Source organism: Bombus vancouverensis, chromosome 15, assembly GCF_051014615.1.
Source record: "Bombus vancouverensis nearcticus chromosome 15, iyBomVanc1_principal, whole genome shotgun sequence".
Taxonomy (NCBI): domain Eukaryota; kingdom Metazoa; phylum Arthropoda; class Insecta; order Hymenoptera; family Apidae; genus Bombus; species Bombus vancouverensis.
In genome coordinates, this window is record NC_134925.1 from 2528215 (window position 1) to 2772007 (window position 243793).

The following is a 243793-nucleotide window of genomic DNA, read 5'->3' on the forward strand; positions in this document are numbered from 1 at the left end:
AAAACCTCTGGCCGCGTTTCGACGCCCCTGAACACTGTCGGGACCAGCCTCGAACCGACAGTTCCAGCAGCGTTCAAGGTTGCCAGAGTTTCGCGTGAAATTACGCTGCAGCGTGCCGGAGAAACTCGTTCCTCCGCTTGCGCGCTTTTCGTCCCGGCCACGCCACAAACGCGAAGAATCGACGAGTCCTTCTTGAACTGTGCAAACAAACGTTCTTCGACCTCCGGCAACGTTTCGTGCACCAAAACGCGCACCCTGCGTTCCTTTTCGAGCCAAATGTTCGGGGTTCGGAGAATAACGACAGCCTCCCCACCCACCCATCCTTCTACGTACACGATGCTCTTTTTTTTCTTTCTTCGACTTTTCGTTTGGACTTTCGACAGCCACGACATACCACATACGCATCGGTCGATTTACGAGAATCTGCGAGTACGCATTCGCTTGAATTTCGTTCGATTTTAAGGGCTGAGAGATTGCGATCGTGCGTACACGTTGGGAAGGGAAGGGCGAGCGGCCGGCGCGAGAGAACGGGAGGAGGAAATCAATGCCACCGTCTGCCGCGGGAGAAGAGAAACTCGTCGCGTATCGGTGAATTTTCGCCGGTGTCTGTTGCGCGTGACACAAGACACAGGTCAAGCAGAAAGATACACGCGACACGCGTTTTCCTCGTATGGTCGATCGTACGACAGAGATTATGGACGCGCGCAAGAGAACCGATAAAGAAGAGCTGATCGAACCGGAACGAGAGGACAGGGGCAAAGAGAAGAGGGCAGAGTGAAGGCTCCGCGAGCTGTAATACTCACTCGACCGCTAGCGTAGCGTATCCGCCACTGTCTTCGCTTCTTTCTAGGGGATTCTTGACCGGTCTTATCGGCAGAAACTCCTCCGATTCCTTCCTGCGGCAACTCCTGCTTTCCTTTCACGCTGTTTCGATCGTTGGCCGGTCTCTCTGGTACGTAGCTCCACCGATGAATTTGGTTCGTACGCGGCACAAATCGAAACACGGTGGGGGTGGGGGGTTGCGAATAGAAAATACGAAACACCGGTCTGCGAAGAAGGGATGCGAACAGGCGGACCAATATACTCCTCGTACGACACTCTGCGCGACACTGCCTCGATAGACGAGACTCCTGTTAGGTAGGCAGGGGGTGATGGAGGGGACACATTGAATGTACGTACCGAATAAGGGAGGCAACCACCGCTCCGTTCTCGCGGGTGTCTCGAGCCTGACTGACGCACCAGCCAAGCCTGCCGACCGACCGAATCCCCTACTATTCTCTCCTTCTCTTTCTCGATGCACCACCACTCGTTCCTTCTTTCTTTATCGCTCTCTTTACTCCTCGTTTCTCGCGACGTCCCACCAAAGCCTCGCTTCGTTCCTCCTTCGATCACTCGGTGCTTCTCGTCGCGTTGCCTAGCCTCTCTATATCTCCCTCTCTTCTCTTTCTTTGCTCCGTTTCCACGTTTCTCCTTCTTGCCTGCCTTCGTCTTCTCTGTTCTCGCTGCGCGACACTCTGCCGTTCGTTTTCGTTCTTCTTCGATTTTCACTCTCTCCCCTTTTCGCCGTCCCTCCATTTTTCTAGCCTCTCTTTCTAATTTTATCTGCTCGCCGTCTCTCTCGATCGTCGATGCCCTCCCTCTCCGTGTAACCTCCGTCTCGAGTAGCTTTATCTCTTTTATGCGAAAGGTTCGGGTTAGGTTCGCGTTTCTCAGTCGATAGCTGGCTCTCTGCTCCTCCAACGCCCACCACGCACCTATACACAGGGTGGCATCGCCGAGACGGCGCTCTGCCCTTCGCCAGGACCTTCCACCGCGAGAATCGTAGGATCGCGAGAGTCGTGCCTTTCGATTTGTCGCGGCCAGCTATACCTGCAACCTTCCACCCAAAATACACTCCCTTCGTCCTCCTTCCAACTTTTTTCTTCCTCACCTTTGTTCTCCGTAGTACGCTCTGTCTTTCTCTATGTAACCATCTCGACGCGACCGAAATTGCGGATAATTCTTCGGGTGTGCCGATCGATCGTGGTCGCGTTTCCAGACGCAGAACACGCCAACCGTATTATTTTTCCAGGCCAAACCTTCCTCTTCGTTGCGTCATCTAACATACTCGACCTTGTCTTCCGCTATATTTTCGCGATAACCAACGATTGCATAACGACATACCGATTCTATCGATTCGTATTCCCTTCGCGTTATTCTCTCTGCATCCAGTCCACCGACGCGACGTCAATTTTTCGACACGATCGCAGAAGAAACAACGAAGTACTTGTTGAATGGAATACGCGTTCTTACGCCGATGAAGTCATAAGCTCCAACGAATAGATAGGCTCGTGAAAGCTGCTCGTACGCGTCTTTTACGAATATGTTACGCGTGTTATACGAGACACAGCGAAAAGTTTCGTTATCGTTGTTACGAGACGCGTCTGAAAGTAAAAGTTTTCTACGACGAACGATCAAATTATTTCGCGAGACTCTGCACGTCGGTGGTTGCTACGAATAACAACGAATAGCGTTATCTATCGTTAACGTGGCTGATTGATCGTGGCTGATTGATCGTGGCTGCGAGATATTAACGAGAGGCTATTCGATAATGATAAGGATACGACGCATTGTTGCCTGATATCGCGATCCGGCACCGATCCTCTTGGCGGAGAAAGGAAACGCGGAAAAGCAGGCGCGAAAAACTGTCTATTACTCTTTATTACTCTCGTAAGAAGCTGACTGACCAAGATAAACTTTGAAATTCACCGGGCTTTCTCTATTTTATCTCTGTTACTCCGCTACGATGATACTTGACAGCATTACGATAACGCCGTTGCCAGTTACTTCTTGCAAGGCGGTATTTAACTGCGTGTATTTTATTTGCCGAAGATCGTAAGTTAAATCTGCGAGTTTGCTACTTATACGACTAATTACTGATTCGTTTTGCTCCAGCTGCTACACGTTCCTATATGTTGGCTTTTACTTTTATGGACTCGGCTTGTTATTCCCTTTTTTACAGTTATCGAATGACATTAAAAGTATAAAATGTAGCGCCGAAGGAAGCTGGGAAAGAGACGGAACGCTGGTTTTGTCGCATATATTCTTTATTTCATAGAGTTGGATAATTATAGGACGCTATTGTACAAACGATGGCTACGGGTGAGATCTGCATGCAATTTTGCTAGAAACGAGTTTCTCGGCGGACGATTCGCTTTCGTTTAGCTCGCAGTGGTGATCGATAGCATCGGATTCCTAGAATCATTAACCTACTTCAAGTATGTCGGACCGTTCGTTTTAACACTTGCCAAGATATCGTCGTTAATCAGACTATCATCCTCCGATCGTTCTTTCACCCTCAAAAAAAAAAAAAAGAAAAAAAGAAAGCCTCGTCGTGCCTCGAATATACTCCGTCCCTGATCTCTAGTTCAATTATATATGATAACTTATTGCTTCCAATGACGGTAATTAGTACCCTCTGGAAACCTCTCGAGCGTCTAAATACGGCATCGGACTATAGAAACAATTGAATTCTGATATTTGATAAAACAATACAAAGAACAGAACATGTTAGTATCTCAGGATTAAGTGGTTCCACCGTGCAAGTTGAGATTCTCTGTTTGAACGTTAGCCAGCGAGTGTCTGATGCACCCACTGCTCCTCGGTCACGTGTATCGTTTTTCTAACTGCTGATCGGCTTCACCTTCTTCTCCGTAGTGTCCTCCACCTCCAAGTTGTCCGCATTTACCACCTTGATCCGGTCCACGGGCTTCGGTCGCATCAGAATGAACGGCAGCTCCGCGGAGAGCTCTCCGCTCAGTGCACCTAAATACAGCTTCACCTTGACAGCGTAAGAAACTACAATGCCAAAGGAATCACGGACATCGGGTGAAACGAGCAAAGTGCTTGATGCGAGTTCGCTTTCTTCCTTCTTCAACCCTCCATCCAAAGCGATGCCTCTACGATGCTTGTTGTTCTCCAATTCTGGTTTCAGATATAGAACTTTGGTTAAATTGGAGCCAGGGCTAATGGGACAGCCGTCCTGCGTCTCTATCGCGTCAATCACCGTTCTGAACTGGCCATTTTGGAAAATCACCACGTCGATACCCTGCTGTACCAGCGCTTTGATCTTCTTCACCACCTTGTTGCTGTTGTTCCTCACACATACGTTCACGGCTATTCTCTCTCCGTGATGGTACAGCTGTTTGTCCAGGGTCACCTCGAGTTCTAGATCGCCAGGGCTGAGTAAGAAATCCTTTCGTACCACGGTGCAAGGCTGTCGACCTTGTTTCGTCGGTGCGTACTGAATCTTCCTGATGCCCATAGTTATCGTGCTTCTCTTATGAGTAATATCGGTCTCCGTGTCCCCAGAGTAGATCTTGACATAGTATGTCACTCCACAAGGTTCACCTGTTTCATCTTCTCCTGATTGCAGAATTACGCTAGACGGAGCCGTCTGGGGGAACTTGAAGGTAAAGGGAATTGCGTTTGGTCCTAGTTTTCGGAGCAGTCGTTCCTGTAGCCTGGTCAGGCTATCCTCCGTTTTCTTGGTCGTTGGGAACACCTGTTCCGAGACCAGATACAGATCCTTTTGGAAGTTCAAGCCCATCACCTCGTCCTCTTCCCGACCGTAGCGAAAGCTGCACACCAGCTGTCCCCATATTTTCCTACCGGTGTCCACATAGTTTTGGTCCAGAAGAATCACGCCGTCTACTGGCTCGATTCCGGATAGATAGTCGATGTAGTCTCGTTTGCCCAGGTACAATGAAATTTTGCCGTTTGGCGAGCATTTCTTGAACACCTTGAAGTTCACCACCATGTCTGCGTGAGCGCAACGAAGTATCCTCCGATCTTATCACCACCGTTGTCGACTGATTTGAGAGGGTAGTGGTCGCCGGTCTTATATAGGAACGCGGTACCAGTGACGTCAAGATTTTTCAGGGCTTCCGAATCCGCTCAGCGTCGCGGATAAACCGTGCCTTTTTGCACGCGTCGATCCTAACCGTTTCGCGATATTTTTTTCCCAGTTCTATGCCAGAGGGGATAGGGGTGCGTTGTTTCTTCGACGTAGGAACACGCCATGCTTCTGACACGCTGATTTTCGCGGGCTTCGTTTTGTCGTTACGTATAATCTGCCTATTGTGTCTTGCTGCTTAAAACCCTTCTTTACGTACGAGAATCGGAAATAAATGTTGTGGTATAAACCACTTATGAGAAAAGACGATGGATGGATGCACATGTTTTGCGAATTATTAGATTCTTTTATCGCTTCATATTTCTCATATTTCTTGTATTTGTGTTACTCACTTTTTCTTGCTTTTAACTTTCAAATCCTTCCTTATTTTCGCAAAAGAGATGAGAAAATTTATTTCATGATTTGAATATCCCATTCTATGCTTTTATCGTGCGGAAAAATTTAATGATTGTAGTTGTATAATTATATCAGTTGATTTACTATTTATCAATACATAATTTTCATTTTTAATGCTAATACGTTACCATGGGAACACAGAAAATATTAATCATTTCTTGATCCACTCTTTTTTAGCCGGTAATGCAGAACAAAATTGATAAGGTAGAAAGCTGTTTCTAAATCGTCGTGACGTCCCTGCATATACCGCATACTCAGTGGTTGTACGTTAGGCGAGTGATCGAGGTTTCGATCTGATACACTCTGGTTCCTTCTAGAAATTTTAGAACAGAGCGACAAGTTTTGAGAGACGCGAGTGACACTATTCGAAATTAAAAATGTCAGAAAGTACGAATACCAAGCTTGATACGGTAAGTGATATCTCGTTCCATCAGTAACGTTAACTACTTTATTTTGGCTTAGTTATTTTATTACGAGTTTTCTTTTATCCTATACTAAAGGGACTTCGTAACGATACTATTCGCAAACAACACAGAATACGTTAGCAATGTTGTCTATCGTAGAATCAAGTTGCCGATAAATTCATTAAGTACAAATGTGATATTGGAATTTTAATGTAACGTATTCGTCAAACATTTAATTGTAGGTCGAGCCTATGCCTGTGGCCATACCATCTGATTCATCCAAGAAACCAGTCAAGTCAACCGCCGTTGTAAAATACTCGGTCGTCCAAACACCAGCAACTTATGCTCAATTACAATGCAACACAGACTTAAATTTGCCACCGAGCAACTGGCTCAGCAGTTCTGCAGAAAGTTACGGCCTGCAGAGTGTATGGTCTCAGACCTCTGGATTTTCCAGTTTTCGTATGGCACACATGTTCCCTGATTGTGTAGGGGAAGTTGATGTTGTGTCGGACGCGGAGAATATAAAGAAACTGCTGAAATTGCCTTACAACCATGGAGTCATATCGATGGTGGTACACAGAATAGAGAACACTTTGTTGCTAGATGACTTTGATATTCACAAGTATTTACTTAGACAAGCGGAAAACGACTGGGAATGGTTAAAGAAATTTTTTTACGAGCATATTTTCCAGAATCTGGGAGATAAAGAAAAGCGTCTGTTTCATAAGACAAACAGTAGAAATACTTTGCAACAGAGGAACCTAGTATCCAAATTTTTGTATCGCTCGATAGTAGTAGCAGACAGCAAAGAGCAACATACTAAGCCACAGTTACCTGTGAAAACATTGAAACCATGCTTGCCAGAACCTTCTCAGGAAGAAAAAGTCCCAGATCCGAATTATAATCATAATTTTGCGAGAAATATCGTCTGGACCTTCGAGAACATACAGATGCTAATTGGTACTGATATGCCGATATTTGGAGGGCAAACTCACCCATGTATAAGCCTCAGATTAAGAGATATGACTAAACCTATTAATGTATTAACTGGTATAGATTATTGGCTGGACAATTTGATGTGTAATGTACCAGAAGTGGTAATGTGTTATCATTTGGATGGTATTGTACAAAAGTATGAATTAATTAAAACAGAAGATCTTCCTAATTTAGATCACTCTAAGTTCAGTCCTAAAGTTATCCGAGATGTAGCGCAGAATATTTTAAGTTTCTTAAAGAACAATTCAACCAAGGCTGGGCATACTTACTGGTTGTTCAAAGGCAAAGACGACGATGTTGTAAAGTTGTATGACTTAACTTCTTTGTGTAATGATGTGTCGGATGAAAAGGGTCAGAATCCATTTACTGTACCTGTTGCTATGTTACTATATAGAGTAGCCCGTAACATGAAATACTCTTCTGATTATCGTAGACAGCAGGGTACTATTAGAATGTTATTAAGAAATTGCATACAACTATTGACTAAAGAAAAGTACCCACAGATTGTAACATCTGCACATTTTATGCTATCTGATTTGTATATACCATCTGATACCGATCCTGCTAGTCCTGCGTTGTCAGATCAGAGTGATGAAGAGGATACGCAAAGTGAATCCAGTATAAACAACGAGAACGAGAAGGATTTAACGGACGAAATCGAAGAAGCTGCAATTAAGTCTTTAACATTAGCTAATAGTAAGTCAAAAATATATTTTAAGTACTTCGATATCTTTAATATATAAATAAGTCAACTAAATAATATATATACATATATTCTTTTAGTTAAAGAGCATGCAGAATGCGAAGAACCTAAATATAAACCACCACCAATTTCGGGCACCATCGAAGAAAGATGTTTAGCCGCTCTAGATCACGTTTATCACGGACTCGAATGTCTACAGTATTTTCCGATCGAAGATAATTCTGAAGATGAACGGAAGAAAGAGGAGGAAGAAGAAAAGAAGAAAAGAGTATACGAAGAGAATCATTTAAATATGGCTAAACCTTTCCAGGCAATTCCTATGCCTTATATTTCCTTGAAAGAAGATAAGAAAGAAGTTGACGTCGAAGTGAGTTCAGTAAACAATAGTCCTATGCATAAAAAGAAATCCAAGCAAAAGAAGGTGAGGAAACTTGAAAAAATTATTTCAAAAATGGACTCTCACGAGAACGGACCAAAAGCACTGTTATGTAAGCTTAAAAATGAAACCTTACCTACATGGCAGGCACCTCAAAAAAGTGATAATATAAGTTGGAACGTTCATTTAAAGACATTATTATACGAAAAGGCTTCGTTGATTTTTGCCGTGCTCGCTGAAAATGAATATGCCAATAGAAATTACGGAGCATCGTTAAGATATATGTTAGCAGTCCTACGTTGTCAGAAGATGTTGGAAATATTTTGTGATATACGGAACGATAAATCAATAAGCTATTTATTGGGACGTGCTGGAGACTGTTGTTTTATGGCTGTACAAGACTGGTGCAATGTCGAGAAACACAGGAGAGATTACGAGATGAAGAACGAAATTGAAGAAAGCATTGTCGAGGAGATATATAGAATGGAAGATGTAGATATGAGTATGTTCATAGCTAAAAAATATACAAAAGACTATCTTGTTATAAGTTCTCTATTTAAAATACTTTGATTTATAGATATTGAATTATTGCCACAACGTTTAGAAAGTTTAGAGTCTACTTTAGTAGCATCTTATAAGTGCTACGAGAAAGCATTGTCATTAGAACTGATGGATATGGATAGAAACAATCTCTTAAGGCGATTAGGAAACATTCATAATGAGTTAGGTGTACTTTACATGAATCAAGCTGGAAGTAAGTATTTTTTGCATGATATTGTATTTGTTGAAGGTACTTGCTTGGATGTTAAACCATGATACACCTTTCCAGCGCGGTACCAACAAGAGAATTTAGCGGACGAAACATCAATCTCTTCGGAAGGGGTAACAACGCTACTTACACGGTCGCTAACTCATTTGGAAGCAGGTGTGAAAGCGTTCGAAACTGTCCATGACGAAGCAAATTTAGCACTTTTACATTCAAATACCGGAAGACTTATGCGACTTTGCGCACATATGCACGTTAAACAGAACACTCAAGAACGTCACTTTTATAATAAAGCGCTTGCAAGTTATCAGAAAGCCTTGCAAGTTTTAGGTTCGAAGAAGTCAAACCCTGTAATTTGGGATACTATTACATGGGATCTGTCCACTACTTTGTTCACTATGGCTACATTATTACAGGATTATCCTACAACTGGATGCAAAGTATGTTCATTTATATCATTAATAGAAACATTTTATTACATACATTTGATCGCAATTTTAGACTGAAGAAGAATTAGAACGGGAGGTCGTCGATGTCCTACAGAAAGCTCTAAAGCATTGCGATATTGAAACTGCCGGGCCAAGACAACCAGTATATCAATTTCGCGCTGCAATAATTCAACATCGACTTGCATCGTTATATCATCGTGTGTACAGAGAATATGAACCGGATGCGGACAATATTAAAAGAAAAACAAGCTTGCAACTTTGCAAGCTGTATTACGATAAAGCTGCAAAGCTTTTATTAGCTTTGGAGCAAACTACGGAGTTTCTGACGGTGCAGATGGAAAGAGTTGCTTTAGCTGAACATCAAGCGCGTTGTACGCATTTATCTTCAATTTAATTTAATAGATAGTTTTTAATTTCTCTTTTCATTAATTAACATCATATTTCAGGTGCCACAACCTTTAACAATAAATTAAAAGCATATCAGAATGGTCTTCAGTTAATTCTACAATGTAGACCTATTATCGATATATTATGCGATAGAAACAATTCTCAGAAGCAGAATGCTATTAGCAATAAGATAGGGAAAGAAAGTATCGAGGAAGGAAAACCGACTGATGAACAGAAATTGATAGAGGATGAAGAAAGTCTAGTGGTATTGTTGGAACAGCGATTACAATTTATCTTGCGATCTTTGACAAAATTATTCGTTACTAAGAATAGCAATAGTAGCAAAAAAGAGTACGTTTGCTTAGATACATATTGCTTTAATATATTTTTCATATTGACATAAAATATACCTTATTTATCTATACGTTTCAGGTCAGAAACATTTACCAATTTGTACAAACAGTGTTACAGTAAAACATTACGGCCGGTCACGATGTCTGGTTTCAAGTTAATACAGCATATTGTACAACTTTTACGGGAGCTGGAAAAGATGTTACCACCTATAGAAACTTGAATGGTTAATTGTATATATTGTTTGTGTGCCAGTTTAAAAATAATTTATAAAGTTTCAACCAACGAACTTCCCCGAGATCGATGGAATTTGGTCGACATTGAATTATCGATTCTCCTGGCCCTCTAAAAGGTCCTTCGTAATTTGGTCATTGACGCTGGTCGTTATTTCATTTGCGAGATAAAGCCTTAATGAGGGTAACGTTCTTTAACTCATGTATAAGATAGAGACTTTTTTTATTCTAGTGTGTACATAGTGAGATGGAAGCTTTTATTTATATATGATTTATAAGCGAGAAATAAAAAGCTTATACGAATCATATTTTCGATTGATTTTCAGTGAACCTCCGTACACACTATAATGATTACAAAAAATAGTGGCACCTTTATTTCTCAATAAAGAATATTTTTGTGAGGTTGCACATTTGATTTTTATAATTTGACACATCGATTGAATCAGTTTTAAGAATTTTCATAAACTGAAAATGCTACTAAATGATACGAAGTTTAATATACTCGAACCTAATTATTTAGTACGTAAATGTAACCTATAATGACGCGTTAATACTTTTTATAGCCATTATAAAATATATTCTCATTCCCAATTTGAATTTGAGACACACTTCTAGTTTAATAAATCGCTCACAGATGGCGCATAACTTCGTTTTAGCACGTCCATAGATCGAACGACGTGACGTTTTAAACAATTACATGCTTGTCTATTAATTTTGAGGAAGTCGCAGAAACATTTGACCCTGTTGTTTCTTCGAGAATCGAACAGTGTTCAGCTGTTGGCGTATAACAATTCCAGCTGTCACTTGCACCTCACGTTCGACCGGATTTGTACCCTCTTAAGGAGATGGGGTAAGAAGATGTGTCAAAGACAAAACAAAGAAGCGTAAAGAAAGGTTGTCTCGATTCCTTCCTCTTTATCTTTTTTCCTGTCCAATTCCCCAGTGTTGCATCGTCCCCTCCGGATATCCGTGGTCTGACCTTTTCATTTTATCCTCCAGACCTTCCGCTACGGCGCCGGACGTTTCTCGACAACTGCTTCCTCTTACAACGTCCCAAGGATGTCATTTGACGTTTTACATCTACCCTGCTTCATTTGCCGTCCACCATTTTGGACCAGAAATTTCGATAAGTCTAAAGTTAATAAACATTAATATATAATATTTTGGTTAGTAGAAGATTATCTTGAAACTGAGATAAAAGTTCTTCAATTTTATGCTCGCAACTTTTAGGCTCTTATATATATATAGGGTGACCGTTAAGTTAAATTTTAAACACCAACATATTTATAAGAAATACGTAAAAATGAAATTTGATCAAAGGTAGGCAAAGTAATACTATATTATTTAACAAATAACTACCAAATAACCAATTTACCAAATAACTTTTACAGATATAATATACTTAAAGTTGAAACTAATGTCTGTTACGAACACAATTTGCCTTTGTTAAATCGTAGCCAAAATCTGTATCGCGAGTATAATACGATAATATGAGGTAAGAGGTTAACTTTTATGCGCGTTGACTTCCATATTCTACACTGTGATTATCAAATACATGCAAGGGTACGATTTGAAAGGATCACCCTATACACCTGAGGTTGGCAACGTATCACTAAATAACCAGCTTCTACTGGGGAGGAAGTTCGGGCACGCCTTTAATAAACAATCTGAAAAGTAGCCCGGGGCGGCATTGAAAAATTTCAAAATCAAGGGTCGGCTCGCTTCCCCACGGTTGTATCCGCATTTTTCCCTGGACGTATCCAATATCCACGCTCGTATTTCCAGCCGAGTTGCAAGACGGTCGGGTCTGACTCCGCTGCGGAAGCATTTTCTTTTTTTCAACAACTGTCGCCGAACCGCGTTTCCGCGGAGATGTCGCGTTTCTCGGGATTAAATTCACACCGTGTGTTTGCAACTTGGTCCGTTATTTGCTCTGCTCCATCGAGTAGTTCGCCATGGATTCTTTCGATGGTGCAAATATTAATTCGTGAAAAAATTCGCCAAAGGATAATCGAACGTTCTATATACCATCGTTCTTCTCTTCTATATCTGCCTATGATCTTCCTTCGGTCGAGGACTTTCCGACTACCCGGAAGTCGATAGTCCACTTCTAGAACCACTTGCTGAAGTCCTTGATCGATGAGTATGAAGTTTCCATCTGAAGAAGTAGCTAAGTGTACTATTGGTTGTTTTTGCGTTTTTAACTTTGAACACAGACTATTCGTGACCAAGTGAAGATGAAGCAATCTGATGATGGGGAGAAGACAGGATAAAAGAAGAAAGAAGTAGAATCTTCCTCTCTCGTTGTCAACGAAGAACAAGTTACTAAATAAACAACTAAGTAGAAATAGTTAACAGTTCCATATGATTATTCCTACATCTTGAACTTCAAATTGGCCACGCTTTACTATCAATGGAGCGAAGATGCAGCAACGTGGTGAAAGAAAACTACAGAACATAGCAGCAAAGGTCTACGATTTTTCTCTCTCAATGGAGAATGCGTCATTAAATAAACAAAAAGGACTTGAATGCGCGAACAGTGATGGTAGAAAGTCGGATTTAATAAACCGTGAGCGTAGACACGTTACAAAGCCAAGAAAGGCCAAACTTGGAAAAACGAGGGAAAGCAAAGAAAAAAGAAAGAGGATAGTTCTTTCCGGATTTAACCACGGTGATACGCAGTCTCTTGCAAACTACGCAATAAACGAAATTGCCAAGTAGAGTAGCCGCTTTGAAAGGTCGCCGTGGGAGAGAGGTCTGGGTATTATTTTCTCTGGTCGCTGGCTCTCGTATAGCCTGGTCTCTGCCATAGACGGCATCTTTTGCGCCAGTTTGAACACTCACTTGCGGAGGGCGCACTTACACACGTGAAACGCTCACACATGCAGGGTGTTAAAAGAAGAAGGTAATATTTGCTTGCAGGTGTTCGGACGCTCGATTTATAGCGACGGTATGTAAATTTGATCAAAGTGTACAAATTAACGATTAGGTAATCGTTAGAAGCAACGTTAGCCTTTTATGGAATCATCCGACTATACGTTTAAATTATCCATCAAAAAACATAGTACTAATACATTTTAGCGCGATATTAGTCAGCACCAACTTGTTCGTACAAACGGGGTTCCACAAATTAGGTTCTAATTTCGTTCATTCGTCTGAGACTGAGATACGAGTAAAATAGAGAGGAAGGTTTGTCAGCTGATTTATTGATCAGTTATCAACGTATGTATTCCTAAAACTAAATTATTTATAGTTCTTCATAGTCTTGATGGCTAAAATCGCATGCTATATATATATGAGATATGATATACGTAATTTATATATATACACATTGCTCACTTATTTTTGACCAACCTGTATAGGAGAGGGATGGAGGGAAGAAGAAAGTGACATAGGAGAAAGAGAGAAAAAGCTTTCTTTTCTCACCCTCTTCGGTCCCCATCGTCGCAGTTTCCACGACTTTGAAACAATTGAATTCCGAGACGTCTTGAGAAGGGGTGGCTCGAGGAGGCCGCCATTACGCGAATTACATAATGAATCCGTCAGACGTGAAAGAAAAGGAAAAAATACCGGTTGACAGTCTAGGCTCGTCCGAAGTCGGCTGCCTTTTCTTTGCGGCGACCGATGGAATTTCGGCTCGAACAAAGAGAGAATTCCGCGAGGATGCTTCCCCCTCCTCTCTCCTTCCGTTCGTGCCCCGACTCCTTCTCGCTTTCACGTGTCTTCGAGCCGTTCGAATTCAAGCCGCGTTCCTATCTCCTTCGAGCCTCTTATCTGGTTATATCAATTATGGTCGGTGCCTTTCTGTCCCAACCGCGTTTGCATTCTTTTCGTCCCCTCGCTCGAACGCGTTCCTCCACTTGGGCAGAGCGACGTCGCAACGATTCGAACTCGTCATTGATAGTTCCCTTGAACTGGACTCTTAGCTCGAGACGACGATCAGTACATATCAACCAACTGTCGTCTTCCTTTTTAATTATGTAATTACTACACTCTGAAAGTGGACTTGGAGAGATGTACATTTTATAAAGAACCAATTTTAAAAGATGGGAGAAAGTCACGGGTACGATTAAAGATAAACGTAAATGTAGTAAGTTTGAGAATTAAGGACTTATACTTAAGGAAATACGGCACTTCAGCCGTAGAAGGAACGATCGAACGATATTGCAAATGAGAAAAACTGAGAAAATGAGAAGAAAAAACGAAAAGAGGATAATAACAAAGTACAAGTAACACTTAAGTATATGACGATACTTCCAAACGCAAACGATCTTACAATCCCTATAATATTCTATAGGATTCCAAGCAGAATATGCCAGGAATGGAGCCAGGAAATATTTATTCGCCAAGTTTTAATTATATATCCTGTGTAGATTGGAGTTCGGGTCCGGAGTCGTTGTGGAAGGTTACAAAGCGAACGCGTGCTGTGTTTCGGTGCACATCGCGAGTGTCATAAATAATCACGTGCATATTCCTGTTCCCGAATGCCCAGCGTGTTCATGGGACCGATAATAAATTACCGGGTATGCAAACACCGGCGTGAATTATATTTGCTCGCCGGAGTTATTCCGTGACTGTCGATAATCAGCTCTTGGTGACCGAACAGCTGCCAGAACTCATCCCGTCGAGTCACGGGAACAACCACGATTTCTGTAAACAGGATTCCTTACCTCCGTTATCCTGATCGATCGATTTCACCGTTCGTTGTTCGCTTGGACGACACAGATAGGATCGGCCGTTGTTAATTTAAATCAAAAACTGTACAAGAAGCAATTTAAAATACGCTTCGTTACGTTTTAATAGTTTTCTGTTAAAAGAAACTCGTTAAAGGAGAATGTAAATTTTATTCTAGAATTTCAACGTTTTCAATTGTTTCATTATCGATGAGCGTTTTTTATCGGCGTTCCAATATGGTTTTTATGGAAATGATGGAAGAAGAAGAAGAAGAAGAAGTAGAGAGATTTGTGGCGTGGACGCGCTCTCCTTCAATCGGTTGCGTGTATGTATTAAATGGTTAATTTATTAGTTTTCAGAATACCAAAATTCTTTCAAATAATTTTCTTACTATACAATTTCCATCGTTTTCAATTGTTTCATTATCGATGAGCGCTTTCTATCGGCGTTCCAATATGGTTTTTATGGAAATGATGGAAGAGGAAGAAGAAGAAGAAGAAGTAGAGAGATTTGTGGCGTGGACGCGCTCTCCTTCAATCGGTTGCGCGTATGTATTAAATGGTTAATTTATTAGTTTTCAGAATACCAAAATTCTTTCAAATAATTTTCTTACTATACAATTTCCATCGTTTTCAATTGTTTCATTATCGATGAGCGCTTTTTATCGGCGTTCCAATATGGTTTTTATGGAAATGATGGAAGAAGAAGAAGAAGAAGAAGTAGAGAGATTTGTGGCGTGGACGCGCTCTCCATCAATCGGTTGCGTGTATGTATTAAATGGTTAATTCATTATTTTCCAAAATACCAAAATTCTGTCAAATAGTTTCCTTACCATACAATTTCGATCGTTATTTTATACAAATACAAAATTCTAGCCGATCGCTTATTTTCATAATGGTTGTAAATTGTTATGCAAAACGTATCAGCTGATGTCCTGATACTTAGAATCAACATATGTATATGTACAACAAGCTGTGAAATATCGAATCGATCGCTAGGCAATCATGTTACGAGACGCGAGAATCGAGCAATATGGGATGACCTAGGTTTCATATGCGGCGGAAGTTTGAACAAACAGACGCTACGTGGCTGGTTTTAAAGATCACCCTGTTCTGTGGAGGAGGGCGAGAAGGACACGTCGCCTAATCCGTCGAAATTCGCCGATGCTGGAAAAGTTACGGACGAACGACCGGAACCTAGGGTGTATCGATCATCCAAGATGGATTTGCAATTCAATTTCGTGGGTCATCCTGGAGCTTCGCGTGGCTAGTCGAGTGTTTGCGGTGAACGGAACGGTGTCAATAAGGAACGAGTTGTTTGAGTTACAATTTCGGATGTTACAGTCTGTTTCACATTTAACGAACGCTCGAGATCATTTTCTGCATCTTTTGATATATTGTTTTCGATCGATGCTAATGTTTTTACTCGCGTACAATTTATTCTTTCAACTTCCATATAATTTATGTATTTCTTAAAACAACGAATCGATGTAGAAGCAGATTAATATCGTAAAAGAGTCGCTAGAGTAACAACTACAAGTACCAAAGTGTTTGAACGCTTATTGTGGCAACATAATCTTTATACACATCTCTATACTTGTTTCAAACTTTACCGATACAACTACGATAATCGTATTTCGTTATAGCTCTAATGAAATTTCAAAATGTAACACACACACACACATACATACAATATATCTATTCATAAAAGGTCTCGTAAGTGCTGCAATACTATACGTGGCCCAAATAATCCAGAATAACAAAAACAGAAGAATAAAAAGCCGATGAAAGATAGGTATTGCGCAAGATATCTCGAAGCAATCTTGCAGGAGATAAGGAAGCCACGGTAGTAGCAAGTTCTCGATACCGAAATCTAACGCGTTTTTAACGAGTACATCGGGGCGAATGATTTATGCCTCTAGTCTCGGGATTGCCGCAGCCGCTGTGTACCATTTCGAGGTAAAACTTGGAAGATTACCGCGGCGAGACCGTAAAGCTCGCAATGTAAACGCGGAGGGAACGTAAAATCGGGGATTCTATTTGCTCGGCCCGATGCCTGGGATATTTATACGCCGGGAATCTCATCGTTGAATCAGGAACGTGGCTTTTTAATAAACTTAAAAGCTCCGTCGCCGTCTAAAGAAGGATCGTCCGAGCGAACTTTCGGACGTCCCCTAGCTAATTGCACTTGTAATTTCGCGTCCGTGTCTTAAACGCGCGTGTCCTTACCAACAGCAAGTTCCATCGTTTCCTTCGTCCCGCGATTTATCTTCGCTTCGTGGTCCGTGAAAACCGAGCATACTTGCAGGTTTCGAAAATTTATCTATAATTACTTTGATATTCGAACGAATCAAAGCTTTTATGAGCAGTAATCGAATCACGAGCGTGGCAGAGGCATTGCCATTTCATTTATTTATGGAAAGTGAAAAAGATTTGGGAAGATTTGATAATTCATATTGAAAATTGTTTTATAGAATTCCTTAAGTGGGAAAGATTTAATTCTTTGGACGACGTCTTTAAAAGACATCTTGACACTTACGTGTGAAAATTTAAAAACGTTTCGAAAGAATGGGATTCTAAAATTAGTAGAATACTGGTCAGAGGTCATTGAACAAAACGGTACATTGTATATTGGAAGTAACTTGCTTCCCAAAATATGGTCTTTTAAACGAATCGCTTAAAAATCTATACGTATCCGTGAAACGAAACAAAACACATTCTCGTGCTTCTTAATATATCAAATTTTAATTCTTTGTTCCAAAGTTGCAGATCGACAGCATCGTGATAATTCTTTCTACGCGGTGTATTTGCGGAAGGATCAATGACGATACAGTTCCTTGCAGTTGTAGTTGCTTTTATTGGAACGTGGCCGAATTTTCGATTTACAATGTAGGATTAAGAAGCTTTGTTCTTGGTCCCTATTTTAGCACGTCCGGTCGGCTAGATTCCGATTTATATCAAGCAACCTGAAAATCTGTTTGCTCAAGGGAACGTCAACGTATTTTATCGCGACGGAACGTGATTTGAGGAAGACGAGAAGGATCAGGTATGAAGGCTGGAGACATCGTGAAACGAGTAATTTGGTCAGAGGGAAAGCAATATCGTTACTTTATAACGAAGATCGCTTACAGAATTAAGAGATACAAATAACACGGGTATCAAGATACCTCGACTGCTATCGCAACGTTGCTGGCTTAACCGCAATTAACTATACGTAAGGTACAGATACAGGTAAGGTACAGGAGTACATATAAGGTACAGGAATAAAAATTAAGTTTAAGATTAATAGCTTAAAATGAAATACTCTATCTCAAACTCGTCTAGATCTAACGCAGCAGCCTGGTAGCAGACATCTATGACGCAACGATTCCAATTAAAGATTAAATTAGCGATACACGATAAAGGAGCCGTAACTGGGACGGAAATCCATGAAATTCATTAATATAAATCTATTACCAATGCGAGGCTAACTGGTCGATGAGAAAATACGAGAAAGTCCTCATCCCTAAGGAGGTTCCTTCGGGTTGAACCCATTACCGTACTTGCCCGGACCCGACCAACAAATTCTAATTTCCAAGCCTGGGGAAACTGGAATTAATTAATAACCCGAACGAGGTCGTATAGTTGCTTTTTCGTTCTCCGTAGTTGTACAGTTGCCCATCCGTCTATTTGCGCGCCTATCTACCACGAATATCTCTCTTGGGAATGTTTCTGTCGCGATAAAAGGCCGAGGAGGAAACGTTCCCGCGTTTTCAACCCGTGCTACCGATAATGCGACTCGATGTTACCCCGTCTTCGACGACGAAGAATTTCGAATTTTTCTGACGGGGACAGACATAACGCAAGGGCGCGTCGAAACGACGCACAAAGCAGCGATCGCGTGTAACGTTACGTTTCTTTTAAATTTCAAAATTTTATTAAGATTAGCTGACGTATTTCTGCTTCTCCGGGCTTCGATCGCGTCTTTAATGATACGTTGCCCTTTGTTCCGTGTTGAGATTTTTAGATACTGATGCAACATGTGCGAGGACGCAAAAACGTTTTATGAAAATCTAAATGATAGAATCCTCAAACTGTTGTATCAGAATAATAGAAAGGGGTTACTGAACAGAACGGGAGCATATATATTTTATTGAAAATAAATCTATTTTCCAATACACAGTATCGTAAATCATCCTGAACGCACGAACTTGTCGAACAACTCGCTGGTATATATCCGTATTTTTTAAAACGTTATATTTGATTTATCTATTACAAAACTCCGGATTTTAGCAATGCCGTGACGATCAATTTCACAGCTATCTTCTCACGAAATCATTCTGAAATCGAGTACATTTAAACCGTACTTGCATCGATCGAATGCCTTATCCATCTTGTATTCACCGTCGTGTTTGTCGTGCCTAGTGGATTCGCTTCGATATCCACGTTTATAACTCAGCCTCCTTTCCTCCTTCTACGTAGGTCGCCTGATTCTTCGCAGAATCTACGTTTCTTCGTTCATTTCTCACTATATTATGGAGAAAACATTCCTCTTTCAAGCACACTGTATTTGACAGTTTCTGGTCGAATTAGAAGCACACGCAGACATTTCGTTCCTCGTAATAGCGCGTTAAATTCGAAACTTCGAAGAACCACTACATCTCATATTCACCATCTTGATACAACACTTTTGCAATTGACGAGCTTTGCTAGTTGAATTTCCTCGCGCCTCTCAATTCTACCAAAGACAAAGACGAAAGTGACAAATATTTATGACATGGAAAATATTTAAACACTTCGGATGATCTTCGTTCGACGAGAATCGGGTAAGAATTGACTTACAGCTTCTCCAAGGTTCGGTAAACATTCGAAAGGTCGCAATTTCCGACGATGCGTCGCGCGTGGAGGACGGGAATCCTCTCGACCAGTTTTTTTTTCCTCCAGTGGCAGCAATTATTTCTCGTTTAGCACGTTGCCGTATATCAGATCGACGAAAGCGACCAACTGGATACCGACGGTCACGTACAAGCGTGCCCCGGCAATATCGTCGACCAGGATCTTTATTCTTTCTTATTACTTAATATCCCCGGTAACGAGGATAAATGTGCTGGCCCGGGTCCTCGCTAATTGCCGCGATACCGCACACTCTCCTCTCATCAATCTATCGCAGAGGCCAGTCCTTCGAAACGCCACGTGGAACAACTTTGAAATAACATCCACCGGAATATACATTCCGTTCACTATTACTACTGTTCTCTGCCTCCTTGGTTTCTCCAAGGTATCTTTCGTTGTATATGGATTTCTGGGCTTCCTTTTATTCCAACACCAGCTATAACGTATTCTTTATGATGTGTACATTTCTTGTATAAATATTTTATTCTATAGCGAAGCCGCATCTTTATCCCGTTTTTTGACCCGCGTCACCTATATTCTTTGAACCTTGGTTTATCCTATCTCGTGTTTCCTTTCCCATGTGAATTATTTCCTAAAATTGTTACCAAAATTTCGAATTGTTATTTCGAATGCATCGAAATAGTTGGTATCGTTTTTCGTCTTTATTGTAATTTTTTATTTTCCTTGTATCTTTGTTTAAATATTGTTTTATTAAAAAAAAAAAATATGGTAACCCGTGGCAGTAAAAACTATTGGATGATATTCTGGAAACTTGGAAGAGCATTCAAGAATTTTTGGGGAAGCTTTTAAAACAGGAACACCTAAAAAGAACTATTGCATGGATTTAAACGACTCAGTACACAGGTGACGTCGTAAAAATAAACGCAAAACGTAAAAATAAGGTTGCAAGCGGAGGATTAAATAGAAACGTGATTATACAGGTTATCACTAAATTTATAAGGTCGATTCGATACGAAGTATGAGCGAGAAAAAGAGAAAGATTCGTCGGTTGATTCATTGACATCGATATATTTCGAGCGTAAAATACTGTTTTTTATAATGTAGAAAAGGCAACGATGAACCTAGAAATGCAGACGTATTATTTTTAAAAATAAACGCGTATCTTTTTAGATACATCGATTGCACGGAATGTTCTTTTTTGCGATTGCAAAATTCCAGAATAAAGGCATTATGATCATTTGAATTAGAATGTTAACTAATAGTACATACATTAAAAATTTTGTAGTCCCAGTGTCGTGTAATCGAATGTCAGCGATCATCGTGGAGACAAAGTTTGGATAAAAAAAATTTGAGCTTTCCATTTTAAACTTCCTGGTAGTACTTATCGAAACGATTATGCACATAAATTCAAAGTTTCTACGTCACTAAGTCTCTTAATTGTTGGAGTACCCAGCAGAGTTGGTAGTCTTTATTCGCCTAAGTTAGTAGTTCGACTCTCGAATTTGTACTTCTTTTCTCTAGTTCATTGCCACCATAATCTATATCGTTCGCCAGTGATCGAGACATTTTCTAGATGTTGTACATGCTGCAATGGAATTTTAATAGGAAAGTACCGACTTCGTTAAATGTATAGTTCGTTGCAACACAGAATAATAAAAACTATCGTTGCACAGGAAGCGCGCAACAGTCCAAAAGCGGAAAAGCTTCTTTCAGGTGTATTTTCGAGGTGTATAGCGTTTCGAAACAGCTATGTGGCCGTAAAAAGGTCATCGGACACTCTGCAGATTATGATACTACAGAACACATTGGTGACTGTCACCAATGTGGTAGAAAACTTTTACTACAAAAGCTATTAAAATTCATAACGTATCCATTTGAACCTTCATTTGCCTCTGTGTACGTAACAAGGAAATTCAAGACGACGAAATTGAGGAATAACGACGATCGAAACATTCGTCGTCTTGTAGACGCGGTCCTTGATAGATGTTCAACGATGCTAATGTACGATCGATCGTCGGAATTTCGCGAAATCGATGACTTCTCCGCCGATACGCGCGCGTTCCTACGAGATATTGGCAAAAATCAAGCGTGGACCGATTGAATGAATAAACGGGACAAGGGGGCAAGGAGTTTCCGGTTTCCGGGGTAATTCGTGATCGTAGAGAGAAAACACGGGGCGGGACCGGTTGGTTGCGGTTACCAGCCATTCGTACAATGTCCCGAATGAGAGGCCGCCTAACTAAATTATTCCACCAGGCTGACATTCAAACGCATTTACATTCGGCCGACCGTGAACTCCCTCTTCCTTCCCTCACCCCAGCTCATTCTAACTGCTTTATAATTATTAAACTTATGGGGTGCTAAATAAGAGCCGACAAGCGGCCGCGATCGGGAATTAGCGCGTCGAACGAAATAATCTTCCGACCTCTTCCTTTTGCTCCCATTTTCATAATAATATTCGATGTTGTATAAAGAGAATATTATTATCTATGCACTCACTACGCACTCTACGCACTCTATTCGCATAAATTCTGTTAAATCTCACAGTCATTATTGTTATTATTATTATTATTATTATTATTAGACTATGCATGTTTGTGGAAGATTTTTATGAACGCAGTCAATTATCTTAGATATCGATCCGGAACCGTTCGAATGGCGCCAAACTCCGGAACAAACACGTCTCATCCGATAACGCATCGTCGTTATAACAACGCTCGTTCTTCCTTTTTTCCCGCTCGTCTCCCTGCCGCTCTATCATTCAGTAGTTAACATACGCGTATGGTCAGCCACGAGGAGCCGCGTGATAAATTCAACCTGCTTTCTGGCCAGACGCGTTCGCTTTCCCCCACAACTGTTACGATCAGCCGCGCGAAATCTCGCTCGTCGACACTTACGTCGTGCCTTCTTACCTGAGGAAATTTATCTTTGATAATTACACAGCGGGTACAGAAAAGGGGACATCCAAATAATTTCATCGAACTTGACGTGTATAGTCAAGATCACGGAAAATTGCTCGGCTAAGCGAGACAATAGCTGAGCAAATTGATCGACCGGTGCTAACGAAGACGGGTACGTTTGGCGATGAAGATTTTTACGAGCGAAAGTAAAGGTTCCTTAGAAGCGTGGTTTCCTGATATAACGATCGTTACTAGTGATAGTTTCTGAAGCACGAACTTATTTCAAAAGTTCCGATTAATCCAATTATACAGCAAGTTGCTAATTTCATCGTAATTTCGTCTAGTTAAAGAGTTGGTAGAAAAAAATTCCCCTCCTCTCGTTATTACCATCGACACGGTAGAAAGAGTGGAACGATCGATGGTAGTAAGAGTTACCGAAGGCAATCGCAAATTATTTCAGGCGTACCTGAGCTCTTTGATGTCCTGGCAGGGATTTTATTATGAAAATGATGTCGGGGCCTCTCTGACGAGAGCTCTTTCATTTTCACTAATACCAGCCAGGTTTGCTTCTGGTATTCGTGCTCTGATAATTTCTGCCGCTATTCACGCCCCAGTTATCGCTGCTTCCACGCGGAACGCTCTAAATCGTTATCTTTTCCCGAGACGCCACAAAAGGATCCACCGTGCTCGCCAATTTTTAATTACAACGACCGAATTTCGAAATTGGTCTGCTCTAATCTCCTGTTCCTCCTTGTAGATTTTAGTCGTTGTTTATTCCATTTTCTAAGGGAAGTTTTTAAGATCGTTTATCGTTCTTGAATATTGTGTATGTCAAGTTCAATGAGATGGATGAGGTTCGGTATGAGTAGCTTCGATCGACGTCTAAAATTCTTTCGCTAATTCAAATGACTACACTCGAGATGATGAATTTGACGACGATGAGTGATCGTGTAAATTCAGATATCGTTGCTAGAAATCGATCAAAGGATTCGAATACTCAGGCGAGCAATAACGAACGTTTAGAAAATATACGCATCGCATATCACAATGTTTAATGTTTCTAATTTATCTCACAGTGTCTTTAGTTTACTCGTTTCCAAAATTTCCTAAGACGACACCCTGAAGTCCTGGATTCCTCCACTTCCGTTCCACGACTAAATCGCGATAAAAGTCATCAAGACTGTTCGTCGAACTTTTATAACATTATATTGCTCTAGAGGAGCGGAGTAAATAGAAGGCAGCACGAAGCGCTGATAGATGGTGTTCCTAAGTGTGTCTTTCGAGTTTTCACCAACTTGCCTTGTTCTCTGTCTACCATTCGTTTACATTCAACCTTCTCTTCTCTCTTGTCAGGTAGTATACTCTTGCCTGGACCACCGACGACGGTACTCGTCCCTTCTGCTCCCGGAACTTTTCCCTCGGAAACAGTCCACGTTCTCCCGTTTAATGTTTAATCGGGCCCAACCGCGAGTCAAGATAATGCTCGGAGAAATACAAGCGGACGACAAACAGGCGGGAAGAGAGCGTGCATCAAAGAAATTGCAGGCCAAGAAGAACAGGTGGAAAACGCGAGCGATATAGGAAAAAAGAATCGCGAGCTATGAGAAGAGACGAGAAGCTAGTTCGAATTAGCTACAATTCTCTTTTTCCTCGTGCTCGTTGCGTTCTTTCTATAATAGTTTTCGTCTTTCCTTCTCTGTCACACTGCCTCATTTTCTTACTGTCGTCTCCATGCACTTAGGCCACGCTCCTTCTTTCGATTTCAATTTAAACGCGATACGACCTTCGTCTTCGTTGGAATACGCTCGTCGCAAAAAAGACCCTCTTTTGTTCCTTCGTTCTCGTTACGGATGTACAATGTGTGGTGTATCGTGAAAGTATATGAACATACCGTACCATAGCATACCATAGAAAATGTATATTATTTATGTTATATATATGTCGGGTAATCATTAGGATTTAAGGCGCGTAATGATTCTTCGTTTGAATTAGCCATTGTTTTACGAAACAGAGAATATATTTACGCGAATAAACAAGATTTTACAAAAATATTATGAATAATGAGTTTAATAAATGGTAAGATTAACAAACGATAAGTTTAACTAATAATTAGATTAAAGAATAATAAGTTTAACGAACAATAAGAGGAACGAATAATATGTCTTACGAATAATAAATTTAACGAATAATGAGATTAACGATTGATAGGTTTTACGAATAATGAATTTAATTAACGCTATTAACAATGTTCCGGGGTTCAAACGAATCCACGGTCAACGGGATAACTCTTTACTATGCGTAGAATAATTTTAAACACAAAAATACGATTGCTGAGACACTCGGTAAATTGCTCGATGTATCACTTTCAAAGGCGATCACACGAATGAATATCTGATGAAAATCTTTTTCGCTATACGACTGCATTTGTTTGTTATATGCTCGCTGGAAACATCGAGAAGGTTCCAATCGTTGTTGCTAGGCAATTTCTGTCAAAAGTTTGTTGTATACTCTTTGGAAACATCGAGAAAGATCCAAACGCCGTTACTAGGCAGTTTCTGTCTGGAGATTGATTCCTAATACAACGTGTGTCCCATTATATCGACATCTTTAAAGTACAATTCTATGTGATTTCTAGGGAGAACAATACAACCGATCCACACCTTCGTCAGGCAAAACGTTTATCCCGTGACCGTGGCTACGTTCGGCGACCAGTTGTCACCTCGAACCCACTTTCGCTTTCACAAATATCAAACAATTACAAATGACAATTGCTTAATTACAGTTATGATAAAATCTAGGCTAAAGCATTAGAAGGCTTCCTCAAAATTGCAAAGGGAAGGCTCCGGTTTTCCTTTCATCTCCGACATATATATATATTACGTATTATTATTATGTGTTACGTAAAACATTTCGAGATTTCATCGTTACTATAGCGATGCACGGCTGTCATGATAATATCGGTAAATTTGAGAGCAGTGGGAAAGTATATGTAGAGGTTACAAGATGTTTAGCATATAACATGAATAGCAATTTTATGCACATAAGTGTTAAGTATGGTACTTGTCGATGTTCTCGACGGTTAATTGATTTGTTAAATACTTTCGTGATCTTTATGAAACATAAACCTACAGCAAATATCTTGTAGCTTCCACGTATACGTCTTCGGATTTGCTTAAAATTCTACTTATGCGATTATCATCGAACGATACAGTTGTTGCGAATTCCTAACTAGGTGTCGATCAGTTGATATCGCGAATTGTGAACGCTATTAACTCTCAAGGAGTTAATGGAGGTAGGTTCAGATTATATTCGAATCGTTCTTTGATCACTTTTACATTTTCTCGGAAACCTCCCATGCAGCAAAGAAGCGCGGAACTTACGTGCCACCGATATTCATTACGAAACTTCGTACCAGACCCCCTTATAGGGTACGTTTAGGTTGACTAATAATTAATCATCGTCAAGGTGAGTTTCTAATTAATTTCGAGGACCAATCTGTCAGCCGATGACTGGCTGGCCACATCCTGGTAATACTACTTCCTTCGTCGCTCTTGAGAAATGCGTTCTTCCGGCACGACAGATCGGTCTTTCCTCGTCTCAGCTACCGTTCCCTCGTCCCAGCTATCTTCTTCCGTCATCGCGTTGTGTCAAAGACATTATAACCAACCTTAACTGTAAACCCTTCTCTCAAGCGAATCTGCCTCGGAGCAAGCTCAACGGCAGCCTCTGATGACGTCGTAAAATATGCAAGCTTTCAGCAACGGCGCGGTTAGTTAACCTCGGTCTCGTAGAGTACTCCCTGTGTTTCTCCTGTTTCTTGCTTTCCGTCGCGACTTCACTGCTCGCGGTTCGCTTTCCGCGGAAGAAGAAAGTGCTTCAATCCTTCCACGTGTCTTTTCCTTCCCGAGCATCGAGTAACGTAGTCTGGTAGCTTTTTCCAGTGTTTATTTGCGAGTGAAGAGGAACAGAACTGGCAGTAACGGTAATTTTATAAAAGAAGATTACTCGAGTCTTCGACGTTTGACGATCAGACGCGCACGAAGAAATTATATCCGAGCTATAAAGATGCCTTGATATTCGATCAGCGTTTAACGACTAAACGTTCGTAAGATATTTTCTTATTTGTTCATGGGCGAATACAGTGCTTTCGATGAAGTTAGGCTTACAATATCTGTGAAAAATGATTTTAAACTATCCTCGAAACACGGATATTTTTATTTTGGCCGTGTAAATTCATAAAATTAATCGCGGTTGATCGATGCCATTCAAGCGACGTTTAAAATTTCCTCGCGTATTATCTTGGATAGCTTTGGAAAGAATTTGTGTCGTAAAGTTGAAAGCAAATCGATTAATTAAGGGATAAGACGTCAGAGTTCGAGATTCTTCCGAGATCTAAAGATTCTTTTAACATTTTACGACGTCTCGACGCCTAGCATAGTGATCCATGAATATATCCAGCTGTTCTTTTACGACCGGCATCGTAAAATGGGAAGCTATAGCGAAATAGAATTGTCCATGGTAATCCCGGTCGTTGTAAATACCAGAGAGAAAACGGAGAAATGAAAGTGGATCTTACTTTGATTTTCATATTTCTCCTCGGAAATAGAGGGTTAAGAAGCAGAATAATGCTGTTATCGCATTAAGTGTGGCAGATTCCTTGCAATCCTGATACTCGATTAATTCCTTAATACCGTCCGTGGAAGCGATCTTCCGATTGACTCGAGTACCGTATAATAAGCATTATTTCCTACATTATAGCGTTATTTATTTAGTTTTCATGACGTAATTTAAAGCAGACTAAAGTAGCTTGTTAAAGAGGCTTTATTTAGAGTTTCCTCTTCTGGGAGATGGAACGGCGATATGATCAAGGACATCTTGTCTTTACAACCAGCGTGAAATGATTCAGTTCTCACAAAAGTGCTTCAACATCGAACATTTATAGAAACATTTTATGAATATATCGCGCGAATTTTCACACGTTTAATTGCATTCTGTGTCTATAGTTTATTCGCGTTATCTTCATCGAGATGGATGCGCCTGACTTTTGCACAGTACTCTGGTCTTCAATTCGCGCTCTCCAAAATGTTACTATTTAACTAGATGAACGTTTCACGCAACGTTTCTCGTCAAAATGTTTCAATTTCACCGAGGTCATTAAAATTCGTTCGTTCCAAGCGACTTGATTACGAATGCCACGCGAAACCCCTCGTTAAACGAGGAACCATTGCATAAGGGGACCGTCAAGCACACGCACCCTTTCGTTCTTCTCCCTTTTGCACGGTTTGAGACTTGGCGACAAACGAAGAGAAACGAGAGATCTGCGTGAAGAGATCTCGACACAGTCCTTCCGACGTTACGCAAAAATTGAATCTCTTTTAATTGGACGCAGTTTCAATGGACACTCGACGTGCAAAGGACGAAGATAGGAAGAAGATCGTCGATTTATCATCCTCTATTTCCAGCGATGCCTTCGTAATAGGTGTCACCGCGATGAAAGATCGTTCTCGATGAATCTGTACTTAATTCAGCTGAAATTCCACGATTCCAGGAGCAGATTCTCTCGAGAGATTAAACGATCCGACAGGGCGCGATCCGTGGATTCTTCGGCTATCCGCAACCGGGCTCTATTCTTCTTCCTTTAACCTACTCCTTTCCTTCCTTCTCTCTCGCGTTCGTTGCGCGAAACTTTTTCATTCGATCGCGATAATGGCAATCGTCGTTGTCGAACCTTATTCGAAAAACAATAACTTTATAACCTCCACCTAGTTATTAAGCCGTTCACAATAACGATCTTTTAGCCCTTTTAGATAGTTTCTTGGAATTCTCCGAGTTCCATCCAAAACGAGATGCGTGTTGTTGCTTCTTCATTTCCTATGCGATTATCTTATACTCTTCGGTCGATGAAGGTTTGGTTGTCATCGTTGGTAGATCAGATTCACAACCTACCGATAAACACGAAATATCCTTACGATTAATCCAAATTATTTCAAGTTATATTCGCTCAGAAAAATGTCCTTCGTTCTGGTGGAAATCTATTTAAAAAGATTCTCTCACGGAAATCAGAGGCCTCTCTTTCTGCCCTCTCTGTTCGTCCTCGAGATTTATTCGAGCAAAGAAAACGGATGATGACTGGAACAACGAACATCTTCGATGGTTCGTTCCAATTTCGTCCCGTCACGAGAAGAACGGTCGAGAATGAAAAGGTTCGAGGATCGAGGTAAGATCGCGAGACATCGCACGAAATACACATACCCAGACGTGTCTGCTTGTCAGGGTTGAAATTCGCTTCGTATAACCAAGACAGAAATCCTTCGGTTTCTTCTTCTTCTTCTTCTTCTTCTTCTTCTTTTCCTCTTTGCCTCTCCCAAGCCAGCACTTACGAGAATTATAATTTTCCTGATTCGATGAAAGTTTCGTGACTATGCTATCGAGGGAAAGCTCTGCCCCTATTCGTCCTTTTTGGAGCCGATCCGTCTCGAATTCACTTGGTTTACCTTGTTAAGGCTGGTCGTCGGCCTCGACAGATCGTTTTTTGATGAAGATGAAAGCAGACAAATGATAACGGGTTTCGAGTAAGTTTTAATTATCATCATCTAATATATATAAAGGGTCGTTCAAAATCCAAACGGGCTAAATTATACGAGGACTATAAATGAAAAGTTTGAGTCTGAAATTCGATATGTTCGTAACAAATTTCACGTAGAAGCTATCGTTCCATTTAAATACCTTGAATCCCTCTTGAATACTGTAGCGAAAAGTTAATTAAGAATTAAGTCGAAAATATCGACGGACTTTCGGTGCACGTATGAACAATTGTTCTGAGTATATTTTTGTGGTGTCTGTTCATAACTTGTGCTGCGAGATGTACAACAACCCTCGTTCAAGCTTTCTAAGCTACGTATATTGGTGATTCGCGTTAAGCAAATTCTTATTGTCACATAATCTCAATATTCTTATTTTTTTCCATCCTCTGACTTTTACCTCTTTTAACTCGAGTCTACCCCCATTTTCATCGGGACTTTTTTACGATAAGGCGTGTAACTGAACAGACAATAACTTGTTTCATACTGGCGCGTTAATAAAAGACGTTGTAAAATGTAGGTAGGGGTGCCACACGATCAGTCCGGCCAGCCTTCTTTTACGCGTACCGGCAGCGTAATATTGTGCTGAATTATATCTAGGCTCTGACACTAGCCGGGGATGCGTCGCTTTAATATTTTCGCAGCTCGTGTCGGCGCTCACGGGGTGGTCTGTGTTGGGCGCTGGCTCGAAACCGCCCGTTAGGGGTGAGTTTTTCCATGTTTCATCACTGAGGGCTCGAGGCCGTGGCTGCTCCGTTAACTTGGCGTGTACAACCGGCCGCGATAATGAACGTCGTCCCGATATCTGTATTCTCATAACAATCGTCCCTGGCGACGAGAGCCATTTCGACCCATTCCAACGTAAATATTAAAACACAGGGTGTTTGTTTAATCCATTTTCAGCGCGTGTGCGGAATATCGTAATGGAAGCGAGCCGTATCCTCGAAAGGCAAACGAACCGCTCTGATTTCGAAGCTGAATCAATTGTTCCGGACGTTAAACGCGTTATTTCTATTTATTTGCTCGATACATCCGGACAGGAATTATGTGTACTGCAGTTCGAAAGTATTTGAATGTTCGTTTGTCTCTGACGTGGTATAATTTAATCACCGGATTATGGACAGAGGATCTGTATTGTTGCTTGGGATTGTTACAGTCGTGTATGATGGAACATTGTAACGCGATGAAATTAATCCTAAATGCTGGATGTATTAGCACGATAAAAACGAGCAATTCACGAGTCTTTATAGTGGAGTTTCGATTAACAAAATACTAGGACTCTGTCGTGGACGATTAATTCTTTAACGCGAATGCCCCTGCGAGATACCCGCAATCAACTGTTTCTTGTGTTAATAAACACAATCACGTTTTCGCTTTTGTTTCGTTTTTTATTTTTGTTGTTCGCTTCGTACCTTATGTTTGGCTCCTTTCTTAGCTTCTCGTTGTATCAGAAGCGTAAGATGTAGCACTAGAATCGAAAACAGATACGTATTATTATACAATCAGAAAATCATTCCTTTAAAAACAAAATTTTTTGAAAAAAGAATTATATGTTAAGGTGTTCATCCGATATTGTCGATAAAATTTGATTAAAGCGACAGAAACGGGCGATTCGTATAATATAGTAGCAACTCCATTCCTGTACGATTAAAGTAATATTACCAGTGAAATTTTCACGAATTATAGATTATAAACATTACGGACACTGATAGATTCTCTTAGATAGCCAGAACAAGTTTGATAACAAAACAAAGGAAATTTTACTGATAAAATATTATGATACTATCCTATTGGAACGTTTGTCTAATATTATCACGAATCCACCAAAATATCCTAATATTTATGAACAGTAGCGATACGCGCATAGAGCGTACACAGTAGAAACTGACGATCGCAGCCAGACACGGTAGAATGGTCGAACTCCGATCGTGATAAGGAAAGAGACGTAGAAATCGTAATTTTTCCATGTGAATTCTACGAAATTGAGTATCGATCGTGAAGTTTCGTCGGTCGAAACCCATGGACTCTCGACGAATAGTTCACGGATGCGTGGGATATTTTTCCTCGGTAAGTTGAAAGCATCGTTGCGGTTGAATGTACACCGGAAGGCAACGAACACTGTTCGTGAATCGAGGTTGTGTTTTGCGGTGGCCTCTGTGTCTCCGTAGATATACAGGAGGGATGATGCTCGCCAGGCCGAAGTACCTGTCCTCCATAAAAGCTTTAAAAGCAGTCCCATGCCCGACAAAGAAGTATCTATGCGACACCGGAGAAATGTTTCATTGTTCTCCGACGGCGATTCGCTAAGCATTAAAAACTAACGAAAAAGAGGCGAACAGAGTCTCCCCCGTACTGCGCTCCATTATCTCGCATACTTTTGCGCTTTAATTTTCTCGTCGTTGGTTGCGAATTTTTTCCGCCCCTCTAGCTGTAAATCTTCATCGCAGGAAACGTTTAAAGCGACGAAATTGAAAAGAGACAAATCACCGGATGATTTTCCTTGGATTATCTTTTTTAATCGCCTCGTCAACCGTTAACGAAGCATCCATCTTAAGATCGTCGTTTCGCGATCGTACTCTGGAACAAATAACGAACGAAGTCCTTGAGTAGAAAAAAACACGATGAACATGAAATAACGTAACGAGTTTTTATTTCAGATACTACTTTTTATCCAATCGAGTTATTAAATTTTGTATATGGACCATCGTGGATGGCGAAGGAAACGAATAACGAGCTGACACGTTTCGCATCGATTCTCCAAGTCCGTAGCGCTGCGCTCGCGTTAATGATCCTTCCCACGGGCACCTCGACCTGGTTGCTGTCCGACAATCGAAACTTTGGCCTGCTTTTTGCCAGAATGCGCCGCAAATGAAGAGGAACTCGCATGTATTTGTAGCTTTCGTCATAACCATGTAATCCACGTCGCGGCTTTATCGTCGAGAAATCATCGACGTAGTACACGCCGTTGTTTCGAAAATAAAAGAGAAGAAAAAAAGGAGGAGGGAAATTACAAGTACGAAGAGAAAAGGAAGAGGAGAAGAATGGGAAGAAGTGGGACTGCAAAGACGGAAGGGCGCATATTTGAAACACAAGCGAAAGAAAGTCACTGGGAAGCCACTTAGGCGGCTTTCGCCGCTGAAAGAGAGAAAGTCATACAAAGGGTGGAATTCCGGTCATAAGAGGACTCTTTCAGCTTACAGTTGCTCATTGTTGCATCACGCATAGAGACCTGCGGAGCCAGAAGTAAGATATTAACCGCGGAACAATTCGCGATCTCCGTTCTTACGGTGGATCGTGGTGAAAGTTCAACACGAAGAATCGAGGGCGCAGATTTTCCGCGCGCAGCGCCTCTTGATGAAGAAACTGCCTTTCGTTCGCTTTCGAAAATCTGGCTGCTCATCAAGCAACTTCCTTCCTCGTAATTGCGATATAACAGAAGCCAGAAACGAATGCAAGAAAATATTTTCGAGAGAAGATCGTTTGCTTCGTTCGAATTTCAGTTAGAACGTTTCGGTTTCACTCGGCGTCGATTGTAATTTGTCCCGTTCGATTTGAAATCGTTTCATTACGAATGATAAAACCTGAAAGGGGATCGTATCTGGACAAAAAGTTGACGCCGAGTGTAGGACATTCTGTAGAGGGTCGTGACCTCCTCGATCGGGGTTAGATCGCGTAGGTGGCCGTAGTAGGGATCTGAATAGAGTTTGCCCCGGTGAATTCAATTTCGCAGATAGAAAGAACCGCGATCGCTTGGCTCGATCGTCTATGCACGCATGGGATGCGACGCGATCAACACACTGCTATGGCCATGGTGAAATAGGGGAAATCGATCCCACTCTTGTTCGAAATTATCGATACGAACGAATAGCCCTGGCACGTTTTTAGCGCGCAATATACAAATAAATACATCTGATTGACGATTAAGAGTGACTATTCAGGGCTGTTGTCATTGAAATTTGCTAGTGTAGTTGGTGGTTGACTTTTATGACCAAACACGAACGATCAGTGTTTCACGCAGATAACAAGTTGCTCGACCTTAATGGCTATCACTGATCGGGATATAGCATACTGCGTTTTTCAAATTTTCGAACGCTTTTATTTTCGTACGATCGTTTCACGATCCGACGAACTGTCATTTTGACGAATGAAATCCCTGAAAACAGAAATGCAATCAAAATCTACGTACAAATTTGAATTTACTCTGACGTATTCGTATTCGTCAGAACGAAGGTTGTTACTTAGAATTAAAATCCATTCATCCCCTGAAAGGGACCACGATATCCCGCAGCAAAGACGCACAATATGGCGCAAATTAAGGGACAGTCAGCCAGACAATACAAGTGTGAGATTACATTTTATCAAAAGCAAAAGCGTTATGCGTCCGCGGGACTCATTTAGTCCGTTGCTACATTTTATCAGCGAAGCGAGAGAAACGGGCGTATCTTGGTGGACAAGCTTTTCCCAGAGAACTCGCTCGGGAGATCAGCTCGATATTTACCTAGACTAGTGAACACGCTGGTCTGTTAATTCGCTGAATAAACTTTTTCCATCGCCATTGGGCCAGAAAAGGCCACTTTGCCGCGGGGAATTGGAATCTTGGAAGAAGTTTCGATCGACTCTGCCACGAGAACGCCGCTTCTTCGCTCGTCGCCGCCTCATTCTCGAGCATCCTTTGCTTCTCCAACGATTGTTCCATTCAAAAGCGATTCCACTTTGAAGGCGCCTGAATTACTTGCTGCTAGTGGCCGGCTAGTGGCGTTTATTGTTTAACAAACGACATAAGCATTTTTTTGTTCAACTCGCTCATCGATTAACTTCATACATCCGAAAGTAGGGAAAAGTAATTATATCAAAAAAAAATCTTTTTCGTAATTTTACTTGCTATTTAGAATTCTTTATACCGTCTCATACGTCACATACAATCAAATACCAAAGTAAAGTAAGTAATCGTTTATTCTCTAGGAAATTGAATTGTTTGGATAAAAGCAAAAAAGGTAGTATGTGACTGGAGTGTTTGATTATTGATATTATCGATAAAACAAAGGTTAGCAATAGGAATAAAAAAAGCAAAATCAAGAGAATAGCTAGAGCGAGTACGTCGTATATTGTATATATATTTTTCTAATACTAGTGTAGCTAATTTTAATTCTATTCTAGCGTGAAATCATTATCAAACTTTGATCGCTACTGGAATGTGTAACATCCTTCATCGAGAAACAATTGTTTTCGAGTTTCCGGTTAGCTAGCGCAGACAGGAAGCGGTAACACGAGGCGCCGTGTTTCTTCTTGTTCTATCTTACAGGGTTTTTAACGCGACTAGCTTTTAATAGCACTTAACCCCTGTTAACGCGCCAGTGCCTTCGAGCTTATCGACGTATTCCTTTGTCGGGGGACACGTTAACGATTCCATCGGTTCCTGTGGCGCTACGCGTTTACCAGTCATCCATTAACGTCGATGATTAATCGGTAACGATTGATCGATGTCTCGTTCGCGAGCCGTCCAACGATCGAACTACGTGGCGTATCTCTTTGTTAAGAAAATGTTTAACGTTTAATTATCTGATCGATCGAGCAATAATCGGCCTAGCTAGTGCAGTGATTTGAAAAACGACGTTTCGTGAACAAAAATCAATCAAATGTTTCGAATACAGCCTTGAGAAGGCAAAACTATGAAATTTTTCATGAAACTAATGAATTAAATTATTTATTATAAAATCAGAATACAGGTTTCGAATTATATCGTTGTATAGATGATTTGTACTGTTTTATAGCTATTTATATAAGTCATAAGGAGCTTTCAATTCACGTATAAACATTGCAAAAGATTGTAATAGTTTAAGTTCTGAGAAAGTCTAAGAAACAAGATAAATGATTTCTCTGACAATCGGAATTCAATTATTCGCTACAAAAAATAGCCAAAATCTCCACTCTCATCTTATCCTTTTAATCTTCTCAAACATGCTTCGATGGTAATCGAAGTCGAATGAAACAACGCGCATCGATTCACTCGGTCGGCTTGCTTCACGAGCGGAACAATTAAAATCGACCCTTTGCGTATTCCGCTCGCGCGTTCTAGCGTCTGCTCGCGAAAGAAACGATTTCCGTAGCCATTCGTGCGCACAGGATTCTTCCTCGGTGTGGAAAAACGTGTTCCTCGCCATGATTCTGAAAAACACGTCGCTGACGAAAACCATTCCGACCTCTTGTCAACTTTTTCCTTATAATTCTTGGAAAGCAGCCGGAGGAAGCGGCTATGACCTCGAGAAACCGACGAACAGACGAGAAGGGGTCGAGGGTTGAACGAAGCCAGCATTGACATTGACTTTCCCTCGAGGGTGAAAGGTACGAGAGGACGAGGTCGTAGAGGGAGGTGGAAAAAGGGGATATTCTCGCAGGTGGCAGCCGTGGAAAAGGTCCGCTGGACGGAAACAGGGATATAACGCGAGGCGGCCAATTGCGCGGAAGAAAATTATGACTGGCCAACGTGTACCTTCGTAGGGGCTACGTAATTTCATCGGGAAAACTGCTGCGACATCGCTTTGCTAATAAGGGGACAATGAACCAATATCACGGTAGGTTCATTGTCTTCTTCGTGGATGGAGTAACGGATTCTTGGGAAAAGGGGTTGGTAAAGGTTGTTAGGCAGTTGAAGGTACTCGCACGTGTGGGATGAAGGAAAAGTGAAAATAACAAATGGAGATTAGTTTAATTAGTCGTGGAGATTAAAGTAGTTAATGTTGTGTGGTTTCTTATTATTAATAACTCTTATTAACAATATTTACTGTTTTCTGATACTTTAAGACTGGCTAAACGAAAATAATTCGAAACTAAAAATATAAAAATTTATCAATACAGGGGAAGTGGGATATAATGGAATAAATGTCGTAATAAGAGGATCATGGCTGTTATAGAATCGCAAGGACGGATTTCTCGTTTACAACAGGCTTCGAACGTCGGGGTAACAGAATGGAGGCGAATTGGTCGTTGAGTGAGTCGCGTTATCGGTTGTCTTGATTGGTCGATCGTCGAGTTTTCGAGGATATCGTTCGGTTTAGGATCGGCTCATCTATCACTAAAGAACGATATAGGCGCAACATTGGAGATACCTGCGAGTATGTCTCGAGTATGTATCGATAATTCATCGCGTACCATGGGATACTCGTTCAAGATGAATTTCGTGCTTCGCGACCAATAATCCATCATTCCAACGAAATTCGATAAGCCGGCTATCGTCCAACCAGGTGATAAAGTTTGTCCTACAGCCTGAGTAATCTGTCTGCGAATGATGCTGGTCGGTCTGCTTACTATTTTGTGAAAAAACGAGGGATGGAATTGGAAATGTAGTTAGATACGAATTCATGAAAATTCATGGAAAATTTATAAATGCAAAAACACAAAAAACGTACAGATTATACAAAAATATGTGACGTATCTAGAGCATGATAGGTACTCGTATTGTAGTATTTTATACTATAGTATACGCCTGAAATCTTTCTTTAGATTCCATTTCTCTACTTATATCTCTAAAAGTATAAATTTGCATAAACATACGCAATTTAGTCATAAAATAATGAATTTAATTTTTCATTTGAATTTTAATTTATCACGACTGCCATTGCAAATACGTTTTATTGGAAGAAACAAAGCGCAAAAGTATGCGTTGACGCGTGTCTTTCGTTCTTCAATTACATCTAGAGTTCTGTCTCGAATGCGTTTGTATGCAACGTCGTTGGGTTTAATTGCACGTGCAGATTACAGCGAACTAGATGCGTTTGTAAATAATTCGAACTGAGGTGTATATCGGGCGGTTCGATACAGAGAGCAAGAGAAACAACAGCCAGCTTGTTTAAACAATTATATTTCCTTGGATCTCATTAATACTCATGCTCTGCGAGCGTTCGAGCGCGTTATCGTTCCCGGAATTACAGAAGGAGCCATTGTTAACTGAAAGTGTTTATTTTCACTCAACAAGCTTTGAAGTAAACAATTTAAAGTAAATATCCACCTCTCCTTCGCTGAATGGTTGCTTTTTGAGAACCTATTGTTGAATATTATGCTTGTACGAAAAACAGGATTTTACCTTTTGAAAGCGAATACAATATAAGCGAATACCGATTTAAATCTTTATTTTATGGTTTCAACAAAGAGCAGAGAACGAACGATTGATAAAATGTCACGATGAAACACTAAACGTATTGCGGTGTTTCCTGTAAAATCTGAAATCCGGCAATCACGCCAAAAATCTATTTATCGTGTTTTTCTTTTGCGACCTTTGTTTGATAATACATTTTTTATTTCCCCAAGTACTCATACATGGTTTGAATCTATTTGCGACGTGCTTGGGCCCGTTGCTAGCCCATCGAAGATAGGATCGAAATCCGTTTGAATTTTCTAGGCCATGTAACTTGCAAATTATTGAGACATTTTTACATAAGTGCATCAATTCACAGTAGTTGCATCGCGCGTCTCAGCTGTTTGGTTCGTCGTTGTGCACTTCTCTGCGGATAGATAGAACGTTCCACGTGCTCGGTCAGGGTACAAACACGGGTCTGAGAGCAGTGACATGCACTCATGCTACGGCATAAAATATTCTAGTGGCCCAGCTACGTGATATTCGCAGACGCACGGAATATTCCTTTGTATCTTTGTCTACAGGTGACACGGCTAAAGTGCACTTTTCTCCGAGCGACGAATGAAAAATGAGAGGACCAACGGACAGATAACGGAGAAGAAACAGCCAGAGACGCGAGTCGTGGATACAAGTTTTTCCTGGGCAGGAAGAAAAGAATTAATGAGGCCAGGTCGAATGGTTGATTCTCATTTAAAAAAGAAGGAAAAAGTAGAAGAAGTGAAAAAAACGATGGTTGGCACAAGGAAAAAGAGAAATATCGAGCAAACGAAAGTTTCTCTTTCAACTGTGCAAGTGCATCCTCACGGTTCAAAGTCACGTGAACCGTTCGACGACTTTTTCCCCTTTCCTCTTCCTCTTCCTCTTCTCTTTGAATTCTCCGTTAGTAAAGAAGAACAGCCAGCGTTGTTTCATGCTAACTTTCTAAATTTTCTTCCGGAAATTTTCTTTCCAACATCCGTTCGAAAGAATAAAATCGATGAGAGTAAAACAAATATCCTTTGTCCGCGAACTTTGGTTAAGATATTTTCACGACATTGGTAGTTTCTTCTTGAAGGAATTTATGTTCGTTTTCACCTACCCTGTATATTGTTTTGCATATTCAATCTTCCACACGATTACATAGCAGTAAGTTATATTTACGATCAGCTACAAAACGATGAATTGGTTTCGAACAACCGAACTCGATCATCGTTAGGAAGCCTTATCATCGATTGGTATCACGAAACACTCGCAAATCAAGATTACGTGCACAGCGTTGTTCTCGACTCATGATCGTTCCTCTTTCTTGCCACTCATCTATGTCGAATCGAGTAATTTCGGTTAAGTAGCCCTGTGAAAAACGATCGAGGCAACCGGGTGTTCCGTTAAACAATGCTACCAACGTTATCCGATTCTTTGGGTTTGTAACATCGATCTTGTAATTTCAGCAAAAACGTGCGAAACGAAAGCGAACCTTCGTCGAATTACCACTCTTCCTTTTTCGTGTGTGTCAATCCCCTCTTCCGTTTCCGCTCCGTGCTTTTGACTCGTGTTTTCTCTACTCTAATTTCATCGTAACAAAAATCATGGTACAAAATAGTGAAATAATTTTTAGATAACGGATATAACAAACCCTATTTTCCTTTAAGCAATTATTATAGAAATTAGATTTCTCTTACTTTTATTAAAATACTGGATAGAGGTATTCAAAATAATAAAAAATTATTAGTTACATTAATTTCATAATATTCAATTTAGCGTAAGCCAAAGAGAATTGAAAACAGAAGCACGACAGTCTATAGTAGGTACATTGCATTTGAAATAATAAGAAGTCATTAGTTAATTTTATTTTGTTACATTTAATCTATACACATAAATCAAAGAGAGTAAATTTAACAGGGTGTGCCCGCATAGAACAGCGTCAACAATAAAAGGGTTGGGTGGCAACTAGTATTATAATTGTGTCTGGGAAATTACACTCTCGAATGTAGTGGCGTGCCGCTATAGAAACGTTTACAATTACCGCAGACAGAGTCGCAATTTCATTTTGCATAACTGAGCTCTGTCCGTGTTACGTTTGCAAACTGAGCAAAGAAAGACGCGCATCTTTTATGCAGTGACATGAATCGTTAATACAGCCATTGTGTTCTTTATTAAAAAAACGAGGATATTATTTATCTGCCTGATTCTCCACCGCGTCGTGCTAAGTTTCAGGTGGAAGTAGGACGCGTGCGCGGCTTCGAATCCACCAATGGTAGCGCGCGGCGCGAACGTCTCGGCCAATTGGAGCGCTCGACTGTGAAGAAGCAGTACGCGATGCACGAGTCAAGCGCCGAGTGGCGCGGTGCTCGCAGTACCGCGGCAACCCTCGAGCTAAGAGCATCGTGTTCGATGCTGTCAGTGACCCGTGCGTGAGCCGTGTCGTGAAACGTGAGAAGCTCTCCTTCCCTTTTCCTTCTCGTGGCTCGTACGCGCGACCAAATTCGTGCGCTTGCCGTGTCTGTGCGCCGCCTCTCCCTCGATATATCTATTTCTCTCTCCGGCTTTCGTTGTCGCACGTCCGGAAACTCGCGTGAATTCCGCGGTGGAACGTTTAACGGTCTGAAAAACGATTTCGCGCCATTACGTGTCCCCCCCTCCGTACCACGTTCGTTTTATCAACGAAAACAATCCCTTTCACGGGTAATCCTTCCGACCACGAGTTTCCCCACGATGCCTGTGTGTGATATGTGAGTTGTGTTCTCGCCACGTTCTTCACCACTGACACTGGTTGTCCTTCTCGGAAGGAGGGAGGCAGCAACGAGCCGAAGAAACGTCAAGCATCACGAATAAGGTAAGAATCAAATGATAAATCCTTTATTAGAAGGAACTGCAAGAGTGGGAATTAGAGTGAAGGTGGCTGGGCAAGGGGACGGGGTGTCATGCATTTAGGACTTTGTAGGTTATGTATTCATAAAAATACGCGTAGAATATAGGTGGTATGCAGATACATATCGGCAGACCGTAATTTGTGATATGAGAGTAAATAAGATGGAAATCAGGAATATTAGAATTACGTTGGATGTTTCGTTTCGAAAGAATATAATTTAAAAATTCGTCGATTACGTGTATAATATTTTTAATTAAGTACACTCAGATGCAAGTTACTTATCATAAGTGAAATCTTAAAGAGGACGATTTTATTTTATATGTTTGATTTATGTTTACATGTAATATAACCTTTCTCCAATTGTCTATGAAAAATTAATCAAATTCACGTATACTTAGGAAGTTTTAGCGTTCGATTTTTTTAAAACGAAGCTTACAATGCAATATTCTTATCTTTGATTTTCACCTTATTTTGAGTCATATAATCAGCCAGATTTCATCGCGTATGCTTATATTTTATATAAAATATCCATGATACAGTACTCGTTACGATATTTAGTGGTTGAAACGAGTCTCTATCTGGAAATACGAATTTGTGCGAATATTCATTCGATTAAATTCCATTTCTTTAGTTCTGTTCATAAAAATATGTATCTATACGAACATTTGCAGTTTACTCGTAACACAAAGACGTAAATAATATTATAGAAATTACGATCTGAGATACTTATGTTGGTATCCGAATTTCGTTCAACTCGGTTATACTCAAGGATCATTGAGGGGTGTGTGTATTCTCGCTGTTTCTTTATTTTCACAGTAATACGGGAAATCTGGTTGTTTTTATCGACTAGTCAACACGTAGTTCGTTGCATAATATTTAACGTACTACAGAAGTAGGATACATTCGAATATGCATAATGGAGACTATGTGATCGCAAAAATAAAAACCGATACGCTTTTTATGACTCTCGATTCTTTTGGTCGTCTTCCACAAACAATGTGTTCTATTACGTCAATGGGAGCTTTACGTAATATGTGCTAGGTTGTTACACACGAAAACCACAGTAAAAGAATATTTTAAGTCACGTTTTAAGAAAACCATCTTTTATTTGATTCTCGGGTTAAATATATATCCTTACCATTTATTTAATTTTCCAACATTTATTCTACCGCATAATATAAAAATAAAAATTTGAAATTTCAGTAAAAACTATTCGTTATATATTATTTTATTACAGACCTCTACCGTACATCCATTCAATGCTAATGAATTATAATATATTTAAATTTTAGGCTCGAAAGTTAAATCCCATACAAATTCGCGCAGATTTATACAGGACGTTACAAAAAGATCTGCGTTAAAAATAAAAATGAATATTTTAGCGATTTTAGTGGGTCTATTTATAGCTATGAAATATACGTCATTTATTGTCTCTAAATCGATCGATACACGCGTGAAAGTAAAAAGCAACTAACTTGAGAAAAAGGATAGCCCCAGTAATGAATATCATTAGATGAAACACGAGCGAATAGCGGAAGTGTACGGGTGCGCGTGATGTTCTGCGGTAGATTTGTGGATTTGTTGCCGGAGGTTTGTAACCTGAAACAATTACGTTCCAAATGGGGCGTCCTACGTGCATGCCTCTGTCAATAAACTCTATAGTTACCGTATTATCGTCGCGTATGAGGCGCTTACGGTTCGAAATTCAATAAAAGAGAATCGAACAATCTTAAAAAAAAAAAAAAAGAAAAAAATCATTAACGGTACGATAGCTCTACTTGCAATTTTCGACTTTTTTCCTCGTAATTGCTGGGTAGTCCAGCTTCGAACAACATTCTTCTTTTTCCTAGCCTCGTTTTCGAAAGTTCGGAGAGCGAAAGTTTGTTTTCGTAATAATTTTCATACCGCTGCAGGCGTAATTGCCCCAGTTTTTCACCCTTTAAATCGTTCGAATACACAACAATGTCGCGAAACGTTTCTCGATTGTTCATGGAAAAACGAACGTTGATCGTTGGTTACGTAGGCTTTAGACGATTATCGAGCTTTGATACTCCAAAAAGGAACACGAGTGGTTTCAGGAACCTGGCATATTGTGTCGATATAGGGTGTCGAGGGATTTAACAGCCAAACTTTGCGAGTGTAGTTGCTCACGGAAGTATTGGTGCGCCTGAAGAATTTCTTATGGATATTTTACGCGTGTTATACGAAACATTTCGAAATTTCATTGGCATTGTAACGAGACTCTCGTATCGTGATTGTATTGATAAAGTTTAAAATGAATCTGAAACTGTATATAAAAGTCAGAAAATATAGTACAAGTATATACTTCATAGAGATCAATTTTGATTTCTCTTTGTTTCGATGCACGAATCACCTATTGATATCCAATCATTACGTGTATTAATGACTTGACATACTGCCACTTAAAAGTCTTACAACACCAAACTGGTTTTAATAAACCTAACTTCTATTTCTATAGAACATATAAATGATAAGCTTTGGTTGTTACACTCTAGGACACCCTGTACACGTACGTATCGTGGAAAAGTAGCAGAGAAATTGAGAATTTGACGAGATGAAAGTTGATTAATCGAACGGAAAGCTCGGAGTCGAGTTTGAACGTTTTCTACGAGTAGCGCCAGGTTAACGCGATTGTTAATGCTTCTGAACAACGATCGATCATTTTATCGTGGAAATAACAACATTAGAGATATGGCAAGCTTATAACTTTAATACGCGTTCAACAATCAAACCATCCATCTCGATATTTTTCAAGAGATATACTGCAGGCGTTCGATTTCACGTTAACATGATTATTAATCGATTCTCAATCAATTATTTCCCTATTGGAAATTATAATATATTCGCCGGAATGCAACTCTCCGTTGCGGCTCTCATTACCATTTCCCCATTTAATTATCGAGAATGTATTAATTAATTGTTATCATTGTTAATTCATTCAGCCGGCCTTCCATGATTATTCACGTACGTTCACTCACCTACGTCTTTTCATTTTTTCTATCAACGATATTATATCTCATTATGAACAATTACGTACGGTCATTCATAGTGCTCTTGCAAACTCATAGAAATTCGAAAAATTCAGCCGGCAAAAAATACTCGTTCGTATGGTAAATTAGTCGAATAATTAGCGAATAATTAGCGAATAATGTTGCAAAAACCACGGAGGGCTAACTGAAACCGACAGACATCTCTAACTCTTATAATCGCATATAACAATCGTGAAAATTTGTCTCCTTATAATTTGTAGACCGAAACTTTCCTAATACGAAGGGGTTTGGCGGAAAGATAACTTCTTCTTCGGAAAGAAACGTTTCAATTTGTCTCGGAATTCTTCGAGAGTCGAAGGAAGCAACGATACTTCTTGCTGCGCGGCATCGCTTTAAATAATGTTTGAATAAAAAGCTCGAAAAAGTTTTTCGGTTAGACTTACTGCTCGAAGCAGGATTTACAACGAAGGGAGAGAATAACCAACCATCCACTGGCTCGTCTGCCATGTAGTCGAGGCAATAATAAAGTGAGACGTCGATGAGGGTGCGGGAACCGGAAGCGAGAAGTGAAAGGAACAGCGAGGAAGACGAAGTTGCTCTTTCTCTCTCTCTCTCTCTCTCTCTCTCTCTCTGGATATTCAATTTCAATCGGATTCCTTGAGAGCTTCATCCCTAGAATCTGTTACAAAAGTTCGGTTTGCGACGCGGACGAACGAAGCAGACCGATTTCGACCTCTTCCACTTGGACGGGGGTGTGTTTTAAAAGTACACGAGAGGAGGTAGAACTTGTTTCCCCTTTTCTTTCGACGAGTCGTTAACTTTGCTGGAAAGCATAACCCATCCTCGGTCTTGACCCTTCTTCTCCCTCTTCTTCTCCTTCTTTCTCTTCTTTTTTTTTCCTATTCTAGTTTCACTCTGATGTGACTGCTGTTTGTCGGGGAACACGTGTTTAGAAATGTTCGGAATGTTTCTGGATGAACTACACCGTGGCCTATAAGTATATGGATACTTAGGTAGATTTTTATTAACGATATATATTACGATTGTTACCAAAGAACGAATATTACCAAGATACACGAATTAATCGGAAAACGATAATCAAAAGCAATGGCTAATATTTTCTTATGAAATCGATAAATCGTAGGAAATTTGAATTCTTCGTTCGAAACACCGACTCGTATTGTAAAATGATATATTAAAAGTGAATATAAAAATATAGAAATCGAAGACGTAAATAATTTAAAAAATGTACGATGGTGTCTCTAATGGTCCAATTTAGAAGAATCTTTTGTATGTTATCTATAGCTTGACAAGCAAATAAGCTGTCCAGTTATGAAAACCAGATGCTCCCTTTTCCAAGATATCTCGGTTCACGATTGGTTCACGATATTGGTTCACGATTTCACTTTTACTATCGCGTTTTTTGAAAAGATCGCATAAATCAGCGCTGACGATGCATAAGCTTGCGGCCAAGCTGAAATATCGTGTTCCCAAGACCGTACGAATACACGTAGTCTCGATCGTTTTATGACCGACAGAATGGTGCCAGAATTGTGCCAGAATTTTTCGTTTTATTCGTTGGTAGAAAAGCACCGTCGTCTCCCGGAAGTCCGCGCGCATACAGAGCCCCGCGCTGTCCTGGAGCACAGAACCATCGTTTAAATTTATGTAAAATCTGCTCGCGGCTAACGTTGAAAGAGAAAGAGAGAGAGAGAGAGAGACGTTGCAGCTGCTTTTCATTATTTACGAGCCAACAAGTAATCGTGTTCACGACAACTTGTTGCTTACTAGAAAACTCTGAACTTGGCGGCCGCGGGACCATCGGTTCGTTTGTTCGCCAAGGTAATCGCGTGGTATCGCGCACACGCGAGATTTCCTCCTCGATTTGCGCGATTAACCGTGGGATTAGTTTTCGATTGCACGCCAGAGAACAATTCCCGCGACGAGAACCGACTGATACTCTGGTAGAAGAATCGTCTGTGACTTCCATCAGTGTAACTCTCCTTCGTTGAGTTTATCTTGAGTTTTACAGCGTTTAAACGTTTAGTTATTTACGTCGATGACATATACAGGTACAGCGTTGTCGTGTTAAGTGAAAAGGGCGTATCTGCAACTTTGTCTGGTTGTTAAATATTAGGAGCCATCTTACTCCAGCTTTTGACCAGATACGCCTATTTGAATTAACGTAATATCCCTGTTATTTGATAATTTCGTGATTTTAGCTATTGATCTTCATAAGCTTAAGCAACATTTTGTATTAAAATATATGAATATTACAGGCAAGAAACATGATTAATTATACCTTCTGGCTGTTATAGAATTATGGTATTCTGCTATTTATTTATCCTTGAATATTTCAAAACTATGGATTGTTGCAACGGTACTTTTACATATTTCATACATTTCCAGATTGATTGTTAATTCGTCCAGTATAATTATGATTATCATATCTCGTTACTGTACTAATGGAATTTCAAAGAGTTAAAAATTGTCTATAGTAAATGTTCAATTACTTTTGTAAGCTACTGTGATTATAATATTTATAAACAAAAAGGAAGTATAAATAAAAGATGAATATGACTATAAAAGAAATCGTAGCAATGTTCTTCGGCGTGTTATTCGTCGTCTGTTAGCAAAATAAATTTCCTAATATCGTGATTATTCGATATTCGATGTTCCCCTTGACGCTGATTCAGATTGAAACAAGCGAACCAAACAATCGTCTTCGGATTGAATTAAAGACAAATGTTGGATGATAAATTCGAACGGGGAGCTGTTTTCGTCCCTCGGATTTTTCGTGCGTTTTCTCGAACGTTCTTCTTTGATATAAGTTAAGGGCCAGAAATTGGGTCAATGGTGTCGACAGACAAACGGTCCGACACGTAAGCGAAATCCGGCTCTCGTCCAGCAACGTTCGCGCTACGGAATATTCCAACGGTACAGGGTAATGAGACGCAATGAAATGTGAGGAAAAAATACTAGGGAGAGGAAAGCGAGCCGATGAGAAAGACGAAAGCGTGAGAAAGAGGGTAGTTTTCGGTTAGGTGGATCTCTGTAGCAAGAGTCCGCAGTCGTGGGAATCTCTTTGTCCGGTGACAGTAAACGACGTACGACTCCGCTGGTGAAATAACGTCCTCGTACTTTCGTTTATCCTGACACGAAAATGTTCCCAGATGTACAAATAACGCAGAAGCAAGAGCATCTCTTCTGAATTTCCAAAACAAATGTTAATTTTTCATTTTTCAGACACTTTGCCAGTTAATGTTAAATCAGGTTTTGCATTTCCGAGCTCGAGATAAATCATATAAATGTCATTTCATTTTTAAAACTGATGAACAGAAAAAAAATAAGTTTCATAAGTTCTTGAGGGAATAATGAAGTAATATTAAATAAATGTTTAAAATTAACGATCACATATGTACATTTTAACGATAAAAATTCATACTAACATTCTCGGGTTTGATCTCAGAGAGACATTAAAATAAAAAAATCGACAAGAACGAGCTTATCGTGTTCTTCTCGCGTGATCTTCGTGCGCTATTTGTATCGTGTCTGTACATGTACGATTCATACTACTGAAAATGTTAAATAAAGGAGAACTAACACGCAAAGAATTATTCGTTCGAGTAACTTTTTTTAATTCTGTAATTGATAATTTTTATAAATCTGAAATAATGGAACTAGTTAGTCGTTGGGAGATTGCATTGAATCAAATTACTTTGATCAACTAAATGATGTTTGAAAGAAATGAACCGTGCGCGGTTCAACTTTTATTTGAATAAACGACACTTCATATATACCAAGCTAATACTTAAATGCATTTTTTCTTTGTATCAGGAGAAGACTTTTATAATTCATATCCCGCGGAGAAGAAATTATTTTTAATCAGCGTGCCCGCATAACGATTATCGTTCGATTTATCAGAGCAGCCGGATTTTTCCGCGACACGGCAAGGTGCATTTAATTTGCGTCCCGCTGGGAGAGTTTCATTATCATTTTTGTTCCTCTATTAGCCGGTTAATTAATGTTCAATGAATATTTTTAATAACGTGGAATCCGTTTGGAACTCGGTGAACCGTTAGCCTCGTGATTTTACACCATTTTAGTTTTATTCCCCGTTAACGTAAAACGAAATTCATTTTTTTTTCGTGATATCGATGTTGTTTAGATTACACCCTCGTGGATATAGAGGTTTCAATGTCATTGTTACTTTATTATAGTTTTCAATACAATACACTGACTGTAAAACCATCCAAAAATTGTTAATTTTTATAAGCTATATATTTATAACATATATTCTTATACCTTAACGTATTAGGTTGTCGGAAAAGTGTCTTTCTTGTACAGAGACACGTCTTTTACAACAACGCATCTCTCTACAAACATTAAACCTAATCTGTCGAACGTTGTGATCTTTAGTTTGATAGAACAAAATGGATCATACGTGATTCGATAAAATAATATAAAACGAGAAATGTTGTGCTTCCATTATGTCCTTATAAAACGAAAGGAACTTTTCGGACGACCTAACAATAAGAAACAAAATCGATGGTTAAATAAAAACGCACAACGAAAATCATATTCGAAACGTATTATTGCGTTTCTTGTTAACAAAAAATTTGTCTGGAAAAAGTCAAATCTCGCGTGTACACACTTCCAGAGACAAGTTGCTCTAGAAAAAGTTGCCTCTGGCAGTGGACAAACGCGTAGATAGAGACGTCTCTAGACAGCATCGAGGACCGCGTCAGTTTTATTTTAGTTTCTTAGTGAGAAAGTAATTACTTAGTTTCCTCTGATTTGGCAACTGGTTGTCGGGAAAACGTGGTGGAACTTTCGAATGTATGCGGTTCGTTAACGAGTTGTGTTAATACGCCAGCCGCTCGGTCACTCGGTTTATTTGTGTTTGTGAAGCGAATTAACACGCCAACCGACTCGTTTCAAACTTTTGCTACTTGCACGACCGACAGATAGAAAGATTTTGTCGGTTTTTAATACGAACCATCCGACTCCGAGATCCGCTTGAAATCCTGTACACGTAGTTTGTTTTCCTGTTTTTCAAGGAAATCTTATAATTGCTTCAAATCGAGTATTTCGATATTTAAAATCCGATATACATCGTCGCACATCGACCATAAGTATTGCAGCATCTGCTCGTTACATTTATTGGAAAACTCTGACGAATTTTATTTTATTTCGCACTGGATTGTTGGTAAAGTTTTATAACGCTTTTGATAATTACTATATGCGTCCTGTAATTGATTTTTATATTTGATATTTGAATTGTAAGAAGATTATTTTATTATGAATTTTAGCAAAATGTAATCTCTTTCTCGTTAAACTGAAATAAATTTTGTCCCTAGTTAACGTATTTTATTCGATAAAATAAATTCCATAAAATATGGAAATATTCATGTTCTTTAAATACACGTAATAATTCGAATAGACTTTCGTGAGACACTATGCAAGCGCGTATTATACTTGATCCTACCGTTAAACGAGATACAAAGATTTTCCTCTTGGTTTATATCAGACGGTTTTTTGAAAGCGTTCCAAACGTAGAATTTGTGTCGAGATTAGCATTCTATTCGGTTTTAGTAGTCTTACGAGAGTTATTTAATCGCGACTTGATGTTTTAAGCAACGTATGCTATGGCGCGAGATTGAAAAAGTTTTGCGAGTGAAATGCAAACAGGACGATATGCTTTTTTTCGGTAATTAAACATGGAAAACCATGGATAAATTGTCCGTTGTTCGTTCATCTTTTCATCTTCTATTTATAATAATCGTATCAACCATGACGCTCTATTTCGCAAATTTTCAGCGACCTCGTTGTTACTTTGACTCATAAAGTGAAATAAAAAAAAAAGAAAAAAAAAAGAAACGCCTGAAACAGGAAATTGTAATTACTGTTCCGGTTTAGGAAATTAAAATATTTTCGAGAAATTTCCGAACGCGCGATTGAAATTTCCATCGACGTTTATTCACTCGTAAACGTTACTGCATATTTTCACATTGTCGGAATATTCGCGATTCTGCTTCTGACAGTGTATTCGTGTATTTTGAATACTTTAACATGATGTCCGTGCTGTGAACGCTCAAATCGCGCTTTAGCACTTCGAAAAAGAAATTACTTTGCAAATAGGGCAGGCTTTTTAATTGGCAGGATTATTCGATTTTCTATCAACTTCGCTATACCAACCGCATGGAAACGCCTGTGACACGATCAACGCGTAAATGATGTCTCTCCTCCTAGTGAAACTATGGATGTTCCGTTTCATCCGGCTATTTCTTCACGTTGCTGACAAACGCGAACGCGTTCTCACCTAACTTTTAGCTCTGCTACTGTATAAAATCTTTCTGAAGAACTAAACTGAAAAAGACAACGTAGAGCAGTCCTCGAATCTCTTTGAAAAAGTTCCACGTAGCCTTCTTTTTATTTTATATTTTTATTTTTCTTGTTGCTAGCGCTTGACAACGCTTATTTTTCAATGATTCAACGGATGTACGCAGAAAGTTGTGCTTTGGACCAAGAGCGACGATCGTTCATACGTGTGTTTAGTAAAAAATTATTTCCAAAAAAATCGTATCGTTATTTAGTAAAAAGAATTAGCAGCATCAATTAGTATAGAATTATCTTAAGCGTAATAAACGTTAAACGTGGTTTCAGCGAATATCGAGATTCATTATCACAACGGATAACCGATTGTTTAAATATTTCAGTGATTTCTGCGAGATGTGTACTCGCACTAAATATCTCGCAGTTTCTACCTACATTTTCATGTTGAACGGTACTAAACTTTGCCGATATGATTACGACAGTTTGCTCTCGTTACGATGTTGATGAATGTTTAAAATATTTCGTATACCACGAATAACATACACGTGCGTGTAAAACGTATCTACAAGTGTCCGAATGTTTTCGCCTGTGTACAAGAGGGTAATTACTGGAAAATCCACGAGTATTTACAGCAAGGTAGAGTAGGGTGGCGTGGACCGGCGGAAAATCACACGTCGTGAAATTTGGACGAGTAGCAGCGGCGACGAGCGATCGGAAGCGATTCGAATGCGATTTGAATTTTGAGTACACTCGCGAATCTGCATATGTAAACACCGCGGCCGCATCACTGCATACCGGCCTGCGATAGCATCGCCGATTCCAAAACGTTTTCCCGCGCGTACGTGCAATCATGCCACCTATACAATGTGCCCCGTTCGTTGAACGAGACGATTCCGTAGGTGTTCATTATTAAAGCAGCAACGCAAGCTCACCGAAAAAGCCCCGGTTACATTTGCTCGTGTACCGTGTAACGGCCGATTTTTGGTTTGCATTCATCCTTTTCCCGCCTTTGTGATGCCACGTAGCTTTATTGCACGAACGAATATCATCGTGTTGCTCTCTCCGCAAACCCCTAGATATTGCAATTAAGAGCGAAACAAGCTGCCGTAATTATTATTTGTAGTTTGGTTAATGACGTGAAATTATCTCTCTTTCTCTCGTGAAACGTTGCTTGGTTTTGTAATAACGAAGGATATTTGTGATCGATGACGAGTTTCTCTGTACAAGGTTCCACCGGAATCAACATCCTGCGTGAATTTCACGTAGAATTTTCCCGTGCGTAGCAATATATCTATACGCCCGGGACGCGTGGACAATTCGTTCGCTACGGTGTAATTGCGAGAAACACGTCGATTGATCCGGCCTCCGATCGAAAGATCGTCGGGATTGAAAGCCGCTTGAAATTTACATCGCACGTCGGACTTTGCGACCGTGTGATTCTGCGCGCGTATGCTCGTCCATGCTCCTTTTTTTTTTTTTTATCGAACGTTATGAAGCATTTAGTTAGTGCTGGCGTGGGAAATGGGTAGTTTTTAGTAAGTTTTCTTAGTAATTCTCGATGTATCGTAACGAGTGTTTGATATTGTCTTTATGGTGTTGATAGATGTTTCACGGGACGTGGCTGCAGTGGTCGACGCTGCTGTTGCTGCTGCTAGGAACGCGGCTGCTGTTCGTGGTCGCCCAATGTGGATCGTTCGCTCAGGATAGACAGGAAAGAGAGGACAAACAGGATAAACTGGCGCTGTACAAAGTCACTTTAAGGACTTACTGGTCGAGGGCGCGATTTCCACGACATTATCCAGAATGGAAACCACCGGCGCAGTTCGGCAAACTAATCGGTGAGTCAATTTAAACGTGTTTTCTAACGGATATTCCAAAATATTTCTCCACGTCCACGTAGTCTATGAAAGATTCGTATTAACATTTTCATAGTGTAGCGCAAAGACAGTTCTGCCAAGCTGTCAAATATATTACAAATTTTATGAAATCAAAAAGAATAGAAGATGTTTTATGATATTTATACGATAAACTTATTATTTACGTATTCAATTTACACTTTTAAATTATGCAAATACTTTGTGTTCCTTCTATTTGTTTAACGGGCTTCTGTAATATTCTTTTTAATTGATACATTTTTTGTAACTCCACGAAATAATAATTTACTGTATTTGTAGTTTTTTTAATAACGTTGCGTTTGCCCAACTTTTACACGTTATTCCACTGGTACGTAATGAATTAAGGAATGTCCCGATTGTGTTATTATAAATTATTTTAACGTGAAATTTCCACGATAGAGAATTAATTAATTTTTAAATTGTTCGTTCTAGATTCTTCGTGTTGTCGCATTGCAAAAGAATACAACGCGGTACAAAACGAAGGAAAGAATTTAAACGCGATTCTATTAGCAAGAATACCATTCTTGGAAGAATCAATTAACGAACGAAGACGTTCGAACTTTAGTCGAGATTCGAGAAAATTCGTAGAATCATCTCGACGTCGAGACTTCTGGAAATTCGTTCCGCACGGTTTCGATGATCGGCGAATACTTATTTCTGAGCCGTGGCGCATTTCGAGCAACGTCAGCCAGCGGAACACGCCATTTCCGAGGTTTATTCTCTTCGACCTCCTTTCCCAGCCGACGTGAGAAACGATAATTGGAGAAGTTGGAAATTATCGGACGTCGACGCGTATGTCGTCGTTTCCAACGATGTCGGAGCTTTCCTCTGTCGCTTGATATACCGAATCTCGTAACAACACCGCTTCATCTACCACGCTTATTTCGGATTTTCTAAAACCATTATATATTCTTTTTTTTTTTTTTTAGAAAAAGAAACGCAAGATAGACTTAAAAATTAATTTTCATAATATTATATTAATATCGCTGTGTATGTTTTATCTTCTATCGTTGCAACATCTTCTACGCTATCCTTTTCTTTAAAATAATTTTTGAAGAATTTTTATTCAAGTAGCTTTTTATAACCATTATACAACACAATTTATTCAACAAATGTGTCGACTATAAATACCTTTATAATCTAGTCTCCACGTTCTCTTATTTTCTAACTTGCAAGATTATATCGCGTATATCGAATGCCAAGTTACACAATGTTTCCCCAACAACAAGCAGTTATCGAATAACAAATCAGGTGAAATTTTCGTAACAATAATCATATCGAACGACAGATTACGTAAAATTTTCCTAACAATACGTTAAATAAATCTCCAAATACCTGTTTCTTCTATTCGCTTTAATTCCCCAGAATTCCACCCACGGATACCTATAACACTCACACGTTGTAAAATTCAACGAGACTGTTTCAATCGCGACACAATCCACCGTCGAGAAAGAAATTCTCGTCTTTGTGTTGGTTGGTAGCGCGATCCAGGGGGCGGAAGGGCGTTGTAGTCGGTCCATAAACAAGAGGAATATTTCAGATGGTAATGCGAGCGCGGGAACAGGTGTCGTGACTCCCTGACGGTCTATAAATTTTCCTGGCGCCTCGTAACTGCGCGCGGTTTCGCACTTTCGATTCGTGGCTGTGGCCACCACGCACCATCCAACGAGATCGAGGGTGGTTTGGTAAGCGTGGCGGGTGGGTAGGAAATCGAGGGTCGAATAAATCCGCGAAGCACGTTGGTTCGCGAAGGGAAACGTCAAATTCGAATTAGAAAGGCACGCGGCGTTCGGGGAAATTCAATTTCACTTTAAAGATCGTCCTCGTATTCACGCTGGGTAAACGTCTAGGGTTTGGAATACGGGGGATGAAGCGAGCCAAGGGTCACGAAAGCGAGAGGAGCGCGGCAAAGAAAACTGAAAAGAGAAAAAGCGAGGATATGCGGGGAATGCGAATGCGCGTGGCATTTTGTTTTACGCTCGTAGAAAGAACTCGTGAATCGTTAGAGCTCGTCGAATTTCCACCCTCGAACGGATACGAGCGTTTCGCGGAAAGTTGCCGTGTCATCCGCCGAATTTGCCGCTTGTATTCGTTAAGACGACTCGTCAATTTTACGCGGAAATTCGACCGCCTGACTCCGTGTCTTCTCCGTCGTTGTCGAGCAGGCTAAACCGCCGTGTAACGCGGTTAAGAATCGCTGCGATGCTCGTACAACGGGTTGAAAAATTGCTGCGGCTTTTGCGTAGCGTGGCGGGTATTATGAATTTCAGAGTGAGGCAGAAATAGAAGGTCGTTACTCGCGTAGGAATTTTTCTGTTGATAAGTATGCTCATACATACGTGTACTTCCGTTCGGATATTTGGTTACAAATGAAGATGACGAGTGAAAAACATAATAAACGATATTGTCTGTTTCTTTATGCAAGAATAATATATATATTGAACACGCTGTCGATCGATTTCACATTTCTATCTTTTCGTTTCCGACAAAACAACAAATTAATTATACATCTTCACGCTTGATAATTCTGCTTCAATTTTTTGCCCTCAGCCTAATAATTTATTCACGAAGAAGAGCGACGAGATTTAGTTTCATCCTGGCTGTATAAAATCGCATTCAACGGTATACAGTCAACGTTCGCTACATTGTTGCAACTACGATTCGGCGTGTCTGACCACGAGCGTCCACAACTACTGTCTCTCCATTCTCCAAGCGTACGATCAAAGCGAGGCCTATTTTCTCTTCGTTTCCTGGCATTACAAAAGCAATTAAAAGAAACTTCCGGAAAGGAAGCTGGAACTGTGTCACATTTTCCCTTGCGGACAGACAGAAGAGAAAATAGAAGGTACTAGCGGTAGGACGCGACTAGCGATAAACATCGAAGAGGTTGCGAAGGATAAAAAGAAAGGGAAGGGAAACGAAACTCGAAGTCGTTGCGAACACGGCTACAAAACGTAATCGAAAATCCTTTACGACGATTCGTCGTACGACGGGCATTTTTAGCTATCAAGGAAGGTTCTCGTTCTCTCTCTCTCTCTCTCTCTCTCTCTCTCTCTCCCTGCTTTCCGCATTCCGCAGAAACTCGACGAGAAAACCTTTCCAGGATATATCCTGCGTATACAGACGAACGGGCACGTTCGATCGTTAACGGGCGACTAATGGAATGGAATTCGCATCCAGATCGTCGGTTCCATCTCTCGACCTTCGACTCCACCTCCACAATGGGGGTTGCTCTTTTCTTTCTCCTCTCGTTTTCTTTCACCCCCTTGCTACCCGAGAAATCGTAAAATCGGCACCGACGTTCGCGTTGTTTTCCTCCCTGCAATCCCTAGCCTGCTAGATTTAATTCGATTTTTCCATTCCTAATCTTTCTTTTTCTTCTCCTCGTTTTCTTCGATTGGTTTTAACGTGTTCCAACTTCTCGTTTGTATTCCCTGCAATTTTATTTGTTTTTTCCTTTGTCTTCTATCGCGGAAGAATGTGTCCTTCCGTACGACGGTGGTATCTTCACGCTGGTTGAGGTGGAAATGATAAGAACGTTACCGCGTGTCTGTAATGTAGCGATCGGGTTGGAAATATCGACAGTCACGTAGACTATTGCTGTATTTCTTGGGATATTGTCTTGGTTAGATAGAGGCCGGCTCTCGCATTAGTCGAGATATTTCGTCGAAGCGAATTCAGGAAATTGTCGTTGCCAGAAATACGCGAAGCCGCGAACGCCCAAGTTCCTCTGTACAGAAATTAATAAAACATCCCTCCGATCTAGCGTCTCAGTGGCTAGCGTTTATTTAATCGAGAGATCGTTGGATTCTTTTATCGGGGTGTGTTCGATCGATAGCTATCAGCTTGGAAGAAATAATTTCATTCCAGATATTGCAGACGCGAGAGAATCTTTGTTTTCTAAATCGCTCTTGTTACCAGATCGTTATTAGATCACATTTATTTTACATTTTCCGCGTCAATCTTCTACAACTTAGCATTCGCGCAATACCTACTCCATTTTCCATCAGCCAGTCAGAGTCATATGCAGGAAAATCCAAAAATCGTTGTCTCGTTAATCCGCTGCACACGCCTGGCGGCGGAATTCTCGAGTGGTTGAATTCTAGCTGGCAAAAAGGCTCATCGCATATTCACGCGGGTTTCCGGATCGAAGAAATCTTGGACGACGCGAGAAAATCTAGACACACGATGGAAGAGAACGTAGAGAAGAAAATACAGAGGCTAAGGAGAGGAGGGCGAACGCTTTAGACCGAGGAGTTTTCTCTTCTGTGGACGCACCAAGGGCCGCTTCTAATTATTCTTCTCTCGAGACACCCGCAGCGCGCACGGTGTTCTCGTTATTTTTTTTTTTTTTTTTATTTATAGCCGGGGAGCGACGGTTTGGAGCTAGCGCGAAGCGGAAGGACAGAGACGGGTGGATAGAGCGAAGAGTCGAGTAGCGAGTCAGTGGAAAGAGACACATAGAAAGAACGAGAGAGACTCAGGGTGTGCCCGAGAGCGAAGGAGCCGTAGGTAAAGAGGAGAGGTATTTTTAGCCTGAACCGAGAGAGTCGGGCTTCTCGTTTTGCTCCCGTTTCCTCGTCTCTCCTTTCTCGTGTACCAGCTGCGCTCGAATCGACGCTGAAAAGCAACAGAATCGGGAAAAAATGATGCACTTAGCGGCGCGTTTCGCGACGCTGATATATCCGTGTGTTGCGCGCTCGTCTCTCCCGTTTAATTTTCACCGAGACCCTCGTTTTTCTCGCCTGTGTAAAATATTTCGATCTAACGAACCGGCCTGTTCTTTCTCTTTTTTTTTTTTTTTTTTTAGCCTTACTTTCCTTTATCGACAAAATTGATCACGCCCGTAGATCGTTAGAATAATTGTTTTTCGATATATGGTAAAAACTGTGTGACGAATGGTGTCGTCCGATTCTACTTACAGTTGGAGAATACTCCACGACCAGGTGTTATTGTTGCTGCTTCTTTTAATTGATCATGCTCATAGATAGTTAGACTAATTGTTTCTCGATATACAATACAGACTGTCTGCCAAGGTAGCATCCGATTCTACTTGCAATTCGAGACGAGCTGTATTATAGCCGTTTTTCTTCCTGTTTTCTATCGAGAAAATTGATCGTTCTCGCGGCTCGTTGGAATAATTGCTTTTTAGTTTATGGTAAGGACTGTCCGACAAGGTGTCTACTTACAATTGGAGAATACTACGCGGCGAGATATATTATAGTTGTGCGCGTTCTGTAGTCGGTCTCGAGCTCTTCTACTCGAGAATCGAAAGTACTAAACGCGTGACAAGTGCCGTGGGCGGGAAAAACATCACCGGGCAATTTTTAGTCCACGACATTCCACGACCCTCTTCCTGTTTCTATGAGTAGATACATCTCTGGTCGTAATCGTATACAGGGTGGCCCACGAATTAGTCACCACGATATTGCGGCTGGATTTGACAAAACCGATTACGTAGAAACATATTTGTATCGTTGTGTTACGTATCAGCGATGAAGTTCTAGATCACAGTTCAAAAACAAGTTATATTCATTTTGTATCAGATAATTGAAACGACGCACGTTATTATAACAATACCGAACTCGTCTTCTATTCTAAAATTGGCGATGCTACTTAACATTTTTATTTTATAAAAAAAAAAAAGATAATGGGTTTTTGCTCGAAGAATTTTCTTACTAAAGGCACGATTTTCGGAATAAAACTGATATTTTTGCGGCACGTGGAGGTCAAAGTGCGATCCTTCCACGGAACTACAAGTCTCCGGTTCTTCTCGAGCTCCGTGTTTTCAGTGTCGATGGAATGATTCCTCGAGCATCCTTTTTCCTTTAGTGAAATTCTCACGTGTCTCGTATCGCGAAAAAGCAAAAAGAGCTTTCGAAAAGGGTTCTTTGCCCGTCGCCCTGGTATTCTTCGCGATTCGTTCCTTTTCTCGCGATGTCACGACTCGTCCCTGCTGTCCTCTTGCGTTTCTAGTGCGTTGGTCGACTGGCGAATGAAAAACCTTGGTCTTCCAACGCAACCGGCCGTGCACACGTTTATTAGGCCTCGTAGTTAATTAAAGCGAAGCGTGCAGGGTCCTTGGAATTGAAATTCCAGGTAATATGAATAGCAGCGTTCCTCTCGTCGTCGGCTCGTATCAAAGCGCTACATCTTTCCGGAGCATCTAGCTGTTTCGTAATTGCGCGCCGCTTGTTGTCCACTTCTTCTTACACTTTCTGTTGCTCCCGCTTCCTCCTTCTTCTTCGCCCTGGTTAACAAGCATCGCTGATTTCTTTAATCGAGCAACCAGCCTCGCGTTGATTTCTTCGCCGCGACAAGCGTTTCTTCGTATATGAAGCGAAGAGCGAAGTTTGCTTGAAACGTACCAATGTAATTTTGACATTTAATTTAGATTCTTTGGAATCTTTTGATAAAAGAATTATCTTTATGTCCCGAAATTTTTCTTCACTACTTCATGTTATATTTTTTTCCCCGCAATGATTAATGATTTTCGCAACGATAACTAAAAGAATAATATAATGAATTTTATTTTGTTTTTTATGTATTCTAGTTCAAAATAATTTTGTATCAAGGCTACTTATATCAAATGACTGGTACTTATCAAAGTGTAAAAGGGTCCTGCAATCTGTTTATCGAACCCCAATTAACCAGTTTCCTCGTTTTCTACAACTTGCCACACGTTTTTAAAATTTTTACCGCGTATCATTCAATATGACGATATCAGTTATCAGGAAAATTCCGGATCGATCGCTAGATCGCTAGATACTAACACTAAATATACCACACCAATCAAAATGACTGGTTCTACAATTTTATAAATGTGTCAACCCTCGTTTAGCGATCATGATCCCAGATGGATTAATAATACCAAAAATGTACTACATAACATGGAATTCCTTCTGTAAGAAAGCAATAAATCAATAAATATAAAAATATTCTATTATTACGTATTTTTGAAAGACCAGTCATTTTCACTGGTTTTGGTAGAAATAGCTTTGTGTTAACTATCGGTGGTTCTAGTGTTAAAACTCGTTTGTAAACGTTGTTTGTCTTAACTTAAATTCGTTTGTTGCGTTATACTAATTATGAAAAATATCTACGTATAACATATACATGCAGTTTTGAAGGATTTAGAATAAAGATGGTAGTATAGAATAAAATAATTCAGAGCATAATAGGTTGAAACGATAATAACGCAAGGTGACTGCGCAATAAAGGCGTTCCAATATTTTTAGCCGATAATAAGGATCCCATCTGGCTCGTTCCATCCGTCTTAACGAGTCTCCTCGAACGTCAGACGCATTAAGCCCCGGTCTTCTTGTCCCGATCGGCTCGCTTTGCGGTCGATTCATCTTTTTAGACCATCTCGATCCACGTCGTTTACGTCGTGTCCGCTTTCCCGTTTGCAACGCCTCGTTTGTTTCCTTTGGCGATAATAACGAGAGAAATTCTACGAGCCAAGACCAACTTCTCGTCGCGTTTATTTCAAAGACCAAAGTCAAAGTATCGAACCTTAATTTTAATCAATCCCTTCTTGGTCTAATAGCGTTGAGTAAAAACTCAAATGTTTTACTCGCTTAATTAACCCTTTCTTACTGTATAGGTCGTGTGACTCTCCAGCCGATCGATTTTAATCAAAAAGCTGTGTTTTAGAACGTCGAATTCGATCACGGCACGCGTGTCGCGTTTCCTCCAAGAATGTCGCGCGGAATTGAAATTGAAATTTGTTTACGCGCACGAGCTCTATCGATTCGCTTTGATTGCGCGGTGTAAACACATTCGGGACGATTCATCGACGACGCCACGAATAATTTGCGGCTGCGCGAAGCGGTTGCACTAGACGCAAAATGCTCGTTATTTTTTCTAATTGCTTCATTGACGGAATTTCACTGTTTCCGTGATCTCTGACATTTCGCAGAAAAATATACTACTGACGAAAAAATGTGGCGCCGTTATACGTCTCATAAATTCGAATAATTTAAAAGAAGAGGAGATGGCTTTAGAATTGTGTTACTTTAGAGAATCGTGTAATCAAGATTCTACTTACAATCGGATGAAGAAAATTACCATTGAAATCCGAAGTGTAGCATGTGGAAATCTGAAACGAATTGGCAACAAAATTAGTAGGAAATTCAATGTATTAATTCCATAGATTCCAAGAATCGAACAGAAATTCAACTCCGAATGTTATTACTTAACAAAATTCTTTAACCAAATATTTCTTGAAACAAAGAACATTACTATCGAAGTCAGTCTTATAAACATTCAATCAATAACAAAATTTACAAGGAAATTAGTATAAATACACGTAAAGGGATGATCTTAGATTTCAAAGACCAAAGTGCGCTACGGTACGAACGATTGATTCGTCGATACCTCTCGATCCATAGATTTTTCAGAATCGCGGAGTCGGAACAGACGTTTCACTTTGAGCATGCGAAACGGTGAGCTTAGAACATCTATCGTAGACAGATATCGTAGATCGTAGATCTTTAAAAGGCTACAGAGAGAGAGAGAGAGAGAGACTCGTGCACCAACGAGAATTCGGTATATTCACACAACAGATAAAACTGGACAAAGCCGGGAACGAACAACTTGCAAATCTCTCAAAGACGATCAACGTTCCGTCTAATTTGTAGTTTGATCCGTGTAGCTCCGTCGATTTGCTTTAAAATTAGTCGCGTTTTACCTACTACGCGATGTTCTGCGAAACAAAACCACCCTCTGCATGTATCTCCCTTGAATATGGACTTTCCCCTGGTGTCATTATCGCGAGTACAGGCAACCTACAAGCCGCAATGGGCGGTGAGCTGGAGTGGCAGGATAGAGGCAGATAAATAAATAGAGAGATAAAGAGTAGGAGGCGAGTACGACGGAAAGCTTTCTGTAGCGGATGTACTGCTCGCGTCTGAAAACCATCCCCCGTGGGGCTTTTGTTGATTTAATAAACGCGAACCCTCAAGCTCACCGCTTCGACTACGCATTGTCGTGCACTGGCTGCACCCCTCTGTTCGTTTTATCTCCTCCTTGATGTCTCCTTCTATCCACCCCCGCCACTTATTTACCCTCTTTCCTTATGCGCGCGTCTCACCTTCCTTTTCTGTTCAATTTATTTGCCGCGCTTTCGTCTCGCCTTCTTATTGGTCCTTTTCTTTTTCTCCTTTTGTCTCTCCTGAACTACGCGTGATTTGTTCGACTATGGAACGTTCTTCACGCGGTTTCAGCACGGGTACGGCGAGAGTAATCGTAAATGAAAGCGAAGGAAGATGGAACTAGGCGATGGAAAATAATCGTTGATGATACAGGGGAGCGAGAGTGCGGTTGCTTCCGGGTGGATTCGCGGAATAAAAGTCGAGAAGGAGATGGAGAAATTGTGTTGCGTGATACGTTACGCTCGTTCGTACACTGCTCTTCGTGAGTATTGGACATCTGACGGTGTACAGAACGTGGCAATCCGAGATTCAGATTGTTAGGGAAACATCGATTGATCGCTTGGAATTTTCTATTCGTACAAAATATATGAATTTGTCATAAAACGATCGATCGACGACTATACGGGGTTTCGCATAATTGATTCCCAACGTTTCTTTCAGGTCCGAACAGTGTCTGTGATTCTTTTGCTTTTTACCATGCTCCTTGTTACGTAATTTTTGGATGTTTAATAAAACATTTGAAAATAAAGAAGATGCTGATCACAGAGCCTCGAATGTCGCTGAAATCACAGAGTGAGGGTATCGGAGAAGGAACGTCGCGGAGGAACGTTCAAGGGTATCCGGTTTCGCGTCAGCATATCCCATGGAATGTGTAATTTCGTAGATGCCCCATGATTTTATAGAATTTGCCGCACTTTGCCCGTAAATCCGAATCCGTTTGTGAATTTCTGGTACGCCCGGCATGGTTCAAAGGTGAAAGAGCAACCGGTGTCAAACGCTAATTTCCTGTGAAATTATTCAAATACCTTTCTCCGTTCGACCATTTGATGGTTCTACCGTTTTACTCGTCTCATCCGGCGTGCTCTTCCATTACCGTTATAGGCTTCGTTCGCTTTAAAATGTCTTGTCGCTGCTCTCGAATGTCTTTCCTCGTTTAAAGTCGATTCAACGCGTAACAGTTTCCTAAGAGTTTCCATTTCTAGCCAATTTCTTGACAAATTTTTACACGCGCTTGCTTCTCTGTGTTCTCACTCGCAAGGTACATAATCATTCACGATGACGCAAAGTAGACTCTCAGCGACGATTTAGCGGCACACGGATAGAATTTCGTATCGGCGATTAACCAGGTTATCTGCCCATCCGCGTCGCTACCGGTTCGATTCGTTGATATCGACGGGGAGACAGACTGGGCAGCGTTAAAAATTTTCCACTCTGTTTTCCCCGGGCACCGGCGTGCTCCGAGCACGGACATACTGGGAAAGTAATTTGCCAGAGAGGGAAAGAGAGAGAGAGAGAAATAAAAATTACGTTTCAATGTTCGCACGGTGCCGCCAATTATTGCAATTTGCCCCGGCATTTCGCCCGGCAATCTCGGCAAATTGGAAAGCTAGTTGTCAGGCGAAAATATATAGCGCAGCGTACGTGTACCAGCAGGTCGAATAAAATGGTACCAACTATCAGTTTGTATAATATAAGTAAAAAAAAGAAAAAAGGACATCATAAACTATCGAAGAGACAGCGACAAAATCGAGAGCGAAATAGGGAGAATAAGGGTTCAGGTGTGGCTATACCTGTGACGATATTTGTTACACTAGTTACCAATGTACAAAGGTGTTGGTTAGAATTTCACGAAGTTCTTCGATTATATTGGGTTAGCAACTAAGTAATTGTGGATTTTGTCACTAGGTGGTATTGACAAAATCCGCAATCACTTAGTTGCCGAACCAATGTATAGATTACTAGTTAAAGGATCGGTTTCTCGAGGCTTCGAAGCTATGGTAACGCGTCGAAGGGAAAAAGAAAATTTTAGGAGGCTGAAGAAAGTCAAAGTTTGCCTGTGATGACACAATCGAAGAGGAAATGGCACGCATAGATTATTTTCCAAAATCTACAAAACTTTCGAGATGTGAGAAGAAAGGGCGAATAAGTGGACGAGTCGCTCGCAAGGGAAAGGAAAGGGGGAAATCTATGTAGCAAACAAAAAGGAAGATCCTAGAGATAAGGGAGGAATGGGATGATTGGACGTGAGAGGGCGTTGTGTGTTCGCTGTTGAAAGGAGAGAAAAATAGCGTATTCAAATAGAAAAATATATAAGCATTGGAAAACGACGCTTAATCGCGAAAACCAGTAACACAGTCGAGTAAATACGAAAGTACGTAATCCGAGAATCGATCGTAACACTAGCTGCGTTTCGGCATCGGAGCGAAAATTTACAGGGAAGGAAAAACAAAATGTCGCACTTCGCGTCACGCGGATTATTCATATCCGATTTCGTCTATCCTTCGAGCTTCATACCGTGTCGTTTCTTCCGTCGAGCAAAACGTGTACCATTATAGTTTGTTTCAAAAGGAAAAGTCCAAATCGTATATACGCCTCTGAATACGTACTATTCCATTCTATATGCATCCGTACGTACATTTTTGAAAATTTATCGACTGTATTTACAGGAATATTTTTCCCCTCAAATGTTTCGGGTTATATATCACCAATTTGAAAACATTCTATATATCGCTGTGTGTTAAAAGATCTGTAATCGCACTAGTATAACTCTATATCGCTTTCAACTCGCACTTCACACAATATACACATAGACGTTCTCTGTTGTAAATGTTCAAACACGTACGTATCCGTGTGCGATACGTTTCTTGAAAACGCGACTATTGTCAAAAGGATCTGGCGTATGTGAGTCGCCACTGTACTCATCCGTGTGCGATACGTTTCTTGAAAACGCGACTGTTGTCAAAAAGATCTGGCGTTTGTGAGTCACCACTGTACGTATCCGTGCGCGATACGTTTGTTTAAAACGCGACTGGTGATCTTGCGAAAAGATCTTGCGAGTTTGAGTCGCATAGAAACAAACGAGCAAAGTAAGTCGCCTAACTGCAAATACTCTTTGGAATCTTCGGCGATACCGCTAACAAGTATAAAGCTGGACTTGCTCCATTTGCCGAAGCTGTTTTCACGTACCGACCAACCAGCGGTTCGTAACACGCTACATCGAGAATTTACTTTGAAAGTTAAACACCTAGACTTACGTGCAATCGATAGAGGGTGTACACGATGCTTGTAATGTTGATGCCGATCGTTTCGTACAGCCAGTTTCCAACAGACGGTTCGTAAACGAGTCGTAAAATTAAAGTACGATCGTAAGCAAAGCACGATCCCTCCAGACTCGTCCATATATCTACTTCATTGGCTTCTTATTACGTTCCTGCGTGTAGTTTTAAAAGAACACAGCGTCCTTCGTTAGACCGTTGCCCTGTAATCTTCGTATGGAATCATTAATTTCATAATCGCACGAAACTTGACTTTCTTTCAAAACTCGCCTATTTCATCCCCAACAACCTGATAGTTAAGTTTTCTTTACTTTTCACGCTGTAAACACTCGAAGGAGTTTATCCCAGAAGAATTGGATAATTTTCGAGGTACGAGGTTTATCTTAACAGGTTCACAGTTGTGTCTTCTATATTGCACTTTCCTTTCAAACCAACCCCTGGATCCTTTCCGTATACGCAACTGAAAATCTTAAGTCAAACGGGGAGTTTTAATTAGACCCTTCCCTGCACAAGCTCCGGTACACTGACCGTACTCGAAGGTCCACTAAAATTCGCGATTAACATCTTCCTGTGAGTCTTGCAAGCACGAGTTTCGGTAGGGTCGTTAACATTCTCCGCAAATCTCTTCGAGGTTTCTCCTCGAGGATTAGCCGAGCTTCTTGCAACCCCGTGTGTCGTGCAACATTTCCCTCCCGTTACAGTGCCTTTCGCGTTTGAAAATTCGAAGCAACATCGCCTGTCACGACTCGAGATTAATCCTTGCTATTCGATTTACGCAACAGCGAGATTTCGTTATTTACAGCATGGAAATAGAAAAACTATAAAACCAAGAGGGGAAAGCATCGCGAGACGTTTCGCCGTTACTTGGAAAGCGACTGACTTTTCCTGGCGGCGTTTGCCCGTGTTTCTCGCCGGAGTCCCGCGCACGATTTCATGAATAAATTGCGAGGGGTTGCGTCGAGACGGCGGAGCCAGGTGCGGACGAACAAACCTGTAACATCGGAACACGATCTTTCGCCGTCTGAGCAGCGGCTTCTTATTAACCAATAACAAAGCCTGGAAAAGCTAAGCTAGAAATTGCGATGGATGGGAGAGGGGAATAGGAATCGCGAGGGCAAGAGCGGGCAAGCTTAAATTATGCAAAGTGGTTCGATAACTCAACTTCCTTGCCTTCGACTTCGGGACCAACTTGGCTTTTGCTTAATATTTCTTTTAAAACTTCCACGAGCCAAGCGCTCGTGTTTGCGAGCTGCTGCCTCTGAAAACCACTTTCACTGGTAGCCTCGTTGAATGGTTGACTGCAGGGGCTCGGTGCAGCCTCGTTTGTTTCAAAAGCTGGCCGAGCACGCCGTCTTGAGACGAATTGCCAGCGAGTAATAGGAAACGGAAGAGGGAAAGTAGAGAATGACCGCGACCAAGGTGGAGAAACGGTTGGAACTTTCTTAGCGTTATTCCGGTGCGCATAGACGCAAGTTGAAAAGATTTTTCTTCGTAGTAGCCCGTTCGGTGTTATATTTCTACTCGACGGTAGGAATTTTTGGTGTTTATTCGAAGAAAGAGAAATTTCTCAATTTTCTCTTTATAATACAGCGAGTAATTCTCGATCGATTTTCATAGCCGCTGAGTCGCATCAATTACATTCGATTTACTCGCTACAAGTACATTCTCTTGCTACAGCCTTATACGAATATAGCGAAATAAGAAATTTTTCAGCGAGAAAGGGGATCTTCGACTTTTTTCGCGATAGCGTGACGACCAATGACGACCAATGGACTTCTGTAGTTTTCACAATAAACTGTTGAGATGCGATATCTCTACATGAGATTAAAGATCTTCTTGTTTATTTAAATAAAAAAATGTTCGATTTTCATCGCAACACGATTACTAATTCTGAGTCGATTTACGTAATGTTTAAACCGTGTTAATTGGGCGTAACTCATTCAGAAACGAAAGGTTGCATCACGCCGATCGAAAAGACAAGTTTCACAAATGATGGGTCGTTCCATGAAACTTTCCTTCTCTTTTCCTCTGCTGGCGACGCGAGAGCAATTAAAAGTTTTATCGACGTAGCCCGTCGTTCGGCCCCGGAGAGAGCCAAGACGGATACCATCCCCTTGGTGCAGCAGGCGAGAAGATTGCCGGTTAATGTAGCGTTATAAAGCGGCCCGGTTTTCGCGGCTCGTGCGAGAATTTCTCCAGGATCCATCCTTCCGTCCCTCGCCTCTTTCGCCTTCCTTTCGCAGAGGAAGATCGTCCCACGCTTCTGGGATCGAGTTTGATCCCCGTGGCTCAAATAGTCTGTTCGCTACGTGCCTCGAATGTGGCCCACGTTATCGTCCAACTTTCTCCTTTCTAGCGATTGGCCCCCATCGTGTCGTCCAGACTTGTGCGAAATTAGTCAAGCAACCGGCTAATTTCGTGTGAATTAAGTTTACGGTTATTAAGGTCTACGACCAAAGCGTTTATTTGTTTGTAATTCCGAGAAATATTCGAAACGGCGAAATGCGTTAAAGGTTCTGCGACAGAAATTTTGTCCGATTATGAGAGAAGAGATTCCAATCTTTTACTCTTATTTCGGCACGAACGAACGCGATAGAAGTTTGCGGAAACGATATTTTCAAGTGAAATTTTATTTTCGTAATTGAGGCGTTAAAAGATATCGATAAGTGGCGCGTAACTTTTCAATGAAGTTGGCGTTACAGAGAAGGAGGGTTGATAGCTTATTTGCTTCGGTTTACTTGTGTTTATTCTACGCGAATCTCAGAGTTGAGGAATAATATCTGCAAGAAGCCTCGGTCTATGATACAGCGATAAACCGCTGTTGAATAAACATATGAAATCTGTTGGTGCAACCTTAATCGAATTATCGCCATCGTCTAGAAACCCTGGCAAGAGAGAATAATAAACACAGAGACCAGCCTCTAAAATAGCTTCCAGCGGTTCAGTCACGTAACGGATCATCGAATGACTCTAATAAAACACTCTACGATATCTTTGTTTCAGCGATAATATTCCTATTACTCTTTACGTTCTAACATTCTTGTTATGTTTATTAACGTTCCTCGCGGGACAGGATGTTCTAGCGACGAAACATCGCGGTAATGTTCGTCGGTGTTACTTGAAAATGAATATCGATCGGAAAGCTGTTAAGGCACCGCGGTTTCGGGATCGAAGATTTAAAGAGGAAAGTGCCGGAGTGAGAAAAGTTTAATGCACGGTTCCCGTAGTGTGCACGCTGAAATTCACAGCGCGAGACAAAGATTGCTCTCTCAGATGGGATCGCAACGGAACATTTGCATAAGAATTGAACGAGCTGCACTCGCGCATGGCAAACATTTTTCCAAGGCGAGGCCGGGAACCGAGCAGGTCGCGATACAGGGAGATATTAAAATCGAATGTCGGAGCGCGATTGTCGAGACCGCTTAGTAATTTTGGCTAATTACCGGCCGCAACGTCTATCATGCAAATCAGCTTCTGTCACCACTACGTTCCTGTTCCGCTATGCTTCTCGTTGCTCTCGATAATCCGCTTCGTCGTCTGCGAGTTAAAGTCTCTTCGTCGTACGAATAAATTGACACGCCGAGCGTTTTGTTTGCCGTAATCGATCGTCGAATTGAAACTCGTACAATTCTGGTTGCATCGTTTTCAAAAGTTCCGATACATATTTGCACGCATACTCGAACGTTTTAAATCAGTCATTTGTGGAAAATTGAAAGAAAAAAGAAGGAGAAAGAAGAAAAAGAAAGAAGACGGATAAATTATAATTGTTCGAGTTTGGCGACAGTAACGATTTCAAGTAGCATTTTAATTCCACCACATTAAGAAGTAAGAAGGGCATTTTCCAACGACAGAGAAATTACTTAAATATCCAAGGATCTTGTGTAGACTTGGAAGATGTCAGTGGACCGACAGGAGAATTTGCATGAAAATATTATTGCACCGAGCAACGGCACATAAATTATGGCGCATCTGTTCCTGGTCCGCTTCTGTCTCGCTAGAGGGACATGCGGCAAGGTGTTTCAACCGAGGCGAGGTCAGGTCAGCCAAGCACTAGAAATTGTATCCGGAGCATGGCCCATTAGTCGAAATCACCACGTTGGCATCGTATCCCCGTTGAATAACTACGACGATTTGAATGCGGAAACAAAGAGAGGCTAGTCCGATATTTTCGCGTTAATTGTCACCTCGATCTTCCCTCTTCTTTCTCGAAGGAAACGGCGTCCCTCGTTAGTCCCTCTCTTCTTCGTCTTTTTGTGTTTCGTCTCTGGAATGGATCGTTTCTTTAGCGGCTAGTTAGCAGGATAAGATGAACAGTTGAAAATTCGTCAAAGTCTCGGTGAGAATACCGAGAATTTCGTATTATACAACGGATGCGTTGAACGAATCGTCTGGTTAAATTATTTTGTTTTCGAACGTTTTGACTCGTAACCGAAGATGATCGAATTATTTTTGATAGGTGAATTTTTCGGTTATCTTTTATGGCATTGCTTCATTGGATAATTAACGAAATTACACGTGCATAATTTGTGATTTTGGTGAATATCAAACGTTAAAGTAAATGAACAATTTCGAAAACGAGAACAAAGAAAAATTCTCTAATGTCACGCTTCCTCGATCGATTTCTTAGTTTACCGATAAAATGAAGCTTTACAGGCGATTGAGAAATATCACGAAATTGTATTATTACTTCGTTAAAAATTACAAAATGGAATCTTGTACTTAACGTTCTCCCCTGGTTCTCTCGTTTCGTGGAAAGTTGGCTGCTGAAACGACCCAGTAATAGACAGCCCAGGGCTAAAAACATCCTCTTATAGGTAGAAGGATTTGGATAAAGTTTGCAGGTGTTCAGGGCATGATAATTCGAAAACCTAACGGGAGTTTCGTCTTAGTATGCGGGCCAAAAAGCGCCGATAAAATTTCTGCCGGTGAATTTATTCGGGAAACTATCCCACGGCTCCCACGCGTCCCAGAATTATCGGAAGTTTCCAACTGTAAAATGTCGACGTTCGCGTCGGTCGTTCTTCTATCCCTTGCACTTTGAATGATGGAGAAAGTGGTGCGAATCTGATCGATTCGATTTCGAAAAACACGCTCTTCGCGCAATGAGAAAAAGGTAGGAGAGCGCGACCTAAATAAATTAGAAGTTGAAATCCACGAGATGGATTCGTTTTTACTGGAATCCGTGTCCGATATCGGACTTTTATTCGCTCGCTTTCGACTCGGCTTATCGATATCACTCGAGGCATCGTCAAGTTGACGAACGACGAAATGTGAAAAAAGAAGGAAAAAAGAAATAGAAGAGAAAAAAGGGAAAGAAAATTCAGTGAATCGGTTCGTTGAATTTAATGTCGCTACTAAGTGGCAGGAAATGGTACAACGATGTTAAGAGGCTTACGTTTGATCGGGAAAATGCCTAAATTGCTTTGCCTCGTCCACTTGTAACCCGTATCGATTTCGGACTTGAGAATAGAAAAGAAGGCTCGTTAATTACGCGAAATTCGTTATCCATTCGACGATCATCCAGTGCTGGTTACGTTAATTAATTTTTTTTCTTTTCTTTTGGCAATAACATGAAAGACCGAAGAGTTTATTTTAAAATAAGGAAATGTACGTTGGAATATCGCGATGACGGCGTTGATCTTGTTTTATCGTATATATTGAGTTGATGTAAATAATTAAATGGCAAACTTACCGGAGAGGGGAGGATGGTACGATAAATTTCGATCGGGAATGAAAGCTCCTATGTAAGTCGGGGAATCGTTTCGTGGCTACGTATTAATCGTCGACGCGTAAATTACAGATTTAATTAAATTAAATTTGCGGCGCGTAATTGCGTGGTCGAAAATGCCGGCTCGCGGAATAAACATTCGAATACAAATACCCCGGAAGGGATTATCGTAAGAAGCATGGCGCGTTCGATATTATCTGTTGCAATTTAAAGTGTTAATCTCTCGTATTTGTACCAGTCCCAGTTTCGTTGTTAATTCGTGTAATTTGCGGATCGCGAACATTAAAAATTACAGCGATACAGTGACAAAATCCTTTACTGGGAGAAAGGTAGATTAGAGTAAAATAAATATATATTTAATAAGTATATAAAACGGTAATAATAAAATTAGTATCTCCGATATATTCCTCCTTCGGTATGATGGCCCAGGTTTAACGTTCCATGAGAAATAATTTTTCATCTTAATCAGGTGTAGTCGTTTTTATTTTCTAATTTCTTTTCGTCAACTAAATAATAGTGTCCGACATAACCAACATTTATTTAAACCCTAACAATTCCCTTGATCCGTACAAATACGCGAACTCCTACTCATCCGCTACACATTTTCAAAATGTGAATCGTTCCCTGTGAAACACATAATGTATCCATACTCGGGAAGTTCGTGTACTACACTGAAAAGGCTTGCTGAACCCTTCAATTTCAGAGGGAATATAACGTATAATTCCTGCGAGGAGCGTGTGCGCCATTGACTGTTGAATTTCAAAGGGCGGTTTTGGATGAACTTTCCAAAGGGTGGCTGGTTTTCAACCCTAAAAAGAGACTCGCACAGATTTGCCTACCATCCGTGGCGTAAATAATAGAAGGGTCAAATGTACTCCCTTTACTCCGGGGGTTTGAAAACGGGATTCGTTTCCGAGTTACTTTGGAAAACTTGCGAGGGAACTTGCGCGATAAACTATGTCATTAAAGATGTAGATTAGAGGCCGGTGATGGTTGCTGCTGGATCTCGTACGCCGTTCATCGAGTAGATCTCTTCTCCGGTGGTAGCAGCTGTCACGTGTTTTCCCTTTGTTCCTCCCTCCCTCTTTCTGTTTCTCCCAAGTGGCAAGAGGAACTTCGTAGTCGTTGCACCGAGTGTCGTTAGAGAGGCTGTAATAATAGCGATGAATTGTTGATAGGTATCGCGCTACTCTGTATTTATGTACAGAGGCATGCCAGCATCCCCCGAGTCACTTCACCCTTCGCGAATTCCTCTCTCATCACATCACGCGGCTGCCCGCTATGTCTATCTTGCTTGCATCGTAGCTATGGCTCACGATGCTTTCCCACCCGTAAAATATGCAAGGAACGATGCTCTCATTACGACGAATTCATCCTCGAAATTTGTATATCGACACCCGAGCGCCACGCGCCAAAGGGTTTCCTGGAAGGGTGCATTTTTGATGGAGCTACACGACCGTGAGAGTTGATTAAGTTACTACCGGCATAAACGAACCTGCGAATATTCCGTCGGTGACTGGCGTCACGTCCTTTGAAGATTTCATAGTCCCTTGAAAACATCTGGGTGTGTGGGAAAGATGATACAAATGGTAGAATAGCGAGATGATAAAAATGGTTAGAAATTGAAGTTTACATGTTTCGAGAAACCAGACAAGTAGGAGAGAGAGAGAGAGAATAGGATTTTTTGTTATTCTTGGGCCAGAGTCGAGAAAAATCAAAATTGTAATAAACGGGTTTGTAGTACGAATGGAAGTTAACAAGAAGAGGGAAATTAATTTTGTGAAATTCGATAATAAGAATTGATAATTTGCAAGAGTAAAAATATTGTAATTTGTAGTGCCGACCTAATTAATAGATTTTTCGGTCTGAATAATTAATAATATCAAAAAAAAAGGCAGTTGGACGTTAGGATACACATTTTTGTCCAAATTTTATTTTTACATATATCACAAGCAAAATAATTGATATTTTCATGGTCTGTGTGCATTCGGTGTGTGCCAAGCCTTCACATTCGTCCTTTTTGGAACATTGAAAGCCTGAGCAGCCACGGTCTCATTCAAAGTCTGTCTCTGGGTCATTTTATCTTCGAGGAATAGCTTCAAAGCCGCATTCATGTTCTCCTCTGTCCATTTTCCTCTTCCCTGCTTTAGAATTTCAGACATTTTGCCACGAGAAGAGGTAGGAAAAAGATTAAATGAACGTCTGCTAATTCAATTTCAATCGCTAACAGATTAAATTCACACATAAAAGACTTTGGTCTGCACTGGTCGACGGCTGATTGTTAGCAGTGGACGATAAAAGTACTGGACGCTAGTGGACGATAAACACGTGCAAACGCTTTAGATTATAATGCATGTAATGTACGAAGAAAATTGCAGAACTGGGGCTGATAATTACGTTTAATAGACTAGACATAGTGTACATAGTAGGAAAAGAAATCATTTACTTACCCGAGGAATAAAATATTTCTAGAAAATAGCTCTTAACAGTCGAAATATCAACATATTCGTCTAACCTGTCAGAAAAACGAAAACAACGGAATAAACAACGTGGCTCCGAAATATGTTACACAGAATTGTTATATTCGCTCGTTTCCACAACTAATTTTGTTGGTCAGTACCGTATGCCAGTCAGTACACTGCACGACTTTTCCCTAATTTGAGACGTTTTGAGGGACGTAAGTATTCAGAGTTTCATGCAAGGTCATATAGTGTTAACTGAAAATCATTTCTTCTTTCGCGGCATATTTTTTTTATAAAATTATCTTTTCTCTCCATTCCATTATCGCTACTAATGAAATTTACTCATCTTTGTTATTTCTCGCGCTACTATCACGTCCGAAATCTACAAACACCATGGGCGTTTCCATGATAGAAGGAGATTAGGTATGACACCAGTAAACTCTCAATCATCGAAAAAGTCGATTAAACGAATGAAAAATCACGATATAATAAGCTATTGTATATGAGAACCGTCGTTTTTACTATGTTCGAATTGGAAGAAGCAATATGAAATATCGAACAGGATGCTAAATATGCAGTACATGTTTCGTATCGAAATTCCTAAGGGAGATTTGGCATCCAAGCAGACCACCCTACACATTATACGCGTAGAGAGTCGGCAAGCAAGGCAAATAGAGAGGAGTAGACGCGGTCCAGAATTCGATATCATAATCACAATAACGAAACCCCACAGGTATTCCCTTTATTCTCTGGTTTAAAGGGTAACCAGCGTGGCTCTTTCGAGTTACAAAGAGTATCAAAGTCGAGTTTAAACAACGCAATGGTTTCCTTCGGTCCATAATTGGAAACACGAGCCAGAGTCTGTCGCTAGGAACGCAACTCTGTTCATCAGCATCGAATTTCCACGGGCGTCTAAGTAGCTTAAATCGCGACGTTAATGCCTTCTCCGTTCTGTTTCCAGTTGTTGCTCGCGCTCTACCCCGTATAGAGCACGATAATCGATCGCGATATCGATGAAAGCTAGAGATAGGCTCGAGTACGTAGGCGAACGCTTGTGGACAACTTTTCACGAATATGGTATGCGCATTGGACGAAACGTTCCGTATTGTTACTGCAATGAGTGACGATTGTCATGGAATTATTGATAAAATTAGAAAGAAATCTGAAAATGTATGTAAAGTTGCAAGGCTTTTGCTGGAAAAGTAACAAGCGTCAAAGATAATCACAGCGAGCAATTTATGTATCAATATGATATACCTGCAGCGAACCTTGCCGAATTTCATTCAAACTTGCAAATACACGTTGAACTTGATCCTATCGCTAATGTACGCATCGTCTCTTGGTTCGCAATTCACATCTTCCAAGTATTCGCGTGTCGCTACTAATGAAATTTCGTCATCTCTGTTATTTCTCGCGCTGCTATTACGCCCGAGATTACGCCCGTCGTCGAAACTATAACGTACGAACGTGCGTTCCGGCTTATGGAAAATTCATGGAGTTTGACAGATTGAACGAAACAGAGATTAGATATTCCGTAACAACCATAGAATTCTGATACGAAGTTTCGAATAGCGCTTGCACGAATCATTCTTGATAATGATTTTTTATTTGCTTTCGGACCTGTTGCTTCGACTCGGTTCTAAAGCTACGTTTCTTTGATTTGTCAAGCCTGTCTGTGTGGCGTGTTCCATTAAGAAATTGTATGGGACCCGCGTATCGCAGTTTTTAAAATTGATACACAAATACTGTCGTATAGTTCAGCGTTATCGATTTCTTGCACGTACAAAAAAAAGTAAAAACTGAGCAGAATAAATTAATTTCCAGACAAATGCTCGGAGGGAACCCGGTTCCTTTACGTTTTACTGTTAATTAAAAGAATGGGAATTAAAGCGCGAAGAGGGATTCAGGAACATTCCAGCTGGGAGAATCTCGAGCGGACGAAACTCGACCGAGTATCGTCTCTGATTTGCGCGAGTAAATCGGCTTACGTGACGTCCCGTCCTTCTCCTCCTGTGTCGTCGATGTCGTCCTCGTCTCGATGGATAATGCGAACGGTACACAACGTCGTCGTCGAGATGAGTTCCAAAGGCAGTTAATGCACCAGTAACCCTTTAAAGGTTCCAGTGCCCCTTTTCTCAGGTAGCTGTTTCTTGTGTATATCTTGGGTCAAAAGCGCCCTCTCAAAACGAAACGTTCGATGAAGCTCTTCCAATTATGGATATACAGCTCTAGAGCAGAAGAGTTCGTCTTTGACCATACCGTCCCAGTTTGTCAATTAAACGTTGCATCAACGCTACCATTCAGCTCCGCTCTGTCTATTCGGCTCTGTGTTTTTATTTTTTATTTCTTTACGCGCGGTCAATGGACGTGCAAAGAACGCCGCGTATTCTTTCAAGGCTTCCTTTAATCCCTTAATCGAATAGAGGTAGATCGTGTTGCTGTCTTTTTTAAGCTGCCTGAAAATTGGCGGAATTAATTAGATGCTCAAGGCGTTTAGATATGAAAGAAGAATCTGGGTCAACGCTGCAGCAAAGGATTAATCGCCCTGGTTTTCATTTTTTCTTTTTTTATATCTTAGCGAGTTAAAGCGTCTTCGTTTTTCACGCCACCTTGGAATATCTTAATTGCCAACCGCAATATTCCAAGACGATGACGAATTCCAAGATAAGGGGAATCTGGGTCGATCCCTCGTCCGCAGAAAGGTTATTTCGCGTAAAGTGATCTCGCGACTATTCGTGTATCTCGCACTAAAACTAGGCACGGCTTGATATTTTCGGGCTCCTTGGAATATCTTGATCGACCAGCGTAAAATCTTCCAACGTTTTGTTATCGTGCACTGAATTTAATCACCTAACGTCACCAGTAAGCACGTGGACACTTTGGTCGACTTGTGTTAACGATATGTGAACGTGGAAAATGTACGACGAAAAGCAAATACATAAAAACATAAATTTCTTATTTCAAACCTTGTCAATGATGCGTCAAAATTGAATAAAATCTGTAGAATTAAAGACAATTTGTCGAACTTGTTGAAGTTCTAGGAATTTCTAGGAAAACTTCTCTAGGTGTTTAGTTTTTGGCACAACGATTCTCTTCACAGCGGCTTCTTTGGTCTCTATTATAGTACCGCGGAAAGATCGACGACATACAGACAATGTCGACGATAAGGCGCAAATGCCGACAAGTCGAAAGGGTAGGAAAGCTTCAATATATTTCAACACCGCAGCAGTTGATGTTTAGTTAGCCACTGAAGAGTCAAGAGTCAAGAGTCAAGAGTCGTTAATCGAGAGTGGTCATATCACATTATCGTATTAAGTTCAGGTTAAATAATCATCGTTTTCTGTTTAATCCACTGTAATAAATTCATTTATCAATACATTATCATATATAATCGAAACCATTGGAAATGCTAATTTCTAACATTTCTGAATAAAGAATTTCTATAATACATCGATCCACGGATTTGTTCTCTCTCTATTCCGAGATATATAAAACCTCAATAGAACCGTTAATCAGTTTCAAATATTATCGCTAAAATGCTAAACGACCGCCACTCGATATTATCGGACGAGTAACTAATGAAACCGAGAAATATTTCTATTAGAGTAACTTCCTCCTGTCTCGCACGTTCTACGTAAATTTTTTTCTAAGTAAATTTTTTACGATAACCGGAAAAATGCGAGAACGTTACCCAAGTATCTGCGGAATTCGCCACCGCGTATTACTCCATAGCATTTTTACTCCTTTCATCGTTCCACAATCGTTGCCCGGAAACGACGATTCTCTTCCTCTGTCGACTATTTCTCAGTTTCTACTTTCTTCGAGTGTGCCATCAAAATTGACCGCAATTTCGCGAAATCCTAACCGACTTTCCAGGGATAAACTTGGCGAAACGATAAACGATAAATGGTAAACTCGGCAATCAACGGATCGACGCGGATCGCTGGAAAATTATACAGGGGTCACACGACCGTAAATTCACCGTGTACTATACCATAGCAACGTGACCAAAATTGTGAGCGAATTACCACGGCAATGACGCGTTCCGCTTCCCTCCGCGTCGTGGCTACCGTTTCCCGTTTTATTAGATAACTTCTCCTATAAACGACCACCGCTCGTTTTCGGCTGGATATTTATTATAATTTTACAGCCGGGCACGCGTTTGTGGTTGGCCGAGAGTGCCACTGCAACCTGCTCGAGGATGCGACGAAGCGAACGACCAATGAGAGAGGTCGTGAGCTGAAATCCCGTGGCTTCCACTAATTTCTTCTCTTTTCATCGGAAGTCTTTCCTCTTTTATCGCCATCTTCGCTTTTTTACAGCGATCGCTTTTCGCGAATTAATCCTAAACACGAATAAAATCGCAGTTATAGACGAGGAGTCGTAACGAAGGACTCTTGCCTTAAGATTCGTCGTAAAACTACCAACCACAAATGCATTAAAAATAAACTAGAATAAACGGAACGAGATGCGCTATTTCGACTAGATGGCCGAGCAGCTAATTGGCCCAGACGATCCGCGAGGGCCAAGCCGCCTAATAGCGAGCTAATTCAAAGTTCTCTCGACGACAGTCGTCTAGTTAGCGTACAGTACACTATTCGTGGAACACGACGCCGACGTCGAACTATTTCACCGACAGGGGTGAAGAAGCACGCGTGGGATGCTGGTTGAAGAGGGCACCATGGAGTTCCGCGCAGAGGGTCGTTGAGAAAGTCGTTAGACTGCGAGAATAGTCGAGTAGAACGTAGGTTTAAATTCGGCTAGTCGGTGAAGGCATATGATAGAAGGAAAATAAAAAAGAGAAGAAAAACAGGAAATAAACGAACCGCGAAAAATATAAAAGAGAAATCGAAAAGGAGGGTCGGGGGGAGGAGCAGAAAATAAACGAAATTATTACAACGATTCGGTAAATTCTATCTTCCGAGGAAATTTATACAAATGGCTCTGGTCGTAATAGCGTTTTGCTAAACCTCGACTAGCTCGCACCTTTACTGTTTAACGACGCGTTATTTGTCCGGTTACGAGGTACTTGCGAACTTAACTTATCCAAAATGCACTAGATACACTAGGGTTAATAGTGTCCGCGCCATCGTACAGTATCGTACTTGATATATTCGCTAACGTCCGGGTTAACAGCTATTGCGATAGCCATTGTGGCTACGTAATGTTCCGAGGATACTAGGAAGAATTCCCAAGTATATTGTATCTGTCGTTCGAGTCTGGAAAAGAGATCGATGGAATGGACGCAGATTATGATCGGTTCGACGATCATATTCTATCGATAAAATTTTTAAAATGCACGTATTTTTGTTATTCGTTCAGACGATCGCATTTCAGAATATGTCGTCTATGTTTAGAAAATCAAAAGAAGATCTTTTCAATTGTTCGCTATAGGATATTTATGCAAACTCATACTCAAATATTCCGCCAACATCCACAGTTTAGCGATTACCGTTTCGTGACGAAAACACATATAGGGTTAGCATATAGGGTAACCAATTATCACAATATTACAGTTTCAACGTGTTATTGGATCTCCTGAAAAAGCTAGCTGCAATGCTGGAAAACGGTTTATATTCGGAAACTTGAAGTAGTAATAAGAGTAGGGTGCCAATTAACGAGTAAATACGTACCAATAGCGCGAGCGAAACCAGCAGAATCACAAATATGTCGTCGAATCAGAATTTTTATTGTTGCGTTGCTCGTTCGAACGTTCCTCGATATCGGTCGATTAGGAGGACTAAACGACCGAAGATTCACGAGACTCGCGAGTGAAACACTGTCTAAAACAACGAACGGTGCCGGTAATTTGAGACAGCCATACGATTAGTCAAGAGCAACAACTTGTTCCTTGAAGGATCCACGAAACGTTATCGCAACAGCCTGTGTTTCTAGCCGTGCGATAGATCACGGGTAGCTCGAAAGATCTCGCAGCAAGAATCACGGCGATTTCCACGAGGCTAAGATCAACGGGACCGTAGTCGTTGGCCGCAACCTCGAGGGATACGGGAGCCATGTTGGTAGCGTAAAGTACCGCGTACACTGGTGTTGTTGATGTAAAGTTACGAGGATCGTCGCGGGAGAAGCCTTCTAGGAACAAAGAGAGGGAGAGAGAGAGAGAGAGAGAAAGGGGGAAGGAGAGGTTTTGCACAGATGTGCAGGCGGAATTAATACATAGAGAGGATCCAAGAGCTGTGCATAGTTGGCTGCGTGCAGATATGGTTATGGCGCGTGCGGTTCGAAATTGGTTACATGCATCAGGAGATGCAACACTACCGCAGCCTGGCATCTTCCATTCTCTTCGTATCTCTGTCCAACGCATAGCACACTGACGATAATACCGCCCCTTCTTGTCGGTATCGATTAAGCATTATCTCTTAACTATAACGTTGGAAACCCACGTCTCTCGTTAGCCTACGCTTGGTATAGTGGCCAAGTCTCTCCTTTGCTTGGAAACCTAGACATCTCCTGAGACAGTCGGCCAGATTTCGTCGTAAGAGACAGCGCAGTTGAATCCACCAAGACCGCTATCGATAAACCTATTGAATATGCTGTCTCGCCTAGTTCGCGTTGATTGGGCCTAGATGCGCTCTCCTTAATTAGAAACGTTTGGTTTTGAGAATAATAATAAGGAGAATAATAATGGGCTTGGTGGATTTGTGTAGGTGGAACGTGTTTAACTCTCTGGAGAAAAATTTTTAGTAGTATAATATTGTAGTACAGAGTATATTACACTTAAGTTTGGAAAAATATGTAGGTTCGTTACAATTACTATAATACGATTTGTGGATCTATTTATAATGGAATTTTATGGTTCAACAGGTACTGATGCCGCTAGGAAATTGTAGCAACCTGGCAATTCATAATTTCTACGTAGGATACGTAATTTTCATTCCTGATGAGTTCTTACGTAGAATGGCCGTTAAATGTATTCACACGCCACTGTATTTATTATAACATTTACAGAGTAATCAATTATGTAGGCGAATTAAGACGCACGCCTTGAATCTCCTTGCGAAAATATCTTCCCTCAGAAATACTAGCCTCGTTTCACCCAGTTCACAGCAATTACACGCGCGTATTCACTTATAACCTAGCACCGGTTGCACAGTTTCGCGAATTCACAAGGACGCGTGAAAGAAGGAAGCAAGAAACTTACCGGGCTAACGAATCCGTGAGCCCTGCCACGCACTCGAATTTCGTTTCCACTCTGACGAACAGTTTTCCCTCTGGTCCACAGACCTTATCATCTTCATCGTCTTCGTCGTCGTCGTCGTCGTCGTCGTCGTCGTCGTTGTGCTCACTGGGTCGAGTGCACGGTTAAGAGGACCTCGTTTATGTATAATAAGCTCAGGTTAGGTATCCACGTCTCTTCTAGGCTCCACTTAAGTACGACTCGTCCCTTCTCTATCTTCTCCGTCTTCGGTTATATGAAGACCCGAACGAAGAGATAGAGAGAATAGGCCGAGAGATCTCGTTGCGAAGAGACCCTTTAACGAATAGACCATAAGCACGAGCACTCGGAAGGAATAATTTTAGCTTCGGATGACGTCGATGCTTGGGGCACGTGCCATCAGACTTGTTAGCAAAATTTTCCTTCTGTCCAATGCTTTATCTTTCGATGCAGCGGGATTTGTTGCATCACTGTCAGTTTTTTGTCCATTAAATATAAAATGGATAAATTATATTTAAAAACGAAGAGAAAGAGAAATATTCTATCAGTCATATTCGATATTCAATTCCCGTTTTCACAATAATAATCTGCAAAAATAGTGGTCTCCTTTTAATCAAACAATTTCTTTGACCAAATTGGAGATACTGGCGAATGACACGCGATCAAGGACAAACGACTATGAAAGAAGGTCGAAATTCGCCAGGTAGTCCGCTGGTTTCCCGAAAGAAAGGTGGATTTGAATTCCACTGGATGGGATTATTGGTAGTCCTCGAAGAAAAACGAACCATTGGCTGGATTAGAATTCCGTTCGGTGGAAGCTGCTCGAAGAGTAGAGTCGGACCATTTCGGTGGATTTGAATTCTGCTCGGGCTTCGTCGAGGTTACCGGGAAAAATCGACTTCGGATTCATTCCTGTCACCTTCTCTACGAAAATTTTACCTCCGAGTTTTTCCATCGGTGTTATCTTTTTCTCTCTCTCTCTTTTTTTTTTTTTTTTGCTTGTGGACTCTGCGCCTCCTAAAGTCCTATCCCTCTTTACTCCCGCAGCTGGGAACATTTTCTGGCAATGTCAGTAGCAGCTTCATGGTATTTTCATGCATCGTAAAAGTACGTAAGCTCCTACTCCCTTTCATCCCCGCTCCCTTCTCAGATTTCATAATTCAGGCCGACTGCTGCGATCGAAGTGCGAGCTCGTTTATTTTTTATCACGTTCGATTACGCTTCGTCCTTCTTTTTCCGTTTCTATCGTCTCTTTTTATCTTTGGTTTCCCCTCATCTACACGTTGAATTATTAATTCGATCTCAGTAACGTCAACATTACTGTTTTCTTTCTTTACTTTTACGACGATAAGCGGTTGGTCGTTGTAAGTTATGAAGCAAACGTAATGAAAATGGACGATAGCGTTTCGTTATTATAAAACGCATTGTTTCGTTATTTGGATTTAATTAACATTTCCTTAACGAAACAAAAATTTACGAATGCGTCTTACGAACTGTGCTAACTGTTTCGTTTGATATAAAATGTTTGTGCAATAGAATTCTGCATCATAGACTTATCACTCGTAAATTCACTTTTGATATTACTCAGATTATTAATCGTTATTAATAAACTCATCAGCTAGTAAATTATTGTGCAAAAGAATTCAAGTATCCTTACATGTATAGACGAGAGTTTATAAAAACAAATTCATCAAATCACGAAAAATTGAAGATGTAAGGGGAAATTCTCAGAGACGCTCGATCGTGTGTATCATTCGCCTTTTTCATTTTCGAACGATGGAAACTCTTTATCGATCCAGCAAAGCTTACGGAAGTTCTCGTTGAGCCTTCGCAAAGTCCCGGAAGCCTGGTCGACGAGACAGCTTCCTGGATTCGTTCCTCGTTGGCCCACCATGATTGGAGACATCGTGGCCGTATCCCGTAAAAGCGACAAACACGGGAAGGGTTTCGTAAGGGTTTGCGTAAGTCGAGATTTTCCCCACACATGCTTTCGAAAGCGAGTAAATCAAAATATCGGCAAGCTGCGAACAGCATGAAAAAATGACGAAGGGATCGATCTCGCTTTGGGCCCATAGACGTCTGAAAGCTTTTAGGGGTCTTCCTGTTGATGACGTCCTTCCCTCGATGAAGGTTTATCGATTCTTTCGATACTAGATACCATTCCTTTTCTTCTTTCTACTTTTTCGAAAGAAGACGAGCGTAAACAATGATAATTCTTATTACAAGCACTTTAATTTCACTAAGTTGATTTCTAATTAAATCATAAAGTCGTTAAAGCGAAGAAATGCATAGAACCGAGTGCGAGACTAACCGTGCTGGCCATTTTTGTCACAAGAACAGCTGTTGCGAAATTAACTATAACACGTTGTCCCTAATATGCTCTTGAAAATAATTCATGAACGAAATGACAGACGCGTCGCAGTTATGGACCGTAATACGTAATATCGCGTAAAGAAAGGGAAATAAAGCGGATGAAGGAGAAAATAAAGCAGGGACAACGGGACGACCTATCGGTACGCAGTACCGGAGGGAAATATCGTAGGATCGGCGTTATGTTGGCGGGAAATGCCGTTATGAATTTTATGCTTATCGATCCGTAGGATATTGCTAATAAAAGGTACCGGTGTTACACTCCGCCCTGCTCATTTCTGCCTTTCCATCTGGTTTCCGACTGTTGTTCGCACCCCGAGCCATCCATGCGTTCCACGTTCGACTCTTCCGTGCTTCATGGCGGCTCTTCTCCCTCTCATCGATCTACAGTGGTAACACGTTTCCATCCTGGTCCCGGGAAATCTGCACCTCGTCACCTTTACATGGTATCAAGTCCAGAATGTTACTTTTACGTTAAGCCATTTCTACCGTGCGATTAAGAAGAATATTCCCTTATTACCAAACGTTTGTTTATTATATTTTTGTTCACAAGTAGATGGTCATTTATACAGTTTAACGATACTATTTAAATTTGACAATAGCGAGAATAACAGCAATGCAGAATTTACAATTGACAATAACATAGAATTTTTAATAACCGAATACTTTTATGACTAACGATAGAATTGAAGTATTAGGTCATCCGAAAAGTTCCTTTCGTTTTATAAGGAAATAGATCACAACGTTCGACAGATCAGGTTTCATCTTTTGTATAAAGATGTGTTGTTGTAAAAGTGGGGTCTATAAAAGAAAGACACTTTTCGGACAACCTAATAAGCTGGTAATCGTAACATCCAAACAGTATTTTAAAAGTTATACACATAGTCCATGTTATATATAGACGATATCATTCCAATTTATCCTACTTGAGGATAGAAAGAACTTTCCAATCATAAAAAGCTGTACTTTTATACCAACTTTGCTAATGTCTAGTGTACGAAGCATCTTTTAAAATATAAAAGTAGCATTCGGTTTCCGGTACTCGAAACGAAGTGCGAGTCTCGTCTGGAAGAAAATCGTGTCGCGTCGAATTAAACTCAGCAACCGTGTTGCCCCTTAAGAAACTCGCCAGCGACGCCAGCTCGAGATTCGTTTCTTAACTAAGTCAACAACACGGGGAATGGCACTCGAGGCAAGGAAACGGAACGGTTAGACAAGAACATCGACCGCGAACAGGCGCGAAGAGTCGACCCCCTCGAAGAAGATGCTCTTTCTAGTCGCGAGCACGAATATACACGTCCTGTTCCTACCCTTTGTACACCTGCTTGCCTTTTTCTCTTCGTTTTTTTTCTTTCTTCCTTTTTCTTTCTTTTTTTTGCTCCGCCTTATTCCGCCCGAGACGTAATGGAACTTCCAACTAGAACAGCCGAGTTCGACCTGTCGCCGAGAGAAAACGCGAGATTTCGTCGTCTCCGACATGGAAGGAGGACGAGGAATCGAAAAAGAGACGCTCGTACGCGCTCAAATAGCTAGAAACTGGGTTTCCAATCTGTGGGTGGTGACCTTCAAAGAGGTCGTGCAATTTATTGAAAGACTTTTTCAAATATTAGCGATACGTTAAATTTAAATTATAGTCTTTGGTCATGGAATTTAAATTACTCAAAACTTGCACTATTTTCACGTTTTTGTAAGTGAGATTGAGAGCTATGAGCGAATTCAAGCACCAACATTTATTAACTTTGCAGCGCAGAAGTTGTTAAATGAATTGTGCAACGCAAATATAAGTTTATTGTGGATTATCCGATTGCTGTAATAGCGGGTGGGAACTTAAGAAAGGTTGAGAAACGCTGAAGCGAGCAAGAGAATGGTCTGCTCGTCTTTTTCTAAGATTCGCGTTGGACTGTTTTATTTTATAATCTCACCGGGGAGCAACGCGTTTGTGCAGAGAAAGTGTATCTAAAACGAGATTCAACCGGGAAAGGAATCGATTCGATTCTCTTGACCGAACCTTTAATTCCTTCTACAACTGAATTCTCTTGAAAATCCCTGCTCCAATTATCGCCAAGGAGGTTCTCGTACCAATCGTTTCAGTCATCCTTGATTTCTTCTTTTCTTATAGAACACTCGTTACAATAATCAGAACCGATCTGTTTCGAGAATCGAAATCAATCGAAAATCAAATGTGGGAGAAAATGTTATACTCCGCTTCTTTTCCAAGTATAACGTACTCGCTCGATTCTCTTGAAATTTTTGTTTCTTCGTTCGTTCTGATTCACCCTCCATCTTCTCAGAATCGCAGCCCACTTCTGAAAGACACGACGAAGGCACTCGACGAAGTTCGCGACGATCGTTTAATTCCATACTCATATCCCCTATTTACTTTCGAATTCCCCTCGGTTTGTATCCAGCGGATCCATTGCATCGTCCCAAAAGCGTTCGGCAAGAAGCCATTCGGTGCCAAAGTCCTCTATCTTCCTTCAACCCTCGCTACATATAGACGAAAAGGGAACAAAAGAGCGGAGCAAACATCAGACGAATAGAAGAAGTCCCCTCGCGGTGTCTCGATGCTTGGACAGCTTTTCTCTTCCGGGCAGCGCGAGGGTGCGTTCTTTCAATTGCATCCCTTCTCGCTGAGCGTACGACTTGCGCACGATTCTGCATCCTTTGCACCCTTCGTATTCGCCCGCTGATATCTTCGGCTTAATCAAGCGTAGATTCTCTCTTCAAACTTGCCATATCTATTTTGCCCGCTGTGCTCCTTCCTCTTTCCTGCTCTTCCCTCGTTTCCTGCTTCGGACTGTTCCTTCCGCGATCGTATACCTCGACTACAACTTAAGAATCGCGCTAATCCTGTTTGCTGTTCTAACGGGAAATTCCAGGGATAGCGTTAATTCCAGAGACGGTAGTTAAAGAAACACGCAGTTAGATAGATAATTAAAATCGTGGAAACAGGATAAGAGCTGGGTAGGTTGTGCGATTAACTCGTTACCTGGCTTATCTTTCAACTGAAAATTTGTATAAATACGGAGATGGCTAAAAGTTGATAAGGCACATCGGTTTCGGTTCGATAAGTCTCGGCTTTGATAACGTCGGTCTTAAAAGAAAATGTCGAATTTAAAGCGACCAGCTTCGGAATCTGCGTCGATTTTAACTTAAACTTTGTTACCTGATTTCCACGTTTCTACGCTACCGCCAAATTCCGTGTCCTCGGGGCTGTTTTGCCGAGGTGAAAAAATATACATCGTTCGGAACTCCGGAAAGCTCCCTAAGGGAGAGAAGGTTCGATCGTTTGCATTCGAAGGGAGGCCAATTTTCCCTTGCGTCCTGGTGGAACGTGCTTGAGAAGGTCGACAAGGTACGCGTACGAGGATTCGTTTGTCGCAGTTCCGCCTAACAAGCTCATGAAGGGGGTGGAGTAAGGAAAAAAAGGTCGAAGAAGGCAGGAGAACGCGTACGAAGAGTCGAAAATAGTGGGTTATTTTTTGGCAAATCTAATTTGGCGGAGACAGAAGCGGCTCTGGCTGGAGGCTGGCCACCAGGCATATTTCACGTACAGTCCAGAAAAGCTACGAAAACAACAAGAGCGAACAGTGGAATATGAGGATGGTAACGGAAAGATGAAATACCGCGTAACTACGCTATCGTTTGAAAGCGTTCGAACGCTTGTTTATTTCTGACGAGACGTAACTTGATTGTGGCATCGCTAATAAACAATTGTAGGGTTATTTGACCTGAAAAATTGCTCGCAATCGAATTTCGCTAAAGACGCTGGTTTGCGTTTAGGGTTGAAAAGAATGAAAGGAAGGGGGAAGAGAGGAGGGAGGGTGGTGGTGCGAAATAGGACGAAATCAGAATCCAGTGGGGTTCTTCAAATGCGTAATTGAAAATTTCGTTATGGAACGGGCCGACTCTATTTATACAGCGTTGCGGGATTATTTTCGCGGAATTCTCGCGGCGCCTGCGTCCCCGGGACACCTTACGTAACCACGAAAATTGCATTACTCAAAACGCATTTGCATTTCAACAGGAATTACCCGGCCGTGTCTGCTCGGAACAACGGCCAGGCCACCGCTGTATATTCTTTTTTCTCTTCTCGCCGTTGTTAATAAACGTAGACAGACGGAAGAAAAGATGAAGAGGGTTGGGTACCGGTATCAATTTTCTGCAATAGGAGATTACAAATCTTTAAGAATCTCGAATAATATTCGAGCTGAGCGCTGTAGAACATTTCAGAATTTCACGCGTTGATCGACGATCGAAAGATTTTCCGTTTGACCCGAGATAGTTCGCGTTAGCTTGACGTAACTTAGGCTTAACTTCTGTTAAACCAGCCGTCTCAAGTATTAGGTAGCAGGTACGTAAGACTGACGAATTAACAGCTCCTTTTAAAACGGTAAGTTTTGCCTCGCAGTCGTTAATTTACCGTTAATTTGTCCAGTTTTTGGTGAAATACAATTATGACGTTACTACTGATCGATGAGAATGTACTTCTGCGCTCTTGGTTACTCGACGACAATTTATCATGCGACGAAGATTGCGCGAAAAGGAGCAGCTGTTTTTCCTGGCAGTGCGGTGTGTCGTAATATATTCGCGCAGCGTGCAAACGAGCGGGGGAAGGATGGCACACGGTTTGCGGCGTTTTTAAAAATTCCGCGTCGTCGGCAAAAATATCCGCGTGGCATGGAACGTAAGTCGACGGTGTGTTGGCGCGGACGGAAAAGTAAAAAAACGAAAAACCGAAACGTTGTCTCGCGTCCGGTACTATCGTAACGGGGTGCGTCGTACGAGAAAAACGGATTAAAAACGGACCGCGGTTTGCTTGCCTGGCAATCCATTTCGAGAGCCGGATGCCTCCGCTCCGATCTTCTTTTTTTTCACCGCATTACGCTGATTCCGTTAAAAACTTTCTCGACGGCCAGGTCATTTGAAATGCAGATACGGTGTAACGTATGACGTTCGTCCTGCAATTTCATCTGTTATGCTATTTAGATTTCATAGAAGGGAATTTCAGCGTGGCAGAAAGAGTCAGAATGGCGAGCATTTCGTTCTGTTCCCTTTCTTCCTCTCTTAATGTGTTTCGAGCGCGAAACCACGATCAGCCGACATTTGTCTGTTTGTAAAGATTATTATCGTATTTCCGGATGAATCCGGATATATTTTTATGTATATGGAATTTGATCTCGTCGCTATCGTCTCGTATTTCTTTCTTTCCGTAACGAATTTGAAATATCTGAAGCAGATGGTGCGTGACACAGCATCCGTAACATTTTTCGAGTTTTCGAGCAACGATGTTCGACAGGCGTGTATCGAAACAATACGATTCTAAACGGAAGTTGGAAACCGGCCACCTCTCGAATCGCGATATTTACCCTACGGGAAAATATATTTTTCATCTCTGTTCTCATCTGTGTTTTTTTCTTCCCCTTTTTGGGGGTCTTTTTAGCTCGTTGCCCGCGCATTTTTATTTTGTACCGACACATTTCTCGGAAGCCGATGAAAATTTAACGACTGATCGCGATCGATCGATCGAGCGTCGTGTCGCAAAAGTTAACGCATTTCCATCCGAGCCAGTTCGCCTTACAGCTTGTCATCCGCTAGTCCAGTTTTACTGCAATCCCGGAAACGTTTCGTTCGGTATTTCCCCTCGGACGAGCTTTCCCGTTAGCTGTGGCGCGAAATTAAAAACGAGAATCGACGATTCTAGAAGGGACTTTGGAAGAAACGAAAACGAGAAGGTTTTAAGTATTCCTCGATGAAAATTCAAGAAAATATTTTCGACCGTTACGAGTAAACGTTTTGAACGGAAGTTGGATGAAACGTGCCGCGTGTTTGCGAACAAATCGGAAGGAAAATACCGGGGCAAACTTGTTCCCCGAGTTTACCCTTAACCAACCCTTTCCCCAAACGCAAACTATCGTCCCAGGATCGCCCACTCTTTCCCATAACCCTAAGCGCGTTCTCTCGCGCAAGATCGTACACAAACGCGATAAAACAAAGCGATATGTTTCGAACGATATGTATCGAACCAACCAGCGATCGTGATACGAGTATTATCGCGCAGCGGACGTTGATGTTCCTTCTTGAATTTAATGCCGATTAGAATTCTATACTGTTAAATCCGATAAGCAACGATCGTAAAAGCATAAACTAATTCGAACTTGACGATCTTACAAACTGGGTATCCCATAGACGTAATACCATTTTACGGGGAGATGGCTTCCTTTTTCCCGATCGGCGACAAAACTACCGGCAGAAGAAGTGTCGGAGGTCAGCGAGGGCCGAGAAAAGGGAGAATAAATTTGAATGCGGTGTTCTGGCTGGCAGAAGCAGCCAAGGTGGCAGCGTAATCGAATGATATTCAAATTTAAATGGCCAGCGCAATAAAGTGTTTAAGAATTTAAAACTTTATTTGACTTTCAAAGTGACTTCTTCCCGCCCCTACGTTGCCACCCCCTCAGCCAAGACCTCCCCCCCTCCCCCTCGCCCTTCTGCCGACTTACCCACCGACCCGAGAACGAAGAGTTCCCAGTTAATTTCGCATTTCGTCGCTTTTACCGGCTTCCTACCACTCGTTCCAAGGCTTCTTCTTCTTCCTCTTCTCCTTCTTATACAACGGAACGTTAATGGGTCCACCGAGCGGAAATGGCGAGCTTGTTCTTGCGAGTATCGTGTTATTTCCTTACCTCCGCCAGACACTGTTTCCCCTCGGCCTTACTCGATGCGTTCATGATTGTTGTATCGTCTGGAATTTAGTTGGAAACTTGTTAGCCGACTCGTTTACGACCCCTCCGACTTCATGGTAATCTATAATCGTAAACTCTGGGTAGTAGATTTTATTAGGAAGCTTTGCCTTTGACTTCTATTCTACGGTCCCGTTCTAACGAGCCTCCGATTATTCCGAAAGCAGATGTTTTGAAATTTATCAACGTGGTCGATCAGCTTCTCCTTATATTCTTAAGATGTTTCGTCTCGTTTAGTGAAATATTCCTATTGAAATATATATAATTTTGTGTGCTAGACTAGATTAGCCGCGTAGTAGTGACACACGTATGTGAATACGAGTGTAGGAAGTATGTGTGTGCACAGCGTCTCGAAAAACAGATGAACGCAACTGTTCCGTTGTATAGAAGATGGTGTGGTATAGAAGATGGTGAGACAAAGTGAGTGCTGAGACGCGTGCAAATGTATATCGACGAAGATCCTGCAAATCATTTATTAAATAAATCCAAAAATATTGTAATATGAATTCTAAGTGTAACCTTAGTGTTCCTTTACTTTTATTTCGGGATTAAGATCAAAAAATCCATTTCGGTTTTATAAAACTCCGGTAGTATAAAACTCAGGAAAATGTCATTTTTTATATGATCACCTGATATGTACCCAATATATATATCTAAATCTGAATTACCACTTCAACAACCGCTTCTGCAAAAAATATGTCCGATTTATTTCCACGGTCGAGACGCGTAAACTTTAATTTCTTGTTGATTTTATTTGCTGTATCATCCCCACCAGCAATACCTCTGCCCCTTCAATTTTCAGAAATTTTACCAATTTCCTAGAAATTAGCTTTCCTTCGCCCACTCTTACGCATTTATAGCAGCACAATCGACGTGGAAAAGGACACGCGAAACTCTGCCGCGTGAAATAAAATTAGACACGTGGATGTCGGCGTTCGGACGTGACGATATATAGACGCAAATAAAATTATTCCTTATTACGTTATCTCTACCGTAGTCCGGGGCTGGATGCGTCTGTCGGAAAAACTCGACGTGGACGTTGATTGGCTCCGGCTGCAGCTTTCTCCCTTTTACTTTTCACCCCGTCGTCGGCCTCGGTCTCGGCCGGTTTCCTTTTTCGCCTCTTGAGCGAACTCCGCGAAGATATTTCCGCGTGCTCGACGAGAAGAGGAACGCGGCCTTGGAATTTTTCGACGTCTCTTCCCGTCTGCTTCTTTCCTCCCACCTCCTCCCCCAGTTGTGTTTCTGCCTTTTTTCAAGACCGAATCTCTCGAAAAATGCGTTTCTTCGTAGGGTGAAACTGTCCTGGTCGTTATTGTGACGGATACCTCGATTACGCGGCGTTCACGGGAACCAGAGAATTTCATTTCGCCTTGGCTCGATTGGATCATCCTTTAAAAACCGTTCTTTTCAAAGACCTCGACAATTTTACTTCGACCACTCGAATATTCTTCCTGTTTCTTCTGTTAGCTTCAAACGATCTATGGATGATCTTTGAATGATCGCTTTTGGAAACTGTTGCGAATTTTCGATCTTAATCGCCGAAATAATGATATAGGAACATTAAATTTACACTTAGAATTTATATTCAAATAGTTATATATTTATTTGATAAACGATTTCAAAGATATTCATCGATACACATTGCACGCAACACATCTTCTTCCATACCAGACTCTTAACTGAACAGTTTACATTTCTTTGTTTTCGAGACGCCACGCACATACATACTTCCACATACTCATATTCACATACATGTATCACTACTACACGGTCAATCTTTTCTAGCTCATAAGATTATACGTATCTCAATAGAAATATTTGCACACGTAGATTGATGTGTGACTAATAACGGCCATGATAAAAGAAGGTATGGCGAGGTGGAAATTGTATTTCGTCACTAAGATATTCTAAAACTTTAAGAATACTAACTCGAAACTGCATACGTACATTTATGTCGCAAAACTATTCGGAAACCAATTCGAAACAGTATGCAACTAAAACTATTCGAGCTCTGAAAGGAAGAACGTCTATAATTACATGGATGCTGCTGCGTTCACTCTTGCTGATTTATTCGAATTACTGAGAAATAGAGCTGCCTCCTTATTACAATGGCTTTTACATTCTCAATCGTTCCAACCACCTGATAATTCAAAATCGAAATCCTTGATAGCGATATTCTCTCGGTACAACGTGAGGATCAACGAGCCCGTTCCAAGCGAATCTTCTCCCTTTACTTTAGAGAAATTCTTGCAACATGGAAATCTAGATAGAAAAAAAAACATCGACCGGAAGTCTCGATGAGCCAAGAGGGGCGAGATAGCAATCTCGAGGACTGGGTTGAAATAAAAAGTAAGAAAAGAAAAGGCAAACGAGTCGGTAGCGCCTTATTACCGACTCGAGACAACTTGGTCCAGACGATGAGAGTTGATACGCAGAAGCAGAGTGGATTCCGAGGTGAAACGAGATCGCAACCGGCTCCCGCGGTGCATCTCGAAATCCCGCAGGAAACAGACACCGCGTCTGCCGTTTAATTTCACTTCCTTATCTCGGACTCTGTATAATCCGAAGGGCAGCGCAATATTCCAAAGATCCTCGAGATTTCTCACAGCAGTGCGTTTCGTTCGAAGGTTGTGTAAGGGAGAAGGGTACGAGCGTCGAACGTAGAAGGCGAAGGACGAAGACGATACTTTACTTCGCACGGTTAAATGCCGGTAAAATGCCTGTGGACTCGTGTTTACGTAACCCGGTTCTCTTACGCGAGCTTATAAATATCGTTGAGTTGCTTGGAATTCGCCGTGGTGAACGTATCGCAATTAAAAGATCGTTGGAAATCGGCTTGGTTAAGTGGAAAGGCTCGGTACGTTGCTATTGCACTTGCGAGTCCATTTAAATTAGTATCGTCACGATTAGCTGTAAATTTCCAATATGTAAAGATCAAAATTCTTACTGTTCGATTATGGATCTTTCTGTCAAATATCTTTTATATGTTAACACGTTCGAACCGGCGTGATTCATGCCATTTATTTGTCCAATTTTTATTTATAAAAATGACGAGAACTGGAATAAAATGCGAACATTATTGGAAAAGGCGCGTATTAAAAAGCACGCCTTGTACTTATAAAGTAGAACATACTACGTCGCGAAGAACATAATACCATTAGACGATTTACGTCCTACGGATAGAAAGAAAGACGGGAAGATATCGTTTGTAGAAACGAATCGAAGAATCATTTTCAACTGACCAAACAATCGAAGATTATGTAATTGTGTTAAAAGAGATGGGTAACAAGGCACGGAAGAATTTTCTAAATTTCACGCGAGTAGTTTGATCGGGGATCGAGTCGATACACCGCAACGTCTCGTAAATATCGAATCCACGGAACGTCTCGTCGATACCGGGGGCACGAGGCGTGACTTAAAAACCAAGAGATAGATTGAAAAAGCCCGATAGGTTGGTGGCGTTTCCATTTGGTCTGTTGCGTAGAGCGCGACCGAAAAACGAGACTCGAAGAAAAGTCGACGGAAGAAATGAAACGTGGTTGCCGCGTCTGTTGAAACGTCGAAGGCGGAGGAAAAGGCCTTTGCACGGAACACAAGGGATATACTACGGGGTCTGAAAGCGGCTTCCGGGTGAAATCGAACAGCATAATAATGGCTACCCAACGGAGGGGTTCAATTTCGAAAATGGATGTGTTTACGATTCTCCTCGCCTTGCGAATCAGCGGCAAAAATATATAGAAAATACCATCGTGTGTGAAAAATGAAAATGAAAAAAATGTCGAACACACCTTTCTTTTTACGAAAATATAAGTTGTACTCGCGAGAGGTTAAAAAAGGCAAATTAAGAAGATTCGCTAAACGTCCGATACGACGACTTAAATTCGTTCGCTAGAATCCGATGGAACTAAAATCGAACTGATTTACAGGGCACATTCTCTTTCTCCCTAACGATGTTAGTTAGACGGTCGGTTGGTATTCGGCTGGCAACGCGACGGCCACGATAAACAAATTTAATCGCGGCTTACACATCGGGATTACTCGGGGACCGCGATCGCGATTCGGTTTTCGCGCGCGAGATTTGTCAAGAGGCCAGTTGCAACGTGCGCAAATCCGCGTCGTTCCGAATCGAGTTTATTCGCGGCACAGCCGGGATCCGTGGATTTTCGGAAAATCACGCTCAGCCTGGAGTTTCCCCTGGATTTCGAATATTACGACGAATCCTTGCGATTATCGTCCCTCCACGAACGTCCCTTGTGCTTTGCTTCTCCATTTCATTTCCGTGGAATTATCGTTCGATAGATGGCGATACGACGTGGAATTATAGAACCTTCATGATGGAAGACGTTCTGGGTATTATGTATTTCCTTGAAAACGTTAAATTGTTCGAAGGAAATTGAGTCTCCTAAGGAAATGTTAACTTCAGTCGACGATTTCTGGAATGTTTTAACGCGGTTTTTTTTACAGAAAATCGTTTGATTTTATAAACTACCGATTATATCAATAGATTGGATTTATTCGTTTGAAACTCAATAGGAAAGAACGATAGGAACACAGAAACAACGTTTTAATAAAATATCGTTTCCTTCGTATTACCATCTACATCGAAATCGACTTCAAGTAGATTAACTCGACAAGAATCTCGAAGTACACGCAATCCATATGGGCTTGAGGTGGATTGTGTAGGACGTGTAGGGTGCCAAAAAAAAAAAATACTTGGCGGTGCTTAACAGTATATTTCTTAACAATTCTCCTTTTTTTTTTTTTTTTACTTTTTACGTACGACTCTCTGTTTCGACTGATCAATCTCGCCTCTCGGTCACAACTCAACTGTTTTCTTAATCCAATTCGTTCCTTTTTATCGCCTCTTAATATCCCCATTACGCACGCGTTCGTTAAGCATCCGCGACCATTGCCACGTACACCTTCTTCCAAATATTCGACGGAAGGATCGTAAGGATATCGATGGTTCATTAGGCTTGTCGGCACTTACGCTTCGGTAATACACTTTGTCGTCGAGTGCCACTTCAGGCTTACGAAATTCTCATATCTGTACCAATCTGCCAAACGTGGAAAATTTCACTCCTCTTAAGCTCCTCTTAAGCTCCTCTTAATGTCCTCATTCGGACATTTTGCCCGGTCCATCGAATCTCCCCGTCTCGTCAGTCGCGTTCCCCTCTACCACCAGAAGAAACCGAAACAGCAAGAAACTTTCATAAAAGATATTGAAATATGTATAATTTTGCGTGCTAGACAAGACTGGCCGCGTAGTACTGACACGCGTATGTGAATATGAGTGTGTGGAAGTATCTATGTTTGTGACGTCTCGAAAAACAGATAAATGTAATTGTTCCGTCAGCGGCGTGGTATGGAAGATGGTGAGACAAACAGAGTGCTAAGACGCGTGCAAATGTATATCGACGAAGATCCTGAAAATCGTTCATTAAATAAACCTAAAACTATTTTAATATGAATTCTAAGTGTAACCTTAGTGTTCCTTTACTTTTATTTCGGCAATTGAAATCCACAATTCTCAACAAAAGAAACACTATAGACGAGTGTAGCGAGCACGTGATGGAATGTGCTATTCACGATGGCACGAAATCTTCGCGTCATCGCACGATGGTCGAACCATGCTCGTGCAGTATTGTCGCGTAAATTCCACGATTCGTGTTTCATTGCACGAGTGTTGGACGAAGAGAGCGCGATCGTAACAACGTCGAATAGAGGTTAATTCGAGAATTCGAGACCGGTATGGATCGGAGGCGAGAATGAATACGCCGTTGGAGGATACCAATGCGCGAGCAATTCCGCATCGTCAAGCAAATTGTACGCTTGTTGACGTCACGTCCGTTTCCGTCGTCGGCCGATTGTTACCGCTTTTCAATGATAGCCGCCCTTTCGGCAGCCATTCGCCATCAGGAAACGCCACACCGCTTCCGATCCCACACCCCCTTTTTATTTTCACCTGCTTATTTGGTGGTTTAGCAGCAACCTATCCTACTTGTATTTCCTGCCATTTATCGTTAGAAAGTTGAATACTTTGTTGTTGCAGAAATTCACGACGATACTTTGATAATTCTTATGAAATGAATATTGCGTTAGGAACTCTGTGTGTATCGAAGAATTTCTCGTCTTTTCCAACGATGAATTATTCCAACCTGTTTTTACAAGATTATAAAATATTCTGTTGCGTTTAATTAAAAAAGAGTTCCGTAAAGGTTTCATACACACGTACATAGGTACAGGTGGATGTAGAGCACAGGAGAAATGTTGGAGCTGAGCTGGAATGTACGATACAGCGAAAGAAAAAAGAATTCTTACGGTTGAGTTGTAGAAACAGAAAAACTAATATTTTCTACGTTATTATTCTTATACCGTATATCGTGATATACAGTTAGATGTATCGAAATACACGCACAAAATACCTACAGTAATAATGACACACAGACGAAAGTAAATTACGTTGTCTGGTAATTTACAACGAGACGAGATTCGCATAATGGCAACATCTTATCGAGACAGGAGTATTCCTATAAATTACATTCGACCAAGTAACGTAGAATGAAGAAGAAGCAGCGCTGCAAGTTGATTCTTAAACAGAGCCGTTTGGCACGAGCCAGGTAGAAGCTGAAATAATAACAAGGGAAGAGGCTCGTAATAAGAAGTTATCTCGTCCGCTTAAAAATTCTCGGCATTCTTAGAACGCTAGCGGAGCAGGAGGTGGTACGGTGGTTTCCGGCGCGCCGTATTCTTCGCTCGACTCTTGATCCGCCCCACTTCCCTTTTTTCGCGGCATTCCACCGCCAACAAAATCTCGTGGCTGATAAATTATTTCCCCTCTGACAAATGTACAGCTGTAATCGAATTAAGGAACCAGTGGATGAAGTTGCGATTCGGTTCCCTCTGTAGTCGGTTCATTATCCGCAAAATTAAGTCTCTAGACGAGGAGATGATTCTGTTGCGGTTACGTCGTTCCTGTATAGCTTCCATTGTTCAAGTTAAAGTCGCGAAGATCTCGCGGACACGCGTTATTAACGACTTGGAACGTCTCGAGTTCTTCCTCGCCCAACGTTTCGCGTTTAATTAATTTACGATCCTCCCCTAATTAATTTACGATCGACCAGGGTGACTAATCGAGACAGATACTTGACGTCTACTTTCTCGTGCTACTTCCATTATGTTCGCGCTATATTATGCAGGGAGTCTTGATAATTACAGCGCGATTGGCAAGAGAGGCGACTCTACGTAAGGAAAGAAAGAAAAAATAAATCGAAAATATAAAGTAAATTTCATACGACGTTTCGTTTTTCGAGATTAGCTTATCCAATGTAAGTGTTTTATATCTGAACGAAGCAATCTTATCTTTGCACATTTATTCGTCGTAAGACGGTAGCGCGAGAGACTGTAAATTTGAAGGAAAATTAAAAAGAGAAGTAACGTATATAATTGTCGTTCTATTCATTTCACTTAAGCGCAGTTGATCAGCGTATCTTCTAAACGATTCAATTGCTGCTAATATTATAATAATTATTATCGCTGTAATAACAATTGATTCTACCGATTATGAAAGTTTCTTATAATTATGAAACGACTCGGTTAACAGGTTAAATCTCTCCGGTTTCTCAAGATTCGTAAGAGACAATTTAGTCACCGTGTGGGGAACAGAGAATAGCAGATAAGGGTGAAATCTAACGAGCCGCTAGGCCGGTCGACCTCGAATGAAGATAATTTCCATCTCGGGACACCGGCCACCCCTCTACTCAGTCGGGTTTATGAGATTTGCAATTCACTTTCTCGCGCGCGCGGCCTGGCTGCCACGGGCCAATTTAATCTGCACGCGGATATCTTGGTCAATTAATGAAAGCTTGGAATATTCAAACCCTGAGGCCGGAGCGCGGGGCGGGGATCGTTAAGTGGCTCTCCCTTCCCCGTGCCACGGTATCAGACGTTACTTTCGAGATTCAATTAATCACCGGGGCGAAATTTATCGTTCCGCCGTCTTGGCCCCGCCGCGGAAAACCTCGTAATGCCGATAAAGACGCTCGAAAGTCGAATTCACCCTCTTCGCTATGAGGTTTCTCGATCTCGAGGAACTCGATCGGTTTATATCCATGCGTTTGTTTCTACCTTGAGGAAGAATCTTGTAATATTTCTTTATCCCATAAAATATACTATGACAGGTGGAATTCAGTAAATTGGAACGTACAGGAAAGCGACGATGTTACAAACGCTACTTCGTAAATTTACCTTAAGAAAATTCGTAGAATTATTTGTCATATTCTTGGGAAGAGCAAACTTATAAAAGTAAGTCGTGTGTTTCTCGAAGATCGAATGTCTATCATTGTCGGATGATATTAATCGTAATATCGTCTGTGTAACGAAATTAAGGAATAGACGTGAGAATACATGGACGGAGGAAAAGGTGTTAATGATCATTAGGAACGCGACTTACCTAGTTCTATTTTCGCGCCTCGAAAGTGATTCCACGTAGCCATGAAGCGCGGACTTGAAACAGCGAATTAAAATCCATGTTCCCTTTTTCGAATAACAAGGGTCGAGTCCATCAACTATAGAGGACTATAAATCGAGTCGAAATAGCCGATAAAAGTCGAACAAATTGCCCCTGTATCCGCAACAATCGAGGCTGGGCCGGTATTCGACGAAAGGAAAGACTCGACGCTGGTCGATTCCGTAATATTTTCACGAGGGGGGTGGTTGGAATCGGTGTTGGTAAGCCAATCGACGTGTTCCCTTCGTAATTGGTCGGTTCTGGTGCCTTTAACTGACAAATAAATTTACCCTGGACGGTGGAGGGTCAGCCTCTCGGGCTTCTTTAATTGAAGAACGTACAATAAAGAAGTCAGTCGTCCCGTGGCGATTCTTTTATTTACGATCTTCCTTCGGCATCGATGGTAAAAAATCTTGAAAGTTGAAACGAAGTAAATAACGAGGCCTCCGTGTCTGCCTCGGGCCTCAAACCAAGCAAATTATGTTTGCTCGTTCGATTCGGAGGCTAATCAAAAATATTCCCGGCATATCGATTCTAACCAACGTTCAGAATATTTAAATTGAAAAAGTACCGAGTACCTAACCTCAATCTAAGTTTTTTGGAATTTTTTGGGAAAATGAGGCAATATTCGTGTTGGACGAAACCCACGTTTTTCTCTTAACCCTGTGATTCGCCAATTTTTTATATGTCAATCTCAAATATATTTTTAACGTTTTAAGAATATGTTTAGCATACGATTGAAACAGCAAACCACATATACGTATTTCGATATAACGATTCTCTTACGTTCTCCGTAAAAAGAGGTTTCCCGATGATAGAAAATACGACTCCGTGGAAAATAATCTACAGAACACAGCGGGGTTAAAGCCATTGGTAGAAATCCAAGGGGAACAGGGGCTCGTTTTTCCCTCGTTCGCACCACTGTTTTCCAACTGGCAGACTAGCTTCAACCCTCGTGGAAAACCTCCTCCGTGATCTCCTTAAGCGAAAACGTCTCACGCATCCCTGAAGATTCTCCCTCCATCTTTTTTTCACCCTTAATCCTTAACCCTTAACCTAACCGTTTCTCGGTTTTCCCAGTTGGCTGAAAATTTTCGTCGAATACAGCAACTGCATCCGCGGACAGAATTCGAAATCTGCGAATAGATCGACAAATTCCACTCGTTTACGCGAGAATAATAGGCGGCCAGGGAAACTCGTCGCTTCGTTCCCTTTTAATCCAAGCTTTTCCATTTCCCTCTTTGTTCACTTTCAACTTGGACTTTTGTTCCATCGAAAATCACGTGTCGCGGGATTGTAGAAAATTACCATAGCAGTTGTATCACGAATTTTGGTTGTTTACAACGACCACGGAACAACCGGCACCACCTGGTGCGCCATACCGCATTCTGTTTGTAGCTGGAACGAAATATAAACGAAAAAGAACAAAGAAGAACCGGGGTCGTTATTTCAATATGATTCTACGGAATTGTAACAGCCAGTGGAATTTACGAAAACGCGATTTACGTGGAAAGATTTTTCGAAAAATTTCCAAGATCGATCGAAAGCATAAATCGCCCGAAGAAAAAATACATAAGAAATAAAAGAAACAATGCTCTGTTCTAATTATGGACAGGTAACATTTACTTTTTGGCAATAAATAAAAACAAGCTTACAGTCTATATCTGGAAACATTCTGCATACAGATATCACCTGGAAGAAGGGAACGAGAAAAAATGAACTGTTATTCTGCCGTGGAATTTTTGTGTAGCAACAACAGACTAGCTTTTTGTAAATATCATTCGACGACGTAGCAGTATTTTTTTAAACGGCTCGCAGCGCCGGTAACAGGGCAATCCGGTCCTCGAAACAAAATCTATGGCGTACTGTAGCTTTCCCGAAACACAATGTCGTGTCGATTCGCTTGTTTATGGAACAGTTTATCCAGGAGACGACAGCCGCGAGCTTGCAACGCGAATTTGATTTCCCGTTTTGTATATTTCATTCCAAACCCTCTCGCTCTTTCCACGGTACGTCGACCCTTGTCCCATCGGTGGCACCGACAATTTCGCGCTTTATTCGTCGCGCTGCTCTCATATATTTTCGGATTAGCTTAATGAAAATCGCTTCGTCGAGCGTATTAATAAGGTTACAAGCGTCATAGGCTTTGGTCCGTTGGCTCGGTTTGAATTTTCCATTTTAAATCATCGTCCCCTGACCCAATCCCCTCTCGCCCCTGATCCATAGTACCATTATTATCAGAGGCTGGCTCTGGCCAGAATGTCGAGATAATTACAACGATCGAAGCATAAAACGAAACGAACGCGGACAAAGGGAAACGGAGACAGCGAAAACAGCCGAAGGACAAACATATTTCGAATAGAGGAACAGTGCGATAGACACGCGGTGAAACACGCCTCTGTGTAATCATTTTTACCCTGCCCCTTCCCTCTCTTTGCAGTGTCCCTTTATTCCTTCGTTTATTTAATCCGCCATTGTACATCGATCGACGATAAATACCATAGAGACTCGTTCACAATGACTCATAGCGGTATTTGGATACTCATCATGAAAAAACTTTTACGCATATGTTGTTTGTGTCGTATCAAACATTTTGAAAGTCCAAATTATTACTCGTGTCTCGTTACGCTGATAATAATAACGCGTGTGATACATCCACGAAAGGTTTCTACAGGCGATCGAATACTTTCCTAAGTTACTGTACGTATTTGAACAAAAGAATGGAATATTTCTACGAGACAGAAAGATCGGTACGTTTTCCTACGGAAGGAAGTAAATTACTAAAATAATATGAAATAGTTTGGCAATATCGTCGCACCGAAGTAGCTTTTAACGTTATAAAGCTTACTTTATACTACTGGTCGGAAAATCGTTTGGAAAAGTGTAGCACGGAATTTTCCAACGGATTGACCGGGTCAGATCTATCGTTCTTTCCCTGGGAACTTTCTCTCGTTTCCACGAATGGTCGCGAACTTTTAAAAGCATCCGCGACTAGCGATGGCATCAAGCTCGATACGTAATTACAAATCCAAACCAGATACAACGTTCAAGATTTATTTCTGCAGATTTGAGCGTTACTCGTAAAATATAGCCACTCGTTCGTTGTACTTACAAGTTTGTTAGCTCTTACGAGATTAAACGCGATCGTTCGTATTATTGTTTGAATAAATAGAGAGAATCGTTTGTCACGAATAAATAGTAATTGTTATACGGATAAAATATTCAACGCTTTGATCATAACCATAACACCGACAGGCAATCATTCTGCACTGGATGGAATATGCTACACTCCGGAAGAAGCACACATTGAAATCCCTTGCCACGGACAAATTGGATGACAAAAGAAAAGCCACGACCCATTCAACTTTTTAAGAGCAAGCAATTTGTTCAACAGAATATCGCAAAGAAAACAGAAAACGCTTCTTATGGCGTCTCTAATAATCTAGCAGTCGATGCGACGTTAAACTCGTAAATTAATGTTGAGAATCGTGGATCTTAGTCGCCGAAATAAACGTATAGGAATACTTAGATTACACTTAGAATTGATATAAAAATAGTTTTAGGTTTATTTAATATGCGATTTACAAGATCTTCGTCGATACACATTTGCACGCGTCTCAGCACTCTTTTTATCTCACCATCTTCTATAACACACTACCAACGGAAAAGTCGCATTCATCTGTTTTACGAGACACTGTGCACGTACATACTTCCACACACTCATACTCATATATGTGTGTCACTACTACGCGGCTAATCTAGTGTAGCACACAAAATTACACATATCTCAATAATTAAAAAAGGAAATATTCGACTGAAATAAGTATTTATTCGAAATAATTCTAACAATGCTGAACCCCGACCTTAGCCATCGAAATTTGTGCTCGTCGCTACTCGCGACGAGGGGGAACTTCCTTTATCCGGAAAATTTGGAACTACGCGAATTCGGATTGACGCGAAAGGACAGCGTATCCATCGAGAAGACACCTGCAGCCCGTCGTCATTTTTTATAATAATTGTCAGGCAACACACACGCAGCCACGGTTCGTGTTCCCTTCATCGTCGCCGACGTCGAACCAACAGGGAGATTGATAGACACGTTCGAAATGCGTATGCTGCTTCTGCGAAGAAATAATCCGTCTCCTGGGATGGTCCCGGGATATTTTTTGGTAAAGGACGAGGGAACAATGGAGTCCCCCGAACGACGTCTTCTAGAGTTGCGCCACGATTTCTTTCAGACGACCTCGAAGCTAGATGGATCGATATTGCGGATAAGATAAGTTCGAATTCGTCCGTGGGAAGGCATGGAGAAATGATTGGATTTGTGGCTCGAGGACTGTTCCATGTTGTAAGTCGCGATACTATTATCGGCAGATTCCCGAAGATGTAGCGAGTTAAGTTTGTCGTTTTAACGCTACGCCTGCACCGAACCTGTCAAAACGATAAAATCTTTCAGCTTGCTTTTTTAAGTCTGTTGCTTTTACTATTACTGAAAGCGTACAAGCACGCTTGGCAAGATTAACGTTGATTTTTATTAATCCGTCAAAAATCAAAACGATACTCATCACTTTTTACATTTACGTGTTTCTCAATTCTTATTACCTAGGTGATATAATTAACATTTTATTGAAATATGTATAATTCTGTCTGCTAGACTAGATTGGCCGCGTAGTAGTGACACACGTATGTGAATATGAGTGTGTGAAAGTATGTGTGTGCGCGGCGTCTCGAAGAACAGATGAATGCAACTGTTCCGTTGGCAGTGTGGTATGGAAGATGGTGAGACGAAGAAAGTGCTGAGACGCGTGCAAATGTATATCGACGAAGATCCTAGAGATCGCTTATTAAATAAATCTAAAACTATTTTAATATGATTCTAAGTGTAACCTTAGTCTTCCTTTACTTTTATTTCGGCGATTAAGATCCACAATTATCAACACATCTAATTTTTGAAAACAGTATCAACAGTAACAGCGCAAGAGTATATCGAACTCGTTCAGTAGTATGAGCCGTGCGTGTACGGCCCGGCTTGTGCAAGCCGAATACAGTAGAAACGTACGTAACTGATCGCCCATTCATTGATCGCTTCGTCCAATTATTATTCTTTCTTTAAGACTAAATATAATATATTCTGCATACATCTTCGGACGAGTTTCAAATGTTAGCAGTATAATCCTGATGATCGTATCTCGTTACAGCGACAATGAAATTGCGAAATATTTTATGGAAAATGTTCAAATAGTTTCATGAGTCGTTATATGTACATTTGTAAAGTGCGCTTAACACTCGGAATATTAGTATCGTATTAAAGGGCCTTGAAATATTACGCGCAATTTCTACTTGATAATCCACGATCTTATTAAGCGAAAAGCTGAAATACCTGCGATGAATACGATATTAAACAGCAAGGGATTAAGGCGTATTCTTCGAGTTACTCGTTAGTGGCGAACATATAATACTGTGGATCGATGAAAGCATGGAAGAGTTGTGAAATCACGGGCATTCATGTCGTTCGATGATCGACTGTTTTCTGATGGAATATTCGACACTCACCAATTTCTTTCGCGCAATCAATAGCCATTGTTCAGAATTCGCGTACAATTCGCCGCATGCTGGCGTGCCTCGTCGCGGTCGCTATTGATTTCTGCACTCTCTCCTAGAGAGCCTCTCGAACCAATTCGTTCGTGCCCTTCCCTCAGCCTTCCTACTTTCTTCCTTCTTTTTACCTCATCTGCAGGAAATTGTGAGTCTAATGCCGCGAACATCCTAAACATGTCAGCGTTGCACGATTTGCCTACGAAACGTTGTTGATCCAAACGGTCGAAGCTCTCACGCTTGCCTGGAATAAAAGATAGAAGGGAGAATAATTATCTAGAAATATTAAAAGTAAAGAAAAGTCGAATGTTAGCAGCAATCACTAGCAGCAAACATTTTATTTACGTAAATTTAGTTAGGTAAATCCGAATTCTTAAATCTCGATTGTTCACGCAGAGCGAAAAGTAAACTAAGAAATAAGCGCATGAAAAGATTAAGAATTGCGCGTGGAAGGCTGAAATCCTAGCAATGAAAGTTTCCTTCGTAATGATCGTTACGCAACCATCGTCGCGCCGTGAGTCGCGTTTGAGGCGCACCCCAACTTCCGCACCGACGCGTCTTCCTCTTCCTCGTTGTTTGCACAGCCGTGAAAATTCGCCACGTAGGAAGAAGCAATTAGAAGCGTATTCGTAAAGCGCGACGATTGCACGGCTCGGTCCATCCTCCCTGTCTGGCGTGGCGCTCCTGTTGCAGTTTCACGGTGCGCGTAATCTGGCCGAATGAAATGAATTATTCATCGACTCGGGACACGACAAAACTTGGTCCTGACGAGAAAGCGGGAGCGAGGTGAAAAATACGAGCAGCTTGTTTGTTTCGTAAAATCGAACGCGCCACTCTATCCTTCTGTACAAGGTACCCGAGTGATCATGGCGCGATTCACAGACAGGTGATTTTACGTGAAAACTTTAAAGTACAGAGCAACATTTTGCGCACGGTGCTTCGTTTTCGAGAAAATCGTACTTGAACATTTTTTAAACACGATCGAAGTTGGTTCATTTCTGATTAAATGATGGTAAATAATAAATAATAAAAATTGTCTGTAGATGGAGAAACAGTACGAAAAGTCTCCTTCTATATTTCCGGTTTATTTGTTTTTTTCTTTTCGCGTACAGTCATACTTCTTTTATCAATTATGGTTGCAATCTGTATAGTCAGCTTCCGTTTTCTGCTTCTTCTCTCGATCGACCGTACCTTGCAATTAAAAATTTTTTTAAAGGTATAAGCGAATTCGAAATCTCCTTCTCGCCGGGTAATGATCAAACACAGACCTACTTCTATGGGATAATTCCGCTGAAATCAGCGAAGGAAGGAACAAAGGATGAAGTAGCTGTGCTCCAGCGAGGAAATTGGGTCTGTTTTTGTTAAAGGGGGAACGATTTTTAACGAGAAAACGGGCGCGGTGTTCTAGTTGCATGCGCTTTCACGGTTAGTTTCCAGGTGGCTGGAGATGATCCAGGAAAGAGTAAAGAGACAACTCGTTCCCTGGGAAAGTAATTCGCGACAGACGGTCCACGGTAAATTACCCTTTCGAGGTCCGCGGGTTAGACCCGGTTACTGGCTCGCTTCGCAAGAAACGCGCAGATATAATTACGGGAACAATTCTGGCCGGTTAAGCGGTCTATTATCTCGAATCGAAAAACGATCTTTTCTACCTTGTCCCCGTTAACATCTCGATTAACGTGCTTCCCGCTGTAAAAATTCCAACTATTGTCGGAGATAATGTGTTACGCCGGCGTATCTTGTTTCACAGTCTGAACTTTGGCTTACGAAAGTATTTGTATGAAAGATCTTGTAATTAGAGGAGAAACGTGAAGTGGAGAAAAAGCGAGGGAGCAAAGGAAAGAACGGCGGAGAAGGAAGGAAAACAAGAAGGGGAAGAAGAAATAGCTGTGGGAGAAAAACAGAGGGAAAAAGGGGGGACGCAACGAGCGAAAGAAGAACGCGGAAGAAAAGAAGAAAAACAACAAGGACAAGGATGACGTGGAGAAGAAAGAAGAAAGAGAAGGAAAGAATGACCACCGTCGCTTTGATCTTGTTTTTAAGCACAATTCCAGACAGAACACGGTATTCGATTCGACGTTAGAGATCGGCGACTTAAAAAGAAAATCCAGCCAGGAAAGATTCCCCAGCTGAAGGCAATTAGGGTGTCAGACGGTTTAACGGATAGAACGTTTCTTTGGCAATTAGACGGGAGATCTCACAGGCCGATATCTACGGAACCTGGATCGATGAAAAAAACTACTTGGTCCGATCCCTATCCTGAAGATTTCTCCCTGATGCACTTTCACCCCTTGCCAAGAGGTTGGTTCTCCTCTAGAGTAACCTACGAATCAAGGGGTAACCACCACCGAGGATCTCGAAAATCCCTCGAAATTAACTACTTCCAAGTAATGAGCATTCCACGAAGCGAAGCTCTCCGTTTTTCGAAATTATTTACGAGCGTTTATTGTGATCGTGGCAATAATTGGACAGCGAGCGTTTCAGTGCTCTGCTTATCTTGGACGCAGGTTGATTCAATAAGAAAGAGTCCAATAAACGTAGGTTTAAGTCGTCGCGTGAAAAAAAAGGGGACGTAGAAATATGGGTTCGAATTTTCCCGAGGTCCAGGCGACGCAATTACGTCCCCGTGAACGAATAGGGCTCGTAATTGGACCGGATGAAAAAAGATGCTGCGTAGAGCCCCCATGACGGTTAAGTTGTGGTCACTTGCAACTACGCCTGTATATTATTTCGCGAGGAAAATACTCGTGTTCGCGTTCATACGTATACGAACTTGTATAATAGCTCATGATTAATTCCAAACAATGGGTGGGGCATGTAAAAATGTCCACGTATACTACCGTACGTAAATATCCGGACACTTTGACCGATTGGTAAGAAGCAGTATACGATACACTTCGTTAAACTATATCTATAAATTGACGAGGAAATTAACGAGGGGATATGTAAGTAGCATCAAAGTGCCGGTATTTCTAGCGACTCTGAAAAATATAACTTTCCAGCAGCCTATCCTGTCCTGGCGTCTAAGGTGGCAGCCTACCGGATAGTCTTACCGATCAGTCCTCTAGCAGATCCTGGACCAAACACTCTTTTCGTCTTTCTTCATCTATTAGGTCGTCCGAAATGTTTCTTTCGTTTTATAAGGAAATAATGGATGCACAACATCTTCCGTTTTATATTATTTTATCCAATTACGTATGATCCATTTTGTTCTATCAAGATAAAGATCACAACGTTCGACAGATTAGGTTTCATGTTTGTATGAAGATGCGTCGTTGTAAAAGAGGTGTCTGTAAAAAAAAGATACTTTTCGGACAACCTAATACATCGTCTCTTTTGCTTCTAGCTCAGTCCCCCACGTTAAGCTACGCGGGGTTAACGATGATCAAATAACGAAGCACAATGCTGGCTAGTTAATTAATGTCCTTGCTCGTGTAAGTATTCAGAAAAAAGAGAAACAAAAACGGGGGAAAATAAAAATGAAACGATGAACTCTTGCAGTGCAGAAGAGGACCCACAAAGCTTCAAATAGCAGCCAGGCAAACACGGTAACAGTCTTTGCCCGCGAATGCTAACGATTGATAATGTTAAAAGCGAACGGAGATTGCATAAAATGCATTCTTTGCGGTTGGGTTGCATCGCGCAACTCGGGACGGTGTATCCTCAACCGGAAAGCAGAGGAGGTCGTTTCACTTGCATCCTTTGAACTACATAAAACGGCAACACATCGTTCTCTCTCTCCTTCGTTCACGGTTCTCCTCGAACGGTTCATCGCGGAAAGAAACCACAAAGGAAACTGGAACGTTAATCAATTATCAAGTCTTCCGATCCTTTAGCGTCCTCGAGTTTGGCTGTAGATCGTTGATCACTGCGCGGCAGTGTGCAGTTGCTCGATCGCAAACTCTCCTTTGGAACTTACGTTTTTCCCTCGTCCTTTGGACGTTTTCAATTATCACGAGTGTCTTCGATACTCGTCGAAATCCGATGTTCGCCCATCAGAAGAGACATTTCGACGGATTAACGCGATTAAGAGCTCTATATACGTGGTTTATGATCGGATACAGATTTCGAACGAACACGTCTGATTGTTCTGGCCTTTTGTTTTCTCATTGATTTCCAATTTGTCGTCAGACGAAGAAATTCTAAAATTTACACATAATTATTAACCTATTGTCTTTCTTTAACTGTTGCAGGTAAGTTTTCTACTGTGTCTACTTCGAATCTTTGACTTGCAGAAACAAAATCCGGATTCGATTAATGGTTTTCCCGATAACGTAAGTTCAAATTACCAAGTTTCCTAATGCTCGTGAAGTAAAGTAATCGAATAATTGTATCGGGTATGCAAGTTTCCCATTTGTTAGAAGTGTATTCCCGATAATTGATCGAATGAAATCCCGATTCTTGGTAGAATTAACAAAACACTACGATATTTCCAGCGCATATAGTTTTACGATTCCCTGCTTATTTTAATCGCTAATTACAACCTACGTTCTGTTACATGTAATCATAGATATATCAGAAGATATATCGGTAAAGTAATTAGGGTAATTATTAAATATAAAGTAATATTTAATGCAGAGTAATTACCAAAAGAGTAATTAGAAGTTTCAAGAAACCGAGTCAAAGTTCGGAAACTGCATCGAGAAACAAGGTTTTCATGGCGTCTCATTCCCGATGCTTTTAGTCCGCTGAAGTATTTAAAAGCTCGCCAACGGAGAAGTCGGTAGAGCTACGATGAAAAACGAGGCCACTAGTTTTCACTAGGTTTTTCGCTGAATATTTCGCGACTCTAACGAACCGATCAACTTCCGAGTGTCTTCCTAAACCTTTTATCCGCGTCGAACGATACAATGGCTCGAAAAAATATTTAAACGCTTACCACTATGTATGTATATATTACACGTGCTATATCGAACCGTTATTGATCGTAACATTTTGAAATCTCATTCGTATCGTAGTGAAATACGATTATCGCGATAACATTGGCGAAAATCCGAACGCGGGAGCTTATTCGTCTTCCAAAAATTATCATCGAGATACTTGAACCCTCCAGCTCGATCGTTTATTTAAAGGATGACGAACGGAACGTGAAAACTGAAATCGCCGGACGATTTTTAAACCGATGCCTTATTTCGTCAGACGAGCCGTGACTCGATCCAAACGCGAGTTCTTCCGAAGCGAATAATAGTTTGACGGTGACTCATGGCGCCAGAGGATTACGACTTCGAGTTATTTTCGCTCTCGATTCGCCTCTATTTCTGACCCGGTTCCTCTCCGCGATCGCCACCTCTCGATCCCGGAAAACGCGTTCATCCTTCTCCTCGATATCTCTGACAATTTAACGATCTGATGGGAAACTAGGAGTGGGTGGACGTCATGGAAGAAGAAGCATTGTTTCCGCTACGGTTTGCCGACAATGTCGAACAGAAGGTGACACCTGACGCGAAAAAATCAACGAATAATTTCATTTCTTCTGTTTCTTCCTCGGTATTTATACAGTAGCTGAGAAAATTATCTAAACGTTTGCACAAATGTTCATGATTCTGTCATGTACGTTACACGAGACATTTTCAAGCCTCGTTGGTACAATAACGAGACGCGAATGACATAATTATATTAGCAAAATTTGAAACAAATTTGAAAATGTCCGTAGAAACTATAAGATATTTAATGCAAGTAGATCACACACAGATCACAACAATAAATATTTCACAGAAAGATATAAACGTTCAGTTATTCGTTACATTAACCCTTTGTACTGCTATGTCGAATGTGACTCGACATCAGTTTTTATCTCAGGAGCTTCTTTGTCGAGTTCCACTCGACGTTCTTTCAGTCCCAGCTTTTTTTGTGAAACGTGTGAAAGAAAACTAGGATAGCATCCTGGAAATTGTTTCAAGATATATCATACACTAAAAAATTACAAAATACAACAATGGTGAGAATAAAACTGGTATTTAAGTTAATTTGTTTTCTCCTTCATTTATTTAAATTGTCTTATTTTTTAGTTAAAGTATTCAAATAAAACGCTTAAAATCGTTGGGAGCTGTTTGTAACGAAATTGAAATAAAATGCAAAAAGTTAGTAAGCATCTTTAACATTTATTCTTCCATGCCTAAGATAGCTTCGTGCCATATACTAACTGTTTACCAAATACGTGTTTGCAGTAAATATCTTGCAACTTCGAATTAAAGACACGCCAAATAAAAGCAGGAAAGATTACTAAAGTAGGAAATTATTAAAAACGCTGCTAAGTGGTCGCAAATGTAACGGTGATTACCTAAATGATTCACTTGCCGCGTCTAACTCGGAACCTTTGATATAATTAGGCTTTGTTGTCCGTATTAATAGGTTTGCTTACAGACGTGGTCGAACACGAGTCCTCAGGATGAACGCGTTGGTCGTTAGTCAGCGCGTATTGCAACGAACATGGGTTTTTCAAGCTGGTCTTTAGTTGCACCCTTTGGCTGTTAATTTTGTCGTATCGAACGCGAAAGGTCACCCTTTTACGATCATTTCCCTCCCTATATAGGCACAGATCAGCCCTCTGCCCCGTACAAGCGTTTTGTTCGCGCTCGTTACAAAAGCGAGACGGACAAAAGGGTTGAACGAGTCGCGCAGTGTGTTATCGCGACAGTGTCGATATCGATAACGTTATCGAGTGGTCGCGTAACGAGACTGAAGGGGGCTCGTTCTCCAACCGCTTTGCGTAATTCAGCGAAATTAGCAAAATTGCTGCCGATCGGACCGGATCCACTCTCACCATAACCTTCGTCCCTACCCATTTTAGTAGAAATACGTTGCCATCGTCCCTTCCCGATCAGTTCCCATCCCACGACTGACGTGCTGGCGCAGATTTTCCCCATGGAGCTGACTAGAATCGACGGGAACAGATGGAAACGGATGGAAGTCCAGGGGAATGGTCTTTAGAGTCAACGTGGACAGCCATGAATAAATCACACGGGTAATTAACGAAAATAAGCTTTAGTTTTGTGTAATTGGACCAGACCCATTTGGAATAGGATTTTTCCGTCTAATGGAACTCGATGCAATTGGAAAATTACTATACGGGAATAATAACTCATAATTTCTGAATGAGACATGTACGTCGTTTCTATTTATAATCGGATCCTCGATGGTAAATAGTGGCCGCGGTAAGTATTGCTAAATCATCGTATCAAATGTATTGTTATAGCAATTACGTACTAATTAATTAGATCTATTTATATGAAATTTCGTATCAGTTGGTGATAGTTTCGCATGGCCATAGAAAAGAAACCTTCTGAAAAGCCAAACTGATTAACTCTATTTTTAATTGTATAACAGGGTTCATAAATACGTAATTACTGTTTGTGTAAAAAAAATGCGTGCCAATCGTCTGCGATTCGAAAATCACAGAAAGGGATTGAAGGGAGAACGCAGGTGAATCAGCAAAGTTGTTAATAGCCTGCTTCGAGGTAACTAGATCAACGGAATGCTGAGCTATTAAAGTTCTAGCGATCTTGTAGGCTGACCGTTATCGAGCGACTAGCGACTGGTGAATGGCCTTGTTCATGAAATTATAATTCTTGATAATTAGGATCGATCGGCTGACAAACAACCGCCACACTGTCCTTTGCGCGCGTGTATCTCGAGTTACGAGGAGAACGTGCGCACGCATATTATTATCCAAGTTGTTTATCTCACAGCTAGGCTGTCTTTGTGATTTTCCGTGAAATATAGGAGGCCCTGTTTTAGAGGAAATTTAACCGAGTACGAGTTTCTCGATTTTCTTTGTTGAAACTATCATTTAGATTAAGTTACCGTGAAAGTTCTTGCTGCTTTTAATAGACTGCTGCTTTAAAGAATATAATTTCAATGAAACTGAATACTTTTATTTAACTTAAAATCCATAGCATTTGATAGACTTCTGTCAATGTATTACAAGAACTTTAACCTCGAGTGCATAAAATAAAAATATTACAAAGATGCCATTGCTGCTATTTCCTAAATTCCCTTCTCGCAAAGAATCTATTAAGCGAATATTATCGAAAAGAATAAATCGGCTGGAAATAAATTTGAAACGTAGAAATGATGAAACAGAGTTTCAAATACCCAATTGATACAATCGTTTATGATGTTTGTTGGATTTGTCAAATTGTTACGTTTGATCTCTGAACTAGGATGTGCGCACTGGTCGTCGAGATTCAAGCGTATTACATTTCGTACCATTTAATGGCACTTTCATCGAAGTACAAAAATTCGATACTCTACAAATTTGATACTTTGAATGAAGTGTAGTATTTGATTTAAAAAACGCTCTATTAAAAAATAAGGCTATACACAAATATCTTCTGTAGCCACTGTGTGCAATTTGTTCCGGTTAAATCATCTTGAATATCATTTTCAATCACGTTTCTGACGCTTGAAACGTACAGTATGTCCGTTTCAAATGTATGCGAGCAATTATTTCTGTAAATATGAAAAACGAGGAAAAATGTTTGAGATAAAAGTTGTAAGATACCAAAGGAAACGTAATTTGACGTAATTAGTCTTCTTTGTAAGTGGTCAGGTAAAAGTTATACAAGGTGGTATATGTAATTCTATATGGGATCAGTTTTAAATGGAATAGTTTTTATATGGAATAATTTTAAATACAGTAATCGATCTGGATATTCCATAATTAAAAGCATTAACCTATTTATGTCAAAAATCATTACTTTTAATCACATACGTTATGTACGTAGAATATGTCTGTCTCTCATACGTCAAATTTGATAAATTAAAGTTAAAATATCTTGTAAAGCAATGATTTTTCGACATAAATAGGTTAATGCTTGCTTGTAGGGAATATCCAGAGGGATCAATCATTGTATTTAGAACTGCTTGTTTCCATTGAAATATCAACCTATACCACCACCATACGACTTCTGTCTAGTTATCCACAAGAAAACTAATCGCTCCGGATTATGTCTCCTTTGATACCATACGACTTTCGTCTGAAACATTTAAAACGATCATACTGTATATATAACGTTAATCTCACAAACATCAGAACCACCCAGTACAAGACACAGTCGCAGACACAAAATCAACGCGTGACCAAAGATCTAAAGCTTGGAGTTCCTTTAGCCTGTCGTGTTAGTAAAATCTATCTAAAACAGAACGAAGCGAAACGCTGTCGGTGATAAAACAGGAAAATAAAGTTTGGCGAAACCGCGATCGAACAAATCACCGCAGCGGAACTCGCATCCGCGCGCGGGAGTCGACGCGCGAAACGGAGGAAAGCGACAGGACACTGGTTCTGGGTGGCCACGGTCGAGGCCATATCTCTCTTACACTCGAACGCGAGCGAATCCCCACAAATTTATACGAACGGTTAGTTCCGGACTAGTTTCGAGCGTAACCGGAGCTTTCCATCCCTTTTGGTCGTGATTCGAAGCGCATGGCTCTTGCTCTTATCCTCGCTCGACCTAAGCGAGTCCGGTGTCTCGAATGGTTCAGCTAGGTCGGTCGTAGGTTAAGCCGGGATAAATACAGTCTCATAACTCGCTGCAGCACCGTTCCTTCCTTCCTTCCTTCCTTCCTTTGCCCCCTCTCTAACCATTTCTCTTCCCTTCTCGTCCCTGCCAAGAAATCGTTCGACGGTCATCTTCCTTCAATCCCATTCTATCTGAAGAGATTTCGATCGGTCTTCCAGATTCTCCGTCGGTTTCCCTCCAAAGCATCGTTTCCTTCGGCTTCCCAGATTTCCTCTGGTCTAATTTCTCTTCGTTGTTCTTTTGTCTAGCTTGTCCAGCTTCATCGCCATTGTTTGCAAGACCTCGAGACTTCGATCACCTGTCCGCTCGGTGGAACTTCTCCGATGCAATCTCCGTGCCTCTAGCTCGAAGAAACGCCGTGTCTCCTTTTCCTTTGTTCCAGACTTCCAACCATCGTCGCCTGATTTTCTTTTTTCCCTTCTTCTTCTTTTTTCTCTTTTTGTTTAGAGCAGACTAAACTTAGCTTGCTTTGCAACTTACAAATTTCTCCGATAGGACATAATCCCCTTTCTCACGTTTGCCAGCCTGCAATCTTCGTGCGATCGTTTCTTGGATCTTCTGGACGCACACTGATTTTTCCAGCCCAACCTGACTTCTCGTCTTAGATTTCCAAGCTAACGGTAGGATTCTTTGACAATTGGAAAGTTCCTGTCGCGTGCACGAGTCGGAGCTCGATCTGTTTCCACTGTGGTGTCCTCTTCGTCGCTCTGCGAGAGGGCAGCGGTGCCAACTCGAACGGATTTCCTCGTGGAGATCTCTAGGGCGCGTTAGGGTGTTCTTGGCACGGCGCGCGAGCCGCTCGAGCGGAAAAGTGGCGTTTGAGGCGCGCAACGTGCTCTGCGAGACAAATTAAGGCTGGTCCGGAGGCTCGTAGGAAAACGAGCGAGGGATTTAGCGACGTCAAAGTGGCTGTCGACCACTCGACCGTGAATTATGCAGAGTTTTCTTGAGACTTCTTTCACGGTGAAGCTTTAGCCGCTCCATCGGATCGCTTCCTTTGGGATTATGCTCCGACGATTAAAGGAGCTCGCGTATGTGTGTAACACGCGCGACTTGGTACTCCGGAAGAATATTTTTAGTATAAAATCAAAGAATTAGGGTATACATAGCAATTTATATCTTTTACAATTTTTATTTCGTTTTCTTATTGTAAGCAATTGCAATAAATACGAATAGCAGGATATGTCTCGTCGATGCAAGTATTATTCGTTTTGTTTTATAAGGAAATAATGGATGCACAACATATTCCGTTTTATATTATTTTATCGAATTACATATGATCCATTCTGTTCTATCAAACTACAGATCACAACGTTCGACAGATTAGGTTTCATGTTTGTATAAGGACGCGTTGTTGTAAAAGACGTGTCTGTAAAAGAAAGACGCATTCCGAACAACTTAATGTGACGTAAGACCAGGGAACCAGATTATACTGTAATTTATGTTATTCATAAATGATCCATAATGATCATCGGTAACCGTAAGCGACTCCCATCATTGGTAATGATTTAACGAAAATGATCCAAACGTAGAGTTAATTACACGATTGTTCGTGGAATCACGTTCTCGCGAACGTTTCTCTGCGCGGTCAAAATTACGGACGAAGAAAATTCGTCGAGCAGCCAGTGGAGGAATAATCGAGCGTGCAAACTGAAAACGAGACAAAGAAACGCGTTCGGGCTGCAGCGGTTTAATTTCTTCGGGTTTCGGGCGCCAAGGAGAGAACGTTGATGGAATCGCTAGTCCGGAAACAAGGCTTGTTTCCTTGGCCGTTAAAACGTGCGCAGCCGGTGTAAAACCGGCATAATTCCCGCGTTTGAAATTAACGATTTCAACTCTCCCCTTTGCTTTCATCCTCCTTGCAACCCACTCCGGTCATTTACTCTTTTCCTTTCTTGGTTTCATATAAAATAAGGGTTTTAGTCTGAGCAAAACGCGTCAAAATTTTGTCGTACCGGGCAAGTTCGGGCTGACCTATAAACAAAAGGCTGGCTACGCCGAGGGACCGCGTGGCACCGCCAGCAAACGAACTATTAAATTATTTAACTTCCGCTGAATTAGGTCTTACCGCTGGCGGGACGCGTTTCCCGCTTGGAACTCGACGCTGCCTTTTCCCTCGAATTTCAGAGAGTTTTGCCTCTTCTCTGACAAAAATGAATCGTTCCTCGGTTCGCTTGGGAATCAGACGAACCCAATTTACTCGCCAAATCCTTGGCCCTGCGCAATTACCGATGACAATTGCATTTGCATTCGTTCAATCTGTAGGCTGAAATCAGATTTTTTTTAGGAGGCCGGGGGCAAGAGTTAGATGCACAGGGGGCAAATTATACACATGTTCTCGTCCATAAGACAGACTCGATGATTTTAAATATTAGTTTCGAGAATCGATAAGAAAAATTCGAGCGCCGTATCTTTCTGCGCATACGAGAGAGGACGATCTGTGACACCTGTAGAGTAATCGTTAGGTCTTCGTGATAACGAGAATGGTCTATCGAAAGGAGAGCTTGCGTTAGAGATGATAAAGGGACTATTTAACAGGATCAGGAAAGGCACAACACCAACTCAGAAGATGAGACGTGCATGATTAAAGACTTGGAGTAGAGAAACTTCGAGGAAGCTCGCAATGCACCTTGACACCAAAGAGGAGACACGGTAAATCTTATTTCAATTAAATTATTCCCTTGTCTAAATTACCGATCGAGAAACTAATCAAACAAGTGACACAAAAGAAAGCAGATGTTAGGAAGAAGAGAGAGAAGAATAAATTGGTTTAGCCATATGGGTATGGTAGAAGTGATTTTTGATCGTTAGAAGGGGGAAGAAAAGCTCGATGGCCTGGATAGTTCGATTGCTGGAAGCAAGATCCGGCTTCGAATTCTGCTTCGTAGTCCGACAATCCAATCGACTGATCCTCTTTACAAAAGGAATCAATGGAATTGATTGGAAGTTCAAAAGGGATGGTTGGTAGGTGAAATCTAATGGTCGAATCTAGATGATCGTTCGGAGAATATTTTGCTCCGTATCTAACGACAAACTTCTGTTGAATCCGTGACAAGCATTTTCGCTTCGAAAGTTTATACTGTTTACAGTAAATGTTTCAATTAAAACTCTTAATTTCTTCATTTTAAGACTGTTTTCTTCGTTGTTCAATGCCCGGGGTCTTATTAAGCTTGTCGTTTTTCTATTAGCGTCGCTGCAGTTTCCAAATTTGTTATTTTTATCTCGTTTTTGGCCAACGAATGAGAAGACATTTAATATTTCAAGAGATGAAATTACGCTACTATATAATATATAACTAACGTAATAAAATTACACAGATGTAAATAATTTTGTGAGAAAATGCAAGTTTCAGTTTCTCTGATACGTTAGATAAACAAAATTAGATAGCCGTATTTAAACTTGCGCGACTGACTATGCGTATATTTACGTATATGGAAGAAGGATGCTTAGCAAACGAGGAAAGAAACTTTCGTTCTTCGCGAGAACGATGTCGCGGTAGTAATCGCAGCTGCATCCATCCGGAAACTTTAGCGGAAGGATCGCATTGCTTTGCAAGATGACGAAGGAAACTGGCGGGATGGTGCGACAGCCGCGGATAATTTCTGACCTCGTCGGAATCTCCGGCGGCGATTAAATTAAACGCCACCCTAGCATACCGAACCCGCCCTTCCTCCATTTTGATATGTGGCTACGTGTGCACGGAATGCAACAAGGTGCTCGTTCGCGAGCCGCACCATGTTCGACACTGCGTTCGCTAAATGCCATTAGAGAGGACCAGATTTCTTGAGGTGCTGGGAAATATCCTTTGTAAAACTATCCTTCAAGTTACTGTATGCTACTACTACTAGTTTACGAACATTGTGTCAGATTTATGTATATCTTATTTGTACATTGTTCTTAATGATATTTGAATACCGCGCTGTTCACACGCATATAGAATGTATACAGCGACGGATAAAATAAAGTTAAAAGTTAATGAAGTTCAGCAAAATCTTGTTACTACTAAAAATTCTTTACCACATTGGTAACATCTATTCTATATATATACTGTATTTATTGATTGTTCTTATTATACGTAAATCCATTTAATGAGATTATGGCGTCTTTTTACACTTCTTATTTTATAAACTTTTATCCGCCACTGTATAACTTGCATCTGTGTCGACGAGTCGTCTTCCTTTTCTTCTATCCTTGTTTCTTTCTTTCCCAACGCTGTAGAGTATCATAATATTAACGGAAAAATCAACATTTTCTTCGGTATCAGTCGTTCGATCGATCTTTTAATCGATAATTCCAAGATGTTCGTTTTCGTTTACCTTTTATCGCGCACAAGAACTCGTACTCTTTACGACGAAGCCATTCTGGCCACCTAAAGCGAGCAAAAGGACAATATAACCTATACATTCTTTATATTTCGGCGGTGTAACTAATGTTGGCTGGTTTTACGACGTCCCTAAAGGGCGGCTGGATGTTCTTCGAAGTGGCTGGCATCGGTAAACTTTGGGCCACGCGCGCTAAGAAAATATTTCACGAGGTGGCTGCGTTCTCGTTTCCATGCACTCGAGATCGCGATGCCAAGACGAAAAATCGGCTGGTTCGCTGCTTGCTTCGCGAATATTTCATCGTACGCGCGAGTATTCTTGATATCTTCCGGAAAACACATCTCTTCTTGACCGAGCGCTTTTCGAGTGGCTGGAAAAATTCTGTTTCCCTAAATTATTTCCAACACACTAGCTACACACTGCTGCGTGCATCGTGTTAAGGTGTTTCCGAGTTTACGCGTGTGATTTGCCCATTTTCCTCGTACACTCGCACATTGTATCTTTTATGTTTTCTACTCAAGACACTGAATTTTTCGTTCCATTCTTGAAGACACATTTCTCGCCAACGTTTTTACATATTTTTGTCACAGTACATGGTATCTTTCTCCATTGAATTCGGTACGAAGAATCGAGAGGACGCCATACACATCCACTTTTCACAGTTAAACAAACTATTTCAATGCATGAAGTAATTACGAGATAATTATAACGCATTGTCATTGCCAGAACTCAACTTGCAAGCTGCACAGCTGAAAAATACCATACACGAGAGCTGCGTATGACTAAGTTAGCTACGGCTCGTTCCCAGACAAAGTAACGAAATCGCCGCGACCTAATTTTCGTCTGGAAGTTTTGGCACGCAGCCGGTGATGTACGACTTTCCTCGCGCAGCCCTTCGCGGCAGTTAAACGGTGAATTCCTCTCGTGCCACGAAGGTCTTTCAACTGGCTGGATAACATTTATGAGCTTGGTCGACCGGAGACCTCGCGTTCGATCCTCCTGTTTCCATGTAACTCGCAGTAGTCGTTGCCAGACTTTGATCGGACAATATTCTAGCGCGGCGTTCATCGATCCGCCATCGGGTTCATTTTACGGTGAATCGTGATTCACGGTGAAAGAGTTGCGTCGAACCATTTCTCAGCGAGAAACAGGTTCGTTCAACAAGTTTGCAACTACCATGGTCGCGGGATTATGGACTTTAAACGAGTATAAAGAAATTTTTGTGACTTGGAAGGAAACAAGAGGCCTGGTTTAGACGTGTACACAATTTTCTGTCTACAGAGTCCTAGATCGCTTTGGATCTATACAAACGTGATTATTTTGGCTAATATTTGAAGAAAAAGTATTCGATATTTTGGAGGAAAACGTTTATGATTCTGCGTAAACCTCTAAATCTAATTTAAAAAGGAGCATTTTTTGCATTTTTTATGAAAAATCTCTACTCGTGTAATATGCGTTAAATGTAGCTGATTTATGTATCGTATATAATAATCTAGTAATTAATAATTGTTATATAGGAAAATTATTATGTGCGATGGGAATCATTTCGAGCTTCGAATTGATTTAAACTCATCACTGATTAAATGTGACCCGTTACAGAGCACATTCGATTTCCATCGCCAAGTATCCATTAAAAGCTTAATTTGAAGCGACAATTAACTTCCACCACAACGGAGAATGTATATGCTACGGAAGAGCCGTATAGGAATAATAAGATGGGCAAACGTAATATAGCTGTATTAGTAATTATACAACGTTTAGCTGAGAGTGCAGTAGTAATGGTCAGGTTACAGTCAGGCTAAGGTTAGCCAGAGCAAAGGCTGTCATCCTAGAAAATTGGCTGCAATTCCATGGTCATACCTGGAAGTTTACTCTCACGTTCCCTTCACGTTCTCCCGGCGAATGTATTTTGCCCGACTTTGCTAATTAAATCTGACTTCGACTCGTTGCTAATGTAAAGTTACTGCCGAGAGAATTGGCTACAGCGATCGACCTATTAGCACTCGAAGATCTTATGACTCTACCCTAATCTCGCGTGTTCTCGAAAAATATTACCTTACAACGCTAGAAATTAAATTCCGTGCCATTAAACTTGTCAAAATGACGAACTGCTGACTCTTATTTCTGGAATTGTTAAAAATGCTTGGTGTTGACAATTCTGACGTTGACTTTCATCGATATGGAAACACGACTATACGTATCTACATTTACGACACTATGAACTGATTTTTAATAAAAATTTTCTAGATTTCTAACAGAAAGACATTTACGTATCCTTCGTTCTAATTTCTTCGATACAAATTCTGTGCTTCTATCAGCTCTGACGACAAATACTTCCTAGTCAGTAGGTCAGTAGTTCTACTAATTCCGGATATAATTTCACACCATGTCGAGAACAAGAAAGCATAGATGGCGATATTTTCGAAGATCTTCTTTGACATAATATCCAGTGACGTAAAAGGCTCCTGTTCGCCACTGTAAATGAAACGTAAACCCTTGTGCCTATCGAAGGATCTCTTCAGAGATGCCGCACTGACTCGGCGTGTGTTTTATCAGAGAAACGGTCACAGGGTGCTAACTGTTGGGAGAAAGGTATAAAAACGATCGGTTAATTATTTAATCAAACCGGAAAAGAGGCAGTGTCCCTTTGGCCGCGTTGATCTGTACAGGCCCGATAACTTTCATACCCGGTTGGCTGGCAGTGTAGCAGAATTAAACCATTAATCGATATCGGAAAGTGCTTGGGGCAATATTGCCTCGCAGGATATGGCGGGAACGGTCGTTACTTTGTCAGACGTACCGAGCAGAAATCGCGGCAGTTTCATCCGGCTAACGGTGGCTGCTTCCCCGAGAATCTCTTGTAGGCATTGTGTTAGGAATTAAGTAACGTGATCAGGAAATGGAAACGGTGATCGACGTTACGAGGACCTAAAGAACACCGTATTATATTTCTATAGACTTCTTATAGCTTCTTCGATGCTCCGGGTTAGGCGTATCATTGAAGTTTCGAGAAATATTCTTGAGAAGTATTCTTGAAACGGTAAGATTGGATATCGCGATTTTAAAGATGTTTTATTCGTTACAATGTACGGAGGTCGTGTCTATTTGATGCAGAGACACGGGCTTCTCTGAAATATTTATATCGTATGATATATTATATCGAACGTTTATATTAATCTTCAGATACGCTAACGCTGGATTATAAACCATCGGAATATTTTGGATCAGGTTGTTAAATTTTCATTGGTATTCTATATTTTATAAGATAGAAGCGATTAAGTACGATGCGTATACGGTAGGAAACAAAATTAAACGATACGATCGGAACGATCCTGCTCATCTACGATCGAACAATATCAATTTAGGATTAAAAGGAATTTCTCTCGAAGAAGATTATATCGCGGCTCTATCCTCGTTCCTTAAATTCCAACAATCGTACGAACGTCGAAGCAAAGAGAACAATGCTCGCAGAAATGGTATATTAGATGGTGGTACTGCTTCAGACCCAAAGGAATAATTACGTGTCGAGTAATACGATTCTTCTGTATCCACGAACTGAAAATCCCTATCCTCCGCGCAAAACGACGAAAAAAAAGGAAATAGCGGGATAAGAGCGGAAAGACAGGAGCCAGTAAAGTCGAAGAGGTCAGATTGGAAGGTTTAGCGATCTAGTAGCGGAGGTGAATGGTCGAGCAGCCAAGCGTGTGAGACTCCATTTTGGCTGGATATCGCATCGGCACAGCATCAGTTAATACCAGATCCTCGATTTCGACGTAGGAAATTACAAGAGAACGTCGGTCGCGTTACCTGTGACCCACTTGCGAAACTGCCGATCTCCAACGATTTCGGGCACAAACAAAGTGCCGGGTGGTTGCTGGCGAATCAAGCGAACTATCGGCCGATTAATATTGGCAGGACCCTTGTTTTCGCATAGTCCGCGATAAATCAAACAATTCAACGGCCGGAACGACTTCCGACCGAAATTTCCGCCGATTCTGCGGACCCAAACCCTTTCTTCCGACTGGTAAACAGTCGGCAACATCTGGATCGGCGATTCTCTGTACGAAGGCTTCTTGTTTGCACTTGCTTTTGACGACGACAATTTCGAACTCTATTAGATAGATGGAACAATAGAACCACGCTCTCCTTAGTATATGTTCCCTTATATATAGCTTGTAATAGAATCGACGAGCGCCCTTTGTCAACCATATCGTGGCTGCAGAAGGTAATGCATCTCTATCGCGTTGTTTACATTTCGTGTTTGTTCATCGAATTGTTTGTTCATCTTGTCTCTTATATTTCAACTTTGCACTTGTTTCCGACGAGGACAATTTGGCGCTCTATCAGGCAGATGATCTTGATCTCTTTGGTATACGCTCCTTCACGTATAGCTTGTAACAGAACGGAGGAACGTTTTTGGTGAACCATATCGTGGCTGCAAAAAGTACGCACCTCCATCCCGTTGTTTACATTTCGATGTTGTTTATTTGGATTTACATCCTGTTATTTACACTGGCAGTTTATTTAAGCTTCCATCGCGTCGTATACATTTCAACTTGGTGCGTTTTCATTTCTATCTGATCCTTTGGACTTCAACTTTCCTTATTTACATCTTTATCTCGCCGTTTACATTTCAACTTTGTCCATACACATTCCCATACGTTCCTTAATATCATCAAAAGAACATCATCCAGAAATCCCCGAGATAAGAGGACAAATCTCCCAAGAGAATTCCGCGACCCTCGAACTTTTCAATTACAGTTTGTCGCTGGAGTTGAGTTTCGGTTACGAGCTGATCCTCCGTCAGCTTTAAAAGACAGAACGAAAAGAGGCCGGAAGAAATGCCACCGAGGGGTGGCACAGAGAGTGGGGAGAGGGTGGACGGAGGCATGTAAATGCTCGCGACACCGATGCTTAAGGCGAACGTCGGGGATGCTCGAGAGCTCATACGGGGGTGACAGGCGACCCTAATATTTTCTTTGGATGGTGCTTTAAGCCCACGCCTCGCCACGGCTGAAGAGTTGAAGTGGCGGTACGAGTGGCGCGGCAACGATACGCGAGACTCTCGGGCCTTGTGGATAGTTGAAGAGTTACAGAACGTTTCAAAAGGACCGGCGCGCCGAGATGCTGAAAACTGTCGCGGACCTTTCACATCTTCTCTTTGGGCCGCGGCACGCGGCTTTCATAACTCTATTCAGATATCGCTACGCTAAGCGAACCGCCCTTTCGAGAAACTATGAAAGCGTACCGGCAACGAATTGGGAAAAGGAATTATTCCACTCGTTTCGCGACCACTCCGCGTTTGTTCCACTTTTTGCGCCGATCCAATAAACTTCTCTCTGGTTGAAATTCTTTTTTCTTCCATCTTCGATCGGTTAATTGGATACGTTTGAAACGCGTTTACAAAGCTCAACTTATCGGTGGAATCGACCGAGCCCGACTCGTTTATCTCGAGTTCGTAAATACAGCATAAAACTGACCGAAAAATTTCAACTCTTACGTATCGCGGTCAACATGGCAAACTGGAAAAAGGACCGCTATGTTCGAAATCGTATGGAAAAAACATTTATCCTTTTCTTTTTCGAAAAAGGCTACAACGGTGGATACGATAAAATACAAGAATGACCTAATAACCCTATTTGCGATCAGTTTAATTGCTTGATTTTGTATCGTATATTCTCAAATAGATTTTGTCGTGTTGTATCTTGAACCACGAACCTGTGTATTGGAAATTTTTCGGTGATTCTACAGCTATCGATCGATCGATGTACCTACGATTGGACCTACTTAAAAAAGAATGTCGACGATTTTGGAAATTCTAAAAGAGAAATGATTTTTAAGGGAGAAACTGACGAATCACGGTATTTGTCCTTTCTTTTTGTGTGTGTCAAGTAAGTTCGTTTCGACTCAAGTTTCTTCTATCGATCGAAGTAACTAACATATTCGGAAATCCAACATCGACGAAACATTCGACAGACGTGAAGACGAGAATGGTGGAAAATTGAGATCGATGTGTTTTTCTTTAAAGCAAAGCGAAGCTTTTGAGACGAGCTATATACTTGGAAGACGCCAAGTGCCATCGAGGTAAAAACCACTGACGATGGTCCGTTTGCTAGCGTCTCGTTCTTTGAAGCGAACCCTCCTATCCTCATCAGTTAGTCCGTCACGCAAAAAGTATTTGCAGGCATCATGGTTTACGACTGGCCATAGCCACAATCGTTCACAGTAGGCACTCGATTTTTTGCCACAGTTATCTGGAAAGTCGATGGTCGAAACGTTTCCAAAAATAGAACCCAATCAAGAGACTCCAAGGTGAAGAGATTTTTGTTTTACGTCTCACACGTGTCTCACAAAGTGGGAGGGTGTCGAAAAATCTCTCGAACAGGTCCACTCAAAAGTTCATGGATCGGACGTTCTTCGAGTGGCAATTGAATATACCTGGAACTTACCTCTCTGTTGAAAGCATATGAAAAATAGTCGAAAGTAAACGCTGGGAACTAATTCTTGAAAGAGCGAATCGCTAGAATTATCCATTGCTGGATTATCGCTGATTTAGAATTCGTGATTAGCCCTGCTTCATTACGTAAATAATAAGTCACTTTATTGTTACGTAACAAAAGCTATATTAATACCACTTATCCGATAAAACCTATTATATTAAAAGATGAAAAATTTTCCACGTTTTTTGATTTGACATTTCGTAAAATATTTTATATTGTGGAATATTTTTAAAAATTCGAGAAGCTAAAGAATGTACAATAAGCGACATTTGCCATTGAATTTTCGAAGGATTCGTCTATGAAGCCTTCGATAAACCGATGATTGGTCGAGAGTGTCGGCTGGTCCCAAAGCGGAGTCGAACCGGTAGAAACGCGTATCTCCAAGCGGATGTGCGTTTGACGCGGTTATTCAGGAACGAATGTCGAAGCGAGTGATATTTCACGTGGAAAAAAAGTGTGGCAGCTTCGAAACAAACGATTCGTCGCGTCGCCTCCGCCTCCATTGCTACATTGTGCTCTTTTCAGGCTGCTTTTCAGTGGTCACGTTCATTGTACAGCCGCAGACTTTGCGTCATATCCCACTTTTCACGAAGAAAACGGTTATCGTTTAACGAGAAACTGCGATCTCGGCTCACTTTAGAAATTCGTCGCATCGATCGCTGGATCGAACGAAGTCAATGGCCTTGTCGTAATTGAAATTCTGTTTTTTAAAACTCGTCGATTCACGTGTAACGCCAACTCGGCGGTCAACTTTGAGCTGTCGGCGTATTAAGAAGAAACGCAAGAAATTGCGAGAGAAGTCGGAGATGATGATGTATACGTGGCATCGGTGCGTGAGTCACGGATGGATGGTTGTATTTTGGGAGAAAAAGTGGGTTAACGAGAGACGCTATGCAATATCCGCTATTGTTGGATCGCTCAACTTTTCTAACTCTGTCTTAAATCACCGCGAACTCGTGAAATATGGATAACATACTCGATCATTAATTAGCAGTACTGAATAAAATAAATGAAACAGTCCAGCCACGAGGTTAAAATTCTATTCTTAGTTAAATTAAAGATGTCCATGAAAAATAGATGTCTGTGCTGCTCCCGAGGAGAAGCTACATTTCAATATGTACGTTTCAGTAGCAGCGAGCAAGACGAATACATTTCCGTTAAATTTGCGACGCGAAGTTTCATATCAGCGTGTTAGAAAATTGTTAATTTATTATACACTTTAATATTCAACGCAAAGAAAGAAAAGGAAAGCTGTACAACGTGACGTACAACATATAACCAATTATGATCTATATTTAGTGGGAAATGAAAACCACAGAAGCTATTCACCTACAGACTAACATAATATTAACCGTTACTGTTATCAATATTTATGGACCAATATATCGTACATCGCAGCAAAACCAAGAAAATGATGGGTCGTTAGCCACATTTGGAATATCGATTACATACAGGACGTAGTTAGTCCAATTTCCATAATCTTCAAAACAGACGTATTCGATCGATCGGTACTTAATATTCTCGCATTGTAATTCATTTCGTCGCGGCACGCTATTACGCGTCGCATCGCGATTTTTCTATTGGATTAAGCGATGTTCGTGATAAAACAATACGAGATATAAATTTCCGCGATTTTGTACACAATATGTAAATCAGCGTTAATTTTATCGTTATATTTTTCGCTAGAAGATCTCTGAAAAATTGACAAATCGAAGAAAGCGCGGGAATTTTCAAACGATTCGCGCGCAACCCTCTCGCAAGAGGGTTAGACAGAGTAATAAATTCGCAAGGACGGAAAGCCGGGATTCGGCAAGGGTCACGGGCGACCCTCGTCCATCTGGCCGATAGTCCCTTGGATTTTGCCGAGGACACGAGTGCGGGGGACGCCGAGAGCGCGATTGGTCGTCGACGACCGCAACGCGACCGCCATCACCGCGATCATCGCCATCCTCTCCGAGTTCCAGCACGTTAATGGGTATTGCGATTGGTCCGGAAGATTCGATCCTGATTTCCCCGAGCCTACCACCAAGGCGAATTGTTCGCTGGCAATAATAACGAGGATATGTGGCTTTAAAGCCGATCCATCCAGCCTCCACGCGTTATTGTGTGTGATAGATAATGGTATGTCAGCTGGCAACGTTAGATGGATGAGAAGAGGGATCCGAAATTGAGAATTATCATCCAGTGGATTCTATTTGTTCAAAATAGAAGAATTGTCGAAGATTGTGTAGCCCCTTCTGCTCGCTGTACGTGGCAAATGGAACAATGTGTGGAATATTTTTGAATGGTTATGCGAATACGAATTATAATTGTAATTCAGACACGAAACTGGCTTCTATACGTAGTACGCTTTAGGGTATCATGGGATCAGGGATGTTACCTAAATGTCCATCGCTATGGCGGCATTTAATGGCTAGACGGCATTGTTGTGTAAATACAGTTTGATGGTTGTCTTGTTGCAGTTAGTTTATTAAAGGCTAACAGCATAACTGAAACTCTTAGGTAGAACGTGATCGTTGCTATTATAGGAAGTTCATTGTTCTATGTTGTAAATAGGATGTTCATGGAAATTCAGACTTTTACGAACGTTACCTGAAAGAAATGGAGTCTCAACGTGTCTTTCAATTTATCTGCACAAAAGAAGTAAAAGAAAAGAGAGGAAAAATCGATAAAGAGGACAGGAAGTTTCGATAAAAACTGTCCACTAATCAAATTCGCTCAAAACTCTTCAAATATCTTCGTACCAATTTTTCTGATTTTCTTCAGTCTCGATTAGATGCCATATTTTCCGAATATTCGACGCGCTTCTTCCGAGCTAATCACCTAATCGCATCGACGAACGTAAACGTATCCCCGCAACCGTGTTAACGCGATTTTTAACCCGATTCGCCGTGGATGACAGCAACCCTCTGCCAAGGGAATAGATCGTTCATTGGCCCCTGAAATCGGCGTGCATCGTCGAACGCCTATGGGATTCCCAAGATTCTTCGTCTACTGTTAGTTCCGCGCGCCAGGCTCGAAATTTCGCGAGGAGATTCAGCGGTCCCGCGGCGCCGATTCGTTCCGCCCCTTAGAGGCTTCCACCCCCGCGTAAATAATTTCCAAGAAACCGACGGGGTTCGTGGATTCGTGCAACGAGCCAGGAATCGTCTGTCGTTTAAAGACTCGGTTATTTGTGGAACACGAGCCTTGATGAAATCATCTGCCTATTTCTGAAACTTGGTCCACTTTTTTCCTCTCGTCTACTCGTTGTTCTGGTTATTTAACAATTTAACCGACATTTACATTGCGAATTGCAGTCTGTGCAGTTTTCCCGCTGATTCATTTAATTATCGTACAAATTCTAAGAAATGTCTGAAAGGTAGAGCTGGTGGTCTATCTTCGTTTATAAAGATTGTCGGTCGATCAATCGTCGTTTGCGGACAAACAAAATGCATCAAATTTAGCCTCGTTTGATATCACGAACCCAAGGAGAGAATTTTTTAACGTTCATTATATTTATTTTACTGCGTCCTGTTTCTGTCTTGAAGAGTCTTTTGTTATCACAAACTTAAGGAACAAAGATTAAAATTCCTAGTTAATTGCTACTTATTTACATTATTTTCATAAATACTAATTATTATTTTTAATATTTTCTGTCGTGATTATGCTACATACAGTAATGTACCTACAAGTAAGTACACTACATATTAAAAAATGTTAAAGTTATACCAACGACAGTAAAGGAAGAACGCAGTAATACTAGTCGGCACGTCTATAATAAGACTATCAAATAACCAAAATACAGCACTAGGAATCACGAAGAATCAGCACGGTTCTCTTTTTACTATAATGTCACAAAGGCACGAATCCTTTTATAACGCTCAATATTGGGTAAACACAAATCCACGATACTGATCCGAAACAGAAGCAAAGAATCGAGAAGCGAAATATACTACGAGGAAACATAAAATAAACACCACGTCGATATCTCAACAGAACAAGAAACCCAGCGTCTTTTTCGCCGAATCTCCAGCGTCCCGTATCCAGTGCGCGGCCAATTCCAACTGCAATCTCTCCACCAAGGAAACTCCATTTCCCGAAATTCTCGCGATCCCAGCTATATCCGTTTATAATGACGCCGCCTAATGTTATTCATGAGGGAGTCGATCGAGCCCGAGTAATAAGTTTCCTCTGCGATCCTGGAGCGTCGTCGTGGCGAGTCTTGGCGAGAATCGGAAGCAGTTTGTCGCGAGGGGAACCCGCCTCTCGACGTTCTCTCTCTCTCTCTCTCCTTCTCTTTCTCTCATGTAGTAGACGAAGTAGATCGAGTTACCTGTGTCGGCCGGCCATATTGGAGGTGGCAGAATTTAATAAAGCCAATTGGTAAATTGCCACCGAGAACCCAGAAGCAGAGGCGCCCTCATGGAACACACAGAGACCCATGTAACGACTCGACTCCACGACGACACTTGCGTACAGTCTTGCTTATAAGTCTCACGGTATATTTGCTAGTTTTAAGCATGAGCTTTCGTAAAATAGATCTTTGATAGAATCTTCAAAGGATAGGATGTAGCGTTACGTATGTTAGTTCGTTACGTTTCTGCCGCTAGGTATATTCTGTATTATATTTGGTAACATTAGAAGGATTATTATTGACGATGAATTTTCGTCAAATACCTAGATGTTACGTTTGAGGAAAGTATTTGCCTCTTATTGGAGAAGGAAAGTTGGATTGACCGATTAAAAAGATTACGTTTATCTACGGGACGATGTTGAAGAATAACTGGAATATTCAATTGCATTTGCACCATTCCCTAAATATGGCACGGTATCGCGATCGTTTGTTTTCCGTTTCTACATAAATTTTCTACATGATAAAAGATCGAATATTTGTGAGATCCCGAGGGAACTCGTTGTCAAAAAAGACGAGTAATTTCTTAAAAAAGTACAGCTGCTCCATACGTAGCGGGAAGTAATGGAAATTCGATTAATGAAACGAAATATTAATTTTATAAAAATATATTGCCTCGTAATCTTTGCGTTAAATTTCACGCGGTTAATAAACAACTTCGCTTTTGTTCGCTTCCCAACGCTCATTTATGCCTATCCCAAGTGTACTAATAATAAGTGTGCCGTGACTTATGGACGATAGCGTACAAACACATGCGTTCGACCCTTCGACCAACGATACACAGCCTCCAGAAAAGAGGAATAGGGTCGTCGCTTTACCCTAACGGGCCTATGGTAATTAGCGGGAGCCGTGAATTCGAGGCCGGGGATCTTTTTTACGTAACAACTAACAGCACGTGATTAGTTTCGTCGTTGCGAGGTGGAGAGCTCAGTTGACTCCTGTTTGATGTTGGATATCGTTCGAGGGACTCGCCTCCTTTGAATTCACCGAAGGGAAACCTTTGCCAGAGCGTTTAGGATATATTAGGTGATTGAAAATTTGAGAATGCTGGTGTAGAAGGTAAGAGTTCCTTCTAGTTTTTGAATTTTCAAACGATGAATGCATGTACGTGGTCGAATTCTTTCGTTCGACCTTGTGAAACGAACAACGCGCTGTTCAACGATTAAGATCTCGCGTAGCGTCAAAAATTATGCGATAGAAGACCGTACATCTTCCATTTCTTCTGTTTGTAATGGAAGATCCATGTTCGAAGGGAACATCGGAAATAACGTAATTTAATATTTCGCGGTGGATATGTAGGTTCGGTCGCGAAATAGACAGCCGATATAATAATTTTGACAACGGGACAGTAAAGAGAGACTGGTGGAAACGATCGAAGGCACTCGGCCACGAAAAGAGGCGAAACCGCAAATTGGTCGAGCGTAGCAGGACGCCCGACGTGGCCGCGCGTGGTCTGACACTCGAGCACGCGCGCGTTCCGCTCGATCGATACCCTCCAGTTGTATCTAATCGGCGATTTGCAATATACGTATTACGTACATACGGACGATTTCGAGGGTGTGCGATGCTACAAATTACGCGAGTACTCCCTCGGTGAGATTATCTTCCGGCCGGGCGATCGATGTTTATGAAAAACCGGCTACGATAGTGGAATCCGAAATAGGGTCGATTTACATGCTGGCTCGTATGCAAACTACGTCGTCATGCACGATTAACTATCGAATTGCGCACAAAAGCTCCATTCGCCTCTGTTGTTTTGTCTTTGAAGCCGCCGATAAATTACGATTAATTTGCTCTTTGCGTAATTGCCTAAATACTCTGTTTTAAATATGTTTGAATTAATTTGCGGAATTGATCAATTGGAATTAGATAATTTTGTTCGACTAATAACATTAATCCTGATTTAATTTTACGTTTCGCTAGGCTGAAATTGTATGTTATTTATCCAGCACTACATTCTGCCGGCATACATTGCAAAAGAATTGATGAACTTGAAAATTGCGTATTAAATACGTACGTTTAATTTCGTTTACCCGATACATACAAATTCTTATTCGTATTTATATTTGATATCTTTCTCCGTCTATAAAGTATTGCTGTAGTGCTAATTGAATAAGTTGATATAATATTCTAATCTTCTAACTTCGTTCAAATTTGCTCAAGCAATTTCACGTGGCAAGACGCGAGTATTTACTGGCGAAACACCCTGTATAGGGCAGGTTAAGCATCCACGGCGTCTTGTCGGCCCAAGCCCATCGGGAAATCATCCCCTAGGCCTCCGACTCCAGCCAGTCACCCATTCTACCTCCGATATTCACTCCTCTCTCCCTTCTCGTGAATTGCTTCTCCAGCCGTGCTCGCCCTTCGGCGATTGATACACGGAGCTTAAATTATACATGGACCTGATCCCCGACGCGCCTTAGGCGGCTATCGTGCACGGCTTCGCGTTGGATTCCGCGCGATCATGCGAACGCCGCTTCCGATCCTGATGCGTCGCCACTTTTCGCACCCTTCAACGAACCTTGGACAGCTATCGATAGGTTCGCATACAGAAAATCACAGACATGTATAAAAGATATGGCCCCGTAATTCGAGAATCAATAAAACAAAGTCATTGGTGAATCGGCTAACGAATCACGATTATAAAATCGACAGATTCGTAAGCGGAAAATCGAAATAACGTTGGTAAATTTAATTTTGGTAGATTTAATTTCGGTAGATTGAATTTTGGTAGATTTAATGGGATTCGTTAAGGATTGAGGTTTGAAAAATACCTAATTGTCACTCGGTGACTTTTATTTTTAAGAAGAGGATACCGTTTGCTTGGAGTGTTCGATAAATAAGTTGAAAGTGGACGATGTTGATTGTCTTTTCGATGATCTTCACATCGTGGAATAAATCTTGCAGCCACGATCGATACGTTGGCGAACGAGAGATCGAAGAAATGCATAAAGAAGATGGAATCGCTTATCGTCTAAAACAGATCCAACGGAGTTCGCTTACGAACTGAAGATGTAAGAAACGAATCGACGATTTATAGGATGAAGCTGCGCCTTCCTTGAATATCCGATAAATAAATTGAAACGGGGATACTTGGATTTTAATTTTAATATCGTCCGGCAGACAATCAGAAAGAAGTATTAATAGGAAAAAGAAAAGACGAGATTCGTGCCGTCGGATATTAAATTTCTCGGATAAAATATTGACAGACAGAGAAAGCGCCCACGGTTGGAGCAAGTGCACGGAAGTTCGGACTTTGTTCGTGATTATCGTAATCCTGGCAAACGACCGTCGGTATCCCGCGGTACTTCATCAAAGAGACTGCATTCAACTGGAAACCGCTAGGTACACTCCAATCGCTCGAAAGGAGGCTTCCCTGGAGACATCAAACCCATGGGCAAACTAGAACCTTGGCGCTCGAACCGGCGAACGTTAGACTGCCGAATAATCCTCCCTATCATACTACTTGAACGGATAAATTTATTATCTGGCCGTCTCTCACACTGTTAGATATCTCCGCGTCTTCGCTATTAATCTGGAAGCTCGAATGGAACATTCGCTGCAATCACTGAGTAAAAACTGATCGTCTCTTGGCTGTACTTTCAGATGCCAGTAGATCGATGGTATGATTTCCGTGGTGCGGCTGATTCGCGGTCTGGAAGACAAGGCTTTGTCCTACATCCGTGGGAATTGGGTAGATGCTTGAAACTTCTGTGCTGCTGCAAGAGCCCGAGGAGAGTAGAAGCTTCATTGGGATCAACGGACGCGGTCTGCTTTTTCCTTTCTGCCCTCGAGGCACGGCGTTAAGTAGAATTGGACGGTATTTGGTTGAGCTTTCGAGAAATTTAATAATACGAAATGCTGTATGCTTGCTGGACATCAGCCTGGCACGAGCAATAGATACGTATCTGCTCGCTGTCTATCGTTGGAAATTCCTTTGACAGCGACTCTGCGTCTAGGCGAAGCGTTAAGCGGAATAGGTCAGTGTATAGTCAGACAGCACACGTGGATTATTTAATCATGTGCCAAACCAGTAAGTCCAACAGCAGATGCTTATCCATTCCTTATCTGCCATCGAAAATAGCTTTCACAGTGAATATACGTTGGAACGAAGCGTTCAGTGGAATAGAACGATATTTGATCAGACACTCTGTGCCAGAAATTTAATAACGAGAAATTCGACGATAATATTAAGCAGAAACTTGCCTATTCGCTATTAGTTGTTGAAACTGTCTTCCTAGTGAATCTACCTTGAGGCAAAGTGTTAAATAGAATAACGTAGTGCTTGGTCTGGCACTCTTCTCGGCAAATTTAATTACTTATCTATTCTCTATCAGACGTAGAAAATTCGTCTAGAAGCGACTCTACGCTATATAAATTACAGCGAAGAAACAGCTTTTAACTAATTTATCAACCGTGAAATTGCAATGGCTGCCAACTCGAAGGAAAGTAGAAACAGCCGTTGACGAGGTTGACGTCGCGTAATTTGACATTCTGAGTGATCTTCATAGCGTGAAAATCCTAGCTGAACCGTTAACAGCGATGACTGACGACGCGTCGTCGTCGCCGACGACGACGACGAGAGGTCCTTTGCACCTTTGACTGCCGATGTAGACGACGCCGGCGTCGCGTCGTTCCGGTGTTGTCGCTCGAGACGCAGCGGAGGAAGAGGCCTCATCTGTTACCTGGCATCGACTAGATGTCGAAGTTGGCGCGTACGCGCACCCACGGCGTTGGACGTGCAGCTAATTTCACGTGTGCGGATCGATCGCAACGCAGCTTCTGCTTTAACCTTACTTTACGTAACGCGTTACTTCACCGTGGCCAGAGAACCTTTTAGTACGTAGGAAAATCTCGATGCGAGAATCGACGATGCGACTCAAAGGCTCAAAGAGAAACGCTCAAAGAAAAATGTAGACGCAGAACGTAAACGTTGCATAAATCTTTCTCAAAAAGCTGTTCCTTCGCTTTCGCTAGCGCTGCTTTCCTATCATATTGTAAGGTATGTTACCGACCAAAAGATTAGAATCGCTACGTGCTTCGTAGATTTCGCGTGTTCCAAGAATTTAAAGGCAAATTAACTTACAACTCTGTTATCGTGAAAAACACTTGTTGAGAATTATGGACCTTAATCGCCGAAATAAATGCATAGGAACACTTAGATTACACTTAGAATTAATATCAAAATAGTTTCAGATTTATTTAATATGTGACTTACAAGATATTCGTCGATGTACATTAGCACGCGTCTCAGCACTCTCTTTGTCTCGCTATCTTCTATACTACACTACCAACGGAACAGTTGCATTCATCTGTTTTACGAGATACTGTGCACGCACATATTCCCACACGCTCATACTCATATATGTGTGTTATTACTACGCGGCTAATCTAAATAACATAGCACACAAAAGTCCACATATCTCAATAACACTTTCTTTGATATAAAAATAAACGATGGAAAAGCGGATTCGCAGATTCCAAGAATTCAGCTTAGAATTCCTTAGAAAATCCTTTAACCAGAAATCTGTAGGGATAAAACAGATTACCATTGATATTCGTAGAATTCGGATCAACAACGAAATTTTCAAATCCAGATTATTCGACGTAAGTGAAAGTAGAACGACGGATGAAACATTTTTACCGGAGCTGTATAACGTAAGCTCAACAAGTAGAAGTTCCCAGTGATGGTGGGAAAAGCTTTGGGTCTAATGGAACTCGTGAAGAGGGTGTCAAGGTGACGATTTGACGATGGACGATAACGCATCGATTCCGAGGCCTCGAATTCGGCAGCCGTAAGTTAAGACGATTAGCTGCGGATTACGCGACCCCTATCCGAATAGACCCTCCTAATGGATGCATACCGAAGCACATCCCTTGAATTTCGATTAAGAGCGGGCCATCGAAATCGCGAATGAACCAGAGGACGCAGCGGCGTTTCACGCGCGCGCATGCCGCGCCGCTTCGATTACAACTTTAAATTAGTTTCGTTAAGTTCATTACGCGATTACATATCGCGACGCATTCTTAGTACGCGCTAATTAAGCTGTCTTGCGAACCAAGGCTCGCAGCCGTTTAAAGTTTTTCCCGTTACGTTGGAACGCGTACTTTAACGTCGAGATAAGTTGCCTTGAAAGCAACGTCCGTTTGCCTTGATAACGAACACTGCGTATACAAAGAGATTTCCTTAACCGTTATGTTGCGAAACGCGCTTATTTTTGCTTTTCCTTTAACAATTTGCCGGTACGTTGAGTTACAAGCTTTTACTCCTTGAATATAAACTAAAACAAACGATGTTACACCTAAGAACTTGAAGCATATTATTCAACGTAAGTTGTACAAATATTTGCGATATAATTTTACCTCGCTATACAAATAGAACAAATGAAACTAATTGTATGTATAATGTACGGAAGGAAGACGTTAAACAAGCGTGAATATTTTCCTTGTTGACATAAGGGTTGAGAGGAATTAAATTAAGCAACGTCTAATTCCATTTAAGTAGAAGAGAGAAGCTAAATGCGAGACTATTGGATTTAGTGTATTAAATTCTATCACGTTGAATCGGAAGGGACACCAAATTTGAAGCTCATTCAAGGGACCATTAGGCCATAAAGAGGGAAAGGTCGAAGGGCTGCAGTTGAACGCGTCAAATATAAAGCGTAGCAAATTTACCGAATACCGAGTTACGCGAGCTCGATTCGAGGGTTCCAAGTCAACGAATACCGAAGCAGGCTCCATCCATCATTCTCGTCTCATTGAATCCGTTTTGTTCATTTAAACGCCATCCACCTTCGGCTCATTCTTCCTCCTATCGACAAAAATTCTCACTTTTCCAAAGATCCAAAATACCAGGCCCAGACGATTATTAAAAAATCCATTTTTATTTATCAGACTAAATTATTATCAAATAATTACCTGCCACCTAATAAACCTAACTTAACGACAAGCCTAATCCAACCACCAACTCTGTAAACGCAGTCTTAGCCAATTGTAAACGCTGACCCTCGAACTATCTAACTACCTTGCACTTCGATAGCGCTAGGACTCGTCGAAACAAAAAACAGGCAACAGCTGAACCAATCCATTGAAAGCGAAAGCTGACTCGCCAGGCGGAACGTCAAAGTCCCCGGCCGGATTTTCGATTAAGCGAACTATCAAAATCATGGAGACGGCGTCGTCGTTGGCCTCGGATCAGAAGTTTAAATTAGTTTTGTCGAGTTGGCCGCTCACGGCTATACTCACCGCGGCAACCTGAAGCCCTAATGCGTTGCCTGTGATTTTGAATTATTGGATGTACATAATTCCCCTGGTGATGGATGCTGGGAAAGGGGGAGGGGGCAGGACCAAGCGTCATAAGGAGAGGAGAGGAGAGCGGACGATCTACCTCACGGTCCCTCCTAATGGATACATACCAAAGTACATCCCCCTCAATTTCGATTAAGTGCTCCATCAAAATGGCAAGCCCTGAGAGGGCAAACAGTTAGAGGGCACCGTCTACGTAGCGCCTTGTAATTGGTTACCTTGGTCTTGGCGAACCGGTCCGTCCTAGGTGTTCTTAATTGCGTGCCAGTGTAATTTTTTAATTGATCGAATTAGAGGTGACGCTGGGTAGAAGAGGCGACTTTTGTACCTTTTTACGCCTTCTTCGCTGTTACCTTTTGACGTTGCGGGGCTGTTAATGACTTTCTTTGTTAGCTTTCCCGGGGCTAAAAACTCAGTTTCCAACGTTTGTCGAGGTTATTAACAATACCAGGAATTTGATACGGTTATTGAATTCTGTTCCCCGGCATGATTCGATCTATTTGCCGTAATAGCGCCATACAGTAGTATTGGAAAAGTAGTCAGACATACGAAGTCACGCAGTAGGAACGTTGTGGAGAAAGTTTTGGGAAATTGACGACTGATATCGATGGGCTCGTAATACGGAAAAATATGACTTGCCCGTAATCGATACTGATTCGAGACTTCAAAATGTTGGTTCCGGAAATTATGTTTCGAATTAGCTATAACTATAATTTGTTATACAGAGTGTTCACACAGGGCTATTATTGCACGACGTTTCTCTTGAAATGTATTAGAAAAAGACGAAAGAGGAGATGGCTTTACAGTCGTCTATGGCCAATACGATACCGTATATCATTTTTTCGAAAAACTCTGACTGGTAATAGCGTGTTATTATTTCCGTTCGTTGGAATTCTCGCATTGCAACTAGAAAAGTCATTAAGTTAAAGAAGTAAATTGTAGAATAGACGTAAAACAGCAGTTTGCTATGGAATGAAGTAAGAAACGAAAATTCCGATGTGGAAACCTTGTCGAAATACGCAAACCAGTCTCAAACGTATTGAAACAAAGTAAACTTGGTGATCCACGAAAAGAAATACAGAAGCAAGAAGCGAAGTTAGACGTACGTATATATCCCGATCTCTCCTTAAGTCTCGGCTTTGCTTCCCGATAGTTTGGATATAAATGAGCGATGTTGTGCTATCCTCGTCGGGATAAATAGCCAAGTGACGGGAAACGAAGGAAGAGGAAGAAGAAAAAAATATGGAAAGGCTAGCAGCTTTACTTTCGAAGCTTTTCGGCGTGCTCTTTTTACCAAGGAACCGCAACGAGCAACGTCTTTGGAGAAAATCAAAGGGAATCTCGCTTCCGCGGTCTGACCTACCCGCCCTTTCACAGATTTCTCAAACTCCCCGTCGAGTTCTGATTTACGATCGCCTATCGACCTTCCCGCGGCGCACACCGTACCGAATACAAATCTCAAAAAATTTATATCGCAACTGTGCTTGCGAGGGAATTATTCCTGTCGATCCGGATATTGGTCGACGCAAAAATCATATGTACGTAGTATCCAGGCAAATCTACAGGGAAAAACTTATATTGGAAAAAATGTAATGGAATAAGAGGATCGTATTTCTACGATCGAATCGTTAAAATTTTCGTACGAACAGCGTATGGATCCCGTGATGCTGCACATTAATTTCCGGGCTTTCCAATCTGGATATTTGCGAAGGAAAATGGTTTTGTAACGGCAATTAGACGTTAGAAATATTATACGTTTCTATCTGACGATATGTTATATTATATATGGGGGTGAATCGTGAAATATCATTGACGAGGTTGCTCCTTTATGGCTTATTCTGATAGATTTTTGTGAGATTGTTAGACCGTAAAAATATTTTTCTACCGAAAGCGAAATATTTTTCGAAGACTTTTGCGTGTCGTAATAGCGTTCGTGTCACGACTGTAGAATAAAAATAACCCAAAAATTATCCTTCTCTTAATTCCTAGAAACGAAACATTTTTCTTCGTTGGATAATCCAGTGTTTTTCGGAGTACCGTGAGCGTTTTTCGCTCTTAAATCAAGATATCCATCGTCCCCATGCAAACAAAGATGAATCACGAATTCCCAAGACTCTTCATTCGAGTTTCTTCTTGAAATTCAGCTAAGAAAGCGGGTTCTTTTCTAAGGGCTCCATCGTTGATCCAGGATCTGCAGGATCAGCCGTGAAAAAAGAATTTCGCAAGGATCCAAGAACCGTAAATGCTCGCGCGATTTCCCATTCGACGTACGCAGAACGTGACACGTGCCCTCGTAAGATCTCGCAGCAAGGGTCGAGCTGTAATTATTTCTTCGGCAAATATTCCTGTCCGCCGGTTGGCTAGCCCGACCGCGCTTGTTTCGCTTTTATTAAACTCGCGCTCTGCCGTCGTTCACTCGTTTCCTCCTCCCGATTCAACGTCACCCCTCAGGCTTTTAATAAAAGCCGATATTAAAGGTATTAAGTGCGGAGTCATCGTGGCTTCGGCAAAAAGACTCGGACTAGTCGCGACTTTCTTCCATTTATCTTTTCTCTGTCCCACTACAATGAAATTCATCAAATTATTACCATTTTTACATTTTTACGGTTCGTTAAATCACCTCTTTCTTTCGATGCTTCATTTTCACCTTGTTAATGGCAAAATGCGAAAGCCACATAGGGAAAATATAGCGAATCCACTTTTAAAGATATCCCAACTTTTATTCAGATTTATTTATTATATTACAATTGTAGCTTAAACGCATGAAATGTTCCTTAACACTGCTGCTAGTGATACTGGAGTTTTTATATCTCGATCATTTGCTTTGGTCTTGGCAAACAAAAGGAATTTGTAACGTTTTAGAAACATGTTTAACATAAAATAACATTTCTGTACAATGTGTTAGTAATTGAGAAGCTTCGCTGCTAGAGTTGGCTCGCGCCTTTCAACTTCGCGAGAACAGTTAAACATTATTGGAAGTTCTAAGCGATCGCGATTCAATGACCAAAATCTGTATTTATTGCTATTACAAAGGTCTCCCTTTAAACTTCGAATTTCCAGCGCATTATTTTCTTCCACGATACGAGTTCCAGTCTGTATCACAGTTGAACGAGCCAGAAAGCCTGCACCAGGTGCATTCCATCCCTTGAGAGCTCCCAATAGCTGCCCACTTTCCAACACTGTCGAGTCGATCAAAATGCCATCAATAGCCACTAGTTCGGTCGGACAATTTCAAAACAATCATCGAGCACAGCTGAAACAACGAGATATCTTCTATAAGAGAAAATCGATTCGTTCTATATCGTTTTTCTCTGATAAGAAGAAAATCCTGGTTCTTGCTTTGAAAAAAACATCCGACTATACACCCTGTTCTTCTTCTTTGACCTGAAAAGCATAGCCGCTGGTGGAACTCGTCGACGATAAAACGCCAACTCTTTTTGCCTATCCTCGAGACCAGGGCAACCCTCTTTCTCTTCTATTCTCGAGTCTGTAAATTTTCGGCTGGCATCTTACTTGGTTCGATTGCACGTCGTTAATATCGGAACTGGGAAGATGGAGAAGGTTGGGATTAGATGTATAGCTTGCTCGGGGCAAGGTTTGATAAGAAATCGTGGCGAGGATCGCGTTTTCTCATTCAGTTTTGTGCTATACATTTTTCTGCCTCTAAAGCACGAGAATCTACGTTATACATACTCTGTTTGCAGCGATAAATGATTAACGATAACTGTAATTTCCAAACATCGAGCGATTGGAAACTTGCAGCTACAGGAAGACACGTTTAAGTAGAATGGGACGAACTTGGTCAGACGTCCCTCCGCCCGGGGACAAAAAATATCGCTGTCAGTTTTAAAGTGCCGCGGGAGATAGAAACACTCGTGACCAGACACGAGAATGTATTATTAGGTTTCATGCATGCTGCGTATAAAGAAATTTTTTATTTTAAATAAAACTTAAATTCCGTATAGTTCATTTATAATATCGTAAATGTCATAGCGTGTATTTAATGAAAGTAGCTTGCACACGATTCAATGAATTTCTGCTTAGCTTCGTTATTCTATGTTTAAACTATTGGACCTGAAATTAGAAAACATTTACAGCGACAGTGTTACACATTCTTTTAACATCTACAGCAGAGAAACGTAGTAGTCCTGACAAAGCTGTTTTTCAAAATTTATTTTAAAACGTAAGATTCCTTGTACTTGGAAAAATTTGACGCTAATTATGCAGTCAAGTAGAAAGAAAAAGAATACAGTTGAGCGATTTACCTTGCGAAAGAAAAACTCACTCGACGATCAACGTTTAATGGATGCTATGCGCTCGTCAAATTGAAATTCAAACGTTTCGTATGCACCAGTCTAGTACTTCCGAAAGTACCTCGTCTTTCACGTGCTATCATTCTTGACAACGACCTATCAGGCTTACAGACGCCGAATTCCATTTTCATGGAGCAATTGCAGAGAGGCAGATCAAGGACCGCGTTAATTCCCCGCTCGAAGATCTCGATTAGAAACTAAACGCACGCCAGTGTGTACACACTCGGTCGCTGTTAATGATTCTGTTACAAAGCCTGTCGAAGGATCCGCGGCTCAGACGGAGCGCGGCAACTAGCTGGCTCCCCTGCCGGATCAAGGGTTATGTGCGTTCGACGTGCACCCACGATCCATCGGCTGAAGGGGAAACCCGCAGGCCCGGAATCAGCCAAACGAAGAGGAATTAGCGAAGAGGAAGGATCGTTAAAGAGCCGCTCGAAGAATTTCGAGTCGCGAGACATTTCTCGTCGTCGTAAGACAATACACGTTGTACGTTGGTAAGTTTACGCGTTGCGCGGATCTAAAAAATTAATAAGGAAACACCGTGCGTTCCGTACATTTCGAGAATTTAAAAGAGTTCGAAGAATGCAGAAGAAAAGATAGTCGAGAAGTTTGTTTTTTTAGGAAATGGTATAATTAAACGCTTATCAAAGCGGAGAAGATTACCATCGATATTTGTTTTATCGATATTTAGTATTTATTTTAAACTCATAACAAAGATAGCAAAAAATTTAGTGGAGGTAGTTCTGTCACCTTAGAAGCTTTGATTTAAAAACCGAAAATTTATCGACAATTCAGAAAAATAATCATCGATATCCGTGGCATTAACTTCATATCAGTATCGAAACGAGCAAAACATTTACACGCAGCTACAAATAAAAGAGTTACTGTAAATATTTAACCAGTAGCAGAGGTACGTGAATGTGGAATAGCGAAAAGAAAGTACACAGAAGATTTAAAATTCCAAAGAAGAGAGACGAATATGAAAAAGCGACAAGTAAGTGCAGACTTACGGATGCTACAAATCAAATTTCGACGAGGTACGATTCGAAGAGGAACTGCAAATTTCCAGAATGAAAAGACAACTGAAAAGACAACCGAAAAGAAACAAAGAAACATTAAACGTGGAATGTAAAGGATGAAGTATCTAAATGAAGACAAAGATGGATAGAGAAGGAGACGAAAGAAATTTTGGATTGAAAACTTAGGATGCTACAAATCAAACTTCGACGAGCTACTATTCGAAGAAGAAGTGCAAATTTTCAGAATGAAAAAACAACTGGAAAGACAACTGAAAAGAAACAAAGGAACATTAAACGTGGAATGTAAAGGATGAAGTATCTAAATGAAGACAAAGATGGATAGAGAAGGGGACGAAAGAAATTTTGGATTGAAAATCGATGGTAAAGCGCGAATAGATAGGAAGGGAACGATGCAACAGGAAGCAGACTGCCATGAATCACTTAGCGGGAATTGACAATCGACAAACAAAACTCGTTTTGAAATCCCGCAGCACCGGGGATACTTCTTTCTTGAGCCGATTCACGCTCTTTGCTCTTGTCTCAGTCTCGTTGTTGGCGGCCTTGTATTTTCCTCGTCCTATTCGTCTATGTATTCGTTTGTCACTGGTGCTGGGTCTGTGTCTCTTCTCGTATTCCATCGTCGTTCTCGTGGACTGCTTTCAAGAGTAAAAATACGTTTCGAGCGGCTCTCCTCTCATCGTGCTCTTTTCTTCGCCATTGCAAATGGCTAGAAGTCTATTTATAAAGGTGATCCTTCAAGAGTTTCTACAGTCAGCGCACGACATGCAAATTTCGCTGCAAGATCCGGCCAGTCGCCAAATCAACCACTGCTATTAACGGCCCTTTGACATCGATGCCACTTCGTTATTCTCTTCGTTAATGCTATTTCCTCTGTAAACATCCTTAATCCAAGCGATATTTCGCAAAGGCCTGTCGACCGCGACAGTTTCAATCTCAAAGGAAGCAACGCCTATAAAGAATTCTCAGCCTCTACCGTGACGACAAGCGAATGAATTTTTTATAGAAACTCGCCGGGACGCAAAATGCAAGAGGATGAACCACGCGCACGTCCGAACAGACTCGCGATCTTTTCCTTTCCAGGGGATCCTTTTTTCCCCATAAATTCCAACTCGTCTGCTCGCGTCACAGCACTGTTTCCATCCCCCTTTTTCGTCCCTTCTGTCCGCGGAACATGTCGTCATAAATTTTCATCGGCGTTCCCGCACGCCGAGAGTCAAGGCCAAATAATTTATTCGTCCGCCGCCACCCCCTTTAGGGGTAGAGAGGGAGGAACAGAGAAGCAACCTCACGATGCTTGGCCAATTGTTATGCAGATTGAAGTAACAGCAGCCGCCGGTTACCGCGGCAATTTCGACTGATACTTAGCTGGATGAAGTTAGCCGATTCAAGCTGACCCCGTAAATAATGACGTTCCCGACTGATGAACATCCCGTGCAATCCGGTCTTAATTACTCCAACGACTCGTTAATTAGCTAACGGTGATTAATCGTGGAACACCGATTAACGGCGTACGAACTGGAACGAATTGGAATTCATTCGTCAGATTCGAATAAATTGTTCGACGAAGTGTGATCGTTGGATATTGAATTTGGATCATGTGAAATTTCACTTTTCCCACTGTGCTACCCGTTGCTCCACTTCGCTGAAACATTGAAAATATCGAAAATTTCGAACGATTAATTGAATGGCTAGCTACTATCGCCAAGGGAATATCCTTATTTCTAAACAATTATCGACGATGCGCGATACAGTTGACGGGAACAACGGAACATCTGAAAGCTAGGAATAGGCTAGGTCGCCGATGTAATCCACGTTTCAGTTGTAATTGCCAGGATGCTTATTGTTAATCAGCACAAAGACGGTTACCGTTGAAGATGCAGAGGGTCCTATTGTTACAAGGACGTCGGTATACGTTTATATAATCACGAACCTGTAATAGCTGGCAGTGTTAATTGCAATTATATCAGCGAACAGTAGCAGTCTGTTGCGATCTTCGTATCCAATAAGTATTGATTTCTCTATTATTCGACTGTCTTTGTACCAGCTAACAATAATACATAATTAATTAGTTCTCCGATTCTCATGAAATATAATGCAACGTTCGATCGTGTCGTTGAAAATTTCATCTAATTTACCCTACCTTTAAGCTGGTAATTATTTCTGAATAAGCGTCGGTCTGTTGATTAAACGAGGCTAAGAATCGTTTCCATGCTCTTTAAACTGAAGCAATCAGCTAGCTGAACTTACGTTTACGTTCTTTTATTTTGTCTACGCAAAGAATCTAAGAATGGTAATAAATTATTATCGTCGTTACTTACATTTTATCGAGCGATTAATTGCACACAATGTCGCAACAACGATTTATCGAATGTGCCTATCGGAGAAATTATAAATCTCCTTGGCAACGATGAAAAGTTGATTGAAAATCGAGAGAAATGATAATAAAAAGAAAATTGACGGATAGTCGAGACTCGCGCGAGTTCGTTAAAAAACAGAAACCTCCAATTACCCAAAGATCGGATCTTTTAGTTCGTAAGACGATAGTGGACGTGGACAGTGAAGAAAACAAACTTTAGAGTGTAATAACAAGACGACAGTGATTATAACAGGATTAATTAGGTTTCATGGTGAAAGTGGACGCCGCGATAACCGTTCACGACGTCTCGATCGGATCGCGTTTCCGCCGAAAGAAGCGTCCCTCGAAGAAGAGCGAAAGAGCCGAAGGGACGAAGATTAATGACGACTTTCGTCAGATTACGCGTAATGAGCGAACCTTCCACTGGTGATCGCCCCTCTGAAAAACTGTTCGATCCACCGGCCAGAACTGTGGCCAGAGATTATTTCGTGTCCCTTAAAATGGCACTCGAGAGGGAAGCCGGACTGGTCAATGTCCAGATAAACGTTCCATTTACCGGACGCGGTTTTTCGTCCCCTCGGCCTTGCCCGCCAAGGAACGATATCTACCTTTCCTCTAGTTCTTTCATAAAATTCCTAGGGCGAGAAAAAAGCATCCTCTGTTTGAGGGATATTAATTTTGTGGAAACATGGCAAGATTAGAGCTGCGGTAAAATTAATTATAAAGATTAAAGGCTTTATTTGACTTTTTTTTTAAATTATTGTCTAAAATATTACAAAACTTAGAGGGTGAAACAAGTCTTTGTCCTGGTTCTATTTCTTTAACTCTGTTGGTAAAAATATTAATTTACATAACATCTGCAATTTACCTATATTGTACTCTGGATGTATGTGGATATAATGGGAGAAATGGCCTGATTTATGGTTTTTCGCGATCGCGTCTGATTAGTGGAGAGCATAAATATTCTTTGTACGCATCGCACAACCTGTATATTTAATATTAACGTTATCAGACGCATATTACGACGAATATAATATTTCAAGGTACCGATATGAGACGAAGAAAAGAAGATTGAATTATTTTTCATTTCTAATATCGAATAATGTAAATTTGCTAGAAATATTTTTATGCAAACCACGTTGCAGTATTTCATAATATAATACTCAAATAATTCGATCAAGATCAAGAGTTACGACCACAGTAGGCAAATTCACTCGACATGAAAATATCGCGATCATGTAATGAAGTTAAGTCACGATTGTGATCGAGATTCTGCGATCATTGCGATAAATCACGGTCAGCGATTTTACACGCTCTCTCTAAAAAGAAAACTACCCTAATCATCCCTGATTCTCGAATCTTCGCGTTTTCTCACAAACGATAACAACAATAGTTAGAAATTGATATTCCTCGCGATCTGTATGGAAGACCAGATAGGTGGAAACACGCGTTGGATCGCACCTGAATCGCGAGAAAAAGGACGCGGAATCCGGTCGCAAAGGAGTTGAGAGGGGCAGGGGATGGCCGTAGTCGCTCAGCCGGTCGGATATTAATTACGCGGCGCGTCTGTGCACGGGGGTGGCAAGGAGAAACGATGAAAATCGGGCCGCGTTGGTGCGCGTGCAAAGGGTTGCAACGCGTCGACAGAGGGCCGTTTGGCCGACTTAAAAATAGCCGGGGCTCGGGTTAATTTTCCAGCAGCCGGAAAAGGGGCTGGAAAGGAAAGGGTGCGTTTGAAGAGTCGGCTGCGTATGCCGCCGTTTAAAGTTCCGGTGCAACCTCGAGAAGTCAAAGCCCAACGCGACAGGGCTTTGACTGGAAGCTCGACGGGTCGCCTGTCGTTCGGCTATAAGGAACGCGCGTTGAAAACGAGGGACGAAAGCAAGAAGGGAGAGTGGGTTTGGTCCTCGGTTTTCGCTCCGTCGCCTCTCACGTTCCCCGGGGATCGCGTCGTTCAACGGTGACCGGCCGGCCAACTGACCGGAAACGCCTGGAAATCGATCAGAAAAAGGTGTTACACGCGTCCATTTTGCCACCCGCTACGATGAACTTTCGGCTACCACAAAAAAGGCTGGGTGTTGCTTTCACATTCGTTATTCGTCATATTTTTGGACGTTGTAGGAGCTGACCCAAGCTCGCTGGAGTCGATGGCGATTCGATGTTTCTGTCGAGGGAATTCCTCGCCGCTGCTTGACACTTTGGCCATGTAGAGCGAAAGCTTTATAGAGATCGTTCTTTGGTAGTGACGTTTGGCAGGGTGACGCGTGATGGCTGTTTCGCAAAGGTAATTAAAATGACAAAGAATTAATGCAGATGGTACGTGTGATGGACAATTCGCAGCAACTCTTTCGGCTTATTTATCTTCGAATAGAGAAGCTCAGACTCGTCCATTACTCTGGCAAGACACGCGACGAAAACAAAAAACAAAGGAACTAATTAACACATTCACGAACGACCCCTACCACGCAGACGATCGTCGTTGATGAAGAATTCCGTTTTGATTCCCGAAAGATGGGAAGATGAATTGAATAGAGAAGACAATATTTAATTGTACAACGAATGAGAAAGCATTCGTAAGATGGCGAGCTGAGTTTATCGACTAATCGTCGACGTATAGGTAGTAAGCTCGCTAATTACGAACCTCTGGAAAACGATGTTTCGCCTTGTGCCATTGTATTAGCGCTCGTCGCTTTCGGTTAATCGGAGAGCCGACTCATATCTACTGTCAAATTTAGCGGCTCGCTAGGAACCATCATGCCACGAGATCGTCGAGAAATTAATCTCCATTTCGATGCGAAAACAAGCAACCCTCGTGGCCCGGACGAAGCTAAATCGATGCCACGAAGTAATTGTAAGCAACGATCTCTGCGATAAGAAGGTGGCGATATCGCGTGGCCAAGAATTGTCTCGCGAGTGCAATAAATATCGTGGTGTTTCGTGAGAAAAACGAACGAGAAATATGAGATATGTTGCTTGGACACGGTTTGGCTCAGTGTTCGTCTAGTGTATAACCGAAGTGAAGATGTATAGGGCGTTACAAAGGTAACTAGAGCTACAGATTCCATTATAGATATAGATTAGGCTGTAGAATTGTTGTATTCTTTTGTATTAATTGTCCAAGTTTATCTGATTTTCCGAAAGTGTTCGGAACAGCGGTGTACGGCATCCTGAATTAAAACGCAATCAACTCGACCAGAATTTTTACATTTCCTAATATTTTCTTCCTATTTTAAAAAACTGAAAATCGCGTTATTTCTACAGCAGCGAATTTTCTGTTACGATTATTCGGTTCGAAGTTGCGAAGAATTCATCGCGCGTTGCTACAAAATCCTTTACACGCGTGTCAAGAGAAAGTTGACATGCAAAATAAAAGAGCGGCTAGAATACACGGAAACGTGGAGTTATAAGTGAGATAACCGGAGAAGGTAGAAACAGCAGGCCTGAGAGGTAATTTGAAACAGTCACCCGAAGCACAGTCGTAGGTTCTACAATGTCAGGTAGACAAAGTTCACGGACGTCGGCCAACCCGAACCATCCCCGCTGCGAAACATGGAAAGGCTCAAGGGCAGGAGAAAAGAAGAAACTTTTCCATTCGGCGGCGGATGCTTCGGTGGTTGGCTAACGATAGAAAACGAGCTCGACCTTCCGTCGTAAATCCGTCGCGCCAGGAAACCGGAAGCTGAGGGTAACCGAATCGTCCTTGGAATTGCTCGAGGAAGAAGAGCGCGAAGCAATAAAGAAATGGAAAGAGAGGAAGAGGAGATTCTTGTTAATCCGTGAGTGATTTCACCGTGAAAGGACGACAGGAAACGGTGGACGATGCGTGATGCATGAACCGGAAGTCGGGGACGCGTGTCTGACGTTTTTGGCGGCTCTCTTTGTTCTTCGATCGCTTGAAGACAGTAGGCTTGGCGAACGATACTCGTCGTTTTGTATGAGAACGTGAAACGAAGATCCGAGTATGTGCCACGAAATCGATTACCTTTGTCATCTTTTTGCTGCTTAATAAAAAGAAAGTGTTACGCGCTTTTTTCACTTAGCATTGGTTTATTAATATTTAGCGATTTTTTACCATCGTAAATCCAAATCAGCGTATCTTTATTTCTCAATTACTGTCAGACATACTGCCGATAGATTCAAACTTCTAAAGATTTAGTTATTTTATTTGGAGGATTTTCTCTCTCGTCTTAATTTCACTCGATGATTTCCGGAATACTGAGTTCCGGTAACGCGAATTCCTTTGTACGATGTGTATCGCCGAATCGAACGAATGAAAAATCACGTAACGTTCTGTGCGATACTTTTTCTATGCCATGTTACAATATATCGCCGACTTTTTTCCAACAAGAACAAGTAACCGTAACACGAACTGCTTTACGAGGCGCAGGCGACGCGCCACTAATTAAATTTCGAATTTCCAACGTCAATTTTCGCTCGATTGAAAAACATAATCCGTAGAAAGAGAAAAGAGATAGCAGGGAACTCGATGGAACAATAGGAACCGGAAGGAGCAGCCAGGAATTACAGCATCGAGGATCGGTATTAGACGCAAACTGCTCGAAGAAGCTGGAATCGGCGAGATCAGATGAGAAGCAGGAGAAGGAGCGAGCAACGAGGGATATCTGGATGGTTCCCGCGGGAAAAACGAGCCGATCTCTCGTGCACTGATCAGCGGCGGATCTCTTTCCTCTTCGTTTCCCTCGTTTCAGTCTAGTAGTTTACCCCGACTTCCAGATGCGTCGAAAATTGACCGGAAAATGTATTCGGATATCCTGCAGAACCCTCCTAGAATACCGAGCCGATAATAGTTCATCGATACGTACATATTTCTATTAAACAATTTATAGGGATTTTATTTGTATTATCTTTGGAAGGGTGGCAAGCTATCGAGTAATTTCGACGCCAAAGTGAAACTCGAATTAGTCGTAAGTCGTGGGATATAACTTTAGCTTTAAACATGTCGAGGTTGCTTGATAGAATGACGAATGGATGAATTTGTAATAGAAAAATATATTGAAATAAATAAAGGTATAAGTATTAGTGTACAGTGTATATTGATCCAGATTCTCACTGTTGCAGTGTTACGATACGATAGAAGAAGCTATGATAGGGAGCACATTCATGTAAATATTTATAGCAAAGAACATTAGCAAAAAGTTAACCTCGTAGCTCTAGCTGAAGGCTGCAAGAAACAGCAATAGAAATCTACTTATAGCTCTTTTGTTTCTAAACCTTGTAACCCAAAATATAATTTATATTCAAGGGCAGAATAATATGGACCTCTCGTTATTTCGAATTTTTTGGCTCACTAAATTCTATTCTCTTCGTAATAGCGGTCACGGATATACAAAAGTAAAGATGTAGAGTTTTTCTTGAAGTAATTATTTCAACAAAACGTACGCTTTAATGAAATAAATCTGTAACAAAATCTTCAAGAGAAAGTACGATCTGATTATTCGTGTAATTCAATGTCATTTTGTAATTGAAATATCAATTTATGCCTATCCTACGTGTGTACTATGTGTTTGATGATCGTTTTATGATTTACGAATGGCGGTATCTAATGCTCGCAGTACAATCGCACGAAAATCCAGATGAAATTCTGAATACGATAACACGAGAAAATATCTGAATTATTCCCTCTCCATAAAGATATAATTACTGCGCCACGAGTTTAAAAACCGCGCGCCGCGCTGTGTTCACAATTATCGAATGGTCAACTTAAACGAAACTAATTGGATTTATTAATCGTACGAACGCGTGCGCGAGTGCGTTGACCGCCATTAATGGGCACACAGTGCAGACATAGAAGAGACATTTCGAGACAGAAGTTTGTAGAGTGGTGAACGAAACAGGAGTCGAGCCAGCATGGAAAACCATTAACGCTAAGGGGTTGTTGCCTGAGGATGTCCAGGACCTGGATCGGGTTAAGGGTGGACAGGATGTCTAGTTGGCCGCTTGTCCGCTGCATAAACAGCCGGCGAGTCAATTTACAAATGACTCGCTTCGCTTTGCTTCTATATTTACGATTCGTTGCACATCCTTGATGGATCCAACGCTCCGCTAACAATTACTTTAATCAGGAGGCAGACATTTATCGCGAATAGAAAAAGACTGGAGTAAATGGAGTAACTCAACTAGTAGAATAATCCAATGCTACTCAGACCGAAGTTGCACACGAGTTAAGCGCGTGGTTTACAATTAATTCGTGTCTCTAATTTCAGAATGCTGTCAAGAATTCCCTGTGTAACGTTCTCCTGCGGGTATCTAACCCCAAGTATTTACATATTTGCCGCAAACGCTAATATTTTACAAGATATCCAACAACGAAGCGCACGCTTCTCCGTGGCGAACATTTCTCTGTGTAAAACGACGGTACAATTTTAGTTTTACGTTACTCTACTGTCGACTCGGCTGCCATTCGTCAAAGTTTACATTTGCACGAAATTAAGAGAAAATCTATACAAACGCTTGACAATAACTGAACGAAGCTTAAGGATTAAATAACAATGTTGAATATATCGTTACACTTTTAAAAATGTTTCTTTTTTTCAAATGTGCACGAAGAAACTTAAAACGCTATTTTATGGAGATCTGCGCCGGATCGAACCACGCTGCTGTAATTAATAACCATTAAGACACTGATTTAAGCTGAAAAAAATTTGTTGAAATTTCTAAATCAATGTCATCGATTCACGGCGTTCCTTTATTGAAATTTGTTGCTTCATCGTGGGGAAGGGAATGAGAAAGGAAAAGACACTTCGCCTTCCAAGAAAGGGGCGGCAGGTGGTTGCGATATTTCTCGTAGTCTGACATTCCACCTCTAAGAATTCACCTGGAACGATCGGGAGGAGGAAACGCGCGTAGCATCTCCTCGTCGTCTGCCTCCACGTAAATGGGATTGGACGAGGGGAATTCGACGCCGAACAAACCAATTTGTGCAAGCAAACAATTCCGCGGTGATGTAAGTAAGCCAGCTGCACGGGGCGCAGATTTCCTTTTAATTCGTCTCTGAGCCTGCGAAACTAGGGATGGGACCTTGTGTTCCGCGAAAGAATAAAAGAATCGTCGGACTGTTCGTTGAAATACGATACAAACGAGCTAGAACCATCCTCTCGAACAAGTATCTTGCGCTTCGTAGCTGTGTGCGTCTTCTAATCGACGCCCTCTCGACGTTCCTCCACGTTCTTCCACGTTCCTCCACGTTCCTTTCCTTTTCCCTCCGTTCCTTTCCGGGGTATTTGCTCGCGAAGTTGGCGCGCCAAGGGAGCACGGAGAGTTCCTTAAAACTTGCGCTTGTTTCCCCCCCCGTAGTGACTCGAGATTCCCCCGAGACTCGCAGAAAGAAACGCGTCATTAGCGCCGGCGCGGCAAGTTTTGATCACATTCCCGTTGGAATTCCCTTTCGTTTCTTGTTTTTCTTCTCCTTCAGCCTCGAAACAAACCACCCCCGTCCCTTCGGCGAATATGTAATTCAATTGTCCTCGGAGGATTATGCAAAATTAGAGGACTCGGGTTTCTTTGAAACCGGTTCAAACAGTTGGTTAATTATCATTCGAAAGACTGGTCTAGTGTGGATGAAGAGCAGAGCTAAGTCTTAAGCTTTCCTTGATCTTCTTCGAGGAGATGACTGGCTTCTGTGATATCTTCTCGGTGGAAGCGAGAGCGTATCCCTTTGTTGGCGAATCTTTTACGTGATTGCTTTTTCGAGAATGTTCGCGACTTTTCACGCGAATTAATTTTGTGCAGGAAATTGTCATGGTATGTGAGAATATCGTTATTATTTGTTTTACATGCAAAAGAAATTCGTAACTGTATTGCGAAAATGATATTTGCATACTAATGTATCTATCCTAACGTTTATATAGCAATTAATTAGATCCAAGTATAGTAGATTTTATATCATTTAGTAGCACCTTGAAAATGAAAAATGAAGCGAAGAAGAAAGTCTGATAAAAGAACCAAGGACCGAAGGAGTTGTGGAATATTTCGATAGCTTCTAGTTAAAACGTGTACCGTGGTAAGAACCACCATTTTTAAAATATTCTCACACCGTAAGTTCCGATGAGGACAGATAAAAAAAATACAAATTCCGAATTGTACTACAACGACGATATTAAATAATTAGTATAGCTAAATTGATATTCTGAATTTTAAAATGGAAGAAGGCTGTTTATTTCAATTGCTGAAAAAACCACTACATTGGAGGTGCTGCTTCTAATCGTAACATAAATTCGATGACGCGACAGACGTCTAAGGCAGTTGGTCCTTGACGCGTTACAATTATGCTATTCTTAACGCGTTATCATCTTCAAAGGCACATTATATAAAAACTCTCTTTAACAGACGCGCGTAAAGCGTCGATAATTCTTTGCATCGGAAACAAAGCTTAAATGTGGTGGAGTAGGAAATGGAGCGCGACCTCGTTTTCTTTCAACGTGACTTCCGTCCTTTTTCGCGTTTCAACGCGCCACGCTTGCAATTGCACGAATATCGCAATCGCCTGGACTCGCGACTCGCTTGTTTGGCCGGCGGCAAAATCATAGTTAGAGACACGTTTCTATCGGACACGATGATGGATAGACACGACGATGGTAGCTCCAGGATGTTTCCCACAAAAGGGGACGACCCTTTGCGCGGTTCGACGCAAAAGCTCGGTGAACAGGAGACGAACAAAGAATTGTACGCGCCTGGAGGGTGCTTGGCGACCTCCCCGCTCGCATTACCATGCGAATTCGTATATCGATGCGCATACGAATAGGCACCCGTGCTGGGTATCCTCAGCCCTCGTGCGTTTCCCCATAAACGCGACTGTGTCGTATACAGTGTGTCTGTAAAATATTGAGTTACTCTGAAAGTTCGTAGAGAGGAAGAAAATTACAGGCAATACATTTCCATGCAGGACGTCGCGAAAACAATATATTTCTGTGTAGCATGACATTTGTTTTAAAATATATATATTGTTTGAAACATTTTTTTACATCATCGGTAGCTTTCGAGATATTTACGTGTTTCCAGATAAACTGTACATTTTCTTATGAATAATTTATCGAACAATTCCAATTATGCGTAAACAATGACGTCGAAACGGCTATTACCGTTTTGCAAACGCATAGCCCATCACCGACGTTTTTATCGTAACATCTTCACATATTTCTTACGTTTTCCAAGGCAATTGGTTCAATCTCCTGATGAATATAATCCACTTTAGTTTTGAGTTAGGTCTACATCAGCGGAAAATATAAGAAGTTGGCTTGATTTCTCCCCTGTGGCCACCAATCGTTACATTTAATATCCAAGCAGGATCGTTGTTTGTCTCAATTCGATGTTTCACTTGTCTGGAAGTTCGTAATAAACGATTAGCTATCCAGTCTCGAGAGATACGCGATAGAATACACGGACGGTGAAAAGGGCGATGAACCGTCCGAACAGGCCAATATCTTCTCTGGTAGGAAATTTCCAAGGGAATTTCTGGTAGCTGAAAAAGCAGGAAACTTTGCAGGGTGGTCTGCACGGCGTGAATTAGATGGCACTCAGGTTGAATAGGAATTGCGGTGGTACAAACAGAGGAGAATAAAAAAATAAAGAAACGTTCTTTTGTTTTCTACTAGGTACACCCTGTAGACGAACATTGGCGAGAGAAAAAAAGATGGTGGACGCGACGGACTCAACGCGGCCTTCTGAAATATACAGGGGGATGCCTATAAACCGCGGCTGGAGTTTTCAATTGCTTCGTTCGCTCTTTTATGACCGAGGAGGCCAGCCAGTGTCGCGCCACGTGTGTGGAAAAATTCAAACGTGACCTGCGAGACTGGTCTCCGCTATTACAGATCGACGTGCGTGCTTTCGTTGCCTGAAAGTATCAATCGTGTTGAGGTTTGAATAAACGAGACGCGTTAAAAATTACGATTTCTTTTACGTCGAGCTCGAGTCTCGTCGCCAGCATCGGCAAATAAAAATCTATCGCACGTTGATATTTCCGTCGCCTCCAGTCTACTACTTTTACCTCTTCTTTGACAATTTTGTATCTACATATATATCGCAGAATTAATTTGAATTGCAATTCGCAACAGTTTCTTCAAGTCGGATAATACGATTGAAAATTGTTTATATTTCGAGAACTGTCTTATGTAGAAGCGTTAAATTTAAAAGAATTAAAGAAGGAATGAGTAATTTGTTAATTAATCGGTTAATTAATTAAAATGTACATTATCGACGAAACCACAACGTATCGTCGATTGCGGACAATGTAATTGAAATTCCGTGTCTGATTTATAGGAGCAAATATTAAAGTGAACACCCAGGATAGCCGAGTAACCCAGTTATTAATTAAGCGTAAATATCGTGCTTGCCAACGTGTAACGTAGAAAGTTCGACAACACACTCTTTCGTAGCGAATCGTAAAAAATTCGTCGAGTGTCACAACCGCGCGATAAATCGATGTTGGACGCATCGAGTCGAACGATATCGTAACACTAACAATTTTATAATAACATATTCGATTTGACATACGCTGCATTATCGTTAATTGCGACGAGGACCGATCGACCCGTTGCGTCGAGACCGGCATATTAATTACATAAATGGAATTAATGCGTTCGCGTACGATTTCCGACAGCAACAGCAACAGCAGCAGCCTGATGCAATTAACAATTACGGATATCGGTTATGTCGACTATCGATCGTTTCGCGGTTGTTTTTACGTGACTATTCGAAAAAGATGCAAAGAATTTCCAATTGCAGTTCAATTTCTGTCGAGAAAGCGTGCGCAACGTGTTACAAATTTGATCGGAATTGCAGATCTGGGATGATAGACGATATTTAAACCTGCTTAAAGTTCATCAAATAGTTGTTACTTCCTTGAAGTGCTATACGTGTCTGATCGTAAATTTCAAGTAGAAATTTAATTCAGAAAGATGCGTGTACGATATGAAAATATTAGATAAATTCAATCGATCCGTTACATCTTTTGCCATTTATCTTCCCTTTAAATTTATAGAGATGATAAATGCCGAAAGTTTATCGCGGTGAAATGATAAATGACGTAAATGCGATTTTTATTTATATTGTAAATCATCCGCTATTTCTATCGTCTACGCGTTAACTCTACGATTCATCGAGTGTTGATAACCGATATAAATGACAGAATTAATAAATACATTCTTCTCTCTGTTAGAAATTTTTCCTTCTGTGTCTCTCATTTGCCATTTCAACGCCTCGATTCGTTAAGCGTTCCGTAGAAAATATGAAATTGCGGTGAGGTTTAAGAAACGTGGCAACACCCGTCTACGTAGTAACATCGAACGGACATACGAGAAACTTTCTTATCTTCGTTTGAAAATGGACGAAAAGCAAGAAAGACGTCAGCTTTCTTCGCGGCGAGGCAACCAGTCCGATGTCGACATTAGAGAACATTGCGGCACCGCATGTGATATTCAACTGTCTAGTCTCACGTGTCAAGGGAAGCTTCTCTTTACCGAAACTTCCGCGAACTTGCGCAATATTACATTACACATGGCTGGGTACCGAGTTTCCCGCGATCTGCATTTCCAGCAATTCCCTGACGTTTCCAGGGAACTGTTGTTTGCAACTTGCTGAAAAATAACAACTGTGACAATGCATCGTCTACGTTTATCTGGGTTAAGAGTGCTCAAAACAGAGAAGTTAACTGCTTCTCGGGTAACCCACAAACGTCTGAAATTACAAATAATACGCTACCTCTCGAAACTATCGGAACACTTAATTAATTTAATTGCTAGATCGTCCATCAACCTGTCTGCGTTGATCTGTTTCTTTTCTTTTTCTTTTTATAATGGTTTGACAGATATTTATGCATTCGTGGAAGATCTAAAACTGTGACGATATATAAAATACTTCAATCGTTGTTCTTTGGCAACTTGTTAGAGGAGTCTGCGAGAAACCCCTTTTTATTCTCTAAACGATGTGTTTTTCTTGGACTCTCGCAGGAGACGCTGGCTCCTCCTAAAGTTCAGAAGTATTTTCTGGACGAATGGAGCTGTAGCTACGTCGTTTTCCAAAAACTATGCAAAATTAATTCGGTGGTTCCTTGGACCACGCCCTTGTTAGGCTTGATCACGGGTTCGCGCTCGGTGAGAATCCCGGAAGTCTTCGAAAAATTATGTTTGTGCCTCGCTGTTGTCTCAGACACATACACACGACGATATGCAAAAATATGTAAAACATTCAGAATCATAGTACAATGCTCCGTATTGCTATTCGACTTGAGCTGGAAAACGATCGATATCGATGGACGATCGATTACATCGTCGAACGTAGTGCGAAAGTGGAGCGTCGATCGACACACGCTGAGAACGTCGGTGAACCGAAAGAAGGGTCGTCCAGTGATATATCGTTGCGACGACTGTCCATACCGGGGAAAGAAGAGAGCCGTCGACATAAATCAGTGTCTGTCGAAACGGTCGATGAGAATGTAGCGACAAATTGGAGGTCGAAGGTCTCGTCTTCGATTTCATTTCGTAGCCACGGCCACGCAGAAGCTTCGTGCTCCTCGTGACGGAATTTAATTTGCCCGACCGGAAGTAATCCTGCGGCTCGGCTCGATCTTTCGCGTCAACCGCCGGCAACACGTTCGATCAGACGTTGACTCGATCTACTGCGCGGCCGCTTCTTCCGCGTGATTTATAGCAGTTTGGTGCGGTCGTACGGAGTTCGAAGATACTACGAAGCCTCGTAAACGTATTCTTTTGTCATTTTAATAAGATTAATCGTTTTGGCAATTTATTTTACGTTGGTAAAACGTATGGTAAATACAGTGGCTGGAAAAAGTATCCGCTCGTAGCGTTATTTTTCAACGAAACGTTTTCTTTTCAGCAGGTTCTGCTTGATTGTTGCGCGAGATTGCCATGGCGATTTTATTTTAATGGAACGATATATTATTCGCTGTTACCGGCTGATTTTATCTTGCAAACTCGAAATTTAAAACGAGAGACGAAATTACTTACTGAACAGGTCTGATAGAATTGAGGTTAAATTAAACGAGCCTTTTATACGCGGGAAAATTGCCTTTGGAAATATGAAGTTGCATTACGATTCTGACATCCGAACTCTATGTTTGCTTTTAACGAGGAGAGTATCCGCTTTTCAGCCAGCTGGCAGCATTAATCATAAATATCCCAACGAGACAAGCGTCCGTATCAAAGGGACGTCGGCCAGAAGCAGCCTGAGAAAAATGATCCTGCACGCTCAATTTTTTAAACGCATCTTCAGCATACAAATTATCTCACGTATTCTTCTCCTCGCGTACAGTATCGAGTCAACGATCGAAGGATACGTAGAAAATAAAATGTCTCCTTATAGCGCCGATAAAATTTCAAAATATTTTATACAACACACACGGCGCATTGCGAAAGCTCTCTATGATACATACGTTTAAACACTTTCGTACTATAAAAGTTACTTCGAATACTAATTCTGACGATAAAGCCGCTCGTGCTCGTTCGATGTTATCGATACAGCTGCATCGTCTGTGAGTTAACTAGCCGGAGGATGAACCTGTATCAGATTCGAGGATTCGAAGAGTCGTTCCCCTCGACGAGGACCATCTAGAAAGGGTTCTGAAAAATCTGTGAATCGGCTTCACCCTTGTAACTCGTGATCTCCTCGAGGATAGGGTGACGCGAATACGATAATCCTCTCCCTCTGCCGAATCAATCCTCGTGATCCTGTTGCCGGTCGTTGTCAATCAACGTTGCATTATTCATCTCGTGGAGCGAATTTATGAGTCGCGAATTGCCCCGTTGTAATCTCGGAATCCATTTAGTCGATTCCTTCTCGTTGGACGCGAGACAGGGAGAAAGGGGACAGCGGGGACGATTAATTCTGTCCGGTTTTAATCGATTTCTTTTTAACCGGCTACCATTGGAAAATAGCGGAGGAATTTCTGGTCGATTTCTTTTATTTCGAATGACCGCGATCGAGAGAGATTGCTGGATGCCAAGGGAATACACGGACGGAAAATGGAATTTAAAATTAACAAATACAGAGAACGAATTCCAAAGCGTTGCGAAACATCAGATTTCGTCTTGTAGAGAGTTTAATTGAAATTCTTCGTTTGAGAAAAGAAGAAAAGTCGAGCGTATCTGACGCGAACGCTTGTTGTAATTCGATGCAATCACATTTTGTAGGCTGTGCGACACTCGGATTGTCAGCAAAAGTTGCTAATGCTTCTATCGTTAACAGCCACTATAACTGGCATCGTCGTTTGATTATGGGGAAAACCAGACAGTACCATTAGATGCCGATGCACCGAACGTCCCTTCCATAGATAAATTACCAATCGAATATAACAAATCCTTTCACGTATCTAATTTTGTACCCACTAGCGACATTTTTTCCGCTATTTGTCAGTCCATGTAGATTCAACCGATCGATTCTCGAAATATACCTACCGACATACAGTACGATACGTGCTACACACGCGTACCACGATCGTCATAGTCGCGAAGATTTCGCGTTATTTCGTGAAAGATTCTATCTTTGATGTTTTCTTAACACCGAAGCTACCGACGAATCAGATAGCAAACTCGTATCGAAAGAAATCAGAATGAGAGATACATATGCACCGTTGTAAATTCATAAAGTTTCTATAAAGATACAAAGACTTGCAAACGCTCGTACAACGTCAATTTCTAAGCTAACGCGATATACTTTCTCGCTGTTGTTTCTACCATTGAGAAAAGTGATCCGATAAATTCATACACATAACCCTGGTTGACAATGAAAAGAAAAGAACGAGTGGCGGCTAGACAAATGGTTTCTCGTTTTCAAATATCTAGTCTGACGTTTCGCGTTACAGTCGCGCCGTACACGCGTGCATGGATGGAGGGACACGCAACAAAAGCAGCCAGAGACCCGCGTCCGTGCAAATTCCCCAAATAACTCGAAAAGCGAACTTTTATAATCCGGCGAAATTCTTGGCAGAGATTCCACGCCGAGAGGAAAAACGAACCGTGTTGCAACGTTGGCTGATATTTCGGGGTTACGTGGGGAGAAAAAAAATACTCGAGTTTCTCGTCAGAAATTCCTTTCGGGGGGCTGACCGGGGAACCGGAACCAGCCCCAGCCTTCCTGCGGGAATCGAACGGTGTTTTTTCGACCGCGCAAAAATCCGGCGGTTTCAGGCTCGCGTCCAAAACGGTTCGATTTGAAGTCTGTTAATTCGCCGTGACAGGTCGGGGCCAATCGATCCGCTCGCCCGGAATTAATGCGGTGTGCTCTCGCGTGTCTGGCAGATGTTTCGCGAAAAATTTCCGTGCGACAGCCGTACCTCGGACTGGTTTTCGCGTTCGACCCGGTGCACGTGGATGGGAATCGATTTTGCTGTTCACGAGCGAATCAAGCGATCGTGTACACCTGATTCCTCTGATCCTCTTGCACGTTTCAATTGATACTATTAGTGAAATTTTGTAAGTTTCGAAACACAAGTATCGAATGATTTCGAAGCGCCGCAGTAGATAAGGGCGTTTATAGTCAGACACGAGAACGTGCCAATTGGATCAGCGAGCATCTTCTATATGCTATCTCGTATATCTTCTTTACGCCGTTCAGTACGAAATGTTCCACCTCGTTGTATCGATTTTCTTTTTTTCAACTTTTTTTCGACAAACTCAACTCGCTTTTCTTTTTTTTTTTCAAACGAATATTTGTTTCCTTCTGTAAATCACTTTATATATTGTTTTAAAACTGAAACCTTCCACTTTCACGTACAAATTGATTTGTTAACTTTTGAGTATAAAAATGTTTTTTTTTTTTTCTTTTTAGAGACCAAGACAGGTTTTAAAAACTCGATAAATAACATTGGCTTTGGAGGAACTTGACGCGTCGTTTTCTATCGTTCGTTATGAATCTTTCTTAAAAAGTTAAAACTAAAGTTTCTTTATTCCTGCGTCGTCCTTTAAAATAAGCGCAGTTATCAAACCTCATAGAAATAAAGATCTTTCAACTATTTCAGTTTAACACTAGATTTGCCAGGGCGCCGGAAAGAAACAGAAACGGAGATCGCCGTGTAACTGTGGTACAGTTTACTCGCCTTGATGGAAGATCCGTGACACAGTAAACTGTCCTGATTCTCGCGGCGGTCCGAGGCCGCTGCCGAGTAATCTGCAAATCAAACACTCGAACGTTTGCCGGCACGGAGTTGCTGCGAAAAATCCTGCGCTTCTCCAACCTCACGCAATAAAGCAATATCAATTATTGAAACCGACCGACCCATTTTCGACTGTTTATGCAGCCGGCCGTTCCAATTACTCATTGCTACAGAACTATTTCGTTTGATCAGCTGAAAACATGCATTACTCGCGATATATTTAAAAATCGTCAAAGAATTCTCTTTCGTTACTCAAACGGGATCATTATACAGGCTGATCATTATAATCAGCAAGATAATTCCATATAATACGTGGAAAATATGTATCTGTGTCGTATTGATATATGTGGTTTTAATTTAGAGTCGAAATCTCGAATCGAGAATCGAATGCCTCGTTTCATCGAGATAAGGTAAAAAGGAAATACAACGTTAATGCGCGCTTCATTCGCTGTCGTTTATGAGTAAAACTATTTACCGTCATGTTTTGATTAGATCACAGACAAAACGCTGAAGAAGCACCATTCATAAATTTACACACATAAATTTCGAAACTTACACGGTAAATTTTTGCATACTGAAAGATCGGTCGAGATTAACCACGAACTATAATACACGAGCACTGAGAAACCACATTGATAAATTTCAATGTCGACTAGAGAAAAATGATAATACAGCGAGCGTTATTTTTTCTAATTTATCTCGAAATATACCGTTTTCTTTGCGTCGTGTTTGCCATAAACGAACTTACTTACGGTCGCCGTGTATTTTCCCGCTTCTTCGAAGAGAAACCTTCACCTTATGATCAACCATGTCCCTCGGACCTTATGAAACTTTATTGCTCGACAGGCGTATCGGGATTAATTCGAGGGAAAAGAGTAGCCAAGTAAACAGGATGTCTACGCGATACGACGTAGGTAGGAAGGTATCGAGGAAAACGACGTTCCCTCCGAGTATCCTGTACCTCGTCCACTCGTGTATCAACCCTTGCTAACGATACATAGGCGGCGAACAATGCGAAGGAATAGAACGTTTGTACCGAACGATAGATGTACGCGGCTCACAATGTGGCTGTATGTGTACGTTTAGCTTGCTGTATGGCCGAGAGGAAAGTGTTCGTTTATATTCGTGCACGAGAAACGTCGGAGAAATGATGTATTGCGACGTGGTCGCCTGGCCAGAAGAGAAACGAATGATAAAGCTGTGGCTGTGGCGAAGAGCAAAATTTGCCCAGCCATGCTGCGTGGCGCCCATGATTCGAACTTTGCTCTCGTCGAGCGATTATCTTCGATCAAACGAACGGCTCCGCCGTTGTAATTTCCAATTCGTAGCAGTGAAATTTATGAATCGCGGCCTTAACGAACGTTCGACGAGTTTTCGCTGATATTAGGTAACACGGTGAAGTTGAGAGGCGAAGTGCAATGCCGGAAAGAGAAACGATAATGTTTTCAGAGGCGCGAATTTCGGAAATACAGGGAAAATTGCTCAAAGGGGACATAATCAAGCGACGTGACGCGGAAGGATAAGGTAGAGTATATAGGTCCGATAATGAGCGCGCGAATAAAAAATTCGGAAAAAATTGAACGGTAATTGAGTTTCGCCTCCGTTGCTCGCGGAACGGTGGAAAAAAAGAAGGAAGAGGCTGGAAAATTACTCGAGTCCGGGGGAAACAAACGTGACGAGCTGGCAGGTCGGCTTTGTCGTTGCGGTTTCAATTTACTTCGTAACTCGACTATCGACCCTCTCGCGTCGCGTCGAGTCGCTTCATACTGTCGTCGTTTACAGCTTACAACCGGAAGAAAGGCCGACAAGCAGTCGACACGTCGGGAAATTTCAATAATCTCTCGCGAGACTTTCTTCGCATCGACGTTTTCATCGCGTATTCGTAAAACGTGATACCTTTTCACGCGGAGAGCTGCGAGTTCTCCTCGTTGATAATCCGCATTCGTTATCGGCTAATCGATACCGTTTCTTGTGACGGTAAAACTGTTCAAATAAAACGCTTAAAGGCTATCGTGGTGAAGTAACGGTACATCTCTTTTAAATTAAAAAATTAACACAGACGAGCAAATGTTACGTGAAAGCAAGTAAGCGATATTTAAAATGTACTCGTCAGTTTTTTTTTTTTCTTCTGTCAGCTCGAAACAATATTATCGCGAATTAATGTTCTGTATTACGGAACGATAATATCGAAAGAAAATTAAAATTCATATAGGATGAAACGATAATACTCTTCGTGCACGATGAACTTGGAAAGGTTAACATTCTGATAAATCTGTTCATACTTATTTTTTATTTATCCTGCTAGGAAATTGGGCTGTCTGAAACGCGCCCGTACGCATGGTCGAATTCCTATTTTTTCGAAAATTCCAACTGATACGCGTCCCTGCTCGGAACCTACCTGCATCCGTGGTCTCTCTTTCCACGGTTCTCGTTAACGCGCGAACAAAAGATTGATTACCCCAGTTGTGTATCGCAGCGAGTTGCACTCGACCAGGGCTGCTGGCCTCTGTTCCGGCCAGCCGATTCATCGGGCGTATTGCGACACGGCTGCCGAATTACACACGATCGGCCACTTGGTCGAATGTTTGCCCCGCTATTGCTGTTTGCGACCAATGAAAAGACCTTCGCTCGCCGGAGTACGATTTCATTGATTTCGAAATTACGTTCGTTAGACCGCTCATAACGTCCATGCGACCATAACCTCCAAACGCGACCTCGTCCATCGTCACGACCTTCAAAAATCCTATACCATGGAAATTCGATGATCTTTTTTGTAATCGTAAAATTCGAGAAAATCAGAAGTCAGGAAACGTTGGAAAAAATGAAAAACAGCGTGTTTGAACTGCGATCGAATCAAATGGTCGATTTAATGTCAAAAGTAAATAGTACGTTTGCGTTTCATCTATCGCGAATACGTTGTTTTAAGGCGAAAAAATCGGCAACGACGATACGCGACGAGACTTGGTTATAGTTTCTTCGATAATTTGACGAGACTGGCTGTCGAGTAATTACTATAGACGCAGCCGACTTCCGCCTACTCTCGATACAACCGACTTTTGCTATTCAGACGAACGCTCCGTCAAGCACACGGCCCATCATGGATGCTAATGGGCTCGAGTCGACGTAGTCTCATTAGTTTGAAGGAGGCACGCGCACAATGCTCGTGATGCGTCTGTTGACCTCGCGAAACGCTACGAAGTGTTATCGAGCTTAACAACGGCTCACCGTAGACGCGCCCGCTCGTTGCCTGTCCACAATAGGCGCACTGCACGATCGTTCATTGAATTACGATTCATTGAAACTTGATATTTGTCAATGAAACCGCCACCGGAAATAGTAATCTTCGACTGATATCGCAAGTTGAGTCGCAAGTGCCCTCGATAAGTCGAACGTCGGATTTATTATTTATCCTGAGATTTATCCCGATTTATTCTGAATATTATTTGCTTTTAAGTGGAAATTCGTTCGAACGGTACGCAAATGGATTATGGTAAAAGTGATAAAAATTTGTAACCACGAGATATTCCATAGGAGCCAAGAAGCCGAGCCAAGATTTTGAAGAAACCCGTTAGCTTGGAATACCGTTACCCTACAAAGTCTCTTTCGTCAAACTTAATCTCGAATTAATGATAAGATCAGCAGAACATTCGTCGTTTTACGATTAATTAATTCCACGCTCTTCTTCGTTCGTGTAGTCTCGTAATCTCTTTTCTTATTTTACATTCTCTGCGTGAAAGAAAGATCAAAGTGGAAAAGTAGCCGAATAACGTCTAGAATAAGAGACGTAAAACACGGTTAACGTTCGTCGTAAAATTCCAACCGAAATGTTACCTTTACCACTGCTGTTAATTATCGATATCGATCTATCGCCGGACTATTCAACACGAAAATCTCGGCGAGATATTTTAACGAGAATTTTAAACGGACCGAAGGAACTCGTCCATTGTAAAAAGTTAGGGGCCGTGGAAACGACTCTGGTAACTAGGAAGGAACGTTGTGCGAATATTTACGTTCCGCGAGCGGAACTCTCGTAAAAGTGATGTTGATCTTTTAACTTTCAATAATCGAGCGAAGAAAAACGAGGAAAAGGAGAGGAGGAAAGAGGTATCCGAAATTGTTCTCGGTTTATTAATTTCCTAGCCGGAAAATAATTCGAGACTTTCACGGATATACACGGACCGCAGCCGAGTAAGTGTTTATCGAGAAGCGGTGGAAAAATTCGTGGCGGACGAGAACGAAATGGCCGGTGCTTCGGTTTATCGGGCAGCGAGCGCGATGAAGTGCTTAATTGAAAAGCGCTTGTGTCGAAGCTCGGTACGCATACCGCAATATCAATTGCTTTGTTCAAGGTAGATCCCCTAGTCAACTATATTGAAATAACCGTATCGGTCATAGTAATGAAATTCCCAGAGAAAAAGCTACCGGTTATTGCTGTTGTTCGAATCAGCTATATGCTTCCATCTTCTGTTCGTCCGAGCAATCATAATTTATCTCTTTACATTTTCACCTGAGAAACACACGATGGATCGACGAACGCAGCGGATGATTCGTAGTTTCTTAGCGAAAATCGTTCATTTTCTGCTATACTGTGCTCGTAGAAGCTCGTAGACTTTCGAAGCTGGTTAGTTTCATTGTGAATGATAAAAAATTCTACAAAGGCGGAATCGAAATTAAATTTACAGCGACTAGATATCTTAGACGCCAATATTTCCTTATCGTACGTCAATTTCAAAGGAACGCCATTTCATAAAAATTCGAAATTACTTTCACCGTACTTTCGCCGTAGAGGGAAGAACTATAAAAAGCGACAGCCGCGTTGCTAGAACGGGAAACATTGATACGTTAAATATCTCGGTTAATCGATGGACGTGCACAGGCGGCCATCGTGATCGACAAATTGAAACCGCTTTTCCGGTTGTCCGGCTCGAACTATGACTGCCGGAGTGATGTTGACGTTTCGACCGACGAATACATATCGCAGGAAAATGGAGACCATTTGTTGGCCATGCCATACGTTCGAGCGAGTCGCTGATGATCCATGAATGCCGGCCGCGTCGTTTCTGAACTCGCTTTCCTGGCTTTGCCGCCACGACGACGAACTTTCCGACAGCCACAACGAGACGCGTTGCTCGATCATTGCGACCGTATTCTATAAATTGAAAGGCTCGTGAAATAGAGCAACGTTGGAAAAAGCTTGTGGTCGTTTTACGAGACGTAAGATGATTGATTAAGAGGGCACAACTTTTTGTCATTTGATCGATCGGTCGAAGAAATTGATACGTGGGAGGAGTTTAATTACATAATTCCGGGACTTAATCTCAGAAACTCGTTAAATACAGTAATCCGTTGCTTAATTAGTCCAACATTGACCGATAGTTGGCTTGTTTCTCGCGGCGATTAATCATCCGTTGGTTTAGACAATTTCCTACCACGAAAGTATGTCTTTCGTTGCGAAAAACTTGCTGCACGATCTTAATCGCCATTAGCGTCCGCCAATTGAGGAACGCGGCTGATTTGTGTAGAATAATTTCCTTGAATAATGCATCAAAAGGGATAGAGGCAAACGTAACGAGGGTTGGGACGCGAGGTAAACTCGTCGGTGAACAGGAATAACGACGGCGGAGAGGGAAAGGGGGAATAAAGGGTCGGGTAGAGTGGGAAAAAAGGGGAAGAGAGAGAGATAGAGAGTGAAAACACATCTGGGAGTTCAAAGGAGAGAAAAAAACACGTAAAGTCACGCTGCCACGTTGGGAACAAGCAAACGAAGAGGAACACCGGAGAAGAGAAAAAGGATGCATGCACTGCAGCCTGCGGATGAAGGAAATTGAATCAAGCAAAGGTGTCTTGAAGACCCGTACCTTCCGAAGAAGAACGAAGTAGAGGGAATCGATAAGAGAGCTCTCGCCGAAAGGAAAGGATTGTGTAAAAAATGATGGTGAGTGAAAATTAATTTCTTGATGGAAGAATGTATTAAGGTAAAAGAAATATGGTTGCTTTTTTCCTTTCTTTCTGAGAAATAACTGTTGTCAGTCACGAACATCTTCGTACACACGGTGGAAAGATTATTTTTATTAAAATAGCGTTGCGTCGTGAATTTCGCCGCAAAGCTAGCGTGTACCGTACCACAAAGACCGTTTAACAACTACTTTAAAAAAAGAAAACTGCTGAAAAGGATTAGTTTTGCAAAACAGAAATTTAACGACGGAGAGAGAGAAGAGCACGGAAGGTGAGCTTTCAACATTGTCCGAAGACATATCCAAATCAGCAACTTTTTTAGTGCGAAACCTTCCGAAGAGAGAGAAGTTTCCAGATGTCATAAAGTATATTTCCATAAAAAAAAAAACCAAAGAGAACAGAGACAGTCATAAAGCTTCCACACACGGCAGCTTCTTCTCGCGATCCGAGCATTTCTGCTGGGTCGATGCCGCCATTACGTGTCCCGTCTTCTGACCTTCCTCCGCTCTCTATCGACAGTTCCGCCGGAGAATTGGGTCGTTTTAGGGCGGAGGAAGCTTGGTCTCGTTATCCCGAAAGCTCTCTGACAAATACACAGAGACGTATAGTATAGTAGGCCGACCCGTTTTTGCCATTTCTGGTCCGTGTAAAATCTTTTCAATCTTATCGTTTCGTGCAATGGCGAACGGATGAAACCGAAAATTCCAAGGTGTGAAGGATAAAGGTGTCGATCGAAGAGAAACCGGATCGATCACGATGGCGACGTGTTTTCCAAAGAACGTGCGCTCTCTCGTTCGAATCGATTCGTCGGCGAAAATTTGTTTGGAAACGGAAACGAAGACAGAAAGGGCTGCGATCAAAAGGATTCGCGAGCGATCAGCCGCGTTACAGCGAAAAGAAACTATCTGCCGCTCCATTTGCTCGCTTTCAAAGTCAAACGAAAAAGCAGTCGGAGGCCGGTGCACGACAGAGATAAAGGTAAAAAGGTGAAAGACCTCGGGTCCGCAGACGCTCGCTGTCTCGCAAAAAGCAACTAGCGCACGTACAAATGACGGCCACGATAACGCGGTGCACAGCCTATGACTTGGGTTAATCACGTAACTGGCATATAACAAGCGAGGTCGGGCGAATGGCGATACTGCAAAATCATTTCGCAAATGGGTTCTCGCGAGAGGGATCGAGGCTTTCAGTGGAATCAGAGGCTCTTTTGAGACGCAGGCACGAGCTTCGCCTGGCAATGCCAATGGATAATCCGACCCTGTCTTTGTCCCGATGCTTGTCCAAGAGGTACGAGAGGGAACATGAAATTCCCTGTGGCATTAGTTCCGGCAAAAGCACTCGTCGATATACACCAACGATTGTCCAACGAGCTCGTGTCGAGAGAACAGAGTATGAAATAGGACTCGATGCGTTCTCCAGGCGCTCTGGCCTAATGTCGAACAAACAAATCCGCAAACTCCACGGATTTGCGTGCGTTTTTCTAATTGCAAGCCGCGTATAGGTAAAGGACGTTTAAGCGACTTGCTGCTTTTAGATCGATGAACGATAAATTATTCCGTTGGTCGCTTAGAATGCCGGATCGAAGCTGCGGAAGAAATTTATTCGATTCAAAAGAGACTCCTCACGGTGTTGTTCGTTGCAGGGGATCAAAGGCGCGATCCGACTGCCACCGCGAAACTAAGAAAACAGAATGCATAATTGGATGTCTAGCTTGGGTATCGCGCACGATTGGCTAACCTAGTAACGCGTTTGATCCGGGCAAACACGTCCGAGGATAATTCATCGATCGGTGGAAGTTTCTTTGAGGTCTCTGTTGTGACGTGCGTAGAATCGATCGAAAGCAGGATACGTACACCTCGTACGGCGTGAAACGTTTGAAAAAGTGTTTCCATCGATGGGAAATAATGAGTCGGACGCGACAAACGAAATTCGATCTGTCGTTGAAATTCTACTTCTTCCAATTAGCTAACGAAATATGTAGGTACAGCGAGGATAAATCCGCAGCTTCCCTTCCAATTCAATTATCGAAGATAAATCACGGTTTCTCGCATTCGGGATTTAGCCAAGATAACGAAGTGACCTAGTTCGACGCCGGTTTCTCGTGGCCAACGTCGAAACGACGCGAAACCACGAGGCCAAACACGACGAACGATCAAGGATGAACGCTTCATAGTTTGATCGCGAGTAAATAAGGTAAATAAGGAACGAAGGTAATCGGTCGATTAATTGGACGTCGGGTTCGTGGAAGCGTAGTCGAAGGATTTCTTTCGGCCATCGAATCGTTCGTCGTTGGAAAGTGGCCGTCGTTTCGGCACGATCGTTAAATGGCATTCGGCTTATCCCTCGAGATAAGGCGGTATAACGTCGATCGAAACGGACCCGACTATTTACGTTTGCTCGTTTCCAACGAGACAACACGATCCGTGATTCCTTCCTCGCGACGTCGTCGTCGTCGAAAGTGATAAATTATCGACTTTCGATCTCATTGGGTACTCCAACTACGGTCGCTTATTCCAGGCGACACTTTCTTCGCACGATGCGCGTGCTGCGAGTTCATTCGTTTCCTCCTTTTTCGTTCTCCGTCGCGTTCTTATGTTGTTCCATATTTATTCGTGATTTTAGGAAACGTCGTAAGTAGAAATGCGAGAAGAAAAATATCTTCGTGTTAGGAAGGTCTGGAAATTGAGTAATTGTAATAAGAGTGGCGCGATCGGATTGATAAAACTTGAAAGCTATCTGGAAATGTATACAAAAATTGCGAGACATTTAGTAAAACGTCGGTATACGGTACGAGTAGCTATCTTAAATACGTTTAATGAATTGTAGTATCGTGGACAAATGGTCTAAGAAATATCGGGTGAACCATAAACAATGTTGCGAGAAAGCCTAAGTGCCGACAGGCCCATCAATGTGTCATCGATCCTTCGGTCGAATAGTTACGCGGAAGAAAGACCTATTTTGCGTGGTGGCGTTATTAGAAAAGACAGAGGGATGCTTAAGACGAATTAACAGGCAGTCGTGAGTTGAGAAGTCAGAGAGTGTGGTCAGCGTTGTCGGAGAGAATGTTGTCAGCGGAGAGTGTTGTCGAGAAGGGTGGCCCGCGTGAAAGAGAGCGTTGGAACCGCGGTGACGAGAGTTGTAAATTAACTATTTAGTTGTCATAGTTATAGCACATTACCGTATTTAGTTCACGTTAAATAACCATAGTTTCCTGTTTAATCCATTCTAAATAAATAAAAAAATCCTACAGAATGTTAGAGGCAGTCTCGCTGAATATCGAGGCTTCTTCGTATTACGAATAATTGACTGATCAAGTAATTTTATCAATATCTTGTAATTTCTACGTACATTTCCAGATTTGTTTCAAAGCTTTGTTATCGCGCTGTTAATGAAACTTCAAAATTGTCGAGATAACACACGTGACGTATTCGTAAGATGTTTCCGTAAGTGTTCAGAAGCTTTTCGCAAGCCGCTGTATAGTCGTTGAAAGAATTCGCGATTTAAAGAGATAAATAGACACGAAGAAGAGTACTCCAATTTGTCGGCCCCTTTCGTCGCGTAATACCCTGTTGAGACCCGGTCTGAATGACGAATACAAAAATGCTGGTTGCCAAAAGCGACGGTTACTCACCTCTGCGCGTTAATTTTGTCGCTGTCGGACACTGGCTGGGAAAAACGAACCCTAGAAACACGACGACGCATTCGCGAAAAGCCGTGGCTCGAGGCTGGCGCGACCTCTTTGCTCCTCCTCGTCTTTTCTCTCTGTCTGCTCAGCTTGTTTTACAATTTCGCCGTGAGATTGGGTCAGCCTATAAATACGAGGCGCCAAACTGACCGAGTCGCGCGAAACTGACCGTTCAACGCTACCGTTGCGTAATTATCGAAAACTTCTTCGTTCTTCTTTTTCACGAAAAATATCTCGAAACACGAAGATCACGATACGTACGTTTTTGTCGATTCTTTGATCCTTTTTATCGCCTTACGATTAAACGGTAAATTTTAATACGACGTAATTGAGAACGAAGATAATCCAAAGATACAACGAAAGATACGAGTGTCTTACAAATAATCTGATAAATCGACGAAGTTTTATAGAAGTGAAAGATGTAATTCTTAAGAGGAGATGTATTTTAATAATCTTCGGTATTGCGATATTATGAGAAGAAAGATATCTTCGAAACTTTAGAATGAAAGACGCGTGTTTAGTGGCGAAAACGAATATGGAAACAGCTTTCGTAATACGAGATCGATCGACAAGGTGAATGAATCTTAAAACTGCTTGCCTGTTAAAAATAGGAAACGCGATGTATCGTGTTCCTGTTCTCTTTACATCGAAACGGGAATTCCTATCGATAGTCGGACGAGGAGAAATGTTTATCAGGTATTTCTGATTACCTTGAAATCCAATAAAACGCGATATTGATGGATGAACGCGGAGTGGCCACTCGATTTTACCGATAACCCAAAAACATGCGAATTTTTTCATTATTCGTGATCGAGGCAAACGTATATTTTTTCATAGTATTTACCTTCGTTGTTGGAACCTGTGTTTCAGCCGCGAGTCTCGTACGAACGTGTTTCAATTTATCAAAAACGCGATGAATGAGATGGATGTTGGAAATGTTCAAAAATAGGAAAAATGAAAATGTTTTACTGCATCGAAACGACATCATGAGGAATTATTTCGATTTTACCAGCGACCGTAAAGAGGCTAAATGTAAATCTGATTATCTCGGAGATTATTGACGAAGCGAAAAGGCAAGTTGTGCCACCAAGCACCGAATATTCGCTGAATATTCACAGACGCGTCATATATAAAACTTACTCGAATGTCCAGTCTCGACAATATCATTTTAATCCATTGTGCGAGCACTCACTCGCTGCAACTATCAACCGATTGCATTCGCCAGCGTATTCTCGGCTAACTTTATCAATCGGCCATTGTCTGTGCTCGGACGAACCGAAAAATGTGCTCGATGTTCCCAGCATTTTCTTCAGCTACGATTTCGTTTCCTATTATCGATCGCATTTTCTTTCAATCTGTCGTCTTCCGTTCCTTTTCTCTAGGACGAAACTTTAATTTTCCTTGGTCATTGATAGACTACGAATCTTTATCCGTTTGTCAACAACTGAAACATGCGAACACATATAAAATACATCGGAAATACGATATAGTAATCTTCGTAACATTTATAAATTAATATTCGACGAAACAAATCTCTGCGTAGGTTGTATCTGTTCAGTTGCGTTCGTAAACATTTCAATTGCCACAGACGCCCGCTGTTTATTCGTTAAGAATCTTTTTCTTTTTTTTCAAATTTCTGTTTTCAGTCAAAGAAGAAATATCCAAATTGAGTAATAGATATAACATAAGAATTAACAATCACAAAAACCCACTAGTAACTCAATTACTTGACACGACGGATCAGATCCGCAGGCTAAAAAGACATTACCCTTTAGATTTAAGCACTAGATTCAACTAGAATCAAACACGCGATAAACACTTATTAAACACGATATAGTACCACGCCAGAAAAATTTACTTATAATTCTCAATGAGAATTGATTGTAAAATTCATCGAAATAAAGAAACAAAAATTTCTGTTTACAGGACGTTTCTGCAGGAGTACGAATTTTAGTTATACCTTTTTCGTTATCGTTACGCGCGACGTATGCCATCCTTTCACTGGCACATGCAGGGAAGCCAAACTTTCGTATAATATCCGCGATACGACGCGATGGAAACAAAAGGCGTATATTCGCCAATGGATAGGTACACCGTAACGCAAACTGCGATGACTATATTAAATAAACCCTATCCTTTATTTCGTGATGAAAAGCCGACTCGATATATCGATTTGGCAAACAGAAGATCGCCTTTAATTCTCTGGAAAGGGATTTTGCAGTTAATGACGGGTATATCGATACGATATTATCGATTATAATTCACGTAAAGTTGAAAAGAGTAGACGAAACTACGTAACGTAAGAAGTAAGTCTATATGAAATTTCAAAAAAAATACGACAATTACTGTTTCAAATATCGAGGTTCGTAAAAGCGTGGGCGACTGTAGATTTTTCAAGATGAATTTTCCAATGCAATTGCTGAATTTTCGATTTCCTGCGACTACGAAAATGCTCGATTCTGGCTTGCTTTATCGACTATCCCGTGGTCGAATACTTGATATGGACAGCGACTACCCAGTGGTTGACCAATGGTCGCTAGTGGTCACTTTCTCCAAAATGGTTGCTGACAGCTATCTGACCTGTATCGGGCGTTTCTGGTGGTTCCTTTACGGTTCATTATTTTCCTGGACATTAACCATTCCCGATCGATAATAGGAACTAACGTATCATTGCACGGTCGTTGTTTCGAAGATAGCTGCACTGTGATAAGATTGAAACCTTAAACAAGGCAGCATGCGAAGAAGGAATTTTCTAAGAGAAAAGATTCTATCAGGAATTCTAGTAACGAGGAAAATTCAATCATTTCGAGGAATGAAAAAGTCCAGCGAGAAGCATGCAAAGACGGCAGAAAAGAAATTCCATCGATATACACGGCTATCCGAGAATGCCAAAAGAGAAAGCAGCGTACAATAATGAACGAAGGAATTCCATTATATCAATAAAACAGCAGTGTGCACAGAACGCTAAAGGAGAATTTCCAACGACTGATAACTCGGGATATTAAAACATGGAATTTCAATAATAAAAACAAGACAATTCACAAGAATATTGAAACAGTATGCGATATAAAGAACAGTGGACAGAAAGTAAGACTGAAGGTACAGTACTGTACAACGATCGGAAGGAATATGTAAAATGCAATAGTCAAAAAGAAAAAAAAAATAAATAAATTCCACCAAGTTATACAACTACGCGAAGAAAAAATTCTGATAGAAAGAGGAATGCAGAGCAAAGGTATCAAACGAGAGTCCCAGCAACAGAAAAAAGCTTTCCGTGAACAGGAAACTGCGGTAATTTAAACAGTTGCACAACAGATACTAAGAGGGAAAAGTCGCAACGCCGAAGAAAGTAGGAATTCTTGCAGAAAAATGTATAATACCTCAAGTTTCTCAGAATTCTCAATGATATCGTATAACAGAAACGTAACGATAAAGTCGAACTACAAAAGTATCAGTATGAAAATGTGGTCTGAGATAAGCTTAACCATACCACGATTATTACATGCAGAATGCAATGGTAATTGTAGTACAATCGAGAAGGGGGTGATTCCACGCGAATAAATGAGAAAAGTTACTCGATATAACATTTATTTATCCGAGACTCGGTCTTCGAGAAAATCGACTTTAAAGATTCGACAAATATACCTTAACTTGGCCTGTTCCGTACTGAACAAGAGTAAATAATCGACGGTTTTAAACCAAGGTTTAAACTACGTTTGAAAGTAAATCAAAAAAGTAGAATAAGAATTTCTCATAAGATGCTTCATTTTCCAGAGAAATAAATTTGAACGTGTATTAAACATGTTTGAACTTTCTTGAAATTAAAGCCATAAAGGAAAAAGTTTCAAATTTTATGTTACGTTTTCGACTGATTTTTACATGTGTAGCAAACCTTCTGTTTATCGTTTACTCAAATTTAGTCGGTACTCGGGCGAGTTAATGCGTACTTCGCAAATTTTCAAACTCAATTTTCTTAGAAACAAAACGTCGTGCGAAAAAAATGTTATTCCATATTTTCGACTTATTTTTTCACGTAAAATCCTTCGTTGGCCGATTGTGCTGCGATTATCGCCCCACTCCGTATTACGATCAGAAGAAAGTCACACAGCTTGGAATAGGTCGAGTTTAAGAGGACAATTCGGTTGATCTAATTAAAAATAATAATTAATAAGGCCAAGGGAGAGAAATAGTCGACGAAACTGCTCGAGTTTCGTAAGTGTTGCCTGGAAAATAACCAGTGCCGGATACGACTTGCAAGAACCTTCATTTCCTTCGTCACAGCGGAAGTACACTTGACCCAGAAAAACTCGGCACCGTTATCTGGCCGAGATGGAGGGAAATCTTGACGAATCGCGGGCACGATCTGGCGTCTCTTAGCGAGGAAAAATTCGCCACGAAAACGAAAGCTCTCGCGGCTGCCGTGCTAACGTAATTTCACGCGGTCGCCTTTCTCTTAACAAAAGAGTTCGAAATTCTGGTCGGGCGAAAAACCTTGCGCGATATTGAATCGAATTTGCATTTTATTAGCCGCCGCGCTTCGTCGACCGGCTACGAGCGAAGCTGCCACGATTATTTTCGAACGCCATTTTGAATATGGAATTAGGAATTGCTGCAACAATCGTGCCTCCTTCCCTTCAGTTCCAACTTTTTCAACGCCAATGATATAAAAAGCGTTTAAAAATCGATCGTATAACTCGAATAAACAACCTTCTTAACGAGAATGTAAATTTCTGATTTACCCTGTGCCATAATTGTAGGGAGAGCCATAATTCGTTGCTCGAACACGTATGATCGAACTCTATTTCTTTGCCAACGAGAATTTGAAAGTCAAGAAGAACTTTTTTAACTTATTTTTATATATTTTTTATATATAGAATAATATATTCTTTCGATGTTCTTGTAGTATCGTGGACGAGGGGCCTGCGGGGTATCGGGCGAATTATAAACAAGCGGTTGCGAAGCGTGTGTATGGCTAAGACACAAGATATGAGACTAACACAAAAGACAAGGGGTTGCTTAGGGACATAAACGAATTAACTGCATTGTGGATTGAGAAGTCAAATATTGTGAGTTGAGAAGCCAAAGAGTGCGAATTGCGTTATCGAGATAGTGTTGCTAGCGTTGTCGAGAAGGGGGTTGATCCGTGGTGACGAGAGTTGCAAATTAATTATCTAGTCGTCTTAATTATAATACGTTATTGTGATTAGTTCACGTTAAACAACCATCGTTTCCTGTTTCAACATCTGCTTAACTGTAGTACGATGATCGGGCCAAATATAACATATAATAGCTTGTTTACGTTTTCGGCCCAAAATTCTCGAACGTAAATCGTAGGTTAAGGGGCTAATCCATTTATTGTAAATAAACTAATTGTAGTAAAGATCCTACATTCTTGTACGATCGAGAATCGGTCAAATTCACAAACACTTGACAGATTTTCAACGTCGGTTTTCTTAAAGATGAAGCTTTCAACGTAATTTCGACATCCTCAATTTTCGTCCTATTTGTAGTTCCAGCATAGTAGGTTTCCTGGTTTCGTTCGTGGCACGAGTCGCGACGACTACGATGTATATGGGGAGGCAAGGGAAAGAGAAAACTGTGTCCTTAGGCGTTGTCGCCACTCGCTACGCACAAAGTGTATCGAGTTTCGGCCCTGTCTCATGTAACAACTTGCGCGGATCCATTATTTGCGAAGCCATTTTGTCATCCATCGAGCTGTCCGTTGTTCGTTGACGATAACGCGGCCCTCGAAACGGAACGAGGACAGACGGGTTGGCTTTTTGTCTCGGAGAAGTTGATCTTTCCATGGACGAAGGACGAGACAGGATCCTTCTTCAGGGCGGACAGGGTAACGAAGCGTCGTAATCCTGCCGCGACGCTGTTTGACTTTCAGCTTGAAAAGCTGTGCTAACGAAGTGCTCGCGACTTCTGACCCCTTCCGTCGAAGCTTCTCAGGCGAGTACGAAATTTACGCGTCGCGTCGGGTCAAACGAACCTGCATCGTTTGCTTAATTTCCGCGACACCCGTTACTCGACCAGTACGAAACGCTAAATTACACGATGCTTTTATATCGCTCTCGGTTTATCGTATTACGTAAAAGGTAAAATAATAGTCGATTTACGAAGCTGCGGATTTAGCAGTAACGAAGCAAATGTCGAGGAGATGATCGTATATTCCGAAGGTCGGCGATTAAAAGTCGGTTATCGATTGGGACGTACAATGGCTCTCTTTTCGATCGTTAATCTACAACTATCGAAACCTCTCACCGACACCTTTTACGACCCTCGAGTCTCTTCGCTCCGCGTAACACCCTGTGCGCGTGCTACGAGCCAGCCAAGCATTTATTAGCCCCTCAGGATGGAGTTCATTTTCAAACGGTCGGGTTGATTGCAAAAATGTCAAGTGTTCCCGATCTTCCCCTCCCCCCTCTTTCACCCTTCGTTCTCGCTTCAGCTGGTTCGATAGCGTCGAGTTGTATGTATGTTGGAGTGTTGTTCAATGGAAGACCTTGAATGGAGAAACACGCACGGTGCAACAAGCTTACGACGACTCCTCTTACACTCGTCACTCAAGAGTCTTCCATTGATTCTTCGTTAGAGTCTCCCTCGCCTTAACGAGCTTCAAGATCATCCAGCTTCACGGAAATTGAGTATCGCAAACTATCCACGATCTTGTCTATGCAAATTCTCCAACAACTTCTCGCCGTACCACGTCTACCCGATACTTTGTTGCGCGAAAAGCGAACGAGCGACGCTAGACGTTACAGAGGTGCGCGCGTGTCCTCGAAACGCGTCAATCGCGCACACAGCCACCATGAATGGAAAGCTTCACGCACGAGGAAATGGCCGCTCACGTGCGCCAACGCCAGGGAATAGGAGTTATTCGCGGATGGCGTGCACCTGAATATAAATGGACATGCTCGCTCGCGGGCCATGTAATATCGTGTACAAGCTCGATTCGCCGGGCACAGGCTGTTGGAAGGATCTCTCTGCGGTTTTCTACGGATGAAACGCTCTCAAAATACGATCGTCGAAAGTGCTGCGAATAGGATCCCGTGCATGACGGGACGAAGGAACGTCGATTGGAAATTTCACGCCAGCTAATCCTTGGACAATGAACGCGGCAAATTTGCCATGGCGAATCCCGAAAAGAACATGCTCTTCCAGTGACCGCGAACGTTTGGCTTTCCCCTCTAACAGGAACGAGACAAGAAGGGGAAGGGACGCGGTTGCGGGAGTATTAGGGCAAAAGTGGCCAGCGCGGGCGAACAATCCGCTGGCATTACCGGCCGGTTACGTTTCAGCTTCGAAATCCTGCGAAATGACCGGGAGGAAGCGTCACCGCGGCTAATGCGTGCCATTTAAACGTTTCACGGTACATTGTGCCGGAACACGGTACTTGGCGCGAACACGCTAGTTCGTTAGAGCGCCGTTTGTTTGCACGGCTTCGAAACACTCGTTTCGCCGACTGCAGCCCTGAACGATCCTGCTCCGACCTCGTCCTCGAATTTTGTGTCATCCATCGACGTGGCAACGTCGAGACGCTTCAACGAACTATCAAGCGCGTTGCATAGTTTTCGGCATGGTAGCACGGTATTGCGTGGTTAATGGATGTTCATTTGAGAGCGTATCGCGTATTAAGAATCCTCGGAATTGCCGACCATTGTCTCTCATCGGTTCGTTTGTTTCTTGTTAAGCGTATCGCAGGCAACGTGACGGTGAGAAATATTAAGACTCGATAAAGGTTCACGTAATTGTTTCAGCCGATGCGTCGTACACCTTTGTTCGTAGGTTAGAAGTTGAACGATTATCAGCGCTCCATAGGATCGTGAACAATCCTTATCTCGCTGTAAATGTAAATCTTACGCTACAAAAAATTCATCGCTTACGATTAAATTGAATTTCTTTTTCGTGCGTATTCGCTTCGTCCGTCGATGACGGCATCGACGAATCTCTTCCACGAGTACTGTAAATACTTCTGTAAATTTCGATGCAGACGTTTCCAACGAGCTTCGACACGAGAAATTACCGATGCATAATTCTTAATTCATTAACGTTCCTGTAACACCGACAGACAGCTTTTGCCAAATACGGTTATTTATTCACAGATCGTAGACGCTACGTACGTATGTATGTATATTAGTACTATTACTAACAGTTAACACCTGCATGTCGCGTCACAAATCATCCTGATATTAAAAAAACGATACTATACTATCTGCAAATTACGATCGAAACTTGTCAAAAGACAATTTCTGTGTGTCATAAATATCAAATATTTCTCCTATATGGAATTGGAAAAACTACGCGTCTATGTTGGTAAATAAAACGCTGTGAGCCATACATCAAGAGATATCAGAGAGAGAAAAAAGGGGAAATAGAGTGCGGGTCAGACGGAAGGGGAGAGAATCGAAAGGGACGAGGGTCGAGCCGAGTTATCGGGAAATGGAGAGCGGCGGCATTCATAATTTATGCGGCTTTACGGCAAATTAGTTATTGTTCCCAATAAATCCGACGGCCGGTTAACTGCATTACGCCGCGTTTCGTTGATGCCTTCGAACGTTCGGGGACACAACCCTCTCCCTCTGCCTCTGCTAGGCTGTTTGCTGATGTTTGCGGTCCACGTTAACGCGTGCACGAGCGCGTTAATACTTCATTGTAACGTCACTTTGCCTATCTTCTCGCGGTTTGTCCCGTCTCTCTGGCAGCTTTGCGCCAACCCGTATATTGCCGCTTCGATTATTTCACCGATACGCTCGTGGATTTACAATCAGACGATTATATGACTCGAGCATTTGCGAGTATGACGGAATAAAAGATATTTTTAAAAGATCGAAGGAACGTTGAAACGTTCTCTTTTCGTTTAACGGTAAAAACTACCGACGTAAAAAATTGCATAACGCGACTAAATATACAGACTAACTAGACACACCTTCGACCGCACCCTCTTTGACGCAAAATGTACCTAATATCAATCGCCGATAGCGTAGAGCAAGCGACGTTTGATCATTATGTACATTACCATAGTAGTTGCGACCAGTACAGTAGCCAGCACGTGTTCGAGTTTGTTTTTCCTTGGGCGACGATATCGATCGGTCGGCTCGATGCAAACTAATTGCCGTTCCCGATAAATTCATTAGTAATCCAATTATATCTCGTGCGACCCCTCGACTCCAGGAAATCCACCGGTCCTCCACTCTCTGTGTGACGTACCGTTCGGTTACTTGTCCAATAATCACTCGTTTCCCGTGGAATCTGGCCAAGTGAATTTTCATTTCCTCCCTCGACGACGCCCCCTAATCCTTTCGTCGTGTAATTTTCAAGCTCGAAAGTGTCACTGGAAACGATGTTGTTCCATCCAGTCGTTACCAAATTCCTATCCTTCGGTGAATTCCAAATTTAAATTTCAAAAGAAAATTGAAATATCCCGTATTTCTGAATACATCGTGTTAGAATCGAAATACTCCGTTCTATATTCTGGCGCATCTTCGATTGATTCGCGTAAAATTTGGGAACAAATGTAAACCAAAGAGCGTTTCTTTCGCTACGTTTCAAATTGCAGATAGTAGAAAATTTTCGATCGCTTTGTAGTTTTCCAGTACAGCGCTTAAATTATACTAATCTTTCTGGAATAGAAAAATACGAAGCCATTGCGTGGGAAATTCGATAACAGAATTCCTTCGGAAGCAACCGGTTAAAATTTTGATCTCGCGAAAGGTAGCAGTCTACACAGTGGGACGGTTCGCGGGAAGTCGTCGGTGAATCGTAGCGTCAAAACAAGGAAAGGTCAGCGACCAGAGGTTTTGGCCCGATGTGCACGCGAAACGACGTCAGCACTCCCTGTGCAACAAAAGCAACCCGAGAAAATTGGGTTATCCACTTCTCTGGGAACACGTCTCGGTTACTCGCGTTTCAAGCGACTGCCAGCAGAGCTAAGACACTGGCCAGGCTCTCCACATGGAAACGCGGTAACATGTGCTATATAGACAACTCGCGGTTGCAGCAAGTTAGCATCGACTTGTTACGAAAGTTCTATTAAGTTGGATCACCGAGTGCAGAGATTCTCAGCTATGGTTCACTGCCTACGATGTTTCTTCGTCTGACCCTTTCAACGTGTCTTTCGTCGCTCGTTTTCTCTTCCCTGAGATTCCGTCGACACTTGACAATCTTATAAACCGAGTCTGGTTTTATCCCGTTATCCCGTTCAACGTACGTTACTTACATGTTATCAATTGCGAAAATTTATAATTACGATTAAATCGCGAATAACTATCTGCTAAATATAATTGTCGTAGAAAGTTAACATTCTAAAAGGATCAGACCAACTAATTTTTTAATATATGTACCAATCGATAATGTGGAAGTAAGCTACCGCTATATATAGAACATCTGCTATCCATAAGCAATTAAACGAGTAACTGGAAGTCAATTATCGACCGTCTGACAGCTTCAACAATTCATAACCACGAACCTCCTCGCGACAGACACGCAATTTATTTAACGCAACGTTTGATTAAACTCGAGGGCGTGTTCCATAAACACGATTCAATTTCTGATCGATCCTCGTGCAACATTCATCGTATCGATTACCCACTTACACAGGGGCAGTCTTCGATTATTAACGAGCCTCGTATCGGCGAACCTACGTGAAAATTTCAGTAACAATCGTCTAAAGATCCGTTTAGATCAAACGAGCAACAACAGTTTGCTCGTGCTCGTCCAACGTAAATCGCAACCGAACAATCTGTTCGTAAACTGATTTGCATCGAAAAATCTACTATATTCCTATCGTCGTTTTTTTCTTCGGCGATCCAAGGAAAAGTGGTCAGTGCGCCTGACGAAATAGGAAAAGAAATATATATGTCGGAGATGAAGGGACATCGGGCCTTTCTTTTGGAATTTTGGAAAGATCCCCAATACTTTGGTCTAAACTATTTGTTATAGCTGTACTTAAATAATAGAACTTAGAAGTAGTTGTTGTGATACGATCTGATTATGTTTGCCCGAGATTTGTGACAGTAGACTTGGGCTCAAAGTGGCACAACTGGTCGTCGAACGAAGCCACGGTCACGGGATGAACGTTTTTACCTAACAGAAGAAGTACCAATATTGAGGGACACTCGTTGTATTAACAAACAAGCCCCGGGCAGGAGCAATGTCGGCTCTACGCGGGTCTGCCTTGTAACGGCGCCTGGAATTTTGTTGATATCCCCGGTCAATATGCAATTGACAAATGTGATCGTATCAGTCTTTTATTCTTGTGATCATCTTAGAGAGTTTACTGACATCGTCTTGTCAGTCAGAATGATACCGAGCGTTACAGCTAACGTCACTTTGTGTTTCAAAATATATTCTAATGAACAAAGAGTTTCCCCGTTGACCGTGGATTCGTTATTGAACCTAAGAACATTGTCTTGAACATCTAGAGTGTCTAATCACCACGGTTAATTGTCAAACTCTATGCGTTACACGCCCCTAAGTCTAACGTCAACCCGACATCAGAAGTGGGATTCGAACCCACGCCCATATATATATATATGTCGAGTTCTAATTTGGAGTTAGGGACGTTTAACGAATGTTCATTTGGATTAGCCATTGTTGTTATACAATACAGATGATAGTTAATGGTATAAATGTGATTATTGCAGAATTTGACAAGTAACCGTGGCGATTAGATACTCGAGATGCTAATGACAATAATCTTAGGTTCAATAACGAATATGCGGTCGACGGGACAGCAAATGCGCTTTCTTCCAAAGTCTAAGTCGAACTGAACTTACTTGTCCACAGTTCAAGTGTAACTAAACTTACTTGTCCACAGTACAAGTAGAACTCAACTTACTGGTCTCGATCCAAGTGGAACTGCACTTATATGCCCCGCTCTGTATCTCTCTGTACCCCTCGGGTCAACTATATTTTTAAGGAGAGCTATACGACTACTCCATACCTCTGTTAGGTAAAAACGTCCATCCCGTGACCGTGGCTACGTTTAGCGACCAGATATGTCACTTTGAGCCCAAGTCTACTGTCACAAATCTCGGGCAAACATAATCGGATTAAATCATAAACAACTACTTCTAAGTTTTATTATTTAAGTACAGCTATAATAAAAAGTCCAGACTAAAGTATCAGGGATGTTCCCAAAAATTGCAAAAGAAAGGCCCCGATGTTCTTTCATCTCCGACATATATATATAGATATGTGTGTGTGGCAGTTATAGAGCATTCGGATGTTCGATTTCCCATCTGACGAACAAATGCTCGTTCACGCTTTCGTTTAACTAGAGTGGAGGAAGAACGAGCATTTATTCCCTTGATGTAAACGCACGTTAAGGGTCGATCGAACACATTCCGTTCGCCATTGAACGCGCCTACACGTGTGTGCGGATTTGTCGGTATTATCCTCGATAGTTTGGCATCTGTGCCGGAAACGAGAGGTTCTACGGAGGTCCATTAAGTTCCTGCAAGACGGCTGAACCGAGAGTTTGTTGTAGTCGAGGCCGGATAAGGCAGAGTTTCCTTTCGCGCGGACGAGATATCACCGCACCAGTAAGAGGGAACTTGTTCGGATGTGACTTTCCTCAGCTATTCGTAAAAGCTCAACAGAATTTGTCGACTGGCGGCCAGACGCGTCCCAATTTTCCGCAACTTCGTCTGGACCATTCGCACGATCGTTTATTATGCCCCACTTTCGCCGAAAACCCGTGTCTCTTCGATTGAAAAATCGAGCTGGTCGTAAACTTGCCGCTTGTTTATGCCATATGTCGGTGTACTCCATCGTTTAGACAGGAACTCATAGATCTAGAAATGATACGAAAGCAAGAATCTATGTGGACTGATTTAACAAGTTAATGATAAATTATTGCAGCATATTCTGAAGGTTAAATGGAATGAAAAAGGTTCATACGGACACATATTTGAAAATGATTTATCGTGCAGTTATAGGGAATGAAAGAATCCTTTTTCATAAGAAGTCTATTATAGCAAGACTGATATGTGTATAAATAAAGAAGATTTCATCCCTCGTAGATGGCCTGCGTTCCTTTCTTCGAAGCGAACTTTTATTTTTCCTAAGAAATCTATTAAACGTTTCGTGCAAAAATTGATCGTAGAATATAGGACAAGACCAAGTCTAATTTCTAGGTCATCGGGCTGAAACGAATACAATGCAATGCAATATTTATTATACAATAATGTAGAAGAAGCTGCAGTGGGTACCGCACAACTTTCTGAAAATTTTTTGCAGCAAAAGACAGTAAGGAAAATTAGACGTTGACAAAAATGTGCCAGTTTGCCCTAGAATGTTGTAGACATACGCTAGTTGACGGAAAATTTAAAAAAGATTTAATAAAAAATTGCTTCTCAATAGACAGATACTCTGTCAAGTATCAGTTGTTAATTGTCGTCGATTACATACAGCGTTACTTAAGGAACAATTATTCTTCCATCTCTTATGACTCCGTAATAAACCATTTTCCACCGTAGATTCGCATAAATCTTTTTCATTCGTTCAAAACACCGCATCAATTTAGTATCGATCTGTGGAAGCACCCGATCGATAAATATGTTATGAAACAAAAAGCACGTTGAAGGTGTAAAATGCAGCAAGATCGTATTGAATGATAATGGCTCGCGTGCAACATCGGGACTCGGGGAAATTCCACGGCCGTGAGATATAAATTTCTTTGTCGTGTGCAGCCGGAATGCATAATCGTCGAACGAGCCGATGGCGGGGCCGATTCGGTCGAAGACAAATGGTTCTGGCCTGGAAAATGTCCCACGGACGATTTGTCAGAGCGGACTCCGTTGTTCCACGCTCTCGATATCGGGAGCTGGGTGAAAACGAAAGGGCCTGAGCGCGTGCACCGACACAGCTACTAATTAAAAAGGTTCGGTATTGTCAACGACTAGCATTGTTCAGGTCAGATCGAGGGTAGTGGAATTCCCGCGAGCCAACGGTGAAAGCAGCTTTGTTCTTGGCACGTTGACTCGCCTGGTCTGATGGATTTAGAGCGAAAAGCCCCGCAGCGCAGAGCCTGAATCCAGCGTACGTCGTGGCTCCTTTGAATTCGAACGCCGTAGGGAACTTAATCAAATTTCTTACTTCTTTAGGGAGCCGCGAGCCTTTCCCAGCCGTAGGAATTGCCGAATAATGTGCGTATTCGACTGCCAACCGCCTCCGCCAGCATGTAGAAACTTCGGGGGCTGAAAGTTGGATCGCGAGAGCGAAGATTTATATAGATAACGAATAGACCGGATTTTGACGTGCTTATAGGAAATTTAAAGGTGCGGAATTTCTCAAAATGCACGTGATAAGGAAGAATGTATAAAGCGTGTAAAATACAACGCTTCTTGTAACATTTGGTAAACGAAACAATTTCCTAATAAACTTCTAGGCTCTTAATTATTTTCTGCAAAGTGTGAATTTGCATAAAAAACGACGATCTAATAACGAATAACTGGTAAAATATTCATGCCAGAGTGTAGAGTCTTGTTGGACTGGCGGAAAACTCCTAACGATACGTAGAATTCAGTGGATAGAAACAAACATCCGCTGCCGGGGTAATTAACTTGTTAATACGATTGTTCGCTTCGAAGCTTCGATTAAAAAATGGAAGTTGTTTACTATCGGGAATATAGAAAAAAAAGAAAGTATCTGTGTTCATTTATGAGAAAATTATATTCGCCCGAGAGGTGGGGTAGAAGCAGGGGGGGAAAAAGATACAAGAGCGAAAAAATGGTCGGTAGAGGGGAATAATGGCCAAACGACGTTATTAATTAATCTAATGAACGGAACAATTCGAGCGACACGTTGACACGACTGGCTCGCTTCCCAGGATAAACGATATTTTTTTTTTTATTTTTCCCAGCAAAATAAACTCTCCAGGCTGGAGCATAAAAAGCAGAAAGGAATAAAACAAACTGCGTAATCGTTTTCATCGGGACCGCGAACAATGAAGAGACGCGGCAACGGGGAAACGGGAAATAATCTGAAATTTATGAAGCGTGGAATAAACGTGGTATCTGTTTTTTCTAGTAACGTTATAAAATTCAATGATACGCACGGAAACGGGATACGTCACTAACGAACATCTCGCAGTTAAAACAAAAAATGTGCATCCTCTGGCGATTCGCTTTCCTGACGAAGGCTTGCTTCGCAGTCCAGCCTCGCCATCGATTTATTCATCGCGCATACGTGATCGCGGAGATAAACAATCGAATCGATGAATATTCGAGCAAGTATTCGCATCCACCGATATCCCGATCGAAGTCCAAGGATCCTCCGACTAATCCTTATTTTCCTTTGCTCCTTTTCTATCGAGAAGCTCATTGTTTCTTGTTGGTTGCTTCCAGATCGCTTATTTTTATCTTTTGCCTGTACCAACGCTGGCATCGATTGATTCCTCAACTCGAATCCCACGCGGTGCTAGACAAAGTGTTGCGACGCTATCGCGTGGAAAATGATAGCGTTTCCAATTATCGAAAATTCAAAAGTTAAATAACTTCGATCTATTTGACGCAATGCTCCCAAGGTTCTGCGACTAAGATCCAAATTCCCCTTTCGATAGGTTTCCGCGTGACAACCGCGAACAACTTCCGGCGTACGGGCCATTCCTCCCGTGGTTTTCGCTAATTTTGCAACTAATTAAGTCACTCTGGAACTCGATAGGATTAAGGGTGGCAGCGTGTGCGACAGATGGTAGAAGGGGTCAGAGTACCCTTTGAAAAGCAAATTTTAACCAACCAGACGGAGAAACCGCAACCACAGTGCCGTTTTGTCGGATAGCTTGACAAATTGAAAACGCATGCTGAAAACGCCGACTTTTTCCCGGCGTCGTCCGCGTGATCGCCGCGGCGTCCTTCCACGCCGGGAAAACTATCGTTCGTCTACCTCGAAAATGGTTGAAATCGAAGAATCGGTTCGATTCCGGGCCGTATTAATGCGTACGGGCACGTAAAAACGAAATTACACGGACGGTCCTCATGAATTTTAATGGCGGTCTGTGATCCTGAATCGCAATGCCCGACGGTGTACACACCGGCCATTTGAATAACGTTTATGTCGTCGATTATACGTGTGTCTACGAGCTTTAATAGGTTCGCGGCAGCGTTTCTCAAACTGGAGCACGTGATTCGCCTGTGTACACGAGAATTTTTTGGAGCGACTGTTGTACACGACGATGCTTTGCTTTTGCATTAAATGTATTCGCTTGTAGAATAATTCAGAGAGAAACGGACCACCCTTTTTAACGATCGAATTATCTGTCTATAAATTAAATTATCTATTTACAAATAATACGGTAAACTTTTATTCAGTCGTTGTATAGTCCGTTTATTTCCCATTTCAATGAAAATCGTACAACTTTTGCGAAAAATTGTAAAATGATTCAACCATTTTATGACTTCCTGTGGTATTTCTCAATTGATGTTTTTACGACGTAAAGCAAAGTATATAAATAAAATGTACAGCGATCGAATTGACATATTCGTCATTCGAAAGTTATCGACGATATTTGACAACTATTTTTCATACGTACTCGCTGACACACCGATCCCAGCGAGCAAACTCTATCGTTCGAGCCTGTCGTTCATTGTTGAAAGTTCTACCTTTCTCCAAGCGCCTAATGATTCTCTGAAATTTCTGTTCCTGGGCTCCTTACATCAAGATTTCGTTAATCCTCTTTGCGACTGGAAATCGTCGACGCCGCGAAGTTTGCCAGACCAAGGGATTGAATTACGAACGCTTGTAATCGAAAGTTCTTCGAGCTGAAAAATTATATTCCATTAAACAGCAGGCTGCCTCTTCCGGGAATGAGCTTTAACGATACCATTGGCAGAACAACGTGGTGTTTCGTTGTTCTCAAACTCGATCTCAATTAAAGCTCCGGTACTTGGAAATGAGGAAGTTGAATAGAACGATGACGTTAATCCTTCCACGTTCAACTTCCAACTAGGAGCATTCCAAGTTCAATCCTTCCGTCCCTACTTAACCATCGAAGGCTGCACTTCCGACACAGGATTTAAAGTTTGCTACACGCGACAGGATCAACGAAATATATCGTCTTAAAAATATCTGTTGATGGTCGTTAAAGTGGCGCGACTCGGGCCGATGATTGTCACGAAAGAGGTAAAGTCTCGAAACTTGATCTATCACCGTGACGTATCAGCAGACGTGCAAACAGCTTTCCACTCGCAGACAAACGACATTCTTCTACGCTTTATTTCCACTACGTTACGCGAAACATTTGTTCGGAATGACGTCTTGTATATTGGTCAACGAACGCTTTCTAACTTCGTGGACGTGAAAGTGCTTTAGCGATTTTTGAAAAATGCAGATCGTCTAGTAGAATCATCGTAGAATTATAGTTTAACGAAATATCTCGTATTACAAAAATTATTGTAACGGAAATATCAAGTTTTGAGAATTTGAAAGGAACGTTTAGCTTTCGGATTTAGAAATTTTATAAATTCTGTTCGTTCGGTCAGGAGTAATCCAAAAATCTCTATAAAAATTAAAAACCTTCAATATGAATTCCAAATCCCTAAAATAAATCAAAGAGTTTGTGCATTTTTGTTGCAAGTTATTCGCTAAAACATTTCGAATAGTGGCATTCTCATCTGTGAAAGATATTCAGATGCTCTGGAACACATTAAAGCCTTTCTGCGCAAAGAAGAAAAAAGAGACGAACGCTCTTCGAAATCATCGTCCGTATTCTAAGAATCCTACCGCTGCTACCTGTGTTGTCGAATTCTTGATAAAACGAGAACTTATAGTCGACGCCTCGGCTCAACCTGAGATGAGAAACGCCTTCCTGTTTTCGCGCACGAGTTCCGCAAAGAAGCTACGTGCCCGGCATGCCGAGCACGGCTTTTATATTTTATTATGCTTTACGATATGTTCTTATCTTATTTCGTCCACGTGTCGAGTACGAATTCACGCCGGGGAATTTTTATCGACGTCGATCAATGAGAAACTCGTGGCGGCATGGGATCCAGAAAATCTCGATTGCCCGATTCGCTTTTTGATTTTGCTATTTTTTCTTCTTCCGTGAAATAAAAATACCAACGTTTCGTGCGGCTTGTATATCGGCTTTGAAACTAGCAGCAGCGGAAATTTTGAATACGTCAGACCCAAACGCGAATCAGTAGCTTTGTCGACGGACGCGTTCATTGACCATAAATTCGCTGTCTCGTGTAAATTTCACCATTTCGTCGGAAGGGTTGCTGTTAACGATCCCTATAACCGTTTAGTCCGGTCCTCCACGTTCGCCACAGACTGACCGATGTGTTTCATAAAAAGAAAAAAGGAAAAACCGTCGATGTTCGCGTATCAAGGACGATGCGTTTAATTGCCGTACTCTGTCAATTAACTGTCCGTTATTTCCTTCGTTAATTAACTCCACGTTGATCAAAGAACCCAGTAACTTCACGGCAAAGCTGGAGCAAACACGCGATGGTCGGAATCCGATAATATCGTTAAATATATCTTTCCTGTTTTCTGTTACAGGTCGAACACACGACTCTACCTATACGCTGTACAGATTAGGAGAAAGGCTTTCTAGTGGAATAAGATTGTACGTGGAAACGGGAAGAACGGATGGAATGGACGCGGATGGAGACTCGCCAAACAGTCTTCACTCGTTCACGGGCCCTCCAGTGCCACAAGGAGAGGGAACAAGTATCGCGAGAGCATTTTTGGATGGAAATCACACTCTAATAAGCATCATGGCTCGTATAAACCCCAGCCCCGACTGGTTCGTTGGGGTCGATTCCTTCCAACTGTGCGTCGAGGGTAATTGGGTCGACACAGTAACCGTTGAGGTAATTATCGTCGACAGGGATCATTGATTTCGACATGTACAGTAGAAATATATCGGCTTGCTTTCTCCGCAACGACCAGCCAACAATTTCAATCGGACGCGCTTTAATAACGACGGCTCGAATTAGGCCGCGCGCAACATATGGAAAATTACATCGAAGCCTCGGCCGGATTTTGCATTCATCCTCGTCGAAGCACTGGTCTATCGAACAAAAGCTAGCCTTTTTAACTTTTTTACCATTCGGATACTGGATGCGCCGTATTAGCGATCTTTCGTTCGTTAAAGCGACTGGTAGTTTGGCTGCCAAAAGGTTTCGAGAGAGAAAAAAAATAAGATGATCGTGAGCACGATGAAGGCTGGACGATCGGAGAAAAAAAATATATAGGTCGCGTTCCATTTCAACAGCGAGGAATTCCGACCGATCCGAAGCATACGGCTCCTCTGTGCCATCTCATTAAAATCCAGCGGAGGCCCATTGAAAGGCCGACTCATCATCTATGTTCGTCTCTCTTTTTTCAGCTGGATCCGCTGGACGGTGGAACCGATAACGGGTTCACATTCACGGCTGCCAACTGGCCGACGCAACCCCAAGGAATCGCCTACAGGATCACGTCACGGTACCCGGCACATCCCGCGGGAAGCTTTTATTATCCGAATCTACCTCGTCTACCACCGATAGCCACCCTCACCTTCACCAAGGTAACTGGCCGCTTTCTTTCGTGAATGCGATCATTATCGTTCGATCGGTTACTTGGCAATGGGTTTTGGTCGATTGTTGTATTCAACTGGAGGGAATATGTGCCATTTAACTTTAGAATAACGTGTCGCTAACGCGTACTATATACAGGGTGGTTGGTAACTGGCGGTACAAGCGGAAAGGGGGTGATTCTACGCGAAAAAAGAAGTCGAAAATATAGAATAAAAATTTTTCACGTCTCGTTATAACGGATCTCACTGTAGATCGTTGTCTCGATGGAAAAATTAAAAAAAAAATGTTTGTTCTATATTTTCGACTTCTTTTTTCGCGTAGAATCACCCCCTTTCCGCTTGTACCACCAGTTACCAACCACCCTGTATATTACGATTTATTTTAATACGACGACTAGTCGAAATATTTCGACGATCTCTGCGAAGTGTTTGCTTGCGATAAATATGATATAACTTCTGTATACATTTTCAGATTCGCTTGAAATTTTTATCATATTGATCGAGTTTCGAGCCGTTCTCTATATAAAAAATGTCTACAAGGGTCAATTAGATATAAATCGGAACTTTTTACTTCGGTAGAATGCTTTAAAAAGAACAATCGAGTTACTTTTCTATATATGTTCTGTTTCTCTCTATATACTTTTGCCAGCGGATTGATCATTTTTTTATACTATTTTCGTAGAAAGTAGAGGGCTGAGTCAGAAGCTAATTGCGCACAAATTGCTCTACTTCTTCGTTGCTGTTGGAACATTGTGCTCCTAATGCCTCTTTAAGTGGCCGTGATTCTGCGGAATTTTAACTGCTTGCGAACGATGGAAACCACGCTTCTATAACTAATGTTAACTTTCGAGCAAATTTCGTCGTTTGTTATGCGTCGATCATGCTCGATCAGTTCCCGAACAGCTTCGACGTTCGCTCACGTTACACTTATCTTGGATGCCATGTGTTTTAAACGTCCATCGACGTCCACTAGAAAATGATTTATACCACGCAAACGCTTGGATTCCTGATAATTTTTCATCCCCAAACAGTCAGTCGCCACCTATGCAAAATTTCAATGGGTTTTGTGACCTGAACGGTTAAAAATTTAAATAATCGTGCGTTGTGCAAACGGAAGCCGGTACTGCTTTCTCGTTCATCGCGTTATCTATCGAAGAAACGATAAGTAGAGCACCGCGTCTTCAAGCCACGTCTATTTAAACTCCCACGCAATGTCCATCTGAATAAACGACACTATGAAGACGCTATGTACCACGCTTAGTCCGGTTAATATTTGACCGATCCTCGTGTAAGTGTTCAAATACTTTCACGAGCCACTGCATATCTCGTTAATATACTTGGAGAAAAATAAATACCTTTAAAAAGTTATCTCTTATACTTGAACCGGTAAATTTGATATATAAACGTGGTCTGCGTTATACGGGTCATATCTCCTGCATCATCTATCTTACTTAAACCGTTGTTGCGTGGTTTCCACTAATTCATCGTGCGGAACTTTTCTACCTATGCGTCCGTATGCTTCTCTGTCACGAAAATTCCTAACTCGCCAAAGCCTCGACATCGCCATTGTTAATCTAGCAAAAGAGGCTGGAACTGGAAACCTCGTCGATATTTATTTGCTACGGCCTCGTCGAGATTCTCGGCAACTTCTACTCACTGGCCAGCTGCTACTTCCGCGAATTTCAGCCATCCGGAAGAAACTTCTTTTTCCTCTTGGTGACTTCATCTCGAGGAGGACTCGATTCTCTTGCGCCACGATGTTCGAACGAAAAGCGACAGCGGCGGTAACGAGATTCGAGAGACAGCGACTCGTGTTAAACTTGCTAATTATGTCTTCCCGACTTCCTGTCCTCCTTTCTCTCCAACTTCCTTTTTGGTCGTGACTGCTACTCGCCCATTCGCATCCCTACCTCGTAGGATCTTCGTCTCAGCTAGTGACAAGTCGCTTTCACCATCGCGACAGTCGCTGTCCCCTGTCCTCCGTTCATGCGATTCCTCTTACCGAGGAGGAAAGCCTGACCCGCTTACCGTATAATTATCAAACTTTCCTCGCTAATCCCATAGACCCGTCGCTATTCCTCGCCATTTTTCCACTCCCTTCCATCCCATTCTCTACTTGCCACCTTCGCGTAATCCAGGCTAACTTGTTTCCTGGAAGATGCCTCGTCAGCTGTTTCAGCGAGCATCTGGTCCAACAATTTGTCCGGTTTCTCGAAATGTGCGCAGAAAATACATATTCGTGGGCGAGATCTTTCTTCCGCCCTCTATCTTCTTGGCACGATCTTCTTTTGGACGAATCGGGCAATTTTTAAAAATTTTCCTGGGCATGTAGAACTCCGTTACTTTGTAATTAATCGTATCGGAATTTACCCGTTTCGAGTTACCAATGTTCGCGATGGTTTTGATTTTCAACTTTTGAAATTTGATCGGTAACTTGTGACTCGTATTTCGTTACGTTACATTGCCATACACTTTTCTATTTAATTATAATTTTATTCCAATGTCGAAACCAACCTAGTTTAATTACCTTGTCTCCTTTTTTCTTCTAAAGGTAACACAATTAAAATATTCATACGTAACTAGACGCTACTTTATGTAGAATACTTTCTACAATCTTGCGTACTATGCGTGTTCTGTGTGATTTCGCACGTTTAAATGCCCCATAAAAATATAAACATCCGCAGCCTCTAGATAACTCGACTACCACGAATCTGCCTGTATCGAGGGTAGCTTACCTGGGTTATACGATACACCTATGCTCATTAGCAAAGATACTGTGTTCCATTGCCTATAAAATTCTCCGTTAACGCGTAACTCACCCTGCCAGCTAATGCGATCTACCTCGACCTGTTTTTCGTTTGTACATGTGTTTTAACCAACCGTGGTAAATTCAACGAACGTCGATGCTGGTCGTATCATTTTTCAAAAAACCGGTTCGACGTCCGATCGGGCACTTTTTCACAGCGAACCGCGGTTTGTCGGCCAACGATGTCACCAGTCGCCGGCGCCACGACGTAATTTACAGCTGATTAAGCTTGGCCGCGCTCTTTCCGCCACTCTACCAGACAGACAATCATTTCGCGCGTTTATCGAGCCTGTACGCAATCACCGAACCGTACAACGTTAATTCACCGCTCTTTTGCCTGTAATTCGCGGCCACCATTACGGTTAATGGGCAACGACGACGCGTACTCCGTGTTACGACGATAGAAAAAAAGAGGAAGAGAGAAAAAAGAAATAGAACGACCGGAGAAACGGTTCCATTACGACCGAGCATCTTAGGTACTCCATTAAGCTGGAAATTGGAACGCGCAGCGTAATGTTCGCCCCGTATCGCGACGACCTCCATTGCCGTGTACCGATTCCTAGGATCGATAATGTTTATGTCCTCGGACAGGATGGAAAACGCGCCACTCTGTGCCGGTTCGATTGGTCGGCGAATACTCTGCAACGATTACGAATCGTTGTATAAATCCGCGTCGACTGTGCTGATTGAAACGTGGAAGAAGATGAGTGGAACAGCTGGCAGTTGCTAAATTATTTCCGAACGAAATTGAAAGAACGTACGGGATTAACGAAACCTTCCGCGTTATTTGATATTTTCATGCATCTCAGTAGAGACGTATACATACGACGTACTATAAATCGTTGGAATCGTACTTTGCAAGCTCGCAGTGTAGTCGTTAAACTCTTTCGCTGAAATAACCGAATATTGTCGGGAAAGATATTCAACGAGTAAAATACACGTGTTTCGTGCATATTTTAATTTCTTTTATCGAATCTACTCGTCTAAACGCGGACACCGAAAACGAAGGAGAAAGATCACGAGTGGCGAAAACAATCGGTGAATTCGTATCACGCGTACTTTCCTCGCAAAGTTCGTATAAATAATCTTATTAAAGTTGTTCTACTCGTTTCGAAAAATATCACGTGCCTGCGAAGTTTGAATTCAGCTGTTTAAAATACCTCGTAGAAAGGATAATTGGAGATTTTGCCTAATGTTCGCGCGGATTCATTCTCCATGACCCAGTTGCTGGGACGCGTGTGTACAACGTTCTGAATATTAATATCGTAAGAGCTGGCGGCATAAATAGCGAGCATCGTGGTTGAGAATCAGCCGCGATACGCTCAGGGACCGTGGATTCGGCCGAGAAAACCTGCGTTATCATTTATGCCAATTAAGTTGGCTCGGTGTAATGCGACGATATTAGCCTAACAAAGTGGCCATAGTCGCTCGCGCGTTTGTTTTCTCTCGTGCCGTTTAATGCCTCGGACGGAATATTAAAGTGGCGTTCGCGGGAACTGGAGAACATCGGAAACACAGTTACGGCACATTAGTATTAGAGGATTGCCAGCTCTCCGCGCTGTTTTCTCCTCCGTTCTCTATTTATTATTCGTACAGTCTCGTTTGTTACACAGCCTGCACTCTGCGACCATTTAATTCGGCGCTGCGTAGAATCGTCAAAAGTAAATAATAATTTGCCAACGTGTTTGAACAGAACTTGGTGTTTGTTCGTCGAGTAAAGGGCGGTCTAACGAAATTAATCCCCTGGCTTGTAATTTTTTTCCGTATATACAACAGCGAGCGCATAAATAGCACGAGTTCTTATACCAAGTTTAATTTAGTTTAAAATTCCTATAGTCTTGTTTCTTATCCGTTTCCTTTCGTTCCTACGTTTCTAGCGTTATTTTATTTATGCTTAGGATACGGGGAAATAGAAGAACTTTACGAATAGAATAGAAGCTTTACGTTGTTTTTCAAAATCTTAAATAAATTCGTTGTAAGATGTTCGAGTATGTAACTCGAATCACAACGAGTCGGGTTACAAGCTCGATATAAGTACAGATCATCCTGATAACCTTTGATTCGTAATCCACGTGACGAGTTTATCTCGGTGTTCTAACGCGAGGGATGAAAAATCGAAGAGTTTAAATTAAGCAAGCACTCGATAACGCATCGAACATGTCGATCGTTGCCGATTATAATTGTTCCCCGGAGTACTGGCTGGTACCTCGCGAGGCTCGTTATCGTTCGTAACCAGTGAGTTAGTATCACCGGTGGAAGATAAAGGGAGAGAGTTAGTTGGCAAAGCGGCGCCGACCGGATTATCCCAAGTTGGCTGAAAGCAATAGGGCTTGGTTAACCGTGACACGAACGCATACAGCCGCATATTTCGATGTTCGCGCGTACTTTACGTAATTACCAACTATTCATAGCCGGTCGATTATCTCGGCTGTTCTCGATTACTCCCTTCTGCTACGGAGTAATTTGTCTCCTCAGCACGGGGGATTCGAGGGACGAGATCAGGCTGCGAATTAATTCGAATCGACTCTCTCCACTAACCTCTCTTGCCCCGTGAATACCTGTTAATTATGAATGCCTGAGAGAAACTTTCGTCTACCTGTGCTTTCGCAACGAAAGAACACGTCGTAGGTGCTCGAGAATTTTCTCGTTGCGTCGAACCACGTTCCTGTAGAACGTTCGTAACTTCGACGCTCGTGTTAACAAACCAACCAGGAACAGTCTTCGTCGACTAATTTGAATTAAAGAAGAGTTATGGACAAAGGCGGGGCGAATATATACGAGGGTGGATTATTCGGATTAAGGCCGAGGCAATTGGGATAATCGTTAGCGACCCCCGTGACCAATTCGACTCTGGTATCCCAGTGTCAACGCGATGCTGTCGAGATAAGCAACGTTGTTTCGAAGATGAACGCGAGAGAGGACAGCGACTCGGCTCGCCCCTAGAATCTCGATGCGGCTGTTTATCGACGAGACTGTTTGTTCGACGCGTATCGCAATCGTGAAGTCTGTTCCACAAAGATAAGCGTATCGATGCTTCTCGTCTTCCGACTATCAATCCATATCCGTCCGCGAAGATCCTTCGACGTCCTCGATCCCGATTCACCTTTCCATTTTGGCATCTTGCCAACTTTTCGCTCACAATTTTCCTCGCACGATCTGCCCCGAACGATCGTATCCAGCTAAGAAGAAATGCTCGGACCATCGTGTCCGCTTTCGATCGACCAGCTTCCGATCGATTCGACTAAAAGGATGCGCGCAACCAGAAAATAAAAAAGGGTTCAAACAATATTTTTCCCTCGGCCGCGTAATACCGGACGAGATGTTTTGTTCCGGTCAAAGTGTTCCTCGCTCGAAACCCCACGGGGATTCGATTGCAGCGAGGAGAAAGCGCGTGCACAAGAGTAGATAGAACTAGGAGACGAGCCAGAAGATAGAGCAACATTTCATTCGGCAAAATTAAATGGTTTTTGATGTAATGTACAGCGCTGCGAATGATCGCACAGTGCTTGTAGAAAGAAAAGACTGTAAGTGGCAAGAAACAAGTTTTCCAGAAGGAAGAGCAAACTTACGCGTCGATGTAATCGAAATTGATGAAAAAGAAAAATTTATGTGCAGAAAATTTGCCATCTCTCGGTTGCAAAGGAAACACAATGTTCAGCTCGTTTGGATGGATGACGTAGCTGCGATCGGGAGAGACAACTTATACAAAATATTATTGAACTTAAAAAAGGAATACGATCGCCGTAGGCGGAGGTTATCCAAAGGAAACTTTGAATAACATACAATACGCAGATTTTTATATTTGAAAAGGAAGGTTACACCATTTCATAACAAAAAATGCAGCGTTACCTCTTGGTCTTAGCCGATAGTGTAGCCTGATTTGGTCACGTGCAACAATCTGTATACACGTGTGCGTGCATGTGAAAGAGCAGAGGATATGAAGCATAGTAGGTATTCCGAGCACGCAATTTTGAAGTAAACAGCGACGTTCTCGCGTCGAAAGAGTCTCGACTTGGGTGCTTTTCGAGGGCCGTGAAAGGGCTCGTTATTATTTCGCCTTCTCGCATAGGTACGTAAATAAGCAGGTATATTAGATTTGGCCGGGTGAATGGCAGGAAAAGTGTGTGCCTCGCGTGAAAATATCGGAGCACCGCCCATCCTCAGCGAGAATCTTATTTTCCAGGCCAATTTCCGAAGAATTCCATCGATGGTGAATATAATAAAAGGCGGCCAAGAACGCGTACGCTATATTCTCGAGGAGCTTCTGCGACGTATCCGTGAATAATGAGTCGTCGCGTCGTTGAAATCTTACATCGAACAGACTCAAGTAGATATCTCGTCGAAATACGAATTTCCTTCGCAGAGAGAATCGAACGCATCCAGAAAGTCGTGTTCCATCTCGTAATCGAACACGTTCTATCTAGGTGAAAAAAACATTCGGACAAAAAGCGAAGAAACTTGGGTGTTCCTCGGCAAGCTCGTTCAAACGGGATCTAAGCGCGATCAAAAGATCGCTCGTCATTTCGAGAACTAACTGGAAAGTTGCACGAGATGCCGGATCTATCCGAGAAGAATTAAGATTTCTCATAGCTGTAGAGCGATTTTTCAAAGAAGACGGATGAAACTGCGGATCGTGATAGAAATATCCTGCACGAAGGAAATAAAATGCATCTTCGTAATAACACCGAAAATCGATGAACTGCGGATTTTTATGCACGTTAAAAATCTAAGACCTGAATGTCGATTTGTTTTACCTGCCAAATATTACAGCGACTACTGCTTTATTTTGGTTTTGTTTCGTATAGTCTCGCGTATTATGTGCTTTCTGTACATTTTTTCATATTTCACGATAACCGTTTAATATCGAATATGTATTACAAATTGTAAACTCGTGTCAATGAAAATCGTGTCTGTTCCAAGAAACGATGATAATTCCGACGATGCTAATTACTTGACGATAGTTGATAATAATCGATCAACTAACAGAAACAAAGATAATTCATCTTTCTAACGAAAGGAAGGTTAACCTTTGGAGCGATCGATCGACGGGAAGATGGAGATGTGAAAAAAATTCGCGGGAAGAAAAGTTGTACAAATTGTAGACTCGCCCCAATGAAAATCGTGTCTGTTCCAAGAAACGATGATAATTCCGACGATGCTAATTACTTGACGATAGTTGATAATAATCGATCAACTAACAGAAACAAAGATAATTCATCTTTCTAACGAAAGGAAGGTTAACCTTTGGAGCGATCGATCGACGGGAAGATGGAGATGTGAAAAAAATTCGCGGGAAGAAAAGTTGTACAAATTGTAGACTCGCCCCAATGAAAATCGTGTCTGTTCCAAGAAACGATGATAATTCCGACGATGCTAATTACTTGACGATAGTTGATAATAATCGATCAACTAACAGAAACAAAGATAATTCATCTTTCTAACGAAAGGAAGGTTAACCTTTGGAACGATCGATCGGTGGGAAGATGGAGATGTGGAAAAAATTCGCGGGAAGAAAGTTGGTTCGGCTGAGGTATAAAGAAGGATGAAATCTCAATTCCCATGGAGGCGGTGCTCGAAGGTGGAAAACGGGTACGCAAGAAGCCGAAAGAGGGTGCAGTGACAGAGGACCGCGAACTCCCTTCCGTTCACCACCACTATTTCAAACTGCGGCGGAAACGTAAGAATTTATAACTGGTGACACGTTATGGGCTTCTCCCCCGCGAAACCCGGTCAAAGATTTATTTCCCGCGGCCGCTTTTTCATCCACTGCCGACGCTTTCCAACCGGTCGGAAAGTCAGTGCGCCGCGACTTTCTTTCGTCGCCAGGTGGAGAGGCGGGCGTAGAAAATGCATTTCACCGCTCCTTTCTACCACCGTAGACAAACGCGAAATATCCTCGTGAAAGTATTTCTTCTGCCTTTTTAGAAGGTTGCTTGAAAAGAGTTCTGAGACGACCAATGCAATCTCTCGATACGAATATTCACTGCCACGACGAAAGTATTGCAACTTACTTGTAGAAATCTTTTACGAATACGTCGCGTGTTTTATACGAAACATTTTGACATTTTATTACGTTGGTGAAGTTTCAAACAAATGTGAAAGTGTACGTGGAGGGTACAGGTTAGTTAGCGTAAGCGTATGTACTCGAACGATGGAATAATCCGTGGTGTGTCTCGATCTTCGATGTCTTGTAACGTTTGTAATATATCGATGAAAAATTTCTGCCACAACGGGATTCTTTCGCGAGCCTATGCATAAAGTGAAAGAATCGACAAAGAACGAAAATGAGACGAAGAATCTTACGAAAGAAAGGTATCGAACACAAAGGGATACTTGTGATTAATAAACAACGATAAATATTTCATAAGCACGCGGTCGTTTTCGAGGGGATCAAAGGGCTCCTCCCTTGAAAATTCGAGATTCGTCGCAATATTCGCAAAGACACGCTTTCACGACACGTCCTCCTTCTCTCGTTAGAGTTTAAGGACGAAAGAGTTCGTGGTTTTATTACCAAGGGCCAGAAGTAATCTCGTCGTGTCTCAGAGTGTCGTAATTTGACTTATTATATCTGTCGTTTCCCGACATTTTAACCTAACGTCTTGTCGCTGAAGAGCTTTCGTTTACCTGAACACCGTCGTGTTATACAACTTCGACTACAAAATTTACGAACACTCGGTATACTCCGTCGACATTAAAAAAATGGAAGTTCCAAGTTGCATCGTTAACGATATTAAAAATTTCCAAAAGTAGAACGCTAGTTCTAGGAGTCTACTGCTGTGTCTGACCATGTGCGCTCCTCTACTACTTAACCGTACCGCAGCGACTAAATTCCTTTCGCTTTAAAATTACAGTGGATTCGGAACGTTTGAAGTCAGACCTCGACCACGTTTCTTTCGTTTCTGCGTTTCGTAAATTTTGATTTTCTAAAAACCAGCGTACGATCATCGCGGCATAGCCGCGCGTGATATCCAGTTTATTATATTTAGAAACCACGGAAACGTATTGATGCGTTTCGCCCCTTGTGGAATTTCACATTCACACGAGCTTGTGAAATACGAGCGGGACAACTCGCGTAACTCTAACGGAGAAAAAATTTGTGGAATCAGCAGAATGTTGTTCTATTTCGTTGGATACTACGGTTCGTAAAGAGCGAAACGTATGTATTCCACGGAGTTGAGGCTTCGAAACCCCGGAAATCGGAATAGCGAGCCGACGTGTATCCACAGGAGCTTTTTATCGTTCAGCTGCAGCTGTACCGCTCGCAACGCCGGAACAAACTGTTAAAAGTTTGCTTCGTTTTGCAACGAACTGCAGTCCGGCCGACAAACACTGTTCTATTCTTTCGCGAGTCGTTGTTTTGCTTTTCCACGGTATCGATTAATCCGATCAGTCGCCCTTTATTCGAAAAACGGAAATGGAATACCATTTCGCTCGCGTCTTTTAACGATAAGCAGCGTTAATTATATTTAGTCTCGCTGATAGCTTCTACAATGACAAAATTTGTTCCATCGTAACGAATCGGTGAGCAAAGAAATTATTGTAAAATTCACGTTTAATCAGCGAGCAGACCGACGAGTTCATCAAACCGTAAATGTAGAACTTCGAAAGCCAATCCTCCTAATATCGATGAACGCCTGAAATCGCGTTTTAAATCCGACTGGATCCGGGATAATCTCCTGACGAACGCGATTCGCGGAAAATTTCTTCAATGGCAAAAATTTCGTACCATCTAATATTTTCAGATTAATAAACCATCGCACAAAGTAACTTGGCTCGTCAATTACTCGTGATTAAACGCGTCAGACTTCCGATTCCTCGTCGATCGCGCGTTGTCGTCGATGTCTTTGATTCTCGGTGGATCGATACCAAACCCTACAAATTAACAAGGTCTTGTCGAATTAGTCGTATAACATAATTATAACGAGCTCCAAGTGCCCTCGATCGAACCACTTACGAGAACACCTGAGACTACTTCAAATAATAACGTTCTCGTTAAAAGTCAAAGTAACCGATCCATTCGTCCCACTAGACGAGACTAGTTCATTCTAAATATCAAAGTCTAGCAATTTCTTGTACAAAGATCGACAGACTTTTTCATCCCTAATCTCGTCTTTCTTTCGATTCTATCGATTTAACCAAAAGAAGATTCACATAAATTTCTCTTCCCACTCTCATCGAATTTTATTTACAAATATCAAAACCAAATTCTTTTTGGCATTTAATATCGACATTCACAGCCTGTCCACTCTATCGCTAGCTACAGCATTTTCAAAACGAAATATGAAAAGCCAACTTTTTTAGCTATTTAATTAGCAGCAATCTCTCGATCGACTTCTATCGCTAATTTCACCTTCTTTCCAATTCCATCGGCCTGACTCGGCACAAAATTTGGTCATTTTTCCTGGCACTCGTGTTGCGGCTTCTTCATTGACCATATCGCTGTCCCCGTCTCTATCGCATGGACAGGCCGAGTCTGCCCCGGCATTGGTTTGTCACGCTTGTCCGATTATCGACGGATTAACCAGCGGCTCGCGGTGGTCGGTGGTGATGCAAGCGATGCGGTCGGCCACCTATACATGCCTCTTGCCAACGTAAAACGACCGGCCCGTGGCTCAACGGTAATTATAAAATCGCGATAATCAAGCGAACGATCGGTACTTTAATTACTCGTGGCCGCATAGCCGTGCACGTTTTCATACCCTTCTTCCGGTTTATCAGAGAATTCAAAGTCAAGTGGAATCGGTTGGGACTGGAAAACGTTCCGGAGAGACGGCCAGACGAGGAGAGAAAGGATCGCTGAAAATTTCATTCGGCAATCGGAACGTTGATTAAATCACACGATCGACTTTCCATCGGATCTCGGAGCTATTTTCCGCCGTATTTTCTACCGATCGAGTCTCGCACAGGAGAAAAAGTCTCAAGACCGCGTTACACGATGGGGCGTTTTTCTGCTAGTCGAGCAGAAATCGAGTTACGCCGCGCAGTCTGCCTTATGAAGGTATCGATATCAATAACAGGATAATCGAATTCCTTCGCTCTGTCGAGCTCGTCCTGAAACGAAATCCTGCTCGTCGTCGGTTTAAACGTTGCCGGGAGATCCTGCTGGAATTGATTAGCCGCTATAGCGAAATTGATCAACGATGCACGGCCTCGAAGGAAGGTAATCCGCAGTTTGTTCACCGTGGAATGCGAACGCTAACGCGATAATCCGAAGAAATATCGATCGCTCGCCGGCGGGGCATAGCCGGTAAAATATCATCGAGCCAATAGCGGCGTGCACACGGGCTGAGGATAAAACGAAGCGGGCACGTTTAACGCCCGGGCCACCGGGCTTCTAATTACAGGCTGAGCGGAAAAGTTTCGGTGTAAAATTAAGTTGGCGGTTTACGAGGTGCTCGTGGAAACTATTCGACGTGTAACGGGCTAATAAAGATGAGCATTCGAGAGAAAAGAAGTCTCGCGGAGGAGAAGTTCCAGCGTTCGCGCTGGACCCAGTATCGATTTGTCGCGGTACTAAAACACGTGGCTGAACCTGGCCGTGTTGCTGCGGCACAGCGAGCTAGTTTAAACGAGAGTAACAACGAAACGCAATTCCGCGGATGCACCTTCGCGCAAATGTTTGCCCTTCGCGCTTATGCATTCGTAATCGAGTATTACGAACTCCCACCTTTCGCACGCTAACGAAGGCAACGCGAGAAACGATCTTGTAAAATTGATCTGGCGAGCAAACTGCTTTCAAAAGGCTGGCTAATTATGCAGCAAGGTTGTAGCTTGATAACAAAACGTGACACGGGTTTCTTTGTGTTTTTGAATAATTGTGCACACTTGGATTTGGTGCGAAATTGCATAAAGTATGATATTCTTTTAAAAGAATGTGATTAGACGGACGTGAGCTTCCCCGTTCTCCAGTCTTCCTAACAGAACATCATCCCTGAATTTGTCCTCGATGGTCACCGATAATCCATCACTTTATTAATCCGTTAATCGAATACTATGTAACACGCGATAACGTTAACCCGATAATCGAGATTCTACCGTATCGTTGTTTATAGCGTCGATGATCAAAGTTGCTAAAGGTTGCATCGATTTGTCAATTGGTTATTCCGCAAATACTATCATCCTCGGTTGGACATTACCCTTCCCGTGCTATAATACTGCAGCGACAACAGCAATAACATCTCCGCCTCGTCTTATCTTAATAAAATCCAGGAAATAACGAGATTGCAGGGGGCAAGAGTAAAGGATGTCGTGGCTCATTAACACAGACGATAATAACGCGACCAGTAAATCTTGTCGCGTGTAGCCCACAAAAAAGAATCGACTTAATACACACTCTCCGCTGCGGTATCCCATGCGTATCTCTGGCCGTATAATTGCACGTCGCAGACCCCTCTATTCCAGTGAAATAGGTAGGGATTTCGCGAACACTCTGCACCACCATGGCAATCTGTAAATTCCCTGCGGAGGAGAGAAGAGCAGCGCGTATCGAGAGAAAGAGAGAGAGAGAGAGAGAGAGAAGTGGGGTTGGCTTTCGAGGTTCTCGATTCCCGAAAATTCAGCGACCGATGTTCGATCGGATATCGAATCGGCTGGCCGGTCGCAATTTGTCACGATTCCCTGGCCGTCGATCGTATTAACCAGCGACGGAGGCCAGCACGAGGACACCCCCCGCCAGAATTTCTAGCGCGGAAGTAAACGACACGAAATTACCGCGAATTATTAAATTACTGCGACGACTGTCGCGGTAATTATCGCTGCCAGGATTATAGATTTTACGCCGGATAAATCCGTTTAATGTCGGCCGAACGCGTGTACGCTCGCAGCATCCTGTATCCTCTGTTCCTCTCTTTACCCTCGGCGAAAAACCGTCATATCGATCGGTCAGGCTCGTTACGCGCGACAAAAACGAACGATATCTACTCCTTTTTTTCCCTGCGACGAGACATCGCGCGTGCACTCACGACTGCACCGTAATTCCAGCTTGCGTCCGCGTCGAGAAGCGTTCTGACGTTCTTTATTAACGGCGTAAAGAACAGTATTGCCCTGAAACCTATCTCCGGCTGCGAGTCGAAATGAATTACACGGTTCGCGTATGCTAACGTGAAACTGGACAGAGGGGCGCGATTAACGATTATTGCGAGGAACGGGTGCGAGCGAAAAGCACGAAGCGACCGATTTAACGAGATCAGAGGTTTGTATACAACGCGGCTTTCGCCTCGTTGCTCTATGCAACTATCGTATCGCGTTATGAACGAAGTAATTAACCGGCCGCGTACTCTACGATTAGCCTGACGGTTACAAAATTTTGGGAAATACAGGCCACGCGATCGCTCATCGATAACGTTACGATGTAGCTACTTTAATTAGTATGTACGTATCCAGTTCATTACGAGTTAACAAGTCGGTGAATAGCCACTCGGCTAATTGCATCGCGCCTCCTGGCGTCCCCGTTTTCTCCAACGAGACCTCTCTCCTTCGTTGTCTACGTTTTTTACGACGCGACCCGAGAGCCTGTGATTAATTAGAACGTATTAATTATTCAAGGGCTGGCCGGATAGATTCGTACGCCTGCGTTGCGTCACTTTCGTCCTCGGATTAAAATACGGATACAGCCGACGATACATTTTCCTTTCTCTCTGCTCGCGTTTTCTTAGTATCTGATCGCGCGAACGATCGTGAATCGTGCATAATCGAAACGGTTAATTTGGATATCCATTGGAAGGCAGGCGGGAATATACACGCAGAACAGACGACGATGCGAGAATAGAAAAAAGAATAAAAAGCTCGAGGTCCCCGCGGCGGCGAGCAATTACTTTTGCAATTATTTTTAATAAACTCTCGAGAATTAATTGCGCTAACCCGCTGGGCCGGCCGTTAACGAAACACGACCGGGTCGCACAAAGCATTTCCACGCGGTCGAATGTGAGGAATTCTCTTGGTCCACACCGTTTTTCGACTCCTGCAAATTGCATTCGAACACCTGTCTATCGCGTTCACCGTTCCACTTTGGCGCGAACCAATGGAATGAAAAGAAACGGCTTGTTTATGCTTTGGTAATTGAACGGTCGTGATGAATGAGATGCGTCATTATCGTGGCATCGCGTGCGAGAATCCAGTTTAATGAACGAATTATCGAACCCGATTCTCAGACTCCGCTCCTATCGTGTTAATCGTAATATGCCAATTAAATATATTTATGGCCATGGTGGTATACGTAATAATAGTCGAATACAGACGCTTGTAGCGATAAATTGGTCACAGTTTCCCCTAAACGAAGGATCGTTTCTCGCTAGCGGATTTTATACAGTCGCTTTGATTTCACGTAGGTTACGAAATTCGCAAATCGTTGGTAGTTCGATTACGATGAAAGATGGCGAAATTATCGGGATAGATCGTGCAGAACGAACCGCGGATTTGGTCAGGACGGAAACCACGGCCACTAGGCTAGGTTTGCGCTGTCACGTTTCTCTCGGCGAGTCAGCTCGGGACACGTTCGCGGCACAGCTGCACGTGGATGCACTCGAAAAGAGCCTCGCAGCGAGTTATTGGTTTTGAACAAATACAATAGACGAGCGCGATTGACATAACGATACTCGATCCTCTTCTTTGCCCCCCTGGTGAACAAATTGCGAGGCAATTTACCCTACGCTGCGCTGCCGCTATCTTTCCTTTAAACGTGTTAATTTACAAATAGCGAACTATGAAAATAAAATATTCCTTATTATTTATACAGACCACGTGTGATCGTTGTAAATGTATACCAGTGTTTGTATAGTATCTATCATAATCGACAAGTACATCTATCATAATCGACATTTCTTACTTACGAATATATGCATTTCTTTTTGATATACGTATGTACTTATCTGTCAGAGATTTACTGCTTTGTCTGGTCAGAACGCGACTTATCTACTTTTATGTATCGCTCACAACGGATACGTACACGTATACGTGTGCATTATACGATGTGTACGCTATGAAATAGCAGGGAAGAATATGTAAAAAGCCAGATATCCATCTAGCGAACCCAAGTCATTAAGTGTTGGTGCGTTGAACTTATCGCAGGAGAAAAATCCGGTGCATTTAAATACCAGAAACACGCAGCCAGTTTTTTATTGCATCGATACATCGCGGAGTAAAAACCGTACCGATGAACGATAAACGAGCAAAACGGGAAAAAGTGAAGCAGTTGGATCGCGTACATCGGCGAATCCCGGCCCGAACATCGACAAATAAAATCGACGCTCTGCCTTGCATATACCCGAAGCATTAAATTCTTGCGAATAAAAAGATCTGCAACCGCTATTTACGTGCATTGATAATGACAAACTCGTTGATCAGTAGAACGGACTTCCAGAGAATGAAACTGACTCGCGTGTATGTTCATAATACTCGACGTGTTGTGGCGTTGCTAGTTTCACGTTGTCATTCTAATCGATCGAGCGTCGTTCAATTATTCCACCGGCATCAATGTAATTACACGGGCGGCTTCGATCGTTCGCTACCATTCTCTGTTTTCGTTATTACGGGCGGTGATCGCGTTGTTCTCGCCCATTCTACCGAATCGACGGCGTTTCGTGAAATCGGCTCGCCCGTTGGCAAAAAAATTCAGCGAAACCTTTATCGCGGCAGATGAAACGAACAGTTGGACGTCGAACTGTTGCTTGACACGCGAGTATGGTAATAATAAGAGGAAACCAGACTAAACGAAAATTGCGGATAACCAAATGTATAAACGAATATAGGTGGAAAAAAATAAATACTGAATTTTAAAACTGCTCGGCCGCAAAATGAAGCAAGAAACGTGACTTACCGTATTCTTTCCCCGTAGTTCTCATATTGAATCCACCGTACTTCGTCAGCTTTATACCACGCTAAATCCGTGAAAAATCTGCGGAAAATGGAAACCAGGAAACCCTAGATCCGTAGTTTTGACTATAAACGAATGCAGGAAGAAAAAACAAGAAAAAGTATCAAGAGCATTCGAAAGTTTCCAAATCGGATCCACCGTACTTCGTCACTTTCGCATCGCCCTAAATCCACGAAAACTCTTCGAAAAATGGAAACGAGAAAAAACATAGATTCAGAATACGGTAAAAAAAATAGAAGCATCAAAAGAATTCCATAATTGTCCAAATCTCCTTTCAAAAATACACACATAGCAAATCCATAAAATATTTCCACAAGTTCTCGAAAGAATCGCGTGCCACTCCAAGGATAATCAATGTGTATAAATATTCTCCACTTGTTTCGTCAACTGACGACCAGTAATATTCCTCCCACTCTTCCTCGGTCGCTGGCCACTAAACCTTCCAAGCCTCGTCTTGCTAGCTGGCTGTGAATTCTCAGAAGCATGACGCGTAGCTTTCAACTAACAACATAATGAAAATAAGGAAACATTTATATTTCCTTATTTTAAACTACTAATGAAATAACATAATTTCATCCGCGTTTTAATTCGTTATAGTTTCTCAATTCTTTCATTGATCCTTTCAAGTGTCTTTTACCCAGTGTCGTCTCTCAAAATCACAGAAAACCATCCAACCTATCGTATCCATAGCGTGTAAACAGGTAAAAACGCACTGTGTTATACGAAAATCTGTCATTTTCTCGTTGTATCCTTCCATAAAGCGTTTCCAGTTGCTTTGTACTGTTTCATCGTTGGCCACTCGGTAGCCGCAGACGGACGTTATTTTCGAATCAATTATCCGCGAAAGTAATTAAACCAGCGACGCGCTCAAGCACACTATTTTCCACTGGTAACGCCGCAAAACATTCGAAATTCTCGTCGTAATGGTGAACCCGGTCCTCATAAATCTGTGGTCACCCAGGTCCACCGAGTGTCCTGCGACCGCCATTCCTCTTCGGACGAGATCCCCCTCGGCATTGCAGTCTGTCTGCAGATTCGCGTATGCACTTCCTTCGAAAACCTAACCCGCCCACGCGACTCGTTCTCTCTCTCTCTCTCTCTTTCTCCCTCTGCACGTGTTACATGTTTCCGACGCCCAACTTGCCCAGCCAAAGATACTTCCGCCTGATGGTTCGACTAATCGTCCGCCCAGCTGCTGGCCTCTACCAGATTCTATCCGAGGCAAGAACATCTATTCGACTGGATGAACTGTTGCGAATAAACAATCGTTCATAAATATGTCACCTACTGATTTCGTACGAAACGCGACAATTTATCTAAATTATGAACGAAACTACTAATCGATTAAAATGTTATATTCGTGCAAGGTTGCGAGGTAATTATTATAACAGTGGCGTAAAAAGTATAAATTATATAAATTATTAAGCTTGATATGGAGTAGCTGATACAGCTGAAAAGTTTCTGCAAGTTTCAGAAAGAAAGTTTATGCAATGACAATTTTCGTTTAATTATCAGCGACAGTGTAACCAAACGTTTATATTCGAGAGAGCCGACGAGGATTTGCATCGAAAAGGAAAAATCTCATCGACGCTCAAGCCGCATTAACCGTTCCGCCAGGCCGAAAGAAACAAAGGAAAGAATGATTTAATCCGCAGACGCAATTAAAAAAGAAAAGTTATCACGTTTTTGCCACAAACCGGTGGTATTCAAAAGGCAGAAGCCGCGAAACTTTAACGTTCTACTTCCACTTCATATTAATACGAATATTAGAATATTGCGATGTTACGAGCCAAAATTCCTTCAAAACGTAAATAGAAACATGGAGAAACAGGTATGGAGAAGCTGGTGCCAAAAAATGTTGCAGAATTTTTCTTTCATAACGAATATGAAATAAGCCTAAAAAGCGATACTCTGAATTAAAAGGCTCTTTAAGATATTAAATGGAAATTCCGCGTTTTTATCTCCTAGAAATATTATGTTTCCTCCAGAGTTTGGACTAACTTTGGATCAAAGAGCTTAAAATCAAAATCAATGAGCCTAGCTAGGCGAAAGTTTTGTTGAAACTAGTTATCTGCAGCACACGATCGCACGTGCATCGACTCTATAGAGGCATATTCGTCGAATCGTTCGTCTCATTTCGACTGCATATCGCATTTTCCAGTTGGAAAACTAAAGCTCGTGACCGGTGCAAGTTCGGAATAGAAATTGTTAATGTCAGATGACCGACGAGCGTGTCCAAAAACCGAACGGGGAAATTTATGCGAGTTATTCGAGTTATTCGCAAACTAAATTTTCCACCAGCTGTTCTACCCTCCGTCCCTTGCGCTCACGTTCGTGATCGAACTTTCCGATCACAGTCGCCGCCGTTGTAACCGAATCACGAACCTTTTTTTCCTTCGGTGAAAACCTCTGCCAGAGGGGCAAAAAAAACATTTCTCGAATAATCGTGTTCGCCACGTGAGTTGTTTCGATCGATTAACTCGCCTCGATAGACCTCGGAATTGCCCGTCTATCGTGAATCATTCAATCGCCTGTACTACTGTTCCGCAGTACGCCGACACGTACTTATTTTTAACGCAATATATACGTTACCGACTGTTGAGAATTTTGGATATTAATAGCCGAAATAATGGTATAGGAACACTAAATTTACACTTAGAATTTATATCAGAATAATTATATATTTATTCGTTAAACGATTTCAAAGATATTCGTCGATACTTGCACGCGTCTCAACACCTCCATACCCGACTGTTAACCGACTGAACAGTTTACATTCATTTGTTTTCGAAACGCCGCGACACACATACTTCCACACATTGATATTCACATACAAGTATTACTACTACGCAGCTAACCTAGTCTAGCACATAAAATTATACGTATCTCAATGCCGACAATGCGTAAAACGCTTTAAAAATCTATAAATGTAATGTAATGTAAAAATAAATTATCCGAACGCCATAAGGCGAACGACGACCGATACTAACGCATACGCTGTCACGGACGTACATAATTATACGTAGAATTCGGTGTGACGGTGGTAGTGACGGCGTTTCCCGAATACCTCGGAGACTAAGACCAAGCGGCGGTTATATGTGTAGGAAAAAGTTGTTCGGAATGTTGAATTTTACAACATACTTGAATTTCGTCGAAATCAGCGAAGTGTACCTTTTTATGCACAATTACCGTCCTTTTCTTCCAGTAAGAAAATCTGGTGCTTTACTTTGCATTTTACTTCTTTTTCTAAAGGCTTTTTCATAACTCCCTTCTCATACTTTGTCTAAATATTACTTCTCGTACTATATATTCTTTAGGTATTGTATATACAATGCCTAGGAAAAAAGCTATAAAATATATTAAAGTAGCACGGACGTTTCATGCTTTAGACGAAAACGGCGCGCATTCTACAAATTTTCTAGGTATTATATAAAATTCCAGTATTTTACATTGCACGTTAAATTTGATTTAATTGTCAAATTCTAGAGAACTTGCAATGGTAATCTAAATAAAATTATTTAACTATCTCAAATATATTATTACCGTCTTTCAACTGGATAATCTAAATTTACACCGATTCGATGAAAGGGTAGCAATTGCTGTTTCTAATTATTAATTCGTTATTAATCCGCACGCTCTGATCAAATTCGAACACCGTTGCTACAAATCAACCGAAATTCTCGGACAATCACGAGCAACGTAATATATTCCATCGCTAAATAGGTTGCTTAACATCGATCGTCTCCTCTTACAAAATTAGTTCTTCCGTCGAAACGGTAAATAGGGCCACTTGTCAAAGAGAATAGAAGTTAAATGGCGTGGTAAAAAAGAAATCTACGATACATGACACAAGCTGTGAAAAAAATGCGCTCGAGTTGGTCCCAGAGCCACGTGCACGGAACTTTGTGTACCAGTGAAATTTCTTGGGAAGTTGATTCTCGGAGAAAAATTCATTTTCGAAGTGAAAGCCCATCGCGAGAAGCGGCGAGGAATTATGCAAATGAAGAGCAGCGAGGTTGATTGCGCTAATGCAACGTCGTTTTCTAAACGAAGCGAACCGGATTAGCGAAGAGTGGAGAGATCGTATAAAAATTTTTTACGACATCCAGTTACTTGATGGATTTATGCTTCCGGCTTATAAAAACTCCTTATTTTTACATTTCCCTGGAGAACTCGGTCGTACGATCGTCTACTTATCCGTTGGCAGAATCATCGGCGCGAAATCGAATGAAAACTTTTGAGAGACTGCGTTCCATGCAATTTCGAGGTATTCGATTCGAAGTTTCGTAACGGATCTACAGTCGATGCAAGCACAAACGAATGAAGACGAATCGAATCGACATTTGTTTAGCACGGCGCGTTCTAAAGTTTACGACACGGATGAAAATAGTTCCTGTTTTTTGGAGACTTCGATATTTAGTTTATTATGGACATATTATACCTGACGAAAATATACGAACGATTACCATAAACATTTCTGTGTATATAGCGTATATGTTACACGAAGTATCTAGAAATTTCATTGACACGTAGAATAGCGTGAAAGGGCTTAACAACATTCACGAAACTCGTCTTTATTATTTCGATTACTTTGCGTCATCGAACTCGATCATCGACTGCAGCACTTGGTTATGGTAATTATCAGTAAAAACACTCAAATATTTATCGATAATAACGAGCCATTATCGTTGCGTGACGAAAGCGTTGTGCGTAACGCCAGACGAGCGTGTTAATGCGCGATTGCGCGAAAATTAATACATACGGAAAGATAATTTTACAGCAACGGTTATCATAAAATTCGAAACGCTCGTGTAACCATTTACTGGTCATTTCGTGTAAAATTGTGTAAATCTTGACACCATACGTAACTATTACTTACACGAGGGAACACAGGCGAAGCTCCTCTTTCAAGGCATCGACCAACACGAAAAAGCTTCGATCTCTAAAATACGAATTCTCTTTGCATTCCTCTCGTTCTTTGCTTAATTCCTTAACAACTAAGCAGCTTACGGCAAGTTAAAAATCCGACTACCAAAACCTTTGAAACCACCAACCAGTGCGAAGGGTTTCAATCTGTAAAATACGAACTCTTTGCATTCTTTTCGTTCTTTGTGCAATTCTTCGATAGTTAAGGTACTTGTTGTAAGATACACGTTGCAGTACCAAAACCGGAAACTTGTATAAGCCCCCGTGTGTAGTTACATTATGTTCCAAGCACTAACAAAGTTGGAGCATCGTTACGTGTGTATCGACTTGCATCCAACTCCCACGAATATGGGAAATAACTCTCGTTCCGCGGATAACACGATTAGCCTGATCGAAAACGTTTCAACTTTGCAAGTCAATCAGCCAACTATTCGGCCTGGTTGAAACCGCCACGAGAACCATACAAATTCGGACCGTCCCATTGGAGACGGTTCTGGTGAAAGTCACTGCTGCTAGATCACGCCAATATCGAGCGACTAATAAATTCATATTACTAACAAATATAGTCTGGTCGTAATGGATGATGTACATGACGCATGATGTATCAAAGCCTTACTGGCAATTTTCATGGGCAAACTACGGATTTCTATACAAATTCGCATTTTTATGAATATAATTTTAAACATGCAACTTAGAAGATTTCAACGTCGCTTTGCGGCGTACAGGCTGGGACTGAGGATGGCAATCACTGACCTTAACTCTCAAGTCTTTGGAAACTCGAAGAGCCTCCGTCGATTTACTGTAATCAGTGGTTCGCTGTTATTTTCAGCTTTTAAAATTTATCAACCTGTACGCAGCTGTAAAATCGCTCAGAATCTGGCAGTCCTGTTACAGATATAACTCAAATTTCTCTTTATCTGACCGCATTTATCGAGTTTGTGAAATCGCAAATGCTCTCAGTGTTGATTTGAATTTGTTCACAGGTTCTATCCATTTTTTTTAAATGCAAATCCACAAAGCTCTGGATAATAACTATTGATCTTGATTTCGTATATACGTCCGCTATACACGTGTACCGTGTATTATGCATTATATGCTTCTTTTTATTCATTTTTATCTTGTATATTAATGGGAGCTTTCCTGTCCAATATATATAATATACATAATGTATATAATTATTAATAATAACAATAATAAAATAGAATTAAATAATATATATTAGGTTGTCCGAAAAGTTTCTTTCGTTTAATAAGGTGATAATAAATGAACAACGATTTCTGTTTTATATTATTTTATTGAATTAGGTATGATCCATTTCGTTATATTTCTATTATTATGTTCGTGCATAATTCCATTAACTAATATAAAACAAAAAACATTGTGCGTCTATTATTTCCTTATGAAACGAAAGAAATTTTTCGGATAACCTAATATATATAAAATAACGAATTATTATTAATGTTATTACTGAAATTGTTATTTACTTACTAAATGTTATAGAAACTACTATACTCTGGATACTTTATACATTTTTATAAATTATTTCCATTCTGCTCATCTTTTCGCTTCCAAATTTCTCATAAGCGCTTAAAAAGTCTGTTAATGAATATAAAAAACCGTTATCATGGCAAGTAGGTTAAGATGATAAAACGTAGCTGAAAAACGCTCTTTCTCCCTTCAACACTCGGGAAAATCATCTAACTACAGTACTTAATAAGCTTCTGTTTACTTGCTACGAAGTTCCCTTTCTCATCAACCATGCAACTATTATAAAGTCAATGGTAGAAGCAGTTTCTACGAAAACGAAGTTTTTGCCCGTGTAAATAAATGTCTGGGAATGCGGTTGGCAAAATTCGTTACAGATACCTTTATAAGCGAGTAAGTTTCTGGTTGACGACGACGCAAACAGTTGTTGGACGAACCAGCACAGGATACGGTGGTAGTTCATCCGGAGATAGAGAAAGAGAGAGAAAGACAGAGACAGAGAGAGGAAGTTCCGGAGAGATGCAGAGAAAGCTCGGGAAAAGACGAGTTTGGCCTCTACGTTACACACGTGCGTCATCGTCTAATTTTGAATTCTCGAAGCGCAACTCAGGATCACGTGATCCAGCGACATGCACCTTCGTCGTTCGAGCAGAGCAAACCACCTTTCGAGGAGCGCGATACCCGGCCGCAACGCGTTACGCCCCTGTTCCGGAAGTAATAACACTGCCGAAACTCGTGTTACCGCGTACCATGAGCTTGATTCACGCACACCCTCTCACCCCCGTAGTCAGATTCTGAAACGCGGGACTGTTCGAGGCAGATGGAAATTCGCGGTCGGACAAGCAGAAAAGGGTTGTTTGCGAAAAGGGAAAAATGAAAATTCACGAGCATTCGTTCGTGCTTAAAAAAGGGTGGCCCTTTCAAAGGGATATCGTTCAAATGAAGGGTACGTGGATATACGATTGGTTGATAGCGTTGGTACGGGCATTTCGCGTGATTGTTTAGTGCGAACGACTGGATTTTGAGTGCTACGACTATTAGCTTGTCTCAAAAGTTTCTTTCGTTTTATATAGAAATAACAGATGCACGATTCTTCGTATTACTTGTTTCATATTGCTTTATTGAATTACGTGCGATCCATTTTCTTCTGTTAAGACAAAGACCGCAACGTTTGATAGATTAGGTTTCATGTTCGTATAAAGATTGCAAAGAAAATTGTATATTTAATTCTATTGTATTTAATATCGTGCTTTTGAATCATTTTTTCGTACCGTTTTATCTTGCACTATATCGTACTGTATATTTTAAAAGCTACGACAGTTTTATTTCGAAACTGTTCTATATTCTTATCATCCACCCTTCTGTATGCTGCGTATGTATATTAAAAATGGTTATGGTTAGCGGTTATAATAAAAATTCCTACAATAGGAGAATGAACGAGACTAAGAGCGTACTAGAGGCTGGCACAATAACATTGATATACATAAAGGATTTATCCCTGGGACGCTTAATGACGCGATAAACAAAACGGTAGACTATCGCCAAATTAAACAGAATCCTACAGGCACAAAAGTGGTTTTCGTTTTTGCTCGGCAACAAATTATTAAATCGGTCTAGTAGAGACAATAGGGCACGTAAACTGCATAATTTATAATATTACAGAATTCCCTCTATTTGAACAGTTCGTACAACCCGTATAAATGCCTAGTAATAGTATTATTACGTAAACCCTGGCCTGGCTGCAGGTTCAGCGTGCATTGAAAATTCATCGAGCGAAGAGTGGTCACGTGTTGCACGTTTATTACAAATTTCCGGAACACGGTGTTAAAACAAACGAAACGTTCTCACCCGCAAAATCCGAAACCGAGCACAGCTTCGAGAATTACCCTTAGGAGCGCCATAGTGCGCATACCAAACATCGTATCTGCATCGCGGTTCATATGGAATTTCTGTGTCCATTCAATGGACTTCGCGCACGTCCATACGATAGAAGCAAATATCGAGAAGTGGAACTTTATGAGTGCGTTCGAGTGCTGAAATCTCCAAGTGTACGCTGCGCGAAGAAAAATTCAACTTTGCTTTCGCGAATCTCATGAACAAAAAAATATCGTCGAGTGTCGGAAGCTCTCGTAAAGCGAAGGGAAGAGCGAAATATGGAAGCGATTGGATTTTACTTGTTTCGTATACCAACGATTAAATGGTTCGTGAGCGATAATAAACAAGTTAGCTCCGATTCGAAAAGGGAACCTGCTAAAAAAAGGTTTATAAATCCATCAGTGGCTGGTGTTTAGCATTTTTCATATATAGAACAAACCTGAACTGGCAACAATCTTTAGGTATATCTTTAAGCTTTTCTTTCTCTTCCAATAAGTACGATGGAAGTTTTCTTAGTACTGCGAACCCTTCGATTAAGAGAACGCTTCGATCGGTAAGAAACAGCCACGATGATCGATAGATCTCGTTTCGACTCGAAGATGTCTCGGTGCGTTCGAACAACAGCCGTCTTAAAACACGGCTCGAGAAAATTTCAACCAAATAACCGTGTCTCGGGCTTGATTAAAAGAGAAAGAAGAAAAGGCTGGAACCACGAATCTGGCTAAAGCAAATATCGCGAAATTCGGATAAAGAGGACTGGGAGCAAAGCAATTTGCATTCCAATCTCTCACATCTCCGGTGCTCGTCGGCAGCTGAAAAAGCAGCAACAACGAGAAGGTTACAACGAGAAAGTAGCACGTGGAAGGGTCATTCGCTGGGCGGCCGCCGACCCAAAAACTGATCGTCGAAATTTATGCGAGTTGTTCGAGTTGCCGAGGGGTAAATAGCGGTACAACGTTACGCTTTCTCTCTCTCGTTTGTTACAACAGGATGAGCCGAGGCCACCTGCACGATCCATTGGTTTTGCGTGACCGTTTTTGTGTAGCCGATGTATATTCGTGTAGATTAGGTTTCGCGCGACACGGAGCGTTAATGAACGAGGAAGTGTCGTTTGCACGGGACCCAGGAGGGGAGAAAATTTTCAAATTTGTGTTTACGCCCCGAAGCTAACCAACCCCTTGCTCTCTGCCCTCTACGTTACCAGTTCCTCCGCTACTCTCGTTCACCGAAGCCCCGAGCTAATGAACGCGTAAATGTACCGCTCGTAAATACGCGAGAAATTTATACTCCACGCGCTTTATCCTCTTCGATTCTTTTTACTCTGTCTATTTCGCTCTGTGTCCACGCCATTTTTCGTTCCTTCCTCCTCGCTCTCACAGATCAACCGGTTCCGTTCAAACGCAGGATACAGTAACCACCCTCTGTTTATGCACGCGTTACATTTTGCTTCGTGTTTTGATATTATTCGGTCGTTCGGCTGTACTTTGATATAACATAGTTAAAAAAATTCGGTACGAAGGAAAGGATTAAGGATGTACCTAACAGGTAAAATATAACTGCTACTTCTGAGAACGATATTTCTCAAGAAAGTGGAAATTAATATTGTTTCAGAGACCTCGATGAGCCTAATGAAAAAAGACACGGTTTTAGTAATTCACTGATAAATTGGATACTAAAATTGTTCGTATATGAAAGACAAAAAAAAGTTGCAAATGCTTCGTGAAAAAATTCAAACGTATTTTTCCTTACGTTCCGTAGATGAGTTCCACGACATTCCACAAAATCCGATAGCTAACGAGTCTTTCTCTCGAGAATTTTCACGCGCGTTACTCCCTCATTTCGTAATTAAAAAAAAGGTATTCGACTTACAATAAGCGTGAATCGACTGGCTTCCCTGGCGTCGAGCCGTCTCCACTTACAAACAGCTGCGCTGAAAGAATCCCGTGCATTTATTGTCACGTCGTTCCTCCAAAGAGACGAAAGGATCACGCGACGAGAGAAAGAGACGAAGAAGGCGGTGGATCGAAATAAGCAAGCGAGAGAGCGAAACGCGTAAAAAGGCAAAAGAGAGCATCGGTGTGTGCAAAGCATAGGGAGAATTGCATATAGAAAAAGAAGCGTACACACGCTTCTGGCCGATATTACAGCGAGCCATGCAATGTATATACAAGGTAATTTTCTCAGTCGTACAGATAGGTACGTTTCGGTTGGTTGCGACCCGGTGCCACCAGCCACAACCTCCATTCGCGGCTTCTCTTTCTCCCTGACCAGCCACCGTTAGCCTTTCGGTCCGTCGAACCTCGTTCACTTCCGACCGTAACAGGGAAAAAGAAAAGCACGGGCGAAAGAGAGGAGATTCGGTCTCGTAACAAGAAAGCGCAGCCAACTTTCGTCTATGCTTTGCTTCTGTCTACCAAATTCGCGCGAATAAAGAAGAACCGGTCGAGAAGTACAGTTTCTCTCTTTTTCTACTGTTCGTTACTACCTGGCAGTGTACTGGTGTTTTGGTCGAACGAGACAAAGGTGGAACAAGTTCTTTGTTCCGTTCTTTATTCAGCTGCGAGGTTAAGGGTCGTCGCAGGCGAGCGACTCCCGTCACGTTTACATTACGTCGCGTTAATTCGACGTCGAGTCCTAAAGAGATTTACGCGTGATGCAACTTTCGACGAATTTGTGTCATAGTCGCCCTCGACTGTAAAAACGATGCACGCAGCTCGCATACAACGGGTGCGAAACAACTGGAACCAGTCGATGGTACTTGTTTGCGTGGGTCGAGTCGCACGTGTGTATTCGGATTTCAAAAGACTCGGTGAACTGGGATAATGGATAGCTAGCGAACTCGATCATAGGATCCCGGCCATTATCTATGCGGGCGAGTTATCCAGTGAAATTGGAAATTTTCACGGCTGCGATCCACATTCCGTTACGTACATATTTCCAGAGAAAGTAGAACTCTGGTAACGTGTGTTCCCTGAGTTTACGGAAGGGGTTTGTTCAGAACGCGTTCTCGAGTACCTAACGTTATTGGCGACCCCGAGTATAACGCTTTATTAGATTCTTTTCCGCCGAGTATGAGATATCCAGGAAGAGAAAGTTGGCGCTCTTACTGCAAAACTACGCGAGTCTGACGACCTACTTGAGCCTCGTTACCGATTAATTAGACGATCGTCTTTTCAACAACGATGTTAATTAGAGATTATTACTAATCGAGCGGCCTCGTTTTACAAGGAGAAACTGGCTGATCCTAGGAAGTACCTTGAGAAGCGTATTAGAGGAAGGAAAACGGACTGGTCTCCTCGTTCCTGTTTCGGTCTAGTCTCTTTTCAACTATCGAGCTGTCTTATAAGTTCGCATAAGATCTACATATTTAATCAACGAAGCGTACTTCCGTTCGCAAGCATTAGTATACGCGCGGAAACTCGGATAAAGCTGCAAAATCGTTGAAAGACTTGTTAAACCCTTCGTTATCTTGTTTGAAACTACGAGCTATAACGAATCCATATATTCTACGTTATGATAAGGGTCCCGTAAATAATCCTTGTCGGATTATTAAATATTTTTATCGGTCGATGCTCCGTTGATCACCTAACCCCTCTATGTAGCTTGTATGTGATTATTGAGAATTGTGGATCTTAATCGTCGAAATAAATGTATAGGAACACTCAAATTACACTTAGAATCGATATCAAAATAGTCTGAAATTTATTTAATACGTGATTTACAAGATATTCGTCGATACATATTTGCACGCATCTCAGCACTCTCTTTGTCTCATCATCTTCTTTACCACACTACCAACGAAACAGTTACATTTACACGTTTTACGAGACGCTGTACACGCATACTCATATATGTGTGTCACTGCTACGCGGCTAGTCTAGTCTAGCACACAAAATTACACGTATCTTAATAGTCGTTTGAACAATCTGATAGATTCGTCTATTCCCGAGGACCGTGAAATTCTTTTCGCTCCGTTTTGTCCTTTTCTTCTTCTTCTTTTCCTTTTTCGCTATTAGCGTTCGTGTTTCGTTCGATAGGAACCCGGTACTTTTGCCACAGACGCTGATAATCGATTGGAAACCATAATTGGAAGTTGCCACCGTACGTGAAACAATTAATTAGACCTTAATTAGCGCTCGGCCCAGTTTCAAAGCTTCGACAGTGGGTAGGTTCCAGAGGAAGCTGCAACTTCCACATCGTATTACCCTCAAAAACTCGTGAAGGAGATAAAAGAACAGGTTTCGTCGCTATTCTATTTGATCCTTTTCTGTCGCTCGTTGACAAGACCTTATCAGTGTGTAATTATCTTGCCGCGCTCTAGAATACGATACGGCTCTAATTGCCCTTTTCCGATAAAGTTAATTCATTTAATCTACGCGTCACCTGGACACGCGCAATTAGCGTATATCGTGTTACATTAACTTCCAGGTTCCACGCTTACAATCTCACGATATCGTAGAATTGAAATTCGTTTTTCTTCGAAGATGTCTTGAAACGTTTATACCTTCTTCCTTTCACTCTTTAACTTCCCCTGGAACAAAACTCAAAACCCAATTGTCCCAAAAATATTTCAATTGTATATAATCTGATATCTTCGCGTAACGATATTACGTAGCGATGTTCTAAATGGAAGAAAATAACCGACAAAGAAATCCGATTCCACGACGACGCTTTAATTTAGAAGTTTCGCTGTATCGCGAGAGATATCAGCCTTATCGAATTGCCATTTTCCAGCAGCACAAAAACCCAGAAATATTTCATAAAATCGGATGTCTACTCGCTTCCACGTAGGGAAACACGTAGCAAGAATACTCTGTCCCATATCTATCAGCCCTAGTAGGATATCGAAGGCGTTCCGATAAGATAGAGAAAAATATTCAAAGCTATCGGCGTGCCAGGTACCGTCTTTTATCCCGTTCACGGCGTGCGTTCACCTCGATAACCATAGCGAACTTTTGCCCGCTTTTTGGCCGGCTTCCGGTACACATTCGACAAAAGCAGCCTGTCATCCGGCTCGCTTTTCTCCCGCTGAATGAAAAAGAAAGCGCGGACGAGCCACGGAGAATGGCAGAGCAAAAACGTGGAAGCAGAATGAAGGCACGAGCCCACGGAACCGCCATAAAGTCTCGTTCCCTTTAATCCGGTTGAACCGATCGACCTGATCAATCGCGACTGTGGACCCGATACTTCGTCGATGTACGTCCCTCGGGATATCCTCCGCGGCAGAGAACTAATCACGGAGTGGAAACTCGACGCAGTTCGAGACCGGTGGCTCGGTTGGATTGTCGCGTTTGAAAATTTCATTCGACAACGTTGGCCAAGCATTTCCGCGACCGACGCGCGAAATTGAGTTTCATACGTACTCGTGAATCCGAATGAATCGGACGCCAAGGCATTGTCTCGTATCGAGATCGTGTAACGTTCGTGAAAATCTGCCATTCTCGTTACCGATACTCAGCACACGCGTATTAATCGTATCGAACGTAGATATTCAATTCAGAAGTATTCCACCATATACCTATCGCGTTTGCCAATTTCTCTATAACGTATGCGAAATGGAATTTCAAGGACGTTTATAAAACGTTGAGCAATTCGCCATTCGTGTTCCGTTTATTTCGCGTAGCTATTACCCGACGTTATTATCGGGTAATTTAAACGAGCTTTGTCGCCCGAGAATGCCCAAGTTTGACGCTGAACCCAACTTGAATCCGGCTATTGGATCCCGTTGCGTCGATACGAATTTCTGAACCGATAACGAAGCAACATAGCGCGCTAGTTGCACCAGCTACCAACGGTTGCTTTAGTGGCACTGTAACCATATTCTCGTATATCTGACCGTGTCTCAAATTTATTACGAAACCGCTTTCGAAGAAATAGCAGCAAAGCTCTGTGTCTACTCTGCTTTACAATTTGCTACGTAATACGGGGTATACGCGATCATGAAGATACAAATGACAAGCTTAATTTGGAAAAGATTCATTTTCTCGCTTTTCTTCTTCGTGAATTGATACAGGTAATCGAAATACTAGATCGAAATACGCTAGTTGATATTATAAATTCACGTTCGTGGAAAGAACGTGGCTTGGTATTAATTCCACGTAATCGTATCTCAGGACGTTCTTCGTACTCACCACGTTCTTCGTGTGTTACAGCTGCGAGAGTACACGCTAACCGAAACTTATCACGAAGACGACGTCGAGGTGGAGTTCGTCAGCAACGACAATCTACCAGCGAACAGTCCGACCCCTAGGGGGATCGACCCGAACAGGGACCTGAACGAGGCCATCGCCGAGGAACGGAAGGAAATGGACACTCAGAGATACAGGTACGCTCGCTCGTTCGTTTTTATCGAATTCCTCTTCTCGAATTGTCTTAGCAACGCGAATAGCAAGGGACCAGGAAATACGAAACACGAGGGACAATTTCAAAATTTCGTGACGACAATGAAAATCCTTCGAGCATATAGTTGGCGATAGAGTCGGACAAGAGAATCTAGTTGATCGCGAAACAATATCGACAAACGTACCAACGTTAAAAGGTACGAAAATATGACAGGCAAGTTTGATACTCGCACAAAGAACAGTCGGATCTGGTCGACTAACAAACGTGTGACGGTGTCGAGACAGGATGGGAGAACTTAAAATGGTACATCGTAGAGAAAAAGCAGAGTGGCAAGGTGGTTTCTTAACCTTTCCAAGGTTCTTCATAGATAATATCTATCTTACGTTCTTCTGGCTTTTGTAACTGCGATTCTGCTCTACCTCTCGTTCTTGTTCGTATCATTACGAAATCCTTTGGCCTTCCTTTCCACTTTTCGTTTTTCGCTCTATTTCTCTCTTTAACTTTTACGATCAAGCTGGGCCAGTTTCATAGAGGAAGTTCATCTTTTCCCATCTCTGCAATCCCGCTGGCGAGCTGGCTTTGTGCAACGAGAAATGCACGCAGAATCGTTATTTCCCTCTACTTTCTCACGTAGCGCAGGCATTTGAAAAACTTTCCTGAAAGTTGGGCAAATTTTTCACTTCAACCTCCCTTCTAACCCCATTGAGAAATCTGACCTGGTATTTCTCTAGGCGCTTCCTGAATTAGAGTAATTGCGCTGTGTAAACACGGAAAGCGCGATCGACCGGCAACACCCACGTTTCGCTGCCCTGCTTTATCCGGAATGCGTGCGTTAACACTCGACGAACTCCTGCAACGCGAAACGAAAGCTATAGACACTATAACGTGTAACTGCAAAGTCTCGAAGCACACTGGAAATCATAAACATCCTCGTAACTTTGTTCTCAAGTTGTAATCTGCGAGTCGTAATTCTAACCGCGATATTCGATAATTTTCAGACGTATCTGATAACGAGTTTCTGTTTTATCAAACGCATCGATATGATAGAAAGTAATCTCTCGAATTAATTACAAAGATAAATACGACGCACGGTTTTTCCCTGCTAAACAGGTTTTCCACCTTACGACCACCCAAAAGTAAATGTATTTTCATTTGTACGATACCATTTAAAAGCGAAACTAAAGTAGAGTGGCGAACGAATTTATCCAAGTGCACGTGCGAAACATTCTCGTATCGATTTACGAAGACGGTGCACACGCTTGTGAAACTATTTCGTAACAGACAGACCATAAGTATCGTATATTTTCGCGCGATCCGTTTAACACACGACCGCCAACTTCCATCTCCTATGCCGGATATTATTCTTGCGGATACTATTTATCCGCCGTAAAACGAAACCCATGAAAATGCAATAAGAGACGACCGCGAATCAGACGCGCTTCCGGCCGTCGATTCTCTTGGGTCAGCGTATACATTTGACATCTGATGCTCGATAACGATATTACTTTTCGCGGACTTGGCAGATTCTTAGTGGCAATTTCTGCGATACTCCCAGTACAAAGTAGAGTGCCCTTATCGTCGTAATATCCGGCCCGGGCCAGTCCGCCGACACGATCATCTCGAAACGAACGATCTCGTCGTAACTTTTCCCTTACTTTATACTTTCCCCTATACTTTACCCCGCTTCCACTCTCCTCCATCTTCGCTTTCCTTTCCGATCTTTCGTTCGCTCCACCGTCCCTTTTTCGGGGATAGCAATTTTTATCGAATCAAGGTCTCCGTACGACAGGCACGGCTAGAGTCTTTCGTCTTGTCGAATCGAATAGCGACCACTCGACATAACGTTCGACGTGGAAATTATCGATTAAAGTCGATGAAATTTCATTTTTACGAAAGCAGAGGTCCATGTTCCGTTTTTTAAATCGCTAGGTCGATGCGTATTTAAGTTTCCTTCTTCCAGGATTTGAATTTCGCGGGTCGATAGTATTTGTTAAATTTTGTTCTGTTAAATATTATACATTATCAACTAAGAAAGTTAGAGGAGATTTGTAATAAAAATATGAAAATTCTGTTATCGACTGTCACGAATAATCGGAATAGCAGAATAATCTTCTCGTATTAGCTTAAACTTGGTAAGGATATTCGTCGAATTTTCACCTGTACGATTTTTAACGTGAAAATTATTCGAGACGAAAGGTATAAGTGGGCAGACAACTTGGTTCGAAGAACGTTTAATTCTAAAATAATTATTCTAAATTCGAAATAATCTGTGATAGACACTCAAATCCTTCGTGACAGTGAGGACGTATCAATACCTGTTAATCGGTTGACAGACGGTAACTGACTTTCCCTTTTTCTGTCACACCGTATCGTTTAGATCTACAGATTGGAAAATGTCTATATCCTTCGCGTCTATGTCAGCAGTTCAACACCCTTCGTCCACCATGTGTCCACATATTCTGGAAATCTCAAAACAGCAAGAATTCGACAATTAGATCGACTGGAATCAATAAACCAGGGAATCGCGATACAAACGTTATTGGGAGGAAAACGCTGTATCGATCGGTGGAATAAATTTTTCAGCCGAGCTGCGGGCAATTGTTTCAGCTCCCCTCGTCGAAACAGTGTGATACCTGCGACCAACGTCACTGCAGACCAACGACAAGCGTAAAATACGTTGCTTCGGGTGCGAAACTTTTAACCAAATTGGAACAACGTGCAGACGAATTTACTTTTTTCCGGCATATACGCAACTACCTTGGATTCGATGCCTCGAAAACGTGAAACGCCTGATCAAGCTTATACCGTACTGCACAGCCTCGAAACTTTTCAATCTACGCTATGAAAAATCGATCACCGATCTTGAACCAATATTTTTTAGCAGTTTAATCGATCGGTCGAGAAAGCTGTCCTTTCGTCTCGCTAGTCTCGTGACGAAAATACCGAAATTGCCGAATCATATTTTAAGAGCCGCGGTCTCGCGTATTTTACTTGAGCGCGTGTTTCTGCGTGTACAGAACGTTAATGACAAGTTCCATAGAGAAGCTGTCACGACAGGTGCAACAGCTCATCGAGGAAACAGCTTTAGAAACGTTTCTATAGACGTCGGCTACCCCGAACAATGTCGCTGGACGTTGAAAAAGAAGTGTGTCGCTGGCCAACTACGAGGCTATATTGAATAATACTGCGTACAATATCATTCACTCGAGTGACCCACTTTCCTTTTTCAAACGTAATCGCGAAAAAGAAGATCCTGCCGATTATTAGAATGACGAATTCCAAGCGATCTATGGTAGGTGAGGAAAGTATAGCGAGATCGTAAAATAAAGCGTTAAGTAGATTTCTGAATCGGACACAGTTTAACAAAAAGAATCATCTTTCTATTCGTATTTGAATCTCTTTAACGTGCTTAATTTCCGTGCAACGCATTTAAACGGTTTCTTAATGTTGATAATTTTGGATCTTAATTGCCGAAATAATGGTAAAGGAACACTAAGTTTACACTTAGCATTTATATTAAAATAGTTATAGATTTATTTGATAAACGATTTCAAAGATATTCATCGATACACATTGCACGCGTCTCACCTTCCTCCATACCAGACTCTTAACTGAACAGTTTACATTCCTTTGTTTTCGAGATGCCGCGCACACACATACTTCCACACACTCATATTCACATACATGTATCACTACTACGCGGTCGATCTAGTCTAGCACACAAAATTATACATATCTCAATACTTAACAAAGTATTCGAAACTAGAAAAAGTGAAGTAATCGTTAGACGATACGAAGGAATATCATCTAACTGGATACTTTATACGACAATCCGCTGTATTATCCGCCGTATGAGATACTACGTATTTTGAAATTTGTACTGTAAAATGCACGTAGTTGAAAGTTCGCAAACCGCGTTAAACTCTGAAGCTTTGGTAAAGATAAAACGTGTTGCAAGCTTTTAGCGGTACTGTACAGCGTCACCGGAACGAATCTCAGATATTTTACAGTTTTTATTTTTACAGAGAAATAGATTGGCATTAGCGATGCGCTTAAACCGAAATATACACAGTAGGTACGCTTAAAGCTTCTCTAGTTCGATCCTGATCAAACGTTACTTGTCCGGATCTCCACTCGTTACGCTCCTCTCGAACTAGATTCCAAGTGGAAAGCGAATAGTAACTCGTCGACTAACCGATTCTCCATATCTACATTTCGCTGGTAATAAAGTAACGACGTGTACGCACGGTTTCCAATCGAATGGAAGAATAGACGCTGATGAAAACAGAGACGAGAGAAAAATAGACGAAGATGCAGATTACGATGATTGTCGGGATACGGTTGAAAGGCCGACAGTTCAAGCCCGAGGGTACGAGGCCGATTACCAGAAACGACGATCGGCACTCGAAGCCAGAGAGGCCAGATAGCACCGTGTGCGATCGAATCTCGGACGTTCTTGCGTTTCGTCGACTTCCGTCCTTATTGATACGTACTTTTCCCTGCCCCGATTCGATAGATCGTTTGTAAGACTACGAGAAGCGCGATAATTGCAGACTCGATCGCACTTATCTTCCGAAGGAACGTTGCAGTTACTGCGATCGAGGAATTTTGCCACTCTGCGAGAAATTCTTGGAACGAATGATAGTTGCGGAATGTTGGACGATTTTGGGAAGATATTTAAATTAGGTCAAACGTGGATGTGGAATTTTTATTGCTTTCGGGTGGGGAGGAAACGAGGCAACTTTAAAACGATGTCACGGATAGATGCAACGATTCGTAGAATTTGAACGGTTATTGTAAAAATGTCTTTGCGGATATGGAAATTTATGCGCGTTATTAAAATAAAATGGTTCGAAATTTCCTCGCTACCGTAATTGGATACGACAGTGATGGTATTGGTGAAACGAATTGAGAAACGTAGCTTTTGGTAAATGTATTTTAAGCGAATTTACCGTCAATAACGTTAAATGTCTTGTAACTTTTACGTAGATTTTCGGATTTGTTCGAAACTTTATCAGGATAACAAGAACAGTCGTGTCTCGTTATATCGTTAATGAAGTTTCACCAAGTTCTATGAAACACGCATAATGTAGCCGTAAGAGTTTCACAAGGTAAATGTCCAACTACTTTTCTAAATCGCATAAATAAATCCACCGTAAAGTAAATATCATAGAAATAAATAAAAACATGATAACGAACGAACCGCGGTTTCAACCGTGCGTGGCAGCTGTGATGATTGAAAAAAATGTCAGGCACCGACGGTTCTCCCGGCTTGACGCTCCTCGTATTCGAAGATCCAACATAAACAAACAGGTTTATATATTCAGTTCCCAGAGAGAAAGAGGGAGAGAGAGAGACCTTTTTTAAATCAGAAGGGTTGCTCTTTTTCCATGAATGCAGAATGAAACTCAATTACTTCGTAAAGAAGATCCAGCTTTCCTGCGAATGTTCGATCAGATTACGATTAATTATTACTCGTGATGAGTGTTCTTTGACGATGCAGCAAATCAAATATCGCGAATATCGTATCCGTTTCTGTTATCAAACGTATTCCGCTTTTTCGCAGAATTAACATTAATTCCGTAGCGTGTTACGCCACGTACGAATTATCGCTGCAATTTCAATAGAAAAAGATGGAAAAAAACAAAAAGATGTAAATATTCGAACGAAACAGCAAACAACGATTCGTCGATGGCTCGTTCTAAAAGAAAAAATTCTGTAAGCTTCGCGATGGACTACTTTCCTCGACATATCCACCGAACGTCCTCATATTTTTTGCAGAGTCGTCGAAAGCAGCAGAAACCGGAATTTAGCGTCGGCTGGCGGACGCGAATTTATGCCTCCGTGAGCATTTGCATTTTAAAATTGTCAAGCTCCGGCTGTGCGCGGTAATGAGCTATCTGAATTGCAAATTCAGATATAATAACGCGCTTTCGTAAATATATTTTCAATTACCCGCGAAGGTGACGTTACGCTTAATTGACCTTTCCGTTTACGCGAGCAAATCGCCCATCGAGTTTTCGAAAACGCTCCCCTGGCTACATCGGCCAATTTTCCTATCAAACGGTCGATTCAAACTTCCGAACAGGCTGTTGCGCATCCCAGCCACCGGCTGTAATTTCGTTTCGCGGATCCTACGTGAAACGCTCACGCTGTTTACAATCTTGCTTTTCTACATCAAAGTCACGATCATGGAATTAATTTTCCAACTAAAAATCCCAGAACATTACTATCATCGTTGATATAAAACGAGAATCATTGGAAACGATAAGTTGACCGTAGATGTTTGCGCATTTGTAGCCAGTTTAAACGAGAACAAATTTTACGTTCCACTTTTAAATTCGACGTTCGTTGCGTGTTGAAATTTTCCATCATTTTTTTCCTTTTCCTTTTTTCGTACCAGTTGTACGATCCTCAGACATTTTGTCACTTTTTGATCGTCGTTACACGCTGATGTTTGCAATAATGCTAATTTGCACGAATATTCGCAGTTTTACGATAGAAAATTACACCTTACATCCATCACACGGTGAAAAATAACTGTTCTTTCGTAGCCTATTTCGCCTTGAAATAAAAGAAGAGAAACTTCCTAAGCCTAACGAGCCACGAAAGCTTCATTGTTGACGTTAGCTGGTTTTTCCAAGAAAATGCAAAATTATCGCCGCTCTCGGGATGCTTCTATGCCAAAAGCTTCTCGGCACGGCTTCTTACATCCCACGGTTTAATGTGCACAGCAATTAAGACAGAGGGTAAGATTATCGTGCGGCAACACATTAAAAATGTTATAACCGGCGAGAAATTAGCGAGAACTGGGTCAACGCTAAGTCGCGCGGATGAAACGATTCTCGGAAAAACGAAAGGATGGATCGTGCTTCGATGCCGGTTAATGTCGATAAATACCGCGAAATTTTCGAGTGTTTTCCTCTTCGTTTGCTCGTGCCTTTTCCACCAGAGCGGAGGAGAACGGGGGAGTAATTTAATTCTGACGAAACGCTAGTCTTATTTTCTCACTGTGTATCGCGACAAGTTCTTTTTTCACAACCTTCGGTGTACTGCGATGCTCGGCGGAGATTAGGCGAAAAAAGACGTGAAAAATAGTCGCGCCAGATCCACCGTGACTATAAATAATCGCGCAAAGCGAATAACGACGACGTTAATAAATTTGAATATTAACGAGACCATTAATAGCAAGGACGGCGCAAATGAGCTTCGCGGAATCTTCCTTTTTCCCACGACGAGCAGCGGTGCTTTTATCGAAATAGTTATCTGGCGACGTACGTCGTGTGAAAAATTCATTTTCACGACACGATCGCTTCGTCGAGACGTCGCGACTCGTCGACCGAGAAAATCGCGTCTCGATCGATCCTCCAAGGACTGCGCTGCGTCGAAGTGCTCGCCTCAAAAGGCGAATCTCCGGTTATTTTCGAGCCTCTGCCGAGCGAACGACTCGTAACTCACGACGAACGATCAGAGAAGGAATAAACCGACAAAACAAAATTCTCAAGCGAGATTTTGCCACGAGAACCGTTCGCGAGAACCAATTCGCTGGTGTATCCCGAGGCCTGGCGAGTGTCTCCACGGCGGAATTGTCGCACGAAATTGAAATCATGCAAATGCTAGGGAAATAAATTAAAAACGTACACAGGAGCGCGTCAGCCTGCCTGTCTACCTGATCCTCGTAAATTGGAAAAAGCTACGCGGTGGACTTAAACTTCTCGGGTTAGGTCTATTTTCCGAATGGGCAACCATCGGCGAGTGAGATTGCACCGTCTACTCTGGTCGATGAGAAGAACTCGTTTCGCCGATGATTTTCAGTTCTAGGTTGCTCGTCGGGAAACTCGAGCTCTCCCAAGACCGACATCGTCTAATACTAAGAAACACGAGAAGATCGAAAATTCCAGAGCGCAGAGTAGAAGGATAGGGGAACGAGCAAAGCGGGATGAATAAGTTTCGGTTTGTGAAACAGAAATCCCGCTTCTTCTCTTTTCTCTCGACACCTCTTTGCTCCGTTCTTCTTCTCTCTCTCTCTCTCTCTCTCTCTGTCTCTCTCTGTCTCTCTCTGTCTCTCTCTGTCTGTTTTTCCTCCGGACTAAGGCTCTCGTCGCGTACAAACGTAGACACGGCATTCGTAAATCAACTCTCGAAATTGTTTTCGAGTGGGCCGCACCTCCCACGCTTCGGCAAACTCCGCATCTAGAAATCCAAGCAACGACCGATGGACTGACTACGTGGACACGCCGTTCCCGATAATTTTCCTCCTCGTGGGAAAGCGACCGGGTGGCGACCGATGCGTTTTGATACGCGGCGAGCATCGCGGTTGTTTGAACAGATCTCGTACTGGAACGCGAGTGGAAGAAGTTTGTGGGAATTTGGATGCGTATAAACTTTTCTTTCGTCCGTTGGTGTAGAACGCGGCACTTTTCGGGCGGCGTTGCATCACAGAAAAGCTCGTCGGTTAATTATCGAAGTTAAACCACGACATAATTAATACCTTCGTTGCCACCGACTTGGAACTGAAGCGCGGGATGTAGTAACGCAATAGAAAAATTAATAGCTTTTTCGAAGGCACAACTTTTTGAAATATAAGCAAGTTTCGAAATTGTGAATTTATATAACGCCACGAGGTGGAGGAAAAATATTTTTAAACGTGCGTTTCTTCCGTTTGAATCTTTTTCTTCGGAAAAATAGGTTATAACATACATAAGCGAATTAAGTATTCCACAAAATTAGTATATCGAAACGGCATATATACTTTCGTATGTAATTCCATAGAATTTCGTAGAATTCGTAAAAACCTTGAATTAATTTAATAGATGAAACAAATCTCTGTGCAGATCTCATTTTTCTAATCGTCTTTACAAAGATACGAATCTGCCAAAGTATCCGTAGTTTATTAACGATAAATTATAAGAATCTATAGAAAAAATTCCATAGAGTTTTCGGATAAAACGATCGATTCTCGTATATTACAGATATTGGACGACGACCGGAAGTGGTCAGATGATAACCGAGCTTCCACGAGACAATAAAGCAGCGATCATGGACAGCATAGCTTCGTCATATGCGTTACAAAGACCCAGATTCAATGCGACACCTCCACCGAAACTTTCGAAAGTCGATGGAAAGATCGGCTGGCCTTACTATCAAAAGTACAAACAAACAGCGGAAGCGCAGAAGGCACAAATCTTCGAGGATATTCAGAGGAAAATGGCAAACGCGACTAGCGGCAACAGTCTCGGTCATTCGTGGAATTCCACCGACATTACGACCCAACGTCAGCACAGGCTCAGAATGAAACATCATCGACTAACGTCTAAAGGAAAACGCTTGAGAACGCGTGAGTAGAAGATCTTGGTGCTGTGTATTCAGCTTCTCGTTGAAAACCTTTCTCCGCTGCTTCAAAAGCGACGTGACACGGTTCGTGCCAACAATGACTCGATCACGTTGATGCGATCTTTTCATTTGTAGAAATTAATGATAAAACAGAGCTTAACAACGATGTGTTCCGCGCAGATGCTCAAAGAACGTTCTCTTTCGCGCCTCTCCGACTCGCTGCATTTAGAATCGCGGTCTTTGTCGCCGCGTCGATTATCTTTTTATATTTTCCGTTTCGTTTCGCCTCTTCTGTTGCGTGTAAATACCGGTCTAACGCTTGTTTTCTGACGACTTGAATCTATTTAAAACTAGCGACAAAGCTCGTCATAAATGGACACAAGCGCGCATTGTGTTTTAATGCCTCGGTTGTCAATTACGCTCGTTCATTTAATCCTTCGCTCTACGATTTTTCGCGAAACTATTTCATCCACAGCTATTTCAGTCCATAGATTTTTATATCGCGATCTTACTTTATCTCGTCGAATCTATTCGAGTCTTTTTCTTCGCTACGTTTCATTTTCACAGCATCGAATTTTCATATTCGTACGAAACGATGCATACGTAATCTGACATGCTAAACTCTAACGCGTAAATAGATTTTCTAGCCATCTGATGTGTCATTTCCTTGGCAAACACTGACAAATGTCTCTTAAATGAATAAATTTGCAAATTCCCATTTCCGACCAACTAATTTCCACGACAAACCCAGTTTCCATTTAATCAAGACGATTGCAAGATGATTAATGGCGTTGTTCGATGATCGCAGGTCCTCCGAGGGATTGCAAGGTCGGAGAATGGGGTCCATGGAGCGCCTGTAGTCGTAGCTGCGGCGTAGGAGAGACGCAGAGGACGCGGAAGATCACGATAAAGCCACGCCGTGGCGGATCAGCGTGTCCGCCTCTGAAAGAGACCAAGTGGTGCGGCAGCGCGAGCCCTTGCCCCGACGGCAAATCCATCGTGGACAGCTATCAATGGTAGTCGTGTGGTCGTCGGTGAAACGATCCCGTGAACGACGAAGCCGTCGACTCGAGATGATTTACCCTGAACGATCCGAAAGGGAGGATTCGAGGGACCCAGTGGGTCTCGACGAAATAGACGAACACGGCTGGATCGTTAGCGGTCCGCTAGATTGCGTCAATAACGTTATCGTAGTCGTAGCACCAAAGATTTCGCACGGGCAGAGACGGCGTCGATAATATCACGATCGATCGTTTATCGATCGATCGAGTCAATAATTATTTGTTTATCGGCAGCTAAATATCAAACGTAACGAGAAAAAAAATGAGAATCGTGCCGCGTGTCGGAGGAATAAAGATACAAAGATAGAGAAGTAGGCGAGTCGTGCGTTAGCGTGTAAACGGATGCGACATGGGAATAGAAAGAGAAAGACTACGCAAGGAAGCACCTTCTGTCTTTGTCGAGCAAGGCACGCACAATGCACACTGATGCAGTTGGTTTGCTCGGTGTTGCATTTACGTATTTATCGTACGAATGTGAATGCGTTATTAGACAAGAAAACGAGGGATTTCTGTGCAGCGTTCTATCGCTATGTCGCTTTTTCAGCTCGCTCTCGCGTACACGCTATCCTTGTATCTCTGTGATGAGAAGAAACATCGTTCTGAACCTTGGCCTACAAACCGAGTTTCCTGCTCTGCATAAAACTCGTTCGTGTTCGACCCTCGGTCGGATCGACATATTTTCTGGATAGAGCGTTTGGAAACTCCGTTGAAAAGGGGCCGAAAGGACGAAGGTATAAAAATGCAACACGAACGAGTTAAGAGGGATCGTTGGAGCGTAGAATGGCGCTTAATTTTCGACGATTCTCGTGCACGGACGCTTTTCAATACGCCGTCGATCGATCGCCAATCGACGTCGCGTTTCCTACGCGATATTTTCTGCGTTAGGCTGGAGCACGGAAAATTCGTATCTCGATCTAGTTTGCTTCTTGGTTTAACTGCCGGTCGACCCAACGTTATATCGACGCGCGACGATAATCGTCGCAACGCGTTTTCAAACTTCGACACGCGGAAGAACGAACGAGAAGGGAGGAACGACTCTTTTTGACGGAGACCACATCTGTCCTTGTTGAAACGTCGAGGCGTACGCGTTTATCATTCGTGGACTCGGCCGATCGGAAACGAGATAAAGGTTGTCGCGATTCGAACTGTGAAATTCCACGAGAATTCGAGCCGGTTTACGGATTATCCTGGCAGGATAAAGCGAATTCCCGAACGCGATCCGCTGAAACTCGGATACGGGCGTCCCAGTTCCCACCGTTGTCGGATATCCCGTCGACGCGATCCAGTCTCGTGGTTTGGCAACGACCGAAAAAAACGAGAAAAGAAGGAGAAGAAGAAGGAAACGAGGGAAGTACAGAGTTTTCCGAAGGTTCGAAAAATTGCCGGCAATTCCCCGAGCGGCTAAGGCGTTGAACGCAATTAGTCCACTGGTCTTGCACGATGGAACACCGTCTCCAGTATGTATGTGCTAGTTTCTGTGTGTATGTGTATGTGTATCGCGTGTGTACGTGTGACGAACGAAGAAGCCGGTGGATGAGAAAGTTTCTCGGTAGAAATCCAACGGGTGGTTCGCGTGTCGATTGACGGTCTTAGAGGGACTTAGTAACCGGTCGCCGGATATCCTACCATTCGAAACTAGCTTTGCATTTCTTCGCGATTCGTGTCCGGGACACGTATCTCGGAACCTGAAAGCGTCTATTGATTCTACGCCAGCGCCAGTAGTTCAGGGTGAAGGGAACATCGAGGGGATTATGGAGATGCTACGTTTGAATTTTTTTAAGAGAGGACCTGCATCTTGTAACTTATAATCAGGAAAAAAGCATCTATTACTTATACGTGTGTGTATCGAGCAAAGTGAAATCGATAGTTGCGCTCTCGAATTTATGGACGACGTTGTATATTTCCGCGTTTGCATCGCTTCGCTGCTGCTACGGTTCTATTAACCTTTTAACCGAGTGCACTTCTCGTTGGAGTGGTGTTCGCGTTTTCATTTGAACGGTGCAAGAATTTATCGATCCGAGCCCCTCTTCCAACGTTTCTACTTGGGAAATGGTGTATATGAAAATAGCAAATACCCGCGTGCTTCGGTCTCTATTATCGCTATAAAATGATTAAACACTCGGTTAAGGGGTTGAAAGTACGCTCTTCGACGGATCGATATCGACACATGCAACAACATCTTACGACGCTCATCTCGCCCTGTCGAATTCGTAAGAGATTTACAAAGAGAGAAAAGGGAGAACGCGAGAGAAAAATAACGAGAGAAAATGAAAGAAGGTTCGTTCCGCGAAAGATCTTTCCCCCGCGCCAATGTTACGGTATTCGTTCTCATGGCGTGATAGGGAAATTTTTATAAAAAAAAAAGATATCATCAGGTACATACTTAGGTGAGTGTATTATATCTTAGGCGTAAATTTAACGATAATAATTAATAACTAACGTTTAATCGTAATTTGTTAATTAATAGGCTCTGGTATTACGACGCCCGTCAAGGGCTGCACGCGCAACGGCTTGTCCTCCTCACGTAATGTTATTTCGTAACGGGCAACGCTGCAATTATGCGGCGCGCTATCCGTCGAGGGACACCCTGTCGTGCGTAGTCAACTATCGTTTCGAGTAATTAAAACGATCAAACGTGGTAAAGGGTTGGAAACGAGGGGAAAGAACGACGTAACCGTATTCGTTTGAATTTCATCGACTCGTTCTGTAAAAATAGAATTCTAAAAGAAACATTTCGCTATTGATCTATCAGGTTATTCCACAAGTAATATCGTCCCTTATCAATCGCCGGAACTCGCAATTAGTCGAAAAACGAAAACGATCTGTTAGATGTAGAAGCGTATTCCACAAAAATAACCGATGAATCGACGAAGTTTCCTGAATGTATATAGCACAATTATTAAAGCAAGAAATATCGTAATATTTCCAATATTTTCATGATACGATCAACGATCACAATTAATTTGAAAAATTAAATGGTATAGAAAATCATACGTTTAGTTTCAAAACCAAGTTGCAAAATAGAATACACTTGTCGCGCTGTTCCTCCCTCCCTGTAGTCTCCGTGTACAGGCACGGAATTACTTATGGAATGTCCGAATGAAAATAGAATAAAAAAGAAAGAATCGATAGAGTACAAAAAAAAAACGGTCGAAATTCGTAGCCAATTTCGACTACGCAAGATACGCGTAATAATACGCGAGATAAACAGGAGCAAGGTTTCGCTTATATCCACGGAACGAGAAAGTTGTTCGGTGGATTGTAAAATTTCTCGCGGTACAATACGCGCATTACGATAGAACCGACGAAAGGGAGGGCCTTTTATTTCAACCGGGAAGAAGGACCAAGCCGTCGCAGTTTTAGCAGCATTAAGAGAAAGGGGATGAACGTTTTATAAACTAAACGCTCGAGGGGACGCTTTCTTAACGAAAGTTTCAACGACACTGAGAGAGAGAAGGAGTAGCCGTACTTTGCCTAAGAAATAAAAGCGCGAGATAACAAGGAGAGGAGACGTTACCAAAGAAAACGCTCGTGTAAATGTATATCTTATCCTTTCCTGTATTTCCCACTTGCCAACCCCTTTGCGTTTCCCCTCGAAAAACTTTTTCCTGCCCATCCTCCTCTTGAATCTTCCGTTGTTCTCCATCTTTATACCCACAAGCGTGTCTGTGTCATTTTTCTTCCTCTCTCTCTTCTTCAAACCTGTCGCAGACGCATAAACGCTTCTCCTCTCTTTCTCTCTTCTCCCTAACGCGTGAGCGGCTCACGGAAGACAATGACAAATCAATGAGAGACCGACCGAAGGGAAGGAAGGAGGATGATTCTGTACAAGTCACTGTGCATTCTAGCCTCTAAGGACCTAGCCGATAGGACTAGCCGTTAAGCAAGAATATGTAGCAATGTATAACACATAAGTTTATATTACATAATAAAATCTGTCGATAAAATCCGTTCGAACGATATTTTTCACTTGTGACGTATGATGAATGGTATTCGTATCGTAATAAAGTAGCTATTATTTCAGGAATGGTCGTACGATTTTCGTATCCTGCTCTGGTCTCCTCCATCTATAAAATTCGCTACGAAACGGATAACCGTCTAAGTATAATCGAATTCCATGAACGAACGATTGAAATGTCATAGGTTTCGTTCGATCCTCCGTAAAATTGTTTGCTGTCGCAATCAACCAGTCGTTGCAGACAAACAAACTAGAGCGACGTTTACCTTGTTTTAATTTAATCTTCCGTACGTTGCGTACAGAATGTTATCAACTAATGAAACGATAAATTCATTCTTTTCCTACGTTCTGTAAAACCGATTCCAATGTTAACGCGTTATATTTTTCTTACAGAGAAGTAAGAGAAGATGGAAAGGATTAAATTTAACGGACCATTTGATGGCAGTTATTGTAGCAAGAGGTAAAAAAACGTAACGGTAGAGAAACATTCTTCGATCGTAAAATGAAAATGCAACAAAAATATCGGTCCTTTGATCGAATCGCGCCACATGCGATATATGCACCTCATGTACCTTGCGCACAGGAGGTAGTGTATACGTTTATACTGGCGGAAGAGAAGCCACGGTTCAGCCATTGTTCCCTCGAAAAATCAGCAAGCGAAACCTCGTGGATAGAACGCTTTCTGTTAACGATCCGATCCCTCTTCGCAAGCCAACCGACAATATTAATAATCGTCCCGGCGGAGCAATTCCAGAGTCGGAGGGTAGAGAAAGCTGCCACCGTTGGTTGTTATCACGCAACATTACCCGAAAATAAAGGACGCGGTGCGGTTTGCTGGGAGAAAGACGAGTACGAAGGACAGGTAGCCAGAATACAATACCTACAAGGCGTACGGATCTTGGAACCCCACAGTCAGATAAGAGGGTGGAGGCAAACCCGCAGCCGCCCTTTGCTCGACCCTCGACTTTCGAGGACGAGCCGAGTGCAATGATGCTGCACGAAATCCAACCTCGTCCCCCTTTTACCCATTCAGCCGCACTTTACCGAACCCTTCTTTATCTCTTCGCGTACGGTTAATCGCATTAATGTCGCCCGTTTCTTTCGCTCCAGACTTTTTGCCGTTGCTTACTCGAACGTAGTATTTATTCCCGGGGAAGAGAAATTAATCGTGGAGTGCTTTTCAAAGAGACCGTCTGTATACGATATCGTATAACCAAGAAAAAGAGTGGAATTGTCTGTGAGAGCGACATCATGGCGAGAAATAATTATATTTCGAGGAAATATTTTCGTAGAATAACATTTTCCTATTTGGGGCTTCAAGAAAATAGTTTGAACGTGTTTAGTTAAGAATAGGCCTGGTACACGCGTGTGATAAATTTCCAAACTTTCTTTTCAAGTTCAAACAAAACGTCTCGTGGAAAATTTGATTGTACGTTTTCGACTTATTTTCACACGCAGAATGACCTTCTGTCGACTATTTAGTCTTGTCCAGTCCGGAATTGACGTTATTTGGTTGGACTCTGTACAATATAGTTTGCTCCTAGATTTTCTTAATACACAAATTTTGTAGAAATACTTTTACAAATAATGCAGCGAGTAACGGGTACAAAAAGAGTGAACGAACGAATAAATTGTTTGAACGACGGTGATCGTAAGAAAAATTTTCAAAATTTTCTTTGCGCCAACTATCAACGTGTCAGGTCCCAAAAGATCGTCTCGATGCAAGATGGTTTAAAACTCAGAATAAATCAGGTCGCTGAATTCTACTCGTCAAAATCCACGAGCCTATTGTTCGCCGGTACCTGAGGGAAGTTCCAAACTCGACAGTGCAAATGTTTAAACGAGATAAATCAAAGGACCAGTGGGTGTCTTCTGGCTTGTTAGACCAACCCTCGACGCGTAAACGTTTCCAAACGAGCGAGTCTTAGTCCAAAGATACTCTCTCTCTCTCTTTCTTGCTCCCATCTTGGAGAGACGAGCCGTGGATTAATTATATTAACGTTTCAATTAATCAAACTTGGACCTCGAGAAGAGAAACAAAGATAGTTGTACGATCTGGAGGACTTGAAATGCCGATTGAAACGAAGCTTCTCTCGTTATCGTGTTTATCTTACTTTCGTCGATCTTTCGCCAAGAAATAAGCGTAGCTTTATTAGAGAAACTTAAAGAAAATAGGCGCGAAAGTTCGTTGGTTCTCGTGCTTCTTGCTGGTTCGTTGAGAGAACACGGTTCCAGTCAAGGATTTATACTGGCCGCTCTTCGAAAGTTAATGAAACAGAAACACTCTGCAACGATAACGATGAAGAAACATTTTCCTTCATTTGGAAATGTAATTAACGAAAATATTAATCGGTACTGTAGCTGGGTCGTTGGTCGATAAAATTGAAACCAGAGACCATGAAGGAATTCTTTTTCTACTTCGTTCTAACCTGAAATATTTTTAGACCATCGGAGAAACATAATTGGCCGGAAGAATGCAGCCAGGCTAAATTAATCTCTTTTTAAAAGGTAAAAGAACGGATTTAAAATAATATCAAGCATCCCCGTATTCGTTCATGAAAGCAGAAAGTGTGCTCGTTCACCGCTGGCGCAAAAATAATAAAGAGCGATTCTGAAGCTTTCCACGTTCTGACGTAATCTACGTCGTCTCTCAAGAACCAAAGATATATCACCAAGATTCTCGAAGCATTTCAATCTTACTCTAGTCATCAAAATTTACCAGCCAAACTAATATCTCGGAAGATCCGCAGCTTCTGTCGCGCGTTTCAAGTAATTCGGAGCAAGTCGAAATGAATGCCAGCCAGTTTCCCACCGACTCCAGACACTGTAGCAATTAAAACGATTCTCGTCATGTCGGTACTCGTGCACATCGACCGTGTATATGTTCATGGAAGAGACCGATAAAACCGCGGTTCAAATGAGAGATAATTGAGCGTGAAGAGCGGAGAGATGACGATAATATAATGGGAGAAGACGTGTAAGGCGTATCTGGTCGCACGGCAGATCGCTCGTAGTCCGTTGTAAGTGAGATATTGTTAGTGGAACACGTGCGCCTGGTTAGAGGCTAAGACAGTCCCGGGGTTCATAAAATTAATAACCCATAAATCCAGGGGAATATCACCGAGAAAATTGCCCGAACATATATTACGTCGTCGTGCCGACTCGCTTTCGCTCCACCCTTTCCTGTCGCCGAAATTCGACGAGGGGACGTCCGCTTTGAGGGTTCGTATAATCAAAGAAACCCGCCCTTTTCTCTTGGAATACGTTCATACATCGAAGAAAGTTCAAATACGGCTGCTTTTCAAAAGCGGGATAAAAATAACAGTTGAATTACTGAGAAGTTTGTTTTTTAAGAAAACACTCCTTAATCTAATAATAACTTAGTTTAATAATAATCAGAGGACAAGGACAGCGGGAAAAGAAATTTCTATTACATAGCACGTTCTGTCCAAACGTAGTAGAAATTCAGGTTAGTATAAACTAAAAGTAAAATTAACAGCGGGGATTGTAAATGGCGCGGATATATCGGTTCGTTCTACTTGAACCGGGCGGAAGGAACGTGAGAATCAATGTTTAGTCTGCAAACAAAACTGTACATGACTGCGTTCCTCTGTTAGCAGCGTGCATCTGTTACGATCACATTGTTCTAAACAATGCCCAGAGGTCTCGCTGCTCTCAATCACACGGTGTGTAACTATCCGGCAAGGTTACTTCCTGCCCTGCTGAATCTCTCATTTTCCAGCTCCCACCTTCGCCACCAACGTTCCCTTCGGTGTGGTGTTTTCGAACCAGGGAAACCGCTACGCCGTTTATCCAACAAAGAAAATCTCATCTTTCTGATATAAAACGACCTGCCGCCCGTCCAAGTAGTTTAGCCTCGTCATGGTCAGACATCTCGGTGTACGTATGTTGGAACTCAACTTATCCGAATTCATCGAGGGACGAAGAATTTATACGATAGAAGTTTACCAATTTTTCCATTTATCTACGATTTTTCATTCATACAAATAAATTCAATCGGAAGAAATTCTCGTGCATAACTGAATTAATATTATTGGTGAAATTGTAAGAGTTGCTGATAAATTGCAATGCACTAGGCAATTATGCAACTCGTGTTTGATTATTTAGAACGGAAATGCGAGAAAGCATGGGCGATATATTATTCAAGCCAGTAGATCTTGATCTCGAAGTTCCCAGCAAATTCCTCAAGATTCTAGACTACCTTCAATCAGTTAGTAACTCTTTGGGTTGCTAGTCACGATCCAGTAAACCGTACAAGACTCTCGATACTCGGAAACTGTGAGGTAGAAACCATACGTAAGACGAAGAAAAAGAATAAATATGGGAGAAACGATAGTTTTTCGAAAGCTAAGATCAACGAAAGGCTACACTGTAGACCAAGCTTCCGGTAAGACGTTCCAAAGCACCAACGTCGAAGCTTCCATAGATTAGGATTAGTCTTTGCAGCAGCTTCGTTCGTGCACACAACGAGCAACTCGTTCATGTTTTATGGTACGTTTACGTGGTTAGGTTCCTTGTCGTTCTCTCCATTGGTGTTGCAGCATTGCAAGTAAGTCAGCTAACGACTAACGATAACGCAAATATACCAGATCCCGTCGTCGCTACCTGTTCTGTTGTAGTTAGACTTTGCATTCCTCGGGTTTGTTCGCGAATGCCTTTCGAAGACTAGACAAACCGGGTCAGAAATCAACAAGCGGATCTATCAGAGAGAAGAATCCGACAAAGTTAAAGACTTTGCGTTTAATAATATTCAATCGAAATTTCAGTGTTACGAAAGTGACGTAAAGGGAGAGCGAAAAATGGCAGAATTTATGAAAAAACGTGGAACGACCAGGAAGTAAGTTAATTTTGAAATGTTAATAATTCTCATGATACTACCTGGTAAGATAATATTGCGAATATCGAAGGAAGAAAATAAAATAAAGCAAAGATAGCAAGGAATTCCGAAAAAATAGGAAATAGAAAATTTCGAGACTGCAGTGCAATCGAATGGACTCGACTGTACGTTTGTCTGAACGCGTCTTCCTTCAAATATTTGCATCTTTCCTCTCGCAAGAAAATACGAATCGAATCGCAAGCAGTGGCCTGAATTCCCTTCGATAATCTTCCACGTCGTTCCAACCTCGTCATTTTACCATCGTCCTCGGTAAACTTTCCAATCGACGTAACCGTCTACCCCCTACGTAGAAATATTCCGATAGATATTTCAGCCGCTCGCGTGTACATAAACGCACGTGTGTGTCGCGTTCCGCCGTAATACGTCGTCCTTATAGGAAATTCATAAGATACTCGAAGAGCCGTAAACAGTTGCAAGGTATTTCGCAAACACGCAATATACCCGCGCATATTGAATATCGCGCGAACGGAGGTGACAATCGCAAAGGAAATCGCTTCGACTTCCAGCCATCCTGTTACCAGTCGAGCCAAAGCTTCTCGGTGACAAGCAGGGATTAATTTGACAGCCCGGTTGAAAGTAATATCGGCCCTCGTGAATAATGAACCGAAACGCGGTCGCACGTACACGGACGAAAATACACTCGATTTAACTTTTAATTAATGGATTCGTTAGGGTAATTGAATCGACCCTGTACCGGTGTAACTTTTATCACCGCACCGACAGACCCGACATTCAGCCTGACTTTGCGGCTTTCAAACTTTCTACGATGTTTCAAACCGTCTACGCCGCTAGTTACTATACCGTTTCCAATTATTTGGTCATTTTTCCGGACGAGTGAAATATGTTAGGAGACAAGTTAAATTTGACGTCGTTACCTAAACGCTAACCTTTCACTTTGTTTTACGTTTTTAACCAGCAGAAGCTTATTCGCCAACCTAACGTTCTTAGACACGTCATACGGGAATTAAACGAAAGAACAGAAGGTTGGATGATGAAATTGACGCGTGTAAGATAGAGAAACGAATTCACGGTTGTGTGTTTCACAGTCGTGGCAGTGATCAATATGTCGAGGCGCAGAATCGACGGAAATTCGTTGAATCGGCAGGTACTGCGGATGAGTAAACGACAAAGGCTGGCTTTGTCGTGTGCCGTGCATAGCGTCGGCCGGAAGAGGAAATCGAAAGTGTGATAGACCCTCTGGGATGCAGCGAAGCCTGTATGTAGTCTGTCTAGCGCAGTCGGTGCATTAATGCGGCCCGATCAGCGAAAAGCTGAATATCAGACCAACTTCTCTCTGATCTTTCTCTTTCTTTTTCCATCTTCCTGCTAGACAGGGTTTATTGTCGTGTCAGCATCTTCCTACCTTTACTCTTCGACTAAAAAGCTTCAACACCTAGTCGAACTCGTGATTACTTTGTTTTCTCGAGCTTTATTAATCGTTGAAAGCTGGAACCGATTAAACCAAATGTCAGCACAGTCAAATATAAATATCTTTGAGGCAGTAAGAGCAAAAATGGACCGAGCTAAATTTTTTTCTAGATCGGTTCATAGCGTTGATTTCGTGCAATAAATGGGTAGTAGTCGTGCAAAAGACGAAGGAATTCGTTCTTTCATAATCAAACTTCAATAATACATTTTATTCTACATTTTCGACTTATTTCCACACGTAGAATAATCTCCTTTCGATTAGCTTGCCATGTCCAATTCAGAATTAACTATTATACGTTCGAGTATACTCGATACATTTTCAAACTCGATTTTCTCGAAAACTAAGCGAACGAAAAGATGTTATTTCCTGTCCATTTTGTTACTTTTTCGCAAGGTATCAGCTTGTACATATCTTTCGACCGCACGAAATTCAGCTTATTAAAATTCATTACGACGAAATGAAATCACGGGTAACACATAGCTTTCACGTGTTTCTAACTGCTGTCAGGTCTTCGTGTCTCGCACTGTTGCATCATATATGTAAAGCTACTTAAACAAGGTACTTAAAAGATTACGCAAACGCGACGCTAATCGAGTTTTATTAATTCATCGAATCAATTGAAGACCAATTGACCGTTACAGTGTTATTCTCGGCAGTGTTTCTACTATCTTTGATTATAATAGATCCTCTCCGTGAACATCGTCGAGACGCGCCACCCTTTAGTCTCGATAACCCTTCAGCAGCCTCTTAATCAACGTGATCCAACGAGTTGGAGGATGGGAGATGAAAGAAGGAAACGAGAACGAAAGCGAACAACGAGCGATGACACGCGGAATGAGAGAGAAAGGGAAAGCATGGCCGGAAATGAAATCGAAATTATTTTTCTCTTTTTCCCTTTCTCCCCTTTTCTCTCTGTCCGGATACACGCACACGCACGCGCCCATACACACACACACACACACACACACACACACACACACACACACACACACACACACACACACACGTACAACGGATCGAATGGCTGGAAAATACCATCGAACGAGAAAACAGCAGTAACGAAAGACAAAAAAAGACGAGAAAGAAAAAGGGGAAAAAGCAACGAGCCGAGAGGCTGGAACGTTAGCCGTTCTCTTTTTCCTTTCTTTTTTCCCTTTCGCAGCCGGCAAAAGCGCGTTATGTAACCACTCGTGGAATCCGGACTACGGGTTATTCTGCGTGACTCGGCTGCGTTTCATCGGCGTGCACGCTTAACCCACGAATAACACGCCTCGAACGAGCGAATGGCGCGTACACACGTTTACGGACAGGCGGCTGTGGGCCATAACATGCCATAAAGATGCAAATAGCCGATTGCCTCTCGAAATGAGAAGTATCGAACACCATTCAGGCCATAGCCCGTTCGATCACTAGACCTCTACCTCTCAATCTGTGAAACAATCTCTCTACGAGGTAACCGAAAAGAGTGTGATTGAAGCGTTGCGTTCTTCGCCCAGAGATTCGATGATATCCGTGTAAATGTTCAAAGGAAAATATTCGCTAAAATATTTATCGAGCGGCAGAAATCCCTGTTTAAATTCCGCTGCTTTATCTCGCTAAAGATACGAATTTGCATAAACCTGGCCAATCTAGCGATTACGAACCAACCATTCTTCATCTGTGGATAATACATGCAACCCGCTCACGCGCTTAACAAACTTCCATTACAGTAATTGCAACGGATACACGTAGTTCAGACTTTCCCTTGTATCTACCGCAGCGTTATCCGATATGTTGTTAACGTTATATCTGTAGAACCACAATAACGAAGAAGAATGGAAGCAGACGTTTATCGAACGGATTTAATGAACGCATCATCTCGAATAAAATAAAACGCTGGTCGAACGACCTCGAACTTGCGAAGCGAGTTGAAGATAGCGACCATGACGAGAATCAATGGATTACAGCGACGAGTAAAAGGACTTACGATGTCCCAGGAAGGCCAGACAAGAGAAGAAACTCGGCAGAAACAACTTTTCCTCGTAGTCGAATGCAGTTTCACGCAACCGCGGAAAGAAACGAGGGGAACCGTTGCCAGGATACGATATAGCGAAAGGTGAGCAAGCCAAAACGGGATCTCGGAACGAGCAATGTAAATTACAATGAACGATGTAAATTACAATGGGCTGGTGGCGTTCGCCATGGAAACTACGTCGTCTAGCGCGATTAATTAAAACTTACGGTAGATTCGGCTGTTTCCTGTCAAATTTTAACGAAACCCCGAGGAAAGAATCTGGTTCGTCCGGTGGCGAGTCACCCTCGCTGATTTTCCGGCACGCGCGTAAACGAACGCGCTTTAAATATTCCCAACGCGGACACTTTCATTTCCGACCGCTTCCTGTCTCGAGAAATATCATCGTAGGAAATTGTCCGCGAGCGCAACGGCTAAGAATAAGCCGAAGCATGACCGAGTTTCGCTCTTATCGTCAACTTGTTCCCTGTGTGTACTTTCGGTGGGCTCGCGGCAAACATTCCAAACGCTGCCAGACACTCGATAGCACGGAATTGAATTTTAAAACGTGTAAATTCCACGTTATTAACTCTCATGGTACATTTGACGCGTTATTTTCCATTTTTGTGTACGCGGAAGATGGCTGGCATTTTACATCGAAAGAGAAATTCTGCTCATCTTTATGATGTTACGAATATCGTAAATGAATTGCTAATTAATTTAACGATAAACGCGTCTGTCTTTGGTAAAACAGCCTTAAACTTCCGTGCATTCTTCTAACAGAACACAATGTGAAAGACTCTAAGTTTCTTAAAGGAAATAGAACTTTTGCATCGTGTGTGGAATCGTACAGACCGTGGCAATTAGCTGGATAGCTAATTACTTGTTAAATAATAACGCTAACTAACTAACTGAGACAACTGTACCAAACTAAACGTGTAAACGTTAACATTTATATATATTTGCAGGATACATGTAACTACAGTCACTGATACCTTACCAAGGGATGTGACGATAAAAGATAAATAAAAATAAGAAAGTTTTAATATATTGTGTTTTCTTCGTAAAAACGTTAGGGAAACTGTGTTTTTATTATTAATATGGACGACACAGTGGACGAGAAATATATTTTCAACGCGAGGCGAAAGAAGGTCAGACTTGAAAGGGGTAAAAGCTCTGTCATTAAAGGAAATCACGTTACCGTGGAACATTAAAAGTTGTTTCTGGATTGAAACTAAAGCCAGATTGGGACATAAAATGTTGGAGGAGAGATGAGATATAAAAGACAAGGGTTAAAATTTTCATCGACATCTATAAAGCAAAAGCATCGTACATGGGCATCGAAGCAGTAAAAACGGTTGGGAAACGTAAATAATTCGTCGATTACGTTCTTAGAAAGATGTTCCCGGCCGTTTTCCCTCCTTCTGTTCTACCCTAGAGAATCGACATGACAGAGCCACAGCCCTTGCAAGACGTACCGCCCTATTCCTGCTCGCATTGGCAACTCATTTAAATAAGAGAGACATCTCTGACGAGATAGAGATAACATGAAAGGGACCGAAGCAAGCCCTCCTCTCTCAATTCTATTGGGTGATAATCCTCCTATCCTGAATTTTTCCCGATGTTCTTCGATTATCCCATAAAACATTGCTGTGTATAGTACACCATAAATAATCGATAATACTTTCAGGCCTTTTCTTCCCTCTAATCTACCAGTAGTTTATCATGGAATATATTTTAAAAAAGAAATATAAATCCAGCTGCAAAGTATAATATAAACGCGAAAGCTTCGTAGCGTCTACTATGTTAATAATAATTCACCTGGTTTGTAGCAAATTTTGTCACAACTACCAAGCGTTATACTAACAGTTATTTAGACGTTACGTTGTTACATAGACGTTATACCGTTCCAAGAAAATATACGAACAAGTCTGGGAAATTATATGAGGGGAAATAACATTTAGTACATAGCAAGTTAGTAAATAGAAAATTAGCGAGCTCGAAGACACGAGTCGTAGGCATGAGACAGGACAGAAATTCGTTACTACCACTTTGTAGGAGGGTGCTAGACGACGAGAAGGACGAGAGATACTGGTTTGGCATCTACGCAATTTCCTTCATTAGCATCGAATTTCCGCAAGATACCCTTCCCTGGCTTTAACCCATCCCCTCTGATTTTACGGCGAGCTCCTACCAACAGCTCTTTCCCCTACCACGACTTATCCCTTGCGTAAACCAAATCTCTAGTTGAACAGAGATACGAGGTATCCACCAGGTTGCCACTAGTCATTAGTAAACCAAACCTTATATAAATCAATCGATTGACCCTTGATTGGGGGTCATTACATAAATGAATCGAGTGACCTGACGAGTGCAATGATATTGCAGACTAAATATCAAAGCTGCGTGGAATTACTGCGACACACGGAAGTATTTGAACACTTACCATAAATCTTTTTTATGAATGCATTATACGTGTCGCATGATACTGTTTGAAATTTCAATGAAACTTACCGAAAATATACGTTTGAATATCACAGGGGAAAAATATGTACGGTTTTGTTGATTTTCTGATTTTTATGTTATTTAATGGTTAAAGCGGTGTACTTTGATACAACATAACTAAGAAGAAATTCGATCCAAAGACACACTTAATACATTCGTGAGAGATTTCTATGAATGTTCGAATACTTTTGCGTATATAAATTTTCAGACTGGTTTCGAATTTTACCAATTTA

General features: G+C 41.8%; 4 protein-coding genes across 19 annotated transcripts in view; 2 read left to right on the forward strand and 2 right to left on the reverse strand.

The window, feature by feature from the left end:
- The window catches only part of LOC117164501 (uncharacterized), a 75011-nt gene extending 73691 nt beyond the window's left edge, over window positions 1-1320 (reverse strand). For 6 of the 16 annotated variants that reach the window (XM_076624790.1, XM_076624786.1, XM_076624785.1 and 3 more), the window contains exon 1: window positions 804-1246. The gene's annotated coding sequence lies outside the window, so the exon portion shown is untranslated. Of the gene's footprint in view, window positions 1-803 lie in introns of all 16 variants that reach the window. The other 10 variants (XM_076624778.1, XM_076624775.1, XM_076624774.1 and 7 more) reach the window with 5 other exon arrangements.
- The window catches only part of LOC117164502 (erythroid differentiation-related factor 1), a 90493-nt gene extending 80167 nt beyond the window's left edge, over window positions 1-10326 (forward strand). The window contains exons 3-10 of the mRNA XM_076624791.1: window positions 5528-5760; window positions 5997-7449; window positions 7537-8334; window positions 8410-8586; window positions 8662-9038; window positions 9100-9418; window positions 9494-9785; window positions 9867-10326. Coding sequence (XP_076480906.1) covers window positions 5728-5760; window positions 5997-7449; window positions 7537-8334; window positions 8410-8586; window positions 8662-9038; window positions 9100-9418; window positions 9494-9785; window positions 9867-10008 — 3591 coding nt within the window. The 5' untranslated portion in view covers window positions 5528-5727 and the 3' untranslated portion in view covers window positions 10009-10326. The remainder of the gene's footprint in view (window positions 1-5527; window positions 5761-5996; window positions 7450-7536; window positions 8335-8409; window positions 8587-8661; window positions 9039-9099; window positions 9419-9493; window positions 9786-9866) is intronic.
- Window positions 3069-4859, reverse strand: Arr1 (arrestin 1). The gene has a single exon (XM_033347634.2). It carries the CDS (start codon window positions 4796-4798, stop codon window positions 3662-3664), a length of 1137 nt encoding a protein of 378 aa, XP_033203525.1. The 5' UTR covers window positions 4799-4859; the 3' UTR covers window positions 3069-3661.
- A 29132-nt stretch (window positions 10327-39458) lies between the features above and the next one.
- Window positions 39459-232707, forward strand: LOC117164422 (spondin-1). The gene is made up of 7 exons (XM_033347450.2): window positions 39459-39948; window positions 50935-51169; window positions 186042-186355; window positions 186874-187053; window positions 218177-218349; window positions 227339-227703; window positions 228508-232707. The coding sequence occupies exons 2-7, from the start codon at window positions 50935-50937 to the stop codon at window positions 228717-228719; spliced, it is 1479 nt and encodes a 492-aa protein (XP_033203341.1). The 5' UTR covers window positions 39459-39948; the 3' UTR covers window positions 228720-232707.
- Window positions 232708-243793: the final 11086 nt, after the last annotated feature.

Excerpts from the sequence above, each read along its gene's own strand:
- LOC117164422 (XM_033347450.2), top strand. The coding sequence starts at position 50,935 with ATGTTTCACGGGACGTGGCTGCAGTGGTCGACGCTGCTGTTGCTGCTG. Across the intron at positions 51,170-186,041 it reads GCAGTTCGGCAAACTAATCG|GTCGAACACACGACTCTACC; the intron begins GTGAGTCAATTT and ends TTTCTGTTACAG. Across the intron at positions 227,704-228,507 it reads AGGAAAACGCTTGAGAACGC|GTCCTCCGAGGGATTGCAAG; the intron begins GTGAGTAGAAGA and ends CGATGATCGCAG.
- Arr1 (XM_033347634.2), bottom strand. The coding sequence starts at position 4,798 with ATGGTGGTGAACTTCAAGGTGTTCAAGAAATGCTCGCCAAACGGCAAA.